This window comes from Notolabrus celidotus, chromosome 6, assembly GCF_009762535.1.
Source record: "Notolabrus celidotus isolate fNotCel1 chromosome 6, fNotCel1.pri, whole genome shotgun sequence".
Lineage (NCBI taxonomy): Eukaryota > Metazoa > Chordata > Actinopteri > Labriformes > Labridae > Notolabrus > Notolabrus celidotus.
Window position 1 is genome coordinate 35,876,201 of NC_048277.1, and position 237,950 is coordinate 36,114,150.

At 41.3% G+C, this 237,950-nt stretch overlaps 12 protein-coding genes and 1 long non-coding RNA gene across 23 annotated transcripts in view; 9 read left to right on the plus strand and 4 right to left on the minus strand.

Moving 5' to 3' along the window:
- The window catches only part of LOC117814065 (2-oxoglutarate-dependent dioxygenase htyE-like), a 6,106-nt gene extending 646 nt beyond the window's left edge, over positions 1 to 5,460 (minus strand). Inside the window, exons 1-7 of the mRNA XM_034685175.1 lie at positions 5,189 to 5,460; positions 4,491 to 4,760; positions 4,265 to 4,389; positions 1,126 to 1,189; positions 563 to 728; positions 334 to 476; positions 113 to 223 (exon numbers count right to left, since the gene is read on the minus strand). Of these exons, the coding sequence (XP_034541066.1) occupies positions 113 to 223; positions 334 to 476; positions 563 to 728; positions 1,126 to 1,189; positions 4,265 to 4,389; positions 4,491 to 4,667 (786 nt within the window). The 5' untranslated portion in view covers positions 4,668 to 4,760; positions 5,189 to 5,460. The remainder of the gene's footprint in view (positions 1 to 112; positions 224 to 333; positions 477 to 562; positions 729 to 1,125; positions 1,190 to 4,264; positions 4,390 to 4,490; positions 4,761 to 5,188) is intronic.
- Positions 5,461 to 6,329: 869 nt separating this feature from the next.
- LOC117814808 (2-oxoglutarate-dependent dioxygenase htyE-like) lies at positions 6,330 to 15,843 on the minus strand. The gene is made up of 7 exons (XM_034686326.1): positions 15,580 to 15,843; positions 15,377 to 15,501; positions 15,002 to 15,068; positions 10,707 to 10,869; positions 8,835 to 8,977; positions 8,579 to 8,689; positions 6,330 to 7,693 (listed from the first exon to the last, which is right to left on the minus strand). Exons 1-7 carry the CDS (start codon positions 15,817 to 15,819, stop codon positions 7,517 to 7,519), a joined length of 1,026 nt encoding a protein of 341 aa, XP_034542217.1. The 5' UTR covers positions 15,820 to 15,843; the 3' UTR covers positions 6,330 to 7,516.
- A 1,556-nt stretch (positions 15,844 to 17,399) lies between these two features.
- Positions 17,400 to 31,124, plus strand: LOC117814807 (patatin-like phospholipase domain-containing protein 2). Of its 2 annotated transcripts, XM_034686324.1 has the most exons (9): positions 17,401 to 17,753; positions 19,352 to 19,584; positions 22,968 to 23,033; positions 24,955 to 25,164; positions 25,753 to 25,813; positions 25,929 to 26,117; positions 26,199 to 26,319; positions 27,380 to 27,487; positions 30,718 to 31,124. In XM_034686324.1, the coding sequence occupies exons 1-9, from the start codon at positions 17,567 to 17,569 to the stop codon at positions 31,061 to 31,063; spliced, it is 1,521 nt and encodes a 506-aa protein (XP_034542215.1). In that variant the 5' UTR covers positions 17,401 to 17,566; the 3' UTR covers positions 31,064 to 31,124. The 2 variants fall into 2 exon arrangements, with proteins under 2 accessions (XP_034542216.1, XP_034542215.1); XM_034686325.1 differs by lacking the exon at positions 22,968 to 23,033 and having other exon boundaries at positions 17,400 to 17,753.
- A 2,723-nt stretch (positions 31,125 to 33,847) lies between these two features.
- LOC117814655 (patatin-like phospholipase domain-containing protein 2) lies at positions 33,848 to 46,774 on the plus strand. 2 transcript variants are annotated; one of them, XM_034686117.1, is made up of 10 exons: positions 33,902 to 33,932; positions 34,111 to 34,318; positions 40,133 to 40,365; positions 40,445 to 40,510; positions 40,724 to 40,948; positions 45,432 to 45,492; positions 45,570 to 45,731; positions 45,823 to 45,964; positions 46,056 to 46,154; positions 46,270 to 46,774. In XM_034686117.1, the coding sequence occupies exons 2-10, from the start codon at positions 34,114 to 34,116 to the stop codon at positions 46,433 to 46,435; spliced, it is 1,359 nt and encodes a 452-aa protein (XP_034542008.1). In that variant the 5' UTR covers positions 33,902 to 33,932; positions 34,111 to 34,113; the 3' UTR covers positions 46,436 to 46,774. The 2 variants fall into 2 exon arrangements, with proteins under 2 accessions (XP_034542009.1, XP_034542008.1); XM_034686118.1 differs by having other exon boundaries at positions 33,848 to 34,318; positions 40,724 to 40,933.
- Positions 46,775 to 49,488: 2,714 nt separating this feature from the next.
- tdg.1 (thymine DNA glycosylase, tandem duplicate 1) lies at positions 49,489 to 60,126 on the minus strand. Of its 2 annotated transcripts, XM_034686733.1 has the most exons (11): positions 59,968 to 60,126; positions 57,508 to 57,582; positions 55,311 to 55,477; positions 54,835 to 55,136; positions 54,683 to 54,752; positions 53,230 to 53,365; positions 53,040 to 53,122; positions 52,853 to 52,947; positions 52,437 to 52,608; positions 52,139 to 52,285; positions 49,489 to 50,342 (listed from the first exon to the last, which is right to left on the minus strand). In XM_034686733.1, exons 2-11 carry the CDS (start codon positions 57,564 to 57,566, stop codon positions 50,212 to 50,214), a joined length of 1,362 nt encoding a protein of 453 aa, XP_034542624.1. In that variant the 5' UTR covers positions 57,567 to 57,582; positions 59,968 to 60,126; the 3' UTR covers positions 49,489 to 50,211. The 2 variants fall into 2 exon arrangements, with proteins under 2 accessions (XP_034542624.1, XP_034542626.1); XM_034686735.1 differs by lacking the exon at positions 57,508 to 57,582 and having other exon boundaries at positions 59,968 to 60,125.
- Positions 60,127 to 63,542: 3,416 nt separating this feature from the next.
- On the minus strand, positions 63,543 to 75,394 carry tdg.2 (thymine DNA glycosylase, tandem duplicate 2). 5 transcript variants are annotated; one of them, XR_004631571.1, is made up of 10 exons: positions 75,268 to 75,394; positions 71,504 to 71,844; positions 70,746 to 70,945; positions 70,505 to 70,574; positions 68,557 to 68,692; positions 68,284 to 68,366; positions 68,090 to 68,184; positions 67,834 to 68,005; positions 65,291 to 65,447; positions 63,543 to 63,975 (listed from the first exon to the last, which is right to left on the minus strand). XR_004631571.1 is itself a non-coding variant. In XM_034685689.1 (10 exons), the coding sequence occupies exons 1-9, from the start codon at positions 75,276 to 75,278 to the stop codon at positions 65,341 to 65,343; spliced, it is 1,215 nt and encodes a 404-aa protein (XP_034541580.1). In that variant the 5' UTR covers positions 75,279 to 75,394; the 3' UTR covers positions 63,543 to 63,975; positions 65,325 to 65,340. The 5 variants fall into 5 exon arrangements, 2 of the variants coding, with proteins under 2 accessions (XP_034541580.1, XP_034541579.1); XR_004631570.1 differs by having other exon boundaries at positions 74,960 to 75,385; XR_004631572.1 differs by having other exon boundaries at positions 75,277 to 75,362.
- Positions 75,289 to 78,500, plus strand: c6h12orf73 (chromosome 6 C12orf73 homolog). 2 transcript variants are annotated; one of them, XM_034685691.1, is made up of 3 exons: positions 75,289 to 75,419; positions 77,165 to 77,285; positions 78,198 to 78,500. In XM_034685691.1, exons 2-3 carry the CDS (start codon positions 77,178 to 77,180, stop codon positions 78,315 to 78,317), a joined length of 228 nt encoding a protein of 75 aa, XP_034541582.1. In that variant the 5' UTR covers positions 75,289 to 75,419; positions 77,165 to 77,177; the 3' UTR covers positions 78,318 to 78,500. The 2 variants fall into 2 exon arrangements, with proteins under 2 accessions (XP_034541582.1, XP_034541581.1); XM_034685690.1 differs by lacking the exon at positions 75,289 to 75,419 and adding an exon at positions 76,627 to 76,769.
- Positions 78,501 to 79,291: 791 nt separating this feature from the next.
- On the plus strand, positions 79,292 to 81,658 carry si:dkey-42p14.3 (EF-hand calcium-binding domain-containing protein 10). The gene is made up of 4 exons (XM_034686072.1): positions 79,292 to 79,435; positions 80,958 to 81,122; positions 81,281 to 81,371; positions 81,476 to 81,658. The coding sequence occupies exons 1-4, from the start codon at positions 79,333 to 79,335 to the stop codon at positions 81,513 to 81,515; spliced, it is 399 nt and encodes a 132-aa protein (XP_034541963.1). The 5' UTR covers positions 79,292 to 79,332; the 3' UTR covers positions 81,516 to 81,658.
- Positions 81,659 to 82,980: 1,322 nt separating this feature from the next.
- samm50 (SAMM50 sorting and assembly machinery component) lies at positions 82,981 to 91,029 on the plus strand. Of its 2 annotated transcripts, none has more exons than XM_034685566.1 (15): positions 82,981 to 83,137; positions 85,303 to 85,413; positions 85,504 to 85,605; positions 85,693 to 85,780; positions 85,903 to 86,009; positions 87,610 to 87,740; positions 87,972 to 88,059; positions 88,587 to 88,715; positions 88,880 to 88,951; positions 89,038 to 89,124; positions 89,331 to 89,401; positions 90,094 to 90,161; positions 90,246 to 90,401; positions 90,538 to 90,679; positions 90,853 to 91,029. In XM_034685566.1, exons 1-15 carry the CDS (start codon positions 83,117 to 83,119, stop codon positions 90,896 to 90,898), a joined length of 1,419 nt encoding a protein of 472 aa, XP_034541457.1. In that variant the 5' UTR covers positions 82,981 to 83,116; the 3' UTR covers positions 90,899 to 91,029. The 2 variants fall into 2 exon arrangements, with proteins under 2 accessions (XP_034541457.1, XP_034541458.1); XM_034685567.1 differs by having other exon boundaries at positions 90,255 to 90,401.
- A 1,357-nt stretch (positions 91,030 to 92,386) lies between these two features.
- On the plus strand, positions 92,387 to 104,158 carry api5 (apoptosis inhibitor 5). 2 transcript variants are annotated; one of them, XM_034685692.1, is made up of 14 exons: positions 92,387 to 92,688; positions 94,196 to 94,357; positions 94,485 to 94,578; positions 94,700 to 94,765; positions 95,037 to 95,188; positions 95,435 to 95,641; positions 95,820 to 95,924; positions 97,901 to 97,990; positions 101,361 to 101,542; positions 101,627 to 101,720; positions 101,841 to 101,897; positions 102,176 to 102,255; positions 102,345 to 102,487; positions 102,745 to 104,158. In XM_034685692.1, the coding sequence occupies exons 1-14, from the start codon at positions 92,617 to 92,619 to the stop codon at positions 102,822 to 102,824; spliced, it is 1,584 nt and encodes a 527-aa protein (XP_034541583.1). In that variant the 5' UTR covers positions 92,387 to 92,616; the 3' UTR covers positions 102,825 to 104,158. The 2 variants fall into 2 exon arrangements, with proteins under 2 accessions (XP_034541583.1, XP_034541585.1); XM_034685694.1 differs by having other exon boundaries at positions 102,345 to 102,451.
- A 1,611-nt stretch (positions 104,159 to 105,769) lies between these two features.
- LOC117814670 lies at positions 105,770 to 176,700 on the plus strand. Its single transcript, XR_004631609.1, has 9 exons — positions 105,770 to 105,880; positions 111,749 to 111,854; positions 122,360 to 122,387; positions 128,807 to 129,042; positions 147,222 to 147,301; positions 168,206 to 168,432; positions 174,176 to 174,247; positions 174,748 to 174,796; positions 176,227 to 176,700. It is a non-coding gene; the product is annotated as an uncharacterized LOC117814670 (long non-coding RNA).
- Positions 176,701 to 177,867: 1,167 nt separating this feature from the next.
- Positions 177,868 to 206,506, plus strand: hsd17b12a (hydroxysteroid (17-beta) dehydrogenase 12a). The gene is made up of 11 exons (XM_034685683.1): positions 177,868 to 178,204; positions 193,624 to 193,670; positions 196,263 to 196,338; positions 198,203 to 198,310; positions 199,723 to 199,787; positions 199,909 to 199,953; positions 200,362 to 200,396; positions 202,256 to 202,337; positions 202,452 to 202,517; positions 204,468 to 204,617; positions 205,167 to 206,506. Exons 1-11 carry the CDS (start codon positions 178,027 to 178,029, stop codon positions 205,305 to 205,307), a joined length of 993 nt encoding a protein of 330 aa, XP_034541574.1. The 5' UTR covers positions 177,868 to 178,026; the 3' UTR covers positions 205,308 to 206,506.
- Positions 206,507 to 208,206: 1,700 nt separating this feature from the next.
- alkbh3 (alkB homolog 3, alpha-ketoglutarate dependent dioxygenase) lies at positions 208,207 to 229,016 on the plus strand. The gene is made up of 10 exons (XM_034686574.1): positions 208,207 to 208,323; positions 209,503 to 209,583; positions 209,730 to 209,839; positions 209,931 to 209,965; positions 210,051 to 210,098; positions 212,276 to 212,379; positions 214,853 to 214,941; positions 215,882 to 216,091; positions 217,854 to 217,952; positions 228,153 to 229,016. Exons 2-10 carry the CDS (start codon positions 209,508 to 209,510, stop codon positions 228,276 to 228,278), a joined length of 897 nt encoding a protein of 298 aa, XP_034542465.1. The 5' UTR covers positions 208,207 to 208,323; positions 209,503 to 209,507; the 3' UTR covers positions 228,279 to 229,016.
- The last annotated feature ends 8,934 nt before the right edge of the window (positions 229,017 to 237,950 follow it).

The following is a 237,950-nucleotide window of genomic DNA, read 5'->3' on the forward strand; positions in this document are numbered from 1 at the left end:
CTGTGTTTTCCTAGATCAAGGTCTGCACTCCTTTTTAAAAACTAATAAGTAATTTTCATCCGTATAATCAAACAGGTGTGAAAGAATCTTTAAAAGCATCCCCTGAACTCACCACGGATACGAACTTATCTCCCGTCCAGCGCTGCATCAGGTCAGCGATGTTGACGAGGACTCCTCCAGGGATGCAGGGAGCAGCCATGTATTCACCTGTACGACTAAGCACCTGGAAGATAAAACATGACACATGTTTAACAATCAAGAACTGTGACTAATGCACACATTGGACTGTAGTCCCATGGGAGATGTAGTTTGTACAGGTTTCATTTGAAGTACCTCCAGTCCTTCAGAGCTCTGGAACAGCAGGGTGATGCTGCCGTAGTCTGAGTGCTCTCCACACCGAAGCTGACCCTCCTTGGCCTCCTCACTCTTCACTGGCGGGTAGTACAGAGAGCGCAGTGTGGTGGCGTTTGTGTCCGCTGGAGGAGAAAACAACATCACTGTTAATGCCCGTCTGTTTTCAACACGACCTGTTTGTGAATGGTTTCTTTACGTGGACTCTTACCTTCCCCCATGTTCCGGTGTGGGGCGAGGAACACCTCTGGGTCCAGGTTCAGACAGTAGGCCATCACCCTGAGCACCCGTAGACTCAGCTCTTTACAGCGCCGGAAGAAAGACGTGTGGATCTCCTCGAACGACTCTTCTTGGTCCGACTCCACCGACGGCCATCTCTACAACACGAGAGAACAGATATAGTAAGAGCCCGAAATAAGATCACTCAAACTTTGTTAGAGCAGAAAATGATAGATGTTGATTAGATATAAAAGTATAAACCAGGCTTAGTTCTCCTTAGGATTCAGGTAGGTTAAAGATATGACTAAAAGGGGAAAAATCACACAGATGCAAGTTTAGCATAATCAAATGTGTGTCTTATCCAAATGGTCTCTGAGGAGTCGAGAGACATGTAAACAGTGACACAACCATCCCCGGTCCCCCCTAATCATACATTGACCACAGCACTGATAAAAACAGGACAGAGCTGGATCGGTCTGAAAACCTCCAGACTGTTTTGTGACTATAGAGGGAACGGAAGTCAGACTCGGACAGGGAGCACTCCACATCTCTTACTATGTCTGGGTGAAGTAAAACGTTGAAAGCCTCCTTTAGATCTCCAGGCCGACGTGGATTCAACCTAGAATGTAAAAAAAAAAAAAAAAGTGAAGAATGAGAACACCACCAGATATAAACCAATGTGACCAGAAGTTATCATTCAATCATTACGCTGCAGCCAAGGTAGCAAATAATACATAATTAAGAAATTTAACACTGGCCGACATTCAGTATTTTTACAGATTTTTCATTTTTGCTGCCGGTGTGTCATTCCCAGTCTTAAAGGTGACATATTACGCTCTTTTTCATCAAAATATTTTGGTCTAAGAGGTCCCCAAAACATGTCTTTAAAGTTTATGCTCAAAAAAACACTTTGAAATCAGATTTTGGTCTGCCTGTAAACCCCTCTTTTTCAGCCCTCCTCAGAACAGGCTGTTTTCTGTGTCTGTGCCTTTAAATGAGAATGAGCTCTCTGACCACGCCCCCTCAGGAAGTGGATGTGGCCTCGGCTCTCCAGCACGTTGATCTAATGTTTACATGTTGGCTGAATATACACGGCTGCTCAGAGATCACGTTACTTCAACCCTCTGAATCTGATCCAGAATCTGATCCTGACGGAGAGGCGCCTGCAGCGGGACCTTTCTGAACCATTGGTCACAGATTTAGTGTTTCTTGTTGTTTTATTTGTCAGTATGTCGACGTGTGTCTTGGTACACAGCTACGACGAACATGTAGCTATGTGGCTATGCTAACTAGCGCTAGCACTTCTCCATGAAAACTAAAAATCATCCACTAGATCTTCAAATCTGCAGACGTGGGGAGTAAAACCGAACTTTGTGTTTATTAAGACAGCCTACAACTAGCATGCCTCCCTCCTAAGCTCCTTGTTAGCACACATTTGTGCAGGGAATGAAAAATGGAGGAGGGGTTGAGTTGTATTTTATACAGTCTATGGGCTGAACAAGCTCCGAGCTCTGACTTCCTGTTACAGACCGGATGGCGTTGTGACGTATGAAAAACACTGAAAACTGAAACGGCTGGTTTCACACACATTTACAGAAAGGTGTAGAAATCAGAACAGGGGCAGAATGGATTCTTTTCATTTTCAGGGGGTTTGTAGACAGGGACACAGATTTCAGGTAGAGAACCATTAAAAAGTCCATTTTGGATGATATGTCACCTTTAATGTTCCGACCACAACCTGATCTGATTGGCTAGCGGAACACGACTGTATCAAGGCATTCAAACAAAGTCTTTTGTTGAAGTTTGTCGTATTTTAGGACTAGGGCTGAACGATTTTGGAAAATAATCTAATTGCGATTATTTTCCTTAATATTGCGATGGCGATTTAGTATACGATTATTTTTTCAAGGTCCTCTTCATGTATTTTACAACAAACACAAGTAATAAATCAATCTGTATTATAATAAACAATATCAGATTTATTCTACACAAACTGTTCTTTCTCATAGGGTAGACTTCTGTTAATATAAAGGCAAATGAAGCATGAATTAATATGAAAGACGGTTTATTTATCTACTTCAATTACAGTTGTAAACTTACTGAATCCTTTGACTTGCAGTCTTGTAAGCGTTCACCACAACTAATTAACAAAATTCTGCCAAACAAGTGTTTTCAGTTTAAAGCATGTTTGGATGTGAACCAGCCGAATGAAGGTGTTGCTCACAGCGGAGACGCTCAGCTGGGAGCTGCGGCTTTTTTCTCCGCTGCCGGACTGATTCTGACCCGGTTGCGCTCCTGACTGACACCTGACCACGTAAACATGCTTATTTTTCTCAATAAGAACCAGTAGACAGAAAACTGGACACTGTGAGTCTGAAATATGATTCTGTTCAGTTGTCCTGTTGCAGTAAATCCACATGTTGTCTGGGTCTTCACTGATTCTGCGTCTGCGGAGATTATTTTTAAGCCTGCTCCACATGTTGATATTCAGCGTGTTGATTACTTTGTACGTCCCAATATGATCGGTTCTTCTGCTGAGGCCATTTTTAACAAAACAACAAATCAAAACTTAGCGTGGCTTAAGTTGTTTTCTTCATCCCCCGCTCACACGTGTCTCGTTCTTCTGAGTTTTTTTGCCGTCGGCAAATCAGCTGAAAGGCGCATTACGGCCACCTACTGCATGCATGTCACCTAAGGCTGTGTTTGTGAACATGAAACTTTTTTTTTTTTTTTTTTTAATCGCAGCCTTTGCGATTTGATAATTGCACTCTATTACATTGCGATGTCGGTTTGAATTCGATTAATCGTTCAGCCCTACTCAGGACTCCGTCTAACCCCTCCCCTCCTCCCTCGGAGCTCCTCCAAAACGACCCCCCCCCCCCCCCCCCCCCCCCCCCCCCATTGATTGTTGCTTAGTTGGTTGGCGTGATCACGGCAGACAGTGACCGGTTATTAAAACTCAACGTGTTCACCAATCGGCTCGTCATCCCTACAGCGTCCGGACGGATGCTACAGTACATATACATTTCTGTAGGACTAACTAAATGTCATTTATTCTTCTGCTTGTCAGAGCCCCCGTGGTGAGAGCTTTTAGACTCTGATCCGGACTACAGTCCTGAGCAAAGCCCCTCATCGGGCCCGAGGTCGAGCGAGAGGGGCAGTAAGTAGAGTCAGGGGAAGCAGAGGCAGGAGACGGGGACTTGGAGGAGTGCACGCTGGGGAAATGTACACGCAGGAGGCGGGCAGAACGGCAGGACAGGATTTGATTTGTTTAAAATTTTGGCACCCAAAAAAGGCTGATTGGTTGGTGTTTTCCCAGGTTTACTCTGGCTGTTGATAGCAGCTTTTCTTCACTCTTTTTTAAAGAACACATTATGTATTGATTACCATCAGGACATAAAGATCATTTTAACCAGTATGACAAAAAGTGGATCTAAATCTGATTACCAACCCCAGCTTTAAGGCAGACACGGCGGAGCTTCGTACGCGCACGCGCAGTTAAATGTCTTGGACATTCTGTCATCGGTGATCTCACCGGTGACAGGTGTTCTCTCCCTCGTGAGTTGAAATTATGCGTTCAAGCAAACGGAGGTCTACTTTAATAAGGTAACTAAACACTGTGGTGTGTTGATGTATTAAAAACACTCTTTATAGAACTCTTCTATTGAAGCTGTAGTAGTTGTGAAGTACCCACCTCTCAGTTTCCAGAGAAACCCAGCCGTGGTTTGGGTTGTGTGAAAAGTTCCCCCTCTTGAACGCGACTTTCTCTTTTTCTGGCTGCAGGAAGAATATCCTGGAGATCTCCATAACACGACATATCTATGAGCCAAAGCAGAAAACACACATGTCTCCTTAAATACCATGTCTGTGTTAAACTCTGCCAGCTCAGGATGCAGTACATGTCGGTTCATGGCTCTCACCTCTTCCTGCGTGATCCCAGTATTAGTCAGAAGAACGAATCCAACTTTAGTAAAAGCTTTTTTTATCGCCCAACTCAAGAGTTTCAGTTTTTTCTTAGAAACATCTTTCTCTTTTAGGCCGTACGCGCTAAAGTCCACCTCAGGAATACTCATGTTTATCCACCGAAACCAAAACATGGAGAGCAGCACTTCCGGGTCCGGGTCCCGCCAGGATGGGAACGACCAATCACCGCTGACGCCCCCGAGCGTCCTGGAGGATAGCGCCACCTGCTGTACCGGAGTAACTTCTACTTAATGAAAACAAATGACTAAATAAAACAAGAAATGTAGGCAATTAATATATATATATAATAGGAACAAATAAATACCCAATAATAATAATGATAATGAGAATAATAATACAATTTTAAAAAGTAAATAAATTAAAACCAAAAATAAATCAACAACTAATGAAAATAATTAATTAATTAAGTAAATAAATTGTTCATATCTTCACTGGAGGATTTACAGTATATTCATAAAAAAAACAGAAATCATTTCAATCAATTCTCCCTTTTTTACTATTTTTAATAGTATTTTATCCGATTTATTTTGAGCCTTAACAACACTAAACACCCACAAACCAACATAAGCAAATCATTCATGTGCAATAACTTTCTATCACGTGCCAAGTCTGATCAAATACCTCTCATCCATACCTGGGTTTGATTTGTGGTGCAGTTCAGGGAAAGTGATAAAACCACTGTGTAGCCTGTTACAACCTATGGTTACAACCTGCACCTTCCACTTACAACACACGTTCAGCCGACCTGATCCTGCTGAAAATCCCCAAAACACATTCAGTCATCGGTCAGTCATCATTTCAGTCTGCTGTGCCCACAGACTGGAACAATTTACAGAAAACTTTAAAACTGGTCCACTACATCTCAAAATCAGCCTTCAGGAACTCTCTCATGGACACTCTTAAACACACCTGCTTTTAATCCTTTTAATCCTGGACTCCTGCTGTCGCTGTTCGTTGTTTGCTCTGCTCTGTCCTGTTATGTTTAACTTGTCTTTATGTTTTTTACCCTTGTGTTTGTTTCATTACTGTTATCCCTGACTCTTTACCCCTCAAAAGGCTGTGCCTTTTTCCAGGTTGTCACTGTAAATAAGAATTTGTTCTTAATGACCTCCCTGGTTAAATAAAGGTTAAATAAAAAAAACAGTCCATATATCATAATTCCCTCAACATGAGTTTGTATAGTTGTTGTAAATCCCTGCCGGGACTTGACTTACCTGTAGATGGACTTTTTGGGGGGTTTAGTTTAAACATTTAGAGCACTGGAAACCGTCCGTTTGTGTCTTTTTTGATAGTCTCAATCATATCCAAGATTTTGATGTGCAGCGTTTGTTTAGTGGGGAATCCGTTGTAATCGCAGCTTACGCTCTTTAAAAATGAACACAATCAAGTCTGTGGGTTTTGGGTGGGATGGCGGGTGGGTCTCCTTTCTTTTCTCTCAGTTAATGTACATTTTAAAGAGATTTGTTGCCACAGCTGATTGATTTGTGACTGTATTGAAAAGATGAAAAGAAAACATTTATGTTTTTTGCGTTACCCTTTTTCCTTGAGCCCCTTTTTTGCAATGTAACCACTTTTAGTGACACGAGGTCATGATGGAGTGGCGCAGATTTCACTGCATGCAGTCTCCTGTAGTCCCTCCAACAAGAGGAGGAAGGAGCTGAGTGAGTCAGATCGTTACAATATGAAGAAAAGCAACAAACCTTCTCAAAAATCAACTTCATTTGTGTACCAACCATTGGAAATGCTGCACATGGTTTTAATAAAGGATAATAAAGTGAATGAGCAGGTTTGTCTCTTTATTAAACACACAATTAGTTACAAAAAATACATTCTGTGATTTTTGAAATTCACATTCAGATTCAGGGATTGTTTTAAAAGTACAATCTTATGAAAATCAGATAAAAACAGTGCAAACATACTGATTTAAAGTTCATATTCATACGTTTGATTAGCTACCTTAGCATAACTGAAGTGGTTTTTCTGGCATCTTTGCCTTGATTGTTCTGAACACCTGAAGAGAGAGTGGAAATGTGTGGAGAGAGTACTGACTATGAGCTTTATCAAAGAATAGAGAGGGTGTCTGCTTCTCATTCCAAAGGAGAGGGGCCTGATACTGAAGACGCCACCTCCCAAACTACTTTTAAAAACTTGAGTTATGCTTCAAGTGGACCTGAGTATTGGGAGCGTAATGTTCCTGAGTGGTTATAGGGGACTATGAGCTCTTTAAGATAGGAAGGTGTCTGACCATTAAGAGCTTAGCAGGTCAGAAGGATTTTAAATTCTAGTTTAGATTCTATGAGGAGCCAGTGTAGAGAGACTAACACATGAGAGATGTGCTCACTCTTCCTAGTGGTAGTAAGAGCTGGCTCAGGCTTGGACCAGCTCTTAGTTATGCTGCTTTAGGCTTAGACTGACACACAGGGATCCAGTCTTTCCCTCTCTCTGCCTATCACTTACTTTAACTCTTCCTGTCCCTTTAAAGTTACTAACCATAGACCTTTCTGGAGTCCCTGAGCTCCCTTGTCTCGTGGGTTTGCTCTGGATCTCTGCCGTAGACGACCTGCTGCTGTGGATGTGCCAGACTCCAGCTGCTACAACTATTAATGTCAGTCTCACCATTAATTTTACTGTTGTTGTTTTTATTTAGTGGTAATTTTTCTCCTTTACTGAATAAGAGACACGTCTGGTCCTGCTGGAGGTTTCTGCCTGTTAAAGGAAGTTTGTCCTTGCCACTGTAACTTGCTAAAAGCATGGCGGAGAGTCGAACCAGCGACCACTGCGATGAAAGCTTCGGACTCAGTATGAGGCAAGTGTTTAAACCGCGAGGCCAACCGGCGCCCCAGCACATAAAAAAGCTTTTAAGGCACTTCTTTAAAAGTCAGCAGGGTGATCAGTCCTTCACTCAAAGTCTGACGACACAATCCACAGTTTGTTTAAAAAATCAAATGATGTGCAGACTTCATTATTGTCCGTAGGAGTTTTTGAAGCGCTCAATAAGGTAGTCGCCTGCCGTCACAGGAGGGTATTTGTCGGAGCCGTCGCAGCAGGTGATCAGAGACTCGTCATCTGGATGGACGAAGAAAGCCATGGACTGACGAGTTCGGGAGTCTCCAGAAGAAGGCAGCAGGACCCGGTGCCGCTGAGGGACAGAAACACAGCAGTGATGAGCTTTAATGTTTCATTCATCCTGTTTCTACTCTAACTTAATTTCCTTATTTTCATATCTTAGGAGGAATTACTTTTATGCATCTACCAGTCAAGGACCAGGAGGCAGACAGCAGACAACCTCTCTACTTTTAAGAGTAGGCTTCAAACTTTCCTTTTTGGTAAAGCTTATAGTTAGAGCTGGATCAGGCTTGGACCAGCTCTTAGTTATGCTGCTATAGGCTTAGACTGACACACTGGGATCCTGTCTTTCCCTCTCTCCTCTCTCTCTCTGCCTGTCCCATTCAAGTTACTAACCATAGTCCTTTCTGGAGTCCCTGAGCTCCCTTGTCCCGTAGGTTCCTCTGAGCCGCCACAGACGTCCTCCTGCTATCGACGTGCTGGACTCCAGCCGCAACAGCTTCCACTACTGGTCTCATCACTATCATCGCTCCCTCTCTCTCTTCATCTCCCTCTATCCCTCTCTCCAACACGGTCTCAGCAGATGTGTGTCTAACATGAGTCTGGTCCTGCTGGAGGTTTCTGCCTGTTAAAGGAAGTTTGTCCTCGCCACTGTAACTTGCTAAATACTGCAAAGTGCTCTGCTCATGGTGGATTAAGGTGGGGTCAGACTGAGTCTTACCCTGTCTTGGTGTTGGGTCTCTGTTCATAATTTGACAGAGTCGTCTAGACCTCCTATGTTTGTAAAAGCGTCTTGAGATAACGTTTGTTGTAATTTGGTGCTTTATAAATAAAGATTGATTGATTGAGCTGACCAAGATCCCCAATGAACATACCTGTCCTTTGACGACAGTGATTCTTATATGTTTCTTTTATTAATTAAGTAAGTCAAATCTATAAAAACATCCTTTAAACTCACCACAGATACGAACTCATCGCTAGTCCAGCGCTGCATCAGATCAGCGATGTTGACAAGGACTCCTCCTGGGATGCAGGGAGCAGCCATGTATTCACCTGAGCGACTAAGCACCTGGAAGATAAAACATGACACGTTTTTTACTCTTTGAGCATTCAGCTGTCTCTGTGAAAGCCTCACCAGATGACATTAAGAACTGCAATTCTCTCAGCAGCTTTAAAGTCCAACTTAAAAAAAATGGAGGTGTCGGTGAGGTTACCTCCAGTCCTTCAGAGCTCTGGAATAGCAGGGTGATGCTGCCGTAGTCTGAATGCTCTCCACACCGCAGCTGACCCTCCTTGGCCTCCTCACTATTCACGGGTGGGTAGTAGAGAGAGCGCAGGGCGGTGCTGTTTTTATCCGCTGGAGGAGAAACAACATCACTGTTAACACCTGTTTGTATCGCTGCCAACATGCAGGCCTGCTCACCGTACCTAAAGTCTCTAAAAGTAGTATGGGAGGTAGAACCTTCAGTTATCAGGCACCTCTCCTTTGGAATCATCCACCAGTCAGGGTCCAGGAGGCAGACACCCTCTTTACTTTTAAGAGTAGGCTTCAAACTTTCCTTTTTGATAAAGCTTATAGTTAGAGCTGGATCAGGCTTGGACCAGGTCTTAGTTATGCTGCTATAAGCTTAGACTGACACACTGGGATCCTGTCTTTCCCGCTCTCTCCTCTCTCTGACTGTCACTTACTTTAACTCTTCCTGTCCCATTAAAGTTACTAACCATAGACCTTTCTGGAGTCCCTGAACTCCCTTGTCTCGTAGGACGTGTCGCTGTGGACGTGCCAGACTCCAGCTGCTACAACTACTACTATCCGTCTCCCCACTATCCTCTCTCTCTCTCTCTTCATCTCCCTCTATCCCTCTCTCCAACACGGTCTCAGCAGATGTGTGTCTAACATGAGTCTGGTCCTGCTGGAGGTTTCTGCCTGTTAAAGGAAGTTTGTCCTTGCCACTGTAACTTGCTAAATGCTGCAAAGTGCTCTGCTCATGGTGGATTAAGATGAGATCAGACTGAGTCCTGTCTGTAAGATGGGACTGGATCTGATCCTGTCTTGATGTTGGGTCTTTGTTAATAATAGAACACAGAGTATGGTCTAGACCTGCTCTGTTTGGACAGACACTTCAGATAAAATATGTTGTGCTATATAAATAATCACCGTCTCATGCAACATCTACGCAGACTGAACCCCTGGAACCAACCAAACTCGCTCTTCTAACTTTCTTGTGCTGCAAGTCTAACAGGTTCACTTTAAGTGGTAAGTCAGTAAAGAAGTGCAAGAAACTGCAGTTCCTTGAGTGTCCACTTGAGGCAGAGAAAGCCAAGGAAATCCAGCATGCCCGTTTTTACAGCAGAATCCTGGTTTCAGTATCAGTATGATCCTCTTACTTTAAAAGACCTGCAGCTTATCAGAGTTTATTCTGAATTAATTAAAGAAAAATATTAGATTTAGAGACGTTTTCAGTCGAGAGGAATCATTGTAAAAAAATCTAGAGTAGAAAAATAAACTTTCTTCCTCTGATGAATAAGAACCTCAAATTGTACTTGAGTAACTGTGACAATATGAGACAGAGAGCCTGAAATCTTCCACACACACACACACACACACACACACAGAGAGAGACTTAACTCAGATAAACGAAGGGTGGAGTCAGTGTTGCCTCATGTCAGCTGATTTTGATTTACTAACATGGCCTGGAGCTTAAACCGAAGAAACACACCCGAAGTCCTCAGTGTGAGAACATTGTTTTTACATTAGTGTTATCCTGAGTGGATTTTTGACATTTTTTTGTTCCTGTGTGTTTGTATTAAAGCAGCTGTGTACATAAATGAGACCTCAGTATTTTTTTTTTGCCAGAGCTGCAAGGATTGAGAGACTTGACATTTAGTAACCTTTTGATCTCATTTTTTAAGAAATAGAAAGTTTCTCTGACTCCATGAGATTACATGTGAATATTTCCTGGTTTCTCTCCTCCTCTGAATATTTCTCAACATCCACCAAGGGCGACACTCACCATTTCTTTGTATTCTCTGACAAAAATCAACAGATCAACTGATCTTTAACTGCTGCTCTAGTTTTCACTTACTTCCTATGTTCCGGTGTGGGCCGACGAACACCTCTGGGTCCAGGTTCAGACCGTGGGCCATCACCCTGAGCACCCGTAGACTCAGCTCTTTACAGCGCAGGAAGAAAGACGAGTGGATGTCCTGGAACGACTCTTTCTGCTTCGACTCCACCGACGGCCATCTCTACAACACGAGAGACAGTTATAGTAACAGTATATTATTATTTTAATCATTGCTTTAAGATTTATTTATCTTATTTATTTCTTAGATTCATCTGATCTTGTCAACACTATCTTATTTTGAACTTTTCTTTCCACTCCTACCTATTTTGTAAATTTTACTGTGTTGATTTTATTTTATTAAAGGTGACATATCATGCAAAATGGACTTTTTAATGGTTCTCTACCTGAAATATGTGTCCCTGTCTACAAACCCCCCGAGAATGAAAAGAATCCATTCTGCCCCTGTTCTGATTTCTCCACCTTTCTGTAAATGTGTGTGAAACGAGCCGTTTCAGACTTCAGTGTTTTTGTTACGTAACAACAATATCCGGTCTGTCACGGAGTCAGAGCTCAGAGCTTGTTCAGCCCATAGACTGTATAAAATACAACTCAACCCCTCCTCTGTTTTTCATTCCCTGCACAAATGTGTGCTAACAAGGAGCTTAGGAGGGAGGCATGCTAGTTGTAGGCTGTCTTAATAAACACAAAGGTCGGTTTTACTCCCCACGTCTGCAGATTTGAAGATCTAGTGGATGATTTTTATTTATCATGGATAAGTGCTAGCGCTCGTTAGCATAGCCACATAGCTACATGTCGTAGCTGTAGCTGTGTACCAAGACACACGTCGACATACTGACAAATAAAACAACAAGAAACACAGAATCTGTGATCAATCCTTCAGAAAGGTCCCGCTGCCTTTCTGGCAAAGGTCGTTTTTACTCCCCACGTCTGCAGATTTGAAGATCTAGTGGATGATTTTTATTTATCATGGATAAGTGCTAGCTCTAATTAGCATAGCCACATAGCTACATGTTCTTAGCTGTAGCTGTAGCTGTGTACCAAGCATAGACTGTAAAAAATATGGACGTAGTATCCGTGACGTCACCCATCTGTTCCTGAGAGCTGTTTTGAAGCAAATCGACGGCGGCAGCCATATTGGTAATGCGGAACTCAACTAGGCAGAGTGTGACGTAGTGTGAGTCTCTAAGCCAATGGCTGTGTGTTCCCGACCGGGATTCACGTCAGTCATGTCCTTATTTGGGCAAAACTCATAATCTTAATATCTTCTTAACCGTCACGTTAGAAAAAAATTCACCCCCCGTACAGTGTATGCCATTAGAGAGATTAGCGTTGTAGGGCCAAGCCGTTTTTTGAACCAGGCTGTAAACATGTTTATTAATGCTGCAAAGATCGTCTTTTTCCCATTCATATCTATGTGGTTTCCGGTGTTTCTGCAGCCAGCCTCAAGCGGATTTTCGATGTATTGCAGTTTATATCACTTCCGCATTGGCTTCATCGTTTGAGACCGGAGTTTGCCGCTTGGTACCAAGACACACGTCGACATACTGACGAATAAAACAACAAGAAACACTAAATCTGTGACCAATGGTTCGGAAAGGTCCTGCTGTAATGGTCGGTTTTACTCCCCACGTCTGCAGATTTGAAGATCTAGTGGATGATTTTTATTTATCATAGATAAGTGCTAGCGCTAGTTAGCATAGCCACATAGCTACATGTTCGTAGCTGTGTACCAAGACACACGTCGACATACTGATAAATAAAACAACAAGAAACACTAAATCTGTGACCAATCCTTCAGAAAGGTCCTGCTACAGGCGCCTCTCCGTCAGGATCAGATTCAGGATCAGATTCAGAGGGTTGAAGTAACGTGATCTCTGAGCAGCCGTGTATATTCAGCCAACATGTAAACATTAGATCAACGTGCTGGACAGCCGAGGCACATCCACTTCCTGAGGGGGCGTGGTCAGAGAGAAAACAGACTGTTCTGATGAGGACTGAAGAAGAGGGTTTTTCAGGCAGACCAAAATCTGATTTCAAAGTGTTTTTTTAGCATAAACTTTAAAGACATGTTTTGGGGACCTCTTAGACCAATATATATTGATGAAAAAAGTGTGATATGTCACCTTTAAGTATTCTATTTATAATCATGCCTTTTTTAACTTGTTTTCTGTCTCTGTGTTATTCTGTGAAGCACTTTGGGCATCATGTTTATATGTACGAAAGGTGCTTTATAAATAAAGTTGAGTTGATTGAGTTGAGTAAGAAATACAAACATGATTTATCTTCTTTATACAAACATTATTTTTTTGTGCTATGAGGTTCTAAAAGTAAGTGTATCACCCACAGAAGATTGCGGTCAGCTCGGCCTCTTTGTTGAGAAAGCAGCCTGAGAGCTGGTCTTGCAGACGGGGGTCAACTCTACCATGTAACCTTTCTGAGTCAGAGGATCCCAGAGGCTCATGTACGGCTGCAGTCTGCATCACTCACCTCACTGAACTCTGCTGTTTTACTCACTTTCTTCACTTTTTTTAGAAGTGAAACTAGAAAAGCTGAATGGAAGTGAATCTTCAAAGTAAGTTTTCAGTTTAGTTTTTACTGCATAATAAAACAACCCAGAGTCCACATGATGAGCTTCTCTTATCACAACACACTGTGCTATCTGCTGAAGGGAGAGACTGAGCTGACATGACAAACTCTAAACACATTCTTCACGTCTTCCTCCTAATATAAGACATGCTCAGACCACTGAGAATTTTAAATCTTTGCATTGGCTTTTAATACCTGTTGAGTGAGACATCCCAACATTTTATTTTGCTTTATTTATTGTGGCTTTTTCTTGTATTGTGTTTTTATTATCTATTCCTTTTTAATTAGTAGTTGTTTTTATTGATTGTGTTTTCAAGCTTGTACAGCACTTTGACCAACTGTGGTTGTTTTACAATGTGCTATATAAATAAAGTTTGACTTGATAAATGTGTCTGCTGGATAAATTGGCTTCATATTTTCTCAAACTGAGATACAAAAATATCCAAATTCACCACATATCAGTGACTCGTGCATCATAGACCTGATGAGATGATGATTTCCCTCCCAAAGAGAACATACTTTAGGTTGGAGTTTGTTAAAATGAGCTAAATTAAAAAAGTAAATTTGACCCTGTCTGCAGGGAGTGATAGTCTAGTTTCTGTTCCTGATCTCTGGACGCTTTCTCAACTAAGAGGTAGAGTTGACCGGGATCCCCTTTGGGTAACACACTCACTATTGACAAGTACCTCATACAGACCTACTTAAAGAAAAACCCTTTAAAGAATTACTCCTTTATGTATTTAGACAATACAGTCCTAGTCAAAAGTTTGAATACACATTCTCATTCTCATTCAATGTTTTTTATTTATTTTTGAATTATTCCCAACATTGTAGATTAATACTGAAGACACCAACACTATGAAATAACACATGTAGAATTATTTAATTAACAGAAAGGTGTTAACAAAGTGGTTAGTACACAATGGATAGCCCTATTTGACTACTGTTGTAATCCATATTATGGCAAAACCAGATTATTTCACAGTTTTGATGCCTTCAGTGTTAATTTAAAATGTTGAAAATAATTAAAATAAATAAAAAACATTGAATGAGAAGGTGTGTGCAAACTTTTGACTGACATTGTGTAGATTTTCATACTGTCCTAAACCTTTGTATTAATAAATCAGAACTTTCTTAGATTGCATCCTTGTTCTAATGAACATGTTGGTTAGTGTTTAGTCAATGTGTTGAAAAATAAATGTTGAATAAGATTGCATCCATGGGGACAGGATTGTCTGCTTCAGGTGAAATAAAAATATACAAACTTAATCAACTGGAGTAAAATAATCATAATAATAATCATAATTGAAAAATAAAAAATACATACAAAAAAATTATATAATAATATACTAATAATTCTAAATAAATAAATAATAAAAGGTCAAATTAAAATAAACAATTATAAATTAATTCCTTCCACTGAAAGGGATTTAACTGCATTTGTATATGTGAATTAACTTAAAGTAGGATTTTATGCAAACTTAAAATGATATGGGATTTTATACATGTCACTTTATCTCAATCTACCAATAAAAAGCTAATTTTTTTTTTTACAAGTTTAGAAGTTATATAAGAGTCTCTTCTAGTTGTACTTTGACCAAAAGGCGGATAAACCAGGGCAAAGCTGGACCAGCCTTGTGATCTGTTACATAAAACAACAATAAACTAAAGTTAGACTTTAACACAGAGTCATATAAACATCTTACTATGTCTGACTGAAGTAAAGCCACGTTGAATGCCTCCTTTAGGTCTCCGGGTCGACGTGGATTCAACCTAAGAAGAGGGAGAGCACAATTCAGATTGTAAACAAAGCAGTCGGTGTGCCGGTGAAAAGTGTTACCCTGAATGAGTCACAAGTTGCAGCATTCACAGCCTGAAAGTCCCTCTTTTAATATGTTGTATGATATCATCATTATCATGTAGGAATGTAATCATCAGACATGTCTTCAGTGGGAACCAAAGGGTTAGGATCAAGAATGTCAACAACAGCAACCTCACACGCGCTCGGTTAAAACTCGCCAGTAAACACGGTAACATTTTAAACCGTAACACATTTGTTCTGATACAGTCTATGTACTTACCTCTCAGTTTCCAGAGATACCCAGCCGTGGTTGGAGCTTTGTGAGAAGTTCCCTCTGCTGAAAGGTAGTTTAAGTTTCTCTGACTGCTTGAAGAACTTCCTGGATATGTCCATAACACAGTCTACCTACACAAACCAGAAGAACACACATCTTTAAACACTGCCTGATCAAAAATATAAGTACAAGTCGCTTTAATTCTTTACCTCTTCATGTGTGATGCCAGTATTGGTTAATACAACGAAGCCAACTTCTGTAAAAGCTCTTTTTAAATCCTTAGTTAAGTTTTTCAGCTGGCTGTTAGAAACCTTCTTCTGATCCAGCCTGTAGGGGCTGAAGTCCACCACAGGGATCCCCATCACAGACGGGTACACACTCAGAGTTCTATGAAAGAACCTGTGTGTAGAGCCTAAGGAGAACACTGAATCAGAAAAGGACCTGATCATTACTGTTATTGTCGTTGTTACAGCGCCAAGCTTCTTCTTCTTCTTCTACTACTATTACTTCATCTCAAAGGCGCAGTACCGCCACCTACTGGAGAGGAGGGGGAGACAGGAGATATGGCAGGGAAAAGATTAAAATAAATGAATAGATAAATACAAATAAATGAATAAATAAATAATACAAATACATAAATATTGCTAATTAAAACTAGAATAAACAATTATAGATTAATTCCTTCACAAAGAGCTTTCGTTTTCAGTGTTTTGTTCACTATGACAGTGTTTCCAGATATGACCTAACATGATGTAATGCATGGGTAACATTTGTGTTCATTACACTGTGTACCTAACCAATCAATCAATCAAGCTTTATTTATATAGCACCTTTCATACAAATAAAATGCAACCCAAAGTGCTTTACAGCGATTGAAAACAAGAAAGAAGCAGAAATGAAACAATGCTAAGACATTTTAGTGGAAGATAATAATAATGATAATAATAAAACTAATAAAAATACAAATTAAAAATAAGAACAACATAAAAATAAAATAAAATAGAGACCAATGCACACCAAAATAAAATATGTGTAATTAAAATAAGTTAAAGCATCAAAATTAAGAAATAAAAATAGTTAAAATAAATAGATTTAAAAGGTAAGGATAAGAGTTGAAAAATAAAACTAAGGCTGAAAAATATCAATAAAACTGAGTAGATAAATAAAATTAAATAAATGAATGAATAAATACATAAAATGCCCCCAATAACCTCAAAATTCACCTTTAATAAAGCTAACAGTACCCTTACAGTGACATTACATCCATAGGAGCAGGGTTTTCTGCTCGAGGTGCAATAAAATTAAAATTTAACCAAAGTAAAACAAATAAAGAAAATAATACTAAAAAATAAAATATAATAATACAAAAATAAAAATAAATACAAATAATAATAATATAAGTAATACGTAAAATTAGAATAAACAATTATGAATTTATTCCTTCAAAAACAGCTCTGGTTTTCAGTGCTTTGTGAACTATGATAGTGTTTCCAGATATGATGTAATGCATGGGTAACATTTGTGTTCATTACACTGTTTACTTAATCCCCACAATAACCTCAAAATTCACCTTTAAGAAAGCTAACAGTACCCTTACCGTGACCTTACATCCATGGGGACAGGGTTTACTGCTCGAGGTGCAATACAAATATACAAATAAATTAGAAATTCAACTGAAGTAAAAATATAAATAAATAAATAAATAAATAATAATAATAATAATAATAATTAGAATAAACAATTATAAATTAATTAATTCTTAAAAACTTTGGTTTTCAGTGCTTTGTGCACTATGACAGTGTTTCCAGATAGGACTTAAAATATGATGTAATGCATGGGTAACATTTGTGTTTATTTTTAAAGACAGTCTGTGTAAATTATTTGTTTCAAAGTATTTCCTGGTCATTAACTGAATATCTTTCCTGTCAGTATCTCAGTGTACAAGTCAGTCCCATGCAAAATTAGAGACAGGTTAACTACAGGTGCACGTGACCTGTCCCACCAATAGGAAACAAGCTACGAATGACGCAAGTTTTAAAGTTAACCTGTCACCTTTGGGGAAGTGTTTACAGGTGATGTGCAGGTAGCAGTTTGCCAAAGCAGTGTACCCCCACACTTTTAATCTTTCACTCCAACAGTTCACTGGTTTGTTTCTGTGGAGGATTTGCACAGCCTCTGTCCTCTTTGAGAGATAAGATGTTGGATTTGAGCAAAGAGTGGAGCATCTCGTTTGCAGGATGCGGTTTTATGGGGATTTATTATGTCGGGGCCTGCAGCTGCATCCTCGAGAGATCCCCTCGATTCATACGAGACGCCTCTCAGATCTGCGGGGCGTCTGCAGGAGCTCTCATGGCTGCTGTCCTCAGTTTGGAGATCCCCCTGGGTGAGTTGTGGTTCCTTCTCGAAGGACCAACCTCTTACTAAAGTGTGTCAAATCAATGCAATCTTAAAAATAAGCAAATAGACGACGGTTGAAGGAATACTATTTTAATTAATGTATATTAATTGACGATTCAAGGCAGATCTAATGCATAAAGCAGCGCTAGCCTTACTTACTAAAAAAATGAATTTAAAATATAAAAAATGAAGAAAATAAAATGAAAGGATTCAACTTTTGTTGCACTTTTCAAACTGAATCCTTTCAGAAATAAAATTAAGTTTACCTCACTCAAATTAAAAAGTAATTATTTCAAGGCTCTATAGGTTGTGCAATGATGTCATGATGTTCTTGTCTTTTCACATCTCTATGTTGTCTTTTATTTGGAACATGTGCAATATGGCTGTGTGCATGTTTGTTGTGGTTTTCTTCTGCATTTAGCTTCTCTGTTTTATTGTTGTTTGTTGGATTTATAACTCTACTGTGAAGGATGCTAGATGTCTGCAGCACTTTAGTCCAAGACTTTTTCTAGGGGCAGCCAAGTGGCGGAGGGTTTCCAGTTCGGTGGCCTTGGGATTCCATCTCTGCTCTTTGCAGATGATGTCGTCCTATTGGCTTCATTGAACGGTGACCTCCAGCTCGCACTGGGACGGTTTGCAGCTGAGTGTGAAGCAGCGGGGATGAGGATCAGCACCTCCAAGTCTGAGGCCACGGTGCTCAGTCGGAAAAGGGTGGCTTGCCCTCTCTGGGTCGGAGGAGAGTCTTTGCCCCAGGCGGAGGTTTTTAAGTATCTCGGGGTCTTGTTCACGAGTGAGGGGAAGAGGGAGCGCGAGATTGACAGACGGATCGGGGCGGCGTCTGCAGCGATGCGGGCGCTGTACCGGTCTGTTGTGGTGAAGAGGGAGCTGAGCCAGAAGGCAAAGCTCTCAATATACAAGTCAATCTACGTCCCAACCCTCACCTGTGGTCACGAGCTGTGGGTTGTGACCGAAAGAACGAGATCGCGAATACAAGCGGCCGAAATGAGCTTTCTCTGCAGGGTGTCTGCGCTCAGCCTTAGAGAGAGGGTCAGGAGCTCAGACTCAAAGTAGAGCCGCTGCTCCTCCGGATCGAGAGGAGCCAGATGAGGTGGTTCGGGCATCTGGTCAGGATGCCTCCCCGGACGTCTCCCTGGGGAGGTGTTTCGGGCATGTCCGACTGGGAGGAAGCCACGGGGAAGGCCCAGGACACGCTGGCAAGACTATATCTCTCAGCTGGCCTGGGAACGCCTCTGTATCCTCCCAGAAGAGCTGGTGGAAGTGGCCGGGGAGAGGAGTGTCTGGGCTTCCCTGCTGAGGCTGCTGCCCCCACGACCCGGACCCGGATAAGCGGAAGAAGATGGATAGATGGATGGATGGATGGACTTTAGTCAAAGACAGGTTTTCCAGTAGAGACTATCAGGTGTGAGATATTGTGTCATAGGTCATCGTATCATATGGTATGGTATGGTATGGTATGGTATGGTATGGTATTGTATCATATCAGATCGTATGGTATCGTATGGTATCGTGTCCTATTGTTCACTTCACACACACTAATCAGCTGTCATGTTTTTCTCTGTGCAGAGAAATGCTGCGCCGATCTGATGTTCATGGCCAAAGAGGCGAGGAAGCGCAAACTGGGTCCCTTTCACCCGGCGTACGACCTGCTGCAGATCGTCAGGGACTCTATGATGAGGTGTCTCCCTGAAGACGCTCACGTCCTCGCCTCCGGGAAGCTCTGCGTGTCGCTGACCCGAGTGTCTGATAGGAAGAATGTGCTGGTGTCAGAGTTCGACAGCAGAGAGGAAGTCATTCAGGTATGAAGGTGCATTACTTGGAAGTTCAGAGGACCCTTTTTATCTGTTATGGTAACGCTAATTTGACAGCTCAAGTTAAATCACGTTAAAGGCACTATGAGGAGTTTTTAACTGATACTGAAACTGATACTGATGCCTCTTTATGACCCGCTAAAGCAAATAAGACCATCCACAACAACACCGACACCTTCTCTGTTGTCATTTTGAATGCCTGAAACTGCTCTGAGGGGGTAGGTGTCAAAACAGATGATTGACATCTCGCTCTAGAAACAACCTTTTTGGGCTGTTTTCATGGCAAATAATCACATTGTGTGATAAATCTAAATGTTAAAAGACAACAGGATGAGGTTATTGTCTGAAGACACTCATTTTGCATTTACAGGACAAGAGATAAGAGGTATCACTTTGTCCACAAGGGGGCGCCAGAATCGATACAAACCAGAAGTTCCTCACAGCAGCTTTAAATAAAAAACTAATTACAAAAATGTAAGGTATTAGCTTGAAGACTTCTGTTTATTCTTATTGTGTATATTATTTTCTCAAGATATGTCATGTTGTTCTTAAAGCACTATAAATTAATTAATTAAAGTAAAATACGTCACCCATCTGTTCCTGAAGCGCTGTTTCGTAGCCGATCGTCGGCGGGTGCCATATTGGAAATGTTGAACTCAACCTAACTGCTGTCGAGCACATGTGATGTAAAGAGGCGGGCTTTGAGCCTCCTCGCCAACAGCTACAGTGTTCCCGCCTGCCAGTCAAGTCAGCTGAGCCTCTCTAAATGGAAAACTCGTAATCTTAATATCTTTGAAATTGCTGTGTTATGAAAAAATTCACCCCCTCACAGTGTGTGCCGATAGAGAAATGAGCTATCTAGACTACACTCGTCTTTTGTACCAGGCTGGAAACATGTTTATTTCTGCTGTTAGGATCAGCTTTTTTTAATTGGTGTGTATGTGATTTCTGGTACTTCCGGAGCCAGCCTCAAGTGGACACTCGAGGAACTGCACTTTTTAACACTTACTCATTGGCTTCAATTCTCGCGGCAGGAGGTTACCACTTACCTGACACCTCCCCCCTGGCTTTGAACACAGGCATTAATTAGGGGTGAGTATTGCCAAGAACCTCACGATACGATATGCATCACGATATCACAATATTGTGATATATTGCGATATTCTACACAGTAAACTAAGAAAAAATAGGGATGGTGTTTATGTAAATCACACAATATTACTCAAAATTGAAAAGGACAAATTAAAGGTGACATATCATGCAAAATGGACTTTTTAATGGTTCTCTACCTGAAATATGTGTCCCTGTCTACAAACCCCCCGAGAATGAAAAAAATCCATTCTGCCCCTGTTCTGATTTCTTCACCTTTCTGTAAATGTGTGTGAAACGAGCCGTTTCAGACTTCCGTGATTTTGTTACGTAACAACAATATCCGGTCTGTCACGGAGTCAGAGCTCGGAGCTTGTTCAGCCCATAGACTGTATAAAATAATACTGAATCCCTCCTCCGTTTTTCATTACCTGCACACATGTGTGCTAACAAGGAGCTTAGGAGGGAGGCATGCTAGTTGTAGGCTGTCTTAATAAACACAAAGGTCGGTTTTACTCCCCACGTCTGCAGATTTGAAGATCTAGTGGATGATTTTTATTTATCATGGATAAGTGCTAGCGCTAGTTAGCATAGCTACATAGCTACATGTTCGTAGCTGTAGCTGTGTACCAAGACACACGTCTACATACTGACAAATACAACAACAAGGAACACTAAATCTGTGACCAATCCTTCATAAAAGGTCCTGCTGCCTCTCTGGCAAAGGTCAGTTTTACTCCCCACGTCTGCAGATTTGAAGATCTAGTGGATGATTTTTATTTATCATGGATAAGTGCTAGCGCTAGTTAGCCACATAGCTACATGTTCGTAGCTGTGTACCAAGACACACGTCAACATACTGATAAATAAAACAACAAGAAACACTAAATCTGTGACCAATGGTTCAGAAAGGTCCTGCTGCAGGCGCCTCTCCGTCAGGATCAGATTCTGGATCAGATTCAGAGGGTTGAAGTAACGTGATCTCTGAGCAGCCGTGTATATTCAGCCAACATGTAAACATTAGATCAACGTGCTGGACAGCCGAGACCACATCCACATCCTGAGGGGGCGTGGTCAGAGAGAAAACAGAGTGTTCTGATGAGGACTGAAGAAGAGGATTTTTCAGGCAGACCAAAAAATCTGATTTCAAAGTGTTTTTTTGAGCATAAACTTTAAAGAAATGTTTTGGGGACCTCTTAGACCAATATATATTGATGAAAAAAGTGTGATATGTCACCTTTAACTTATTTAACACATCATCGTTATATGTTATATTTTAAGCCCTCGTGTTTATACCTGACATCTTTATGCCTTAATGCATCAGAGAAACTCTTAACATATTTTTTCACAGAAACAGAGTGAGAAAGAAAATCTTTGTTTGATCATAATTCAATAGAAGGAGTATTTCTTCTGAGTAGTATTTACTGCACGTACAGATACTTCTCCAAGAGAACAAGAGGAGACTAATAAGAGTCACAAGGTCAGACACAGCCCCCTCATTTCAGACTCACATGATGGGAAGTCAAAAGAAGAGAGTGGATTGTGTCTGATTCTGCAGAAGTCCTGTTGTGTGGGTTGGAAAGCTGACTCGATGGATAAATCCTGTAATTTGAGGAAATGAAGGAGAAGAATGTGGAAATAAGTGAGCGACTCAACTCTGACCAGCTGTTGAGGAATAATTCAGCTGAGTCCTGATTTCACTGAAGTGAAGAGCTTCACTGAATGCCGCAACTTTTCTTCTTCCTCTTCTTCAGACTGACCACGATGTGCAGTGATACTGAAACAATCTGACTGCAAGATTCAGAAATATAAAGGTTTCTCATAAAACCATTTGTGTCTGCTGTGGTATGAATTTAAGGAAGTCACTGTCTGAGTCAGGTGGGAGATCCTGGAAGGGATCGCCGTGTTGAACGTTATCGCAACTTTGGAGTTCTTCAGTTGCAGTCTGCTCCGGATGTAAAACTGCTGTTACAGTAAAAGATGATCATATGATGTGGTTCTTGTGCTGACTCGTACTTTGCACTCAGTAAATATCCAAGTAAGTTTCCTCCCATTGTGGCCTTTTGTGGTTTTGATAGTTTTATCTGCAAACAGCTGCAAGAGGAACGAGGGAGTGAAGAGGGAATGTGCAAGAATAAGCTCAACTATCTAGCTTCAAGGACACAGTCAATGTTTAATCTTCCTCCACATGATAACAACTTGAACACAGCATCTTTTAACCACTTAACCAAGCTGCTCTCCTTCCACATTAACAATCACTCCATCCTCTGTCCGTTTCCCAGGCTCTCCTATGCAGCTGCTTTGTCCCTCTCTACTGTGGGGTTATTCCACCGACTTACCGTGGAGTGGTGAGTGAAACCTGCAACACTCTTTAAAACCCCAACACGTGTGTCTAACATGAGTCTGGTCCTGCTGGAGGTTTCTGCCTATTAAAGGAAGTTTGTCCTTGCCACTGTAACTTGTTAAAGATGGGATTGGATCAAACTACCACTCAATATTAGTCTTAAAATAAGGGCCAGGATTATATCGACAAGCTAAATGAAATAATGAAGCCAGATTGATGTGAAATATTTGAAACAAAGTCTTTCTGGAGTCCCTGAGCTCCCTTGTCCCGTAGATTCCTCTGGGATCTCTGCTGTTGTGGATGTGCCAGACTCCAGCTGCTACAACTACTACCATCCATCTCTCCACTATCATCTCTCTCTCTCTTCATCTCCCTCTATCCCTCTCTCCAACACGGTCTCAGCAGATGTGTGTCTAACATGAGTCTGGTCCAGCTGGAGGTTTCTGCCTGTTAAAGGAAGTTTGTCCTTGCCACTGTAACTTGCTAAATGCTGCAAAGTGCTCTGCTCATGGTGGATTAAGATGAGATCAGACTGAGTCCTGTCTGTAAGATGGGACTGGATCTTATCCGGTCTTGATGTTGGGTCTTTGTTGATAATAGAACATAGAGTATGGTCTAGACCTGCTCTGTTTGGAAAGAGTCTGAGGAGAACACTTGGTGTGATTTGGTGCTTTATAAATAAAGATTGATTGATATGTTAAAACATGCAAAGACAGAGGGCACTGGTTGGGCCTAGTGGTTAAGTTGTGCGCCCCATGTACAGAGACTGTAGTCCTGAAACGGGGCCACTCAGGTTGGATTTCAACCTGCATGTCACTCCCCACTTCTCTCCCTGTTTCCTGCTCTATCCACGGTCCTGTCCTCCCTGAATATAGGCCTAAAAACCCCCAAGAACATGCAAAGACAGGACCTTCATGTTGATCTTCACTCAGTCGGTTACTTTAAGGCTCAACAGTTGCAGCGGACACTTAACCTTGAAGGCTAATGCTGCATTCAGGTGCTCCATGCATGATCCAGTTGCCAGAGCTGAGAAGTCATTGCTGTCCTCTGGGGTCAAGTAATAAAGCGAGATCAGAGGTTCCTTGAACTGCAGTTCAGTGAGTGTCCACTTGAGGCTTCCTTCAAATATTGACTCTCAAAGACCCAGACAGCTGCAGGCGGCTACTTGTTCTTAAATGTTTGATAACTTTTGAACCTCAAATCTTATCAACAAGCTTTAAAATCTCAGTTATAGCGACCATTCTCAGCTTTCCAGTGATACCAGTTTTGTCTCCTTCAACATATTCAGAATAAGTTCAGGAGAGTCTGGCACCCCCAAAGATGGTCTAGGTCTTTAAGGGTTAACATGTTTACAGTCTGGTACAAAAAGACAGTATTTCTGTTTTTTTTTTCTCTCCTAACATTGTGAAAATAATTTGGCTTTCTGTGTGATTTTTAGAAGTTTGTGCACAACATTGTCCAGTGAATGAAGTTCTGGTGTCATTGTTGTGATGTTTTTGCTCTAAGCAGGCTCATCAATCAATCAATTTTGATTTAAATAGTCCCAAAAAGTCACAACAAAAGTTACCTCAGAGGGGCAGCGTTGGCCTAGCGGTCTTAGTGCAAGCCCATATAGAGGCTTTAGTCCTAGGTTCGACTCCCGGCCTCTACCATTTGCTGCATGTCATCCCCCTCTTTCTACTCCCCACATTTCCTGTCTCTCTCCAGCTGTCCTTTCAAATTAAAGCAAGAATGCCCAAAAACATAACTTTAAAACATTAAAGAAGTTATCTCAGGACACTATGCACAAAGCATCCACCTCAGAGCGAGTGCATGATCCCTCAATCATGTCAAAAATAATCATCACTCTTAATATTTTTGGGGCACACACACATTTCTGTTTCTCCTCACTTCATCATCACTCTTCTTCTTCTCTTCCCTCTCAGCATTACGTGGACGGCGCCGCCAGTGACAACCAGCCTCGGTGTCACGTGAAGAACACCATCACGTTCTCTGCGTACGCGGGCGAGAGCGATCTCTGTCCTCGGGCGAGCACGCTCAACTTCCACGAGGTGCGCTTCAAGAACATGAGCATCCAGGTGAACTCGGAGAACGTGTACAGAGTGACGAGCACCTTCTTCCCCCCGCAGGCCGAGGTGAGACTCATGGGGGGGCATGTTTCTGCAGATACAGGAACCTTCTTACTTGGATGATATAAGTGTGTTCAGGATGACTGATGGTTTTTTGTTGTGCACGAAATCTTAAGATGTTGGCCTATAATAAGTGATATTAAAAGAGGCGTCTGTGCATGTTGGAGTGTCCTTGGATGAGATTGCAGAAGCGTAGTGATTGTCAGAGAGCTTGAAATCCTTTCCCTTCATTTTAGTTCAGCATGTACATCAACTTGCAGACACTTCAAAACACGGATGGTTGTTGAAATGAGGTTCTTAGTCACTCCAGAGTTGATCCTGATAAAGAAAGTGTCTCAGCATGAAGTATGTGTGCAGCTGTTTTGATTGTGAGCACAGAAATGCCTCTGCAGCAGTTTCTCAGGAAAGTCAGGAAGGTGTCAAAAAGGACAAGGAGAGTAAACAGGATGGGGCGCCCTCTGCTGGTCAGATGTTTTGTTGTTATACCCTTTTAGATACAGGACATAAAACCTCAGAGGCAAGTCTCCAGTTTCCTTTTGATGTCATGTGAGTGAAAAGTGTAAAAGATGACTGGTTGTCTTTTGCATTTTACAGGAAATGGCTGAAATCTGTCAGAACGGCTACATGGATGCTCTCCGCTTCCTGCAGGAACACAGTAAGAACATCTCATCTTTAAGTTTCTCATTATTACTCTTCAAACTCAAGTTTGTCAAGTACATAATGAAGAGCTTCTTCTTGCATGATTCATGTAAATTCAAACCCCGTCACAGATCTGATCAGCAGCGAGTCTCCAATGAGAAGCCTGGAAACAGACGCACCTGCAGCAGCCTGCTGTGAGCTGAGAGAGGAGTCGGCTGAAGATGAACACACACAACAGAGCAGACTGAAGCCGGCGCAGGAGGTGCACTGGTGGCTGGATCGACAGCTCATAGATAAACTCCCCCTCAACATTAAGAAGGGTAAGAGAGGAACTCTGCAGTACAGATTTCGAAGCAGAAGAAGAATCGTTAATGTGTGTGTGATTGTCGTCTTTGTGTCAGCGCTGTGTGAGGCCTGCAGAGAGACACACACTCCTGGTGGGCTTTTGTCCCACGTGTCCGAGTACCTGCCAAAGATCCCGAGTATTCTGCCTGTGGTTACAGCCTGCTCCATCGCACAGAGGTACAGTGAGTTCACATCTTACTGTGAAATCATGTCTCATATGCCGTATTCACTTTAGCATCACTCCCCTGATCAGTAGAGAGATTAAGAGTCGCTCTGTGATGAAGTTTCCTTCAACAAACAAAATGAAACAAACAAAGGTCACTTAATATTTAAAGATGTGACTGAGGGAGACGTCTTTTGGCTATTTTGTTCTCAAAATGTGTTTTAGCATTAGATATTCTGATCCATATTTAGCAAGTTACAGTGACAAGGACAAACTTCCTTTAACAGGCAGAAACCTCCAGCAGGACCAGACTCATGTTAGACACACATCTGCTGAGACCGTGTTGGAGAGAGGGATAGAGGAGATTCTTTGCCCAAAATGAAACATCAAAAGTGGTTATATCTGTCTTCAGGCTCACTCGCTAGAGACAAGGATTATGAAACACTCCTTTTAATCTGGTCATATCGGTCTCAGCAGATGTGAGTCTGGTTCTGCTCGAGAGTTCTGCCTGTTAAAGGAAGTTTGTCCTTGCCAGGTGAACTCACACACTGGGATCCTGTCTTTCCCTCTCTCTCCTCTCTCTGCCTGTTTCTTACTTTAACTCTTCCTGTCCCATTAAAGTTACTAACCATAGACCTTTCTGGAGTCCCTGAGCTCCCTTGTCTCGTAGCTTTGCTGTGGACGTGCCAGACTCCAGCTGCTACAACTACTACTATCCGTCTCTCCACTATCATCTCTCTCTCTCTCTTCATCTCCCTCTATCCCTCTCTCCAACACGGTCTCAGCAGATGTGTGTCTAACATGAGTCTGGTCCTGCTGGAGGTTTCTGCCTGTTAAAGGAAGTTTGTCCTTGCCACTGTAACTTGCTAAATGCTGCAAAGTGCTCTGCTCATGGTGGATTAAGATGAGATCAGACTGAGTCCTGTCTGTAAGATGGGACTGGATCTGATCCGGTCTTGATGTTGGGTCTTTTTCTGTTTTCAGCTTCTGTAAAACAATTAAACCCTCAAAAGTACACACACCTTATCTAAATATGTTTGACACCATGTGAGCTCGTCACTTTGTTTCCCTCAGACTTGTGAACTGGATCCCTGATGTACCAAAGGACGTGGGCTGGCTCTACGGTGTGGCCGGTAACATTTACAATCAAGCCTGGAAAGGAAAGGAGGAGGACTTCGACAGGTATGCAGAGATGGTAGTTCTTCTTGTAAGATCTTCTTTAAAGCATCAACAGCTTTCAATGCCACTAAAAACTGGACAAAATCAGATTTTGCTGCTCCTAAAAAAGGTTTCCTTATCAGCTAAAAGAGTAGCTAAATTTGAGAGTTTTTTAAATGGAAATTGTCACTTTAGATCAAATATAAAAAGTCATGAAATGCCTCTCTGGAGCAAAGCGGTGGCTGACAAACTAAAGCACCATTTCCACCCAAAGTATGTGGAACCTTTTAGTCTAACACATTCTATATCAAGGGACTAAAAGGTTTCCTCAAGACCCCTTTGAACTAGGTAGAGAAGTCAGGACCGCCCGCACCTGGCTGCACAAATCAGAATTTTTAAATGCTGCAAGGCTCACCCTAAAGTTTGTGCACTTTTGGAAAGTTCCACCCAGAGTCCAGGAACCCCCTTTGGTAAAGTTCCTGCAGTGAAAACACAGCCGCTCCAGAGCAATGATGTTAGCATAGGTTGAGTTGAACACAGACATCATGTTGCATCACAACTAACACTCCCTGTCCACTCTGCGTCCATCACACACACACTCCTCTGACATCATGTTGACAAACCACACTGCTATCAGCACATAGTGTTTTTGACCTGACCGTGTTTGCACTTTACAAATAGAAACACAGGACGTCCGCCAAAGTTACAAGTCAAGGCGAAACGTTTCAGTCACAGACGTGTGTGTTATTGATTCATCACTATCTACATTTTTTATCTACATCCTCCTGGCAAATGACTCTGGTGACCATGTCATCCTTGTCCTTTTGGACCTAACTGCGGCTTTTGACACGGTGGACCACAGTATCCTAGTGGCTCGGCTAAGCCAACTAGTGGGCATCTGTGGTACCGCACTTGAATGGTTCAAATCATATTTGTCCAACAGGTCTATGAGTGTACGCATTGGAAACTCTGTTTCTGACTCAGCTCCGCTTCTGTATGGGGTTCCACAGGGGTCCATTTTAGGTCCACTGCTGTTCTCACTGTATCTACTGCCTCTGGGCTCCATCCTGAGAAAGCATGGCATCTCCTTCCACTGCTACGCTGATGACAGTCAAATACACATGCCGCTGAAAAAGAAAAATGCCTTTTCCCTCTCACCACTTCTTGCGTGCCTTGAAGACATCAAAGCATGGATGGCTTTGAACTTTCTAAACTTCAATGAAAAAAAGACAGAAGTAATGGTGTTTGGTCCCAGTGGCCCTTGTGAACTCCCTCCGGTTGATCTGGGCCCTTTGGCCGTCTATTTTAAGTCGAAAGTCTCAAACTTGGGTTTCAAGCTTGACAGTGATTTTAAGATGGATCAGCAGATCAGCTCTAAAGTAAAGTCCAGTTTTTTCACATTAGGCAGCTGGCAAAGGTGAAGCCTTTCCTTGCACGACAGCACTTTGAAACAGTAATCCATGCCTTTGTCACATCCCGGCTGGATTACTGCAATGCACTTTATTTAGGAATCAGTCAGTCCTCCCTCGCACGTCTCCAGTTGGTCCAGAATGCAGCCGCTCGCCTTTTAATTGGAGCACGTAAAAGGGAGCACATAACGCCCATTTTAGCCTCCCTCCACTGGTTGCCTGTGCATTTTAGAGTCCATTTTAAGATTATTTTATTTGTTTTTAAATCTTTAAATGGTCTCGCCCCGCCCTACCTCTCTGAGCTGATCCATCTCTATGCCCCTGCTCGGTGCCTCAGGTCAGCTGATCAGCTGCTCCTGGAGGTACCGAGGTCCAAGCGGAAGCTCAGGGGGGATAGGGCTTTTTCTGTCGCTGCTCCCAAACTGTGGAACGATCTTCCTTTAGCCGTCAGACAAGCCCCCTCACTGTCCACTTTTAAAAGTCGTCTTAAAACCCATTTTTATACCCTGGCTTTCGACTCAGCATGAGACCCTGCTCTTGTTTCAGTGCCTTTTTATTTTTATTTTTATTTTTATTTTTTAACTTTATTTTATCTTATTGTTCTTATTGATTTTATGATTTTATTGTTTGTTTTTATCCATTATGTTTCTGTACAGCACTTTGTGTCCGACTGCTGTTGTTCTTAAAGTGCTTTATAAATAAAGTTGAGTTGAGTTGAGTTGAGTACATTTTGGAAAACAAGCAAACAAGATCTGATGAGTGAGAAAATAAACAATCATATTCTTACACTGGAGTCTTTCAGCACCTTAGAGTCTCCCTCCTGCCAGTGGTCACTCTCTTTACTGTAAAACTTGTTGTATAAGATGCACTTTTAGTATCTTTCTTTCTTTTTGAACTTTTTATTTATTATTTTTTCAATTGACACACAACAAGCACACATACAGGAGATGTATTCCCTTTACACTTAATCTTTATATCATTAATGAGACAATTTCCTATATCTAAAATCTTTGTCACTACATTCCTATCATCTTATTTCACAATATACATTCTTCTCTCTTTTTAAAAGCTAGCTTTTTCCCTCTTAGTGCCCCTGGAAAGCAGGCTGTGTCTGATATACTAGTGTGACTTATATTACAGGTTTTACAGTAAGGTTTTGAAGTGAAATAAGGAGGTGTCAGACAGGCAACCCTTCATCTTAACTTGAAAAATACCCACTCTTTGTCCATGTCTAGTCGAGCTCAAGCTGCAACCTCTGGTCTTAAAATATGAAGCCTGTGCAGGAAGTGTTATAAACTGCAGTTCCTTGAGTGTCCACTAGAGGCTGGCTGCAGAAACACAGGAAACCACATACACACCCATTCAAAGAAGACAATCTTTACAGCAGAAATAAACATGTTTACAGCCTGGTACAAAAAACCATTTAGGTCTGAGTAGCTCATTTCTTGATCGGCACACACTGGACGGGGGTGAATTTATTAATAACTCATTATTTTTGAAGATATTGAACTGATTAGTTTTGCCCAAATAAGGGCATGACTTCATTGACAGGCGGGCACCCTGTAGCTGTTAGCGAAAAGGCTAAAGCCCCGCCTCTTAACCTCACACTAGCTCAGACGAAGTTAGCTTGACTTAAGCATTTCCAATATGGCACCCGCCAACGATCGGCTTCATATTAGCGCTTCAGAAACAGATAAGTGACGTCATGGATACAACATGTGGCCAGTGAAGACACTTCAATAGGAATCAGGGGTCAAGCTGCTGCTTACTTGCACCCTATGCTGCTAGAACACAGTGTAAGATTAACTCTTGTATCTCCTTGTATCCATGTTCTGCCTTTTCCAGTGAGACCCCACTACGCCGATGTAAAAGCCTGCCGTCAGGTCTGAACCTGCCACACCTGACACAAGAAGACATGAACGCTCTCCCCATGACTCCAGAAGCCTCTCCCACCTCGGTGTTCACCTTCACCTGGAACAAACAGAACGAGCTGGACCTCATGTCCCTGACTCCGCCCCCGACACCCACCTGCAGCCTCACCTCCAGGTTTGATGAAGTCGTCTCAGAGTCGCCAAACAGTTCAGGTGGAGGCTGGGGTCTGGGCAGAGCGGTGGGGTGGATCCGAAATATAGCATCTGAGCAAACGGCCAAGAAAAAAGACGATTCAGCTTCATACCCTAAGCTCAAGTAGGTTTATTTAAAGGCACTGAAAGATGTGAAAACAAGTGATGAATAAAGTGATGCAAAATGTGCTTTTTTTCGTTTTAATGTCACTTTAAAAAAATTAATTCAGCTACTGTAGAGTTGTAACTGTATCACTATACAACAATATGTCTGAAAGTTAGCTTACATACTTCCTTCCTCTTAAATAGAGCTCTCTCATCACATGTTTTTAGCCCAGTGTCACGCTAAAAAGTGTTTGGGGTTCTATATCTATGCATAAGCCTCATTTATAAACAGCTTATTTGTATATATTTAGAATGAGCCATAAGACAATGTTTAATTGTTACCCCACTGCAGCTCCCTCAATGGAGCTTTAAGTATCCTTACTGTGTTTTTAAAGATAACACAAACCTCTCCAACCTGGCAATAGTACAACCCCAATTCATACGCAGTGTAAATGTGGATGGCCATGATCTTCAGGCCCTTACTGCATCAAAGACAGACATGACTCTGTAGTGGAATTCACTGCATTGGGCTGAACAAATGCAGGTTAAAACTGAACCATGCAAAGAGGAAACCATATATAAACCTGATCCAGAAACACTGGAGACTTCTCTGGACCTGAGCCCGTAATAATACTAATACTCTATCACAGAAAAGTCATGAATGTGGAAATTAAGTTCATAAATGAAGATAATACTTACATGTGTGTTGCTTTGTAATACATTACAGTGCTAAAATTACTTTGTAGTAAGCTAACTTTGTAGTTGGTAGTAAGCTAACTAGCTAACAACAAAGCAGGATAATGTAATGAAAATAATACTAATACTCCATCACAGAAAAGTCATAAATGTGGAAATTGAGTCCATAAATGAAGATAATACTTACATGTTGCTGTGTAAAAATGACCTCCTGGGTGGTAAGACTGCAGCATCAGATGTGTAAGTGCAACAGTAAATGTATACTGACAATCACAGTTGATAAGTATCAAAGGTTCCTAGAGTTAAGCCCTGAGATTCCATAGGAAATGTTTGGGGTCATTTTTGACCCCGCTCATGGAAAAGTGGGGTAGTGATACAAAAGCTGCAATTTCTTAAAATGTATGAAATTTTTTTTTAAAAATGCAATGGCCTCATGTCACAAACATGTTTTATGAGGAATACCTGGAATATGAAAATATAAACACTTTTAATTTCAAAGATATTGAAGAATAACAACCCTTGGGGTCATTTTTGACCCCACTTATGCATCTAAGGGTTAAGATGGACTGAGGGGAAGTGGGAAACTGTCCTGTGGTCTGATGAATTAAAAGCTGACACTCTTTTTGGAAATCATGGACGCTGTGTCCTCGTCTCTAAAGAGGAGAGGGACCACCCGGCTTGTTATCAGCTCACAGTTCAAAGCCAGCGTCCCTGGTGGTATGGGGATCATAAGAGTCCACGGCATGGGTAGCTTCCACATCTGTGAAGGCTCCATTAATGCTGAACAATATCTACAGGTTTAGGAGCAACATACAGTTGTGCTCATAAGTTTACATACCCTGGCAGAATTTGTGTTTTTTTGGCCATTTTTCAAATAATATGAATGATAAGAGAAAAAGTTTTTTTTCACTCATTGTTAGTGGTTGGGGAAAGCAAAATTTTTATCAAACAACTGTGTTTACTCTTTTTATATCATAATGACAACAGAAACTAGCCAAGAAACCATAAATTCTGCCAGGGTATGTAAACTTATGAGCACCACTGTATGCTGCCATCCAGACAAGACCTTACATATTTCAGCAAGACAACACCAAACCACATTCTGCACATATTACAACAGCATGGCTCAGTAGTAGAAGAGTCCAGGTGCTTAACTGACCTGCCTGCAACAACAAAGGAGACCCTGAACTGTTGAGCAGCTGAAATCATAAAACAGGCAGGAATGAAACAACATTTCCCCTGGGTTCACGTTTACAGAGTGTTGTTTAAAAAAAAAAGGCTGATGCTACACATGTTTCCCAGCTGTTTTGAAATGAGTAGCTGGTATCAAATTTAAAATAAGCCTTCTATAAAACAATATATTTGTTTTGTTTCAGTGTTAAATATGTTGTCTTTGAATTTTTTTTTCCGATTAGATATAGACTTTAAATGATTTGCAAACTATTAAATCAGATAAGATAATGTATTTTTTTACTTTCATTAATATTATGAGTTATAATGAAGCATATTAGGACCCCTGGAAAAAAAGAAGGTTTGATATATTTTTTCATTCTGAGATTAAAGTCAGAACTTCAATACAAGAGTCACAATTATGACTTGTTTCTCAGAATCAAAAAAATATATATAATAAATACAAATTGAAATATATATATTTCCCAGTGGCCCTAATCTGAGTGTTTATTTTTTCCCCATAATTTTTCAATAATTTTTTAACATAAAACATTTAATATTCTGCAGAAAAATTCCCCCTAAAAGAAAAACTAAATTAATTTTAATAATGCAGACTCAGTCAGAGGAAATAAAAGTAGAAGTATATATATGTTGTATATAAAATACAAAATGAATAATAATAATCATGACAGCCAAAATAATTTATTCTTAATTATCTTTTTTAGATGTTCTGTCCTTCCCAATCGTCCTTCAAAAATTCTAAATGCATCCAAATCTACAAAAATGTGATAAACTCTTAAAATAAAGAGTTAATTAAAGAGGCTGATCTAAATAATAAGTGTGTCACATTTAAATCTGTCTAACCTGCAACAACCAGTCAGTCTCTGTTATTCACCTTTCCCCCCTTTTGCCCCCTTTTCCTCCCCAGTTATGAAAACCTGATCACATGTCCCACAGCTGCCCTAATTACCCCTGTAAGAGACCCCAGAGTGTTTTCTGTTTTGAAGCAAGTGACGTCAGAGCTCAGTGAGTTACGCAATACCACCCCACACCAGATCATAACACAGCCAGCTGAAGCACTTCTCATATAACTGTGCGTGGGGTTAGTTTACACGGCGGGGAGATTACTGGAAGGGATTCAAATGCATCAGCTGATGGGTGTTAAAAGGACTACAGTTACAGTTACAGATATGTGCTTTTAAAGTTGATGGGAGCCTCAGAGAAGATGTTTGACTGGGACGAGGAGTGGAACATCTCTTTCGCAGGGTGTGGATTCAGGAGTGTTTACTACCTGGGAGCTCTGAGCTGCATCCTGGAGCGGGCCCCACAGCTGGTTCATGGAGCCTCAAAGATTGGAGGAGCCTCCTCTGGTTGTCTCGTGGCTGCAGCTCTGGTTGTTGGGATTCCCATTGGTGAGTTTTTATGAAGATGATGATACTGGGGATGTTTTTTTTTTTTAAATTATAGTCTTAAAATAATGAAACAAATGATAAAATATATCACCTCTAGCATTGAATGTCAGCTGAAGTGTCTGATTGAACTTGAAGCAGTTCCTCCAGTCTAGATCCTTTCTTTTGTTGTACTTTCACTTTGGACAAAAGTGTGAAAGATGAAAATGCAATACAGTAGAAATATAGTTTTTGCAGCTCTTCAGACTCAGATCTTTATTTTGTTTTATATTTATATTGTGTATTTATATGAGCATTAACATGGGACTAAAAATGACATAGTTTACACCTCTTTATTGTCTCACTCTGATCACTTCTTGTTGCACGGTGGTTCATAAATCCAGTTAAACCAACATGTGGAAAAGAGAAACATGACCTTGACTCTGCAAGTAACTGAATTTATTTGTGAAGCTGACTGAATAACAAAAAGAAAGATGTTGTTTGTTAAGAGTGTTTATCGATACATACTGCTCTTTGAACTGTTGTATAAAATCATATCTCTCTGAAGTCGTGCTGTCGTTTCATGTTAGATAATGCTTAAAGCTCCTTCGAGGAGATATTAGCTGGTTATAAAACAGGTTGGAATTAATAGTGATGCCTCTTTAGGACCTTTATAAGCACATGAGACCATCAGCACAAAGATCAATAATTTATATACCCTCATTTTGAAGGTCTGAAGCTAAAAATGAGGGGTAGGTGCAAGTAATAGAGATTAGCTATACACTGCTGAGGCTGCTTTTTGGACATTTTCAATGACATAGATATCAAACATCTGGCTGTTGAAATGAAGCAGAGTGAAGTTTATTATATATATATTTATTTATTTATGTTTTCATTATTTATCTTTAATTTATTTAACTAATTAATTGTTTTTAATTGCATTTAATTATTTATTGTTTTATTATTTATTGTTTTGATGTTCTTAATCAATCTTTTTTTATTTTCTCTGATGTGATTTTATCCACTTCTTAAAACCTTTTAATTGCCTTTAACGCTTGTATTTATTTATTTATTTTTATTTATTTATTTATTTTGTAAAACCTCTTTAATAATCATTTATTGGTCTACTGAAATATCCTTTTGAAGGTGCTTTATAAAGAAAGTAATTATTATTATTAGTATTATTTAGAATTAAAAAACCCAGGACAAAATCAGCAAAGATTGTCCACAGGGGGCGCCAAAATCAACCCAAACCAAAAGGCCCCCACAGGAGCTTTAAAGTTCATGTTAAGAGGTTTTAACTGGTTATGAAACAGGCAGAAATTGATGTTGATTTCAAAATCAAATCCATAAAGCAAAAAAAGAACATAAGGAAGACAACAGATTATTTATTAAGTTAGTTTTAAGGCCTGTTTCCACTGCCGTCCGGTCTGCGTCACACATTGCAATTCAGTGTGCATTGCTAGAACAGACTTTGTTTACATTTTTCCTTGGACAGTGATAAGTTTGCCCGTAGAAGTACAGCAAGATTAGATTATTGTACAGACAGGACTATACTCACATGTAGAGAAAAGAGTCAGCACAGGGATCACCGGGATGAACACAATCTTAAAATTGCTTACTGTAGCTTTAAATATGTCAGAAAAACAACGTACTGTTTTGATGTTGTTTGTTGTTTATTTCATACTGATCACTTCCTGAAGTACAGAGGAAACAGTTTACATATTCAAATAAATATTCAGAGGTAAACCTGCATCTTAAAGTAAAATTCAGAGGTAGTTCATGTTGGTTTTACTGTAGCTTTACACCTGACACGTTTAATACATGTTATCTTGTTGTCAGTGAACTCATTTGTTTTTTCCAGAGAGGTCAGAGATACGTTATCTTAGAACAACCACTGTCAATGACACTTTCAGTAATCTTTGCACTTGAAAGGTTCACTGACACACAAACAGTGTTTGTAACTCTGAGAGCAAATTCCAGAGGTCACATGGAGTCAAAGGCAGAGTGGGGCCAAACGAGGGGAAACGCCTCTCACCCAGTCTCTCTCTGTTTTCCTCTTTAATCCCTCACTACCAGAGGAGTGTTAGAAAACCAGGCTAAAGGGAATGTGTTGCATTTTAGGGAATAAAGCTTAAGGTACCAGAATTACATAGAAGTTAGTGAGTTAGTGTCTTCCAGCTCTCCTCTGCCCTCCCTCTCCTGCTCTTTTAGCTGCAGGTCTCATCAGCAGGTAGCTTCAGGTGTTATCAATTTAAGAGGCGGGACTTGTTTGCATCATACAAAGTTTTACTTCTTATCTCATAATAATAATACTTTACAAATCATAAAAGCACATTAAAAGGAACAACTTGGTAAAATAATGACTGGAGCATCATCCACAGTTGAAAGCAGTTTTGAATAGTCAGGTTTTGAGCTGGGATCTGAATGAGGGGAGGTCATTGCGGTCACAGGCGTGTGGTAGGGAGAGGAAGTTGGCATCAGAGCGGGGTGAAGCAGGTTGTGTGATAGTGAGCAGCCGGGTTATTGAGGGCATTCTACGTCAGGAGGACTTTTGAACTGGATGTGTCGGGGAACGGGGAGCCAGTGGAGGTTATGGAGGACAGAGGCGATGTGATAGAAAGCTGTTAGAGTCGACGATTCTGGACGTAAAAGATGAATGAATCAGAGTTTCACAGGAGAGTAGTGGGAAGAGACGTGAACACTGATTTTGTCCTGTTTATTCATAATCTACTCGACTCATTTTTATTAATATAGTACCTTTAATACATTCAAACATGCATGCCAAAGTGATTCACAAAAAAATAGAGCAGTGGGACAGAAAACAACAGCTTTAGGTAAAATGATACAAGGCTAAACCAAGATAGAGGAAAGTGATGTGAAATATTTAGAAACAAAAATAAAAACAATAAAATAAAATCAGATAAATACTAGAAAATAAAATAGAATCATTTCAATAAAATGTATAAAAAAAAGTTCAGATAAATATAAAAAATTCATTAAAATCAGGTGAATATCCGAAAACAAAATACAATCATTATGATAAATAAATAAAATAAAATCAGATAAATATCAGAAAATAAAATAGTCATTACAATAAAATCACTAAAATAAAATGAGATAAATACCAGAAAATAAAATAAAATAATTACAATAAATACATTAAATAAAATCAGATAAATATCAAAAATGAACTAGAATCATTACAATAAAATTAAATCAGATAAATACCTAGCGGTCTAAGCGCCCTACACACAGAGGCTATAGTCCTCGTTGCAGGGGTCGCCGGTTCAATTCCCGGCCGGTCGACCTTTTCCTGCATGTCTTCCCCCACTCTCTACTCCCTACATTTCCTGTCTCTCTTCAGCTGTCCTACAAAATAAAGGCAAAAAGGCCAAAAATATAACTTTAAAAAAATAAAAAAATACCAGAAACTAAATAAACTACTAAATAAGATATCATAATAATAAAAAACAAAAATCTAATTATGTTTAAACAATGGCCATAATGGTAACAATGCAGTCAATCAATCAATCAATCAACCTTTATTTGTATAGCGCCAAATCACAACAAACGTTATCTCAAGACGCTTTTACAAACATAGGAGGTCTAGACCACTCTATGTCAAATTATGAACAGAGACCCAACACCAAGACAGGGTAAGACTCAGTCTGACCCCACCTTAATCCATCATGAGCATTGCACATTGCAGTATTTAGCTAGTTACAGTGGTGAGGAAAAACTTCCTTTTAACAGGCAGAAACCTCCAGCAGGACCAGACTCATGTTAGACAGCCATCATGCCTCGACCGAGTTGGGTCTGGAAAGACAGATAGAGGGGAGTAAGAGAGAGAGGTGATAGTGATGAGACGAGTCGTAGAAGCTGTTGCCGCTGGAGTCCAGCATGTCCGTATCAGTCCAGGACTTAAAGGAACTTACTCCAAGTTAAAAGCCAGATTAAAAAGGTAAGTCTTTAGTTTACTTTTAAAAACACCCAGAGAGCTCGCCTTTTTAATGTCCAGAGGCAGAGAGTTCAGAGATTGGGGGCATGAAAACCAAGCGGCAGCCTCCGGTCTCAAACGATGAAGCCCATGTGGAAGTGTTATAAACTGCAATACATCGAGAATCCGCTTGAGGCTGGCTGCAGAAACACAGGAAACCACATAGACATGAATGGGAAAAAGACGATCTTTGCAGCATTAATAAACATGTTTACAGCCTGGTTCAAAAAACGGCATGGCCCTACAGAGCTAATCTCTCTATCAGCACACACTGTATGGGGGGTGAATTTTTTACTAACGTGACGGTTCAGAAGATATTAAGATTCTGAGTTTTTGCCCAAATAAGGACATGACTGACGTGACTCCCGGTCAGGAACACATACATCAAACTCTGCCTGGTTGAGTTCCGCATTTCCAATATGGCTGCCGCCGTCGATTGGCTTCAAAACAGCTCTCAGGAACAGATGGGTGACGTCACGGATATTACGTCCATATTTTATACAGTCTATGATAAAAACAGAAAGCGCGCTGCCTGGCACTTCTGAGAGACACACGAGGAATATTTAAAAGGGAAGCATTCCACAAAACATCTCCCAGTTCCTCCTGATACCTGGCCCTACCTTCCATTAAATTAAAGGGACAGTCTGTTGTTGTAGGTGGGGTTGTATGAGGTACTTTTAGTAGTTAGCGTATTATCGCTCCTAATCAGCTCGACGCCTCTGTGAGAGAAAGCGACCGGAGAAGAAGAACAGAAGCTAGACTGCAGACAGCGTCAAATTTACAAAGTAATTTATAAAGATTACTGACATTATCAAAACATAACTTCAGTTTTTTTTAATACATGGTGTCCCATTGGACTCTATACTGGGTCTTATTTTATTCCTAAATTGCATCAAGATTTATGAAGCAGTATTACATCACACATTATCTTTTTATGCAGATGACACCATTACATATACGTCTGCCTCTTTCTTAGCAGGAGTGATAAGCAGCTTTAAATGTAGTTGATAATCTGTGTATCTGATAAAATAAGGATTAAATTATAAAGTAAATTAAAGCCGCAAGCGGCGATGAACGGGCCCTCGCACACCCGCAGCCGCCGCCTACGCGAGCCACCGCCGCCTACGCGAGCCACCGCCGCCTACGTGAGCCACCGCGGCCTACGCGAGCCGCCTGATATTAGTTCCCACGTGATGCGAAAGCACGATCTGAGAGTATATGCTGGCTTAGGTGGTGCAAATGTTCCAAGTTTCTGGCAGAGTGACAAGAAAACCTCCAAACTTGACAGTGTCCCACGCCCACAATTTCAGTCTGAACAGAATTCTTTTAACAGTAATCTATTCCTCAATATGTCTGCTATAGAATGTGCTTTGTTTGGACAGAATCGGATAAAAACTCTAGGAGGAGCTCTCAAAAGTATGCACCCTTATTTTGGCATTTTTGCTGCTGGATCTCCTTCCTTGCTGTTTAAATGAGTTCTGCAGGGCTTGTTTCTCACTTGCATTTTGATGCCCCGCCTCAACACATGCCACGCCCACAATTTTAATCGGAACAGAATTCTGTTAACACTAATTTAATCCTCAATATGTCTGCTATTGAATGTGCTTTGTTTGGACTGAATTGAATAAAAACTCTAGGAGAAATTAGCAAAAGTATGCACCCTTATTTTGGCTGCGTTTTTTATGTTCAAAGCTATGTGGCGCTCTTCCTGTTGAGTTTGGGATATGGGTGCAAGAGGCTTTTTTGTGCGGCATGATGTCCTGTATATGCATAAAATTTATATATAATAAATACTGTTGTACCATAGAGACTGATTTGATAACATTTGTCCTCCTCAGAAGAGTTCTGTGTTGACGTGTTGAACACAGCCAAAGAGGCCAGAGATCACACTCTGGGTGTTTTCCACCCGACCTTCAGTCTGCTGCGGACGGCGAAGGAGTTCCTGCAGCAGAAGCTTCCAGAAGATGCTCACATCAAGGCTTCTGGAAAGCTCTGCGTGTCCCTCACCAGGATGTCCGACTGCACGAACGTTTTGGTGTCAGAGTTTGAGAGCAGAGAGGAGCTCATTCAGGTAGATTGAAGCTGTGCTGACACTGAATCATCAAAGTGTTGACGGAGCCTGATATCTGAGTTTCATCTATCCTTTGCAGGTCCTCGTGTGCAGCTGCTTCTTCCCTTTTTACAGCGGTTTCATCCCACCTTCATACCGTGGAGTGGTGAGTAGTCCTCCTCTTTATTTTATGAGTAACTTTCATGCAAAACTGTTTTACTGGGTTCTTGTCAAAACCTTTAAAGCTTATAAATGAGGGGCTATAAGAAAAACAAAGTCTGAGTATGGATGTCTGGGAAAACCTCCTAAGCTTCATGGTGCACAGAGAATGAAACTTCAGAACAGGGCATAATAAAGACTGATCTTTGGATCTTCTCAGCGCTACATGGATGGAGCCCTGAGCAACAACATGCCTCTGTTCGAGCAGAGAAACACCATCACCATGGCTCCGTTCTCGGGCGAGAGCGACATCTGTCCCAAAGAGGGGACGTTCAACTTCTTCGAGGCGACCTTTGGCAACGTCAGCATCCAGGTCAACACCGGCAACGTGCACCGGGTCTGCACGTCCTTCCTGCCTCCCAAACCTGAGGTGAGTGTCACCCAGGTATGAAGCAATATTTGAAGTTTTCTGCTTCTTTATTCTCATAAGTGACTACGACTCAGAGTGAAACGTACTCTGTCCTCCACCTCATTAGTCTGAAAACTTAAGCTAACCCCAGTAAGTCTAGTTTCACTTTAAGATTCAGATTAATCATAAAAAAAATACAATGAAATACAGATATAATCAACAGGAAAGGTAAGAAGACATCATGTCCTCATGTAGGTAGTGTGGTAGACTGTGACACGTCTTTTATGCCCTGGTTGATATATATATATATATATATAATAGTGATGGGAAGTCCGGCTCTTTTCAGAGAGCTGGCTCTTTTGACACGGCTCCCAAAGAAGAGCCGGCTCTTTCGACTCCCGAACAGCTCTTAATTTAGGATCTTTTGTAGCCGTATGTTTTACCTTAACTTTGCAAAAAAACTTATGGTTTGTGTTAAAAACATTTAACGTACAGTGTTTTTATGAGAAGCCTTATAATTTCCCAATTTTGTGCATTATTCTGTTACAAAACCATTCTTACTTTTGTTTAGTATTTAGTATTTAGTATGTAAACTCAAGCAAACAGAACCATAACCAAACTCAGGCAAACAGAACTGATTAGGGTTAGGGTTAGGGTTAGGATTAGGATTAGGGTTAGGGTTATGATTAGGGTTAGGGTTAGGATTAGGGTTAGGGTTAGGATTAGGGTTAGGATTAGGGTTAGGATTAGGGTTAGGATTGGGGTTAGGGTTAGGGTTAGGGTTAGGATTAGGGTTAGGGTTAGGGTTCTGATTAGGGTTAGGGTTAGGGTTCTGATTAGGGTTAGGATTGGGGTTAGGGTTAGGGTTAGGGTTAGGATTAGGGTTAGGGTTAGGGTTAGGGTTAGGATTAGGGTTAGGGTTAGGGTTAGGGTTAGGATTAGGGTTAGGGTTAAGATTAGGGTTAGGGTTAGGGTTAGGATTAGGGTTAGGATTAGGGTTAGGAGTTGGGGTTAGGGACCGGGTTAGGGTTAGGGTTAGGGGTTAGGGGTTAGGGTTAGGGTTAGGGTAAGGGTTAGGGTTAGGGTTAGGAAAGGTTAGGGTTAGGGTTAGGGTTAGGAAAGGTTAGGGTTAGGGTTAGGGGTGGGGTTAAGGTTAGGGTTAGGGGTTAGGGTTAGGGTTAGGGGTGGGGTTAAGGTTAGGGTTAGGGGTTAGGGTTAGGGTTAGGGTTAGGATTAGGATTAGGGTTAGGGTTAGGGTTAGGGTTGGGATTAGGGTTAGGGTTAGGGTTAGGGTTAGGATTAGGGTTAGGGTTAGGGTTAGGGTTAGGATTAGGGTTAGAGTAAGCAAACAGAACCAGAACCAACTGAAGCAAACAGAACCAGAACCAAAGTCAAGCCAACAGAACCAGAAACAAACTCAAGCAAACCGAACCTGAACCAAACTCAAGCAAATAGAACCAGAACCAGAACCAGAACAATAATCAGGCAAACCGAACCAGAAACAGAACCAGAACCGAACTTAAGGAAACAGAACCAGAACCAGAACCAGAACCAAACTCAAGCAAACAGAACCAGAACCAACTCAAGCGACCAGAACCAGAACCAAACTCGAGCAAACAGAACCAGAACCAGAACCAGAACTCAGGCAAACAGAACCGGAACCAAACTCAAGCAAACAGAACCAGAACCAGAACAAGAACCAGAACCAAACTCAAGCAACCAGAACCAGAACCAGAACCAAACTCATGCAAACAGAACCAGAACCAGAACCAGAATTAGAACCAAACTCAAGCGACCAGAACCAGAACCAGAACCAAACTGGAGCAAACTGGAGCAAACAGAACCAGAACCAGAACCAGAACTCAAGCAAACAGAACTGGAACCAAACTCAAGCGAACAGAACCAGAACCAGAACCAGAACAAGAACCAGAACCAAACTCAAGCAACCAGAACCAGAACCTGAACCAAACTCATGCAAACAGAACCAGAACCAGAACCAGAACAAGAACCAGAACCAAACTCAAGCAACCAGAACCAGAACCAGAACCAAACTCATGCAAACAGAACCAGAACCAGGACCAGAACTAGAACCAAACTCAAGCAAACAGAACCAGAACCAGAACCAAATTCAAGCAAACAGAACCAGAACCAACTTAAGCAAACAAAAGTTATCCTCAGACTCTTTCCAAACAGAGCAGGTCTAGACCGTACTCTATGTTCCATTATTAACAAAGTCACCTGTGATTTTTCATTTTGGGTAAAGATGAGATTTTTTTGGACATTTGGGAAATTAAAAAGTTACCTGGATGTTTGCAGACGAGTCACATGGTGTAGATGTGACGTGTCTGTCAGCTGATTGAAAGAGGCCTGGTTGTCCTACCTGACAACGCAGTACGACCACGCCCCCTGCTGTCCAACAGACTTAGGACAGCATCCCAGGTGTGACCGCATAAAGGCCCCCTCATCCCGGCTTACTAGGCCTGCTTCCTGATCTCTACGGCCTCCCTTATCTGGTATCCAAACCTCTATAAATCAGCTGGGAGAAAAGTCACATCAACACCACTTAACTCAGTGAGGGGTGTGTTAATGTGAAAATGAAACTGATACCAAACTATTAATACACACAGTCCCTTTAAATACTCTGACCTCCAAGAGTGGCAATATGTGAATTACATCCAATATCTCAGTCTCTAGCTGAGAACGCAAGACTGTGTTTGGTCTTGTTTGCATTCAAAGAAGTGTAATCTTGTAGTTTTTAAACAAGGAGACTTTCATTGATTTACCTTGGAGTACAGGTGAAGCAATTCTTCTTATTCTTATTCTTTCTTCAGATCCCCATTAGCTGCCACTAACACAGCAGCTACTCTTCCATATAAAACAAACATAACATACAAAATATACATAAAATACAAAACTAAACATTCTACAAACATTACAAAGAAAAACTGTGAATGCTTTATAGAAATAAAATACAAAAAACAGAAACATGCTACAGACATGAAATACAACAACTGAATATACTACAAATGTAAGATACAACAATTTAAATCAGAATCAGAATCAGAATCAGAATCAGCTTTATTCGCCAAGTATGCTTGAACACACAAGGAATTTGACTTTAGTAAACTGTGCTCTCTTTGTACAAGGCATAAGAATAAGAATAAGACCTACAGTAAAAAATAAAATAAAAATATAATAACAACATTAGCTATAAATACAAAGAAACAACAAATAGGCTTGACTAATATGTACAGGCTAAAATAATATGATAAAGTGCAGTGGTGAGTAGCAGAGGTAGTTTTTACATTATAAAATAGAAGTTAAATAGTACAAAAAATAGAAATATGGAATTCTGCTTGGAGAATTGTTGCATTGTATATTTACAGAGAGTATTTATCTGACAGGTATGACACTGTTATGGTTTAGTGTTCATCAGAGTGACAGCCTGGGGGAAGAAGCTGTTCTTATGGCGGGTTGTTTTGGCGCACAGTGATCTGTAGCGCCTGCCGGAGGGGAGGAGTTTGAAGAATTTGTGTCCAGGGTGTGAGGGGTCAGCGGTGATGCTACCTGCCCGTTTCCTGGCGCGGGACCGGTACAAGTCCTGGATGGGGGGCAGGTCGACACCGATGATTTTTTCTGCAGTCCTTATAGTCCGCTGCAGTCTGTGTTTGTCTAGTTTGGTTGCAGAGCCAAACCAGACAGTGATGGAGGTGCACAGAACAGACTGGATGATGGAGGTGTAGAACATGATCAGCAGCTCCTGGGGCAGGTTGAACTTCCTGAGCTGACGCAGGAAGTACATCCTCTGCTGGGCCTTTTTTCTGATTGTGTCTATGTGGGAGGTCCACCTAAGGTCCTGGGAAATAGTGGATCCCAGGAAACTGAAAGAGTCCACAGTAGACACAGTGCTGTTCAGGATGGTGGGGGGGGGGGGCTTCTCCTGAAGTCCACTGTCATCTCTACCGTCTTGAGCGGGTTCAGCTCCAGATGGTTCTGACTACACCAGAGTGCCAGCTGTTCCACCTCCTGTCTGTAAGCAGACTCGTCTCCGTCCTGGATGAGACCGATGACGGTGGTGTCGTCTGCAAGCTTCAGGAGTTTCACCGAGGGGTCCCCTGAGGTGCAGTCATTGGTGTAGAGGGAGAAGAGCAGTGGGGAGAGAACACATCCCTGTGGGGCACCAGTGCTGATGGTCCGGGTGCTGGATTTAAAATGCTACAAACAGAAAATACAGCAGCTAGAAATGCTACAAATAACCAATAAAATAACTGTTCCACATAAAGAGGGGCATTTTAGTTTTATTATAATGAAAGTAAAACGTGAACCAGGCAGGACCCAAAACTGGACCTTGTGGAACTCAATCGTAGAGCACTGACATAGAAATCCCTCTGCAGACTGTGACACAGGAAGTCCTGAAACTCTGGACTCTGCAGGAGTAAAGCATGCTTGATTTTCTTCTCTTTAATACATCAGAGTGAATGTCTTCAACTTTCATGACCTCCACTTCTCGTCTCTGCAGAAGTTGGCAGAGATCTGTCACAACGGTTACATGGACGCTCTCCGTTTCCTGACAGAAAGAGGTGAGCTCCTTCACCTTCATCCTCCTCTCCACTCTTTCATTTTTCCAAACCTGCTTTTTGTCAACCACCTGTGACAGATCTGCTTGGATCACAGAATCCTCAGCCCGGTTTAGAGGCAGAGACAGAAGGACTCAGACCTGCTTGTTGTGAGCTGATGGAGACGAAGAAGACGCTGATGGAAGGTCACGGAGGGCTGGATCTTAAAGTCATACAGAATCTCCCGCTTGGTTTCAAGAAAGGTGAGGAGGACACCAGGGACTGACTTTGAAACAGACTCAAACAAAGCTGCTGTTTCATGCTTTGTGTGTGTTTGTGTATCTGTGTCCTCAGTGCTGTGTGAGGCGTGCAGGAACAGTCGTGTCGGTGACTCCCGGTGGTCTCAGCTCTCTGACTTCCCTCCAGTGAGGCTGTTCCTGTATCTGATCATGCTGCTGGTGCTTCCCTTGGAGCTGCTCCTCTCACTCATGAAACGGTAACGACGAAGCCAGAGAGGAAGTCAGGATCAGTCAATTCAAATCTGCACTTTATGTATTTTTATTCCTTCATGGTTTGTATCCTGACAGGTTGATGATCTCAGGATGCACGGTGGTCTGCAGACTGCTGAAGCTGAATGAAGATATGTGCAGGAGAGAATGCAGCAATAGAGGTGAAGCCTCCAACAGGTGTGTGTGCCTAAAACTCATTATTTGATGTTCTTCACTTTAATATGTTGAGCATATCTGCAGCTTTTCAACCCTTCAAGAGTCTTCATGTCTTCATCCTTGTTTCCTCCTGCAGCTTCTCCAACTCAAACCTCAAAACTGAGACAAGAGGAGACAAAAGCATTGAGTATTTGACTTCAACAGTCCCCACAAAGTCCAACAAAACCCCTCTTATGGGTAACAACGGTCACCTGGAGCAGTTCTCCTTCACTTCTACCTCTGCAGGTCCTTCAACCTCCTGATGCCAAATACAGCGGCACACGATGAGCTGACTTTAAAGCACAGAAGTTAAGACCCGTACGCCGGGAGAGAAAGATATAGTATTTGTATACCATCCATACCATACCATCTTCTTTTGCTTGTCCGGGTCCGGGTCGCAGGGGCAGCAGTCCAGACACTCCTGTCCCCGACCACTTCTACCAGCTCTTCTGGGAGGATACCGAGGCGTCCCCAGGCCAGCTGAGAGATAGAATCTCTCCAGCGTGTCCTGGGTCTTCCCTGTGGCCTCCTCCCTGACGGACACGCCCGAAACACCTCCCCAGCAGGGAGACGTCTGGGAGGCATCCTGACCAGATGCCTGAACCACCTCATCTGGCTCCTCTCGATGTGGAAGGAGCAGCGGCTCTACTTTGAGTCTGAGCTCCTGACCCTCTCTCTGAAACTGAGCCCAGACACCCTGCAGAGAAAGCTCATTTCGGCCGCTTGTATTCACGATCTTGTTCTTTCGTTCACAACCCACAGCTCGTGATCATAGGTGAGGGTTGGGACGTGGATTGACCTGTAAATTGAGAGCTTTGCCTTCTGGCTCAGCTCTCTCTTCACCACAACAGACTGGTTATTATTTGTTTATGTGTATATATGTTTGCAAATGTTAAGCTTTTATGACATTAATATGTAGAACTTTTATATTTATCTTCATCTGCAACAGAGCAGCTACTTTTATTTTAGTCATCATTTCTGAGCACTTTTTACTTTAAGCTTGTTTGGCTTTATTTTACAGAGTGCTGAAGAAAGGTTCACGTTTTGTAAATGATCTTAATTTTAGAACTAGATCCCCTGACCTGATTCAAAGTCGATCACAGTGCATGAAATCATTCCAGAGACTTCCTTTAAAGAGTTTACAGACAACACAGTGATGATTTCTGTGCAGTGTCCAGGAGTTATGGATCAATGTAACCGTGAACTTAAATTCAATATTTTATGTTTTGCATACAAACCCCTGAATGTAGTTTATTTATTTTAACATTTTCCTGGTGTGACGACCCTGCAACCAGGCCACTGTGTCTGTGTCTGTGTTGCAGGGACTCTCGCTCCTCCATATCTCCCTGAACTTCTGCTCATCAACACAGAGAGAGAGAGATGATAGTGATGAGAAGAATACTATTCTTCTCATCACTATCATCTCTCTCTCTCTCTCTCTTCCTCTCCCTCTATCCCTCTCTCCAACACGGTCTCAGCAGATGTGTGTCTAACATGAGTCTGGTCCTGCTGGAGGTTTCTGCCTGTTAAAGGAAGTTTGTCCTTGCCACTGTAACTTGCTAAATGCTGCAAAGTGCTCTGCTCATGGTGGATTAAGTTGAGATCAGACTGAGTCCTGTCTGTAAGATGGGACTGGATCTGATCCTGTCTTGATGTTGGGTCTTTGTTAATAATAGAACATAGAGTACGGTCTAGACCTGCTCTGTTTGGAAAGAGTCTGAGGAGAACATTTGTTGTGATTTGGCGCTTTATAAATAAAGATTGATTGATTGATTGATTGATTGATTGATTGATTGATTGATTGATTGATTGATTGATTGAACACGCCCAGCCTCACTCTCAGGTCTTCTTCTTCTATTCACCTCATTATACAACCCGCCCGCTTGACCTTCAGCCGCTCTGACCCCACCTCTGGAACTCCCTCCCACTAGAAATCCGTAACATGGACTCTCTTTCCATTTTCAAATCTCGTCTCAAAACACATCTTTTTAATCTCTGATCACACCTCTTCACTGCACTGTACCTCATCCTGCTCATTGTATTTATTATTCACACTGTATCATGTCTTGTTGATTTTATCAGACTAACTTTATACTGTTCTTTTTTTTTTAAAACTCTACCCTGTACGGTGACCTTGAGTGCTCTGAGAGGCTCCTTTAAATAAAATCTATTATTATCATTATCATTATTAAAAGATCTCCTTACTCCTTCATTCTCTCTGTGACTCAGGTCCTGGTCCTGGCTCTCTCCCTAACATCTGACATGATTCTTCTGCACATATATTCTGACATACAATACTCCTGACAACATCTTCAGCTACATTTACATCTCTATTTGTAAATAAATTATAACTTTTTGGTCTTGTTTCTTCTTGTTTGCCACAACCTATGACCAGGGATGTGACACTGGGGTGGTCAGAGCAGTGAGTTAAAGGCACTGATTTTGATACATGGAAAAGGTCCCTTATACTGATGCCTCTTCATGACCTACATATTAAAATGAGATTATCAGTGATGCATTGGTTCTTCCTTTATACTGAATTTTAGTGCCTGAGCTCAGGTCGGATTTTCCAGCAGATACACAATCATCCCTCACCTTGAAGTGTCTGTTTAGAGCTCTGCTGCTAAAGTTCGTCAATGAGAAGTAACTTATCAAGCAGGAGGAGTTTTTTTCATGAGATAATTCCCTTAAAAATAACATTTTGTCCTTAATACTGGAGCAGGATTATCAAACAGACGCATGTTTTCTGTTGACATATTGTTTCAGATGGAGGAACTACAACCAGGGCTTTCCTAGCTTAATGAGCTAAACCTCTATGGACATGATTTAATGTTTATTCTTCACTGCTCTTTGAGGACTACAGAGTTAACCTGTGTTCATATTTACGTTATTCAGACATTTATTGGGACGCTGGAGCTCACATCATGACACAAGTTACAAAGTTTAGCCGATGAAAAACTCCAGTTCATAATTTGACTCCGCTACAAACCATCACATTTGGACACTTCATCACTCTGCATCCTGATAAAAGTTGTCTTAAACAACTTAAAGTAATGTTAAAAAAAGATTTGTCTTCATTCATCTGCTTTGGAAAGAGACATCCTTATGACAGTAGGTGATGGTGCTCATGGGAAATGTAGTCTTCATCCTGGGAATACACAGCATCCTAAGGAGGGGGTCCTTCATGTGGCTTGATCTTTCCTCCACGTTCTTCTAAAACCAGTCATAGATTGTTTTTAACCACTGAAACCCTGATTCATGTTGGGCTCCATGTTTTTTTAATATTCTCTTCAAAATTAAAACACAGCAGTCATCCTCAGTGTATGCTTCAGTTTGTATGAAAATGTCCCTCAGCATGTCAGACTTAAAAAGACTAAATCCAATAATATAGGAAAAGCATCATCAGGATATTTTAATTGACATTGTGTTTCATAAAATTCCTCAAGAATTACATTTTCATTAACATACAAAACATAATGCTAAACATCCTAAAAGTGATAAAAACATTTCAAAATAAAACCAGTTTGAAGTTTTTGTAACATTATTGTGAAAAGGCTTGTCAGAAATGTCCTTCTGACGTCCAGGATGAGTCTGCTTCACCGTGAGATCACTTGGTCAGTTCATAGCACCAGAAAAAGAAACCATACATGTGTTAATGCTAAATCCTCAAGACTGTCTTCAGAGGGTCAAAGAGGCTCACGTGGATCTGTGAAGCTTTAAAAGAACCAGTGGATCTACTGTGAAAGCAGTAGATGAATGTTTACACTTACTGCAGCTCGGTGCAGTATGTTACAGTACAAACGTTAAATACATGATCTTCTCTGAGAGCAGTCCAGCGTCGTCATTGTCAAGTCCCTGATTTCACATTTTTAAAAAGGACCGCTGTGAAGGTGATCAAACATGTACACGAGACCATCAAACAAATAAAAAGTGCAGAAAGAATATCTGCAGAATCTCTAATAAGTCCATCTACACTAATAGAAAGGTTAAAAACCTAAAACCTGACAGGTCTCCGCTTTTCAGCGCAGTCCTCTCTCTCTCATACAGCGGCCTCCTTCGCTCCGCCGCCGCTGATGTCTGGGATCTGGTCTGCGAAGGACTGGGTCATCCACTGTCCGTCGGGGAGCTGACCCTCTGGTATTTGTGACGTGCTCGCCTCCTGCGCTCCTTCTGAAGACAGACAACACACAGACTGAAGGACTAGGTTTGGGATGATATGACACAACTGAGAGTTCCTTATGTTAACGGCTTGTTTGTGGGATTGAAAAGAAGGGAGATGATGGAGGGATTGATTGATTCATGCAAGACTTTTTAAACCTGGTTACTGCAACGTGAAAGAACTCATGCAGCAGCTAAGTACTCTGACTCCTCCTCTGCTATATTATGAAGCACTAGAACTCATGTGAGACTCACACTGTTCCTCTACCTGCTGCATTGCTGAGATGCTGCTGCTTTCAGTTCTGTGGTTTCTGCTGCAGAGCTGCCACACTTAGCCTTATCACTCTGCATTGATTTAGCCTTTAATTAAATCTTTTAATCACAAAATTTGTGATTTGATTTCCTTTTGAACTTCTTTTTCATAGAGTAGAAACACAAATCTGTACAAAACAGGATGTGTGGAGTCAAAAATATGTTTTTTTTTGTATGCATTTCACAATTTCTGCAGATGTATATCTTCAGATCGCGATGAAAGCTGTAAGATTGTACGTAATGTGACAATATGATCATGCACAACCCTTTTCTTTGTCTTGGCTCTGCCTCCCCTGTCCTCTAACATCTAGCTGCAGACTCTTCTTGTTGTGTGTTGGGTGGTGGGGCTGTGATCCAGGTGCTAGAGTAGGTAGTCTGGGTGTTGTCACCACCTGGAGCTTGCATGTACGGAGCCTGGGTCCGTTGAACGTGGCAGTACTGTATGTGTTGGGTTATTAAATCGGGGTGTTCTGCTGGTGGAGATGATGGACGGTGGGAGCTGGCATGGAGGGGGGTTACTCTGGGACCCCAGAGTTAACTCTCTGAGGTGTCGTGGGCTGGACTAAAGGAAACATCAGTGAAGGGAGGAGCCCACTTGATAACCCCAGAGATGTGCTGGCTCTCGCTCCCCATCTGTCCTTTCTATCTCAGGCTTTGGGGGACATGAGGAGCCATGGGGTCGGGTACTAAATGTATCAGTAAAGGGTGTAGTGGGGCGGGCTTCTTCACTCAGCGCTCTTCCTTTCTTTCAGCAGCAGTACCTTGTGTTTATCTCAAGTTCTGTCTATTTTTGCAAGAACGGGAAAACCAAACTGCAAGTATGTTGAAAAACTGCTCACATGCCTCCTCTCTCTGGACTCTCTGGAGGATGCATCTCTGCTCTGCATGTGAGCTGATGATTCAAAACAAGCTACGTTATAGAACCATAGACTCTATAAAAAATGGACGTAGTATCCATGACGTCACCTATCTGTTTCTGAAGCGCTGTTTTGAAGCCAATCGTCGGCGGCAGCCATATTGGAAATCCTGAACTCAACCAAACTTCGTCTGAGCTAGTGTGAGGTAAAGAGGCGGACTTTGAGCCTTTTCGCTAACAGCTACAGGGTGACCGCCTGTCAATCAAGTCAGACATGTCCTTATTTGGGCAAAACGTGTACGTTTAATATCTTCAAAAATACAGAGTTCTAAAAAAAATCCACCCCCTGTACAGAAATTAGTTACTCAGATCTAAACTGTTTTTTGTACCAGGCTGTAAACATGTTTATTTCTGCTGTAAAGATCAGCTTCTTTGAATGGGTGTGTATGTGGTTTCCTGTGTTTCTGCAGCCAGCCTTAAGTGGACGCTCTAAGAACTGCAGTTTTTAACACTTCCTGCATGGGCTTCATATTTTAATATTGGAGGTTGCTGCTTAGTTAGAGCTAAGAAACCTATCAGCAGTTTTAAAGATAACTTATACTGACATAAAGATTAGAGTTTTGAACTGTTAGTGTGTTACCTCTGTTTTCCCCCGATGAGAACGTACAGTGACCGTTCGTCTGGGCCGGAGCCCCTTCAGCTCCTCTCTCTGCGTACGCTCCCCCATATGCATCTTCATAACCAGGATCGTAGTTCTCCTCCTTTATCGCCATCCTCTTGGCGTCCTCTGTTGGTGTTAAAAAAAATGGCTGTGAGTTAAGTCTCACGAGGAATGAAGCAGCTCTAAAGCATCAAACAGAAGTCTACCACACCAGAAGTCGATTTGACGGGTGAAGGGTTCAAATATAAGTTCTGATTCAAACAAATCCTGTACTCACCCTTAGCCAGCTTCAGGTCGAACGAATACTCCACCTCCTCGATCTCTGTGCTTTTCTGGACGCCCTTCAGCTGATCTCTGAGCTCCCTCAGTTTGATGTAGAAGTGGACTTTGTCCTGAGCACGAGGGAACTGAGCACAGCGGGCGCTGGACGAAGGCATCAGGTAGAGAGCCTGTGGACGAGAGAAGTTCATGAGATTCACTTCCTGTGGCCTTGAGGGATGGAGTCAGACGTGAGGCCTGTGAGGTGAGGGCTCTGTCACTTTATCTAAGACTCTTGAACTACATCCACACCTGAGTCAGCAACGTTACCTCTTATACTGTTAGTCAGACAAACATTTAAATGAGACGCCAAGCTAAAAAAGGAAGCTAACGTTCATCAGTATTAAAGGAATCCATAAAGATGATGATCCTCACCACATCACAGTCGGGGATCTTGTGCGGCTGTAAACCAAAATCAAGCTTTTTGGGTTTCTTTCCAAACATCTCTCTGCAGAACATTTCATAGATGCCTTCAAGGAGAGAGAGAAAACAGAAACGTTTACTTAGTTTCACTCTTAGTTATCGTTTCAAATGTGACGTGAAAGAGAGGAAGAGTTCTCACATTTTCCATTGAACACAGCTATCAGAGGCTTGAACTTCTTCAGCTTCTCTACGAGGATTTTGCCTCCTTCTCGTAGCTCTTTACTGTCGGGACAGAATCAAAATGAAGAGTGTTAGAACATCATTTCCCAGGAGTCTCTGCTCCAAAATCAAAATGACAGCGATGCACATGTAGTGTTGTTTCCTCTTACGTTGAGAGGTCTTTGCTCCCCGGCGTCGCCCTCTCCACCATGTTGGTGAAGCCCATTTTGTACTTGACAGGCAGGACGGTGTCGCTCATGTGGTTCAGCTGCTCATCAGTGAATCCAGACAGGAACAGGCACTTCCCTGGGATTCAAACGTTTACCATACATTAGCTACTTTTACAAACAAGACAACAAGTTTTTCCTTCAGTTAATGGTGTCTCAGCGCTCATCTCAACCTTTATTTACAACAAGAGGGGTTCAAAATCCTTCAAATGACTCTGAAGTTAAAGCTGGGGTTGGTGTTCAGATTTAGATCCACTTTTTGTTATACTGGTTAAAATGATCTTTATGTCCCGATGGTAATCAATACATAATGTGTTCTTAAAAAAAGCTGCTATCTACAGCCGGCGTAAACCTGGGAAAACACCAACCAATCAACGATTTTGGGGTCCAAAATTTCAAACCAATCAAATCCTGTCCTGCCGTTCTGCCCGTCTCCTACGCGTACATTTCCCCAGCGTTCACTCCCCGTCTCCTGCCTCTGCTTCCCCTGACTCTATTCACTGCCCCTCTCGCTCCACCTCAGACCTGCCCCCTCTGACCCGATGAGGTGCTTTGCTCAGGACTGTAGTCCGGATCAGAGTCTAAAAAGCTCTCACCACGGGGGCTCTGACAAGCAGAAGAATGAATGACATTCAGTAAGTCCTACAGAAATGTAGATGTTGTAGCATCCGTCCGGACGCTGTAGTGATGATGAGCCGATTCGTGAACACGTTGATCTTTAATAACCGGTCACTGTCGGCCGTGATCACGCCAACCAACAAAACAACAATCAATGTTTGAATGAATGAAGAACTTCTCCTCTTGTCTCTCCTCTCTCCTACTCACACACTCTACACCTCTCCTGATGCCTTCACTGACTGTCAACACTGTAGGAATTAAGAACATCTACACTGAACAGGTTTAACAAACAGTAGAGCTGTTACAGTATTATATATGTGTGTTAGAACTTTTCTCCTGATATCGTGTCACCATGACAACTGGATAATGCTAGCATGACAGTTGTGAGTGCTAACAGCAGCCATGTTTGTTTGTGTTTTTAACTTTCATTATAATAATGTTTTGGTGAGGACCGGTTTTGAATAAGTCACCATCATATGGTCGTGGGGGGCGTCGTTTTGGAGGAGCTCCGAGGGGAGGGGGGGAGGAGTTAGACGGAGTCCTGAGGAAATGCTACATCCAAATTCATGCTAGTTTTCCGAGACTACTAACACTAGCTTTAATAGATTTCTCTCTCGACAGTTCTTAAAATGTGTCTAACAAAGATACAAAGACCACCAAGTTCTAGAAATGTTTTCAAATTCAAACATTTGTCATCCTCTGATCATTTTTTGCAAACAAGCACAGGACTTCTTTTGACATTTATCATCTTCAGATCATCCTCGTCTCATTGACTCACAGAAATGATTTCCTGGACCTGGAAACCACCGTCCGATGAAAGCTGCCATCAGTCCTGGATTGATTCCAATCTGTAAAGAAAGCGGTGCATGTTTTAGAAGCGTGGAAAGTAAAGTGTAGACCTCTTAGCAAAGAGTTTAACAGGACTCTTACAATGACGTAGTCCAGGTTGTAGTCCAGCAGGTCAGGCAGAGTTTTCTTCATGACCTCCTCCTCGGACATTCCCTTGAAGCGGTCGATTTTCCTCTTCACCTTCTTGAAGCTCTCGTCGATCTTCTCCTGCTTCCCGTCCGCCTGACCCTCGGCCGCCTTCTTGGGCTTTGGGCCGGGTTTCGCTTTGGGTGCGTTTGGGTCTTTGGGTGGCTTTGGTGGCTTTGGTGCCTTGGGGACTTTGGGTGGTTTGGGTGCCTTAGGCTCCTTGGGTTGTGCTTGTCTGCCTCTTTTTTTGGGAGGGGCTAAAAGAGAAGTTTAGAGAGGTGAGGAGCTGCATGAGCCGTAACTGTACAGGAACCATCTTCAGGAAAGCTCATCAAACTGACTCAAATCACAAAACTATTCCAGACCACGTTAAAAATCAACAAGCAGATCTACAGTAACTGAAATACTTTATTTCATATGGATTATCGTACGTTTAGCGAGGTCGGCAGGCTCCTGCTGATCCATCATGGGGTCTGGATTAGCCATATGTGCCCAGGCTGCCTCCTCCGCCTTCTCCTCCGGGTAGGGAAACTGTTGATTGGGGTTGAATCCTGAATATTGAGTCTGGAGAGCCTGAAACTGCTGTGCAGACTGAACCCTGTGGTGGACGAATAACATACAAAGAAGAGGAGGAGTGATAATAAAGACAACGAGGAAGAAGGGAGGCGGTGTGCAGGGTTTCAAGAGTAAGTGTTCAGTTAGGCCTTAGATAGGATAGTCCTCTTCATAACGACTTTATCGGCCTGGTTTATGAGATGAGCATCACTTTGGGTCGATTTAATAAACTTGTCAATCTGTACTAATCCAGCTGAGTACGTTAAAAGCATTTTTTTTAAAGGTTTCTGAGAGTGACCTTAATACTAAAGACACGTTGTGGTACAGTGCCATAAAATCATCTGCTTTTACCATCAACGGGCACTCATGCATTCTTATGTTTCTGGAGTATTATCATGTTTTTATCAAAGTTTGTTCTTATCTAATGGAGGAAACAGCTTTTCTGATGCCTTATAATCACTGTGAGGAAAGAAGAAAGATATTCTAAAGATGAAAAAAATAGTTGCAAGAATCCTGCACACTGTCCCACTTTCATATAAAAGAGATTAAGTGCAACGTTTCGGTGTTAGACCTTCATCAGGCAAGTTGGACACTGTGCAGGATTCTTGCAACTTGAATTTTGTGAGCTTCTCCTGTCCTTTAAGTTGATGCACGATTATTCGAATACTCCAAAAGCACGACTCATACCTGCAGTACGAAGACACTATATGGACAAAAGTATTCTGCCACACCTGTTCATTATTCAAATCAGGTGTTTCAATCAGGCTCCCTTATCTGCAGTGATAAGCGATCTGCAGCATGCACATTTTGAACGATGCTCTGCTTCGAACTTTGTGGCATCAGTTTGTGGAAAGACCTTTTCTATTCCAGCCCTAGTGTACAAAGCAAGGATGATAAAGACTCAGTTCGATGAATTGGGTGTGGAAGAACTTTGGTGAAGTGACCTGAACTCCATCGAGAGCCTTTGGGATGAACTGGAACGGAGATTGCGAGCTGGGTCAGACCTCATGAGCGCCCTGCAGAAACACTTCCAGGAAGAGTGGAAGCTGTTAGAGCTGCATAAGGGGGACTGATCGTAGACTGTATAAATAATGGAGGTAGTATCCGTGACGTCAACCATCTGCTCCTGAGAGCTGTTTTGAAGCCAATCAGCGGCGGCAGCCATATTGGAAATGCTGAACTCAACCAGTAAAAGTGTGACATAAAGAGGCGGAGTTTGAGCCTCTTAGCCAACAGCTATGTGTTCCCGCCTGTCAATAAAGTCAGTCATGTTCTTATTTGGGCAAAAACTTATAATCTTAATATCTTCTAAACCGTCGCGTTAGAAAAAAATTCACCCCCCGTACAGTGTGTGCCGATAGAGAGATTAACTACGTAGAGCCAATCCGTTTTTTGAACCAGGCTGTAAACATGTTTATTTCTGCTGCAAAGATCGTCTTTTTTTGAATGGGTGTGTATGTGGTTTCCGGTGTTTCTGCAGCCAGCCTCTAGTGGACACTCGATGAATTGCAGTTTATAGAACTTTCACATGGGCTTCATATTTTGAGACTGGAGGCTGCCGCCTGGGACCAACGTGTAATGGTCAGGCGTCCGAATACTTTTGTCCATATAGTTTCCAGTTTTCCTACTATTTTCTAGCCTCTCTTTTAGCTTGTGTAGTCCCCTTGAAAACCTCTGGACGGAGGGATTTCATCATCAACACTTCTTTCCGTGTGTTGTTAAAGTTGTGCACGCGACAGTTAGTCAAATCTAGCTTTAAATGCATCCAATACGCATGTGATTGGAGGCATATAAATCACTGTGTTAGTTCTCAATCAACAACAGTTAGTAATTCCAACAGACTGTAGTAATTACACAACATTATTACACATCAGTAAACACACAGCACTCTAAATCATCATGTATGTTGTAAAAAACAAATGGCATGTTTTATACAGAATGGTAAAGAAAAGTAAAAAGATGAAACTGGGCGCACATGCTTTCATTTCATTTTCATCACACTCTGCCATTCAGAGGTCTGCTGCTATGATCTGACTCCTCTGAGGCCACACTGTGGTGAGGATGAAGACTCACCACTGATGAAGATACTCCGGGGAGACAACAGGGAATGCTCCATTCAGCTTTTCCTCCATCTTTTGGGTGGTTTAACTTTATAGATAAATTAATATGCAAGGATGAGGAAACATAGCTGGGTCATGTACACGTTATATTTTAGCATTCAAAGGAGTCTGGGTAGTGTGTGAAACTGAACGCATGTGCCAGGGCATTGTTACGGTGGCCCTGAAGGACAAAACTAATCTACAGAAGATGAAACACTTTTACAAAGTTGGAGATAAATTTACATTTTGGGAAACATTTACATTTTATAAAACAAAATGATATCAGCAAAACACTTTTACTAAGGCCAAAACTAATTTACAAAAGATTAAACACTTTTACTGTTTCTGAAACAAATTAACATTTCATTTTTACGCAAAGGGAATGTACCAAATACCAGAAGTGATCTGGAAGTGATCGAGAGAGGGGTCATTTAGTTTGTTTGGATGGAGAGAAACCAAATGAAGATGGACATGGTTTACATATTAGGACCAAAGACTGTATAAAATATGGACGTAGAGCTGTCTGAGGCCAATCGTCGGCGGCAGCCATATTGCTTCTGTCGAGCCAGTGCGACGTAAAGAGGCGGAGTTTGAGCCTCCTAGCCAACAGCTACAGTTTTCCCACAGGCAGCTGAGCCTCTCATTGGAAGACTAGTAATCTCAATATCTTCGAAATTGCTGCGTTAGAAAAAAATTCACCCCCCTCACAGTGTGAGCCGATGTGAGAGACTACGCTTGTTTTTTGTACCAGGCTGTAAACATGTTTATTTCTGCTGTAAAGATCGGCTTTCTCCCATTCATGTGTATGTGACTTCCGGTACTTCCGGAGCCAGCCTCAAGTGGACACTCAATGAACTGCAGCTTTTAACACTTCAGCATTGGACTCATATTTTTAGACCGGAGGTTGCCGCTTGGTTAGGACATCCTCAGGTCTCAGAGTGAGGTGTCAGACCTCAGATGAACAAGCATCATGTCTCAGCAAAACCTTCATCGTGTGTCAGAATTCAGATGAAGCGGCCTCAGACTTAACGGTAAAAGTGTTCCGACCATAGACTGTATAAAATATGGACGTAGTATCCGTGACGTCACCCATCTGTTCCTGAGAGCTGTTTTGAAGCCAATCGACGGCGGCAGCCATATTGGAAATGCGGAACTCAACCAGGCAGAGTGTGACGTAAAGGGGCGGAGTTTGAGCCTCCTAGCCAACAGCTATGTGTTCCCGACCGGGAGTCCAGTCAGTCATGTCCTTATTTGGGCAAAAACTCATAATCTTAATATCTTCTGAACCGTCACGTTAGAAAAAAAATCACCCCCTGTACAGTGTGTGCCGATAGAGAGATTAACTATGTAGACTGAAGCCGTTTTTTTTTAACCAGGCTACAATTAATGCTATTAATGCTGTAAAGATCGTCTTCTTTGAATGGGTGTGTATGTGGTTTCCGGTGTTTCTGCAGCCAGCCTCTAGTGGATTCTCGATGAATTGCAGTTTATAACACTTCCGCATTTGCTTCATATATATATTTATTTTTAAGTTATCTTTTTTGGTCTTTTTGTCTTTATTTGATAGGACAGCTGAAGAGAGACAGGAAATGTAGGGAGTAGAGAGCGGGGGAAGACATGCAGGTAATGGTCGACCAGCCTGGAAGCAAACCAGCGACCCCTGCGATGAGAACTGTAGCCTCTGTATGTGGGGTGCTTAGACCGCTAGGCCACCAGCGCCCTATGGGCTTCTTATTTTGAGACTGGAGGTTGCTGCTTGGGCTAAACGGAGTCAGGCTAAATGGAGTCAGACTTAACGGTAAAAGTGTTTCATCGTTTGTAAATTTGTTTTCTTAAATGTTAATTTGTTTTGGCCATGGTTTAAAGTGTTTGGCTGACATAATTCTGTTTTATAAAATGTAAAAATATTTTCCAAAATGTTAATTTGTCTCCAACTTTGTAAAAGTGTTTCATCTTTTGTAGATTAGTTTTGTCCTTCAGGGCCACCGTACATTGTTGACAAACTGAGGAGTTGGCAACAAAAGATAAACAATAACACAAAGAATATCAACAAAGGTAAATCATAGGGAGAACAAACATCACAAAGCAGTATTATAAACACAGTAATATATAAATAAACACAGAATTATCCCACTATTACACATCTGTTATAGTTAATCTGCGGTATGCTAACTAGCTAACAGCAGATAACCCAGCTGTTAACTAAATTAATAAAGATTTTAACACATGTCTGTGAAGTAAAGGTAGGAGATGATTTTAAATGTTTTATAATAAAGTAATAACACGATGCTAAGCTACTCTGTGTTAGTGCCACAAGTGCAGCTAATGCTAGCTGCTAAGCTAACCTAGCATGGATGAATGGTTTCGCTCCCCCTGAGACTCCTGGCTGATTAAACCTCACAGAGTTAATATTGTTTTATGAATGTAAACGAACCTGTTGTTGGTCCGGGTTGTTTTTGTATCTTCAGTAAAGAGAAGTGTTATTTTCCCATCTATTGAGCTCTTCTATTCACAACATAGCAGCCGCTACCGAGGTAACAAAGACATGACAGCACTGCCAGTCAACTCTGACACCGGAAGAGCTTAACGTGGAAGCGTGGATGTGTGAAAAGTGCATTTAACAGATCCGAAAATATAAATATGAATACTTTAAGGTTCACTTTTTAAAATATTTAGCACTACAACATTAACTTGAACGTTGGTCTGATAGATTTGATGTTTAAAAGACAAACTAACTCATTCAATCAAAAACAAAAAAAAACGTGCACCCCTATTTTGTCATTGGTTTGATCCAGTCGCCTTTTAAACTCCATAATGCTGCCTTCCTATTGGCTCATGCTTCGTCACGTTTAAAGGGCTGTTTGTAACTTGGTGCAGTTTTTATAGATATTTAATTAGTTTTTCCCCAACTGTGCATCCAAAATGGAGTAAAACTACTTTTAATATTATATAAGAAATAATGGAAAATATAATTAACTGTAAAGAAATGAAAAAATGAAAACATGAGCTCAATAGGAGGCTTTAATTTCATACATTCAGCACTCATGTGACATTTAATACAGATTTAAAGTTCCACTGGGGCAGTTTTGTTGACCATGGTTTATTTATTTATTTAAAATATATTTATTGCTTTTATAAATATAGAAAATACAGACTTGACAACACACAATAAAAAAACTAAAAATAAAAGCTAAGGAGAAATAAAAAAAACAACAACAAAAAAGAGCACGTCTGTTGCAATAGCAGCCTTGATCACATTAAAACCTTATCTTAAGCAGTTCTTATTAGGAAAAAAAAAAAGAAAAACTTGAAAAAACAAAGACACATTTGCAGCAGGATGGTGTAGTTATGACACAGAATATTAATCTTTGCCACGAAGAAAGTTTAGCAAAGGTTCCCAAATCTTATTAAACACACTTCCTCTGTCTTCTTTGTGGAATCTCAGTCTCTCAAGATTCATGGTTTATTTTTTTTAAATAAACTATTGCCTCTGCAGAAACGTCACTGGAGGCATAAATGTAGGACCACCAGGCTGCAAAACAGCTTCCTACCTCAGGCAATCAGACTGTTGAATTCTTAATTGACCATTAATGCACTGCTGTATACTTATTTAGAATACTAATTACTGCAGTTCAAGTTTTTGATGAATGAGTGTGTATGAATGCTGTATTTTCTTTTTTTGTTTTAAGTTATATTTTTGGCCGTTTTGCCTTTATTTGATAGGACAGCTGAAGAGAGATAGGAAATGTGGGGAGTGGAGAGCTGGGGAAGACATGCAGGAAATGGGACTGTAGCCTCTGTATGTGGGGCGCTTAGACCGCTAGGCCACCAGCACCCCATGAATGCTGTATTTTTTTAACATATATTTTAATATATATTTTTACACTGTATTTTTCTTGCCATATTATTGTTTTTTTACTATATTTTACAAACTGATCTCCTAGAAACGCTCTGTGGTTTTGTTTTTACAGTGGTATGAACAAAATGACAATAAAGCTTGATTTGATTGATTTGATTTGAAATTGTCCTGCTACTTCAATATGTCTCCCTTTCATGATTTGTTTATTGTTGTTGTTTTTTTATGATGTAAAGCACTTTGTAACGTCTGTTTTGATAAGTGCTGCATGAATAAACTTTATTTGTATTACTATCATTAGGGTGGCGCAAAACCCTTAAACACAGCTTGAAAAATGTCTCTAGTTTTCTAAATTAAGAATATAAGGGGTTGTCTCACTGTGGTTTATGAAATTTAGATTGATAATAGATTATTATTTCACAAGAGCAAACATAATATTTATTCAGTGCTTTGTTTGATCTTCCCTTGAGTTCAAAATGAGAGAATTCTCCCCTATAAGTTGTATTTGACAGAGCTGTTTTCCTGCACATACTGCAGCTATCAGTGAAAGAAAATGATGCATCTATAATAAATAATTCACGTATGTTTCCGTGTCTTGAATACACTGCTGCACGAAGGGAAAAACAAGTCACCCAGAGAGAGAATCATCTAATGATCAGTTCTCTTTTGACTCTTTTTTGGATGTTTGTTTCACTGAAGAAATATAACTTTATTCTTATTTAGGATCCCCTAATAAAGGGGTCCACACAACAGAACATAGAACAGAACAGAACATAATGAGAAAACCAGTTATTTAAAATCACAGTATCCATACAACAAAAATGCAAAAGCAGCCCAGATTGCACCGACTCACAGTGAGTGATATGTTTCCCTGCAGGATGGTTTCTTGTCTCTGACACTAACAACACATGGAGAGATTTGGTGTATGATTTGTCCACAGGAGGGTACCAAACTCAATAAAAACTGAGAGGTCCTCACAGGAGCTTTCAGGTGCCATGAAATCGTTGGCACCATCAGGTGAGATGGACTTCTGCAAACTATGAAGACTGTAGTGGTATTTGACTTTGTCAACTTTACAAAACTCAAATCAAAACCGCCCACAGGGTACAGGGAGAGTGGATCGTGCAGTGTCCAAAGATTGCCAATGTCCAGCCAAGTATGCAGTTTCTTTGGTGGTGGATTGAATAACAAAAAAGTGCTTCTCTCAAACAATATGTAGCATCTTTGTGCTTTCAAATCTCCCAGTAAAAAAGCTTTTACCTTCCCCGGTGTCTGCCCCTCCTGTCTTACCTGCCCATCTACAGTATATACACATCACCCGGTGCAAAACTACCAACCTATAAAAGTGAGTAACGAAATATATCAATACACCTAAGGTATAAAAGTTAATCCTAGAGTTACCTTAAATTAAATGACAATAAATTCACTAATTAAAGTAAAAACAAATATATGAAACAATGTATGAAACAATGTAAATAGCTCCAACAGGGACACATATTTAACAGTGTCTTGGAGCCCCTAACTTTTTTAATTTTTAATTTTATTAGACCTTTATTTTACCAGGTAAAAATGTTTGAGAACCAGTTCTCATTTACAAACATGACCTGACCAAGAGGCACCAAGAGGCACCAACAGGAACACACACACACACACACACACACACACACACACACACACACACACACACACACACACACACACACACACACACACACACACACACACACACACACACACACACACACACACACACACACACACACACACACACACACACACACACACACACACACACACACACACACACACATAAATAGAACAAAGGTGGACAAGTAACAAGCTATGTGTGCAAGGTGTAAAAAGTATGTATGTATAAAAGTATGCATGCAAGTAAAGTAAAGTCTGAAGTGATCAGCAGGGGCAACAGTCAATTAATTCCCTGTGTTGTGATTATTTTTATGCACCAATTATTGTTTTTTCTGCATGAATATGATCCAGTCTTCATCGGGAGGGACAGTCTTTTGATAGACACCACTCTCCCTGCTCTTGTTGCAGAGCTTTGGAAACCTGACACCCCGGGATGGATCCAACTTCTGATGGTGTGTGTTTCCTAACATTAAGCTTCACATGAAGAACTCACAGCAAAGACAACATGCCAGTTTAAGAAGAGATTTAATAACTCTGTAATTACAAATTAGAAATTCCAGAGTACAATTACTTTTTTTTGTTTAACTGATAAATCATAAAATCATTCTTTAAAAAATACAAAAATAACTCACTGGACACACATGCCATACAAAATGCAATAAATAATCATAGAAAATAACACCAAAACACAAGCACAGTCTGTTTGAGAGTTAGAAAATGGAACTGATGTGGGGACGATCTCGCTTGTGCGTCACATCGCGGTGCTTCAGGAAACTGTGACCCCTCTTCTTCTTCTTCTTCTTCTTCTTCTGTGGTGTCATCAGAGGATTTGTTACCCTCACTGATGCGTTTTTATTGTTGCAGGTGATTTCTGATATCTCTGGAGCAAAGACATCCAGCTGCCAGGGTTCCATGTCACGGTGTGTGCTACGTCCATTTCTGCATGATACCAACATGAGATGGATTCAGAGGCTACTTTATGATACAACCATAAACGTTTTTTTTGTTTAAATTATCGTATATATCTAGAAACAACCAAGAAGATGTTTCAAAGGAATGCTGTAAATGTTTCATGTAATCTGCAATTTCTGTAAAGGTAGGCACCCTGGTGAATTTATGAGTAATTCTCCATAACACACGAGCAGAGCTGATTTGATCTGAGGTTTGAGACCTGCGTTACAAACGTTGATGCTCACTGACGAGCAGTTTCCTACATTCTGACTTCTCTCAATGCATTGCAGCATATCCTGCTCTTTTAGTGTGTTTATATTTGGATCCTTGTGTGTGTGTGTGAAACAAAATTGTGATGCACTCAAAGGAAACGCTCTATAGCTTTAAGAAAGATCAAAAACTGCACTCCTGAAAATGTCCTGATATTGTTTTGGTCGGCTGCATGTCTGAACTTAAATTACAAAGTTGTTGACCTCAACTGAATCCAGATTTTTGCTGCCAGCCTTCTTGTAAATTGTACCCAAGAAGTCAGGCCAGATCAGATGTGTGTATTCCTGCAGAACTCTGGAGATTCAGGACGCATAGAGCTGCGAGGGAGGAGAGCTGGTATAAGGAGACGGAGGTTTCTGGAGAGGAGATAGAAGCCGTGTCTCTCCTCTCTCATCGTGGGCAACGTGAGATCTCTCGATAATAAGATGGACGAGCTAACAGGACTAGCCAGGAGTCAGACGGAGTTTCAGGAATGTAGCATGGTGTGCTTCACGGAAACGTGTCTGCATCAGGATATTCCCGACCACAACGTCTCCATTGACGGCTTCCAGACTGTCCGGGCAGACCGGGAGAGCACCGAGAGTGCTGTGTGCCTCCGACCATGTTATCTGCACAGGGAGATCTCACATGTCATACTGGTAGCTGTTTACACCCCCCCCTCTGCCAACCCGACTACGGCGTCCACTGTCTCAACGCTGCCATAGCCAGACTCCAGACAGACCACCAGAGTGCCCTCTTCCTGATCTCCAGGGACTTCAACCATGTATTAATTTTGTGTATTGTGTATAGAGCAACTGTAATGACTGAATTCCCCTCCCTGGGATAAATAGAGTATTTCTGATTCTGATTCTGAGTGCAGCAGGAAATACCGTGAGAGCGTTCCTTGAGAGCAAGTGGGCGGAGTGATGACGTTCATGTCGAGCAGAGCTTCTCTGCGTTTATTCTACCGAGTGTTTGTTGACCAAAAAAAAAAGTGTTCCAATTCTATCTAGATCCAGCTTATTAAAACAAATCTACATTATAGTTCGACTACCTGTGTGTTTCAGTGGACAGGCTTCTTTTTTCACCTCCTCTGCTTCTCTTTTAGTCGAAGGAGTTGCTGCTTTGACTTGCATCATTGTGCAGCTGACCACAGCTCTCATACTCTGGATCCACCTGTTCTTCTTTGATTGCCATCCTCTTTGCATCCTCTGCGGAAAGAAGCACAACACAGACAAGTTTGATCAATTCAAACCATAGACCAGTGGTGGCCAAACTTTTTTCAAAGAGGGCCACATTTGATGTTGTCAGGATACCTCAGGGCCAGTGGCTCCTACTGAGACTTAGGAATCATGAAATGTATATATGAAATCTCAATTTAACAGTTATTTTAAATGTTTTCTCAATTAAACAGTAACTAGGAAGTCCTAAGTTCTCCACAAGCCACATAAATATTAGCAAACTGGGGCAATGTGGGAAAAATATTGTATCATTATTTTCCTATGGCAGGATCACGATCATCTAACTTCTTTTTCATGTTGTTTTTAAGACTTTTCTGACCAGCAGACAACATTTTAAGAACAAAATAATTATTTTCCCGAGTTCTGAACTATTTCTATGTATCAAATTTTGCCTTTTCTGTACAATTTCCTAATTTTGATCTTGTCTTGTGTCCTCTTTTGTGGCTTCTGAACTTTTAGTGTTCATCAAGAACATTTTCACATCATGATAAAAACATAAATTTGAAAACCTGTCAGCTTTAAGAGTTCTTGTGTTTCTTCTTTATTGCCGTCTTGCAGGATTCCCAGAGCTTTGCCTTTATAAAAGTAGTCCATATGAAGCTTTTTGAGACGTTTCTGGATTGACTTTAGTTTTGTTTGTGCGCATGAAAGAAACTGCAAATGTACAGATGATTCAGAAGGTGATTAATTTCTTTGCTATGAATAACACAATTTAAGATGGAAGCTTGGGGCCATAAATAAATGGACCTTGGGCCACAATTGGCCCCCGGGCCGTACTTTGGACACGCCTGTCATAGACTGTATAAATAATGGACGTAGTATCCGTGACATCATCCATTTGTTCCTGAAGAGCTGTTTTGAAGCCAATTGTGGGTGGGAGCCATATTGGAAATGCTGAACTCAACCAGGCTTTGGCTGTTTTTGAAACCGCCTACTATACTAGCAGTACGTACTGATTTGGCAAGAATTCAGTATGTAGTAAGTAGTAAGTGAAAAAGAGCAAAATCTGCAGTATGCCAAAACTCCCCAGATGTCGTACTGATTTGGGAAAATTTCACAGTATGCATCGGACCAGTCTGCCTCGCGTCCTGTTTCCCACAATGCACAGCGCTTTTTCTTTTTTCTTCTTTTGTTGACGGGGGGACCTCAGTTTTTAGGTGATGTGAAAATTATTAAATTCCATATAAACCACTTCTTAACTTTTTAAATCATTAGTGATGCTAAAGAAGCAGTTTCTTTCAGCTTCGCCGTTGTTTACTTCCGCTTTCCGAAACCGGAAATCCAGTGACGTCTGGCCCAGCGTACTGCAGACCAGATCCAACAGAAGTCAGACTACAGACTAAATTCAAACCCAGTAAGTAGTACTACATTCGTAGGTAGTATGTAGCAGGCCGTTTCGAAACCAGCCTTAAAGGCTGATTTATACTTCTGCGTTGAATCAACGGCGTACCCTACGCCGGGGATCCGCGTAGCTCCCGTACCTACGCCGAGGCCTACGCACGTAGCTGACGTGCACCTCCTCCAAAATGTAACTCCCCGTAGAGCCGACGCGGACCGCAAGCTCTGTGATTGGTCCGCTCGGCGGCTTTGTCTTTCCTGCATTTACAGCACTTCCGGGATCCCGCACATCGGCCGTGTATTTCATCTCCTCCTCTCTATTCTTCATGTAATCATGTCTGTATGATAAACAGCAACATGTATCAGCTGTAGATTAACATAACACGCTCTGTATCGATGTGGAAAAGTAAACAGAGATCGTAGCGGGACCGGAAGCAGGCGGCCGGCTATCAGAGAGACCACACTGCCCTCAGGCGTTTCGGCGGAGAATTGCTGCGCGACACGGACACACCGACGCACAAGTATGTGGGGCTCATGTCCGCGTCAGCCCCTGCTGCGTAGGGGAGACGCAGAAGTATAAATCAGCCTTTAGTGTGACGTAAAGAGGCGGGCTTTGAGCCTCCTAGCCAACAGCTATGTGTTCCCACCTGTCAGTCAAGTCAGTCATGTCCTTATTTGGGCAAAAACTTGTAATCTTAATATCTTCTGAACCGCCACCTTAGAAAGAAATTCACCCCCCGTATAATGTGTGCCGATATAGAAATGAGCTGTAAACATGTTAATTTCTGCTGTAAAGATCGTCTTCTTTGAATGGGTGTGTATGTGGTTTCCTGTGTTTCTGCAGCCAGCCTCGAGCGGACGCTTCATGAACTGCAGTTTATAACACTTCCATATGGGCTTCATATTTAGAGACCGGAGGTTGCCGCTTGTTTCAAACTGAGAATACTGACCACCATGTTTCCTGTGACTGTTTCAGGAAAGCAATGCATTGATATTCCAGGGATGTCGAAGTGTTTACCTTTGGCTAGCAGTAGATCGAACGAGTACTTTGTCTCCTCCACATCATGGCCGGGAGCGAGGCCTTTCATTTCGTCTCTCAGCTCCTTCAGCTTGATGTAGAAATGGACTTTATCTTGTGCACGAGGAAACTGGGCACAGCGCGGGCTTGATGATGGCATCAAGTAGCACACCTGGATGATGGGAAACATGCAGTGAGGATTCTGGTTTGTGTGGTTAAGTGGATTTTAAGTGAAGTTCTGGTAGTTTGAACGTACTGTTTCAGTCTCAGGGATTCTGTAGGGCTGCAGACCAAACTCCAGATTCTTCGCCTTCACGCCGAACGTTTCCTTACAGAAGATTTCATAAATACCTGCAGAGACAGAACATATCAGTACACTGTTAAACTCATTCAGAGTCTAAAAGAAGGCGTCGAAACACTTAAAGGAAAGGTCGTTTTGAAATGTTTTACCTTTTCCATTAAACGCTGCTATTAATGGCTTGTATTTCTGCAGTTTTTCCAGTAACTGTTTCCCTCCTTCACGAATCTCCTTACTGGAACAAAAACAAGAACAACAGGTTAAAATAATCTGTGTGTGTTCATCAGATTACACAGGGTGAATGTTTATCAGACGTTTGTCATTGTTGGATCATTCTACATAGAGGCATCAACTTTAAAGACTCCATGTTACGTTTAAACTCAAACTGCACGTGAATAAATTCAGTGCAGGGTCGTGTTTTTCACCTGGAGAGGTCCTTGCTGCCAGGCGTGGTCCTCTCCACCATGTTGGTGAAGCCGATGCTGTAGTTCTCCGGCAGACTCTGGTCATGCATGTAGTTCAGCTGCTCGTCAGTGAACCCGGACAGGAACAGACATTTCCCTGGAGAAAGAGGAAGAGATGGAATTGAAATGTGCCAGAAGGTACTGATGCTGCAAAAAAACTTTCAAACTGGATTTATGTAGTAACAATAAAATGTTAAATTAAAGATCCTGGATCTTCTGAAGGTAAAGTAAAATGTTTTACAGCACTGGGAAATAAGACATATGGAAGAAGCTTGGCTGCTGTTCTACAGGGTTGCCAACTTTGGGGAGATTTTTATGACATGGACCTCATCACATGTACCTGCACTTAACCACGTGCACTTATTTGGATCACATTTAATGGATTTAACATAAGAATGGAGAATGGTGTGCTCCGGCTGCTTGAGGGGCAGGGGCAAAGAAAACAAAGAGCAAACCTGGTACTCAAAGTTTAAGCTTAATCTACTCATATTGATGCAGAGGTTACATGAGGGGGATCTGGGGTCCTCCCCCCAGGATATTTTGAGCAACCAACACTTAACTCCTGCATTCTGGTGAATACTAATGCGACCGTTTGTGCTGGAAATTAAATTATGTAAAAGGAAAAAACAAATTATTGATACATAAATAAAAAGAATGAATTAAAATCCCTGAAAGGAGCTCACATTCTACTTCTTACATCAGCTCAGGGTGTTTGGTGTGAATCAGCAGGCTGTGTTTTTGTTTCATCAGGCTGTACTGGAGAGTATCATTAGGTACGGGATGACAGCATGGTATGGTAGCCTCTCAGCTCAAAACCAAACTCTCTCGCCTGGTGCAGACCGCCATGAAGGTCATAGGAAAGACTGGCAACCCTTCCCTACAAGCCATTTCTGAGCAGTGTGTTCTTGGGCAGGCTCAGAGAATACTTGTAGACCTGTTGCACATCCTTTACTCTGAGTATGAACTTTTACTGTCTAGAAGAAGGTACAGAGTCCAAGCGTGTGAACTGAATTGTTTTAAAAACTCCTTTGTGCCGATCTTTATTAGAATTTTAAATATTAAATAGCCTGTTAGGGTTGGGACAAAGTTATGGTGCTCTCTCTTTAAGGCTATGCTGTGTGTTGTATGAATGTGTATTATTTATTGTATTTATTTATGTGTTCTTGTGTCATTGTGGTGATTTTTGAAGGAGCAGGTAAGATGTGCAGCACTGATGTTGAAGACAAATTTCCCTACAGGGACAATAAAATACATTGCATCGTAAAATGTGATTATTTGTCATGATGTCTTTTTAAAACTGAAGAGTTTAATATAAATCAGAGGTAAAGAATTAGTGATTTAACACTGAAATCATCAAACACTTTCTGAGGTGTTAATCTGAACTCCAAAACCTGTGTCAGTCAGGGGTCCCAATAAGTCAGGTAGAGATAACAAGGATAGCTTAGCTTAAATAAGGGATGCTTTGAAGCCTTAAATTTTTACTACAGTAGTTAGACTAACACAACTTAATTGTGACGCTATCATACGGCCTGAGGTCACTGTTTGGCTTCCAGAAATTTTAAGGTGGAGTATTTTCTGTCTCTCTCGTTCGTTGTCTCTGACAGAAGTTAATCAGAATCAAAGGAGGACAGATCAGAATCCTATGTTTGAGCAGTTGACAGAGCACCACAGAGTTTTTATGGTGTAGTTTCCTGGCGTGAGATTTGTCTTGGCAGAGTGAGAGCGTGAGACTGACGGTGAAAGCGTGTGTGACACACAGGGGGGGGTAGTATGTACGATTTGAAGAACTCTGCATGGTTTAATAATAAGAGTTTGTAACGATGAACTCAAACAGGGTCAAAGAAGTGAGAAGTGAAAGCTGGTGTTTGTTTCCCTCTCTTGTCAGAAATGAGATTGAATTTCAACATACAGAAGTGGTTTCCTGGGTTTGGGTAATGGTGTCCTTTGTAGGCTGACAATAGTCCTGGGTTGATTCCAATCTGAGGAGAGACATGAAGGTGTTACCATGGCAACAGACATTGTTGTATGTGTGTGTGTGTGTGTGTGTCTGAAACTGTGAACACAAAGACTGTCTGAGTATTTTTCCTTTTTTTATTGCCCATAAAGAATCATAAATCTGTCTCTGACTGAAACCACGTGGAGTGACTCACGATGAGGATGTCCAGGTTGTAGGTGATGACGTCCGGCAGGGTTTTCGCCATGACCTCCGCCACTGACATGCCGTTGAAGCGGTTGAGCACCCTCTTGGCTTTCTTTGCCGCTTCCACCTCGTCTTCCTCCTCCTGAGTCTTTCCTTCCTCCGACTGCTGCTTCGGAGGCCGGCCTCTCTTCTTCTTCACGGGCGTGACAGCTGGAAATGTGGAGGACAGGGACCATGAGAACAGCAATAAGGCTGGAAGCGTTGTTCAAGATTGCATTGGAGATGCGACATGGGATATAATAGTGTAACAACTATATCAGCGATCATCTTTCTCTCTGCTGTTCTGCATGTTTTACACAACTCTTACTTTAATGATGAACCGTGTCTACAGGGTTCAAACTACGTCCAAATCAAAGAAGTATTCTTTTTCCTGCAGAAGGTGTTTCTCTATCACTCTGTCCTCACTCTTCTCTCCTCCCTCAGTCATCTGAGCTCACTTTGCAAAAGTCACCAAAGTTGCATCAACTATCTGAAGGTAGCTGAAGGCCAGCTGATGCTACAATAACGTGCGTGCACTCCCATTGAGCCAATCTGATTGGTCAAATGTTCACATGTAGATATAGTTTGTCTTGTTTATTGCAGGAAAGGAAGTCCTTATCCTTGTGTTCATTGCTTCTGACAATCAACTTTGAGGTGCAAAATGTAGCACAGCCTCACACATGTCATCAAAATCCATCAGACTGGACTAAAACCTGGTCTCTCCCGTACCTTGAGGTGTAGCAGCAGACTGAGGTTGGTGCTGATTATTTGGCTCGCGCTGCTGTGTTATATACTGTTGCTGAGGATGGTGCAGCTGTGCAGGATGCTGCTGCTGCTGCTGCTGCTGCTGTTGCTGCTCCCTGACATTCTGCTGGTAGGCCTGCTCCTGGTAGTGATTCTGAACCGGGGGGTAGAAGTTGTGATACACAGGTTCCTGGTAATGAGGCTGCTCGCGGTGCACAGACAGCTCGGCCATGACGGGCTCATCTCTGGGGCCTTCTGTGTAGTAGCCCATGGTGTGATAGGGCAGCCCATGCTGCGCCTCAGGGTGCTGCTGGCTGGACTGGTACCTGGAAAAGACACGGGTGTGAGGGAGGGAGGAAGAAGAAGGTTAGAGGGGGAGAGGGAGGGAGAGGTGCAGAAAAACATAAGAAGACCTGGAGACAGCAAGTAAAGGCGGATCATGCTGGTGTTGAATTGGGTGCATGGAGACGTGGGTGAGGCAAACTTAACGAGACACGATGCTGACAAACACTGATGCACTGACAGACACCTCTTTGGATTCTTTGAGTTTCATCCAGTGCATGATGAGTTCTTTAAAACAAGCTTAAAGCTGCTGTTGGTAGGAGTGGTGTAAACAACGTTACTTTTTTTCTGCTGGGTTTAGAGAAAAGGTCATGATACCCATCGGTACTCATTGGTAAGTGGGGTAATATAAGACTATTGCGAAATCTCTGTGTTTTCCAATGCCTTCGTATCAAGCAACGTTATTATTTCCCTTGTACCCGTTATGACGAACCAATCACAGCTAAACTCCAATCCTCTGTCCTGATTGGTTAAGGGGCGGCCCCTACTACGTCCTCCGATTGGTTATGAGTCCGGCACTATCATGACTGCACACGCCGATCTGTGTTGGGGGGGCTAAGAGGAAATCTGGTAGGGAAGGATAGTGTTGACATTGGAAGTCCCTCTCTCTGAACAGATGTTTACTCTGTGACTACCAACAGCAGCTTTAATATCTCTGAGAACAAAACTAGGACCGCTCACTCTGTACCAACAGATACTGAACCTTCTAGCATCAGATGTGTCATGCTCTTATTCTGAAGGAGAGATAATATAGGTAAAGACTTTTAGGGCTTGCAAAAATAAAGGGATTATGCACAGTGAATTTTCATTCTATAGATGCAAATGTTAGGTTGTTTTTTCCCTGCATTCTTTTTATTGTTTTCACAGTTTAACAAGGAAATAAGGAAATAGAACTGCATGTATTACACACACATAAACATATCAAATCAAACACCCCCCTGATGTATTACACTTCTTGGTTGGGGGTCAATATATTATCTATAATTTACACTTTTTCAGTTCATAATCTTTTTTGATTTGATTACTGTCGATGTCACTATTTATACATCCGAGGGCATTTCCATTATATGAGTCGAGTCTGTTCCCACTGTAATTAATAAAAGGGTCCAGAATCTGGTGGAAATGATGTTGTTTTTTTTTATTGCATACATTATTTTCTCTAGAGGGATCGTTCAGACAACCATGTCTTCTGGTGTTTTTCCATGAGAGAGCTTTTACTCTTTTTGCCACTACTATGCTTAAATCTACAAATATTGATTCTTTTTTATGTGCAAATGATCTGGGTACAAACCAAGTATAAACAGCTGTGGGATTAAAGGTATTTGAATCTGTAAAATGTTTTGGATGCATTGATTCACTTCTTGCGAAATGCAATGAAAAAGTGTAAACCCTTTCCCCTCTGACATTTGATACAGCTATCAGGTATGGCTCTATTGTATCTATTAAGTTTTTCTGGAGTTAGATATGTACGCATCAACCAGTTATATTGCAGTAATCTCAAATGTAAGGTTTTTGCACCATGTAATGTTACTGTAACTCATCCAGTCTTTCAAACTTGTAAACACAATGCATCTTAATTAAAGGCACTATGAGGAGTTTTTAAGTGGCTGAGAAACAGACTGAAACTGATACTGATGCCTCTTTATGACCCTCAAAAGCAAACAAGACCATCCACAACAACACCGACACCTTCTCTGTTGTTATTTTTAATGCCTGAAACTGTTCTGAGGGGGGAGGTGTCAGAACAGATGATTGACATCTCGCTCTAGAAACACCCTACAACCCTTTTTGGGCTGTTTTCATGGCAAATAATCACATTGTGTGATAAATCTAAATGTTAAAAGACAACAGGATGAGGTTATTGTCTGAAGACACTCATTTTGCTTTTAAAGGTGACATATTACGCTTTTTTTCATCAATATATATTGGTCTAAGAGGTCCCCAAAACATGTCTTTAAAGTTTATGCTCATGAAAACACTTTGAAATCAGATTTTGGTCTGCCTGAAAAACCCTCTTCTTCAGCCCTGCTCAGAACACTCTGTTTTCTCTCTGACCACGCCCCCTCAGGAAGTGGATATCTCCTCGGCTCTCCAGCACGTTGATCTAATGTTTACATGTTGGCTGAATATACACGGCTGCTCACAGACCCGCGTTACTTCAACCCTCTGAATCTGATCCAGAATCTGATCCTGATGGAGAGGCGCCTGCAGCAGGACCTTTCGGAACCATTGGTCACAGATTTAGTGTTTCTTGTTGTTTTATTTATCAGTATGTCGACATGTGTCTTTGTACACAGCTACGAACATGTAGCTATGTGGCTATGCTAACTAGCGCTAGCACTTATCCATGAAAAATAAAAATCCTCCACTAGATCTTCAAATCTGCAGACGTGGGGAGTAAAACCGACCTTTGTGTTTATTAAGACAGCCTACAACTAGCATGCCTCCCTCCTAAGCTCCTTGTTAGCACACGTGTGTGCAGAGAATGAAAAATGGAGGAGGGGTTGAGTTGTATTTTATACAGTCTATGGGCTGAACAAGCTCCGAGCTCGGACTTCCTGTTACAGACCGGATGTCGCTGTGACGCAACAAAAAACACGGAAGTCTGAAACGGCTGGTTTCAGCACACATTTACAGAAAGGTGGAGAAATCAGAACAGGGGCAGAATGGAATATTTTCATTCTCGGGGGGTTTGTAGACAGGGACACATATTTCAGGTAGAGAACCATTAAAAAGTCCATTTTGCATGATATGTCACCTTTAAAAGACAACAGGATGAGGTTATAGTCTGAAGACACTCATTTTGCATCTAAAGGACAAGAGATAAGAGGTATCACTTTGTCCACAAGGGGGCGCCAGAATCGATACAAACCAGAAGTTCCTCACAGCAGCTTTAATTAATCAATTATTTAAAGGTATACTGTCTTAATTAACATTACCCTGTCACCTGCTTTAATACTAGACATCTCAATAAATAAATAAACATGAGTGATGTGTCAAATGCTGATTTTTTTTTTCCATCTCATGCATGAAAATGTGAAGCCGAGGAGGTAGAATGGGAAGTTTTCTCGGGACCTGCCTCCTCCAGCACCAACTCACCATTGCTGAAAATAATCCGAGGGAACCGTCAATGAAGTAAACTGGTTTTCTTCCATCTCAACTGTTGACTTATTTACATAAATGATCAATCATCGTACTGACAAATGCATCCATGCACATTAAAGACACAAGCCGTGTGTTGGTTTCTGCACACTGGGTGCATCGCTGGCACAAAGAGGACGGACTGCTGCTTCGAGGAGGGGGACGGTGAGACAGTCAGCTAACAACATGGAACACAGCCTCTGTCTCTGAACCACAAGCGACGCTACAGGGATGGAATATAGACTTAGACGAGGAAACTAACGTACCTGTCATACATTTTGTTCTTTAGTTTTCAAACAAGAGGACGGGGAGCCTGGAATCCTCCCATAACAAAGACCATTTAAACGCTAAACGGAAGTTTGACACGGTTGAGTGGACACACCCACTGCCCCCTGCTGGCTGGGAGGAGTATTACAAGGTGAATACAATACAAATGGTTGACTCTTGATATTATTATTATAATCGATAACTAATAAATGAAAATGTAATAATTTGATTAAATACTGAAAACATATTGAATCTTTATTTTGACAGCTTATAAAACGCACTGTATGTGTTCGTAGAGGTTACCGCTAGGGGGCGATAGCGTACAACACAACACGAATTTATGCAACAGAAGAACGGAGCAGACAAAGATCGGGTATTTAAGCAAGCGCATCACTCCGTAGTAGAAATGTACGGAAGAGGATTAGGACCACTGAAAATATATCAATCAAGGTCCAAGAAAAAAGTCAGAATTCTGACTTTTTCTTAGACTAATAATAAAATATATTGGACCTTAATTTTTTTAATATTATTTTTTTTTTCCCCCACTAGATTAAAGTCAGAATTCTGAGATTACAGTCAGAATTCTGACTTTTTTCTAAGACTAATAATAAAATATATTGGACCTTAATTCTTTTTTCAGTGGATTAAAGTCAGAATTCTGAGATTAAAGATTTTAGACTAATAATAAAATATATTGGAACTTAATTTTTTCCCCAGTGGATTAAAGTCAGAATTCTGAGATTGAAGTCAGAATTCAGAGAAAAAGTCAGAATTCTGAGATTAAAGATTTTAGACTAATAATAAAATATATTGGAACTTAATTTTTTCCCCAGTGGATTAAAGTCAGAATTCTGAGATGAAGTCAGAATTCAGAGATAAAAGTCAGAATTCAGAGATAAAAGTCAGAATTCTGAGATTAAAGTCAGTACAAAAACATTAGAAAAATATATTGGACCTTAATTAATTTTTTTTTCAGTGGCCCTAATCGTCTTCCATAAAAACGTAGGCTCTTTAGATTAAACAAATAGGATGAAAATGACATAATCTTAGAGATGCGATTCATTGTCCCTAACTCTTCCTGTGTACCACACTGAAACGGTACAACATTGCAATTGTCTTTATAACATCTATCAAATGCAATTTTGCAGGCGAGCGAGACAAAAAATCGTTAAGTTATGAACACTCATCCTAAATCACTCAGAAAACAACACCAGATCTTGTTTTAATTTAACCCTATAATGAATAAAAAGCCAGCTGAATATTGTACGGTTCCAATTCCCAAACTCAAAGTTCATGAATGCGACAAATGCTTTAGGATGTAACCAGGAACATGATCCTGTAAATGCTGTCAGAGTGAGTGCTCTGTATTCACTAAACGATCTTTGTGTTAGCAAACAGCATGACCTGCCTGTGTGTCCTAATGACAGACAGTGAGCTGTAAAATGCTGAAAATAAGATTATTTATAAGATCATTTTTTAAACTAACGATACATTGAACAAGGTAAGGTCTTACTTTAGTCAGTTCATGTTAGTTTATGTTAGAAACTCTTGATATTACAACTTTAAGACCTTGCAAGCTGTCATATCAGGGCTAACATATAGTCACAACTACTGTGCAGGTGGTAAACAGCATGATCTGCATCAAAACAGTGAATTTTACCTAGCTAGGAAGTATAATCTAATGAAAATGCATACTTGTACTAGTAACAGGATGCCAATTATCAGTGTTATTAATCATACTGTCTCATTACATCATACATAATCCTGATTATGTGGCTCTTTGTGCAACAAATGAGCCAAATTCAGCCATCCTATGACTTACAATTGCTATTTGTGGACATGTATTGCTTCATGTATAATAAAAACAGTAAATCTGACATGTTTTTTTCTATATAGGACTTCATTGAAGATGCCAGCTGGTGTGTCTTGGCCTCGATACCTGAGGATGGTTGGTGCCAGTATGCTGGCCATGTTTGCAGGAGCACAAGTGGTCCACCAGTACTACCTGCCTGATCTGGTGAGGGACACTTTTTAACCTGTATTTGAAAAAAATACACAAGATACTTGTTAATCAATCACAACAAACGTTCTCCTCAGACTCTTTCCAAACAGAGCAGGTCTAGACCGTACTCTATGTTCTATCATTAACAAAGACCCAACATCAAGACAGGATAAGATCCAGTCCCATCTCACAGACAGGACTCAGTCTGATCTCACCTTAATCCATCCTTTGCAGCATTTAGCAAGTTACAGTGGCAAGGACAAACTTCCTTTAACAGGCAGAAACCTCCAGCAGGACCAGACTCATGTTAGACACACATCTGCTGAGACCGTGTTGGAGAGAGGGATAGAGGGAGATGAAGAGAGAGAGAGATGATAGTGGTGAGTGGAGCAGCTGGAGTCTAGCACATCTACGGCAGAGATCCAGAGGAAGAAGAAACCCATCCCATCACAGCCTCGGACCTATACCTCCCTTCACTGGTGTTTCGTTATGTTTGGTCCAGAAACACCTTGATGAGGTCTAACAGTTAGCTCCTGCGTCCTGGAACCACCAATATGCTAGCTCTCACCACCCACAAAACACACACTAAAAGGGGATGATAAGAGAAATAAATTAGACTATCTGCACTACCTTGCCTTACTCACCCACTCTAATGAGGGATGAGAGGAGTGTGAACTATGTGTGTTTATGTGGATGAAATAATCACATAGGCCTACAATGTGTCGGGCTGCATTAAAGGAATATTGACAATCGTTTTTTAGGTTTTTGGAAAGTATGGAAAGTCTTTAAATTTGCAGAAATCATGGACATACTCTGACATGCGGTGCTGTGATAATGTCAATGGAGGTTTAGATACACAAAGAACAATAAACTAAACAGATTCAATGTGGAAGTTTTTGTAAAAGTGCTTTTTGTTGTATTTTTCAGACGATACCAGAAGTTCCACCAAAACCAGGAGAGCTTCAAACAGAACTGCTGGGCTACAAAGCCAGAGAGGAAGCTGCTGCCATGTATGAACAAGTGAAAGCAGAACAAAAAGTGGACTAATGGAGGATTATTTATCCTCACAGTGACAGACACAACCAATGAGACTATGTCTTTGTTTGTGAAGAACAACTATCATCCACGTTCCTGGGAGTTCAGTCGAATGTGGGACATCCGATAGATGTTTTCTGTTTGGTGTTTTCTTCTCATCCAGCGAAGTGAAGTGGAATAAAATCCTACACTGTTGGCGTCTGGCTGCCTTTGGTCTACAGTTCCTATTTGGAACGAAATCACTTCTATCTGTCTGTGTCTGTTGATTCACCTCATGGGTTTAAAAGAGAGTGATATGATACTGTTCAAGCCAACAGTGTTGATTTGTAGTTATTTTCATTCAACAGTTGATCTGTACTTTATTTCCTCGGCTTAAGTGATAAAGTTTGAAATAAAATGCAAAACTAAACCTTTGTCTGGACTTTGGGTAAAAGTTTTAATAACTTTTAGGTCTTTAAAGGACCAGTGTGTAGAGAGGGGAATACAGGACTTCCACTAGATCCGTGTCTGGTCCATCTCCGTGCTCTCTCGTCTGTCAACACACCATAATCTCAAACTACTTCACTTACTAAAGAGTACTGATTGGTATTATGACCTTTTCTCCAAACCTACCAGAAAAAAAGTAACGCTTTTTACACCATTCCTACCAACAGCAGCTTTAACAAATACAAAATCATTTTTAAATAAGGTGATTATACACTCATTGAGCATATTGATATTATATTCCATTTCTGTCTGTTTTATTTCTATTTCAATTCTACACTGTACCTTTAAATGGTCAGTCTGTGGTAAGTAGTGTAGTAAAAATAAAACTATTAATGAAACGAATTTTTATGAAAGATTGAATCATTATTTTTCACTAAGATCTGTTTTTAAATGCTTTTTATTGTATTTATATATTTTAATAATGTTAATTCATCGAGTTAGCATGTTTGTCTCCTCATTAGCATAAACAAATAGCCTCAGTAAGCAGCTCGCGCCTCAACCGTTGGCTGATGGCGTATCATAGCAACAAGTGTAAACAAAGATGGCTGCCCAGAGAGAAAAGGATGCAGCTGATTATCTCGAGAAACACAAAATCCTGGAGCTCTTTGACAACCTGACCAGCATGCTCTTCTTTTACAGACCGGGTTTGAACTTTTTTAATATAAATTATAAACATGAATCATGAATAAAGGGGATTAATGCTACAATTGGCAAGCTAGCCTAACTGTAGTGCATCTGTCAAAGTTAGCTTCTCAATAACAGTGACTGAGATGTTGCACTTTTGACTCTATTAATGCAATATGGAGAAACATGCAACGGGTAAATAGATAGTATTAAAAAGGACACTTTAACTACTGTGAAGATACGTTCCTCATAGCTGTAGTGTTGTATATTATTGTAATATTAATTTGTCACATATACACATTAAGCTATGTAAACTAGCTTACATCCTTTAATATTAAGCTTTCTATGAATCTCATAATCCATGCAGCGATGTCTTACACTATGCCAAAAGCTACTCACCATGTGTGAGCATTTCAATAGCAGTGCAATTACCCAACCAGAAGTCATGTTAATCAGTAAAAGGCCAATTTATATTAATATTATTCTATATTTATACTACTACTACTACTACTACTACTACTGCTACTACTACTAATACTACTAATACTACTAATAATAATAATAATAATAAATGTTATTTAAAATCGCCCTTCTCAACACTCAAGGTCACTTTAAAGAGAGATTAAAACACAATAAATAAAACAACAAGCAAAAGTTGTTGGCATTGTCATAATGATTATTATTGTTGTTTAATTTTATTTGGGTTGTTTGTATTTTTATCCGGCACTTGTCTGTCCCATCGCACAGTATATATTTATATCATTTTAGTTTCTGCAAGTTATTGTCAGGATTGATTTGTTTGGTTTAATCTTAAAAGTCAGAATATTGCATGCCTTCTCTTAAGCTAAGAATGTCCTCATACAACTTTCTGACCATAAACATGTTTTAAATCTTAATAATAATAATGATAATGATAATGATAATAACTTTATTTATATAGCACCTTTAAGAACAAATGTTTACAGAGTGTTTTGACAAGCAAAGCATGGTTCGAATAACAAAGTAAACCTTTTGACAGACAGAGAGGAGGAACTTTAACAATGCAAAACAGAATACAACGTGAGGTTAAGAAGAATAAGCGTAAATTAAACAGAATAAAGTGGTGTGACAATAGACCAATAAATCATTGTTTAAGAGGTTTTTCAAAAATAAATAGATACAAATAAATAAACAAAAATGGATAAGTAAATAAAGGCATTAAAAAGGACAATACAAAGGTTCTAAGAAGAAGGCAACATCACATCGGAGACAAACAGAAAGAGTGAAAAGGATAAATTAGGAATATTATAATAATAAATGAAAAAAGGAATTATTAAACAACATATTATCAAATAAAATTAAAAACAATTAATTAGTTGGATAAAAACTAATAATAATAATAATAATAATAATAATAAAATAGAAGTAAAGGCAGTTAAAAGAATGAAGTCACATATAAGCAAGTCTGTAAAAATGTTGTTAAAGAAGAGATTTAAAACATGTCCCTGACTCTGCTTGCCTTATTAAGAGCAGTAATTCATTATAATTGATTATGTCTTTCAGATAATCCCAGGGACTTTCTGGTGGAGCAGCTGAAGCAGTTGAAACTCTCCCAGCAGACAGGCGTGAAGGGGCCAAATCTATTCAACAACACCAACCTGGATGCAGTCTTCGGGATCCTGGATCCAGCGAACCAGAAGTACATCACTTACGCTCAATACAAGCAGGGTGAGCACACAACATTACAACATACAGCTCTCAAGGACAGTGAGACTTTATATGATTGATACAAAATAGATACAATTCATGTAGTAAAATAATCCACAGTATTATTATGTCATTATTTGCCAGGTGATTCATACTCACTGAGTGTTTCTTTCTCACAGCTCTGACCACCCTGGGCATAAAGGACATCAATGAATGTCCTGAAGGTGTAAACGAAGACAAAATATCACGGGACACCTTCAAATCAGAAGCGTAAGAGCAGCTCATAGTGATAAAAATACATGATTAAAAAATAGTTCATTTACAAGCATTTTAAAATATTGCGTAACTTTTGTTCCTCTTTGTTTTTGTCACAGGATACAAGGCCTGCAGAAATGCTCAGCAGCTTACATATGAAGTGATGTCTGATGTTTTATCCCACTCAGCTGGAACTGTATTTATTGTGTTGTTAACAGAATGCTGATATTAATATTTTGCTATAAAGAAATTGTTTTTATTGAGAGTTTAAAATAAAACAGCTATGTCTTTTTAATCTAAAAGTCTGCGTCCAGCTTTTCATTCATGTTCTGAAGGAAGATCTTTCCTTACTATTCTTAGAATGAAATAAATCATGCGTTTTAGTCCAATCTTGTTTCTTTAACACACTGATCTAACAAGTAGAAACCTGATTTACTCCTCCCTTTGACCACAAGGATTTTTTCAGAGGCTCAAAAGCTCAAACAAATTAAGTTTTATACCCTGTAAGCAAATCTGTGAAGGGTCTCAGTCATCCAGGTCATCGTGATTCAAAGCTTGATCCGAAAAGGCAACTGGACTTGGTAAAAATTCTTGAAGACGCTTCACCTCTCATCCGAAAGGCTTCTTCAGTTCTGACAAGACCGAGAACAGAGCTGGGAAATACAAACCTCTAACAGTAGTGTGTTCAGGTGGTCACAAAGAGTTCTAAGTAGGCTCGTTATCCTAGTCCAGTTGCTTTTTCAGATCAAACTTTGAAGTATCCTGAAAAGCTTGACAGTGATCTTTTTGTAACTATAATTTTATTGTGTAAAATGTTTGTCAAACAATGTTCCCAGGGTTCAAGTCAGAAATGTGCATCAAATAAAAGTCCAACAAAAATTAAAATAAAAAATTATTCTGTTTCTAAAATACTACTACTACTACTACTTTTACAACTAATAATGACATATAAATAAATATATAAATAAATAAGTAATAATAATAATAAAAATAACAATAAAAATAAATAATAAACAAGAATTCTTATTGTATTATTATATTATTATTATTAGTAGTAGTATAGTATAATAATAATTAAAAAATGATATAATAATAATAATACTAATACTACTACTACTACTACTACTACTACTACTACTAACAATAATAATAATAATAACAATAATAATAATTAAAAAAAACATTATCATTATTATTATAGTTTATCGTGATCATAATCATCATTGTTATTATTTATCCATTTATTTACTTTAAATTATTAAGATTTAACAGCATGGCAAAATATCTTTAGCTGGATTTAAAATGAAGATTATATTTGTAATGGTTTTTTTTTGCTGCTGTTTTCAATAATTTTCTTGAAAATACTTCTTAATCATTATTATTATATGTGCTAGAGTAAAATGTAGGATACATAATTAATTCATTGAGTAATTTCACAATTATATGAAATTGTTCTTCGTCTGAGAGCAGGATTATAATTTGAAAGGAAAGCATAAATATCTGCAGGACACTTTTATTTGGACATAATTCCTGTATTAACCATAGACTGTTCATAAAAACGTATTAACTGTATTAAACATTCCCCAGCGTTGATGTCTTGAATGCGCAGCAGCAGTGGGCGTGGCCCGGAAGTGACATGGCCGCCTCCTTATTGGGACCCCGTCGCCTTTCTCCGGTTACTTGTAGGTTAAATTAGTTTGTCTTTTTCCACTCAGAAGTTTGGTCCATATTCCCCGGGACAGCGCCCTGCGGAGCTCAGCATGGGCACCGTCCATGCCAGGGTAAGAGACGGTCCTGGGACCGGTTCAGGAGGACTTTGACCTCTCTGTGTGTTCAGAGATCTGACAGAGCAGGGAGGAAGAAAAGGCCCACAGTGTGTTCAACAAGGTGTAGATAGAGAGGCTCAGGGAGATAGAGCTGTCATAAAACTGAATCACTTTACTGCAGAGATAATTAAAGCTCACTTTATGAAGGAGGAACTCTTCCTTATGTGTTTAAGACTCATGTTGTGCATCCTTTGACTTTAATATTCCTGCATGCAGCAGACTCTGACAACAGCTTATTGCTTACGTATTGCAGCCTTAGCCATGGCTCTATATTGATAATTGCATTTTAGGCATAAAGGATTAATTTCCTCATCTAAGATAAAACTGAGTCCTGAAACAGACTGAGTACAGTCACAGATTATCATACAGAGAAGTCAATAATATGGAAAGCTGTGCTGCAGTCTAGGACACTGTGGTGCTGTAGCAGGAGCTGCATGGAAAATAAGACTCAGTCAAGAGAGAGAGGGAACAAAGGCATTATAAACTCAGCAATAGAAGGATTGATGGAAACATAAATACAAAAATAAGAATATGAATACCCAGAATTTATAGAGAATACATAACATTACATACTAGGAACATATGAAGCGCTACTTGAATAATTAATATGGAGTTTTTAATGGATTTACCAAATCAAATCAAGCTTTATTGACATTTTGTTCATACCAGTGTGAACACAAAACAAAAGAGCGTTTCCAAGAGATCTAAAAGCTGCAGTTGGTAGGATTGGGGTAAAAAAAAGGAACTTATTTTGTGCTGTGTTTGGCAAAGAAGTCACAACACTCATCAACAGCCATTAATGAATGAGGTATTTTGAGATCTGGCGAGATCTGGCGAGTTTTCCTACGCCTCTTTATGCGGGTATCTATAAATTCCAACCGCTCCCGTCAGCTCTGACCAATCAGAACCACTCTCCTGATTGGTCCTCCTACATCGTCCTGATTGAGCGTGCGCTACGATCTGTTTGTGGGCGGGGCTTACAGGAGCAGAGAGGGGTGTAGTGAGAGGGAAATCTGGTGTAGAGGGGTAGTGATGACATTCGAAATCCCTCCCTGAACTGATGTTTATTCCAGGACTACCAACAGCAGCAAAGAAAAATATATTACATTTTTTGTTAAAACACTCATCCATCAAAAAGTTAAAGTGCAGTAGGCAGGTAAATAAATATGCAGCATGTTCATTTAACAGATCAACAGTCTGGTAGTCTGAGGTAGGAAGCGGTTTTCGCAGCATCTGTGAGAAAGCAACTGGAAGAATCCGTGGAGAGGGTGAGAGGTGTCCTTTGAGATGTTCAAAGCGGCTCTGTAATACGTCCTGGACGGAGAGAAGTGACAGTCCAGGACCTCCTGTCTGCCTCCCTGCAGCTGGAGAGCCATGTTGAGATCCCGTAGGTCAACACACTCTCCACTGTCCCCCCTGTAGAAGGTGGTGAGGATGCTGGTGGGGAGTGAAGCCTCTGTACAGACTCTGTTGGGCCAGTGGTGTCAAACTCTGCACTCGTCCTAAAGCTGCAATCACTTAGTCTAGAATCTGTTAATAATTACAAAATGATCTGCATTCTCGTCCATGGTCACTCATATTTTATGCAGTTTTAAGTTTTGAAAAAAGGAACGTTCAATCAAAATGTCTTCTTCCAAAGAAACACCAACAAACCACTTCTATCTTCTCCCTGGTGTGATCGTTCGGTTGTCTTTATACCTTTGTAATGAGAATATTCAGGAAGTGGGAAAGATGTTTGGGACCATGGAAAACTGAACAGCATCTTGTATGGGTTAATGAGGTTTTTGAAATTAAGGATTAACTGAGAATCTATTCAGGCCTGCAGCTCGGCTTTAATCGCCTCAGAGAATAGTCAAACAATCAGATGAGACTGAGCATGAGAACTCTGAATATGTATGAAAAGGGGGTGAAGTGATGGTAGGAAATCTATTCTCTGTCCCCGCTGATATCCAGTGCCTTCATCGTGCATCAAATCAAACACTGGAAACACCCAGAATCGATCCTACAGCCAATGCAATGAGGACTATAGCCTCTCTTACCAGCTGTGTCTCAGTCTTGTAACCCCTTTTTAACTTGTGATGACATGAATATGATGTTTTGTTTTCTCATGTGTGCTGCAGAGTCTGGACCCTCTGCCCATGCGGGGGCCAGAGCTGGGAGTTCAAGCCGACGACATCGATGTCCCAGAGATTGAGCAGGATCCAAAGCAGGAGGTTCTTGAGAACAAGGATGTAAGACTTGAATGAAACCTAAAAGGCCAGATACATGAAGCTTTACTTGTCTTTGAGTGCTCTCTTTTCTAAAATCCGTCTGTATTTCAGGTTGTAGTTCAGCGGGTACACATAGACGGGCTCGGTCGAACCAAAGAGGATGTGCTGTCTTATGAAATCGCAGAAGTTTTCCGGGCAAAGAATCTGATTGAAGTAGGTTCACGTTGATGCAGCTGCTCTGATTAATGCTTGTTGAGTGTCTGTCACTTGCATTCACACGGGCTTTGATTTGTTCTGCAGGTGATGCGAAGCTCACACGAAGCCCGACAGAAGCTTCTGCGTCTTGGCATCTTCAGGAAAGTTGAAGTTGTTATCGACACGTCAAGAGGTACTGTCAGTCACTGCATGGTTTTTAAAAAATATACATCAATGCATACACCTTTAAATGTATACATACATTGTTTGAATCTTTACTTAGATGAACGTAGATGTTCTGTGTTCTCTCTGCAGGTGAGGATGCTCTTCCTAACGGCCTCGACGTGACGTTTGAAGTCACCGAGCTCAGGCGGCTGACGGGCAGCTACAACACCATGGTTGGAAACAATGAAGGAAGCATGGTGAGCGTCATCTACTTGACTTAGATCTAATAATAGAGTTAGAACCAAGCAGCAGCCTCTGGTCATAAAATATGAAGCCCATGCAGAAGTGCTAAAAAGCTGCAGTTCATCGAGCGTCCACTAGAGGCTGGCTGCAGAGACACAGGAAACCACATACACACCCATTCAAAGAAGAAGATCTTTACAGCAGAAAGAAACATGTTTAAAGCCTGATTCAAAAAACAGTTCAGGACTTAAGAGCTCATTTCTGTATGGGCGTGAATTTCTTTCATAACTCTGTATTTTTGAAGATATTAAACTTATGAGTTTGCCCAAATAAGGGCATGGCTGACTTGATTGACAGGCGGGCACCCTGTAGCTGTTAGTGAAAAGGCTGAAGGCCCGCCTCTTTACCTCACACTAGCTCAGAAGAAGTTAGGTTGACTTCAGCATTTCCAATATGGCTCCCACTGATGAACCAATGCTTCAGAAACAGATGGGTGATGTCACGGATACTACGTCCATTTTTTATACAGTCTATAGTTAGAACAATCTGGTTTTAAAGGTGACATATCACGCTTTTTTCATCAATATATATTGGTCTAAGAGGTCCCCAAAACATGTCTTTAAAGTTTATGCTTAAAAAAACACTTTGAAATCAGATTTTGGTCTGCCTGAAAAGCCCTCTTCTTCAGTCCTCCTCAGAACACTCTGTTTTCCCTCTGACCACGCCCCCTCAGGAAGTTGATGTGCCCTCGGCTCTCCGGCATGTTGATCTAATGTTTACATGTTGGCTGAATATACACGGCTGCTCAGAGATCACGTTACTTCAACCCTCTGAATCTGATCCAGAATCTGATCCTGACGGAGAGGCGCCTGTAGCAGGACCTTTCTGAACCATTGGTCACAGATTTAGTGTTTCTTGTTGTTTTATTTATCAGTATGTCGACGTGTGTCTTGGTACACAGCTACGAACATGTAGCTATGTGGCTATGCTAATTAGCGCTAGCACTTATCCATGATAAATAAAAATCATCCACTAGATCTTCAAATCTGCAGACGTGGGGAGTAAAAGCGACCTTTGTGTTTATTAAGACAGCCTACAACTAGCATGCCTCCCTCCTAAGCTCCTTGTTAGCACACATGTGTGCAGGTAATGAAAAACAGAGGAGGGATTCAGTATTATTTTATACAGTCTATGGGCTGAACAAGATCCGAGCTCTGACTCCGTGACAGACCGGATATTGTTGTTACGTAACGAAAACACTGAAGTCTGAAACGGCTCGTTTCACACACATTTACAGAAAGGTGGAGAAATCAGAACAGGGGCAGAATGGATTCTTTTCATTCTCGGGGGGGTTTGTAGACATGCCAGGGACACATATTTCAGGTAGAGAACCATTAAAAAGTCAATTTTGCATGATATGTCACCTTTAAAGTCCCTGTGAAGATCATCTTTAAAATCCAGTGTACAGCTCTGGTCTTACACCTTCCCACAAATCTGTTTGCTTTTCTTGAAGCCTTCTTTAAAAGCATTAGTTGGTTGTTTGTTTTTATCCATCGCTTTTCTTCTAATGACAGGATGAACACTCATATGTCTCCCTTTTCATCTGAACTCCAGGTGCTGGGCCTGAAGTTACCAAATGTACTCGGTCGGGCAGAGAAAATGACCTTCCAGTTCTCATACGGCACCAAAGAGACCTCCTACGGCCTGTCCTTCTTCAAACCTCAACCAGGATTCTTTGAACGCAAGTAAGATACACACAACTTTATAAATTCAATTTGTTACGTGTGTGTCTGAAAGAAGGATGTTTTCTGTCCATGTAAATGACCTCACTGTCATGATGTTAGAGGTTAGACATTAGTCAGATAAGGTGGCTCTCCTGATGCTTCATTTGTTTGATATTTTAATGTTACAACAAATACAGCTTAGATAGAATAAATCCTTGCAGTGTGTTGATATTTCTTCTCTCATTTCAATAGCATGTCCTTCAACTTGTACAAAGTCACCGGTCAGTTTCCTTGGAGCTCACTGAGGGAGACGGATCGGGGCGTCTCTGCAGAGATCAGCGTAAATACTTCTTTCTTTATTCGTGCATTTGTTGTCACATTTCATGCAGTTTAAAATGTTGTTTGTAAAAGATGTGGATCTGATTCTGATGACTGAGTTTGCACCATCCATCCTGGATGAAGGACACCTAGAAGTTTAGATTATATATTTTAACATGATTGACATTTCTGTGCTGGAGTTCAGTTCCTTAGAAACAAAGAGTTTGGGCTGAGCATGTCTTATTAACATTAACTCATGAGTCTGGTCCTGCTGGAGGTTTCTACCTGTTAAAGGAAGTTTGTCCTTGCCACTGTAACTTGCTAAATGCTGCAAAGTGCTCTGCTCATGGTGGATTAAGATGAGATCAGACTGAGTCCTGTCTGTAAGATGGGACTGGATCTGATCCTGTCTTGATGTTGGGTCTTTGTTAATAATAGAACATAGAGTACGGTCTAGACCTGCTCTGTTTGGAAAGAGTCTTCAGAGGACATTTGTTGTGATTTGACGCTATATACATAAAGATTGATTGATTGATGTATCACCCACAGTTCCCAGTGTGGAAGACCAGCCAGACCTTAAAATGGGAGGGAGTGTGGAGGGAACTGGGCTGTCTGGCTCGCACCGCCTCGTTCGCCGTCCGGGAGGAGAGCGGCCACTCCCTCAAGTCCTCACTCTCGGTATCTGTCTCACACTGATCTCATGTGCTCTGACATTGTCTGTTGTCTCCTTGTGTATCAATATCATTTTCAGGGATTGGGTTTTGATTCTGCTTTACAGCGTTAAAGTCTGCAACTGTGGGAATAAACCAGTACTGAGCTCTGGTTTTGTTGTGTGTTTTCAGCATGCGATGGTCATCGACACCAGAAACTCCTCCATCCTCCCCAGGAGAGGCGGCCTCTTAAAGATCCATCAGGTTTGTCCTCAACTCTAAGCCTACTCATTTTTTCCTGATGTGTAAAAACAATAAGACATAAAACGTTACATCCTGTGGTTGGGCAGGAACTCGCTGGTTACACTGGCGGGGATGCCAGTTTCCTGAAAGAGGACTTTGAGATGCAGCTCAACAAAACACTCTTCTGGGACTCGGTCAGTTTCAACTCTTTGTATCTCAGACATGTAGCAAATGATCTCATACAAACACAAGGCAGATCCAATTTAAACTGTTTTACTTTTCCCAATTAAAAATATACAGAAACATTTGAGTATTTATGCATATTATAGACGCAGACTTTCCAATGAAATAAACACATTTATCTCCAAAATGTTAATGTTTCTCTCGTTCACTCCCTCAGGTGCTCTCTGCCTCCATGTGGGGCGGTCTACTCCTCCCTATAGGTGACAAGCCAACAAGCATAGCAGACAGGTACAGTAAGACAACACATCATCCCACTTCTACTATCCACTAGTCCTGGTCCAGATGTTCCAAAGGTTTAATCTAGATTAGAGTGATCCAGATTAAGAAATCCCATCTTTTACAATCAAGGATCAGCTAATCTATCCTATTTCCATGATGTTTTTCAAAGAAACTTTGAATTGGATCACCATGATCCAGATACAGCCTTTACAAGATTACCTAATCCAGATTACCAGCAATTAATGGGACTACATATCAGGATGTTTGCTTCTAGGTTTTCAACGAGGTGGAGGTACAAGAGCCAGCGTGGGGACACTGGAGTGTTTTTTATTAGGAGGGATGAAAAATTACATTTTCTGATCATAAATCTTCTCCTTTTTTTTTAACTGTAGTTTGCAATTAAAAAATTCAAGTACCAAATATAATTTTGCATTTATAGTATAACAGCACTGTGTCTGAAAATTGTTGTACTGTTGACTAATTTAGAAGTGATTTTTGTTTCTGAATCCACCTGTCTGCTAAAATCAGACCAATCCTGGTATTATGGATCGAAGATATCTCATATCTCTGTGATGGGAGGCTACTATAAACCAACAATGAGCATAAAACTCAGATTTCAGGAGGATATTTCCTGTATTCATAGAAATAAGAAGCATGTTTTCTCATCCTCTTGTTCTGTCTGTCTTTGTTTGAACCTCCAGGTTCTATCTGGGCGGCCCCACCAGTATCAGGGGATTCAGCATGTACAGCATGGGCCCACAGAGTGAAGGTGAGACAGTCACTTGGCTGAGCTGCTCTGTGATCAGACTGGAGTTTTGATGGTTAATTGAAAGGTTGTGTGCTGGTATTACTGGTATGGCAGGTGACTACTTGGGAGGGGAGGCCTACTGGGCGGGAGGCCTCCACCTCTACACTCCTCTACCCTTCAGACCGGGCAGGGGGGGCTTTGGCGACCTCTTCAGGACACACTTCTTCCTCAACGCAGGAAACCTTTGTAACCTCAACTATGGTGAGTAGTTGGCAACAGAAATATGGCGAAGATGACCTCTGCTGCTTAACTTCGAGAAGAGGAGCTCACACTGTTGAGATAATTCTTTACAGAGTGGTTCTCTGTGTGGCTGACATCTCTGTGTGTTCTTACTCAGGTGAGGGGCCACAAGCACATCTAAAGAAGCTGGCAGAATGCATCCGCTGGTCGTACGGCCTGGGCATTGTGCTGCGTTTGGGAAACATTGCCAGGCTTGAGCTGAATTACTGCATTCCCATGGGAGTCCAGAGTGGAGACAGGTAGGGCTGCTTGGAAAAGATAACGTCAGGGGATGGTGTCATGCAAATTGTGTTACAAAGCTCTAGATGTGATCTTCATCCTGAGTGAATTTTGAGGACACTCTTTAAGGGCTCCAGAAATAATCTGCCTTGCATTGGTTCTAACATCAGCTGATTCTCTCTTGTGCTTTCAGGATATGTGACGGGGTCCAGTTTGGAGCAGGAATCAGATTTCTGTGAGGCAGCCTGTCCTGTTTTTTTGAGCTTCCTTGTCTTTAAACATTCATTTTATGCCAGATTCATTTTATTGGGATGTACAGATTTGTTGTTACAACTAATTAGTTCAATAAAAGTGTTTGCACTGATGCTGATCACTGATGTATCATTTCTCATTTTCAGTCCAGGAGATCAAACACAGTCATATGACACTGAGTCACATTACTGAAAGAAGTAAAATGAAAGAAGTGATTATTGTATTAATCTGAACAGAGCTCTTAATTTATGATTTCTCTTACTGATGTTTGTGGAGGTTGAGGAAAGCTGTTTCAGTTCTTCACAGCCAAATTCAAACAACCTTTTTAATCTATACATTTTGAATAAATAAAAGACACATTCACCCAACACGTCCAGAAAATGTCTTATTTTAAGATATATGCCAAAAATAAGGTCTGAATTGCTTGTAGAAAGTAAAACAAGTCTGCCAATAGAAGAAGGGAAACCCCAGTCTCATTTCTTGAAGTAAGGATATCAAAAATCCTAAGTTTTTCTTATTCTATTGGCAGATTTTTTTACTCATTACAAGCACACCAACTCTCATTTTTGGCCAGTAATATCTTGAAATAAAAACTTTTTTTTATGGACTTATCAGGTGATTGTGGCTTACATAAAATCTCATTGAAATGCCACAAAAACACTTGCTTAGTTTTGAGTTTTTTCTAGTGTACCTAGAAAGCAGTTTATCCAAGAAGGATTAGGAGCCACTCCAACACTGAACGTGTTCACAGTTGTACCATATTAAAGATAAACTTTGAAAAATTAGAAACATTTTTTATTTCTTAATATCAAAATAATAAAATGAGGGAGCTATGGGAGCAGCCTAAAATAAAATAACCTTTTAATTGCACAAAAAAAAAAGTTATTATTTACTGAGTTAAGTTTGATAGGTTTGGTGTGCTAATGTCAAACAAAAATGTTGATTTTTTTTGGAAATAATATTTTTATTATTGGAAAAATCTTTATTCACAAATGTAGAATATCTGAATTATCTTTTCTCAGATTTAAAAAACAATATTTACACATTAAAAACATTTTTTTTCTCGTCCACTCTTAAAAGAGTTATTTTTTAGTGGCCCTACTCTTCTGCTGTATGTTTGTTTACTGAAAATGATGAATATAACAAAAGTAAAAGAAACATTGAAGGAAAATTCTTTATCCACAAGTGTGGAAAAACAGAAATAAATACAAAAATAATAATTCAACCTTAAAAAAATGTTTTGCAAACATAATTTTCAGTGGCCCTTACCCTCTTCCTTATGTTTTTTAATTGAAAATGATGAATATATTAAAAATATAAATAAATAAACTGATTTGTTCTTGAATAAACTGAATATTTAATCTGCTTTCTTGAACACACCAGCAACACTGTTGTATTACTGCGCACCACTTTCGCGCACGCCACTGGTCACATGGGTTGTGTCTCTCCACCTGATTGGCCGGACAGGCGCATGCGACGTACTCATTGTTCCGTAGCATTTTAGCTAACACGCCATTGAACAGTGCGGGAAGACAGAGGGGGAGATCATTCTCGAACATTCACCTCTCCACAGCAGTCCCGGAGAGCTCATACCCCGAACACACGGCGTCGTTTGAGCAGTAGACCCCTGAACCGGAGGAAAGAGACCCGACAGACCCGTTTCTGAGGTTTTATCTGCTCTGATCTGGGAGCGACAGGCGCGCTGATGGCGGTCACTATCGAGGATCTCTACCGGAGCTACGGGACGCTCGCTGATGCGAAGGACAACCTCAGTCAGGTGAATACCAGCAGAATTATCCTTCAACTAAAACTCTGTTTCCCTTTAGAAGTTAACCTCTTTGTTGAAGCAGCTTATTTCACTTCCACTCCTGCTAACGTGAAAGCTACAAAACACTGTTGTGATTGTGCTAAGCTAACTGTAGCTAGTGACCGGCCTCACCATGGAGACCCTTATACCAAACTACACACACTCCACATTAACTACAATTAAATCAGCCTTTAAGACACAAAATAACACTTCATTACTCAAACTAAATTCAATAAAAAAAAAATTGTCTTTAATAAAAATTAGCTGCAATATTTTCCCTCATGTTACCATTAATTTGAAAGTAGTGAGACTTTGTGATAATACCTCTAAACACAAGAAGGAAAATTAACTGTTCCTCCACTGTAGTTTTATTGGATGCATTAAACACCTTATTAACATTAACATGATAGTGGACTGACAGGATTTGCCAGTTCTGCAGGTTTTCCCTATATTACAAAAAACCCCAGTGTTCCTGGCATTGCACTTGAAATAATGTCACCATGAATCTGGTTAAGCCCTTTATTTCTGAGTGATTGTCATTAATAACTATAATTATTTATACAGTGCTTTGACTAACCACACAAAGCAGGAACTCAGGAGGATAATAGAATAAACATTTCTAATTCAAGCCTGAGAGAAAGAAGACTAGAATCTTTAAATAATTCAAGGACAAAATGCAATGTAAAGGGTCAACATGATTAAATGCAAATAAAAAGGGCAAGTGGGAGAAATAATTAAAGACATAATCATGAAAATTACTTAAAAATAAATATAATTTAAAAATAAGGGTAGAAATAAAAATAAATACAAATCTAGTCAAGTTAAAAGGATCAGATAAATACAATAAATAAATAAATTATGTTATTTAAATAACTATATAATAGTATAAATATAAGAAGAATAGGTTAATAAATAAAAATAGATGAAAAGATGTGGAGAAGTGAAATAAATAAGTACAATAAAACCTCTAAATGACAATAAATTAGGACATCAGAAGAGGACTTGGAACCATGTCTTTGGCTCATGGTGGATTCATTTCTGGTGTCTTTAAATAATAAATCAGAGTACAGTTTGGACTTTCTCTTTTGGTGAAGACTCTTTGTTTTGAATTGGCAATATCCTAAAAAATGATGCTTGATTGATAAATGGAATGATATTTTTCTCCTACTTATTAGTAACTTAAAGGCACTCTTTGAGATATCCTGTAATGAACAATGAAAGCACATCTACCAGCTCTTTGTATGCATATCTCCGTCAAGTAGGGGTGATCAACCACAAAAGCAACCAGTCACTGACTATCAAAGCACTGGATTAAATCTAATCAGAACCACAAGCTGCAGAGCTTTAGACCCAAATCAATCTTTCAGTCTTGACCATCATAATGTTCGGTGCAGCATGAATCACAATAGGATGCTGCTGTTGTATATCCTGCCGATTTTTATTGATTAACACTATTTTTTGTCCTTTTTTTCTGCAGCACAAAGATGCGTACCAAGTTATCTTGGACGGCGTGAAGGGAGGAGCAAAGGAGAAGCGCCTGGCTGCTCAGTTTATCCCCAAGTTCTTCAGCAACTTCCCCGAACTGGCCGACGCTGCCATTAATGCTCAGCTTGATCTGTGTGAAGACGAGGATGTGTCGGTGAGTACTGAACAGCATGTGTGTGCAGGGGCTTTGTTTAGACCCGGTACAGAGTGCAGTGTCTGTCTTGCTCTTTCAGATTATTGTCATACTTCTCTAAATGACTGCAAACTTATTCTCTCTCCAGATTCGACGACAGGCGATCAAGGAGCTGCCTCGGTTTGCAACTGGAGAGAACATCCTCAGAGTGGCCGATATTCTCACCCAGCTCCTGCAGACAGGTACAACATCCCTCAAGCTGGACTTTCATTGATTTAAATATCATCTCTGGGATGTTTCTTTCTTCATATTTCCTCTTTTGTGTGGATGTTTGATGACCTGTCAAACTGTTCTTGCTTTCAGATGATACAGCAGAATTCAACCAAGTGAACGCAGCACTTATTTCTATCTTCAAGATAGATGCAAAGGGTAAGAGTGTGTTTGTTCTATAATTAGCCTTGTTTAGAGCCGTGCTGTTAAAGAAACCTGCGACAAATGTCTCCTCCTCCACTTTGGAATACACAGAAAGACTCGTGGATTAAATGTGCTCTAACCTTTGTTAATAAAGTTCCTTTCTTTGGCCATATTAAAAAATAAAGGCTGTTGTTTTGCTGTTTTTAAGTCACTGTTCATCTTCATATTCAGATACCAGTAAATTGCATTGACCTAATCCTTTACTCTGCTCTGTTTCCTCATTCAGGAACTCTGGGAGGCCTCTTCTCTCAGATCCTGCAGGGCGAGGACATCGTGAGGGAACGGGCCATCAAGTTTCTGTCAGGCAAACTGAAGACGCTGTCAGAGGAGGTCATGACGAAGGAGGTGGAAGACTACGTGTTCGCAGAGACAAAGAAGGTGAGCAAACAGTGGAGAGGTCATTATTAACTTTGATCACGGATGAATGTGACAGAGGTAATTTATGACATTCTGCGGTGTCAGATCTGATGGGCTGGGACTGTAATATTTAAAGACTGCTGCTCGCCAAACCTGATTGTTTTGATAGTTGAGTTCAGTTCCCTCGTGTCCCTGCTTCATGTATTGTATTACTTGTCACCGTGTCTTGTGTTGCTGCAACGTCTGAACTTGCTGCTTCCTCCTCAGGTGCTGGAGGATGTGACGGGGGAGGAGTTTGTGCTGCTGATGCGCGTGGTGTCGGGCCTGCGGGTGCTGCAGACGGTGAACGGGCGGCAGCAGCTGGTGGAGCTGGTGGTGGAGCAAGCTTTCCTTGAGCAGGCTCTCAACCCAGCCGACCCCGACACTGTAGACCGCCTGCTGCAGTGCACACGTCAGGCTCTGCCCCTGTTCTCAGTGAGTACACGCATTAACCTTTAGATCAAGAGTTCACTCATTAGGGTCTGTCCTGACCTTTCAATGAGGTGATTGTCGCGTATCCATTAATCACTGTATCACATTTATGACACTTAATAATTGTTATCTATGATTTCAGTGTGAATCAATCAATCATATTCTCCTTCCTGTCTTGTAGAAAAATGTCCATTCCACACGTTTTGTCACATACTTCTGCGAACACGTTCTGCCCAACCTCAGCGCCCTGACGAGTCCTGTGGCTGAGCTCGACATCCAGCTGGAGGTGAGTGTTCTTTTAATGTTGTTTTGTTGTGTGTGTCGATGTCACGCTACCCAAAACACTTCAGATCAAACTTATATCACCTGTAAGGAGGCGTGAGACACTTTGGGCACGAGAGGACAATCAAGTTTCCCCATAAACGATGTAAAAGTGACATTTAGTGCGTTGATTTGAGTTAAACAACACAGGTTACAGATACATATCTGCTTCTTTTAGACAAGAGGACGAGCTAGTTTAGACAAAAACAGTAAAGCAGACATGAACTACATTTCCCAGGGTGCCTTTCAGCCTAAAACAGTCCAGTCAGACAGCTGTGATTCTGTGAAATGCACCTCTGATGAAACCATGAACAAAACATTTTGCTTCAGTCACTTGTCCTTTTGAAAATCAGAGTCAGTGGTACATAATTTTAGGGTTTATGTCGCCATTATGAAAGGTAGAGATTAGTTTAACGAGGGAGCAACACCACCAGCCTACTAGGGCTGTCAGAATTGCTCCAAAATGACGTTCGAATATTTGCTCTAAAAAAAAAACCGTAGGTTTGAACCATTCGAATATCTATGTTTGTGCATTATGTCAATAACAGGTGGACAAACTAATACAAGGAGACATAACTACTTGTATATGTATTTTTATTTAAGATATGACATGCCTAAAACATACCTACACATTACAAAACAAGTAAATGACCTAATGGTCTATACCGTAACACTTTTAAGACCATAGACCTCTCGCTCACTCGCCCCCCCTCTCTCTGTGCACAATGCACTGAGTGAGTGCTGAACAAGACTTGTGAGAGCAATTAAAGGTCCCCACTCTTGTCCCTAATATAGACAGGCTTCATTCAGTGATTCAAGCAAATATTATTAACATTAATTGAAGTTAAAAAGTAGTCCACTTCCATTCTTGGCGCTTGTATAAAAAAAGAGGAAAAACTGCATTTTATCCCAGTGTCACTGATGGTCGGGCTCTTTTAGTCCACTGTCAATGTAGGGTCTTAGGCCGGACAGGTTATTTGCCAAAAACACAAGACAGTCCACATGTGAAGAGGCCAGAGCCAATCAGACAGTCCACATGTGAAGAGGCCAGTGCCAATCAGACAGTCCACATGTGAAGAGGCCAGAGCCAATCAGACAGTCCACATGTGAAGAGGCCGGTGCCGATCAGACAGTCCACATGTGAAGAGGCCAGTGCCGATCAGACAGTCCACATGTGAAGAGGCCAGTGCCGATCAGACAGTCCACATGTGAAGAGGCCCGATCTCTTTTTATTCACTATGTTCCAAACGGAGAAAAAGACGCGTTCAGAGCACACTGAGGATCCGGGGACGGAAGGATTTCTCTCTGCCGTCTGCTTCACTCTGTGCATGTGTGACTCCTGTGACCTGTCCCTGACCCGTCATGCAGTGCGCCCACTCGCAAAGCAGCCGCTGATGTGTTTTTTTCCACAATCGAATATTAATTTTCACAATCGAATCTCCGTTTTTTTATATATTCGAATATATATTATAATTTAGAATATTTGTTGACAGCCCTACAGCCTACAAGGTGACATTGTTTGATATTCCTGTCATACTTTTTTCCATGTGACCTCCAAACGTAACGCCCAAAAACATTTGAATTTGTAGGACAGGAATACTTATAGTCCCTACTTGGTTCCTGAAACTACAGTCCAGTTTTAAAAAGACTAGTTTGGACTCTCAAAAGACTTCCATTCCTGAGCGCTCTGACCAATATGGCGGGCGGCGTGAGGTCGATGCTCCTAATGTCTGACATTTGGTGAGCGGCTGTAGTAGTAAACAAAGTCAGCGTGGCAGCCACCTGTCAGAGGTGTCAGCCAACTGCACGTTGTTAATGGGTCATTAGTCTGCACCACGCAACACTGTTTCTCATTAGCAATACACATTACACTGTGTGAGGGGATCTGCTACGCTTTGTGTGAGTGTGTGTGTTAATGTGTGTGTGTTAATGTGTGTGTAGGTGCTGAAGCTGTTGGCTGAGATGAGTCCGTTCTGTGGAGACATGGATAAGCTGGAGGCCAATCTCAACATGCTGTTCACCAAGCTGCTGGTAAGAGAACCCGTTGTCTTGTTGGACGGAGAGAGATACGAGAGGAAGCTCGAAAGAATCAGCATTTCATCTGAGAGTTTATTGATTTATATTTATTTTGTTTCTGCTTTGAGCTCCGGGCAAACACGAGGGATTTACTCGGGAAAGGCGCTTCAATAACAGCTCTTTGCACGTTTAAGAGAGTAACTTATTCACTCTGTTTGGTCAGATTGTTCCATATTGTCTGATATTTATTCATTTCAAAGATTACATTTTTATTTTGACTTAAAATAGGAAAAAAAATATTGAAACATGTCCTTTTATATTTAAAAATAATAAACTAATCTCTGGGAACTTGGAAAAATTCTCCACAATCATAACGATTCAGACTTTTATTCATTTATTGTTGAAGTAGTCACCTTCGTCAGAGCGTCAGTGACAAGGGCTTCAAGCCAAAACACATGAGAATTTATTCACATGGTCTAAATCAGGGTTCCCACAGTGTGGGGTCCCGATACACTAAAACAAATGTCTAAAAAGTAGGGATGGGTACCTTTCACATTTGAACCGATACGGTACCGATACCTGGTACCTGGGAATCGGTACCGGTACTCAACGGTACCAATTTTCTGTACTTTTGTGTGTTTATGTGGTAATACATTTTTATAAAAAAAAAAAAAAAACTCAAATTTGTTTAATTGAACATATTTGTTTAATTTAACATGAAATGAACAGAAACAGGATTATATAGATGATTAGATATATTAGCTGACACGTGCTCGTGGCGTCTAATTGCTCTTTCGGGAGTTTATCAATGAACACACGTGAATGTCTGCGGACGGGAAAAAGTCAGTTCTCTGTCTCTTTATGATAACAGGACACACAACTTGTGCTTGTTGGGCATTCACGCACACAGGAACAGGGCAGGTAGTCGGAGCGAGAGGGTCGAGGCTGATTTATACTTCTACGTCTCCCCTACGCAGCAGGGGCTGACGCGGACAGAGCCCCACATACTTGTGCGTCGATGTGTCCGTGTCGCGCAGCAATTCTCTGCCGAAACGCCGGAGGGCAGTGCGGTCTCTCTGATAGCCGGCCGCCTGCTTCCGGTCCCGCTACGATCTCTGTTTACTTTTCCACAGAGATTCAGAGCGTGTTATGTTAATCTACAGCTGATACATGTTGCTGTTTATCATACAGACATGATTACATGAAGAATAGAGAGGAGGAGATGAAATACACGGCCGATGTGCGGCCGATGTCCGGGATCCCGGAAGTGTTGTAAATGCGGGAAAGACAAAGCCGCCGAGCGGACCAATCACAGGGCTTGAGGTCCGCGTCGGCTCTACGGGGAGTTACATCTTGGAGGAGGTGCACGTCAGCTATGTGCGTAGGCCTCGGCGTAGGTACGGGAGCTACGCGGACCCCCGGCGTAGGGTACGCCGTTGATTCAACGCAGAAGTATAAATCAGCCTTCAGTCTCAACCATAGACTGTGGCTGTTTCCGAAATCGCCTACTATACTAGCAGTACGTACTGATATGTCCAAAATTCAGTATGTAGTAAGTAGTATGTGAACAAGAGCAAAATCTGCAGTAAGCCAAAACTCCCCGGATGTCTACTGATTCGGGAAAATATCTCAGTGTGCATCGGACCAGTCTGCCTCGCGTACTGTTTCCCATAAAGCACAGCGCTCGTTCTGCTTTTTCTTTTTCCTCATTTTTTGACGGGAGGAAATCTGTTTTTGGGTGCTGTGAAAGTTATCAAATTACATATAAACCACTTCCTAACTTTTTAAATCATAAATGGATGCTAAATAAGCATTTTATTTATCGGCTTCGCCGTTGTTTACTTCCGCTTACCGAAACCGGAAATCCAGCGAAGTCTGGCTCAGCATGCTGCATGACAGATCGGACAGAACAGTCATACTACATACTAAATTCAATAACAGTATGTAGTAGGCAATACCTACTGCCTACTACATTAGTAAGTAGTATGTAGCAGGCCGTTTCGGAAACAGCCAGAATAAAACGAATAAACGTAATCCTCCTGCTCTGCCTCGCAGTGAGTGCGCGCACCCGTCAGCTGCAGGCTCCGTTTGGCGCGCTCTCTCGCAGATGCAGAGAGCAGAGACGTCCACCCGATCAGTCTCTGACTTTATTACAGGGCGAAAGTATGGAAACTCTCCTCCTCTTCCACTCCCTCACAGTCACAGGGATGCGTTCAGGTACCGAAACATGGTACCGTTTGGTTCTACGTGAGTAGGTACTCGGTAGTACCGACGGAATTCGGTCGGTACCTATAAAAGTACCGAATTCGGTACCCATCCCTACTAAAAAGTGCTTTGACAAACACAGCATGGTGGGATTAAGATGACAAAATAAACCTTTAACAGATAGAGGAGTGTCATAGTTTGAACAATTCAAAAACAAAATACAGCGCAAAGATTAAAAAGAATAAGCGGTGAGACAGTAGAGCAACACATCTTTGTTAAAGAGGGTTTTCAAAAATACTTAAATACAAAAATAAATAGAAAATAATGAGTAAATAAAAACATTAAAAGACAATAAAAAGGTTTCAAGAAGAAGGCAATATGCCTATTGGAGAAAATAGAAAATGAAAAATAAATTGAGAACATTAAAATGATAAATGAAAGAATTAATAATCAAATAAAACGAGCAAGTAAAATTAAAAACACTTAATTTTGTTGGATAAAACTAAAAATAGTAATAAATAAAAATAAAAAGCGGTTAAAGGGATGAAGTAACACAAAAACGAGTCTGTAAAAATGGGTCTCAAAAAAGATTTCAAAGCTGTCACTGAATGTTTTTTTGTGTAAGTATTTTAAAATTGCAAAGTGTACCTATTATTGTTATTATTATTATTATTGTTCAAATATCGACAAAGATAGAAGTTACATTAGAAATAAGCCTTGCAAATAAAAATGTTGAGTTAGTTTTCTGCCTTATTTGTTGCAAGATAACCTCTGAGGTTAGATTTGATTGACAGTTCATTAAGTAGGTTAATTCATAACAGCACAGGAAAAACAGCCACGTATGTGTACATGCAGGTAGGCTCATTTTATGCACACCAGCTATGAAGCTAAATTCAATCAGTTTGAGAGACAGTGGGGGTGGCAAGTCTGGATTTTGACGTCACTGAATTCGTCAGATGGGCTGCTCTCATCACTTGAGAAATGTTTCATGGATCGTAAACAGTATTGAACTTATGATGGCTTCAGTAAGGCGTCAGTGTGTAGCTCGTGTCACTTAGGAAAGAGCTTTTAGTCAAAATATTAGTTTCCCCAAACCCAGTCATCCTTTAGTTCCTGAACCGTCTGAAGCAACAGAAACAAAAATCCGGTTCTAACTCAGTTTTTGTATCCCCATGTGTAGGAGTACATGCCTCTGCCACCAGAGGAGGTAGAGAACGGAGAGAACCCAGCAAACGAGGAGCCCAAACTGCAGTTCAGCTACGTGGAGTGTCTCCTCTTCGGCTTCCACCAGCTGGGCAAGAAGCTGCCGGACTTCCTCATCGACAAAGTGGACGCAGAACGTCTCAAAGACTTCAAGATCAGGTGAGGGAGCAGAAGAGTGTCCTAGATCTCCACTAGTTATATCTTGGAGAAGCTCCAGACTGATGTTTTTTTGTGTTTCAACAGGTTACAGTACTTTGCCAGAGGCCTCCAGGTTTACATCAGACAGCTGCGAGTAGCACTGCAAGGCAAGACGGGAGACGCTCTGAAGACAGACGAGGTAATGTTGACGGAAGATTAATCAAATGTCTGCACAGAATTAATGAAAATGCAAAAGGACCCGTCTGAGTTTTTGATCTGTTTGTTTTAAAAGACTAACTTTTCTTTTGTGTGCAATCAGAACAAGATCAAAGTGGTGGCCCTCAAGATCACAAACAACATCAACGTCCTCATCAAGGTAAACAATGGTTACTGAATAGTACTTTAGCTTGAGATGTCCATCCTTAGTATCTGGAGAACTTGTAGAAAAAACCTCAAAGTAATACAGCAACCCTCAGCAGTAACACAAAACAAACCTGGCAGACTTACAACAAGAAAAGAAAATTCTACAGTTTTCTCAACTTTTGCGACCTTTAGTTGTTTTTCTACTGAATCATCAGAATAAAGTATAAGTCTATTTGCAGCAGATATTTCTCTCTGTTAACTTTGTCTTCCATGTTTTTCTATTTGTTCCAGGATCTCTTCCACAACCCTCCATCCTTCAAAAGCACAGTCACTCTGTCCTGGAAACCGGTCCAGAAGGCAGAGGCAGTAGCGTAAGTCTAGTTTGAAAGAAGCTTCACATCCTGCAGCTTCTGTGGCCCCCCCCTTTAGATTCTCATCCTCCTGTCTCTCATGTTCACAGACCCAAGCGTCCGTCAGGCGAGGAGATGGGATCCGGTGGAAGCACAAAAAAACAGATCTCTCCTCAGCACCGGAGGGACGCACGGCAAATCTACAACCCCCCAAGTGGCAAGTACAGCGCCACCATTGGCAATTTTAATTATGGTGAGGAACACTCGGTGACACCTTCTTGAACTCATGCACGCTCACCTTTTTATTTACATCACACTCTGTTCTTATTGTACTGATCTCTGTGAACAGTTGAAGCTTATGCATGAAGGAGAGTGACAGTACTTAAAATGAATCTGTCTTTTAATGTCAGTTTAAACGACAGACTGGTTTGAAATAATCCCGTGATGGTGTTTGCTTCAAAACAAAACTAAAACACGCCTAACCAAATCATTTTGTTTTGCCGACTGCAGAGCAGCGTGGTGGGTTCAGGGGCGGCCGAGGACGAGGCTTCGGAGCCAGAGGCAACAGGAGCCGAGGCCGGATCTACTAAGACAGAACACCCATACACACACACACACATGCATACACACACACATACAGTGCATATTGCTCATTGAACTGCATCACATCGAGATCTTTTCCTCACTAAGATGGACTATTTGTCACCTCCTCTTCGTTGTTTCTTATTTTTTAAACTGGTCTCCACATCTTTCCACTCCTCTCCCGCCCACACATCATGGTTTTTCTTTATTACCGTTTTTTCGGGAGGGCGCTGTGGGGGTTTCCTTTCCCGTCTTCAGACACCAGGCTCAGACTTTTTTAAACAATCATTCCCTCTGTGATCCCTTCTCGACCCAGACGAAAAAATCATGTAGATCTAAATGTTTTTGTTCCCCTCCCGCTTCATTTTTAAATATTATCGTGTATTTTTGTGGAACAAAAGACTGCCAAGTTGTAACTGATGAATATTTTTGTCAGATTATTGTAGGAAAAGATAAAGATCCTCTTGTTTTGCAACATGTTGATGAATGCATTTCTTTCTACCTTTTTATTTAATCTTGTTTTCTTTTTTATTAGAGCTTAAGTTGAATTGGATGACTATGCTACTTTGTATGAATCAATGATGTTGTTTCATTGGATTTTTATCATAAACTTGTATGGAAGTATGAACTTTTGTCTTTAACTTTTTTAGCAGTGACTCCCTCCCTCCCTCCCTCTCTCTCTTCACTTTCTACACCTTGAAATCCCCTCTTTTCTCTCTCTGGATGTTCCCATACTTCCCTCTCCTTTCATTCACTCGCCCACCCATTCATCCCATTTATCCTCTCCTCTCTCTCGTCATACCTCTCCCCCTCTACGTCTATATCTGCACCAAAGCAGCATGAATAGACGTTAAATTTAGCTCAGGATCTGGCATCTACATTTAGAATATACACACATACACAAACATGAATTCTCCACTGTCTGCATGCATGCACCCTCCCCTTCCCTCTCTCCTCTCCTCCCTCCCCTCCTCTCTCCTGTTTATGTTTGTGTTGAGGTGCAGGGAGTGGGTGTGCAAGCTTTGAAGTAAAAAGGGAGATTCTGGCTCTCAATAATTGACGCAGCCATAAATAGTTCACATTTTATTTACACTCTCTGGAGGTGGGGGCTCTCTGGTTTTCTTTGTGCATGTTCAGTCATGCACATTGTGTTTGATACTTGTGATAAACTTTGCATGACTACATATATTTGACTTTAACTTGGACCTGCAGCTTGAAATGTGCACCTGCAACAGATCCCAAGCAATTAACTTAACTACAGAAGGGTTGATATTTATTAAACTTCACAAAAACATAATTTAAGACAAGACTTTTAGATATAAAGATGTATTGTTTGAATTCAGTTGAGTGTTTTCTTCTCCCAAACGTTGAGTGTTCCTTATTTAAAACCCTAAATGTAAATGTTGCTCATAATACTTTGATTTTTGTCTTTCGGCATAGGTCAGTGGGTGTAAATGTCTTGAAAATAAATAGAAAATAAATGTAAAACTTCAAAGTGCATTTAAGGTAAATTGAACTAAACCTCTACCAACCAAATCCATGTTTTTATTAGGTTGTAATCCTTCAGTAACTTCCTTCTGCTCACCTAAACCAATCAAACTCCAGAGCCAAATCTTCTTCATACACTGCATCCAAAAAAAACAAGCCATAAAGGTTTAAATCCGGCTATCATAAAGATATAAGACACTCACACACACTTGCACACACACAGAGGGAAAGGGCGCTCTCAGTGGGTGTTTCAGATCTGCATGTGGAGACACGTGTGCGCTGGTGTGTGTAGGTGGATGCTCTGGAGGAGGAGGGGCGCTCAGGCTCAATTTTTCTGAATCGACTGTGGCAGCAAGGTACAGAGAGACAACTCTGCAAAACAAACCCTGCTTTATTCACCATCAATGTAAAAGTATGATATCTGAATGCAGCTCCATCATTAAAGAATGTGGTGCTTTTATTTTGAAAAGCCAACCTCAGAATGACAATGCTGCTGTTTACTCAGAGACAGGTTAACTGGTAGCTTATTTGTTATTAAGGCATGCACATTTAAATATGAGAAGTGTGTCTCATTGTACAAAATAGCAACACTTCCTTGAAGTAGAGGTAAATACTTCAAAGATGTGTTAGGAATAAGGAGTTTTGAGCACACTGTTGGATATTTCTGCACCTTTTATTGCAGAAAACAGCAGATAAAGGATTTCCATCCCTGTTCTGACAGTGTCTCCCCTCTAGAGGGCGATGGAGACCAGGGTTTTCCTCGCAAAGCAACCAGATCTATTTTTATCCCAAGCGAAAGAGTCACTTAAAGCTTTCATGATGTCTTTTTGTCTCTCTTTGTTTTCCTGCTCGGGTTCAGAGGAGTGGAGGGATGCAGTGATCCAGCCTAACAGGAAAAAAGGAGGAGAAATCCACCTTTTATTATGAATCAGAATGAAAATATTTGGAGATTAAGAGCCTGTTGTTTCAGATTGTATTTATATACTGCTCTGAAATTGTTTGTGGCTGAAGCAGGGCTAACTTTGCATGAGTTGGATGCAATATTTGTGTGTAATTGCATGAAAAAAATGTTGCAGAAACATCTTTATCTGCATCACCCTCTGTTTATATTTCTATTTAGTTCATTTCTTGCATTTCTGCAGAGGTACTGTACAGATTTTTTTGGCACAGGCACCATGATGCGTTTAAGGTCTGATGTGCAGTTCTCGCTTCAGGACACTAGGTGGCGCTATGCACCCGAGATAAACCCTCTCGTCATTGATCGTGACCAGGTATTTCCCAAACCAGCCTGCCAGCCAGCCAGCCAACCAACAAGCCAGTCAGCCAATGCCTGGCACATGCGTTTACACACACACACACACGCGCGCGCACAGTCACACGCGCATGCACGCGCGCACACACACACACACACACACACAAGGCAGAGCTGAAAATAATCAAGTGGTGGAGGAGGAGTGGGCGGCAGCAGCAGCAGCAGCAGCGGGAGAGAAAGCGAAGACGACCCTTAGTGAGAGAAAGAGAGGAGGAAGGAGCGACTGTACGAGTCCATGTGAGAGCAGAAGTGAAGGTAAAGAAGGTAAATCAATAGTCCTGAAGCACTTGGTGGAAGTCAATGGGTTTTCCTCACTTTATTATCAACATTTGAGAGAGGAGGGGGGCTGAGTTTCATACTGAACCCAAACAGGCCTGAAGCTGAATCCACACCTGCATGAATGAATGTCTTTATCCTGCAAACTAACTTCATTTAAAGAAAATAACTTCAGATGTTTTTATGTTGATTTTTGGCAACATTGAGTGAAGTTAGTCTCAAAAAAGTAGGTGTTGAGTGTTGCGTTCAATGCTCCTATTTTGTTTGGGAATAATCAGCACCAACATCTAAACTCCAATACAGATATCCTTGAAATGATGCTGCATGTTTTAGATAACATGCACATAACAGCTACACTCAACTCTCTCTTTCCAACCACAACATGGTCTCAGCAGATGTGTGTCTAACATGAGTCTGGTCCTGCTGGAGGTTTCTGCCTGTTAAAGGAAGTTTGTCCTTGCCACTGTAACTTGCTAAATGCTGCAAAGTGCTCTGCTCATGGTGGATTAAGATGAGATCAGACTGAGTCCTGTCTGTAAGATGGGACTGGATCTGATCCGGTCTTGATGTTGGGTCTTTGCTAATAATAGAACATAGAGTACGGTCTGGACCTTCTCTGTTTGGAAAGAGTCTGAGGAGAACATTTGTTGTGATTTGGTGCTATGTAGATGAATTGACTCAAAACACATGTAGAGTGGTTTAATGCCAAACTACTTCCTTCTTGCTTCTTAATGCTCAATGTTTAAACTGCAGCAACATGTTCGCCTTCTACACACCTAACTTTTATGCCGTGTACAAGATATTCAGGCAACATCTGATTAGGATATTTGACTGCAAACCGTCGAAAGCTTCAGATTTGCAATTTAATTGGTTAACAATGCAGACATCTTCATCTTATGAAACTCCCAGTTCTCCCAGTAGTGAGAGTTGATGGTGCTACAAACCCTCTACATCCTACTTCTACTGAACAAACCCTAGCCTTTCTGCTGCCAACTCTTTGTACCTCAGCTTCTTCCTTTCATACATTTTTGTCTTGATTAAACATCTCAGGAGGCCTCTTGAGCTGAGCTATCTTCACCGATGTCTACATAGCTTCCTTAATACTTGAGTAGGATTCAGAGGAACTTCAGAATGAGACATAATATGTGTTCACGCAGCTGAGATTAGAAAAAGTGATGCTTTTAAGCAGTATTTAAAAAAAACAGCAGGCCTTTTAACTTACAGACGACCAAGAGGTGTCCATGTTGCAAAAATCAACCTCTGCGCTTAGTATAAATCCAGTCTTCAGGAGTCTAGGGCAAGTATCACATAGAGCAGGGGTTTCCAAAGTGTGGTTGCAAGACACAAATGGGGGGTTGTGAGATGTCTCCTAGAATATATACTATTATATATAGATTTTTTTTTAATGTGTCTAAAAAATAGTACATTTTACCCTTTATAGTAAAAAATATCAACAATAATAGTAGCTAAACTTGAAATAAAACCTTGAAAATAGTAAATGTAATGAGTTTTCTCTCTTTCTTGTTGCCTGATGACTCTTAAGTTTAGGGTTAGTGAACAGTGAATTATCAAAAGCATCAGTAGCAGCAGGTTCATTTATAAAGGCACAGGAAACACAGACACATGCTCATATAGGTAGGCTGATTTTCTGCAGACCAGCTAAATGAAGCCACATTAAGTCACTTTGAGGGACAGTGGGGGTCTAGCAAGTCTTGGGCAAATATATTTTGGGGGTCGTGGGCTGGGAACCCCTGACATAGAGGAAGGAGATGCTTTTGTCGGTTCATGGTTCAGAAGTGTTTTCTTACATGGTGCAGATGTAGTTTCCTCCACACCACCATATTGTAATGTTTTCTAACAGTTCACAAATCCTGCTCTGCATCTCTCCATGATCATTTATTCTTAAAATCCCAAATAAGTTGTACAGAAAGTGAACCATTTAACAGTTTCTGGGGGGATAAAATGTAGGTAAATGGAGCTCTGAGTTCTTGTAGGAGCTGTCCGTGGTGCTGAAACCTCCAGGACTCACACAGGCATCTTAACCCGTGCAACATTTATGTACAAAAAGGATCTAAGGAGAGCTTTGCATGACAAAAACCTATACATGAATACATTTTATCTGCATGCAGCATTTGTTCAAAGCTAAGGGAAAAAATGTTAAAGGGCAGCAGTACAGCTATTGTGAAACTCTGGTGCAAACAGTGTGAGTGTAAGAGTAGCATTGTATCAGTATCTCCAGATTTATGTTGATATAAGATGTTTATAAGATTTTTAATAAGGTTTTTTTCGACACTCAGAGGTCAAAGGTCAGGGTCAGCTTCACTCAAGGACAGATGCATGCAGCGTTACCAGCTCATCCAAAATCCAAACCCTCTCTGTATGTTACACTGAAGCATCCCGAGCTGCTGAAGCATCAGCATCATATCAAATAAATGAAATAACATCAGTCCAGTCGTGATAAGAGCACTTTTACATACCATTTATTATAATAATAAAAAAACCCTGCACCGTCCGCCCCCTCATGTACAATGCTGGGAATAGTAACAGCACTGTGAGGCTGGGCTAAATATAGCAGCCAGTGAGTGTTAACATGTCAACTTCAGCAGGAGAGCAGAGAAGCGGCTGCTGCACGTGTGACCGCCGTGGATGTACACAGTATCGCTATAAATACCAAACAGCATCTCTGTCTCTGTCTCTGTGTCTGCAGGATGTTGGATGTATTAATGTGGCACAACTTAAAGATAAGATGCGCGAAAACATGTGCGCAATGGCGCTTTAATCACCAAATATGTAGAATTTGTGAGAAGAAGCGCGGATGAATGCTCCCCTATCTGTCTTATGATAGAACTGTAGCTGTGTTGCTTTAAAAGGAGCAGGTCTAGGATTCAGAATCAGGTTTAAAGACGGGTTTCTGTGCCCCCCCTAAAACAGTCTGAAACCAGGGCGACTAAAGGTAACACGATTCACGATGATCAGCCGCATCATCTGCAGGTCTCCTGTTGGATATTTACACCATTCCGTTCAGCTTTTCTGAATCTAAGAGTGGAGGGGTTGGGAGGGGGGGTGGATGTTAAATTTGAGAAGAGGGAGGGTGGGGTTATTTATAACACGGCCGCCTTTCAGAAATAGAAGACAGTCTAAAAAACAGACCTCATGAGTTTTTTCTCAAAGACGCCTGTGTGTGCAGCAAAGCGTGCATTTATTTGTAACAGAAGAAGACTTAAAACACCCCCCCACCCCCCCCCTCTTTCCTCAACCACTCCTCCAGCTTTCAACTCTTACCCCCCCCCCCTCTCCCCTTCTCTCCATCTCCATCTCCATCCACAACTGTGTTACGTAATATAGCATGTGAATGTCAAGAGACAGAACGAGTCGTGGAGAGAGAGAGAGAGAGAGAGAGAGAGAGAGAGAGAGAGAGAGAGAGAGAGAGAGGCAGAGTGCGGGAGAGACAGAAAGAAGGAGGGGGGGTGAGGGGGGGTTATTTGGTCTATAGAGCTCCCAAAACTCATACCCAGGGAACACTGTGTACACTACTGTCCCCTTAGACTTATTTCATACACCCACCATTACGCGCGCCACACACACACGCGCACTCAAGTTGGTGATTCCATGTATGCAGAAAAAAAGAACACAACACATCTATAAACAGAACAGGTGGCTCCACACATTCATCCCATTTGTCTTCCATTCACAAACTCTGTAGGAGGAATTGTGTGAATGAGTGAGAGGGAGAGTGATGAATGAATGAATGACTGCACTGAGTGAGTGAATGAAGAAGCGCGTGTCCCTCTCAATGGGGGTCTCTATCTCTGGAGTTTTTTTTTCCTCCTCCTCCTCCTCCTCCTCTTGCAAAGGGAAGTACGACTCCACGAGCAATTACCAGGCGTGGAGAGCAAACACATACAGTACACACACACGCGCACATATTAAAGAGGAGGGAGGGGGGGGGCAAGGGGTGCGTGTGCGCATGCGTGTGCTCGCATGGGGCACATGTGACGAAGCCGTTCATAAATATTCAGGCCCGATTCATGCGGATTCTTCTCTTGAGGTGGTTTATTGTGTGCAGCAGAGCTCCCAGCCGAGCATGTGATGCTAAGGATGGTTGGTGATGTGTGTAGTGTGTGTAGTGGTGTGTGTGTGTGTGTGGAGGGGGGTGTTCTATAAATAGCACAATAGCTCTGCTTCCATTGACATCATTTAGGCAGGAGAGATGGAAAAATAAATAGGGGGAGGGGAGGGAGGAGTGCGCAGGGTTCCTTAATCTGGACCTGAAATTCAAACAAAACCTGTCCAGCCTCCATACACTGAACAAAAACAGCTCCATCCACAACCTGAGGGCTCCTCTACATTTGGAATCAGACTTCTCTTTCTTTTATCCTTTTCTTATTCAATTAATTATTACATTCAGTGAGACAAACTGGGCAAATGATCCCACATAGATCCTTAAATCAAGCTTCTTTTCTGCTCTGAGTTCACATGATCAAATAGATCTTTAGATATCAAAGACAGAATGTGATTTATTATAAACATAGAGGATATCTGACTTTCTTCTCTGCTCTTAATGTTGGCTACAGTCACAAAAATTGACCAAGCAGACAGCCAGACACGATAATCCAAACTAGGAGCTCAACAAAAGTAATGTTAACACTTACAGATAGACTCAGTGTGTATGGAAATGAAACAATGCAATGATAGGGTCTGCACAGGCTGCAATACATCTGATAAAACAGATTATGATGAGGGATGTCTGAGTCAATTTGCTTGGATTGCTACCTCCGCGACCCCACCCTGGATAAGCAGAAGAAAATGGATGGATTGATTATGATGAAGCAGTTTGATTTTAAAAGATTTAAAAGTACGTATAATTTTCTCTATAGTTTGCAGGAGTCATATTCATGCACGCTGTTAAATAATGTGTGAAATTTTACTCTTATAAGACGATATAACACAAGGAGACCTGTTGCTAATCCCTGCAGGACTCCTTTGTTCTTATATTCATTGTGCCAGGATCAGTGTATGAAAAATGTAGACACATTTGGGTTTGTGTCATACCCTGACCTTCTTGCTTCTGGTCTAGCTCACTCTCCAAGGTCAGAGTCACGTCATCGCAGCGGCTCCATATGTACAGAAACACTCTGGAAAAAGTGAGTGTAATCCCTCTGTTTCAGTGTGCACGCTCTGCTGGGGCCCGATGGTAAACATCAGACCAAAACACCCACTGTTTCCTAGAAAGAAGCAGCCTGTGAGTCGGAATGGAAACCCACGAGGCAGATGGGAGGGGACATCAAACAAATTAAAAGGACCTGTGTGTATACAATCCACACACACACACACATGAGCAGAGATCCAAGTGGAAAAGACGGGGGCCATCATACAGCAAATGTTTAAGAGGGTGTGTTATGGTATTGACAGGCTTTAAAAATAAAAAAAGGTGGAGGGTTAAAGCTCAGCTGGCAGAGGGAAACGGGTTCATATCGTTATCAAGGCGAGCATTTCCGCTCAAACAGGCCGCCTGACTCGCGTGTTTGTGTTATTATGGAGGAGGGAAGGAGGACACACACTGTTTTTCCATGGTCAGAGTGTCTTAGTCACACCCAGGATCTCTCTCTGTCGCTCGTACTCTGTCGTCAGCTTTGGCACTGACCCCTGAATGCTGCGTGACTTCCATTGATGACGTCCTCTATGATACATTTCTCCCCATGTGGGTCCCCCCACCTTTTTTCCTGCTATCACACGTCTCCGAGTCCTACAGCTTGTACCTTGAAACAACACTTGTACACTTGTTATTAAGCCTCTTTTTCCCTCTGTGTGTGTGCTGTTATTCCCAGGTGACTCTTCTTTTACCTTCATTCACAGAGGTCAGCAGGCCACTTGAAGTTCCAGGACTTGTCAAGGGTGCTTCAAGGTCTGCTCAAACCCAGGAATTGAACCTGCCATCTTTAAATCTCCCAAATCAGAACAGGTTAGTGGTACATTCATGCATTTGGAGCATCTTTACGCTCTGTTGTTGATCACACGCTCCACCTTCTCCTCCCAAACAGCACTCACACCCTTTTTTGTGTCTCTTTGGCGCGCAATTCTCACAGCTAAAAAACCTGAAAGGTGTAGTGCTAAATTGCTACCAGGCGTGAGATAGAACATCCTACGACATTTGAAATGTGTTTCTCAATTCAAGAGGATGAATCATGAGGTCTAATTCAGTCCTAATGGTGAAGTATTTTTGCCACAGTCTCTCAGCTTGCCGCTCCCCCTCCCTCTTTGTATTTATCTTCTTCTTCTTCACTATTTTTTTTTTCTTTGCTCTTCTTGGATTTCACACAAAGAAACACAATCTTACTTCTCTTTGCAAGCCCTAAAAATAATCAACCCGGTGACTGAAGTAGGTTGGTCAAGGTTTTAAAGCAGCCAGTTTGAAATTACACAAACAGGCGGGCAGGTTACAAACATCGTCGGTGTGTGTGGGCTTCGTATCCGTGCACTCATACACGACAAAACATGCCTTTGAGAACACTTAGTCAAAACAACATATCTTCTGATGCACAAACACAGAGGATAGAAGAATAAAAGCTCATAAATCAGAAACATGTTGGGATGTTTATTGTCATTTCTTCAAGCGATGCTCTATTTTTGCCTCCTCCTCTCTCTCTCTCCTGTTTATCTACAACTACTCATAGTTAACTACTGCAACATTTAATCATCTATTTTAGCTCTAACTTAAAAAAATATTCACCTCATAATTTAATAATCACTGCAATATGTTTCTCAGCTCTCTGTTGGATCACATATCCTTACTTTTACGACTGTTTTACACAACAAATGTTCTCCTCAGACTCTTTCCAAACAGAGCAGGTCTAGACCGTACTCTATGTTCTATTATTAACAAAGACCCAACATCAAGACAGGATCAGATCCAGTCCCATCTTACAGACAGGACTCCATGAGCAGAGCACTTTGCAGCATTTAGCAAGTTACAGTGGCAAGGACAAACTTCCTTTAACAGGCAGAAACCTCCAGCAGGACCAGACTCATGTTAGACACACATCTGCTGAGACCGTGTTGGAGAGAGGGATAGAGGGAGATGAAGAGAGAGAGAGAGATGATAGTGGGGAGACGGATAGTAATAGTTGTAGCAGCTGGAGTCTGGCACGTCCACAGCAGCAGAGATCCAGAGGAACCTACGGGACAAGGGAGCCCAGGGACTCCAGAAAGGACTAAGAAAAGAGAAAAGAGAGGGAGACCAGAAGAAAGAAAAAGAGGAGAATAAATGGTGAAGGAATGACAGAAGGAAAGGACGGGATAAGAAAAGGAGACATAAAGGATGAAGAAACATGGAAAGAACAAAGAAAGAAAGAAAGAAAGAAAGGAGAGGGAGATGAAGAGAGAGAGAGAGAGAGAGAGAGAGAGAGAGAGAGAGAGAGGATAGTGATGAGTAGTAGTCTGGATTGGCCGTATCAGTAGGAGGACGTCTACGGCAGCTCAGAAGAACCTACGGGACAAGGGAGCTCAGGGACTCCAGAAAGGTCTATGGTTAGTAACTTTAATGAGACAGGGAGACTTTAAGTAGGTGATATGGGGGTTTGGGCGAGGGGGCTGAGATAGGATCCCAGTGTTTCAGGTTGCCAGTTCCCACGGCGCACCAAGGCTATGAGTTTTTCATACACCTGTTACAGCTAAGATGGGGTGCTAGCTTACTGACTTGATCTTGCAGAGTTTTAGTCACAACCAGAGGTGTCCCGAACTGCAGATTTTCAAATTAAAAGCTTTTTACCAAGAGTCTGGTAATGCACAATCCCTCTGCTAACTGTAGACGTGCACCTTCACTGGGAATCCCTGTCCTGTAGCTCCAGATTCATAGCTTTAAACACAGAGACAATAGGGATGACTTCTGCATGATCAAACCTCTGACTCGTGGTTTGATCGTTTCCTTAATCATAGAACTGTATCTTACCACTTGATAATTTCCTATCCTCTTAATTCTTACTCCTTTTTTTCCTAATAGTCATGTATGTGTTCCTCAAGCAGTTTACTATAGTTCAAGGGTTTGAAATTAACATTTGTGATAATGTATTTTTAATCAAATCAGTTTAAGATCTGTTTGTTCAGCTGAAGATGATTCATTTATCTTTCTCCTTTTCAAATCTTCAACATGACTTCATTTAGAGATGCATGATTTCTTTAAACCATGCTCATAGTCCTCATGATCCCCTTTGGTTTGTGGAAAAGAAGCACAAATTGCAGTTTTGTAGTGTTTCTGGTGAATGTATTGCCACTTTTGCTCTGTCATGCACATTATCAATTAGCAGTCACGATATTTTCCTGTGCTGCAAATGAGTCAGAGGCCTGTCAAAATAATAGCGGTAACAGAGCTTTACAGAGGCCACTCCTCAGAACATTTTTTCAAATAATTGCTTTAACAACACAGTGTAATGGCTCTGCAGAGACACAGGCTTGAACCCAGACGCACGACTCAGAGACAGGCAGGTAGTTCAAACGTTCACATTTACTCGTAGTCAACGCCGAGGCAAAAGTTCAAAAACTGGTTAAGCTGATGAACAAGCCAGCTTTTCCAAACGGGGAAGACGAAGAGGGAACACAGAAGACTGGAAAGCATATATTTTATAACCTGTTAACTTCAGTCAGACAAAAGCCAATTAAACATTCATACGATCACTATCGGTCCAGATAATATACTGACAGCAAGGAGGTGGCTGAAAGATTAAATTAGTGTATGGCAGAGTTACATGACACAACAACAAAGAGGAGAGATAGGAATTTGCTTTTTTATTGTCTCTCCACCTGATAGACTTATCGTATCATATCGTGTATTATATCTTGTATCTTATCATTTATTGTTTTTAGTACTAATGTGTGAGCTGCTAATGTATGTAGCTCACAAGGACAAGGAAAATTTCCCTAAGGGGCTATTAAGTCATCGAGTATCATCTTACCGTCTTGTATATTATTGTGTCATATCGAATCCTATTGTAATGTATCGTATAACTTCATATCTTATCGTATCAAATCGTATTGTGTCGAATCGTATCGTATCATATAGGTCCTATTGTATTGTATCATATCATGTCATATCGTATCGCGTCGATTCGTATCGTATAGATCATACTGTATCGTATCGAATAGTACAGTTTCGTTTCTTATCGTATAGTATTGTATCGAATCTTATCGTAAAGTATCATATCATATCAAATCCTTTCGTAACATATCATGACGTGTCGTAACGTATCGTAACATATCGTAACGTATCATGACGCGTCGTAACGTATCGTAACGTATCATGACGTATCGTAACGTATTGTAATGTGTCGTAACGTGTCGCAATGTATCGTAACATATCGTAACGTGTCGCAATGTATCGTAACATATCGTAACGTATCATGACGCGTCGTGACGTATCGTAACGTATCATGACGTGTCGTAACGTATCGTATCGTAACGTATCGTAACGTATCGTAACTTATCATGACGTATCGTAACGTATCGTAATGTGTTGTAACGTGTCGTAATGTGTTGTAACGTGTCTTAACATGTTGTAACGTGCCTTCACGTATAGTAACGTGCGGTAACGTGACGCAACGTCTCATGACGTGTCGTAACGTATCATGACGTGTCGTAATGAATCATGACGTGTCGTAACGTATCATGACGTGTCGTAACGTATCATGACGTGTCGTAACGTATCATGACGTGTCGTAACGTATCATGACGTGTCGTAACCTATCATGACGTGTCGTAACCTATCATGACGTGTCGTAACGTATCATGACGTGTCGTAACGTATCATGACGTGTCGTAACGTATCATGACGTGTCGTAACCTATCATGACGTGTCGTAACGAATCATGACGTGTCGTAACGTATCATGACGTGTCGTAACGTATCATGACGTGTCGTAACGTATCATGACGTGTCGTAACGTATCATGACGTGTCGTAACCTATCATGACGTGTCGTAACGAATCATGACGTGTCGTAACGTATCATGACGTGTCGTAACGTATCATGACGTGTCGTAACGTATCATGACGTGTCGTAACCTATCATGACGTGTCGTAACCTATCATGATGTGTCGTAACGTATCATAACGTATCATGACGTGTTGTAACGTATCGTGATGTGTCGTAACGTATCGTAACGTATCATGACGTGTCGTAACGTATCGTAACATGTTGTAACATATCGTAACGTATCATGATGTGTCGTAACGTGTCTTAACATGTTGTAACGTGTCGTAACGTATCGTATTGTGTCGGAACGTATCGTAACATATCGGAACATATCGTAACGTATCATGATGTGTCGTAACGTGTCTTAACATGTTGTAACGTGTCGTAACGTATCGTAACGTATCGTGTCGTAACATGTCGTAACGTGTCGTAACGTGTCTTTACATGTTGTAACGTATCGGAACATAACAGAACATATACTAACGCATCGTATTCTAATGTATTGTATCGTATCTTAGAGATCTTATTGTATTCTATCAAATGTTATTTTATCGTATCATATTGTATAAAATCCTATTGTTACGTATTGTAAAACAAAGTCTTGTTCTATATTATATTGTGTTGTATCGTATCGTGTGTATAGTGTGTATCTACCGCATCATCTCGTATAGTATAGTATCGTATCGCATCGCATCGTATAGTATCGTATAGTATCATGAAGTATGGTATTGCATCGTATTGTATAGTTTCGTATCGTATCCTATCATTTCGTATTGTTTCCTATGGTTTCGTATCGTATCATGTTGAATGTTTTGTATCGTTTTGTGTATTGTGTTTTAATAGTACTGTGCAGGCCGCTAAGCCAACATAGTTGTCTGATAATTTGTAGTGCATCATGTTGTGATTTGTTGTCTTCTATCATACCCTGTGTATCATATAGTAACCTGTTGCATCGTGTCGGACTGTATCATATAGTGTCATGTATCATCTTTAATTCTAATATGTAGTTAGCTAATTGAATTTAGCTCAGAAGGCAAAGACGACTTTCCAACAGGGGTCACTCCAGATAAAATGTCTCCACAGTAGCTTCACTTTTAATCCTAAGAAAAGAGAAATACAATTAAATATCAAATACATGTTCAAGATCAGTTCAGATTTACACATAATGCATCCCTGAGAATAAATGAGGAGCAGTCTCTGAGCCAGTTTACAACGTTACAGCAGAGTCTGAGCGTCCTACCCTGAGCATGACGTCAGAGAAACATGGCCACTGAGTGTAGAGGGGCCAGTGTGTGAGCCTAAAGCAGGACTGATAGGAGGAGTGGGGGAAGCTTAGCAGGAGTGGTTAGTTAATGGAGGGAAACTGAACAAGAGGATGTGGAAGTAAGTGTTTGAGACTGTGACATTTCAGCACCATGGACAGCTCCTCGACAAACTTCCCACCTCTCTGTTATTTTACACTAAAATCACTTCTGTTCAACATCAACAGAATCCTACTGAAGGTTATTTTTAGACTGGAAGAGGCAGTAACAAAAAGACCTGATTACTTTTTATGTTCAGATGATTTGAACCATATTTAGATCATGTTGGCTATTTCACTACCTCTGTGTTTCACACCACCTCGGGAGCAATAACTTCTATAAATGTGAGAATTAAAATACAATTCCGAGATATTTTTGGCTCCACACTGAGCATGGGGTGTCAAGGCTTCAGATATCGACGTGTCTGGTCCAGCTCTCCACCCCTGTCGGTTCAGAGATGGTAGTCGTGCAGCGAGATTTGGAGGATGGTTGAGGATGGGGAGGGGAGGAGGGGAGGGGGGTAAGAATCTCAAAATAAAACATGCTATCTTCCCACTCCTCACCCAAACCTACCAACGCACCCCCTTCACCCCAAACGCCCCAACCCCAAACGCTCATAAGCCCCACCCCTCTCTCCTTGCCAGCTGAATTAATTTGATACTATTTTTGAAAGTCAGTGTTTCTAAGGGAAACCTAATGACGCAATGACGTCAATGCAGGTCAATAGCACACTGCTGGAGAAGAGGATCGGGGAGAGAGGGAGAGATGGGTAGAGAAAGGAACACAGAGACGAAGAGAGAGAGAGGAGAGAGAGAGAGAGGAGAGAAAAGAGGTGGCTGCAGGTCTCGTCGTCGAGACATTGTTCCAGAGTCTTCCCTGTGTTGTGACATGAATAGTTCTTTACTTCTGCTTATTCCTTTAATCATGAATTCCCAGCTCGAGCTCCTTTTTTTAGCTTGGCCTTAGTTTTCGTGTCTTTATTAATTGCACCTGATTTATTCGCTTCCCAGTCGTGCTTCTCCTGTCCCATTCATGCTTTTCGTCTCTGTCTGGTAGTCATTCACACACACATGAGCGCGCACACACACACACACACATACACACACACACACACACACACACAGTAAGAGAGATGAGGAGAGAGAGTGTATGCGGTGAAGTGAATCGTGTGGCGCGCCTCCCCAATTGCGTAAAGTCCCCCTGATTTGGCGGGCTCTTTCTATCAGCTGGCTCGCATTTGTAACTCAGTGTGCCCCCTCCCTCCTCTCCAACCACCGCCACCTTTCCACTCCCAACCCCCGTCACCCCTCCCAACACCACCACCACCACCACAACCACCCAAACCAACCCACCTCTCATTTGGAGCTGGCTCCCTGAGTCCTGAATGGCTACAACACCAAATATCTGAGTCTCCTGGAGAGACAGAGACGACGCACGCCGGACTGACCTGCTTCCTCCATCCTGACGCAGGAGCGCAGACTGTGTTCTGCCCTGCTTTCACTCTCTGTCTCTGTCTCCTCTCTGTCTCAGGCTGCACAAAGCCCTTCTTACAAAAAGAGTTTCAAAAGAGAGAGAAAACCTAACTCCAAAAGGTAAGTGATTTCTTTTGTGGACTGCGTGAATCCTGACCTAGAATGTGGTGTTGTCGTGAGTGAAGTTTGCAGTTAGACCATGCTGAGATATTTTGGGACTTGTAGTCTCTGGGATTACCGGTTGATGTGAAGACTAGGGCAGTAGCACGCGCAGGAGCAGGGATGTAGTGACTGGGAGTGAGGTTGCCCACCGTTTCTATCTGGATGCATCATTTTGACACAATAATCCAGATTATGTGAGGGTCTTTGGAGCAAACATCTCATGATAACATATCTAATAACAGCTATAGACTTCAGCATGTTTCCTAACCTGCTTCACGAGGAGACTTTTGTGATGCTCACTGCGGGGCATGCTGTTGTTGCACGCGTTGCTATGTCCGATCAGAGCAGGCTTCCTGCACAGCTCCGGAGCTGATTTTTAGGATTCTTGTTTTTGTGTTTGTGTGTAACTATTGACATTGGAGGGGATTTTTGCAGACACTCAAAGAGAGCGGGCTGCAGTAATGCGTGGGAGGATTCACGTGTTGGGGATCCTCTGCTTCAGGCTGCCTGCTCTGCTCAGATGCCTGGTAACAAGTCAGAAAGAGAGAGACACGAAGAAGGGGAAACTTTGGGGTATCATGGTTTTCTCACCCTGCTGTTCGCCTCCCTGTGATGTTGAAATACATGCATGTGGTGTTATCTGCTTCTTTGGCCACACTGGTTTATTCCCTGTCGTGCCAGTGAGGCAAATTGTGAGAAAGAGAGAGAGAGAGGGAGAGAGAGAGGGGGAGAGAGAGAGCACCTCTCTCATGTATATGTGTTGTAGACAAAGCTCAGAGTTAAGGCGTCTTTAGTTGTCCACTTGTCAACAACTTTCCGCAGCGGACTTGCGTCAATCCACACGTGTGGCTACCTCAGACCTACATGTAACAGCTTTCTTTTTTTTCTTCTTTCTGGAGCTTCATAATCTCATTTCCAAAAAAACAGCAAGTAATCTTACTTTGCACTTGATGTACCATCACCTATGATTTGTGTTGCGCCAAAGGCAGCTGCTAATTGTTACCAGCAGGGAGGAGGATGGAGAGACTCAGCTTGTTCAGCACCTTGGACAGCACCGAGCCTTTATTTTACACAAGTTCAGCACAGATTTCAGCTGCCTGTGTGTGTCACAACCAGAGATAAAGTTAATGTATGTTTTAGAATGAAGCTTTTATGGTGTTAAAGGTTTACAAAGTGATATTTTGAAAAGTGGAACAACAGGTGTTTTCATCCAGAGCCACTGGCTTCTTCTGGAACAATAGTTATTCTGAAAAATAGAGTCCTCAAGCTGAATACTAGTCTGAAAGAGTATTCCAATGTGAAGTGTTGGTGTTTATATCTCTTACTTGTTGCTCTTGTAAGTGTGGGTGCTTTAAAATAAGGCAAGCACATGTGTCATAACTGATTTAAGGCGATGACAGCTGCATCCTCCTCTGTCTCTGGTCATAGTGACATGGAGTCAGACAAAGAAGAAGTCTGCTGCGGTTTGCAACTTGCAGGACTCAGGAGTGCATACTTTTTTTTAAAGGGGGGGGGGGGGGGGGGGGGGATGAGAATGGGAGGTTGCTAAACGCATAAGAAGCACCGCTGGATGAGTTTGTCGGCACCACGCGGTGATCTTTGCGCACTGCACTGAGAAACCTCGTTTGCGTCTCCCATTGATAGTGGCTGCTCTTTGATTGAGTGACTGTTAAATACAGAGACTTATATGTGTGGATACATGTGTGTGCCTGTGCATGTTTGCTCGTGCTTGTGCTCTCTGTGTGAAGTAGATGTGGAACTCTGCTGTGGTTCCAAATGGTGCCAAAAAGACATCCAGTGTTTAATAGATCACCAGATATTTACAGCCTTAAGATGGCCTTGATCTTTTTGTGCCACTCTGTGATTCCATATGCTTGTTTCCAGTGCAGGGGACATGCTAATTCCACTGTGTGTCTGTTCCCATACATGCTCTCGCCAGCAGTCACGGACATACAGTTGGCCTACAGGCAGGGATAAAAATAGCACACACCGATGCGACGGGCGCAGCCCTTCTCTCTTCTCAGAGCCGACTTTTCTAGGTAGCTGCCACTCAGTGAACACTCACCACCTCCATCTCTAAATCCCCCCCCCCTAGCCCACCCCATCCAATGTCGTAAGTCTCGTGAATCTCCACGCGGCATGAGTGCAGATGGACGGCGTGGGGTGTGTGGAGCGGGTCTCACCATGAAGGTGTTAGCAGATATTGGAGGGGAGGTGGGGTGAGAGACATGAGCATACTGTGGAGCGAGATTTTGTTTGTGCTCCTTTGCACGGACAAGTGTGCGTTCCCCCATGGGTCTATTCCGTGGGTGAGCAGGGGTCTGGTGCGTGGGCACGGACTGTGAACACAGGAGAAGGTGGAGAAAGAGGTTCAGCTCGCTGTGTCTGTCCAGATTTAGCGTTTTGCCCGCCAAATGCACTGGATGCTGGGATAAAAATTCTCCAAGACCAAAACAGCACCAACGCTCGGTGGGGGGAGATAGAGAGACAGAGAGAGGAGGGAGGGAGGGAGAGAGAGAGAGAGAGAGGGAGGGGGAGGCTGGATGGAAACCCAGATGCTCCAGCATTAGAGGAGGCTGTTTTTTTTTTTTTTTTTACCATGGAGATAACCTTCTCCAAAGCTGCACTTTCCACGAGTCCACATCACATTACCCACCTGTAATATTTTCCTATTTTGTCACTCATTTTTTTTCCACGGCACATGTGTGTGGAGCTGATCACAGAGCGGCTCTGTCTTTGGCTCCACGGGCTGTAAAGTGAGAGAATCTGAACGTGACGTCAATGCCTAGTAACTGACGCAGCCCTTCAACAAAAAAAAAAAGAAGAAGCATTTTATTTATTATTTCTCTTCTTCTTCTTCTCGTCAGCAAAGCTTTATTACTAAATTCCACAGAGCTCGGTGGACTCAAAGAAAACACAAAGTCTCGCGTGGAGCGTGCGTTAATCCGCGTTTATCACAATTTGGACCTATTTCTGCGTTCATGAGTTTTTGCCTGCTGAAGTGACTCTGGGACGACAAGCTTTCTGAAGAGGGCGACAAGACATCAGATACTGTCGATGATATTGGCAGCGACGCGCAGCTCCAGATTTGAGTTGCTGAGGGTGAAAGAAATGTGTTTTTTAGGAGGAGAGGAAGAGGAGGAGGAGGTGGTGGTGCTGCTGTTGGAGGCACATAGGGCTCCAAAAAAAAAAAAAAAATCACTGCAATGATGCAACGGAGGGGAATCGTGGCTCTTGTGCAGAGTTGGAGAGGCAACATTAATTTATATTACATGCACTTCACGTAACGTTCCTAAGCGGTGCCTTTTGTGAGTGTTTTTCCCCCCGTCCACGTACTGTGACCTAAAAATAGCATCATAGTTTTGATCGCGCGCCAGAAATAGACAGACGGGTATCACTTGTATAAAAAGGGAGGCGATCCTGAGCAAACTTGGACGTGCCACTGTAAGCCTACATAATAACAAATGGTGGACTTAATCTGTTGCATTTCTTCCACTCTCTTGTTGCAGCTTTTTCACTAAACTCTCAACCCTTCTCTCTCTTTCCCCCCCCCCCCCCCCTCCCCTCAGTTCAGATCCGGGACGAGCCTGCACCATGGTGAGTTCGACATTCATACATGTGATATTTAACTCTGTGTACTTTTTGCGTATTTGGTAATGCATGCTCTCCAGTGTGTGTGCTGTTGCTCTTCTAATTCTGCTTCCTCTTCTGTCTCTTGCACGCACAAACACAAGGCTCCCCGTCGTAGGCATGGATATTATTGGCATGCTGTAAAAACCGAAGCATAGAACAACCCTTCCTGCAGAGTAGGAATACCCCTTTTGGTAAATAAGCAAGTGCAAAAACTCCCTTTGTCTGTTGGCGCTGTTGAGTCTCTATCACTTATTTATTTCTTTCCCTCCCCTCTTGCTGCTTAACCGCGAAAGCGAGGGGAACCCTTCTCTGTTGAGCGCTTTAGGACGCCTTCCCCTCCGTTTGTCTCGTTTTTAAGAGAAGTCAGGCTGACGGTGGAGGAGGAGGAAGAGGAGGAAGGAGGAGGAGGAGGAGAGGAGGGAGTGAAGGAGCTGTTGCTGCAGCAGAGACCAGGCGCACCGCATGGGGAAACCCGGGAGCTGTCCAGCAGCAATGGTGCTGAAACCACACCAAGTGGCGGTAGTGGGCTGTTGCTGGTTGCTGGTGTGTGTGTGTGCCTGTGTGTGTGTGTTTTTTTGTGCATGTGTGTGCGTGCTTGGGTGGCTGGTGTTGTTCTTGGCAGCCAAAAGCTTTATTTACTCCTGTTTGGACATCAGCAGCTTCTATTCTGAGTGAATCCTCCTTCCTGAAGCGACGTTGGAGGAGAAGTGAAGCACCCCCCCCTGCGCTCACTGAGGGGACACATTTGGCTCGAAAAGATGTTCTAATCGAGTCTCTTCCCGCCTGTGTGGTTTGAATGGCCTCACAGGATACTATAGGCAGAGAGAGGAAAGGAGGCAGCAGCCGGCCTGACTGGGATCAGCTGTTTTAGTTCACGTCCTGTCCTGTCCTGTCTCTTTTAGACTTTTTTGATTTTTGCGTAAAAACGAGCAGAAAATGTGCAACCAGAGTCAAGTTTGTAGTTCACCTGGGATGTGTTTGTGGAAGTAACAAAAGTATTTGAGATAATAAGTGTCAGAGTTCATTGAGACGCGCCTAACTTCAATGGAGAGATTTAACTTTGCGTCCTGTAGAGACAAGGAGGGCGCGCGAGAGGCGAAAGAAGCCATCGCTATTATTAGCTTCTTATTCCAAGAAAGACTTTGAAGGAGTCGCTCCTGTTTAGTGCAGGATTCAGTGTTGATTAGCGACCCGGATCGGAGAGACGATGAACAGGCGTCTGCACAGAGCTGCAGACCGACAGGGGCACGAGAGATCCGGCTCTCAATCTCAATCCCAGTCTGTGCGTGAAATCGGTGAAATGTCTCCCCAGAATTTTTGCCTGCAGGCTATACGAGGATGAAAAATACACACATCGACCACTTGTCTTTGTCATGCAAATCCCGATTGTATCTCACCTGCGATGCATTCCTCCATCTCCCCCTCTCCCCCCCCTCCCCTCCCCAAACCCCCAAAACAACACATCTGTAGGCCTTCGTCGGTCAAAACGCGCAGATATCGACTCAAGAGCCCAGATGTTGCTCAATTATTCAAAACCGAGCGAGTAATTTCGGTGGAAACAACACGGATTCCCGAGTCGTGACTGCCAAAGTGAGTAATGTGCGCGTTGGCTGCGTCAGGAGAGGCAGTCACTGTGCAGTGCAGACGGTGGGGGAGAATCGTGACTGACTGGGTTGCATATGAAAAGACCACCCAATAAAAATACCCTCAGCAGGAGGGGGGGACGGGTAGAGGGGATGAAAAAAGGGTTGAGGGGGGGGGGGGTCCGTGGTCTAAAGTGGGCTTCAGACTCCGGGTATGCACAAATCATTACCCCTTAAACCCCCCCCCCCCCCCCCTCCACCTCCAAACCCAAACATCTCCTTCCTCCACCAAAGCCTTGTTGTCAGAGTGAGCCCCGCTGCTTGCGCGCATGCTGGCAGCCAGCTTGAATGCAGACGAGTTTCATCAGTGATAGTGGAGAGAGAGGAGGGTGGAAGGAGGAGGGAGGAGGGTGGATGGAGGAGGGTGGAGGGTGGGGGGGCATATGTTGGTTAGGGATCAAACCTGATACAAACAAGGGGGGAGCAGAGAGAGAGAGAGAGAGAGAGAGGGGTCCAGATCCAGATCGTGACCCGGCCTACGGCTCGGTACAATAACTTGCAGCTCCATGAGGGGAACGTTAGGAGGATGTTAGGAGAGGTTGTGTTTAAAAGATGGCTTCTGAGAAAGTAATGGAACTAATGCAGGAAAACAAACAAACAGGTAAGTTTATTTATTTGATTATAAGTTTGCAAAATAACCCATTAAAGATTGTTTGAACTCCGAGTGTGTGAGGATGAGTGGTTTACAGTCGTGATTAACTCTTTAACTCTTCATGTGACTCTCCGCACTGTGTTGTGTTGTCAAGTGTCCATAATTCCCCTACCAGCTGTGAATGGTTGCAGGAGTATCTCACTCTGGATGTTCTGTCTTGTGCCATGTACCTTATCTTTAAAAACCCGACTGGAGCAGCGCGGCTCCGGGCTGACTGTGCAGTCCGGAGACCCCCGCGCTCTCCTCGCAGTGGTTCCCTCCAGTGAACTCTATAGGTGATCATGAGTCGCCTCAGATGCTTCTTGCTTATGTTGTGATGCGATGTGGAGGGCTGAGCGACGCGTTCCCACACTCTGTCGAAATGCAAATGTCATTTCATTCTTATAATTTCGCTCCAAACGTTTTTTACATCCCAGCATTTTGATGTGGCTCTGCTGTTGTCGCGCGAGGAAAAAAGAAAAGGGGGCGTTACTCGTGATCATGTGAAAATGTTTCATATGCTTTATTCTTCTTCTTCTTCTTCTTCTTCTTGTCATTCTAATGGAACACCATGAAGCCTCTTTTGGAGCCACGCTCAGCTGCAGACGTCCTTCCAAAAATAGACGAAAGAGGAGAAAATGCAAATGCACAAAAACAAATAGCCGCATTAGATGCTCATATCCCAACATCAATGCATATAAGTATACACTTTCTCTTGTATAGATCACAATTTGGTTAGTCCTGTCTATTTTTTTCAAAAAGGGGGGTCCCTATATGAGCGAGACGCCGATTGGTTGATGACGAGGTTCGCCTTCTCCAATAAGATCCCTCCCTGCTCTCTATTTATTGCCAGCAGTTTACAGCCTTGCTCTCTCCTCACCCAGAGCTCTGGAGCGGCTGCAGAGAGGCAGAGCTTCACTATACACGGAGACACAGCACGGACCAGGGGATATAATACAGAGAGAGAGAGGGAGAGGAGAGAGAGAGAGGGAGGGAGAGAGAGAGTGCACTGACAACAAAACGCATCGATGCACAGCTCCCAGTGATCACACGGGCTCTGCACATCCGAGTGTTTGGATAAAAAAAAAGAAAAGGAGAGGAGATATAAGAGAGAGACAGAAAGAGAGAGGAGAAGGGGAGAGGAGAAAGGAATGGATGAGGGAGGAGATAGAGGAAAATTCAAACTGGAGAAGGAGTGGGGAATCAAAGCGAAAGGACCTTGGACAGCTCTCAGTTGCAGCAGCAGCCTTGGCATCCGGAGACCCCCCCTTTTTTCTCTCTTTCTCTCTTTCTCTTCTTCTTCCTCCATCCATCCTTTTCCTCTCCTACTAGTGAATGCGTGTGTGTGTGCGTGTGTGTGTGTGTATGTTTGAGGGAAACACACAAGCCTCGGGTTACCGATGGCTGGAGATACAATCAAGCGAGCTGGGATGGGAGATAAATCCACGGGAGCGCGAGGAGAGCAGACTCCCCGGGTGTCACGGAGTCTCCGCTGGACGGCAGCAGCAGCAGCAGCAGCAGCAGAAGATAATGTCCTTCACGAATCTTTTTGCGGTCTGGGCTTGCTGTTCATAAGTATTAATCTGGGAAGCCCTTACCCCAAAAAGCATTTGCGGAGGGCGCAATCGCCGCGCCGAGACATCGACATCTGAAGACGGCTCCACTCGTGGAATTTTACAACCTTTCATTTCTAAAAAGAGGCTTTCTTCCTTTTTCTGCTCCATTTTTCTTTTTGCATTATTCCTGTCATCATTTACTCTTCTTATTTCCATGGCTGCAACAGCTGTGGCGTTTTTGTCTCGGTTGCTTCTCAGCCCCCTTTTCCGTGTCTCATTCTTAGTCAACAGTTTTCTTCTTTGTCAGATTTTGTGGTGAAGCTTTTGCAGCCCACGTCGCACCCAAGTTTTGCTCCAACTCTTGCGTGCCTTTTAATTCCAGTGGGGGGAGGAAAAAAAAAAAAGGAAAGATATTTTTTTTTTGGTATTTTTGTCAACAAACATGTTGTCGGACTCAAAACTTTGAGCCATGCAACATTAAGTCATTATTTCAACCAAACACACCCCTAAAACACCCCCCTCCTCCCCCCCCCCCCCCCCCCCCCCCCCCAGTTCCACACTGAACAAGTGACAGAGCCCAGCAGCAGAGCACAGAGTAAACACGGGGAGACCCTTGCAATGCACAAGTTGCACGTGGGCCAAACAGTGGAGGGAGGTGTGTGTACGTGTGCGTGTGTGTGCGTCTTTTTTGAGGGTGCGGTGCCACTTTTTCTCGGGCGTCACTGAGCCCCTAATCCCCATTAAAAAATAAAAACAAGTCACACACACACACACACACACACACACACACACACACACACACACACACACACACACACCACTGTACGCAAAGTGCATATGCAAGGGATTCCCCAACAAGGCCATGTAAAAGCCCAGATTAGCAGATGGAGAGGAATAAGCAACATCTGCAATAGCTGCTTCATACACTGACCGTGAAGTGCTGCGTGTGTGTGTGTGTGTGTGTGTGTGTGTGTGTGTGTGTGTGTGTGTGTGAGAGAGAGAGAGAGAGAGAGTGTGTGTGTGTGTGTGTGTGTGTCCTCCGTGAGAACATCCACGCAGCCTCCCCTTTCACACACATACTTTGGAAACGAACACGTGTCTCCCTCCCCGTTTTGTGAATAGAAGTTAATCCACCTCAAGCATCAGCCCACCACTGCTCCTTGTTCCCCACAAATAGCAGACAGAGACTCGGACACGACCACGTCCTTTCAGCCTGACCTACCAAAGTCAAAAACAAAAACAAAAACAGAGAAAGGAAAAAAAACAACAAAAACATCAATGTTATATTTCTGCAGCTTCCCGAGTCGGTCGATAAACTTAGAAGTTCTGCAACACAGCAAAACTCTGCCCTCCTTAGCTGTATGTGAGTCATTATGAGTGATGTGTGCACGCACAGTGATCACAGGGATGAAAATAAAAGTCAGAGATGAGCATTTCCTTTCTTAAAAGACAGAGTAAAAGGAGGAGAAGAAGATGCAGCTCAGTTTAGCCTCGAGGTAAAAAAGCACATGCAACTTTACGCACAGTTTCTCCTCTGTTGCCCTGCCACACTTTAAGGTAGAATCAGTGATATAAATCATAATTAATGCTTAGATATATTTGTTACAAGGGTCCAAACACTAGCCAAGAATAGTCCTGCTCATTAATGACTAGTAAAATAAAATATAAGGCCCTTTTGTGAGGCTGAACCTGGAAGTTACGCGCCGTATACTTGTCAGGAAAATATATTGTCAGGATGCAAAAGGTGCACGTCAGAGCGCAGAAAGTGACGTAATTGAGTCTAAATTAAACCTTTCAGGAGGTCTCTGAGCAGTGACGTAGATATCCAGAGAGGGAAACGTAAAGAGAAGTCAGGAAAAGTTCAGGACGTGGATACAAAAAAAAAAATCCCATTAGGCCTCTTTTTGTAATTTGACGCAACCCTTGAGCAAAGCAGTGACACACACACACACACACACACACACATACACACACACACACACACACACACACAATGAGGCTCGTGCAGAAGGTGAAATGACGCGCAGTTCCTCTCTGGTCAAACCGGGAAACGCCCTTTATGAAGCATGTCTGCAGAACCCGGGACGTTAGTTAGAGCGAGGAACAAGTGCTATAAATAAACTTTGTCGACAAAGTAGTAAAAAAATGTAATTACCTCAATAGGACATACTTAACAGAAGTGACGTCACTTTCTTTAAATAGAAACACAGTGACCTCTGACCTGTGGAGAGGCCTCGCGGATTCTGTAATCCAATGACAAAGGGGGACAGTTTTACGCAAAATGCATACATCAGGTTTCAGCAGGGAGGCTGCAGAATCTGAACTTGCACCTTCATCTCTTAATTCCTCGTTATGAGCTCTAACCATCTATTGCGTTATAACTGGGAGGTTTCTGCGGTTGTGACTGCGTGGAGCCGCGTGACATCCCTCTGCTCTAGTCACAGAGGTCCCCAGCTTCCCCTCCTAATCCACATTTACATCATGCTCGTGTTTGTCTGCCACTTTACAAACCTTTAAGTCTCACAGTGTGTGTCTCCTCTGTCTGTCTTACAGGAGAAACAACATCAGCAAAGGTGAGCATGCTGGGGACTCGTGCAGGGACCTGGATGGACCCCGCTGCCTCTGCTGTGGGAGCCTCCAGATGTGTGCCACCCGAGATGACAATAAGAGGGGACCCTGCACGGTTTGGATGTTTTCACCGAGGAGCGCAGTGAGCCAGACGCAGACACCGACAGACCGACCTTCCTCCTCCCGTGTCCTCCCTCTCTGCCTCATCCGGAAGAAGACAGGTAATTGCACGGCCTGAGATGTGTTAGACGATGAGGATGACGTCAAACCCAAATCACATTTTAAATTGTATTTTGCGCGTGGCTCGTTAGGACTGCTTTGTGCTTGGTGGGGCTGGTAGTGCTGGATTTTCCTCTCTGCATTTTCCCCCTCTTATTTCAAATTACAAACACATTTTGAAATGATGCGTAAAAGTAGCAGCAGTACATCTTTTTTTATCTTCACAACTGAAGCCTTGGTATAAGTCTGGTATGCATCTATAAGGTGGTTTGAGGTGGGCTGATAGTTGATAGTTTGCCTAATCTTGCATGCCCTGTCGTGTGATACCATTTATCTTGAATGTAGTTTTCTTGTGAGCTGGGGTCAATTTGCGTGGTTCTGAATCGTGCGTCCTTTGTCTTCTAACTTCCACAGACACATTTCCACACCTTGATTACACAGTTTGTCCACGTTAAGAAACTCCTTCCTAAGAGGCCTCAAGTTTGCATTTGAGATATCAAAGTGATACACACAACTGTCAAGTTGCAGCTTAACTTTGGGAGAGAGAAGCTCCTTTTTTCTCCTGTGCACCGTCCACAGCAGTCTTTCTGCACAGGCTGTCAGTGTGGACACAACTTTAGGAAAGGATGATGAAGTAGTCAAGTCTTACAGATGTTTAATGGTGATGATGTGAAAGCAGGTGCACGCAGGTCACATCTGTCTGTAACCTCCACTGTATCTTCTCCTCACTCTTTGTTTTTTTTTGGCACCATGCACGAGCTGTGACGTCCCCTCCCAAATACCTGCTTTGTCACCCCTCTGTGTGAGTCATCATATCATAGGCAGTTCAGGCAACACCCCGCCGTCACGTTACATTTGCTTGCCCTTGTAATAACGTTGTAGTTACGGGTACAAGCAGAGGAGCAAGGCGTATATATGTGGAGCAGAAAAACATGCAAAAAGTATCTGTATTCAATTAAAACAGCTCCCATATGTTTCTATATGAGACGTTTAAGTGCTGCAGTAATGATCAAACTCACCTGTAAATCATAGAGTGATGTAAAGTATGAATCTGAAGCACGTTGATGTAAGTTATGTTGTCTGAAGAGGGTTAATAGTCTCTCTGACTAACCTGACTGTTTGAGACATTTGAACACAACTTTTTTCATCCCTGCTGCAAAATATTTGATGGTGCATTCAGGGTCTCCTCCTGCTCCTCATATAATAATTGGTAATCACAGCAGCTTTGACAGTGCAAATCTTTTGGCTGGGAAAAGCAACAAAATGGATGCTATAGATGTTAAGCAGTGTGTGTGTTTGAGTGTGTGCAGTGTGATTGAAATCACCTGTTGATATCCGTCCAAAATATATATTTTTTTCTTAAATTATCATCATAAAAATGTGGATTTCCTTCATATTTGTTACATGCAACATGTGAGCTTTTTGTTGCATTTTCCCTGTAAATTTAGAAATTGCACGATAACAAGAGGGGGCAGTTTCTCTGTGCTCTGCAGGTGACCATGGCTAACATTAGGGTCAATTATCTCAGGGAGGGTTTGGCAGACCTACGTTTAAATAAAGGGTCACTTCACCATAATCACCAAAACACATTTCCTCACACCTCTTGTGTAGTTTGTTCTGTATCCATCCAGACATCTGGGTTTCATCTATGATCCTCCTCCCTCCACACCAATGCACTGGAGCTACATGAATGTTGCTTGTGGTGCCCGCAGTATTAAAAATAGTCATATTTAAGCGTCCTTGTTTATCTGACTAATACACCAAACAGGCTTTCAACAGTTGTCCCCCTTCAGTAGTGAGTGTTTCCAATGGAAGCTGTTTACAGGGAGGTCTGTTTGTTATCCTGAGTGACACAGAATCCAGAAGAACACGCCACTTTTTTAAACTTCTCCAAATGTAATAACTGAACGCTGCGAGCAGAAATCTTCAAGATGGAGCACAAAACCTTTACAAACTAAAGCAGAATGTTGACAGACTCAACAAGAGGCATGGGAGGAGATTTGTTTGTGCAGGATCTTTAACTCTACGTCTAAAAAGTTGCTTTTACAGTTCCTGTTCTCTTTTAAGCAATCAGCTTGTATTTTTAAAATGATTTAAAACCACAACACCAAATTATTCCTCCTCTGTAGGATATTCATTATATATTTTCGGTGTGTTTTTAACTCCTCCTTTGAGCTCAGCATGAAAACGCCTCTTACACCAAAGTACGTTGCTTCAATTAGGGATGCAAAATGGTCAATGCAATTCTTTGGTGTGTGTTTGTAATCCCACGTTTAAAGCTAGTCGTATCACAGTGGCATCATTGCGTCATCACAGTGCTCATTGTAAGAAAATATGAAGTTGTGTGTTTAATTTTTCTGCACGTCACACACCTCTATCAGACAGACTCCATGTGAGCGTGCAGAAACACTGCGCCTACTTTAACTTTCTGCTGCTCTGAATATACTACAGCTCAGTGGGACTTTCTAACAGCTGACGCACCATCATGAGTGTCATGCAGTGTGTTTTATCTCACAGCTCATCACCTGTGTGTGTATGATACATGAACATGTGTTCTTGAATATCCTACGCTGCAAAAAAAATCACATTTTACTGAGTGTGTTTGTCACATTATGAGTCAAAATGTCTCATTACACTTAATATCAGCCAAACTGACCCAACAAGTTCTGATACCAATGTTTTTTCAAGATATAAAAAAACAAACGTGACATTATTATTTATACATTTTTTAAAATCTTGAAATAAAAAGCTAGCAAGAAAATTCTTCTTCCCTCTTCAGCAGCCATTTTTATTCACTAGAAATCAATCAGTCTCATTTTAGGTTTGTGATATCTTAAGAAAGATTCACATCAGGTCAGTGTGGCTTGTATTCTGAGATATGTTGATGTGTAAAGAGACAAACACACTCTGTACGATGTGAGTTGTTTTAGTGTGACTATGTTTTTCTTCTTGTGTGGTACGAGCTGCTTCATGTGGTACAATACGATATTTTAGGAGATGACATCATCTCAGAGCAGAGAGCAGGAGCTTTGAGGACGTAGGCTGGGTTTGTAACATGTTATGAAAATCAATTTATTAATTAATTAACACACATATACAAGTGTGAGGACGAGCTCACAGAGTAGCATCAATTTATGATAACTGAGACACATCACAGTACGACTTCACGGTGATGTTTACACCTCCAGTCTCTTAAAAAAGGAAAAGATGCAGCCAGATTCATGAGATCAGCTTTTCCTAATGTGGATTATTATTTTAAAACTTCTGATACAATTATCATTGGTAGGAAATTGTTCTATGACACAAAAAATACTCCTGAACATTTTTTATTTTCACCTATTTGCTCGTTATTGAGTGCAGTTTTTCTTTCCATGTTGAATTAATTCTTAATTTAAAAGAAAAAGAAATGTCCACACATTTAGTAAGTCCACCTCAAACCTCCATGCTGGATTGAAGCTGTGTTGATGTAACCTGATAGTATTTGTAGTTTGAGTGACTTTTGGTGGATTTGTTTGTTTGCATTGTGTTTTTGTGCTGCAGGAGGAGACATGTGAATTTGTTGTGACATAATGATTCCCTTCATAAACCTTTAACCAGTTGTCATATGGTGTGTTAGATCAGGGGTTCCCAAAGTGTGGGTCGGGACCCCTGGGGGGTCGTGAGACACAGATAAGGGGTTGTGAGATGTCTTCCAGAATGTTTTTTTAAGTGATATAAAAATAGTACATTTTACCCATTACAGTAACTTGAAATAAAACCTTGAAAATAGAAAATGTAATGAGTTTTCTGCCTTTCTTTGTTGCCAGATGACTCCTAAGTTTAGGGTTAGTGAACAGTTAATTATCTAAAGCATCAGAAGCAGCAGGTTAATTCATAACGGCACATGAAACACAGACACATGCTCATATAGGTCGGCTGATTTTCTGCAGACCAGCTAAATGAAGCCACATTAAACCACTTTGAGGGACAGTGGGGGTCAGGAGTCTCTGGCACCTTTATTTTGGGGGTCGTGGGCTTAGAAGTTTGGGAACCCCTGTGTTGGATACTAGTCACCAATGAGGCCAGCTTAACATGGATTTTTCACTTTTTATGGCACTTCTGTGTTCTGATTTTTTTGTAACTGTTGACGTGTAAAAGTAAAAAGAGTGACACAATGACTGATCCTGAGTAACCAAAGTCTGATTGATGTTCTTCCTCTGAGACAGTGAGCTCTAACAATCAGTTGTCTCTACTCCAAACACTGGAAATAAAATATGTATGAGGCAGAGTTGTGTTACTGATTATTAATGCCTGCTTATTGGTTTATTTAACGTTAGTGTAAATTGAGAAATAATAATTGTAAAGCAAATTATTGGATTTGGTTGTTTTTTACAGTTTATTTTAGTTCCTTTTTGACGAGGAGTCAGACTAGATTTGTTCTTTTTACAGAGTCTGTCTTGTATTGCTTTTAAGTTTGGAATCCAACATCTTCTACAAATATTTGGTTTTGTGGCACTTTTAGAATAAAGTTGTGTTTGTACACTCAACAACGGCTTTTGAGTGGATGATTGTACAGGATACACCAGGGAGACACGTGTAAGCTAGGACTACCAGCTAGCTTGCAGTTTTGTCAGCTTTAAAATATGCATCAATATTAGCAATGGAAAATAGTCCCCTCACTTTTCCCCCTAATTTAGTAACTCAAGATAAAGAGTTCAGTCTTTATTTGTAAGAAGTGCTTGATGCTAAAGGTCCCTGGTCCCACTGCAGCTTAAAGCTCCTGTGAGGAGTTTGAAATTGATACAGATACCTCTTTGTGACCTACAAAAGCAAACAAGACCATTAGCATTAAAATTGAATATTTCTATATAGTGATTTTTAATTCCTTTAACTGCTGCAAGGGGGTAGGTGTAAGACTAGATGATTGATAGAATGCTGAATAAAATGCATTTTATTTTCCTTTTGACACAGCAAATACTCAAATTGATGCATTTGATTGTAAAAGACAGCAGGATGAGATTTTTTTTTCTGTCAGAAAACGCAACTTACACATCCACGGGACAAAATCAGAGGTATCACTTTGTCCACAGGGGGGCGTCAAAATCAACACAAACAGAAAGTTCCTCACAGGAGCTTTAAAGGGACTTTTAGTTCCAGGAACTTCTCTTCAAGGAGCTCAATGGTTCTTGTGGCACTTTGTTGTCCGTGTTGCCACTGTGGCCTGTACTCCTGTTAAGATGATGCAAATCAGACCAATGATTGGATTCGAACATCTTTATTGCCAACAAGGGGCGAGGTGAAGTCCCCACAAGCATTATATCACAACACATAATGAACAAACATCATTTCATACAAATACTTTAAATACATAACTCCCATGGATGTCATCAGGATTTTTATGCAGTGAGAAATTAGACAAGAGGTCCCAAAGTCCTTAGTGGGACATTTATTTGGTAACTGAAGTCTTATTCATGTTGTTGGCAGTATTAATTATTAAATAACATCAGGTTACAGGAAATATTTACTCTTGTGCGATCTCCCTTTTGTGCCTCTATCGATCTGCTCTGCTCTCTGCTCAGCTGGTGTCTGTGTGTGTGTGTGTGTGTGTGTGTGTGTGTGTGTGTGTGTGTAAGCTAACATCTTTTTTTTTTAAATGTAAACAAGATAATTTCCAGGAAAGACCAACCTAGAAACTTTTACATAAAAAGGGTCATGATTCATGTAGGTACATAGTTTTACTGATTAAATAACATCCGTTCATGCAGGTATATTACAGTACGACGTCTCCTCCTCCCTCCTTTGTGTGTGGGTGTGTGTGTGTGTGTGTGTGTGTGTGTGTGTGTGTGTGTGTGTGTGTGTGTGTGCACAGCCACTGTTACTTTATACGTAAATTAAGGAGCCATGTTTAAATGTAACTATGATCGTCTTCAGGCCCTGCCCCCCAAAATTCCTGCATCTTTGGAAAGTACTGTCCCCTGAACGGTAAATTAATTACTCTGGAACTAAATCAAGATCCTGGTTCCTGCTATCCAAACTCAGAGGTCCTCTAAAGGTTCTGAGTTCCTGGGGAAAGTTCCTGCTGTTGCAAAGCAGCCTTAGACAGGCTTTAGACGTCTCTTACATGTACCCTGAGAGTTTCTGCAAGTCTCTTCAAGTAGCTGATGTGACGTATCTACCTTAATTACAGTTTTCTGGAAGGACAATTTTTTTACTCCACCACAATATTTATTTTTCTCACCAAGTATTTTTGTACCTGGAGATAACCAACAAAATGGCTCCAGAGGTTGGCACCAAAATGTCTTGGTTCAGTCAGGGCAGTGCTTCCCAAACTCTTTTCTGCAGGGCCCATCTTTGATATCACCTCACCTCACACATTACCACACATAAACATATACGTCCAACACTCTGACACACATCCTTTGTCAACACATCGATGTATCTGTAGAGTTATTTGGAAGTCTGTCGGCAAAACTCACAATTGTAGCTTCAGAGTGTGACCAAAAATTGAAAAACCAACGATTCAGGTAAAACTGCAACATGCAAACTCCAAATGTTTAATATGTAGGCGGCTCAATTCGAGGGCGAGGTATGACTTGTTCTTGTCTTTTTGTGTAGATTCATCATCAGCCTTACTGGCAGTCCTTTTACAGTACTGTCCGTGCTTTGCTAGCAGTGCAGGAGCATGCATATTGTTTTTATAAAGCCTTGCGGTCGAGGATTTAGCCTGATGGTTAAATTGTGTGCACATATAGCAGACGGCCTGGGTTCAATTCCCATCTCCTGCATGTCATTCCCCCACTCTCTCTGGTTTCCAGCTCTATCCCCTCTCCTCTCCTCTCCTCTCCTCTCTAATTAAGGTGTAAAAGCCACAAAATATACTTTTATAAAGGCTTGCCGCCCAGTTTGGGAATCTCAGAGTTAAGAAAGGGATCATGGTTTGGGTTAAAAAAGAACATCAATGGTGTCTTTTGGTGACAAACAGGACATGAGCAGCAGTCTCCTGGGTGACAAACAGCTTCCCTGCAGGAAGCTCTTTAAACTGCAGACATGAAGCTGAAACTCAAAGACTTTTACACACATCACACATCATACTTCAGATTCCAGTAAGCTCCACAGACGTCCACAGATCAGGTTAAAAAAATCACCCAGCAATTACTCCGAACTTCCTGATGTGGCCCCTGTAGATGTCTCACTTTTTCACAAGTGTAAACTCAACTTCCTGTCTTGATCTTTAAAGATACAGGAGCACAATCTCTCCCAAGCTCTTTGAGGCTGCAGACAGAAATACGTCCTCTGAGAGTCGACCGAGTCTGACCCCCGAGGTGAGGAGTGTTTTTGATGATCATGCGACTCGTTACACTCCTTTATTAACCTGTAAATTTAAATGTAACCATAAAAGAACTGTTCCAACTAGATATGAATGAATCATCAATCAGGAACTCATTTTGAAAAAGAAAAGGGAATCAATTATTTCAGCTTGGAGAAGCTTTTAAGAAGCAAGACTTCCTCCAGGTAAATATGAAGTAGGTAAGAATTTGATGAAACCTAATTTTACTATATTTCAGCCGACTTGATTGGCCACCTCCGCACATCCTGCCATCCCGGATGTTCCTCTAACATCTGCCTGACATGTTACCAGCAGAGTGCAGCTTAAGCTGAGGTTTATGTTGTTAGAAAGGACCGACCTCCCATGAAGAACGACAGAATCAGTGATGGCAAGTGTCCCAATAGAGTCTCCAAGAGTCGTAGGAATCAAAAGCTCCTTCGACCCATAAAAACTTAGACATTGAACAGACATTTCATGACACTCCTTGTCCAGACTTTCCTTTCATGCATCTCCACAGCTGGAGATTGTGCATGTTGTGCTCTCATTACTCAAAATACTCGGTGGAGTTTAGGTAAAGAGGGGACGCTTGGGTACAGCATGCAGGACGAGGAGGAGTTGTCTGTAATGGTGACTGTTTCTGTGTCAGCATCTCTACAAGTAAAGCAGAGGACTTAATATTGGCAGGTGTTGAAACCAGTTATGAGTATTGGACTTCCACCAGATCCATGTCCGGTTCGTCTCCCATCCGCTGCGGTCTCGTCCTTCAACACCCACCGGCTGCATTTTCATGTGACAGAGATTTTCCCCATGGTAATCACTGAATCAAGGATTCTCCTCCTCCTCCTCTCCTCATCCATGTTGTCTTTCTGGTCCTCTGAAAACCTCTGACCTGTTGACTCCAGGCCTGGCTCCGCTCATCATGACTTTGGTTTGTTGTTGTAGTTAAGTGAAATACGATCTGGTGATAACACAGAGTGTTTTATTATGAAACTTAACCGGATGTTTTCATTTTGTTTTGGTGAAACCTGACTTCCTGTCCCGCTCCATCTGCTCTGTTGAGATTGATGCGTCGTGCTCCGGCATGTGGCCAAAAATAGAAGTCTTGTGTATCTGATCCGGAGGGCTCCGACCTGCCGGATCAGATACACAGACGGAATGCAACGGAGCGGATCCAGTGGAAGTTAACACATTGACTAGAATAGAAACCTGTCAGATTCGGTGTTGTGAGGAATCGGAGACGGACTGGACATGGATCTGGTGGAATTTGGCTATCAAGCAGAGAACCACATCCACACATCAGCTCATGCAGACTTCTTACTCGAGAGCTGGCAGGAAAAATTGCTGTCAAAGGGTTCAGGCATTTGCGTTCACACATACACCCTCCTGGGTAATCTCTGGAAATTTTCATGAGTGTGGAGCATGTGTGAAAGGGGTTAAAGCAAGTTAGATAACTCTCTAGAACCTCTTTCGTGGTGATTATATTTCTGAACACAACACAAAGGAATTCAAGTTTTCGTTTTTGGGTCATTTTGTGACTTTATTTGACAGGAAAGTTGGAGAGAGACAGGGAATGTAGAGTTAGGGTTAGAGGAGAGCAGGAGATGACCTGCAGCAAAGAGTTGAGGCTGGACTCAAACCACAGCTGCTGTGTTGAGGGTTGTAACCAGTGAGCACTAACTGGGATTTCAACGTCTAAATTTGGTTGAAAGTCAGGTCTGAACATCCAAAACTTAATGTCAACCAGCTCCAACATGTCAGAAAACACAGCTTTGCTTCATCATTTTTAAAGTTTATTTGGCCTTTAATAAGCCTTGATTTCAGAGACAGGACAGTGGATAGAGAAGAGTGAGGAACAAAATGTGGTTGATACATTTGTTCTGATAAATTGTTAATTTTAAGGGTAAAAGGAGGACAGGAATAAGTATTGTGGAGTGTTGGTTTGGTCTAGCAGTCTAGGCATGTGCACCATGTACAGGGGCTTTAGTCCTAGCTGCAGCAGGTACTGGTTTTGAAACCTACCACGACCATTGGCTGCATGTCTTCCCCCATTCTCTACTCCCCACAATTCCTGTCCTTCTCTTCAGCTTCCTGGTCAGAGAAAGACTGGATCAATCAGGGTCATCTTAGGAGGCAGAGGCGGTGGCTACAGGCACGGTGTAGTTGTGGTGTAAGCACGAATCCTGTGAAGAGATTAGCGTGGATGCAGTTACAGCGGCAGTTTTATCAGAATGGGACATTTCTTTATTAAAAGAAGAGCAAAGACCGTTAATGTGCAAATCTGTCTTTACAAGAACAGTAAGAATCATGTGATGACATCATGATATCAGCTGCCTGTTGAGCTTGCATACTTGTTTCAATCCCTTTTACGTCAAATGTTCTGTTGATTGACAGAATTTTCCTCCAATCACCCTCCAAGTGATTCTTAAGGTCCTGCCCTTAATTCACAAACATCGTCTATGTGGTGCTGCCAAGATGAATGTGAAGTATATCTCGTGCCATGGAGCCCAAACTGCTCCTGGTGAATGTGTATGAATGGGATCAGCTAACACTGATGGTCTCATACTATAGCAGCCTCTGCCATCAGTGTGTGAATGTGATGTGGATGTGCTTTGAATGGTCGGTACCATTCTTTGATACAGCCAGTACCTGCTGAAATGTTAGCAGACCACAGGGCTCAGACTTAAAACAGAACCTTGTACACTCACATGCAAAATTAGTTTATCAAGTTTAAAACCTCTCAAACACTCGTTTGGACTCTAGCTTTGGCTTTCTACTAAGCTCAGAGCCACATGAGGTGACTTCTTTGAAAGAGATTTGCAGTATATTTGGAGGTTGTCTTCGTGTGTTTGGGCTGTAAGAGTTGTGAACGTCTTCCTGCTTTTCTTCCTGTTGGCTGCTGGACTGAAAAACCACTCAGCAGATTTCAGTTGTCTGGATTCGATGAGATGCTGATGTTGGACGCTCAGCACTTAGTCTGAAATTGACCAAGTTTAACCAGTAAAATAAGTTTGTATTTATGTCCAGATGAAAGGCATTATTTGTTTGTCTTTACCTTTTAGTTCTGAGCACTATTGTCATATATTGCCTTGTGTGGTTGATTGTGTGTAAAAGCAAGCCACCTTATTTATAACCCTTAATGTCTGTGTCATCAAAATCAGACTAAACTGAATTAAAGTCGTCTTTAAGAAGAGAAAAACAGCTTCTAAAAGAGTTAAAAATCCCCTCTTCACCCTATTGGCAGGTTTTGTTTAATAACATCGAAAGCATTACTCTGTATTTAACTCTTCAGACAGAAGTAAGAGAGACATCTTTCTAAAGTTGTACAAATCCAAGGTCCCCCTAAAACTTGAGACTCTGCTTAAAATGTTGATGAAAACAGATTTTGAAGGTTTGAAAATAATTTAATGTCTATATTTGATTGAAAATAGTGCAAAGACAGACAAGAGTTCTCAAAGTGAAATGTTGTCCTGTTCTGGCCTGATCTTAAACGGGCTCAGGTCCAGAGAAGTCTCCAGTGTTTCTGGATCATGTTTATATATGGTTCCCTCTTTGCATTGTTCAGTTTTAACCTGCATTTGTTGATGCTGTGACAAATTGTGTTCAAGCCCATGTCTGTTTTTAATGCAGTGACTTCCACTACAGAGTCATGTCTGTTTTTAATGCAGTGACTTCCACTACAGTCATGTCTGTTTGTAATGCAGTGACTTCCACTACAGAGTCATGTCTGTTTTTAATGCAGTGACTTCCACTACAGAGTCATGTCTGTTTTTAATGCAGTGACTTCCACTACAGAGTCATGTCTGTTTTTAATGCAGTGACTTCCACTACAGTGTCTTTTTTAATGCAGTGACTTCCACTTCAGTGTCATTTCTGTTTTTAATGCAGTGACTTCCACTACAGTGTCTTTTTTAATGCAGTGACTTCCACTACAGAGTCATGTCTGTTTTTAATGCAGTGATTTCCACTACAGAGTCATGTCTGTTTTTAATGCAGTGACTTCCACTACAGTGTCTTTTTTAATGCAGTGACTTCCACTTCAGAGTCATGTCTGTTTTTAATGCAGTGACTTCCACTACAGAGTCATGTCTGTTTTTAATACAGTGACTTCCACTACAGAGTCATGTCTGTTTTTAATGCAGTGACTTCCACTACAGAGTCATGTCTGTTTTTAATACAGTGACTTCCACTTCAGAGTCATGTCTGTTTTTAATGCAGTGACTTCCACTACAGAGTCATGTCTGTTTTTAATACAGTGACTTCCACTTCAGAGTCATGTCTGTTTTTAATGCAGTGACTTCCACTACAGAGTCATGTCTGTTTTTAATACAGTGACTTCCACTACAGAGTCATGTCTGTTTTTAATGCAGTGACTTCCACTACAGAGTCATGTCTGTTTTTAATGCAGTGACTTCCACTACAGAGTCATGTCTGTGTTTAATGCAGTGACTTCCACTACAGAGTCTTGTCTGTGTTTAATGCAGTGACTTCCACTACAGAGTCATGTCTGTTTTTAATGCAGTGACTTCCACTACAGAGTCATGTCTGTTTTTAATGCAGTGACTTCCACTACAGAGTCATGTCTGTTTTTAATGCAGTGACTTCAACTACAAAGTCATGTCTGTTTTTAATGCAGTGACTTCCACTACAGAGTCATGTCTGTTTTTAATGCAGTGACTTCCACTACAGAGTCATGTCTGTTTTTAATGCAGTGACTTTCACTACAGAGTCATGTTTGTTTGAATGCAGTGCTGCCTGATTGCTTGAAGATCAGGTCCATCCAGTCTTGGTTTTGGTCCCTTTTGTACAGAGGTGTCTCCAGACTCTGACTCTTTAGTGATATGATGTTCTGTAGATGATGAAAACTTTGTATTCTTTGCTCTCTGAGGAACATTATTCTGAATCTGTTGAACTATTTGCTCACGCAGTCTCTCACAGATTGTTGAACCTCTTCCCATCTTTCCCTCTGAGAGACTCAGCCTCTCTGGAGTTTCTTTTTAATACCCGGTCATGTGACTAACCTGTTGATCAGTAACCTCATTAGTTGGGAGATGTTCCTCTAGGTGTTTTTTTAAAAAAACTTTTTCAGTGTTTTGTCGTCCCTGTTCCAACTTTTCTGAAAAAGTCGGGTGGGAATTCAATTTAAAAGCAGCATATGATTTTTTATAAAACTGTTTCAACTTTTATAAATTGTCTTTGCTCTATCTTGTACTAAATATATTAAAATAAAACCATTTGCATCCCATGAAAACAGTTTTTTTTAACATTTCATAGAGCTTCCCAACTTTTTCTTGGAATTTGGGTTTTAGTATGTTTCATGGGAAACAAAAATGGAGGACTAGATTTTCAAACTTACAAAAAAGGAGCAAAAAATGGCAACATTTACATTTAAAGTCAGGGTAAAACAAGGTTATTTTTCTTTCCAAGCAAGGGTACATTCACAACCTCATCACACTGCTGTTTTTACTCTAGTTTGCTGGTTTGATGCTGTCTTCAAGATCGATCGGGAATAACAGGATTTAATAAGTACTTCATGCATGAAGTAAATATGTATAAAAACACAGAAGAGGGACTTTGAAAACTAGAGGAAGATACATTCTGGAGTGGATGCTTCAAGAAATGAGTCAATCGAAGCACAAATCACATGAGGGAACTGGCAGAATCACCGTCTTGTTGTGTCTGAAATGTTTAAAATGTGCACAGTGTCATCACTTTTTGAGGTACAAGCAAAGCTGACACATTACATCAACATTTCAGTGACTTTTACACTACTCTTGATCTTGTTTGGGGACGAACGAGCAGTTAAAGTTGAATTTTGATTCAGATATCTCTGATGAACTAAAGACGAGGCCGGCGTTCAGACTCTGAGACTCTGAGACTCTGAGACTCTGTGACTCTGAGACTCTGAGACTCTGTGACTCTGAGACTCTGAGACTCTGAGACTCTGAGACTCTGTGACTCTGAGACTCTGAGACTCTGTGACTCTGAGACTCTGAGACTCTGAGACTCTGTGACTCTGTGACTCTGAGACTCTGAGACTCTGAGACTCTGAGACACTGTGACTCTGAGACTCTGAGACTCTGAGACTCTGCGACTCTGAGGCTCTGAGACTCTGAGACTCTGAGATTGAGGATTGTGTGTGGGCTGCAGAAAGTCTTGTGGAGTTACTGGAGGTCTTGGTCGCTTGGTGTTGAGAAGCGGTACCCTCCCTGTCAGCATTTGAATGGGGAGGAGAAGGTGTGATTGTGTGTGTGACTGTGTGTGTATGAGTGTGTGTGTGTGTGTGTGTGTGTGTGTGTGTGTGTGTGTGTGTGTGTGTGTGTGTGTGTGTGTGTGTGTGTGTGTGTGTGTGTGTGTGTGATGGGGGGAGTGTATCGTCACCAGCACTCCTGGTCGTGACTCACGGCGCACAATGCTTTTTGCTCCTCTCCAGAGCCCTTTATTTATTTTTAGCTGAGCAACGTTTTGTACGCCCGAACTGTAGTCCTGCACACACACACACACACACACACACACACACACACACACACACGCACACACACACTCGTTTAGGCACAGACATGATGAAGAACATACCACCACTCATCCACATTGTCTGAATTCTTTGAGGCCGTTTTTCTGTCAGTCATGAAGGTTAATCGGACCTTTTCTGTCACACACTCAAGTTCACATTTCCAAGATGTTACAGTGTGTGTGTGTGTGTGTGTGTGATACAGTAGACTTTTAACTTTGCTCTGTTGTTCCATCATTTATCCGTTGACTCTTATTTTAAAGCTCCTGTGAGGAACTTTTGTTTTGTTTTGATTTTGGCGCCCCCTGTGGCCAAAGCAGAACATCATGTAAATTCCGTTTTCTCACACACATCTCATCCTGCTGTCCTTTAACAGCCAATTTCATCACTGAAGTTACACTTTAGCTGTTCAGGAAATTATAAAAAAGTAATAAAATATCTTAAATATCAGTAATAACTTAAAGTGTGCTGTCAATGATCTGGGATGCCACCGACCCCCTCACTGTGGATTCAGGCTTTAAAAATCACACTGAGGAAGCTGTCAGTCTTGTTGCTGATGGTCTTGTTTGCTTTTGTAACTCATTAAAAGGCATCACTGTTAATTTCAGTCATTTCAAACTGGGTTTTAATTCCTCAAACAATGGAGGAAGGAGCGCTTCCTGGATTCATAAAGGTTTGAGTTTGAGATGCTCTTTGTGTAGGGATGCATGCAGTTATAGAAAAGCAAGGAAAACATCCAAGGTTCTCTCTTGAACAGTTCATATGACTTTATTTTAATCTTAAAAACAAACGTGGACGTGTTTCTGCATCAAGTCTTCTTTAGGAGGTCAAAAACAAAGACATGTCAGCCGCTCAGAAGGATTTATTCTTGTTTTTCCAGAGTTGGAGCAACTTTGCTTAACCCTCCTGTTATGTTCCTTTCTCAGGAACAGCAATAATGTTCCTGGGTCGACTTGACCCGGGGCATATTCAATTATCCAAAAGTGTCAGAACCCCAAAAAATCCCAATGCACTTTTTTTTTGTATCTCATCATTAACTCCATTACTAACCATTTAAATCAAGATCAGGTCCATTGGTGTTCTTTAATCCTCACAGATCATGGTTCAATGAGGATAACTCACTAATTTTTCATTAAAATTTATGTTAAAACTTATTTTAATGTACATTGGAAAGCCCTAAATATACGTACAATACTTTCACACGATTACTTTACATATTTAATTTTTTTTTTTAATGAAGTGATTTTGATAAATTAACACAACACCTCTTCTGTCACATGCTGCACAGATTTTTATGCTGCATTTAGCCGGTTTGGAAGGCATATATTGCCTAAAATAGACTTTAACAGGGGTCAATTTGACCCGCAACATGACAGGAGGGTTAAAAACTGTCCCACTACGAAAGGATCCCCATTACTAGAAGAGGACTGCAAAGTCAAAAACACGTGCTAAAGCTGCAGCTAACAGTTGTTTTTATAGTGGATGCCTCATCGATGACTGACGTGATTGATTGACTAATAAGGAGGATGAATTCAGCGCTCACTTTTTAAATGTAACACCTCTCGTTTAAACTCAGACATGCCTTTTAAAAAAAAAGTCATGACTCAAACCGTATTTTTGTCTGGGCTCCAAACTCGACTCGTGTTAATGGAGGACAGGTGATTTAGTTTTAGTGTGTAGTGTGGTTACCACAGTAACGTGGTAAGAGTTTGCTTCTGTGTTTGGAGGAGGGAGAGGAGGAAGAAGAAGAAGATGAAGTGTTTTAGGGGTTTTAGGGTACAGATTTTAAGATGAGGGGCTGAACATGTGAATGAGAGAGACTCACTCTGACTTTGGTCTCCTGCATGTCAGAGAGAGACGTCCACAATGTGCCTTCTCTTCAAGCGCTCGTTCAATACTGACAGGCTGGGTCTGTTTTACAAAGTCTGCAGGAAGCACCTGGACTTTAAATCTCTTATGTTGTGTTCACACCAGACGCAAGTAATGTTATTTGCTCACTTTGTTTCTGCGCATTTGAACACCAGAATGTTTTGTGTTTACTTGCTTAATTTTGCATGGATAGCTTGCTCCTTTTACGTGTACGCAAGCACCCAAAGATGAGAGGTTCGTGATGCTAACTGGTGCAGCGCTTACATGCTAGCACAACTGATAGCTGGAATCAAGTGACAGACGAAGGTTTGCACAACTTTGATAGCAGAAGATAATCTGACCTCCTCTCTCACTTTCCTCAAAGTGAGCTCCTTTTTATTCCTGTTAACGTTTAAAACAACATCAGGTGGTGTCGCACAGTTTGGGGTTGCCACACTGGAGGACCTCCGTGTTGATGGCTGTCGTAGTGTGAATTAATCACTGAAGATCAGATATTTTATCCCTCCTAAATAAGGGAAAACAGCGAGTAGCTTGTCCAATGCTTTGCGAATTTATATCATTTACACTCTTACAATGTTACAATGTTACAATGTCATTTAGCAGACGCTTTTATCCAAAGCGACGTACATACGAGAACAAGAACAACACAAGCAAAGATCTAGACAAGAGGAAACAAGATCAGTAAGAGTAACAAAGTGCTTCAAGTCCATTTGGGTGCAGGTACTGCCAAGCAGTGTGAAGGCAATGCACAAAAGTAAATAAGGAACATCTACAATGAAGCAACCAAACCATTTAAGACCTTCCATTCTCATCATCAACAATTAACATCACCACAATAATGACCAAAGTACCAAGTGCTGGGTCACTCCAGATCTGAACACAGAGTCCCAGAGTAGAGCAGGACAGTGTGAGTCAACTGTAGCTGGAAGACATGATCTGCCACTGGGGACAACAGTGGAGAACAGTCTAGCTAAGTGCATAGTGCTTCCTAAAGAGCTGGGTCTTTAGCTGTCTTTTGAAAGTAGAGAGGGACTCTGCAGATCGAATGGAGTGGCCACTAAAGGAACTGCACTTCTTCTTGACTAGACAAGAACTTGCGTGTATTCCACAGACTGTGTAAATAATGGACGTAGTATCCGTGACGTCACCCATCTGTTTCTGAAGCTCTGTTTTGAGGCCAATGGCTGGCGGCAGCCATATTGGAAATGTTGAACTCAATATAACTGCTGTCGAGCTAGTGTGAGGTAAAGAGGCGGGCTTTGAGCCTCCTAGCCAACAGCTACAGTGTTCCCGCCTGACAATCAAGTCAGCTGTGCCTCTCATTGGAAGGCTAGTAATCTTAATATCTTTGAAATTGCAGTGTTATGAAAAAATTCACCCCCCATACAGTGTGTGCCGATCAAGAAATGTTTAACATGTTTATTTCTTCTGTAAAGATCGGCTTCTTTGAATTGGTGTGTATGTGGTTTCCAGTACTTCCGGGGCCAGCCTCTAGTGGACACTTGATGAACTGCAGTTTTTAACACTTCCGCATTGGCCTTATGTTTTTAGACCGGAGGTTGCCGCTTGGTGTATTTGTGTCTTTACATTGACTTTACATATAATTCACTCTTGTTTCAGATTCAGATTCAGAGAACTTTATTAATCCCAGAGGGCAATTAGGTTTGCAGTGTACCAGCTTGTGGATAAACAACACAAACACTAACAAACAGACAAACAACACTCTACAGTCAACATGTCAGTGACAACATCAGTGCAAGATGGGGCTTGTCATAAAGAGTAAGAGAATCCCAATACACAATATTTTTTTATTACTGTTTGCCAGTAAGCAGCAAACTGTTGCAAAAGCTGAACACTGCAAATCCAGTCATCACATCAGTAGGGCTTCAGGCGTGTGAAGTTGTGTTGAGTTTTCTTCTAAATCCCGGCAGAACTTATGGAATGCACTTAAAAAGCACTTTTCTCGTCTTCGCAGCACCAAACATGATTTTCACGTTCAGTTAACAAAAGGAAAAACATAATCCATAACCTGTTTAGAGCTGTAATCCAAAGGATTTAAGTTCAGGTTAAGTGGCAGCCTGAGGGCCAGGGTTATCATGGTAGCATGGAGAGTCAAAGAAGTGCAGTTCCTTCAGTGGCCACTCGAGACCGGCTCCAAAAGTGAGCCACTCCCCACTAGAGCCGACTTTAGAAATGTTCTGTCTTTACACAAACAGCAGCTCTAAGAAGGAGTCTCAAAATGTAACCTCAGAGTTTTAATGGTGCATCAGGTCTAAACAATTCTAATCTTCTACTACGACGACTTTATTTTCTCATCACTCTTTTCTCAAACCCTTCCTTTTTTTCATCCCTAATCTTCCGTCATACTCTTACACACAAACTTTAATCAACATTGTTTTTTTTTAAATCTGCTTTATAAATAAAGTTGAAATATTTTCCTCTAACAAAATAAAAAACACTCAGCTTGTGTTTGTATTTCTTGTGTTTTTTTTATACAGGACTCTGAGAATATAATCCAGCAGCACTGAAGCGACAGCAGCTCCTGGACCTGAGTGTGTTTTAACACTGATGACTGCAGGTATGATATTAAACCAGATGACTTATGATATCCATCTTTCAAAGAAGCACAGTGGAGACAGCTGTGGGAAACTGTAGACTTTTAAGAATACTCACCCACTGTTACCCATTACATGAGCATGTGAGTCTCTCACAGATGATCATTAGATTATAAATTAGAACAGTTTCATTCAGATTAAGCCGACTAATGTCTCTCAAAGTTCACAAATTTAACACTACAGCACCCACGAGCTGTGTTAGTTTTTGGCTGTTGAGACAAAGAATCAATAAAATAAAATGTTATCTTTAAAATGTTTTTTTTTTAGTTTCAGAATAAGTCAAAAAATTCTGGAGCATTAAAAATAGCATAGATTCAGACATCTGAACGTACAGCACCCAGTGATTTCTACAAACAAGTGTCTTAGATTTTGAAATTAAAGCTTGTTATTTTATCCTGAAACCGCAGCACTTCACAGGAAATCATGTCACTGTTTTGTCTTCTATCACAGAGTTTTTATAGGATGTATTTCTATGTAGTTGCTTATTCTCTATACTGTTCAAAGGCCAGGAGAATGAGCAGAAACAACCAGGATGAAAATACACACAGATTTTATTTATTTAATTTTCATTTAAAATACCATGCAATGACACACATGAAGAAGAAACTTACATGTCATCTTCATTTTAAAGAAGTTTCAAAATGAACTTCAATAAAGGCTGCATGCACCCGTTTACAGACCTGATTGTAATTTGATGAATTAACTCTCAGTTTTCTTTTTGATCCTTTTTGAAAATAACAACTTAAAACTACAAAATGCAACTTTAAAAACATGCCTAAGTTATTGTTTTATTTACCTTTTACTGACATACTATGGAAAGAGAATTAAAAACAAGCACACAAACGTCAACACTTCAGGTCTCAGAGAACACACTGAATGAACTCTCCTCGGTTTCCTTAGAGGGGTTTGTCTCTCAGGTGACATTAACCTTTTTCACCAAGCTACCTACTTCTTCTTCTTCTTAGATAAATAAAATGAAAGCTTGTTATTTTATCCTGAAACCACAGCACTCGACAGGAAATCACACGTCACTGTTTTGGCTTGTATCACATGATTAACAGAAGATGTATTTTTATGATGATGCTTATTCTTTCTATACGAGCTGTTCAGGAGCCAGGAGAAAAAAGGAGAAACAACCAGGATGAAAATACACACATATTTTATTTATTTAATTTTCATTTAAAATACCATGCAATGACACACATGAAGAAGAAACTTACATGACATCTTCATTTTAAAGAAGTTTCAAAATGAACTTCAATAAAGGCTTCATGCACCCGTTTGCAGACCTGATTGTAATTTGATGAATTAACTCTCAGTTTTCTTTTTGATCCTTTTTGAAAATAACAACTTAAAACTACAAAATGCAACTTTAAAAACATGCCAAAGTTATTGTTTATTTACCTTTTACTGACATACGATGGAAAGAGAAATAAAACCATGCACACAAACATCAACACTTCAGGTCTCAGAGAACACACTGAATGAACTCTCCTCGGTTTCCTCAGAGGGTTTTGTCTCTCAGGTGACATTAACCTTTTTCACCAAGCTACCTACTTCTTCTTCTTCTTAGATAAATAAAATGAAAGCTTGTTATTTTATCCTGAAACCACAGCACTCGACAGGAAATCACACGTCACTGTTTTGTCTTGTATCACAGAGTTTTTATAGGATGTATTTTTATGATGATGCTTATTCTTTCTATACGAGCTGTTCAGGAGCCAGGAGAAAAAAGGAGAAACAACCAGGATGAAAATAAACACAGATTGTATTTATTTATTGTTCATTTAAAAGACCATGCATGTTGATTAACATTTTTACATCAGTAGTGGCTCCCTAAAAAGATCAAGATTAAACAAAAAAATAAAATAAAGTAAAATAAAAAACTTTAAAAAAGAAAGGAAAAGAAAAGACATTAGAGTACAAATAGCACCATATGATTAAAAATGACTTACAGCTACATTTGGAGATGACATGACAGTTTTTCAGAAAGTGTCCATGGACATAAAATACATGGAGCAAGATGAAGCTGTTCTTTCTTTTAATCAAACAGAAGAAGACGGACAAACTAAGATAACAGAGAAAGTTCTGACAGCTTTTCTTTTTCTTTACAACTCCTAACAAACATGAAAATATTTAATCAAGATGCTCTTCTTTAACTCTGAGCACAAAAACAGATCCTTTTACATTTTAGGATTAACACAGGACGAGAAATATGACAACAAATATGGCAAAGAAAGAAAACCGAAGCATTTAGGAGCATGTTTGGATTTATATTGGATATATATATTTAGTTAATAAAAGATTAAAATGGGATCAATTGGGGTTAAATCTTGGAATTCTTAAGAGAGTGTCATCCTCCAAATACAACAAAAACAAAGATGGAGTTTTTTGGCTTGAATGTCTACATGAATCTGTTTGAATGTTTATCAGAAGAGTGACTTTAGTTGGGAGGTTTTATAAAAATCCTTCAGGAGGAGGAGTTTTATTGTTTCAGTGCAGAATCTCAGAGAATGGAGTTAAAGAAGTTATCTGTGCTCTCCCTCCTCTTCAGAAGTGTTCTTAGTCACAAAGTGTAAATGAACAAACATGTAAAGTAATTAATTATTCCTCCTGTTATTTGTCTGACATCGTGGTCACAACATAAACAGATAAACACACACACACACACACACACACACACACATGCAGGTAAACACACTCAAGTGCGTCGTAGGTCTAATAATAGGTTCTTCCGTTTGCGTGTGTTACTTCAAGTTCAATGATTTCTGAACTGTTGACGGGACGAAACAACTTTTAATGAAGGACTTTCAGCTGACTTTCACTTTCTTACAAAGTTACACTAAAACTGTTTTTATTTTTACACCTGAAATTAAAAATCTGAGCAGCGTGAGAATCCATGAACAGAATCCATGAACCTCGTTTAGGCAAGGCAAGGCAAGGCAGCTTTATTTGTACAGCGCATTTCAAACATGAGGGCAACTCAGTGTGCGTTACATTAAAACATTAAAAGCATTGGAGACATTCAGACAGGCATAAAAGAACACAATTAAAATGACAAATATGATAAAACTGAAAAGAAAAGGAAAATTAGAAATATATTAAAAATTACATTAAAATTTTAATTCAAAGTGAGTTAAAATGAGCTAAGATAGGAAGGCAGAGGTAAATAAGAAAGTCTTAGTCTTTGATTTAAAAGAGGTGAGAGTTGGAGCAGACCTGCAGCTTTCAGGGAGTGTGTTCCAGATATGTGGAGCATAATGACTAAACGCTGCTTCACCATGTTTCCTTCTGACTCTAGGGACTGAAAGCAGACCAGTACCTGAAGACCTCAGAGGTCGAGGTGGTTCATAAAGCAGCAGCAGATCAGCCTAAAACCATTCAGTGCTTTATAAACCATCAGCAGGATTTTAAAGTCTATTCTCTGACAGACAGGAAGCCAGTGTAGGGATCTAAGAACTGGAGTGATGTTTAGATCCTCTTTACATTTTTTCAGAGAGCGTAGGAAATGTTTCTCACCCTGTTTGTGGAGCTGATGGCAAAATGACACACAAACACTGTATGTCGTACATTAACACAAATACTGTATATATAGAAACATGCACGCACACACACACACACACACACATACTCACACACATAGGCACACACTAAAGTGGGGAATACACAATTTCGCGACTGAACTCTCACTCGTATGCTGACGCACTCGTCCTGACACCGACACTGACTCACTCTCACACTTTTCTCTTTTCCTTGATCTCTTTTTACTGTCACACACACACACACACACACACACACACACACACACACACACGTTCTCAATTAACCGCCCTAATTAATAACTTGTTCAAACCTTAACAAATATGGTGTCATCACTGATCCACTTTCCTCCGCTTACATTTCACATCCATCCTTTCTGCATTAACACACACACACACACACACACACACACTAATAAGCATTAAAATATCTCATATTTACACTAACGCAGGATATAATAATTTATCTTTTATCATAACTCTCACTTTGAGTTATAAACTTCAGTATTTTGTGAATCACTGACTTCAAAAAATATTTCTTTGCATCTTTTTCAGCTTCTTCCTTTTCTTATTTCTATAAAATCTTCAGTTTCTGACAGAACTTGATTTAAAGGATATAATAAGACACATTTTATCATGATGACACACATGAAGAAGAAACTTAGATTGCAAGTTCATTTTAAAGGAGTTTTAAAATGAACTTTAATAAAGGCTTCATTTACCTGTTTGCAGACCTGATTGTAATTTGATGAATAAACTCTCAGTTTTCTTTTTGATCCTTTTTGAAAATAACAACTTAAAACTACAAAATAAACCTTTAAAAACAAACATAAGTTATTGTTTTATTTACCTTTTACTTACAGACCATTTAAAGTAAATAAAAAAGCACTCAAACATCAACACTTCAGGTCTCAGAGAACATTCTGAATGAACCCTCCTCTGTCTCCTTAGAGGGTTTTGTCTCTCTGGTGACATTAACCTTTTTCACCAAGCTACCTTCTTCTTCTTTGTGGGTCAGTATTTTCAAACATCCTCCTGAAATGATGCTGAAACTAAACACAGGTTTAAGATGTTAGATACAGCGGTGGAATAATACAAATACAACAAAACAAGGAGGCGACAGCAGGACGGGAACGTGTGATGTGTTACAGCTCAGAGTTCAATAATCAGCTTTTTTCTTTTAGCATCATCTCTCAATGAAAATTTGTGAAAGAAGAAAAGAGGGGAATTTTTTAAATAGAGGAAATTAAAAATAACACACACACACACACACACACACACACACACACGTCAAATCTGCTCCTGTTTTCTCTTCTTCACCTTTTTTGTCTTTGCACCTTTTGCACATCTACAGAAAACTTCAGAGACAGAGTGAGAGAGGAAAACAGACACATGTGACTTTCAGGTATCTGACTGTAAGAGCAGAATTATCCTGTGTGTGTGTGTGTGTGTGTGTGTGTGTGTGTGTGTGTGTGTGTGTGTGTGTGTGTGTGTGTGTGTGTGTGTCAGGCAGTCTGGTATATTATAAAGATATTGAGTTCTTTCAGGAGGAAACTCTTGCAGTATTTGGAGTTTAATTTAGAGTGTGTTAAACAGCAGCTACAGTTTGAGTTCTTGGAGGAGTCACATGATGTTGATTTTAAAACTGACACACAAACAGGACACGTTTCAGAGTATCATAATACTAAATTAGGAAAAAAATCTGCCCAGATTGCATGGATTAAATTAAAATCAAACAAGCAGTGCAACACTGAAGCTGCAAAGATAAAATCACCTGCAGAGTTTCTTCATTTTAAACACATTAAAAAAACTTTTTTACTTCTTAAAAATCAGAGCTGCAGAAAGTGTGATTTTAAAATCTGCAAACCAGACAAAAGCTGGACAATTTTTGTACTTACAAAAACACTCAGAAAATGTGTGTGAGTGTGTGTGTGAGAGAGAGAGAGTGAGTGTGTGAGTGTGTGATTCTCCAGGTTTAAATCAAACAAACTGTGTGTTAATAATCAGGGGGAAAAAGAAAGGCAGCATAATTCATCAGATTTAAAGTCTCATTTTATTGTTCAGTAAGTGAGATTAAGACTCTTTGTGTGTTTACTTTCTTTTTCTCTTTCTTTCTTTTTTTTGTTAGATCTCCACAATAACTTGATCAGGAGTCAGCTGTAATCTGAGACATATTCATGATGCACAGCAGGAGTTTATTCAAGATTCAAAGGTTTTTATTAACTTTATTCACTGTATATACGAGACATACAGGAAAAACCAGATGCCGTTTCTCTCTTCCAGCTTTTAAATAGCAAAAAATTAAATATAAATATAAAATATGATAAAATACAGTTAAAAAAACAGCCTATGCACACAGTGCAGGTAGTGCAGTGACAGTTTAAATGGACAGTGTATATAGATGATAGTGCAAATGATATTATTAAGGTGCAGACAGTATTTGAGATAAGTAAATGATTAAGTATTAAGTTTATTTTACAGTTTGGATTTGTGTCGTTGAAACAAAAGAAAAGTGTGTCGACTTTTCACCTTGTTGTCAGACATCTTTTACATCCTTCGTTCTTTTTTACTCTAGAAGTTTTGGGATTTCTAAAATACACATTCCCTTAAATGTTTTGTACAAGACTTTTCTAGCTTTAGCTCCTTGAAGCCACTCGTCAGGGAGTCATCAAAGAAAAGAGTGACATTTCAACTGTTAAATATTATAAAAATTAAAAAATACAACAGATCTTTGACTCATTAGATCACTGGTTGAGATGAGAACAAAACAGCAACATAAACACGACTCAGTGTCTCGTTAGTGATCCGATCAACTACTTCCCCTTTGCACATCAGAATCAGAAATCAAGGTTTACTGCCGAGGACAAACAAAACTTTAGTTCCTCTTTAGAATTTAAGATTTTAAGAAACCATGAAGCAAAGTGTAACAGCTCTCCCTCTAACAAACACAGAGTAAGATAATAAAAGAGTATAAATAAAGACTGTGGTATGAAGTAAAGGTGTGTTCTTGTGCAGACAGGTTTCCTCCTTTGTGATGCTCTCATTCTCAAACAGAGATCAGAGCAGTTACAGCTCCAACAGCTCAAACTTACAGCTTCATGTCGTGATGCAAAGCAGCAGCAGAACATTCAAAATGAACTTGATCTTATTCACAGCAAATAAAATCAATCGGTCAAAATAAAGACAAAAGAAGAGTGCATTTGCAAAAACAGAAACATTATACATTTTCAAAAAACATATTTCTTTTTTATATAGATTCCTAATAAAGTTACATTTTCAAGATACCTCTGATTAGTAAAGTCATTTTGACTTAGTCAAAGCCACCCAACCTCAGTTAATTGATAATACATAAAGCTAGGAAGAGAAAAAATTTGTTTTTTTGAAACATCTTTTTAGTTTTTCAAAAGTGAGTGAACTGTTTTTGCAAATTAACTCTTCAAAAGTGTCACCAAACACGGAGGGCAAATCTATGTTTTATGTTGTCATGCCTTTTCTTTTTTCAGTCCTCTTGTTAAAGTTGTTATTGTGTGTGTGTGTGTATGTGTGTGTGTGTGTGTGTGTGTGTGTGTGTGTGTATCACATCTCTTCCATGTAGGTATATTTTGCAGCTCGCTAATTCTGGTCCAACCTTCTTTTCATTTTTCTTTTTCTCTGTCATTGCACGTAAATCAAATAAATATATAATAAATAAATCATATTAGAATAAATCAAATGAATCTCAATGAAATCTCTTTCAGGTGTTAGAAGTGATCGTCAGCAGCTGAAACTGAGACAAGAAGAAAAGTCAAAATGTGCAGATTTGTAAGCTGTGAATCAAATTGAGTTTTTTGATATATATATTATATATATATAAATATATTCTTAAATGCTTTAAAATTAAGAGAAAATATTTAAATCTCTGTGCATTAAATAAAACCTTAAATGACGTTTAGTTCTGAGATTGAAGAAGCACACACTCTGTCTCACACTCCGTCTCTCATGATGAAGTAACTCCTCCACCTTCAGCTCTCTGCGTCTTCACTCTCTCTGGCGTCACTTTTTAGTGGCCACAGAAAAATAAAGATACAATAAGGAATTTTGATGGACGAGTGTGTGAGTGTGTGTGAGTGTGTGTGAGAGAGTGGATACTGGTGTGTGTGTGTGTGTGTGTGTGTGTGTGTGTGTGTGTGTTTATTCCCTGGAAAATGTGTCCAGATGTTTTTCTTGTGTATTCAGAGAAGAGGTGCAACACTCTCATTATCTCCCACACACCTTACGTCTTTGTGACACCTTAAAATTGAGGAAAGTCAAAAATACTTCAACATGACTCCTAAATCTATCAGACACTTAACATTTCTGTGACTTCAAATCATCACAAATCCTCCTTTCTTCTTCTCTCAGCTCTTCTGTTTCTCTTCGTATTTGACGCTCAAATGTTCCTCCTGTTAGTTTTGTTGATTTAACTCTTATTCTTAATTTCTTTCAGCTTTAATTTACATTTTACAAGTTGAATTTAAATAACAAGACTCTTAAACTTGGAACATTTTCAGAGTGAGTCTTCTGCTGCAAATGTTCCTGATTGTGTGAATTCAGCGAACGTTCAGAGCACAAAACAGGACAGATTTCCAGATGTGTTCGGATGAACTTTACAGCCATGACACATGTTGGAGCACAGATGAGAATAACAGAGATAGAGGTTTAACTTCCCAAGTGTAGTCTCATGTTTTAAAACATCTCCTGATGTGAGTATTTGTGGATTGAAGCTGCTGATCGCTTCGTTTCAGAACCTTTAAATGAGATTTCTTCAGTCACTCAACAGCAGCAGCTTCACCAGGAGACTCCTTCTTTTGAAACATACAGAGGTTACATTTTCAGATGAATCTGAATAATTGTGTGAGTAAAATGATTTCTAAACCTTTATCATATCAAACAGATGAGGATTCAACAGGTTGAGACTTAACCTTCTTGGACAAAGCATCCCACATACGATGCTACAAACAGGCCAGGTTACAGGACTCTTTAAAAAGAGTGTGTAAAAGGATAGATCATCTCAAATGTAACATCAAGTTTTCATGACGACATAGATATCAACTTTAGTTCAAAACTTATTTCAAAGCTGAGGTGAGAAAGAGACTCTTTAAAAGTTTGTCTGACAAATTTTGTGATTCACAATCTTAAAGTTAGATTTTTTTGGCATTTTCGCCTTTAATGGACAGGACAGTTGAAGAGAGACAGGAAATGTTGGGAGTAGAGAGCGGGGGAAGACATGCAGCAAATGATCGAGGCTGGAATCGAGCCAGCCTCTGTATATGGGGCGCGCTTAGACCACTAGGCCAACGGCGACCTGTGATTCACAATCTTATTTATTTATATCATTTGTAAAGGGACACACAATATCAAACATAACTGTAACTGTTTGATGCATCATGATTGAAGCATCCACACAGTAACAAAACAACACGTAGAAAACTTAAACAGGAAGTGCTGCACAGTAAATCAGCTGCATCCTCAAACGAACCTCTCCTAATCTGTTCAGATTTTTGAAGTTGTATTGAAAGAGGTTTTATCATTTCTGACATTTTTCTGAGGTTTTAATTCAAATCTATACTTGTAGAAAGAAACTCAAACTCATCAACAGTCTTTATTTTTACCTTAAAGCTCCTGTATGGGACTCTCAGACTGGCGCTGCCTCTAATCTATCGTCTTATTTCGTCCTGCTTGTGTCAGCAGGGGCGTGTCCAGAGTTTTTTTGACTGGGGTGGCACAGCTTAACTCATGCAAATTTAATTCACCTCTTCTAGATCCACCAATCAGATCTACTAGTATCATAGTAGACACAGAAATCTAATCAGCTTCATTCGTTAAAGACTCAGAAAGAAGGAGTTTGTCAAAGTCCAAATTTAAAGTAGTGAAAACAATTGTAAGCAAACTTCTGAACAGTAAGTATCAAAAATATGTTAATGAGCAACACTTCAGAAACCAAACTGTGGATGGACTGATCCCTCCTCTACACTGTAGGGTTGGGTACTGTTTCAGTTTTGTCCACTCCAATTCTGATTCCATTCCATCATTCCATTCTATTCACTTCCATTCTATTCTTTTGGAATAGTGAAAACAAATAAAACAACATTACAATAACCAAAGTTAGCCTGCCTTCATCGTTCAGATATTTAAGCTCTTAAAAGTGAACTTTTAACTGTGGCAAGTATTTTTCTTTCTTTCTTTCATTGAGCGTTTCTCTTTCCTATCAGGAAAGATCAACAAGGAAAACTACAAAACAAATTTATTTAAGTACATGAAAGAAAAATGTAACAACAACACATCAGATCTTTAAAACACCAGTGCATTCTGCAAACCTTAACGCTGGTGACTAAACAGCAACAAAGAGGAGTAACCCCCTTCACCTCCTTCATCTCGCCCTTCATCTCTAAAGTGAACTCAGTTTCTGCACCACAGAGACTCTTTGTAGGTAAAACACATTTAAAATATTTGTGGACATTATTAATTTACCTCTGTATGAATGCAAACACGAGCTCAGCTTTGGTCTGTATCCGAGTGTAATGAGACGTTACTACTGACGAGAGCAGCCCTTGAAAAGTCCCACCATAGCGAACGTGCTTCCTCCCTCATACCCATAGGAAAATAAATGTAGAGAGGAGATCTCAAAAGTGTTTCATTTATGTCTCCTAGACAACAATGAGATCTGTTTGAAAGCAGAATGAGACTATAGCTTATGTCTCCTGTTTCTCATTCTTGCCTCCAGAAAAAAAGTTTCAAAAAGTCTCAGCTTAGTCTCCCTTTCAGTTCAAAAGAAGATCTGGTCAGAATCTGAAATGATTCTCAGGTATTTCTCAGGTGTTGTGACTCCTTTTGAGCTCAGCTGGAGAAATCAGGGAGCTCTCTCAATCTAACCTCATCCATTTGTTTTTGTCAGACTCAGTTTTTGTGTCTCAAGTTGAGCAAAGAAAGAGCCTGAGCTCATCTTTTCATGAACATTTATAGTGCCCTGCAAAATTAACATTTCAATGTAATTGTCCGCAAACTTACAATTCTCATTAAAACATTTGAACCACTTCAAGATCAGATATTTATGATCTCTTCTTTGACTTCACAGTCTGGTCCTTCCTTTACAAGTCTGTTTGGAACAAAACAACTTCACAAAGATTTAGTGGATTTGAGAGAAACTGCAAAAGATAGAGATTTCATCCCAGGTATGACAGACCATTTATTTAAAATATGGGCCTCTAAAGGGCCGACCAGATTTAACCAGATTATTACAATTAAAGGGGAGGATTCTTTTGGGCACTGGTGGCCTAGTGGTCTAAGCGGCCCACATACAAAGGCTACAGCCCAGAGGAAAACTGTACTGCTCAAGGCTTTTTCTTCTAAGTCTCCGGAGACTAAATTGAGATTCTCACTTCAGCCTCATTCAAGTTTCAAATTGTTCTCATTCGTTTCTCCTAAAATTCACAAGGAGAAATAGTTGAGACCTTGACATGAGTCTTTTTTGAGACTTGAATGAGAGATCTCATTAATGGCTAATTTTCTTCTCTTTTTTATATATATATTTTTAGCCTTTTTGCCTTTATTTGACAGGACAGCTGAAGAGAGACAGGAAATGTGGGGAGTAGTGAGCGGGGGAAGACATGCAGGAGATGGTCGACCAACCGGGAATTGAACCGCCGACCCCTGCAACGAGGACTGTAGCCTCTGTATTTTGGGCGCATAGACCGCTAGGCCACCAGTGCCCAAAAGAATCCACTACTTTAATTATAATAATTAAAATGTTCTGTCATACCTGGGATGAAATCTCTATCTTTTGCAATTTCTCTCAAATCCACTAAATCTTTGTGAAGTGGTTTTGTTCCAAACAGACTTGTAAAGGAAGGACCAGACTGTGAAGTCAAAGAAGAGATCATTTGACTCTAAATATCTGATCTTTCAAGTGGTTCAAATGTTTTAATGAGAATTGTAAGTTTGTGGACAATTACATTGAAATCTTAATTTTGCAGGGCACTATAAATGTTGATGAAAAGATGAGCTCAGGCTCTTTCTTTGCTCAACTTGAGACACAAAAACTGAGTCTGACAAAAACAAATGGATGAGGTTAGATTGAGACAATTGAGAGAGCTCCCTGATTTCACCACCTGAGCTCAAAAGGAGTCACAACACTTGAGAAATACCTGAGAATCATTTCAGATTTTGACCAGATCTCCTTTTGAACTGAAAGGGAGACTAAGCTGAGACTTTTTGCAACTTTTTTTCTGGAGGCAAGAATGAGAAACAGGAGACATAAGCTATACTCTCATTTTGCTTTCAAACAGATATCATTGTTGTCTAGGAGACAGAAATTAAACACTTTTGAGATCTCCTCTTTGAATTTATTTTCCTATGAGAGTCCTCGTCGCAGGGGTCGCTGGTTCGATTCCCAGCCGGTCAACCATCTCCTGCATGTCTTCCCCCGCTCACTACTCCCCACATTTCCTGTCTCTCTTCAGCTGTCCTGTCAAATAAAGGTAAAAAGACCAAAAATATATTTAAAAAAAAGAGAAGAAAATGAGCCATTAATGAGATCTCTCATTTAAGTCTCAAATAAGACTCATGTCAAGGTCTCAACTATTTCTCCTAGTGAATTTTAGGAGAAACCAATGAGAACAATTTGAAACTTGAATGAGGCTGAAGTGAGAATCTCAATTTTGTCTCCAGAGACTTAGAAGAGAAAGCCTTGAGCAGTGAAATGTTCCTCTGGGTAGTGTCATTATCAGTTTTAGTGAAGCTTAGCCAAACTTCAGATCATTTCATGATCAAGATCCTCCTCTCGTGACTTTGGGGACATGCTGCGTCATACGTGACTTTATGCTAACACAGCAGGTCCTCCTAGAAAAGTAAAACTTTCTGTGACGGCAAAATCCTACCTGGTCACAGGTAAAGAAGTACAGCGCTGGTCTCAAAATGACAGAGCTCCTGCAGGAAATCAGCAAAATGAGCCCCGAGTCCTGGATATGATAATCTTTTATAGAGATACATCTTGAAAGGCGTACAGGAAGTACGCAGCCAACTCCTATTGGCCTGGAAGTTGGGTGTCGTACGCAGCCGTCTCCGTATTGGCTCTAGTCTCCAACACGCGCACCTCAATCGACACACGTGTCTTCAGACAGTCTTACTATTGTGCATTGTAACCAAGAAATGTGTGTGCATGTTGCTTCTCGGCCTGCAGCTGTCCTTGAAGCAGAGCTGATGACCACAAGTTTGTTCCTGCGTTATCAGCTGACGGTAACACAGCCTCCTCAGTTGACCGGTTTCCAGTACTCCTTTAGGTAACACAATATAATGAGGCCTTTACTGGTCATCTCTATAAAGTATATAACTGTTTCTATAGGCTCTGTGATGTTAACATATGAGTCAAATTAAGTCAAATCATCACAAGTCCATGAATTTCAGAACTCTGGAACACAAGTCTTCTACACAGCTTATTAGATAAATGTGTTACGTCTGATTCTGCAATTTAAAGTTGACATATCATGCAAAATGGACTTTTTAATGGTTCTTTACCTGAAATATGTGTCCCTGGCTACAAACCCCCCGAGAATGAAAAAAAATCCATTCTGCCCCTGTTCTGATTTCTCCACCTTTCTGTAAATGTGTGTGAAACGAGCCGTTTCAGACTTCAGTGTTTTTGTTACGTAACAACAATATCCAGTCTGTCACGGAGTCAGAGCTCGGAGCTTGTTCAGCCCATAGACTGTATAAAATACAACTCAACCCCTCCTCCGTTTTTCATTCCCTGCACACATGTGTGCTAACAAGGAGCTTAGGAGGGAGGCATGCTAGTTGTAGGCTGTCTTAATAAACACAAAGGTCGGTTTTACTCCCCACGTCTGCAGATTTGAAGATCTAGTGGATGATTTTTATTTATCATGGATAAGTGCTAGCGCTAGTTAGCATAGCTACATAGCTACATGTCGTAGCTGTAGCTGTGTACCAAGACACACGTCGACATACTGACAAATAAAACAACAAGAAACACAAAATCTGTGACCAATCCTTCAGAAAGGTCCTGCTGCCTTTCTGGTAGAGGTCGGTTTGACTCCCCACGTCTGCAGATTTGAAGATCTAGTGGATGATTTTTATTTGTCATGGATAAGTGCTAGCGCTAGTTAGCATAGCCACATAGCTACATGTTCATAGCTGTAGCTGTAGCTGTAGCTGTGTACCAAGACACACGTCTACATACTGATAAATAAAACAACAAGAAACACAAAATCTGTGACCAATCCTTCAGAAAGGTCCTGCTGCAGGCGCCTCTCCGTCAGGTTCAGATTCTGGATCAGATTCAGAGGGTTGAAGTAACGTGATCTGTGAGCAGCCGTGTATATTCAGCCAACATGTAAACATTAGATCAACGTGCTGGACAGCCGAGGGCACATCCACTTCCTGAGGGGGCGTGGTCAGAGAGAAAACAGAGTGTTCTGAGGAGGACTGAAGAAGAGGGCTTTTCAGGCAGACCAAAATCTGATTTCAAAGTGTTTTTTTGAGCATAAACTTTAAAGACATGTTTTGGGGACCTCTTAGACCAATATATGTTGATGAAAAAAGCGTGATATGTCACCTTTAAAGTACCAACATCGGAAATGTGCAAAAAAGCTATTTACAGCCTGGTGCAGCACGTCCCGTAAGTCCCGCCTCTGACCGGTCGCACAACCAGTCATAGCTTAGGATTTTGGGGCGGCACCAGGGAAGGCCAATCAGATTATACGTGTGGTCCGTACCACCTTTGGCCCCCCCTTCGGACACACACCTGCGTGAAAGTGAAAGATGAAAGTGCTGCTGTCTCATGTAGATCATTCATAACCATCAGTATCTTTTGTCTGTTTCATAACCAGATAAAAAAACTCCTCACTGAAGCTTTAATGTGTTCATGTGATCAGCTGTGTGAAGACATGATCCACTCTGTGATCTTACAGCAGCAGCTCCTGTAACAAACGTACAAACTGCATGTTGGCAGTCTTGAACTCAGATTAAAGATAGATCCTGTGTGTTTGGACCTCTCCTCTCACTCATGTCTGATTGTCCTTGTAGATGCATGTCAGCCATTTTGTTGAGCCCTCAGTGGGTCTGCATGTGAGAGCTTCTCCTGAGAAGTAACCAGGATGATAAAGAAACCCTCATGTAGTAGCATCGTATGTGGTGTTGTTTACCTCGTCCACACGTGTTTACCTCCAGAGTAAAAAAAAGCCTCCATTCATCCACAGAGCATCCTCAGTGAAGCCTCCTGTCTGACAGAAAATGGCTGACTGGCAGAGCTCCACTTCCTGCTTCTCACCAAAGACTGTGAGAGAGGGCTTTAAGACATTCACAGATTAAGACTGATGATACTTTAGATCTCTCAGCTTGTAGAAGATGATTTAAAACGGAGGAGAAACATCCGAAGCAAAGATTAAAGGACTTCATTTTTAACATTTTCTCTCAGTTGTAGTTTTTTTTGCACAAATATGAAGATATCACTTTAAAATCAGCACCAAACTTCAACATATGTACCAAAAAGTGCAGATTTTTAACCAAAAAATGAAAGAAAATGAAGGTAAATGCAGCTTCTGATAATTTAAAGGTGACATATCATGCAAAATGGACTTTTTAATGGTTCTCTACCTGAAATATGTGTCCCTGTCTACAAACCCCCGAGAATGAAAAGAATCCATTCTGCCCCTGTTCTGATTTCTCCACCTTTCTGTAAATGTGTGTGAAACCAGCCGTTTCAGACTTCAGTGTTTTTGTTGCGTAACAACAATATCCGGTCTGTAACAGGAAGTCAGAGCTCGGAGCTTGTTCAGCCCATAGACTGTATAAAATACAACTCAACCCCTCCTCCGTTTTTCATTCCCTGCACACATGTGTGCTAACAAGGAGCTTAGGAGGGAGGCATGCTAGTTGTAGGCTGTCTTAATAAACACAAAGGTCGGTTTTACTCCCCACGTCTGCAGATTTGAAGATCTAGTGGATGATTTTTATTTATCATGGAGAAGTGCTAGCGCTAGTTAACATAGCCACATAGCTACATGTTCGTAGCTGTGTATCAAGACACACGTCGACATACATACAAATAAAACAACAAGAAACACTAAATCTGTGACCAATCCTCCAGAAAAGGTCCTGCTGCCTTTCTGGCAGAGGTCGGTTTTACTCCCCACGTCTGCAGATTTGAAGATCTAGTGGATGATTTTTATTTATCATGGATAAGTGCTAGCGCTAGTTAGCATAGCCACATAGCTACATGTTCGTAGCTGTGTACCAAGACACACGTCGACATACTGATAAATAAAACAACAAGAAACACTAAATCTGTGACCAATGGTTCAGAAAGGTCCTGCTGCAGGCGCCTCTCCGTCAGGATCAGATTCTGGATCAGATTCAGAGGGTTGATCTCTGAGCAGCCGTGTATATTCAGCCAACATGTAAACATTAGATCAACGTGCTGGACAGCTGAGGCCACACCCACTTCCTGAGGGGGCGTGGTCAGAGAGAAAACAGAGTGTTCTGAGGAGGACTGAAGAAGAGGGCTTTTCAGGCAGACCAAAATCTGATTTCAAAGTGTTTTTTTGAGCATAAACTTTAAAGACATGTTTTGGGGACCTCTTAGACCAATATATGTTGATGAAAAAAGCGTGATATGTCACCTTTAATGATTATATAAAGAGGTGGAAATTGTTCCAACTTAATGTTTTTATGATTCTAAGATCCTTCTTCATACTCAGATAATGACGTAGAGGTAGGAGCTCCTTTTGATGAATCAAATCTCTGCAGTCGGTGTTACATCACGGTCATGCATCGTGCAGACTTTATGTCACCTTACACTCCATGCAGGGGCGTCAGACTGGGTTTGAAAAGGGGTACGGGGGCCGTCACGTGAGAGTGTAAATTTGTGCCACACTCCCTGACTCCATGTGTGTGAAAGCACAGACGAGACATCACAGAAAAAACATCACACATGATCTAAAAATGTCATTTACATGACGAGAGAGAGTCTGTGCAGAGACGGGGAAAACCCCTGCAGAGACATAACTGCATGCATGACGTTATAATCTGCTGCAAGGATGTATTCAGGAATGTTAAATCTAAAGACTTGTAGTGTTCAAACAGTGATGGAAAGTTTTTGAATTTCAGTCCGGTTTAAAAAGAGGGATAAGGATTCATTTTCATAAAGGGAGGAGGAAGAGGTGGAGGAGGGTTTAAACTCGTGTGTGAATGTGTGGATGTGTTTGTATGAAGATACTTGAGCGTGTGAGCATGTTTAACCCTCCTGTTATGTCCCGGGTCAGATTGACCCATTTCAAAGTTCCAAAATAAAAAATAAAATGTTAAAAGTATTTTTTGTTATAAACTTCTTCTGCTTGGATTGATAAGCGTAATCAACATAAATAAATATAGTTCATTTAACATATTTGCCCCCCCTCCCCCTCCCTGCATGTTTATATGACATAGAACAGGCATGTCCAAATACGGCCCAATTGCTTCCATCTTAAAAAGTGTTATTTATAGCAAAGAAATGAATCACCTTCTGAATCATATGTACATTTTCAGTTTCTTTCAAGGGCACAAACAAAACTAAAGTCAATCCTGAAACGTCTCACAAAGCTTTCATATGGACTACCTGTCTAAAGCCAAAGCTCTGGGAAATCTGCAAGACAGCAATAAAGAAGAAACACAAGAACTCTTAAAGCTGACAGGTTTTCAAATGAATGTTTTTATCATGATGAGAAAATGTTCTTCATGAACACTAAAAGTTCAGAAGACACAAAAGAGGACACAAGACAAGATCAGAATTATGAAATCAGAACTCAGGAAAGTAATTACTTTGTTCAAAAAATGTTGTCTGCTGGTCAGAAAAGTCTTTAAAATAACATGAAAAAGAAGTGTGATGAAATCCACATCGTGATCCTGCCATAGGAAAATAATGATACAATGTTTTTTCCCACATTGCCCGACCCGAATGAAAAACATTTTCCTCCAGAAGAAGATAAGGTTTGCTAATGTTTACATGGCTTGTGGAGAACTGAAGACTACCTAGTTACTGATTTATTGAGAAAATTAAAAGATTTCATATATAACTTTTATGATTCCAAAGTCTCAGTAGGAGCCACTGGCCCTGAGGTATTCTGACAACATCATGTGGCCCTCTTCGAAAAAAGTTTGGACACCCCTGACATAGAAGATACTGCTCGTGGGTCAACTTGACCCGGCAGTCAAAGTGGAGGCTAAAAGGAGTCAGAAGTGTCAAATACTAATTGTTTTTTTGCAGCTGTGTGGCATATTTCACCCCAACCACACACACACACATGAAAAACGAGTGAGTTCTCCTCATTGAACCATGATGTGTGAGAGTTAAAGAACACCAGTGCACTAAATATTGATTTAAATGGTTAGTAATGGAGTTAATGATGAGATTTAAAAAAAATGTGTATTGGGATTTTTTGGGTTCTGACACTTTTGGATAATTGAGTATCCCCCGGGTCAAGTTGACCCAGGAACATTATTGCTGTTCCAGAGAAACGAACATAACAGGAGGGTTAAGATAAGATATTGTTTTATTCAGTGTAACAGCAGCAAAGTAGACAGTGCAACGGAGAGTAAACAAGAGTAGATAAAATAGTAATAGTTAAAAAAATAATAGCAATTTAAAGTGAAGTAAATTATCATATCTTAAGAAAAGTATGTACTGAACTAAATCAGTAAATTTACAATATATTTACAAAACTAGAGATACATTAAGAAATGTGCACAGGTGAATAAAAAACAACGTATATCTTTTAAAAGATAGTTTAATGTGTGTTTATATTATTTGTATTTTAAATGAATCACAGAGATTTGCAGTGTGTGTGTGTGTGTGTGTGTGTGTGTGTGTGTGTGTGTGTGTGTGTGTGTGTGTGTGTGTGTGTGACTGATGTCTTTATTCAAGCATGTGAACTAACAACAAAGTCTAAACACCTGAATGTCTCTGAATCGTCTTTGTGCAGAAAAAAAGAGGAAGGAACTTGTTTTTGATAATTCTCTGCATTGAGACCCTGAGACTGTCTTATATATTAACCATTTCTTTAACCCTTTACTGCCTGACTTTTTTTTTTTACAATTAAATTAAAATGCATCATTTGTGTTTTTGCATTCAAGCAGATGCTAAATTAAGTGGAGGTTGTTCATTTCAATATAGCACATACAGCAGATATTGATTTAGGTATGATGCAAATTAGCGACATTCAGCATAATTGGGCGTGATAGCAATCAGGGGCGATTCTAGGATCGGGTGTTTAGGGGTGCTGAGCCGGGTGAGATACATTTCACTGTTTTGTACATTTTAATGCAATTTAATTCCCACATTTGGGAAAGAAAAGTATCACACTTTTTGGGAAAGTCTGTGACTAAACCATCACATCTGATGAAGGTTATTTAAATGCTGATCCACAGCAAAAGAGAAATGGATTGGAATCATAAAAGAAAGATATGGTAACCCTAATTTCTGGGGAGAGACAACTCATGTTGATACAGCAGCTCCTCAACATATACATAAACAGTCTGTATGTTTCTGGAGTAAACCAGCCCCTTATAGTGAGTACCAAAAATACCAAAAAATGACCTTGGAGTTATTTTTTGGACTTTCATTTGAATTGCAATGCACAACATGTAAAACACAGTGGAGCTGCTGTATTTCTGTTGTTAAAATATTATGTTTAAACCAATCACTGTATGGTTTTGAAACTTTTCTAGCTTGTTAAAAAGGACATACAGTAAAACATTTTTTTTAAATCTCTCAAATTATAGATTAAATTTAGAGGTGCTTCAGCACTCCAAAAAATTGGGCTAGAAACGCCTATGATAGTAATTACACAAATTCCTAATTCCTCACACACACACACACACACACACACACACACACACACACACTGGAGTATAGTTTGAGATACATTAGAAAAAAATAAAATACAAATTTGGTAGGACATTTCTTCCACATTTGAGATCTGAAAACATCAGAATCAGATTTTGATCTCTGAAAAAAAAAATGTTTGTAAAATAATTTTTGATGTCAAGAGAGCAGAGGAAGGAAAAAAGGAGCATTCAATAGAAACATGAGACTGGATGTTTGAAGGAGATGCTTAACACAAGTGTAGGAAAACAGAGTTAGAATATTAGCAACACATAATTACAAAAACATAAACACAGAAATATAAATACGTGTGTGAGAGTGTGTGTAGGTGTGTGTGTGTGTGTGATGGGAAATACAGTTATATCACTGACTGTTGGTGAATTAGACACCATTTAATTCAGCACACCATGGCTGTGATTCTTTATGTTTTAAGTGAACAGAGGTTACAGAAAATAAGAAGACAGTTCAACATCTGAAGTGTTTTTTGGCATTTTTGTCACATTACCTCTCTTCTTTTTTATGTTTGTCTGCACTTTGAGCAGTGTGTGTTTGACGTAGAGTCCTCTTGTGATATATTCCTATATATTAAACGTGTGTGTGAGTGTTTGTAAGTGTGTGTGTGTCTCTATAAGTTCACCACAGAAGCAGGATCAGTCTCTCTTAGAAAGTGGAGCTGTTAGCGGTCTGTCCTTTACCTTCCTCTTATGTTGCAGGTCAAATTGACCCTTTTTAAAGTCTATTTTAGGCAATATCTGCCTTCCAAACCAGCTAAATGCAACATAAAAACCTGGGCAGCATGTGACAGAAGAGGAGTCATGTTAATTTATCAACATCACTTCATAAGAATAAAAAAATTCAAAATTTAAAATAAGATAAACAAAAATCTATGTCATGTAAAACTTTTGTATTTATATTTAGGGCTTTCCAATGTGCATTAAAAAAAGTTGTAACATGAATTTTAATGTAAATCTACTGAGTCATCCTCATTGAACCATGATCTGTGAGAATTAAAGAACACCATTGGACTAAATCTTGATTTAAATGGTTAGTAATGGAGTTAAAAAATTTGATTTAAAAAGAATGTTTATTGGGATTTTTGGGGTTCTGACACTTTTGGATAATTGAATATACCCCGGGTCAAGTTGACCCAGGAACATTATTGCTGTTCCAGAGAAACGAACACAACAGGAGGGTTAAGGCCGGAGGGGTTCAACAAAGTGAGTCCCACCCTGAGCAGACGTCCTGCTTCCTGATACCTGCACACGCTCCGGCTGTGTCTGCTTCATCACACTCCCACCTGTGTGCATGTGTTAAATACTTTCACTTTGTACAGTCTGTGCATGTTTCTTAGAGGTTTTGGTTGTTAGTGGATCCACTCCTGTGTGTGTGTGTGTAAGTGTTTTTAAAGAATCTGTCCTTTTCTGTTTCTCTTAAAGGACCAGAAATGAGAGGAAAGAGAAAGGAGAGTGAAGCAGCCGATGGAGCAGAGAGGGACAATAAAGGCTGGGCGGGATGAGGAGCGGAGAGGCTCGGGATTAACCGACACCTTTTTTCCAGCAGCAACACCCGAAACTCCTGAAAGTCAGGCCCGTCGGAGTGGGACACACCCGCCCTCTCCCTGTCCTCTGAGCCAGAAAGAGACGTCTAATCCCAAACGGAGAAGGTAGAAGGGTGTGACTCGTGACTGCCTGAGTGTGAATGGGATCTTTTCCACGTCCAAACAAAGACAAATACTTTACAGAGGACTTAATGGAAAACAGTCCAGATTTAAAAAAAACATGACTGTGTGTGAGATACAGAAGCTCCTTCAGGGAAAAAGAAGAGCAGGTTTGATGATTTAACATCTTATAATCTGACTACAAATCTGTGGGAGATTAATCCTTAGGTTGTGTAGCAGGTGGAGAGAATAAAAGGCAAGCAGAAAGGTGGGGCAAAGAAAAGAGGGAGGCCGGTCAAGTTTCAACAAGCCGCAAATGAATAATGAAGTCGTAAAAAAAAACCCAACTGCAACGATCATCCAACGAAATCAGGACGTGAAGCTTTGTCTCCTCACAGAGCTCAAAGAACGCCTTCCTCTCTCACTTCATGTCACTTTTCAGACTCTGTCAGGGTGTTTGAAGATTGTTTTTAACATTTAACTTCACTTTAGGAGCAAAAAACAACAAGTTTATCAGTCAGAAGTCATTCAGGTGTCTTTTCATTAACTCCTATATCTGCTGAGGAGTGTTTTGTGACCTTATGTTACACTCTGTGACATTTCTTGCAGCAGGATTTGATCATTTTAAACTTTCTGCAGCACGAAAAACAAAACTTTACACAACATCCCTGTAACTGGAAGATATTAAACGGTGCAGGAAATGAGAGAATTTTCAACCAGCTGTTTAGAAGATGAGTGTTGTGTTTTTGTTTAGATGCAAAAATTAAATAGTCCTGTTTGTACTTAAACAGGAAAGCCCTTCAGATTGAAATCTTCTATTTTCATTTATTTATTTAGTTTTAGCAGAGAGGACCCACTGACACAGAGATCCTGTCAGGGTGTTTGAAGCTTGTTTTAACATTAAATTCACCTGAGGAGCAAAGAAACGACAAGTTTTATGAATCACAAGTCTTTTCATTAACTCCTCTATCAGTTAAGAAGTATTTTGTGACCTTATGTTACACTTAGTGACATTTCTTGTAGCAGTGTGTGAACATTTTAAACTAAAGTTGCGCTCATAAGTTTACAGACCCTGACAGAATTTGTGATTTTTTGGGCGATTTTTCAGAGAATATGAACAATAAGAGAAAAAGGTTTTTCTCACTCATGGTTAGTGGTTGGGTGAAGCAAAATTTTTATCAAACAACTGTGTTTACTATTTTTATATCACAAAGACAACAGAAACTACCCAAGAAACCATAAATTCTGCCAGGGTATGTAAACTTATGAGCACAACTGTATCTGCAGCACCAAAAACAAAACTTTACTCTGTCTTATTTTCATTTGAGATTGAACCACAACACTCTGTCACTGAAAGATATTAAACGTTGCAGGGAAATGAGAGGATTTTCAACCTTTGTAATGACAACTGTTTAGAAAATGAGTGTTATATCTTTGGTTACATGCAAAAAATTTAAATTTTCCTGTGTTTGATTAAACAGAAAAGCCCTTCAGATTGAAATATTCTATTTTTTTATTTTTAAAGTTATATCTTTTTGGCCTTTTTGCCTTTATTGTATAGGACAGCTGAAGAGAGACAGGAAATGTGGGAAGTAGAGAGCAGGGGGAAGACATGCAGGAGATGGTTGACCGGCTGGGAATCCAACAGGCCACCCCTGCGACGAGGACTGTAGCCTCTGTATGTGGGGCGCTTAGACTGCTAGACCACCAGCGCCCCGAAATCTTCTATTTTTTATATATTTCTTTATTTTATTTATTCTTTATTCCAGCAGGGAGGACCCTCTGACACAGAGGCCTCTTTTCCAGAGGTGCCCTGCAGCAACACAATTAAAACAACAAAATAAACACAAATAAAGAGAGTTAAAAAAAAGATGTTTGCACATTTCAAAACAGCTGCCATGACTTTCTTTAAATCTCTCAGGTCAGCTGTCGTTTGAGAATGATCCCTCAGTGTTTTTAAGATGAGCCAGCTTTGGGATCTGGTTGCACGGCTTTAAACATTTGGAGACAAGAGCAGTCGAGTAAGGAGGGAGTTTACCAACAAGTAACTGCAGAGCGGTTTGAGTCACAATGGTGAGGTTGAAATCTGTGATAAAGAGAAGGGCGCTGGGATGTACGGCGTCCAGTGGTTTCAGGACAGAGGCAGCTGCGTGTGTGTGGCAGTAACGTAGCGTGCACGGTCATTGATCTGTCTCTCTGCTACGAGGAAGCGCAGCAGATACAGTTACAAATACAGTAAATGAATAAATGCAGAAGTACACAAGACAAAGATGACATCCAGCTCTAGAGAGGCAGCTGCATTGATCAGAGAGGAAGTATTTAATCTGGTGCCTGTCTGAAGGCTGCCCTTCTTAGGTCTAATCCTAATCTCACCATGCTGTGTTCTATTATAAAGCAGCTAATATATGTGTCATGTTTTCTGCTCTGTACCAAACAGTCACCGCCTGAGAAAGGTTCATATCATGTAAAAAACATATATATAATAAGAGGAACATGGGGCACCGGTTTGAGCTTGTAGTTGGGTGCAGAGGCTGTGGTTCTCCTGGGTTTGGTTGCAACCCGCAGCCCCCTTTCTCCAGCATGTTGCTCCCCACTCTCTCTCCTGGTTTCCTGCTCAGGTCACGGTCCTATCCTCTCTCATAAAGGCCTGAAAATATAACATTAGAATAAATTAGCATGCAGTCATCAAATTATTGCTTAATCTAGAGATTTTGTGAGCTATAATGACGATGCTCACTCTTTAAATATCTTGATATCTCTCAATGAGGGGAGGAGGAGACTACCAGAGGAGTCTGAGGAGCCTCTGAGTGCATCCCTTAAGAGGGGTCCTAACATCTCTGTAAAGGGAGGGAGACACAAAACAACAACAGGGCAGTGTTCTTTTTATATATATATATATATAAAAAAAAAATGTAATTCGAATTTTCAGACAATAATAGACAGTGCCAATCAGTTAAAGGGACAAAAATCAAATATTACAATACTACAAGGAGATCCAGGAGGCATCCAGACAGTAAGACAATGGCAAAAACACACAACAGTAAAAAAATGAAAGAAATTAAAATTAAATTAAATTACAACACCCCGAGGTTAAATCATATAAACTGCATAATTCATCAATCTGCCACTACACAGGCCCTGGTTTAGCCTTATTGGAAATGAGAGTGTCCATTGTTAGGGTTAGGACCAGAAGATTTCCAAGTCAAGTAAGAAAATCCTTTCTCCAACAAATTAAAAGTCTCAACAGGAACATAGTCCTTGAGTGGTTTCCAGACTTTCAGAAATGACTGCTCATCACCTTTTAGAACAGCGCTGATCCTCTCATAAGGAAGTACATTAAATGTCTCCATGTACCACAGAGTAACAGTGGGAGGTGTATTATCCTGGATCCATTTTAACCAAACACAGGACGGTGTTCTTAAAGACGAGACAAACAAAGAGCACCACAGCCCCTCTTACTGACGTAGAAGGTGTGAATATCTGGAGTAGAGTCTCTCTGATTTGGGGTTTGTGACGCTCAAATCTAATGTGAGCATTTCTAGATTTGATATGTGGATTGTTTAAACTCAGATGTCAGATTATCACCTTAACCCTACATGAATCAAACTGGGTGGTGAATCCTGCAGTCATGTAAAGGTTTGAATGTCCAGTTTTGTAGAGACGGCTTCTTTTAAGTTTCTTTACATGATTGTGATTCTGACTGAGCTTCTGTAAGAGGTGTTACTGGTATTTAACTTAACTTCAGTGATAGAAACATGCTGGACAAAGTAAAAGAAACACCTGAGCTGCACTAAAACTACACCTACAACTCCAAAATGATCAACAAGTCAAATCAAACCTCTCTGAAACATGAAAATCAGACATTTAAGCCTTAAAAAAGTAGAAATGATCGCAGGTTTTTATTCTAAGATTGAATCTCTTTCAGCCTAAAAAATGCAATTAATCTCCTTTAAATGTAAATGTATTTTTGTTAAAGACACACACATATTCAGTCTACAGTGATCAGTGTTTGTTGAGTTGTGCACAGCAGTAAATCCGTCACAAATCACAAAAAATGTTCTGTTAAAATCTACACAGATTGACTTCATTTACAGACTTTGATGCAGGAATTGAGGAGTGTTACATCCATCAGCAGTCATCATTTCAAGACACTCAAATTCAGCCGTCCTGCAGCCTGTGTGTGTGTGTGTGTTAGAAGCGTGTGTGTGTGTGTGTGTGTGCGTTTTCAACCACAGCAGGCGTCATTTAAAAAAAATCTCCACAGTGAAATCAGTGACGCAGCGAAAAGACGACACACACTTCTGAGGCTGTAAAGGCTCCGACACATGAAATAACACGCCGCAGATCAAATATAGAAAATTACATCAAGTTTAAATTTGATGCAGAATTGGACACAAATTTCAAACTTCATTAAATAAAAGTTTGAGCACATTATTTTAGCTTCATTATATTCATGTGTCTTAAATTTGTGAAGCTTTTACCTTATAATTTGCAAGCTTTATAATCAGAGGAGTGTGAGAGACGTCAGAGTGTGTGTGAGTCTCTAAACTAATAAGTTCAAATATGAAAAATGAGGCACAGAGTGTGTGTGGCTGATTTAATGTGTGTGTTTATGTTATGTTAGTGCTGCAATCAGAATATTTAGATTAATTGTTGTAAAATGTAAAAATGTAAGTCAGGCAGGAGTCACACACACACCTTAACGTCTGGAGGTGTGTGTTCACGTCATCCCACTCAGACTATTTGTTGAAAAACATAAAATAGAACATGCATAAAGGTGTGTTTAGATTTAAATACTTCCTATGTTGGAATTCAAGATGTGTGTGAATGAGTGACTGTGTTTCGTGTTACTTCTGACATCTAAGACAAACCTCAACCTCGCCAGATCTTGCTTCTTGTTTCTCGTCCTCCAAGAGAGAATTAATGAATGATGGGAACAGTTCCCCGACGCCTCTTAACCTCAAATTAAAGCAGAATGACCCTGAAATTAAACTTGAGGATGTGTTTGAGATTATTTTAATGCAGATTTTAAAATCAGATGTTTCATTCTTTTTGTTTGAGATTATATTTCATGATTTAACACGTCATGTGTCATTGATTACTTCACTTTGACTCTGTTTATATGAGAGAGCTCTGCAGAGATCAAGGACGGGAGCTGGAGTGTGACATGTTGCGGAGTGTGTGTGTGTGTGTGTGTGTGTGTGTAAGAGAGAGAGAGTGTGTGTGTGTGTGAGTAGATGTCCATGCACATCTGTATGTCTCCTTTTTCCTCCTTCCTTAGTTTAAAGTGTGTGCCATGTTTAAGTGATACAAGAGAGCATATGCACAGTAGAGAGGTGTGTGTGTCTATCAGTGTGTGTGTGTGTGTGTGTGTGTGTGTGTGTGTGTGTGTGTGTGTGTGTGTGTGTGTGTGTGTGTGTGTGTGTGTGTGTTGTCTTAAACATGCATGATAATTCATTTTAACATTTTGAACATGAAGGTGAGACTTTGATCAAACTGTCGACACATAAAGAATTGTAAATGTGAGTGTTTGGATTTCTTGTGTCCCCTTTTTCTGCGTGCCTGCTCATGTGTGTGTGTGTGTGTGTGTGTCCATCTGTGTGTGTGAATGTGTGTGTGTGTGCTGGCCTTTCTGTTTCCAAATCACGTAGCAGAGTGTGTGTTTCTCTTTCTGTGTGTGTGAGTAATAAAAACTCTCCCGTATGGTGACACTACTTCTTAAAGCTCTCTCTCTTTTTTGTCGTTGCAGGATGAAAAAAGGGACGATGTGACAGCAGCTACCATGGACAGCAACAACACACACACCAACATACACACACAGGTAAGTTATATGATATATATTATGTATTCTACTTAAACCAATCCAGATAAGAAACGTATATAATGTACATTTTGCAAAATGCATGAAAATACATATTTGTATGCAGCTGTTTGATTCCAGGTGATATAAAAATATGAAATGTAATTTAAGAGGAAGAAACAGCTGATGTGAAAATATATAAATTAGCTCCTCTGTGCAAAGTCTGATATATTTAAATCCAACACACAGTATGAATGTTTTTTTGCAGCTTTGGAATTTATTAAGATGCTTTTAAGTGAAATATTTAACTCCTGTATTGTAGATATGAATTTAAAGGCTTAAATGTTTTCAAATAAAAGCCTTTATATTCTGCAGGAATTAGACCTCTATTTGTTTCAGTTTCTCACTCATCTTTAAAAAGTTACAGACATGATTTTGAAGATTAAAGCATCAAATATTTTTTACCTCCAAGTGTTTCATTCTAATATTAATCTAGAGCTGATTTCGTCCTCTGTCCTCAGACGCAGCTGCCATGACGTCGTGGACGTCGTGGGATAAACAGAGCTGAAGGTGTGTGTGAAAATGTAATGACATTATCAGGCATGTTGTAAAGTGTTGGTGGGGGGTTTTGTTTAGTGGATGCACTGACGTTTAAACCTGTATCTCAGTGGGTAGAAAGTTAAAGTGGAGGTCCAGTGTGTTTCATGTGAGGAGGTTTATTCCTCTTAATGTTGCGGGTGTCAGAGCTTTGGCGTGCGTAAAAGCAGCGCGTACTCGTCCCAGATCTTCAAATACTGAAGTTTGTGCAGATGTTAAAATAAATAGTGGTGTGTGTGTTATAGTGTGGATGAAATTATAATGTTTGGGGTGTGTTAAAGTCGTAGAGGTGGATGTTAGCAGCTGAAGAGAGTAAAAACAGGACCCTAAGTTTCCACTGTAGGGTGTAGAGTTGTGTGTGAGGCAGGAGGTAGGAGGTGTGTCTGTCGTGTGTGTGTGTGTGTAGCTCGTACAGAAAAAACACAGTGCAGGTCAGAAGTCCATCATTAACATCTGAGAAGCTTTATAGAAATGTTAAAGGGTGTTTTCTGTGTGTCGCTGTCCACTGCTGCAGTGCTGAAATGCGTGTTTCAGCATCACGGAGGCGGACAGCGACGCGCAGAAGAAACCCTCTGACAGAGTGAGTGTGAACCCCAAAATTTGAGTATGCTTTTAAAGGAATTTCAAGGATAAAAAGTCAGGATGTGTTTGTGGGGTTTTTCAGTTGGAGGGAGTCTCAGCTCACAGGGGAAAAGAGTGCCAGACGCTTCCTGGATGTGACTCATTTTATCCTTTAAAGTCACATTTTCTCCACTTAAAAAAATACTCATTTTGTGATTAGTTCATTTAAAAAGTAACAATATATAATTTGATCTACTGATGTTAAAATGATACCAATCACAGAGTGGTTGGAGCAGTTTACGATCGTTTCAGTGTGTGTTTGTGTGTGTGTGTGTGTCAGGACAAAATAAGGCTAGTGTTGACTCTGATAAGGTCGGACAAAGAGTGTGTGTTTGTGCGTGTGTGTGTGCTGAGAGGAGGGGGCAGAAACTTAAATGTGAGAGCTACTTTGTGTTGCAGTGTTTTGGGGAGGTGGTGTGTGTGTGTGTGTGTTTGAGAGGGAGTGTGTGCTCAGGGATATCGATACTGGGAGGTGTAAACAAACTTCTCGTCCAAATAAAACACACCAAAAATAAAAATAGAAAACAGCAGAGGGCTGTGGTTTTTAAGTTAAGTTGTTGCACGAGCTGCAAAGTGAAGACAGAAATTTGCTTTTCATTTTTCTACTTCGTGTGTGTTTGTGGTGAAAATATTCGTGTTAGGAGGAGGCGGGCAAACTGGAATAGTTTTATATTTGTGCACTTTCTCTGAATGTTTGAAATCATAAAAAAAAGAAACACACCTAGAGATGTTCACAGGGAGTTGTGCACGACTAAATCCACACTTTGCTTTTTTGTTTTCAGCTGTTTGGGCTGCGAGGACACGACCGAGGCGTGACCGTGGATTCTCAAAATGTCCGAAATGAGTGTGTGCATTTAATGTTGAAGTTTTTCACACACTGTGAGACCCATAAAAAATACTATCAATTAAACTGCTTTGTAGCATAACACTTAAATGCTGTGAGAGTGTGTGTGAGTGTGTGTGTGCTGGTTTTAGTGTGAAAGTCTTTGCAAATGTTTGTGCGTAAAAATGAGCTCCAAATCTGAAGTTGCACATTTTTAAATGTGTAATTTTATGTGCAATGATGCCAGAATGTGGAACAAACATTTTATGGTATGTGTGTGAAGATTATTTTGACATTGTGTGATATATTTATTTCTGCATATTTTAACTATAACTGTAAACATCTGCTTGGATGTTCAGTAAATTTCCCCTTCTTTGAATTTGTTACACAACTTGCTGCTCCTTGCTCCCTCTCGGTGTCACGTTGGCTTCGATCCCTCCACTTGTGTCAAAGAATTCGAGCAGCTGCATGATGACTGTCAGTGTTTGGACACATTTTTATACTCCTCTCCCTCTTCTGAGTACATGACAGTCTTTGCTTTCTGCAGGAGACTCTCGGTTTGTCAGTATTTCATGTTTAGTTTGAGTGTGTGTGAGAGAGGGAGAGGGAGAGAGAGGGAGCATGGCGGCAGGAGGGGGGGATGTAGGGCGATGGAGACTCAAAAAATGCTGCTGCTAAAACCCTCACTGGGTCGGAGACTGCACACGCACACACAGCTGAGGAGGAAATCGTGACAGCTGTTTGTGCAGAAGCATCCAGAGTGTGTCAACATCACTGTGTCAATCATGTGCGTGGAAATGTTCTCAAAGCTCGTAAATAAATGTTAAAACACATGCCTGTCTCTGTGTTTATGTAACGCACGCATCACATCACATCTCTCCCCTCCTCAATGTTAGGGATGAGGAACTTACTACGATGGGGGGAAATCTCGCGAGAGTTTGCAGAGCAAAACTGGGGGTTGTAGTTTTTCCTGCAGAGAAGCGCATGCTGCAGCTGACACCAGTATGAGAGAGTTTAGTGGCGCATCATGGGGAGATGTAACCACTGATATGTCTCTCTGCACCTGTTTCCACCTCTCTTTATTAGCTATCAGCAGTATGATGCGGACAGAATACCTAAAATAGAAGAGTGACTCATGTTTAGGTGGGAGCAGGCTGACCTCACAGACTGACATCACTTGAGCCAATGAGAGGCCTCCAATCTTTCTCCAGAGGGCGGGAAGACGCACGCATCTCTCACCAATGAGAGCATCCTTTCATTCATAAAGTGGTGTGGGCAGTTTTTTTCCGAAAGCGTGGGTTTGGAGGGTTTCATAATCCTGACTGAAACCGACAAACCTGCTCCTGTGAGAGCCAATCACGGCCTCCGGATGGAAGCTGCCGTAATGCTCATCCAATCCCTCCTCATCCCGGTCTCCCTTTGACCCTCCCTGCTTCATACAGAAAATCGAATGAATGGGGAAAGCCGTGAGGGAGATTGACATGCAAATGCACCAACAGGAGAGGTGGATCCGCAGAGAGACAGCTGCAGCAGCCAGTGCGCCGCAGAGAGGGGCGGGGTGGAGTAGGAGGTGGGCGGTGCACTTTGAATCAGGCTAGACAAGTGTTGGGGGAGTTGGGGGAGTGTGTGTGATGCTACAACCTCCTTATAAAGGGACTCTCTCTCACGTTGTGGCTTGGAAATTAGAGCACATTGCCTAAAATTGAGGTCTCCTCACACACACTCTCACACACACGCCGAGTCACCGAGAACTGCTGCCATGAGCTGGATGAACGTTGAGGAGACGCTCCGCAGGGCCGAGACGCCTCTCTTCTGGGTCGGTGCGTTCACTGTGGCCTCCCTGACGCTGTGGCTGCTCTACAGGCTGCTCTCTGGCTTCAGGATCTGGGTCTTGGGGAACGGACAGCTGCTGACTCCGAAGCTGGGCAAATGGGCAGGTGAGTTGGGTCACATCAAATTTCACGCCACCTACATCACGGTCACGAAGAGGGCAGCTCAAGAGTTGGCAGGTGGACTCGACGAGCAAACACCAGAATGAGGTTATTGGGCTGAAACTTGACTTTGGCACATGGAGGAGCTGCGTTCTTGTGCGTTTTTTTTTTTTTTTGGTGGCTTAATTCAAAAGGGGAGTTTGGTGTTGCGTAACAAGCGCAGGTAAGCAGCTGATTGACTGGCAGGAGAATTCTCCTTATTAGCTCAATTGGAGCTCCTTTTCTCAAACACAGCAGCCTCTCTTCCTCTTCCTGCTCCTCCTGCTGCTGCTGCTGCTGCTGCGTTCAGGGGCTTCAGTCAGCGGTTTCACCCACATTTGGGGCGACAGGGGGATGCCCCACATTGGTGAGCCAGGAGCCAAATTGCGCAGGCTATGCGCACTTTTCAGAGAGCTGTTGTATGTGGGTGAGCTCTCAGGCAGCGCACTACTGAACCACATTAGCCCATCCGCATGATGTAGGACAAACCCGTATGCCCAATTAAAAACGTGACCTACATCTTGATCATTTTGGAGCTCCTGATTTTTAAATCTGTGTCAGCATGTGGTGATTTATCTCTCCTTTGACCTCTTTGTTGGAGATCTGTAGCCTCACTTTGTGTCTGATTAGAGCTCAGCTGGTGTTTTGTCATGCTTTGCCTTGTGTCGTCGCTTTTTTTCTCCTCTCACCATTGCTTGTCACATCCCCTTGTCTCATCCGTTTGCCCTACATTTTGTTAGATAACATTTTCCTGTATGGATTGGCTCTTTAGTGTACTTTCCCATCGTGCTTGTGCAGACGGAAGTAAGTTTCCTGTGAAATCTGTGCGTATTTTGATTCAGTAGAGCCTAGTCTCTCAGGAATCGCCCTGCCATGGCTTGACCCAGTTCTCTAGTCTCCTATTTTTGAGGAGACTGCTGCGTCTGGAGCCTCTCGCTGCGCAATTTTTACCGAGCGCTCCAATTCTCATCGGGGTATGTTGATAATCTTTAGTTTTAAGCCCCCCAAAAAACCTGACAGGAAGCAGGATTTCAATGTTTGTTGTGATCCATTATCAGACCTAACCTGTGTGTTTCTCTGCACCGTGACGCACTTAGCCTCCAAATGGTGTATTTTATGAATGGGGTGTTTAATTGATGCCCTTTGCGCCATAAGAGAGGCTTTAAAACCTATGACGCAAGGGCAGTGAGCCTTCAGGAATTACTAATGTACATTTCTTTTTTGTGTGATCTGCTGAAATATGCGGAGGAATACCGGTGCACACCGATGAGTCATGCGCTTGTTCATCGCTTCGTCATCCATTGGTCATATAGAAAGTGTGGTACCCCCACCCCCCCTCTGTCCCCTCCACCTGCAGAACCCCTTAATCCTTGTTTGTGCTTCCCTTCCTGCATTTTAAGGAGCCTGGATTATGATCACACTCATTGTAGTGCAGTAAAGACAGCTTTAAGAGGTTTTCTGTGGAATCATGTGACATAGTTCTCCCATTTGTTTTAAGTTGTATTGATTCAGGAGAGTTTAACATTCTAAAATCAGTTAGATGAAGTCCTCTATTCTTTCCTTGCGGTCACATTATTCTTACATTCTCTGGTCTTGGGAACATGCATGCCACTCCCTGAAACCAGTTGCTGCCACCAGTCTGACAAGTCTGACGTTAATTTTCAATCACAACGGTTGCAGCCATGGCATGTAGTGAACCGGTGAAGAGAGGAGGAGGAGGAGGAGGAGAGGGGGTGAGGGGGTGTAGCTGTGTGCTTAGGATGAGGTGTCCTCCTCAGCTGGTTGTACCAGATGTGCAGGTCTGACCAGGTTTGTGTGGTGGTGTGATTTCTTTTTTTCAAGTGCGTAAATGCATGTCTCCACCTTTCACTCAGAGACACACGTACCTGTTGCAACACGTTACACCTCCTCCTGTTTGCTGTTGTTCTTGTATTTTATTGTTCAGTATAAAGTCAACAGAGTGTCACATGAGGTCAGGCTGCAGTTTCACAGTTAAGAACAAACTCTTTGCAGTAAATATTCACTCTCCTGACTTTTTGTAGCTTTGGAAACACACATTTGACTGAATGCTGCTTTTATAATCTGATTTTTGATGTGATTTTTCTCAGCATGTGAGGGATATTCAGCTGTACATCAACATTGTGACATGTTAAACACATTCTGTAGATTTGGGACTTTGTGATTTAGCTTCTGAGTTTGTTTTAAGACCTTAAACTATCACCAATAATTCACTTTGATGCTACAGTTTAAGACAGTTGTGTCATCTAGTCAAACAGCCAGCACATGAGCAGTCAGACGTCTCATTAATGATCCCTGGTAGTTTTTAAGTGTCTTGCTTTCTAGAAAAGCATGCCATCCTTCTGACATGTGCGTTTTGCAATCCACAAGTCTGCTGTTGCAACACAACCATCATTTCCTGGTCAGACAGGTTTGAAAGTCTGCCTGGTAACAGCTTAAAGGATCAGATCAGACTTAACCCCTTCCTCTCCTTTAAGGTCACATGAACAATGTCATTCTTTAAAGCCATGGTTGGGAGTTTTTAATGTTTCCATTACTGCTCCTCACACTGTGCAGCTCTCACAGGGAGAGAGGACAGAGCAGGGATTTCACTGGAGTTCCTCTGCTGGTCTTCCCCTTAGTGCATGAGACCCCTAGTGGCAGAATGGAAGAACTGCAGCCTGAGCTACAGCGGCTTCCCCAGCCTCTCCACTGCACTGAGCATCCACACACTCACCCTCCATCCCTCCCTCCCACCCTCCTGCCAGCCATATCCATGTCTGCAGCTCCGTTTCTTTCAAAGATTGAGCTCAGGGATGGCACTTCTCTGGAGCATGACACATTTATGGTTTTTAGTCCTTAGTTTAAACAACTCCCTTCACAAATAGGTGCATGCAAAGAGGGAGATTATTGCAGTTTTTGCAACAACAAGGCTTTCAGATCACATATTTAATAACATCTTTTAGTATAATGTTGCATTTGTGCATCATTTTGTTGCATTTTTGCACCTTTTCATGTGTATAAAGCTGAATTTATGTGTTTTTTAACTCCGTTGGAGCAACAGTTCAGTCTTAACGTGCATCCAAGCTCAGTTTCTCCTCTTTGCTCACTCCGCTCTTAGCCCCCAGCATCCTGTATTATATAAGGGAGACAGTGTCTGCTCTGCTGCGTGTGTGTAAAACTCCATTACAGGGAAGTAAATTAGACCAAAGGGAGCTTTTTTTCAAGCGAGGGTGGGGGCTGCTGCTGCTGTTGTTGCTGGTGGTGGGGATGTGACATGCGCCTTGGAAGTGCCCCCCTCCTTCCTTTGACATCAGAGTTTATTGAGAAAATGGTGCTATTATATAAGAGGGATGCAGCCATTCATCAGCAGCCGCACAGGAGTGACAAAGACTCGGGTCAGCACTTACGCAAGAATTTGGTTGAGTTTGATTTGACTCCCAAAATAAACATGAGAGGCGTGTGAGACTGTCAACACAAGCTGTGGGCCAATCAGAGCAGCAGAGACGCTTTAGTTCTCATTATAAGAGGATGATTTGGTGTTTTTTTATTTTTTATGAATAGGAATGAGCTTCATTCACGGTGAGGAACATGCACACATGTGAATGAAATGTATCTGTGTGTGCGTGTTTCTACTGAGGCAGGGTCTCCTCTTCTTCTTCATCCTTGTGAATGTGCTTCCCCCTAGTGATTTGTATGAGCGAGAGAATGTGTGTGTGAATGTGTGTGTGTGTGGGCGGAGAGAGAGAGAGAACACTGCTGTTCATGTGATGAACACGCTCTGTGACACGTGCCCGAGCCAGGGATGCTGGGTTTAAAAAAAAAAAAGAGAGAGGGAGAGGGAGAGAGGAGAAAAATCCTCTGCATCTCTCTCATTTCAGGCTCCTCTCATTCCTCCCCTCCCTTCCTCCTCCTCCTCACCACCCATCTCTCCATCCAGCTGGTGTGTGTGTGTATCTGTTTCTCTCTTTGAGTCTACAGTCTCATCATCTTCCTCTGAGCCTGTTGAGCTCTTTTTTTAGGTATCCATTTTTCTCACTTTATCCATCTTTCATCTCCTCCTCATTTTGCCTCACGATGAACCCCGATTATAATTTGTGCATGCACAAGAAAAAAGTCCATTTGCTCTTTTAACATTCATCCGAAGGGCACTGAACATTACCTGGGTATGCTGCAGCTTCTCTTAGGCTTAAACGTAGATTGTTTTGGGGGCATATTTTGACATGGTTATCACACTGACCCTGAGTAGTTTGTGTAAAAACTCCTGGATGTCTCAGATTCAGCCTCAGTTTATCTTTGTTGTTGCACAAGGGGAATTGGTTTTGCTGCAGGAGCACACAGACACGTAAAATCACACCTAAGACTTAAAATCTGTGCACATGACCCGGCCACTGACTGTCATTCCTTTGACCTTTTGTTAAAACAGATTGAAAGTGATGAGCTCTCATGCTGCTGCCTAGAATAGTTATCTTTTGATAGTTATCTGCTGATTTGTGCCTTGGTTAAAAGTTTGGTTTACAAAAAAAATGCACCACCTTTTCTGACTTTTTATAAAGCTGCATTCTTCCACAGAGAGAGAAAGGAATGAAGTAATGTTCAGTATTTCTGTAAATGCTTTAAAGCTCCTGTGAGAACTTTCAGGTTGTGCAGGATTTGGCGCCCCCTCTGTACATGTTTGATTTAGTGTTTCTCATCCTCCTCTATTCACAGTCAAATGCGTCACCACTTTGGGAGTCTTTGCTGTGGATAATCTAAAAAACAAAGGCTTGTTCTGCAGCGTGCAACCACTTGATGCGACACCTACCCTCCACCGGTGGCTTCAGACTTTAAAAATAACTGAACAGAAGAAGTCTCTCTTCTCGGTTATGGTCGTGTTTGTGTTTTTAGATCATTTAGAGGCAACTTCAGTCTGTTTCATGACGATCTAAAAAGTCCTCAGAGGAGCTTTAATTGAACATCTTCAAACTGAGTCTGTTCCTTTTTAATAATCTGAAACCTCCCTTTAATTATTCAGCACAAAAATACTTGGTTGACCTTTTACAGAGTGTTAACTGAGGTCAAACGGCAACATTTTGAAAGTTTAGACTGTTTGTTTTCAGAGGTGTGAAAAAATATTGATACAGCAATATATCGTGATACTTTGACCTCCGATATAATATCTATTTTCAACTCTTAATATTGATTTTTTTTGTCAAATAAAAATTCATATTTTAGCCGATTTGGAACTAAAATACGACTTAAGTATTTCCAAAACATAAAGTGGAAAGGTTATTTTCAATCAAATAGTTTTGACTTAATTTGTCCTTTCAATTTTGAGTAATATTGTGTGATTTACATAAACACCATCTCTATTTTGTTCTTAGTTAACTGTGTAGAATATCACAATATATCACAATATATCACAATATTGTGATACTATCATCAGTATCATGATGCATATCGTATCGTGAGGTAATTGCCAATACTCACCCCTATTTGTTTTAAGAAGATAGTCATTTTATTGGTGCGTTATTTATCCCATTATTTAAAAGGTCTGTTTTTTAAGAGAGAAGGACTGAAAAAGAAGAATTAAATGCTTATTATTCTTAATCAAACTTACTCTATCTACTTCTTTCAGGATCATAAAGGTGCATCATTTTTTAAAGTATATTTTCCAGGCCTTCATTAGATGGGATGAAGCTGGAAGTCGAGCCAGCGTCCACAGTGGGCACATACTTAAACCACTTGGCCAGCTAGTACCAAATAAGCTGAATCATTACTCATAGAAATGTAAACGTGCAACTCTTTGTCCCTCCTCTTTTTTCATATTTGATCCCTCTGAAGAAGAAGAACACAAATGAGCCTGTCTTAGATGATTGATGTGTACTAAAATACTTCCAGATGAACCTGTTACACATCCAGTTAAACATCTACTACTATAGTATTCTTATTTCATGTTCTTGCACCTCGTGAACTTGAAGCAAACGCTTGTCTTAGAGGAGCAAAGCATGACTTTAACAACCTAGAACTTCTCCTTTTTAACACCAAACCCTCCACACATGCACATCTATGTTCTACAGGATAAAGGGGTCATTGAGTTCTGTAATTCAGTATCTGCTCTACCGTGTGATCTAAAGACACAACTGACAGCTTGTTTATTGCTCTCTGCACGGTGACACCTTCCTTCCTTCCTGTGTGGTTGGTTGGTTGGTTGCAGTTTCACATGCCAGAGATGCAGTTTGCTCACTTGTGAGTATCAGTTGAAACCTTCCTTCAAAGAGTTTGGCGTCAATGAATCTGGGCTTAACATGAGGAGGAGGAGAAGAAGAAGAAGAATGTATGATGAAGTCACGTTTGGATCAGAGACAAAAGCTGAGGTTGTTGTACAAACATGCAGAACGTGTGAGAGGTTGGAGGACTTGATAAGAGGTTAGGTTTTATTGTCGGTATGTGTGGTTGTTTTCATAAGCAAGCTGCCAGTCATGCAGAATTTATCTGTTGATGGTAGGAATCAGCTGCAAGACAGTTACCATGATGCATGCTTTAAACTTGTGGCTACTACATGTAACTTTGAATGCATGACATCTTTAGATTAACTCCAAGAGTGAGGGTAGTTAATAGTTTGAGCTTCTTCTGGCTGCAGAGAAATTGGTGTGAAGGCATGATTATGAGGCCTCAAAATCAAAAGTATTATCAAAACCTTACACTCAAGGAGGAAAACATCGGCCCAGATGTTGCACCACTATATGCACACTTTCAGCCTCACACTTTTTTGCAAAACACTAAACACGCTTGTATACATCAAGCTTTGACAAAATGGGCCCTGTTTTCAAAATCGTGTTTAAGCAATCGAAAAAACTGTAAATGCATACATGCATAGTGCAGAAGCATTGCTTGTTTATCTAAAATATTATTCTTATTCACTGCAGTAAATTCAGACTTTGGCAACATGTGTGCTGCAGACGCTCATATTGCAATGATGGTATTGTGCAGGATTCATTTGAATGAACTAACTCGACTCTAGTCAATTCCTTGAACTCAAAAACATCCAGTGATGGGGTTAAAAAGCCTCCTGAAAACACCAACCTTCAAAAACCAGCTGTTTAATACACACATTGCTGCATTTAGGAGACTTTTTATGCAGTTGGACTCGTACATTTCTTCTGCACCACCCACCAAATATCTAGTTTTGTGCAAACTTTCTGTTAAAATAAGTTTGTGTTTTTATTTTTAAGGTGGGTTCACTAACAACCTCCTGGTTCAGTAGGTCTGATGTAAGAGATAAAAACAGCCTCACATATGCAGGTGCTTTCACCCCAAAGAAGGATACCACTGATTTTACTGATGAACTTTCCTTCCTGGATAGAAACTCAAACCTCCACGTGGCACATCCTGTCCTTAAACGCCACAAAGTCAAATATGGAAAGTTTGTTTCCTGCTCAGAAATCACCTTGTCTCGATGCAAGTCCTGAAAGAAACTATTGATTTTTAAACAAAGCATGTGACTGCAGGAGGGAGGGAGGGAGGAAAGAAAGAAAGGAAGGAGGGAGGGGGGGGGGGGACTATTTTTTGCTCCGTACCCAAATATAGATGCTGCTACTATCTTGGGCGACTCTGAAGTACATGTTCTCTTTTTCTCTGTCTCTTTGTCTCACTCTCTCCCTCCCCTCGTTTCTCCCCTTCTCTCTCTCCTTCTCTCTCTGTGTCCTGATCAAGCTTTATTTTTGTCGACTTTTATATCACCCATGTGACTTTCTTCCCCTGCTATTTAAAGCAGCATGTGTGTGTGTTTGAATGTGGAAGGTGGGTGGATGGAGAATGGGATGTGTGTGTTTGGTCTAGAAGAGGAAAGGATGGTGGCGGTGGTGGTGGTGGTGGGGGGGAGAGAGAGGTAGCTGTCTTTGGATCTTGTGCTGCATCCCTCCCTCCCTCGCTACGAGGTGGGAGGGGCTGCTCGTTGATAGGCGAGTTTGGGGTGCGACAGATTACATAACAGTACGTAACGAGAGCGGGGCATACAAGGACCGCAGTCTCTCCTCACTGAGAATCTTAATTGGGGATTTGGAGGAGGTGGGGTGTAGGGGGGGTTTGAGGGGATGGGGGGTGAGCTCATTTTAGATGTGTCTCGCTCTCTTTGTGAATAAGGAGTTGAATCTTCCAAAAAAAAATCCCCCTGTAGGTAAGTGATAGTCAGGACTGTGCCATCTTTCTCTGCAGCTATGAAAGCACACCTTCCTCTTCCTCCTTTTAAATATTAAACTCTACTCTTCTTTTAGTGCTTTTATTTTGAAGCATCCTGGAATTACAGTCCTTTTAAAAGTGTCTTATCCTAAGAGTGAATCATAAACTCTTCATTCCAACAAATGTGTCTGCTCATCCTCACACCTTCTCCTGCGGTTAATCTAAATATAAAGATATTTTTCAAGCCAAGCCAGCATCAGATGGTTTTTTTTTCCCAGCGTTATAGGTGGAGGGCTGAGGATGCAGCAGCAGTAGCAGCAGCTTGGTCGCCGTGGTGATGGCGATGGGAGATCTTGTTGGTATTCAGGTGCTGCGGCAGGCAGGCAGGCAGGCAGGCAGGCAGCTCCCAGACGAGGCAGTGCAGGCGCGCTGCTATTTTTACTCCTCCTGCTGCTTTTTTTAGACCCTCAGAATAGTGAGCAGGCAGCAGCAGCAGCAGCAGAAGCAGCAGCAGCAGAAACAGCAGCAGGGGCTGCTCCACTGCTGAGGAGGGAGGGAGGGAGACAGAAAAGGCTGGGGGATGTCAATACCTCTGGACGTGATGTGCAGCGTTAAGCACAGCAGAGATGTAGGGCTAGTGCGCCCCCGTCAGGCCGGCACAGTGGACCAGTTTCCTCCGAGGCGGTGTAATGGGAAAGGGTCGAGGAGGAGGAGGAGGAGGAGGGGGGGGGTTTACTGGGGAATGAATGAGAGGAAGCCGTGCACACGTCCTCTCTGCCAACACACACATGCATACATTCATGAATTCACACACTCGTCTTCCCACAGCCGCTCCCAAACCTCCATTTTTTTTCTCCTCTATTCTTGACATCACTCAATACGTGGTTGCCCCATCAACACACATTCACCCTTTGTTGTCAGTGTGTGTGTGTGCGTCTTTGAGCGTCAGTAGTGCTGCTGTCAGTCACGTGCATGCTTGCGTAGACCCTTTTTTTTTTTTTGTTGCATTACATCTGTGTGTGTGTGTCACAGATGTAATGCAATGCTCACGTGAGGGGAATTAAGTCCTGCTGGGAGCACTGGGACGTGTGTGTGTGACTGAACTGAACAATAGTATTTTTGGACATTGTGTTCTCCTTGCACATCATTTGAATATTTGGATTATATTTGATGATATTCCTGCAGAATCCTTCAGACCTGACTCCTCCTGCTCCATGTTTGTCGCCTCATATTCATATTTATCTTGTTGTTGCACTAAAGACTCCTGATAGCCACTCAAAAGCAAAAAGGAAATGTTTTAAGACTCAGGAGGAACTCTGTGTCCTAATCCCACTGTACTACCCCCCCCACCACCCTCTCCTGTTACACACACACACACACACAAACACACACACTTCACTCTCACTCACTCCCAAGACAACGTTTATTCAGAAAACGGTACTATTATATAATGAGTGGGAGGAGTGCAGTCATTCATAAGTACAGCACGAGGATTTTGGTGGTGAGTTTGGGAGGGAGGGGGGGTATCAGGCTCGGGGAAGGGAGGGGGCGTTGGTAGAGTTATACTGAGTGGAAAATCACAAAGTTCTGATGTTTTCTGTGTTTATTTCCGTCTTTGTCTTTATATAGCTGTTTCTAAAGTCGATGGAGGGATGTTTTTCAAAATGTCTCCTCCGGTTCTTGCACTTTAAGATGGCAGAACTGGAAATATGCATTAAAAATAAGCACATCCTCTCTCTGGATGTTCAATCATTTGGATATTTATGACTGAAACGTTAAATGTAAACAAGCTGTGACAGTATTAGACTGTTTAATATGATATCCTGATTAAAGGCACAGTAGGGAGTTTTTCACTCATTTTAAAATAGTCTCAACCTTATACCGATGCCTCCTCATGACCTTCAGGATAAAATAAGATTAGTGCCTGTGTTCAGGTTGGATGTTGCAGTCGTTACTCGTCCCTCACCCTGAAGTGTCTCTGTTTGGAGTTCTGCTGGCACAACAAATGCATGCTTTTGTAAGAGTGACATCTGTACCACAGAGGGTGATGGTGCTCATGGGAAATGCAGTCTTCATCCTGGAAAAGCACAACTGATTTCATCCAAATCAACACATTAACTTAATGATCTTTAAAGGCACTATAAGGAGTTTTACAGAGCTACTCACTCATAGTCCCTGACCAGCTGACAGCAGCGTCTAAACCGAGCGCAAAACTCATGGCTAAAAATATGAGGCCAATGCTGAAGTGCTAAAAACTGCAGTTCATCAAGGATCCGCTTGAGGCTGGCTCCGGAAGTACCGGAAACCACATACACACCAATTCCAAAAAGCCGAACTTTGCAGCAGAAATAAACATGTTTCCAGCCTGGTTCAAAACTCGCACTGAATTTTTTTTGGAGCATGGCAATTTCGAAGATATTAAGATTACGAGTTTTCCATTATGAGAGGCACAGCTGACTTGATTGACAGGCGGGAACACTGTAGCTGTTGGCGATGAGGCTCAAAGCCCGCCTCTTTACCTCACACTCGCTCAACAGCAGTTATTGTATGTCGAGTTCAACATTTCCAATATGGCTGCAGCCGACAATTGGCCTCAAAACAGCTCTTCAGAAACAGATGGGTGACGTCACGGATACTACGTCCATTATTTCTACAGTCTATGGTCTAAACTTATAAAAACAACAACCATTTAACCCTTTAAGCTCTATTTCCTTGATGGGTAATTTGGCCTTTGTGCAATTACTCAAACATGCAATCATCATAAATGCAACTGCAGACTATCCCACAGCTGCTTTGATGACATAATTGTTGTTGTTTAGTTTCAGTTTTGCATAGTTGGAGTGTTGCACAAATCACTGAAGATGATTTACTTTAGTGTTTTAAAGTTATGATCTATTCTCACAATCTTCACCTGATATTCTGGGAAAATGACAAAAGACTCCATAACGGCCCAAAGTCGTCACTTCTGCTGCTATTTGCAAAATGCACGGCATGCACGGCATGCACGGCCTGCGCACATGTTCAATCTGGCATGTAACACTTTGTTCCCTGTCAGGTTCAGGTTCAGAGGGTGACTCTGTTCCTGCGTTTTAAACACACAGTACATTCTTGCACGCTCTCCTCTGTGGGGTCAGAGTTGAAACAGTGATGCTCTGCGTGCATTCTCAAACACAGGTGTTACTTTTTGCACCTGTAACTCAGTCATGCAGGTAAGCAGCATCGGAGCTGCCTCTCTGAGAGCTTTATTAGCAATCCTAAGTGACAGGAATGCAGTCGGAGCACTGAGGACCCTCCGGGTGTCATTTTTGTTGGTTTTATCCTTCCAAGTTTTCAGGTTCAGCTGATTGGAGCTGTCGTTTCTTAGAAAGTGTTGTTGGGAATGTTTCCCTCATCACTCGGGCCTTCTCTCTGCTTGTTGGAGCGAGGCGTGTCAGGTGATTAATGGCTTTTTTACTGCTCTTCTTGGGCAACCAGCAACTTCAGTCACGTTGTGTTTTCATGATCTGAACACACACTCACTCAGTGACACGAGAAGTTTATTAAATCACAACAGTTTGACCTGCTGGTCTTCGTCAGGTGATAGCTTTCAATCAAGGCTGATGCCAGTCTCACATGAGTCTGGTCCTGCTGGAGGTTTCTGCCTGTTAAAGGAAGTTTAAAGAAGGACTCCAGCTCCTAGAACTACTACTATACATCTCACCACAATCGTCTGTCACTCTTATTCTCCTCTATTCCTCTCTCCAACACGGTCTCAGCAGATGTGTGTCTAACATGAGTCTGGTCCTGCTGGAGGTTTCTGCCTGTTAAAGGAAGTTTGTCTTTGCCACTGTAACTTGCTAAATGCTGCAAAGTGCTCTGCTCATGGTGGATTAAAATGAGATCAGACTGAGTCCTGTCTGTAAGATGGGACTGGATCTGATCCTGTCTTGATGTTGGGTCTTTGTGTATAATAGAACATAGAATACGGTCTAGACCTGCTCTGTTTGGAAAGAGTCTTCAGATCACATTTGTTGTGATTTGGTGCTTTATAAATAAAGATTGACTGAGTGATTCCATCGTTACGGGTGGTAGACGTCAGCCAATCAGCTGGCAGTATCACAGCTGATAAAGAGCTTGTTTCCTTTTTGAAATCTACTCAAAGTACAAGTGCACAAAGAAGCTACTTAGTTCCTATAACTTGAATGCAGTTAGTCTCTTCCCCTCCTGATAGTAAGTCATGTAAAATCTCAGAATGAAATCTGTAGAGGTGGAACAGGAAATCCAACAACCATCATTCTTTCTTGAATCTAAAGACAACTTTATGAAGCATGATAGAAATGTGTGCAGAGAGTTAATAAAAGGCATTCACCCCAAACTATCAATCTGACCGTTTGCTATGAGAGAATTATTTGCTATAGAAACAATAATCCACAACATTTGGATAACTTTCATAGAAGCACTGAGCTAAACTTCAAAACAGAATGAAACCACTGCTTTGTTTTAGCTTTGCAGTAGCTTGAAACAATGAGGGATATTTGCAGCCAGATCACTCTGATGCTAAACTGATGTACGGTCTTTAATGCATGCTGTACATGAGACTTAAATAAAGATTGAAATACTGCTTGTTATTTTAGGGATGAAGAGTCAGGGTCCTGATGTTACATTTCAACAATATTTCAACCAGCTAGTTTCCTCTCCTCCTTCATGTTTGTTGCTCTCTTTAAATGTCATTAAGAAACTCAGATTTTGCAGGATTTCCACCAAAAGCACAAAATATTTCCAGTGATCATCTCTGTAACATGATTCCAGTGTTATGAGTGAAATCTGAACCCTGTCGCTGATTTACTTCAGAGGGAGAAGCTGATGCTTGTTGTCTCTTCAGCCATTTTACTCTGCAGCTTCATGTCTCCTCTCCCCAACCCCGTCTGCCTCCACCTGCATCTGCAGCCGGCGCTGGATTTGGTACGACCCGCGCCCATTGAGGCTTTTCTGCCACGGAGCGTTTCATTCTTAACACGGGGGGAGGTTTAAAAATAACCAGGGATTCTGCTCTCTTTTTCACTTTTGACTTTGTGCTACTCTCTCACTCCTCTCCTCTCATTCACTCCCTTCTTCACCCCCCCTTCCCCATCCCTCCTCCTCCTCTTCCTCCACAACCGCCATCTCTATTCTGTCTCTTTCTCCTTCACTCATTCGCTCTCTTGCTTCGCTCCAGTTCTATTTTTAGCCGCCCCTAGGATCCCTCCTCATCCCTCCCCTCCGTCTCCCTACCCCACTTCACCCTCCTCCTTTCTCCGGCTCCATGTTCGTCATCACTCCCTCCTCCCTGCATCCCCCCTTCTCTCTCTCTCTCATCTTGTCTCTTTTTTCCCTCCTGCTCTCTCTCCAGCTCTTTGCCGGAGAATGTCCTCTACCTCTATTAATCTTTCATCAAGCCTCGCTAATAATATATTCATGTGTGTGTGTTTGAGTACCCCCCCAATCCATCCTCCACACCAGCACCACCCGTTTTTGTCTTGTTCTCCCCCCTCTTTTCTTCCATCCATCCCTCTTTCCCCCCGTCCTCTGTCAGTCAGAGAGGAGCTGGGGTTGATGGGCAGTGAAGGTTTAAAAATAGCCCCGCTTGCTTGACAAGGTGAGGAGAACTGTGAACACATGAAGAACATCAGCTCCTCTCTGTCTTTGCTTCTCCATCTTTTGTTGTGCTTCAACCAAATTTATCCTCCACCTTTGCACTGCAGATACATTTGATTTACTCTTGACAGAATGCTAATTTAATAATCTATTCGAGGGCTGTGCTCGTATGCAAGACCCTACATGATCTTGAAAATGTCCCTGTGCATCACAGGAGCTGCTCTCAGAGAGGTATCAGTGGGTGTAGAGGGCTTTGTGAGTCTTATACTGTCTTGTATCTTTGCTCTGCTGCAATGTATGCCATCTTATCTCCGTCGTTGTACAATCTCCGCCCCGTCTTTTGTCTTTGTAGCTTCTTCTTTTTGTGATCCAGCTCCTATCTGTATCATCTTTGGCGTCTTAATTCACTCTGCATGCTCGCCTTTTTTGTGCAAGACCAAGAGTGAATGCCTCGTAAGCATTTCCAACAGCGGATACGATACCCGAGTGTAAGCTCTGCAATGACAACTTCTTTCATCAGAGAGGCTTTCCTAAATAGTATCACAGGGTGTGCAGGCCGATGGGTTTTGCTCTGGTGAAAGCCTTCAAATAACTGCCCCATCTGTCACCTGCGAAGGGCTCGGGGCTCTTGGCAGCTCTGTTGACAGCTGGAAGCAGACAAACCGGATGTGAAGGTGCGTTGTGGAACTCTGTACAAAGAGGGACATATATCGATGTGAGCCTTTTTTGTATTGTGTGTCACAATATGCAACAATATTCAAAACAGTGAAGGCAGCAAGACATGCCAAATAATGAGTCAGGGTGGCATGAGCTCTCTTCTCTGTGAGGTGCTGATATCATGGGACTTTGGAGGAAGTGTGCACGGGTTCAAATTACAAACTACAACTGTAGTTGTGATCACGTTTATTCACACATGAACCATTTGTAGTTTCACACATTTGAGATGTTCTGTCTCCTCAGGGTTGAAAAAAAAATCCCCAATCTCCACCCTTTATCCTGAGCACTGAACCCTGCAGACTTGACTGACATAAGGTGTGCAGTATGCATGTCCATAAGAGCTCTGAATGGTATGCAAAGGAGGAATTTGGTGTTGCTGTTAAGACATCACGCGTTGCATTGAGGATGTACAGCTCCATTAAAGCCATGCCTCAAATCAACAAGAAACAAGTCAGGGAAGCAGTGACTGTAAATATTTCTATGAAAAACTTTCACATTATTTAAGACGAGGGGTTGCAGGTGTACTTCTCAAACTTATGTGCCCTGCAAACTGGCCTTCTTTGCAGGGGATAAACTCCTCAAATAACCAGTTGCAAGATATTTTAAACCTGCAGGTAAACTTTATCTGTGCATGCTTTGTCTGCTTGAATTTTGGGGCTGAACGAGCATGAATTATTCAAACGTTTCACCTAAACTCGAAGCAAGACTTAAAGGAAGGTCTGCTGGAACTTGGGCTCAAAGAAAGGCCACATCAGAGTCCATTTGCACGTATGCTTTCACAATGGGACGAACGGAAGCACCGACTCCATGCACAGACTTGGCCTCTGCTCCTCTACCTCGTGTCAGAGTTGTGAAAAACTTTGTGCTCACCTCTTTCTCTTCTTTCTGTCTCCTTACAGTTGTGACTGGAGCCACTGATGGAATCGGGAAATCCTATGCGGAGGAGGTGAGGCTCCTGGACCCTTATTTATTTCATTTCTTTCATGGAAAAAAAAAAAAGAAGCTATGACTCATGCATACACACACACACACATCACGCACACACGCACACAGTGTGTTAACTCAGAGACCTCGGTAGGGGAGAGCTCTTACAGGCCTATTAACGTTGAGGAGAGTCCTCACACACACATGCACACACACTTGAATCCAGGTTTGTCGTCAGCTGGTTCCGGGGTAACAGACACACGTTGAATGGGGGCTACCCTGCCACGTGTTTTTTGGCTCTTCTTGTGTGGGTGTGCGGCTGTATAATGTAGTCATGTAGGGCCTTTGACTCATGCATTCGGTGCTACAGTGGGGCTAGCTGCTTGTCACGCAACAGTAGACCAACGTTTTACAGTGTTTATGCCATGCAGGGTTTTTAGACGTGTTAATATTTATGCAGAAACGTGTTACTCAAATGATGCTTTCAAGTGCAATATGAGGAGTCCAACCTCCTGCCTCAAGACTTGAAAGTACCGGGACTCTGGAGCTGTTATAATCTCCATGACAGCTCTTACATTTTTAACATGTTACCTCGACGATAAATTTAAACCTTGAGGAGGTTTTTAGTTTCAGCATGGATCATGGACCTTAAGATACAAGATCAAATTACAGCATTGCTTTCTTTTTCTTGGTAAATACAAATGTATTCATTCTTCCTTGAATCTTAGGATGCCATAACTTATTAAACATCACCAGTATGCATTTCAGTTCATGGTTAGAACTTGCATGGACATGTTTGAAATGCATTTACTCCAAAATATCTAAAGCAGACAGTCTGATCGTCACAGGACGAGACGATGAAAACACTGCAGGAAAACAAACAGATTTAGGGAGCGATATTTGCAAAGACATGCTGGGAACCTTAAGAAAGCATCTTCCAAAGTCGGGCTCACGTGAGCAAGGCATGGATAGAAGAACCTTTTACTTTAGTAGTCTCAAATGTGGCTTTACATTTCTTTAAAAAACAACTACAGAAGTTGTTGCTGCACATGATGACGCAGATCTTCAAGAGCAGGACAAAAATGGCAAACATCAAACACATTGCAGTATAAGATGATCAGTCAAACAGACTTTTACGGCCTTTCTAGGTTTAAATACTCAGAACTAGGGATGCACAGAAGTGACTTATTTAGATTCCAGATGACTGACTCGTCCAAAGGTAAGAAGATACTCAGAAAGCACAATTTCTGTAACATAGATTAACACAGGATCGCGGAGTCTGTGGGTTTTCTGAGTGTGGCTAAGGTTAGCAGAGCTAGCACCACCAGCCTTTAGAGCCCCTTGCAGGTTAACGTCCACCTGTGCTGGTTACTCATTGCTCCAGTCGATTTAGTTATGTCTGTTATTTCCAAACCATGCCATCTCTCATCTGTGCTTGTTTACATCGGGGTAGAAGTTGCATCCGAGCTACAGCGGGAGACAACAACTTAACATGCACATTCCTACTCTGAATTAATTTGAGCTTTATAACCTTAAAAGAAGGAACACTGTGCAGGCTCGTAGTGGAAAAGTAGGGCTTATATAGTGAGGCTGGTTTAATTTCAACAAGTTGCACATCTGGAAAATGTTAAAATGTTCAAATGTACTGGTTTGTCGACGTGTTGCTTCCAAAATGATCTGGACTGAAAACCTGCAAGGACAAACATCAACCTGGCATGATGAATATGAGTCCTGCAGAAATAATAAAGACAATTTTAAAGGGATAGTTCAGGTTTTTTTAAGTGTGGTTGTATGAGATACTTGTCAATAGTTTGTGTGTGTCTGGCCGGAGAACTGGAATGGTCGGCTCTATCTCGTAATTTAGCTATTCTAAATAAGTCCAACCCATCAGGAATGTTTCTATAAGTGTACGCTATATTTAGAGCATTCTTAGAGCTTTACTAAGGTGTCAGAGAACCACTTTGGTTTGGCACTGATGGTTCACAAACAAGTTCTACCTCCTGCAGCATTCTAATCCACTGTAACCCTAACCCTGTGCACAGGTACAGTGTGAATTTTGATGTTTGATGCACCTCACCTTGTGATCATTTGGCCTGTAAAGTGTTGAAACAGAGCGTACACTTACACCAACATCAGTGTTTAGGTTGTAGTGTCTTATAAATTACAGGGCACAGCGGTTGTTGAGCTTCTGTTCTTCAGCCGGTTTCTCAGTAAAGGGGCCGAGCTGACCGGTGATAAACTTAACGAGCACCTCAAACAGACCCCACTTAAAAAGGAACAGAGCAACCCCTTTAAGAAAAACAAATCCCCCCCTGGAAGTCTGTCTGCATACTTCTAACGAAGCGAAGACGACAATCACGACAACTGATGCTTTTAGTTACATTTTCTAATCCCTCCTCTTCACGTCATGTGTTCAAAGTTGAGGTAAACTTCTCCAAAGTTAAACAAACTCCCACTTCACCTCCAGTTTTGTGTAAAAAACAGTACATTATGTTTGTTTTTCTCCATCATTTCCTTCCCCCCCCCCCTCCATGTGTACCTGCAGACACTTTGTGATGTTTCAGCATGATGGTACATTTTTGGCATCCATTACTAACCGTCATTTCCTCTCCAGCTGGCTCGTCGAGGCTTCGCCATGATGCTGATCAGTCGCTCTCAGGACAAGCTGGATGACGTGGCCAGGTCGCTTGGTAAGTGTGTTTTAAAAGAAGAGTGTGTGTGTGTGTACCACATCATGGAAACCTGTTCTGGGTTGAGAGCACAGCGAGTGGGCTGATGAGGATGTGTGTATGGGCAGGCGCTGACGTGCAACCTCCCACCTGGTCAGCTACAGGGTTTCCCGGGCCTAGCAGCAGGGAGTGTCCTGGACGTTAGGATTCAGGATTTACTTAAAGGAGCAGACGAGGAGAAATAAATAGTTCATGGCCTTATTTAACCTTTAAAATCATATTTTGTTTGGTGTCTTTGGAAGCTGATGAAGTCCTGCTTCCCTTGTTTTGGTGTCTTGGAACAACAAAGCAGAGTGTCCTCAACATCAGCATGAGAGAAGACGGATTAAATATCTGCTTTAATTTAAAGAAACTCTTGGCCCAAACAGATCACACTTCCTTCATTCGCACAGACGGAAAACAAGCATCCATATCAAAGGGAAGACTTGGCCTGTCTCCAGATTCAACAGAAACTGAATGGCGTTTGCTCCCCCCCTCGTTCAGATAGTGCCCTCTTCCTGACTCGCTCTCTTTCCGTCTGTCTCTGACGTCTCCCACAGCGCAATTTCCCCTGTCGTGATTTGAGTCCGCACAGAGGGGGCTGATGGGTAGTCACGAGCGGGGTGCGGCGTGCCAAACTCTGGCACTCCTCCCTCACGATTAGTTTAACCGAAGCCGCCCTCCTCGGAGTGAAGCAGGGCGACCCACCCTGTCCCACCCATGATTCGGTTATCTAACATGTTTCCATTTTCTCTCATTTGACCTTTAATGGCACCAACCTGGCAACCCCCGAAATGAATCCCACAATCAGGCAACTTCAGCAACCTCTTAACCGCCCTCCTCTCCTGCTTTTATCATTCAATTTCACTCAGAGGTGCTGGTGGCTAAAAATAACCTGATGGTTGTAGTTTTCAGGCCCACTCCTCCCATTCCTCCCCTCTTTCCCTTTTTTTCTTTTTGGATCTTGTCTCAACTCTAATATTCGCCGACACACTGGCCTTCATTGAGGCACATCCCAGGAATTTTCCTCTTCTTACTCCCTCCACCACCTAACAGCTAGACGAGTCTTTGGACAATAAATTCTAATTGCAGCAGGCGCGTCAAACATGACGAGGGAGTGGAGGGAGGGCAGAAGGAGCAGGGAGGAGAGAGGAAGAAGGAGGGAGGGAGGGAGGAGGGGGGAGGAGGTGGTTTGTCTGGTTTGTTGGTACGCAGTGCCCTCCTCAGTTCAAGTCTGACACTGACTGTTTTCATGCTCTGTTCATTTGAGTGGAGTCAGGCCTTTCAAACCGGGGATCTCTCTGCTGTTTGGGGTCTGGATGCTGACTGACTTCTGACTCTTGAAATCATCCTAATGCTGCATTCATGTCCCCTGGGATACTCGGGTTTCCCCTGTTTGGAAGTTGTTCTTCAAACTATGCATGTTTTTCTAAATGATGTCCTATAAGCTCATCAACACATTAAAGATAATCTTTGACTTTACTCTCTAACATGTGAGCAGAGTTTATGTGCAGCACATGCATGCACTAACAGTCCCCTGACATGAAACACAGAGAGAGTTTCGGTCCACATGTTTTCAGTTTTACGACTTCTGGCTCCTCAACTCGGATTTCATCTCTGAGTCTGTCACCTGAATATTTTCCCAACTGTGCACTGTTGTTGATTTGACTTCTCTCTCAGTCTTATACTTACTTTTCTGCACCCTGAGACTGTTTTATCAAGGATGCATGATCTATCCATGCGTCCTTCTCATCTTCCATCTTATCACCACATTAAAGTCTCCATGTCGAACCTTCTTTGTGCAACCTTTTCTCTAACCAGATGATGTTTGTGTCTTTACTCACAGCGAAGGAGTACGGCGTGGAGACCAAAACCATCGCAGTCGACTTTGGCAGCGCAGACATCTACCCTAAGATCGAGGCGGGCCTCACTGGTCTGGAGGTCGGTGTTCTCGGTAAGAGCTCTGCAGCCGTCCTGTTGTAAGAACTTGTTGAGGCGGCTAAACGACACACGTTAGGAGGAAATACTACTCGTATTTAAAGGCTCTGACAAAGTAGAAGTGGAGATTTCTCCTTGTAATTAAGTGAAAGTGACAAAGTGCGCTCCAAAATAGAAAGTAGACCTCAGGAGGTTCAGTTAGCTTTGCACAGAAGCAGCAAGAAGAAGAGTCTGTCATATTTAGGACACTACTAAACTTAGTCTAAATCAAAGTATCTGCAAATATCGATTAATAACCTGATCCTTAACATCTCTTCTCTAAGTTTGAGTCTCCCTCATGTTGCATCTTAAGTGCACAGAGGGATGTGCAGAGACATCCTATTTTGCATGTGTTATTGTGCCATCTATTAGGCTTGAATCTGTCTGGAGGTTCAGGAGGCTTCATGCATTAATGCTGAATAAAAATGATCAACTGTTCCCCTCAAATGCATTGAATCCAGTCCAGACTCAAAGACTTGCGGGTCACAGGCTCAAGTCCTGGTATGGAGCAAAGTGTTGGAATTAGGGTGGTAGCTGAAGAAGAGCCAGTTTACTTCCTGCTTCAGCAAGACACCTGACCTCTAACAGCTGTGTGCAGCCCTCTCACTCTGCATGTCCTAAATTATCTGTTATTGCACATGCACCACACACACATGGGCTGGAAAGTGCAGACATTTGTGCAACAATGAAGAGTTATAAGTGGAAACTATGCAATCTTTGTGCTGGGTTCTTCCGCCTCTCATTGTTCTGCTGAGATTAGATCTGAAAAGGGTGGGCACTAAAACAAAGCACGAGGTAACAATCATGTGTCATGTGTCTTGTTTGCAGGAGGTGAGCTGCTTATGTACTGAGTCATTAAAGCTCATAGTAGTTTAGCAGAAGTTGGATGTGTGTAGAGAGCCATGCACAGTCAAAGTGTCGTCATGCTTTGTAGAAACTTGTATCATGTTCGTAACGTCACCAACAGGAAAAGCTGGCTTCGTTGCTTTTGTGCGGCAAAGACACATTTGTTTTATCTTCCACTTTTTGGTTTCACGCATTTGTTTTAAAAGTCCGACACTCTTCTTCTCTCCGTGAAGACGTCATGACTCGTGCTTCGTGTCTAAAGCTGCTCTGAAGTTTCCGTTATTGGGCGCTTCCACTCAAGAGTTCACGTTGTACTTTTTAGCCGAACATTTTAGGAACTCTGTGTCCTTTTTTTTATGATACCAATTGTACTCTGGTTGTAAGGTGTGGCTGAGTCGACTGTGGAGTGAAGGCCTGTTTTACTTGTTTGCTTTTGCTGCCGCCTTGTGGTTAGAAACTGGAGCTGGTGTTGATCCCTCCAGGATCAGGGGTTTTCTATTAAAACAGTGAAGTGATTGTTTTTTCTCTTTTTGTCTCCAACAGTCAACAACGTGGGCGTCTCCTACTCTTACCCCGAGTACTTCCTTAACATCCCCGACCTGGACAACGTGAGTGTTTTATCTTGACTTTCCTCTGATGCTCCTGCAGACTTCTTTTCTCTACATGATGCTCCACAGTTTCTACATTTGCTTCCTTTGCTCTCTAACTTGTGATCTCCTGTGTTTTCAGTTCATCACAAACATGGTCAACGTGAACATCACCTCCGTGTGCCAGGTGAGTTTGTCTCCCAGTCTTCATCATCTTCAACAACCTTCATTCATGCAACCCTGAAACTTTTACTTTATCTTCATCCTTGGGTTTCACTTTCCTCCTCACTTTCCCCCTCTTTTGTCCTCCTCGTCCTCCTCCTCCTCTTCTTCTTTCTCTTTCTGCTGTTTCTACCACGGTACCTGCAGTGTCTCAGTTGTTCCCAAAGCAACGGTGGACTACACCAACGCTGTCTGTACTCGCCACCCACGCAACTCTCTCTCTCTCTCTCTGTCGCTTCCTGCATGTCTCTCTCTCTCTTTACTTTTAGACTTATTTCTTAAACTCTTCCCCGTCAGTATGCGTCCCCCTGATGAGTTCTTGTTGTTGTTTTTATCATATTGATGATAACGGAGTGTGTGTTGCTCTCTTTAGATGACCCGTCTGGTTCTCCCCAGGATGGCTGAGAGGTGAGTTGAATGATTGGCTTCCATGTTTTGCGACATGACTGCAGTGTTGTTATGAATGAGGGACGGTGGCACTGATCTGGAGACCCCTGAAAGAAAACCAAAGCCTCGTAGTTTCAGTGCAGCGTTTGGGAGAATTCACTTCATAAAGGGGGACAAGAAGAAATCCTCTCCGAGCACCCTCTCCATCACTGCATCTCTTTTCCTCTCCTCCTTTGTTCGCAATGCTGACAAGCTTTCAATTCACACAAAGTGCTCTTCCCACCTCATTGGCTGCTCTGTTCCCATGTGATTCCAGACGGCCAATAGCAGCGCAGGCACATTTGATGCCGTGTGAGGCTGGAGCGTCGCTCCACTACATCACTGCAGCAACAGGCTGCCATGGCAACACACACGGCCACTACCACACTGTTTTAGTGTGTGTGTGTGTGTGTGATTGTGTGTGTGTGTGTATTTGCCTGTGTGCTGACTGTGTATAGACACAGGGTTCCCACTGGTCTGGAAAATCATTGAAAGTTTGAGGATTTGCAGTGAGAAAATACCTGTTAGAAGCATTTGTTGCTCTGTGAGTGGATCACAGTCTGGAGGAAAGCCCTGCGACGTAAGAAGTTTTACAGCAGCAGCATTAAATCTGAGGATGTCTGCAGGGTCTCAGAAACGCCAAATGAGCAATGTGTGGCAAGCTGTAATGTCGCCAAATCAACAGAACAGGATTTAGATTCTGATGTTTCATAAAGACAAGAGACGGCTTTATTTGTATAGCAGGTTTCACACATGAGGGCAACTCCCCATGCTTTACATTAGAACATTAAACGTGGGGAGCTGGTGGCCTAGCGGTCCAAGCAACCCACATACAGAGGCTTTAGTCCTCGTAGCAGAGGTCACCGGTTCGACTCCCGGCCGGTTCACCATTTCCTGCATGTCTTCCCCCGCTGTCTACTCCCCACATTTCCTTTCTCTCTTCAGCTGTCCCATCTCATAAAGGCAAAAAAGCCCAAAATGACAAATATTATACAACATAGTAAAGAAAAGGAAATTATGAATACATTTTAAAAAATGAAATTGGGGAGCTGGTGGCCTAGCGGTCTAAGCACCCCACATACAGAGGCTATAGTCCTCGTAGCAGAGGTCACCGGTTCGACTCCCGGCCTGTCCACCATTCACTGCATGTCTTCCCCCGCTCTCTACTCCCCACATTTCCTGTCTCTCTTCAGCTGTCCCATCTAATAAAGGCAAAAAAACCCAAATATAAATAAAATTAAATAAATAGGAAGGCAGTGTCAAATAAAAAAGTCTCAATCTTTGATTTAAAAGAGGTGAGAGTTGGAGCAGACCTGCAGCTTTCAGGGAGTGTGTTCCAGATATGTGGTTCATAATGACTAAACACTGCTTCACCATGTTTCATTCTGACTCTAGGGACTGAAAGCAGACCAGTACCTGATGACCTCAGAGGTCCAGATGGTTCATACAGTAGCAGCAGATCTGTGCTTTATAAACCATCAGCAGGATTATAAAGTCTATTCTCTGACAGACAGGAAGCCAGTGTAGAGACCTAAGAACTGGTCTACTTTCTTGGTCCTTGTTAGGACTCGAGCAGCAGCATTCTGTATGAGCTGCAGTCATCTGATGGACTTTTTTAGGGAGTCCTGTAAAGACCCCGTTACAGTAGTCTAGTCTGCTAAAGATAAATGCATGGAGGAGTTTTTCTGCATCCTGCTGAGACATAAGTCCTTTAACCCTTGATATATTCTTAAGGTGATAGTAGGCTGACTTTGCAATTGTCTGAATGTGGCTGCTGAAATGAAGGTGTCCTTAAAGACCCTGTGTGCTCTCGTTTTAAATCCTCTTTGTGTGTCTCTCAGGTCTAAAGGAATCGTCCTCAACATCTCCTCTGCCAGCGGCATGTACCCCGTCCCTCTGCTTACAGTCTACTCCTCCACAAAGGTATGTGCATCACATGTGTGTGTGTGTCCCTGTTTCATGAAGCTAAACCGACCTCACTTCTCCTGAGTTCAAACTGACCCTCTTTCCTCTTCCTCTGTCTTTGTGTGTGTGCAGGCCTTTGTGGATTTCTTCTCTCGTGGCCTTCAGGAGGAGTACAGGCGTCAGGGCATCATTGTTCAGGTGAGTTTGGGGTCTGAGTTGCTGGCTGTGAGGATGCTTCAGGTTTTGATGCAGACAGAATGAAGGAACTGTGCAACACCAGCGTTTTAAGAGAGAGGCTCAAAATCTGAATCAGTGTTACCCCCTCCTCTTGGATTTGGTGCCGTTGATCTTATTATAACTCTGTCAGGTTATCCCGACTCAAATGACTAATATACGACGCATCATTTAGAGTCTGTTAAAGCTGAATGATCCACAGAATAACTGATCTGAGACTGTGGCTTTAATGGGAGGGAATGATGAGCTTAATTGTTGTTATTGCAACCTTTGCTTTAGACTCTTAAATCTGGATTTGACTCAGAATCAGTTCTTGGATCCAGCTTGGTTCTAAAGTAAATCCTTCCTTTCGCCTCTTTTAATGTAAACATCTTTTTTTCTTTGTTTTTGCAGCAGAGGTAATTTAAACTGTTGCTCCAAACAAAGCTCACTTGTTCTGTTTTTAGCATCCATGTAAAAGTCACTCATGCGCCACCTTGTGGTTGCAGTGAGAACAGCAGGTTCACCTCAGCAAACCTGGAGTGTGATTTTCACCTGAAATCAGGAGTCATGAGATCCGTTCAGATTTTTTTTATGCTCATCCAACGCTCAGCTCAAGATGGGATGATAATGTTACAATAAGAGGGGATTGAAACTAATATTCTCACCATGTTGGGTCTTAAATAATCTAAAGAGAGAGTACGGTCTTTTCCTGCTCTTTTTGTAAAGCATCTTGAGATAACTCATACAGTCGTGTTTTTACAACCTCAGAAATATTTTTTAAATTCGGTCCATTTTAACTTTTAAAGACACAGAGACAATTTTGCATGCTGGACTACTGTAACGGTCTTTTTAGCAGCCTGCACAACAAATCCCTCGATCGTCTCCAAACTGTGCAGAACTCAGATGCCAGGGTTTTAACCAGAACCAGAAAACATGACCCTATCTCTCTGGTTTTAGCTTCCTTACACCGGCTCCCTGTATGTTTTAGAATGGATTTTAAGATTTTACTGATTACTTTAAAAGCTGCCGTTGGTAGTCCTGGAATAAACATAAGTTCAGGGAGGGTTTTCGAATGTCAACACTACCCCTCCACACCAGATTTCCCTCTCACTACACCCCTCTCCCTACTCTCTGCTCCTGTAAGCCCCGCCCACAAACAGATCATAGTGCACGCTCAATCAGGACGATGTAGAAGCTCTGATTGGTCCGAGCTGACGGGAGCAACTGGAATTTGTAGATTGCAGGATACAGAGGTAGAGGAAAACACAGAGATCTCACCATAATCTCAAAATACCTCATTCATTGATGGCTGTTGATGAGTGTTATGACTTTTTTGCCAAACACAGCACAAAATAAGTTCAGTTTTTTTTTACCCCAGTCCTACAAACTGCAGCTTTAAAGCTCTTCATGGACTTACTCCGAGCTATATAGCAGACCTTTTAGTTCCTTACGAGCCGACGCGTGCATTGAGATCCTCGGGCAGAGGTTTATTGTGCTTTCCAAATACAAAACTCAAAACTAAAGGGGACAAGGTGTTGGCAGTGAGGGGTACAACAATCTGCCTGAGGAGATCAGGTCTGCTGAGTCAGTGAGCTCTTTTAAATCCCTTCTTAAGACATACTTTTATCACAGAGCCTTTCCTGATTTTATCTGAATTTAATTTAATTTTAACTGTCTTAAGAAATATATTTTAAAAGGATTGTATTCCTTTTAGAGTTCTTTTAGGGGAATTTTCTGTCTTTTAAAATATGTTTTATTTCTTTATCCTGACTTGTGTGATTTTATGAACTGCCTGATTTTTATGCTGCTTGTTACTTTGTTTTTGAAAAGTGCTCTACAAATAAAATTATTATTATAACATTAGTTGTGAATTGGTGCTTTTATAAATAAAGATGTAATGATTGAATTTGTTCTCCTCGTGTCTCCCTGCAGAGCGTGCTGCCCTTCTTCGTGGCCACTAAGATGACCCGCATCAGGAAGCCCACCCTGGACAAACCCACCCCAGAGCGCTACGTTGCAGCTGAGCTCAGCACTGTGGGTCTGCAGACTCAGACCAACGGCTACTTCCCCCACGCTGTCATGGTAAGAAGAAGGAACCTCAAACTACTGAATGCATAGAGTAAACGTTGATGTTGCTCTTTTTTTAAAGGAGAGCGTAGCGATGAAGACAAAACTATCACAATCTGTGGTTGATTTTAGGCCTTTAGTTTTTGAAAAGAGGCTGTTTATCCAGGATTGAAGTCTTTATTTTGCCTTTTCTTTCAAACAGTTTGAACTGCTTTGGAGTCATGAAATTTAAAGCAATGCACGTATTTGACTGTCCTTTAGGTGTTGCAAAATGATGGCTAACCTATTCAATAAAACACTTTAATCTTCCTTTTTTATCCTTTTGTTTTTATTGCACCTCTAAAAACCAACTACTGCTCAGTCAGTGTGGAAAGAATAAGAGGAACAATGTAAACAATGACTTACTTGAAACAAAATGTTCAACACTTTGGATAAAATGTAAAAAAATATAAATTCTTAAAAAGGGATTTTAAAAAAAGACTTAAGGATTTTTTAAAGATTAAAGCCTGAAGCCTCTAATTTAAATAAACTTTAAGCACCTCTTTCTTTGCTTCTTCCTTGCAGGGTTGGTTGACCACCAAACTCGTGCCAGACAACCTCGTCATCTTCTTCGGAGCCAGAATGAACCGCCTGCAGCGCACCGGGTACCTGCAGCGGAGGAAGCTGCGCGAGCAGAGGAACGGCACCAGTTTGAAAAGTGATTAAGAAGACGGCTGATGAACCTGCAGGCAGCGGCTCTGCTCTCACCTGCTGCCTTCGTGACATACAAAGAGAGAGTGCGTGTGTGTGTTTGTATCTGTGCGATTGATCCTCCAGGGTTTGCGTGAGATTTCACCTTTTTGCCTTTGGTAAATGTGCACACCGATGTTTGTGCACGACCTTGTGTTTAGAAGTTCATCTTCTGCCCTGATGTGATTTGTCTGGACAGATTGCCAAAGAAGGCAGGAGCTGAAATGATAATAAAATGCTGCTCTTAGCAAAGGACATAATATTTTTTTGTCACTGACACTGTTGGTGGAAACAATAAAGCCATAAAATAAGTGATTTGTTAACCCTGCTGTTGTAAGCAGTGGAACATGGTGAAGGGTATCTTTTTTATATGTATGTATTATTTATTTTAGAACATATGAGCCAAAGACAGACCTTTAGAATAGGTTCAACCTGTTTACAAATCAATAAGCCATTCAAAGATGGTGATTCCTATTCCTGTCATCTCAGTTCAATACTATATCTGATCTGCTCTCATCAGCTATTGGCTCTTTCTACCTTTTTTCTATAACATTGTGTGTTTGCATTATATTTAAGATGATACTCTGTGGTGGGTTGTTGTTGCACCAACGTATAACTTATTCTAAGCCAAAGACCTTCATTTATTCTCCACTTAAGTGCCTTTCTACTGACATAAATGCCGGGTGTGGTCAGATTCAATGAGCGGGTATTGCTGGTTGAAAACGTACTGAGGATGTAATTCAGCTGGTGCTATGTCACTCTACACAGCTGCTCCATTTTCTGCCTTTTTAATATAAAATGGACTTCTGAACCTCTGCATGTTAAGTTCCCCAGGTGTCTTCTCAGAGGATTTCTCTGGGGTGAAGAAGAGTTTAAATTATATGCTGTGGTTCAACGTTTTCTTGTAGATTTTGTCACTTTGTAAACTAACAAACATCTGCTCTAAAGTACAGAACTTTGTCCTCATTACACAGTTGGTGCACAGCTTGAAAACTCCATATGACTTGGTCTGACCTGTGCCTAAACTAAGATGCCTTGTGAATCATTATCTTCTGTAAAGAGTCTTTTAATATGCTTAGAAATCGGATTTTCTTCATGTAAAATGTGCTGTTTACGTTTATACTGCTGGCAACTTTTGTTTTATACGGTTTGTTAATAAAAGCTCTGGTATACAGCATGATAGTGTGTTCCCTTTGTTCTAATAAAAACAGCTTCAAGAAGATTCAGATCATACCAGAAAAGGAAGAAAACTTCAGATCATTGCTTGATCGAAACCACTTATTACTCACCTCTACGTCTGTGAAGATTCTCTGTCAGTCAGGTCATGATACTCCTAAATTTAACCCAAGTCAAGCTGACTTTCAGATTATATTTTGGGCCCTATAAAAAGTAAATACATTGCGTAAATGACAGGAATTATTGAAAACCACCTCAAGACCTCCCTGTTTATAAAAGCATACAACACATAACATATACTCCCTGCTCATCCCTGTCTTTGTTTTGTCCTATTTATTTCACTTTTTATTTTTTTACACTTTGTGTAAAGCATCTTTGAGTACTCAGAGAAGTGCTATATCAGTCCTATCAATAATTATTATTATTATTAAAACAAAGTGTACTTAACTGAGACAATGCATAGAAATACTCTGTAACAAGGTGTAATCTACGTTTTTCCCTTTGTATGTAATAGAGCTTATAATTGTCAAGTGGCAAAATAGACCCTCCAAGGATATGGATATGGGTGCTAGAAGAACTCGCTTATGTCAAGTTACAAGGAAAAAATGTGCTTTAAGGAAAAAAAGTCGAAGTATTAATTAGGCACAAAGTCATTTTTTAAAGGTGTAGTTATAATTTCACTACATAATGTTGTTTTAGAGTATTTTCTGTGCTCATCAATCTAGAACACATTAAAATAAATGTAAATATTCAATTTTATAATTAAGTCTGTCATAGGTTTTGATATTAAAACACTCACAGTCTTTACAAAAACATGTAATACCTGATAAATAAATGTGGTGGAGTTCCAACCTCCCAGAGGAGATCAGATTGGCCACCTCTTCATCCTCATCATCATCGATGTGCTTTTACAGGAGATGTCACCTGAGCGTGTTTTATTTCAGATGTTTTTTTAATTTATCAGGCAGTATTTATTCTTTTTGTTTTTTTAATATCTTAAAATTTTATATTTCTGATCTTTAATTGTTTTCATCTTTAATAATTTGTTGTTTTTAGTATTCCAACATTGTTTTATCTTAACTTCTTCTTGCTCTCACCTCCCTGAAGGTTATTGGTTTTTTTTATATTTGCATTTTTTTCATTGTCTTCCTCACATTTCTCTTTTAGTTTCTTTCCTATTTGTAAAGCACTTTGTAACCCAGTTTTGAAAAGTGCAACATAAATAAATATAATCTATCACCAAATTCAAATCCGGACTCAAAACACACCTATTTACAAAGGCTTTTAAACTATAATTGATTGATTATTTTTTTGTTTGTTTTGTTTTATTGTTTCTTGTTTTGTTTTATTTTGCTGCCTTGATTTTCTTTGCTTTTTTTTTTTGCACTGTTTTCCTTTGCTTTTCTATTGTATAACTTTATTTTCCTGTAAAGCGCTTGGAGAATCTTTTAAAGCGCTTTTATAAATATAATGTATTATTATTAGTATTATTATCATTATTATTAATATATAAAATGTATAATTCCTTCTGAAATACAATATATAAGAACAATGAAACACCCATAATAACAATAATTCTAAGTTCCTCGATAATATATCAAGGTAAGTGATTTATTTATTTCTTACAAACACTATGATTTAGATCTGATTAACTCCTGTCTTTTAGGCGGAGAGGAACGAGTTACGACTCGGAACGTATGTCCGAATCTCAGTTCCGGGTCGGATTTGTTTTTGTGTGACACATTGTACATGGCTGTCACATTACATGTTTCTAGCTTGTGTAACTTTCAGTAATTTCTGCTCGCTGTACAGTTTGGTAAGTCGTGGATATACTTTATTCATCTTTTGTCACAGAGTTTATTAATTTAAGTTTTATTTTAATAAGGTTTATTAAAGTGAATGAATGCAGGCTAAGCTTATTTAACATAGATGCTAACTCGTTAGCATTACACCAGTTTGTTTTAATAAGACTAACGTTAGCTAACCAGCTAAAATAAAACATTCAACACATTTATATCTGTTACTAATTTTCTTTAAAGGTTATTAATATGGCTTTAAATTCACATTGTGCTTTAACCATGGACTGTATTTCTTTAATTTCGTATTTTAATAGAATAAAATATTTATTTATGTAGTCATTTTAATTTTTTGGGATGATTACTAGTTTTTTTCTTCTGGTATTTGAGTGATATTAATATATATAATATAGAAAATACATTCCTTTATATAGCACCTTTCAGATTGCTTTATAAAGGAGAAAAATAATACAATAAAATAAAATAAATGTGAAATGTGAGAAATAAAACAAGATATAAAAGTTAAGACACCAAAGATTAAAGAAATGAAACAATATAAATTATACAAAAAGGCTTAAACAATCAAAAGATCAAAGAGATAAAATCCTGCATATGATACTACCTGAGAAAATCAATCAATCTTTATTTATATTGCGCCAAATCAAAACAAACTTTATCTGAAGACTCCGTCCAAAAAGAGCAGGTCTAGATCCAAAGACTCAACATCAAGACCGGATCAGATCCAGTCCCATCTTACAGACAGGACTCAGTCTGATCTCATCTTAATCCACCATGAGCAGAGCACTTTGCAGCATTTAGCAAGTTACAGTGGCAAGGACAAACTTCCTTTAACAGGCAGAAACCTCCAGCAGGACCAGACTCATGTTAGACACACATCTGCTGAGACCGTGTTTGAGAGAGGGATAGAGGGAGATGAAGAGAGAGAGAGAGAGAAATGAAACAGATGCTCATGAGTCTTGTGTAGGCGCCTTCATCCACCCCTTTTATTGCCATAGTGGCCTATGCATGCATATAATGGTATGTGTACATTGGATATAGATGAAAGAGTTAAAGGTGGTTGTCCTTTATTGTCCGTGGAATTGGTTTGCCTTAAAAATATGAAGTGTCTGCTCTGAGGTGCTGTTTGTAGTTTGTTTGTGTTGTGATAAAAGCTTCTGTCTTCCTTCTTCACCCCACAGATGTGATGTCAGACAAGCGTCAGCGCGCCAGAGTCCAGGGCTCCTGGGCCAAACCACTACCCAAACACTCAGGACCAGCAGGTGATTCAAAGGCCATTACATACCTTTATATTAGACTCTATTAGACTCTATAGCCATGAATACTTAAGTCTGGTACATTACTGCACATGTCTTGTACTACAAAAATCAACCATTCTTCTTTTGTTTTGTTCGTTTGTTTTTTACAGCTGCTGTCCCAAAGAACCAGCAGCCTAGAAATGCCCAAACAGCTCCTGCTTCTTGGGGATGTGGGCCACCGAAAACCCAGAATACTTTTGAGTTTCACCAGCCTTCAAAGGTAGACGGTTCACCTCGACTACAATGAACTTTTTTTATAAATAAGAAATATGCTCACTTTCTCTTTCTCTCACTCTTTTGTTTCATTACAGTCAGTCAGAGAAGTTCCTCCAGAGAAGGTGATAGAGTAAGTTAAACTTCCTCTTCGTCAGACTTTTGTTTTGGTTTCCGTTGCTCAGGTTGGCTCACAAACATTGCTTTGCTCCCAACAGGAAGGCAGGGGATCATGAGATCAGCTACGGACCTTCAGGAGTGTCCAGGTGAGTCGAGTCTGAATGCTCATTCATATGGAAGCAACATGTATCTCAACTCAACTTGGTTTATAGCACAGGGTTCCCACGCGTCCTGGAAAACCTTGAAAACCTGGAAAACAGTTGACCAGTTTTCCAGTACAGGAAAACACCTGGAAAATGGGAGAAAAAGTAAAATGTCCTGGAAAATCACAGATTGTCCTGGAAAATTGACATGGACCTGACAAGGATAAAAAAACAAAACACATCCCCATTCAACATTTGTGGCCATTTTTGTCATTCAGTTCTATTTAGGTCAATTTATGCACTGATCCTCTGATTATTATTATTGTTTATTTATTTCAGTAAGGCAGCTTCCAGATTCCTTTGCTGGCTCTTTTGTTTTTTACTTAGCTCATTTTATATTTTTTGAGAAAAGAGAAAGCTGAGCTGAGAGTTGGCCATCATTGTTGCTTGGTTGCACTAATAAAGTGAAGTGCTTTACATCTGTGGTTGCATTGTTCTATGATTAATTTGCCATCATTTTTAAGCATGTAAGCGATGATTTCATGGATAGCCATAGACTGCACGTCTTTCAATGTAGACTTCCACTGAGAGGAACATATTAGACTATTTAGGAACTAAATAAGGAACTACATTTAGACTGTCATACCAGCTTGATCATCACTGGAAATGTCCTGGAAATGTCCTGAAAATGATCTCTGGAAAAGAGTGGGAACCCTGATAGCAGCTTTCATACGAACAAGCCTGCAGCAAGAAGTGCTTCACATGGATTAAATGTGCTGACACTTAATTGCACCTGCCAAACAGATTACACTGAGTGGAGCGGGTGACTGGACCAAGATGGCGGCCCCACGGCTCGTCAGTGCCAATAGGGAGTAGCAGTCGATGCGGCGTCTACTCTTTATATGTCTGTGTCTGAAAGTACCAAAGCAGTTCCTTGTGAGGGTTACACATCTGTGATTGAGTTTGAAGTCCACTAGGTGGCAGTCATCACATCCACAATCGTGTTTGTTGCTCTTTCTAAATGTAATACCTCTTGACTGTATTCAAAGGACACTCAGAAGTGAGACAGAATAAATCCCAACACGTGTTGCACACATGGCAAGATATATATGACATGTGTTCTGGTTGAATGATGCTGCATTCATCTAATTTACTTCTTCAGTGTCTACTCTTGTGCTAAAGGGTCCCTTTGCAAAGAACAACATCATTTCTGGAGAGCAGGAAAATTATCTACAAGTTTTAAGATGAAAGGAAGGAAGAACTCTGCGAGTCTTAGCCGGATAACATCTTAAGATTCCTCCCACTCTCTAGCTGAGATGTTCTGTTATCGTTAGGTGACACTACAGAGGTCAGTTTACTTCGTCAGAAACGGCTTGTTTGACGGTCGAGTCGCTTTGTGGCCATATTTGATCATTTCTGCAAACCATCATATCATAACTCACTTCAGGCTGTGATGATGAGCTGCGTGAAGGTTACAGAAGAGCAGCAGAGTGAAGTACTCTCTCAAGTCTGTTTGTAACTTTATACACAAGTGTTCCTGAAAGTGTTAGCAACTGAGCGCAACATCACTGACGCTTCCAGGAGAGACTCACACTGTGAGTGAAATATGCAGCTTTAGTTATCAACACAGTTAACAAAAGCAAGCAGCGCTCCTCACTACGATGGCCGACTCTTCACCCTGTTTTCAGGTTAACCTGTCTCACAGAGTCGCTCTAAAGGAGTCAGATCTGATCAGAACTCCAACTACAGATGGTTTTAGTTGGTGCTGGTTGAGTTTAATCAATCACTGCTGTGACACTGAAAGAGGATGCTGCACCGTCTGCACGTTTAACTCACTCTTCTCACATTGACACATTCCTTTCTAAGTTTTAATCCTGAGTACCTGCATCTTTCTTTGTATTATTTTGGGGGGGATTTAATGTGTTATCTAAAGAGTAGATGGTGCATCATTTTCTGTACTATTTTAGGAATGTATTGTGTTAATTAAAGAGTCAGTGGTGTCCAGATCACAGGAAGAGGAATTCAATTGAGGCTTTAGACTCATGGACCTTTAGGCTACCTCACCTCAGACCTCATCTCAGACAAAAAAAGTACAAAAACTACAAACATAAGCTACAAGCTGCCCTTGACTTAGTGTGTATGTGTAAAGGTGTGTGTGTTCTGTCTTTGTATCTGTGCAGCCTGCAGCTGCTGCCTGGGTTTCTCCCCCCTGAAGAGGCTGACTGGATGTTCAGTAAGCTGCTCGCAGAACTTCCCTGGTCCCAGAAGACAAACTTCAGACAGGGTGGGTACCAAGGGCAGACAAACAGCAGACAGAAACGTGATCTTGTGATGCATCCTGCAGGATGAGCAGGGTTTCCTCACGCAGCTGCTTTTCTGATGGGTGAAGAGGTCACAGAGGAGTGTGTCATTCTTATGTTTGATGCCTTTCAATGATGCTGACAAAGACTGTGTGCTTGTATGTTGTAACCTATTTTGTGCTGCCGTCTTGGCCAGGTCACTCTTGAAAAAGAGGTTTTAAATCTCAATGAGTCTCTTACCTGGTTAAATAAAGAAAGAAAGACTAGAAAGTCATTGGAGAGTGTGATCGTCTGCACCAGCTGCAAACAAGAATGTGTTGTAGCAACACTTTTAACAGTGTTTCTCCTCGACTTCAGCACAACACTTGTCAACAGCAGCCCTTCCAGCCACTCTCTTCTCGCACAAGTCTCTCAAAGGCCAAGAGTGTCCCAGTGAAAGGAAAGAATAACTCACATTGTGCGCAGACAGACTATATACAGTGAGCTCGTTGAACCCCGGCCAGCCTCTCTCCGTCAGCTGGCTCTCGTCCGTCTCGTGTGTTACTCTGCGACAGCTCCGCGGCAGAGGAGCAGCACGATGAAGACAAGCGACCAAGATGATTTCCACCCACACTTCACAGCTGCAGGTTGTGTAATCTCAACCCATCACTCCTCAGACTGTCAACACAGTCACTGAGATGTTTGTGTTAAAGAGGAAGTAGTGGAAAAAAAGGAGCCTTGAGCCGTCACCTCTCCTACATCCTTGGTCATTTGTTTCCTCGCGTTTTAAATCCCCTTCTGACTCGGTTTTTCCGAGCATTGCTCAGGCCTCTAAACGACATCAAGTGGTTAAGAGTTTGTTCATATTTTCCTCTGATAGCATATCTGTACTGAAATAGAAAGGCTTCTGAGACTTGATAAATGGCCACACATGTTTTAAACGATTACTCCCAGAGTCCCTGAATAATTTAGAGCCATAAAAAGCGAAAGGCTGCCGGAGCGGTTTGTTTTGGTTTCAGCTTGTTTTGGCCAAACGACAGAAATCTAGTTCTTGGAAGAGAGCTGGTTGTTCCCAGAGAAGCACAAAGACCACAACAGATAACAGAGAGAGAGTATGAATAAAGATGTTTACCTTCTTTTACCTGCTGCTCGAGCAGACTCTAATGATGGATCAGGTAATCACTGTATATGTGTGGAGATGAATACATTCAGGTCAGACCTGCGTCAGCGCTCTGCGTTCTCGCGTGTCTGTCATTCAGAGAAAGAAAAGCAAACTCCATCCATCCTCTCTGTTTTGAAAATTGCCTTGACCCAATTACTGGAGCAAAACAGAGACGAGTACGAGAGCCTTTCTTTTATCTGTAGTGAATAATGTTAATGGATTCAACACGCAGAAACAAGGACAAAGCAATTTGTATTCATGTGAGTGTAAATTACTACCTGACTCATTCCCTGGAGACCAAACACACGTAACTTCTCAGGACACTTTGAATCCAATGTTTCTTATGAAAACTCTTTGTGAGTAAATATAAGATATATGGTTTGCATTTTTTAATTTCTATAAGCATTTTAAACGGTGTCGTTTCCAGATGAAGGCTGCAATATACCCTGATGTTGGTCTAAATTGGTGCTCTTGAGGTTAAGATTAGGGATGCATCGATTTGTGAAAACCTGCACCGATGCTTAAAACAACACTTGAGGTGCATTTCGACCAAGAGTTCCGGGGTCTTTTAGCCCCCAGAACTACTTTACCCTGAACTAAAAGGTTCCTGTGCCCCTATTGTTGTCTGCTTTTCGACGGCGGGCTGAAGTCCCGGGTAGATTGTGCAAATCAGGCCAGTGACGTATGGAGGAAAAAAATTATAATGAATAGTATTATGAAATCTTAATAAAAACTAAACTAGTTTGCATTCCCAGGAACTCCCTCTGTGTTTCAACAACTGTGTAAACTCCACAAACACTGACACGTTCAACCGAAAGTCCCAGGACCTTTGAAAAGTACTACCCCTCAAGCGGGGGCTTTTCAGGGGGGAGATTATCTACACTTGAACTAGATTTAGACCCTAGTTCCTCTGGTTGAACGCACGTATTTCAGGGGTAAAGTCCCTAGTTCAGGGGTAAAGTTCCTGCAGTTGAAAAACGCCTTAGGTAATCTTTGTCTGTTTTTCTAGTGAGCGAAGAGATTTGATGTATAGACTGCATGTCACTGATCTTTCTCAGAGACCTTGTATTATCCCTCACTTCTGACATTATCATCAAGTCTGACCATGAAAGCAAATCAGAGTTTGTCCAGCAGCTGACTTCTTCTGCCCGATAATGAAACCTCTCTGAATCAGCAGTTAGGTAAACCAGCCTCAGATTAAAGTCGGTTACTCACATAGGTGCACAGTTCATTCTTTAGCAGTAGCCGAGCTGATATCTACCTATACATCAGTGCATGCCTAATAAAGGTGTGTTTGTTTGTGTGTGTTGGTTCAGGTGAGGCGTACGATGAGCCCAGGCTGACCTGCTGGTACGGAGAGCTGCCTTATACGTACGCTCGCTCCACCATGGCTCCAAACACACAGGTGAGATCATCCTGTTACAACCTTCGACTCTTAGGATCTTTGTTTCAGAATATTTAGTTATTCTTTGCTTGATGTATTACTACAATATTGTCTTTCCTTTTGTTGTGTATTTTCAATCTTTTTTAAGATTGACACTTTAATTGAAAACTAAAGGCGACGGGGCCTTTGCTGTCAGAGCCTCCTGACTGTGGGACAGCCAGACTCACAGAATCAGTCCCTAATTTTATTTCACTACTCAAGACTCACCTTTATGATAAAGCTTTTATTTAGTAAACTTATTCAAATTTTCAACATTTTACCTCTCTGCTTTTAGTGTCTTTTTTTTTTTTTTTACTGTTTTTGGGAAGCATTTTGTTACTTGTATTGATAGCGCAATTATTATTAGTAGTAGTAGTAATAGTATTATTGGTCTTTTTATTGTTTTTTTTATAAAAATTTTACTTTTTGGTATTTTTTGTATTTATATTATTATTGTTGACTTTTAATTTTTTGTATTAAAACATAAAGAAATCTTATAACAATGTATGGTTGTGGAACTGAACATATTGAGTAGGAAAAAAAGAAAGAAATAACAAAAAAAATGATGAAAAAGTTAAATAAGAACACATCACAGTCGTTCAGTTTTATCGTAAAAGCAACATTTTATAAAGTACAATACAAGTATTTTGGCACATAGGTTGTTTTGGTTGAGAAAAAGTGCAGCCTATTGCTGTTCCACTTTCCGCCCCTGTCATATCTGCAGTTATTTGCAATGAAAACATTCCCAGTCATATCCTTAAAATAAAAAAAACAGGAATATTTTAATGGAAAATCTAGAAAACGCAAAATACCTCTAGGATATCAGAAAATATACATTGACTAACCCTGGATGCGTATGTATTTCTGTTGTTTCTTCTTTATCCATCTACTGATCTCTCTCTCTCCTTGTTTCCTCTCATAGTGGCATCCATTACTCTTAACCCTTCGTGAGGCCATTGAGCAGGCGACAGGATGCAACTTCAACTCCCTGCTGTGTAACCTTTACCGGGACGGTCATGACAGCATCGGCTGGCACAGTGATGACGAGGCGTCCTTAGGTGACAAGCCCAACATCGCCTCCCTCAGTCTGGGGGACACCCGAGTGTTCAGCCTCCGCAAGCAGCCTGCACCGGTGAGACTATGGCTGAGGGAAGATTAGGGAACTCGCTCCTGTCATGGGCGGAGTTTACAGATTCACTTTCATCCGAGCAGCAAGAACTTTAGTCTTAAAGCTCCACGCATCTTTACTGCTTTTGTTCTAGAACGCTGGGTTCTGGAATGCTGGGTTCTGGAATGCTGGGTTCTGGAATTCTGGGTTCTGGAATTCTGGGTTCGGGAATGCTGCGTTCTGGAATGCTGGGTTCCGGAATGCTGGGTTCTGGAATGCTGGGTTCTGGAATTCTGGGTTCGGGAATGCTGCATTCTAGAACGCTGGGTTCTGGAATGCTGGGTTCTGGAATGCTGGGTTCTGGAATTCTGGGTTCGGGAATGCTGCGTTCTGGAATGCTGGGTTCCGGAATGCTGGGTTCTAGAGTTCTGGGTTCTGGAATGCAGGTTCTGGAATGCTGAGTTCTGTAATTCTGAGTTCTGGAATGCTTGGTTCTTGAATGCTGGGTTCTGGAATTCTGGGTTCTGGAATTCTGGGTTCTGGAACGATGGGTTCTGGAATGCTGGGTTGCGGAATGCTGGGTTGCGGAATTCTGTGTTCCGGAATGCTGGGTTCTTGAATGCTGGGTTCTTGAATGCTGGGTCCTGGAATTCTTGGTTCCGGAAGGCTGGGTTCTTGAATGCTGGGTCCTGGAATGCTTGGTTCCGGAATGCTGGGTTCTTGAATGCTGGGTTCTGGAATGCTTGGTTCTGGAATGCTGAGTTCCGGAATGCTTGGTTCTTGAATGCTGGGTTCTTGAATGCTGGGTTATGGAATGCTGAGTTCCGGAATGCTTGGTTCTGGAATGCTGGGTTTCACAATGCAGGGTTCTGGAATGCCTGGTTCTGGAATGTTGGGTTCTGGAATGCTTGGTTCTGGAATGCTGGGTTGTTCAATGCTGGGTTCCAGAATGAAGGGTTCTGGAATGCTGGGGCGTTCTTAAAGAGACAGTAGCTCAAATGAAGCGCTTCAGACAGAGGCTGAAATGAGTATCTTTAAAGACACCTGCCTGAGATAAGTAATAAAAATGTTGAGCTGTGATTATGTAGAGCTTTTACAGAGCTATCAGAAAGGCGATACAAAGCCTAAGAAAATAGATTAAAACTTTCTCTTTAGGCCAAGATACCTGAAGTGTCTTACTTCCTGATCCTAATACATTAATAAAGTTGTACTCAGAGCAGAACTAATATAGAAGCTGAGAACTTAGAAAGTACATCCTGCCTCGACTGCTACATATCTTGGCATCACCTTCTTATTTTACTAACACACTGCGTCAGGACTGAACCACGTTAGTTCAGGAAAAAAAAGCCTCCTAGTATTTTTCCACAACACTGACCACAAATCCAGCTCCTGGTGTTCATTAAAGAGGTCTCACAAGAGTTAGATTTTTAGCCGTCTTAAAAAGTGTTGTTGTGGTGTTTAAATGAGGCTGTCTCCTCCTTCCAACAGATGCTGAACAAAGCAGAACACCTCTGAAAGTCTTTATAAAAAATGGCAGATCAGTTCAGATTACTGACAGGTGGCAGGGAGAACAACTGGAGCCAGAGTGGAGGCTGAAGTCAGGTCTCAGGTTTAGAGTCAGCAGAGTATTCAGACCCCTGTGTTTAACAGTTGTCGGTCTTTTCAAGTGTTATAGTACACATTTCTTAAGAGGTAGGAGACATGATACATTATATTATATATACATTGTACCAAGTGTGTCTGAGAGTGTTTGTGTTAATGGAGAGTTTATTTGATTTTGTGTTAGGAGGAAAATGGAGACTTCACTTACGTGGAGCGGATCCGGGTTCCTTTGGGTCACGGGACGCTTCTGCTGATGTCAGGAGCCACACAAGACGACTGGCAGGTAAGCACCTCGACTAACACCTCATGACCTGAAGGTAGGACTTCTGACTGAGAGAGGTTTTCTGAGTGCTCTACGTCTCCATCCTTGTGTTTTATGACTTTTACTGACTGAATTTTCCTCTGTTGATGCCCAACAGTCTTCAGTATTTATCACAGGAAACTTCACCTCACACCTTATAAACCCGACTCTACACGAAGAGAATGAAAAGAAATCACAACACAATCATTTGGATAGATTTTATGATTGGAGCATGGTTTCCTGACGAGTGGGAAAGATGATCTCTGTTTCACATTCCTTCCCAAATGTTTCAAAACCCCAAACAAATGAAACTGTGTTGATATGGCACTTGTTGAGGTTTGTACCAAACTAATCTCTGTTTACAGATTCAACATCAACAAGTGTACTTGAGGGCCTGGAATTTAAGATTAGACAAGTTCTGGTTTCCATTTGTTGTATCTTTGTAGTCTGGGTAACACTGATGAATCAACCAGCTTTGGAAAAACAGTCTGTAAGGAGAGCAAAAGCAGGAGGAGACACTGTGATAAAATCCAACTGCAGCTAATAAACCATTATAGATCAAAAACTTGAGTGACAGATCCGTGTTGTAAAACAGTAAAAATCAGCTTACAGGTTACATTTCCTGACTCCCTTGAACGCATCACAAACAACCCAACTTTTTAAAAGTTGTTTTCTTCTCCTCTTGAGGTCAGACCTGACAAAGTTTGCACTTTTACTTGTTGGTTTCTCTCAGTCTGCTTCATGAAGTGGTCTCCTGGAATGGTTTCTAATGAACATGAGCCTTGTCAAGAGTTCATTAGTAGAATGACTTGCCTTCTTAATGTGTTTGAGACCATCAGTTGTGTTGTTCAGAGGTAGGGTTAGCACACGATGGATAGCCCTATTTGACTACTGTTGTAATCCAGATTATGGCAAAACCAGATTATTTCATAGTTTTGATGTCTTCAGTATTAATCTACAATGTTGAAAAAAAATTAAAATAAATAAAAACCATTGAATGAGAAGGTGTGTACAAACTTTTGACTGGTAGTTTATATATTTAAAAATGGATGCTTTAATATTAATATTATTTATCTATTTATTTTTATTTTTATTATTATTAGTATTGTTTTGTTATTATAATAATAATTATTATTATTATTTTATTTGTTTTGTTATTATTAGTAATAATAGCAGTAGTAGTCTATAAACTACATTTCTTCAATTTAACGCTGCTCTTTGAAAACATTTAACTTCATCCAGAAAGTCGATCTTACTGTTCAAAAATGTTAAAAAACCATTTTTAAGAAACTTAAAGAGAGTCCTACTTTCTCTTAGTGTTAAAGGTGACATATCACGCTTTTTTCATCAACATATATTGGTCTAAGAGGTCCCCAAAACATGTCTTTAAAGTTTATGCTCAAAAAAACACTTTGAAATCAGATTTTGGTCTGCCTGAAAAACCCTCTTCTTCAGTCCTCCTCAGAACGGTCTGTTTTCCCTCTGACCACGCCCCCTCAGGAAGTGGATGTGCCTCGGCTCTCCAGCACGTTGATCTAATGTTTACATGTTGGCTGAATATACAAGGCTGCTCACAGATCCTGTTACTTCAACCCTCTGAATCTGATCCAGAATCTGATCCTGATGGAGAGGCGCCTGCAGCAGGACCTTTCTGAACCATTGGTCACAGATTTAGTGTTTCTTGTTGTTTTATTTGTCAGTATGTCGACGTGTGTCTTGGTACACAGCTACGAACATGTAGCTATGTGGGTATGCTAACTAGCGCTAGCACGTATCCATGAAAACTAAAAATCATCCACTAGATCTTCAAATCTGCAGACGTGGGGAGTAAAACCGACCTTTGTGTTTATTAAGACAGCCTACAACTAGCATGCCTCCCTCCTAAGCTCCTTGTTAGCACACATGTGTGCAGGTAATGAAAAACGGAGGAGGGGTTGAGTTGTATTTTATACAGTCTATGGGCTGAACAAGCTCCGAGCTCTGACTCCGTGACAGACCGGATATTATTGTTACGTAACAAAAACACTGAAGTCTGAAACGGCTGGTTTCACACACATTTATAGAAAGGTGGAAAATCAGAACAGGGGCAGAATGGATTCTTTTCATTCTCTGGGGGTCTGTAGACAGGGACACATATTTCAGGTAGAGAACCATTAAAAAGTCGATTTTGGATGATATGTCACCTTTAAAGTTATAATCACATCTGTACTTTGTCTCTGAAAACTGCAGTGATGTGTGTGTTACGACCTTAAAGCTCCCCTCTCATGCACTGTATCAGTTATTGTCATGTTTACATCCAAAGAAAAGAAAACATTTCTTTAAATAGTAAAAAAACACAGAAGTTATTTGTTCAGTTATAGAAACAGACTTTCTTCGAAGCTCTCCTGAACTATCATCAAAACAAAAACACACAAACTGTTTCCTTAATTAACCTTCAGAGTTTAGAGTAAACACTGAAGAGTAAATAGACAAGCTGGGTAAGGTCAGGTAGAGACCTAACTCACCTGCCCGGCTCCTGCGTGCCTGTGTATGTGTTCATGTGTTCATGTGTGTGTCTGTGTACTGTAAGTGCTTTCGACACACGTGAGAGGACCGACCTGCATTCAAGCCCTCAGGTTCCTCCTCGCCGCGTCGACAGGTGGCGAGAATGGATGGAGTGGGCTGGAGAGAACTGCAGAGCGTCAACATAATGAGAGTCATTTGTTTCACAATGGAGGCAGCGGACAGGTTTATATGAGCGCATGAAGGAGGATGAAAGAGGGAGTGAGTGTGCAGCTGGTTTCTGATGGAAGCAATTAGGTCAAACTCAACATTCAGAGTTCACGTACAATAGTTTGAATCTCTTTAGCCTTTAGAGGACTTCACGTTTAGAGATGTGAGAAAACAGAGTGCCTGAAACTGCAGTTCCTCGAGCGTCCACTTGAGGCTGGCTGCAGAAACACTGGAAACCACATACACACCCATTCAAAGAAGATGATCTCTACAGCAGAAATAAACATGTTTACAGCCTGGTTCAAAAAACACTTTAGCTCGGAGTAGCTCATTTCTCTATCTATAGGTGAATTTTTTTTATAACTCGTTTTTTTTTGAAGATATTAAACTTATGAGTTTTGCCCAAATAAGGGCATGCCTGGCTTGATTGACAGGCGGGCACCCTGTAGCTGTTAGCGTAAAGGCTAAAGGCCCGCCTCTTTACCTCACACTAGCTCAGACAAAGTTAGGTTGAGTTCAGCATTTCCAATATGGCACCCACCGACAATAGGCTTCAAAACTCTACTTCCATTTATCATACAGTCTATGGTTGGTCCCCATTAGGGCTGTCAAAATTGCTCCAAAATGACAATTGAATATTCGCTCTAAAAAATACCCATAGGTTCGAACCATTCCAATATCTATATTTGAGCATTATGTCAATAATAAGGAGATTTCAGATTTAACATGGCTAAAACATACCTACACATTACAAAACAAGTAAATGACCTAATGGTCTATACCGTAACACTTTTAAGACTGTAGACATCTCGCTCGCTCACTAGCCCCCCTCTCTCTGTGCACAATGCACTGAGTGAGTGCTGAACAAGACTTGTGAGAGCAATTAAAGGTCCCCACTCTTGTCCCTAATATAGGCAGGCTTCATTCAGTGATTCAAGCAAATGTTAACATTAACTGAAGTTAAAGTTAAAAACGAAAAAGTAGTCCACTTACATTCTTGGCCCTTGTATAAAAAAAGAGGAAAGACTGCATTTTATCCCAGTGTCACTGATTGTCTGGCTCTTTTAGTCCACTGTCAATGTAGGGTCTTAGGCCTGACAGGTTATTTGCCAAAAACACAAGACAGTCCACATGTGAAGAGGCCAGTGCCGATCAGACAGTCCACATGTGAAGAGGCCAGTGCCGATCAGACAGTCCACATGTGAAGAGGCCAGTGCCGATCAGACAGTCCACATGTGAAGAAGACAGTGCCGATCAGACAGTCCACATGTGAAGAGGCCAGAGCCAATCAGACAGTCCACATGTGAAGAGGCCAGTGCCGATCAGACAGTCCACATGTGAAGAAGACAGTCCACATGTGAAGAGGCCAGTGCCGATCAGACAGTCCACATGTGAAGAGGCCAGTGCCGATCAGACAGTCCACATGTGAAGAGGTTAGTGCCGATCAGACAGTCCACATGTGAAGAGGCCAGTGCCGATCAGACAGTCCACATGTGAAGAGGTTAGTGCCGATCAGACAGTCCACATGTGAAGAGGCCAGTGCCGATCAGACAGTCCACATGTGAAGAGGCCAGAGCCGATCAGACAGTCCACATGTGAAGAGGCCAGTGCCGATCAGACAGTCAACATGTGAAGAGGCCAGAGCAGATCAGACAGTCCACATGTGAAGAGGTTAGTGCCGATCAGACAGTCCACATGTGAAGAGGTTAGTGCCGATCAGACAGTCCACATGTGAAGAGGCCCAATCTCTTTTTATTCACTATACTCCCAGCGGAGAAAAAGACGCGTTCAGAGCTCACTGAGGATCCGGGGATGGAAAGATTTCTCTCTGCCGTCTGCTTTACTCTGTGCATGTGTGACTCCTGTGACCTGTCCCTGACCCGTCATGCAGTGCGCCCACTCGCAAAGCAGCCGCCGATGTGTTTTTTTTCCACAATCGAATATTAATTTTCACAATCGAATCTACGTTTTTTTTTAAATATTCGAATATATATTCAAATTTAGAATATTCGTTGACAGCCCTAATCCCCATCAGGGCTGGTTGGTGCATCTAATAGCTTTGGTCTCGATTGCTCAATTCTGCGTTTATGATGACTTTCTGGCATGTAGATTAAACTTATATAAAAATATAAATACATTGAACATTATTTCTTAAATGACTTTAAGCACTTGATTCTGATTGGTGGATTCATGGCAATGGTCTGTTATTTCTCAACAGCAGCCTGCTGCTATGAAGAACAGACTCCTACCAGGGATGCAGCTCTAGTCATAGACTCTGGAGGACTAACTGTAATCATGTTGTAGAGGCCAAGCCAAAGCTTTAAGCCACTGAGGCGCTGCACCTGGAATACCTAATTGAGGCGCTGTGAATTACCGTGCTTCATGAATGAAAGTCTGAGTCATATTTGCATGTTGAACTCTTGGTCCGTTTATTTCTGTGATCTGTGCTCCAATAGTGTCCAATACATGATACTTCACAAACGAACATCCAGACATAACTCCCGCAGCACCATGCTGCTTCAGCGGTCAAAAACTGTTTCACCTTTCTGGGCGGAACACCTGACCACACAACAAAGGTTCCTACCTTAAATAGAAAAAGAACGCCAATAACCCCGTAGGACCTTCAATACGGACACAGGTCACACACACATATTCATTCATAATCTGCCTTTACACATATCAATGCTCAGAAATCCAGATATATTTTGTTTGTTATGGTTTTTTTAAATGTCAATCAATCAATCAATCTTTATTTAAATAGCACCAAATCCCAACAAATGTGATCTGAAGACTCTTTTCAAACAGAGCAGGTCTAGACCGTACTCTATGTTCTATTATTAACAAAGACCCAACATCAAGACAGGATCAGATCCAGTCCCATCTTACAGACAGGACTCAGTCTGATCTCATCTTAATCCACCATGAGCAGAGCACTTTGCAGCATTTAGCAAGTTACAGTTGCAAGGACAAACTTCCTTTAACAGGCAGAAACCTCCAGCAGGACCAGACTCATGTTAGACACACATCTGCTGAGACCGTGTTGGAGAGAGGGATAGAGGGAGATGAAGAGAGAGAGAGATGATAGTGGGGAGATGGATAGTAGTAGTTGTAGCAGCTGGAGTATGGAACGTCCACAGCAGCAGAGATCCAGAGGAACCTACGAGACAAGGGAGCTCAGGGACTCCAGAAAGACTTTGTTTGTTCAACCTGGCTTCATTATTTCATTTAGCTAGTCGATATAATCCTGGCCATTATTCTAAAACTAATATTGAGTGGACCTTTTTAGCTTGATCCAGTCCCATCTCACAGACAGGACTCAGTCTGATCTCATCTTAATCCATTTAGCAAGTTACAGTAGCAAGGACAAACTTCCTTTAACAGGCAGAAACCTCCAGCAGGACCAGACTCATGTTAGACACACATCTGCTGAGACCGTGTTGGAGAGATGGATAGAGGGAGATGAAGAGAGAGAGAGAGAGATGATAGTGGTGAGACGGATAGTAGTAGTTGTAGCAGCTGGAGTCTGGAACGTCCACAGCAGCAGAGATCCAGAGGAACCTACGAGACAAGGGAGCTCAGGGACTCCAGAAAGGTCTATGGTTAGTAACTTTAATGGGACAGGAAGAGTTAAAGTAAGAGACAGGCAGAGAGAGGAGAGAGAGGGAAAGACAGGATCCCAGTGTGTCAGTCTAAGCCTATAGCAGCATAACTAAGACCTGGTCCAAGCCTGATCCAGCTCTAACTATAAGCTTTACCAAAAAGGAAAGTTTGAAGCCTACTCTTAAAAGTAGAGAGGGTGTCTGCCTCCCGGACCCTGACTGGTAGATGATTTCAAAGGAGAGGGGCCTGATAACTGAAGGCTCGACCTCCCATACTACTTTTAGAGACTTTAGGTATGACGAGCAGGCCTGCATGCTGGGAATGTAGTGTTCTAGAGGGGTTATAGAGCACTATGAGCTCTTAAAGTGTCCAGCTTTACACTTGTAAAGGTTAACTACACATCGCATGTTTAATTTGTAGTTAATTAGAGGGAATTTTCATTAACGTGTTATTAGCGTGTTAACTTTGACAGCCCTCGAATTTAACATTTTTGTCCAAAAATGATTAATATCTAAGTTACTTTGAGCTTCATCAGACACTCTAGATTACTCTGTTTCAAGTGTTGAGAGGTTAAAGTGAAAGTTGCATCAGGCCCGTCGTGTATTAAACTTATAGGTTAAATGAAGAAGAGTGAGGAGCAAAGAAAACAGCTGCTGGATTATGATTCTAATCTTTATGCAGGTGCCAAAAGAGAAGATTATTATGGCTGGCATGTGAGGCAGGGGTCAGATCAGGCAGCTAGAAGAAGCTGTAATGATTACAGGGACTGCTGTTCTGATAGAAGAGAAAAGCAAAGGCTGTAAAGTAGGATCAGTGGCGTTAACGCAGCAAAACACCAAATATATGTCACTGAGTTTAGTCTGATCTCATCTTAATCCACCATGAGCAGAGCACTTTGCAGCATTTAGCAAGTTACAGTGGCAAGGACAAACTTCCTTTAACAGGCAGAAACCTCCAGCAGGACCAGACTCATGTTAGACACACATCTGCTGAGACCGTGTTGGAGAGAGGGATAGAGGGAGATGATTTCTAAACATCTGACTTGATTTTGTTTCCCCTTTTTTTGAAATGATCTAACAGAAGTTATTCAAGAAAACATCAAATATGAAGCATGTTACATCAGAACTCACTAAAACGAAGGTGGAAATGTAAAGGAGAGAGTAAAAGAAGTGGAGCAGAGGAAGAAGTGAAAAAAGGTCACATGTGTTTTATGGTGTTGCCTCTCTGAGTATCCCAGCAAAGGTTTCATCTCCGCTTTAAAGATCCACCCTGAGAAAGATCACACCATCCATTAATTCTCCGCCTCAGTGACTGCAGTCCCGGCCCGCCTAATGAAACCTCCGGGCTCTGTTAGAAAGCTTTGGAAACAAGTGCTAAATATTTAACTAAGCCTGTCAATCCTGGGCTTTGTTTTGAAAAGGGATGCGGGTTATTGCTGCCTGTTCCAGACTCTTTCTTTTGGCACTGATGTGGAGAAGCCAACCCTTGACCTCCTTTTCAGATGTAGGTGAGGGAGGAGTGTGTGTTTGTGTGTTTGTGTGTTTAAAGTGGAAAACTAGGCGATCCTGGGCAGCATGCAGAATGTGCAGGGGAGCATGAAAGAGAGGAAACCTTCCAGCATTTCTTATTTTATATTAGACACTAAGAGAAAGAGTGTTTGTTTAATGTTGACGTGTTGTTGGTTAACCTTTGTGCAGAAGTCAGAGGTCAGCGGTGAAGCAAACTCCTCTCACTGTTTGGCCCTTTCTTGTGTCGTCATGCTTGTTTGTTTTCTTGTATCTCTTTAAGTTGGCAGAAAATGTTGTTTTTCTGTTTCCATAATTCGTAGAACTTGATCTATACGAGACCCAAGAGAGAATTTATCAGGATCTTTACACAACCCACATTGCAAAAGTAGAAAACATGAAATGTTAGTGGCACAAATGTCCCTGCTGCTGCTCTGAAGTAAACACAGAGGCTGTTTAAGTCAGAGTTCACAGTTTAATGTCTAATTTTTGTTTCCTGCAGTACTTCTATCATTGTTCCCTTCCACCTTTGTACAAATCAGTAACTCCTCATTATTTATATTCTTTAACTGCTCAAAATATGTTTATATTTCTCCTCTTTGTTTACATGTCTGTACTGTGTTTACATGGATGTGCATGCAGCATCTTATACACCACAGTCCTAAACAGCACTTCATCTCATGCATGTTCTCCGTTATTGTTTATGTACAGTCATGGACAAAAGTTTTGAGAATGACACAACTATTAATTTTCACAAAGTCTGCTGTTTCAGTTTTTATAATGGCAATTTGCATATACTCCAGAATGTTATGAGGAGTGATCAGGTCAACTGCAATTAATTGCAAAGTCCCTCTTTGCCTTGAAAATGAACTTTATCACCAAAAACACATTTCCACTGCATTTCAGCCCTGCCACAAAAGGACCAGCTAACATCATTTCAATGACACACAGGTGTCACACACATTAACACAGGTGTGGGTGTTGATGAGGACAAGGCTGGCGATCAATCTGTCATGATTGAGTGACTGGACACTTTAAAAGGAAGATGGTGCATGACACCATTGTTCCTCATCTGTTAGCCATGGTTACCTGCAAGGAAACACTTGCAGCCATCATTGCATTGCACAAAAAGGGCCTAACAGGGAAGTTTATAGCAGCGAGTAAGATTGCACCTCGACCGTCTATCGAATTATCAAGAACTTCAAGGAGAGAGGTTCAATTGTTGCCAAACAGGCTCCAGGGCGCCCAAGAAAGTCCAGCAAGCGCCAGGACCGTCTCCTGAAGGTGTTACAGCTGCGGGATCGGGCCACCACCAGTGCAGAGCTTGCTCAGGAATGGCAGCAGGCAGGTGTGAGTGCATCTGCACGCACAGTGAGGCGAAGACTTTTGGAGGAGGGCCTGGTGTCAAGGAGGGCAGCAAAGAAGCCACTTCTCTCCAGTAAAAACATCAGGGGCAGACTGATATTCTGCAGAAGGTACAGGGACTGGACTGCTGAGGACTGGGGTAAAGTCATTTTCTCTGATGAATCCCCTTTCCGATTGTTTGGGGCATCTGGAGGAAGGCTTGTTCGGAGAAGACGAGGTGAGCGCTACCATCAGTCCTGTCTCTTGCCAACAGTGAAGCATCCTGAGACCATTCATGTGTGGGGTTGCTTTTCGGTCAAGGGAGTGGGCTCTCTCACAATCTTGCCTAAAAACACAGCCATGAATAAAGAATGGTACCAGAACGTCCTCCGAGAGCAACTTCTCCCAACCATCCAAGGGCAGTTTGGTGATGAAGAATGCCTTTTCCAGCATGATGGAGCACCTTGCCATAAAGCAAAAGTTATAACAAAATGGCTCGGGGAACAAAACATTAAGATTTTGGGCCCTTGGCCAGGAAACTCCCCAGATCTTAATCCCATTGAGAACATGTGGTCAATCCTCAAGAGGCGGGTGGACAATCAAAAACCCACAAATTCTGACAAACTCCAAGCATTGATTATGCAGGAATGGACTGCCATCAGTCAGGATTTGGTCCAGAAGTTGATTGACAGCATGCCAGGGAGAATTGCAGAGGTCTTGAAAAAGAAGGGTCAACACTGCAAATATTGACTTATTGCATGAATTCTGTGTAATTCTCAATAAAAGCTTTTGATACTTATGAAATGCTTCTAATTGTATTTCATTATACCATAGAAACATCTGACAAAAACACCTAAAAACCCTGAAGCAGCAGACTTTGTGAAAATGTAATATTTGTGTCATTCTCAAAACTTTTGGCCATGACTGTACACTATTTTTAGCACTTTGCCACTGAGGAAGGATGTTTCATTGAGCTGCGGTTCAGTGACAATAAAGTTGCCTGTGTCTCTGTCTCCGGCAGCATCAAGTGGCCAAAGAGTACCACGACCGAGGCCCGCGAATAAACCTGACCTTCAGGACTATTCACCCGGAGCCAGAGGGCCACAGAGCGGGGACCAAGCTGAGATTCACAGCCGAGCAACCGTAAAGAAAATCCAGAGAGTCAGGCACTTAGGACTGAGGAAGCGTGTGCTGCTGTTCAGATACAGTGTCAGAGAAGCTCACGAGTAGAATGACAGCTGCTCTATCCTCTGACTTTATTTGTTATTTATGAAAGTTCTTTACGTTCATGACGGATTCTAAGTGAATAAAACTGTTGTTAGAGTGCCAAACTTTCATCTGACTTCATGAAAAGTGTTATCGTTAAGTGTGTCACTGTACAGAGGGGGACTGTTGGCAGTTAAATGCTGTAAAGTTGGAATGAATCCCCGCCTTGTTGACTTTAGGGAGCTCTTTAAAGAAAGCATGGTTTCTGTTAAAAGGTAAGATTCAGGTAAAACGGACACTTAAGACGATTACAGCTCCGTCAGACTGGAGTCAGTTAATGCTCCTGTTGAGTACGAGGTGGTCTGACCGGTCCTTAAAGGAGTCATTCAGTTTCAGAGCCTCTGAGTCCTCAGGACGTCCAGAGTGCATGGTTCAGGGTCTGTTTGTTTGTTTGTTTGTTTGTTTGTTTGTTAAAGAAGTAAAAAAAAGTTGCAATTTCAACTAATCAATGAAAAATCCTGTTTAAGAAAATGATTATTGGAGAAAGACAGGATGTATGATGAAGGTCTAAAGGGATAAACACTACCTCACAGTCCCACATGTGCTGTTTGTTACACAGTAAAGATGAAGTAGTGTTTTGGATTAATGTGGAGTTTAAATAAACTGTTACTTCTTTTAATTCTCATCTGATGTGTCCTTTCTTTCAACAACTGTCAACTCTGCAAGATGGATGGATGAATGTATAGATTGATAGATATATGGATAGATGGACAGATGGATAGATGGAAGGATGGATGATTAGATAGATTGATCAATAGATAGATGGATAGATGGAAGGATGGATAGATGGATAGATGGAAGGATGGATGGATAGAAGAATGGACGGATAGATGGACGGATGGATTGATGGATGGGTGGACCGATGATTAAATGAAGGGATAGATGGATTGATAAATGCATGGAGTGATGGATAGATTGATGGACGGATGGATAGAAGAATGGACAGATAGATGGACGGATGGATGGACCGATGGATAGACGGATGGATAAACGGATGGATGGAGGGATAGATAGATGGATGGACGGGACGATGGATGGATGGATGGATAGACGGATGGATAGAAGGATGGATGGATGGATAGATAGATAGATAGATAGATAGATAGATAGATAGATAGATAGATAGATAGATAGATAGATAGATAGATAGATAGATAGATGGACGGATGGATGATCGGATTGATAGACGGATGGATGGACGGATGGATAGACGGCTGGACGAATGGACGAATGGATGGATGGATGGATGAATAGGTAGATAGACAAATGGACGGACGGATAGGTGGATAAATAGATAGATAGATAGATAGATAGATAGATAGATAGATAGACAGACAGACAGACAGACAGACAGACAGACAGACAGACAGACAGACAGACAGATAGTAACAATCTTAAATTTATATGACATGTGAACTAAAGGGTGCACAGGTTTTAAAAAGTCTTAAATGTAACATTTGACACTGAAATAAAATGTAAATGTGAATTAAATAATCAAAAGTATCAAACTAAAATATTTCTAAAATGTAAACATACCTCACAGAGAGGTAGAGGTGTGATTATCCAATACAGTTTGTATATAAATATTCATGATTTGAAGGTTAAATGGAATTTTAAGCATCACCTTTGAGCTCTGCTTTACTTAGGATGAAGAAGCTTAGCATCTTCTATCCACAGACACTTTTAACAGTTTGGTTTTAGGACGCCTCTCAAGGAGCCAGAACCACATCGAAGCGTTGTGTTTACCAAACACAGGGAGCAAAGGAAGATTCCCTCAGGATCTCTGAGACTGGACACATTATGCAACCTTGTGTTGTGTTTATACCCAGAGGAGGTGATAGGGATGTTTAAAGGAAAACAATTCCCATCTGCATTCCAGTTCATGTTTTTATGTGGAAGTGAGGACTCTGGTGCAATCATGGCTTCTTTGGAAAAACACGTCATGAAGTGAGGAAAAGTTCAACAGCAAGTGAAACTGGTGTCCTAGCTTCTTTTTAGATTTCATCCAGGTTTGAAAATCCAGGTTTACATGCTCCTCTTATCAGGATACTTCAGACGTTTAGTGGTTTTAATCGAGGACCAAACATTTGTTAAAGTGCAGAGACACTGAGCCCGCTCTGCTTGGTGATACCTGCTGATATTTTATATGTGGTTATATTTAGACATAAGGTCACTCACCATGTAACATCAACTCACTAATGCATGTCCAAGCCATACCTGCCCCGCTCAGTGTAGTGTATTAATAGTTGTTTGTGTGGTATGGATTACTCCATGATGAAGTATCCTATAAGTTAAATACACGACGGGCCTGATGCAACTTTCACTTTAACCTCTCAACACTTGAAACAGAGTAATCTAGAGTGTCTGATGAAGCTCAAAGTAACTTTTTGGACAAAAAATGTTAATTTCGAGGGCTGTCAAAGTTAACACGCTAATAACACGTTAATGAAAATTCCCTCTAACGCCACAAATCAAACATGCCATGTGTAGTTAACCTTTACAAGTGTAAAGCTGGACACTTAAAGAGCTCATAGTGCTCTATAACCCCTCTAGAACACTACATTCCCAGCATGCAGGCCTGCTCCTCCTACCTAAAGTCTCTAAAAGTAGTATGGGAGGTAGAGCCTTCAGTTATCAGGCCCCTCTCCTTTGGAATCATCTACCAGTCAGGGTCCGGGAGGCAGACACCCTCTCTACTATTAAGAGTAGGCTTCAAACTTTCCTTTTTGGTAAAGCTTATAGTTAGAGCTGGATCAGGCTTGGACCAGGTCTTAGTTATGCTGCTATAGGCTTAGACTGACACACTGGGATCCTGTCTTACTTGAACTCTCTCTGTCCCATTAAAGTTACTAACCATAGACCTTTCTGGAGTCCCTGAGCTCCCTTGTCTCTGCTGCTGTGGACGTTCCAGACTCCAGCTGCTACAACTACTACTATCCGTCTCCCCACTATCATCTCTCTCTCTCTTCATCTCCCTCTATCCCTCTCTCCAACACGGTCTCAGCAGATGTGTGTCTAACATGAGTCTGGTCCTGCTGGAGGTTTCTGCCTGTTAAAGGAAGTTTGTCCTTGCCACTGTAACTTGCTAAATGCTGCAAAGTGCTCTGCTCATGGTGGATTAAGATGAGATCAGACTGAACTCAGTGACATATATTTGGTGTTTTGCTGCGTTAACGCCACTGATCCTACTTTACAGCCTTTGCTTTTCTCTTCTATCTGAACAGCAGTCCCTGTAATCATTACAGCTTCTTCTAGCTGCCTGATCTGACCCCTGCCTCAAATGCCAGCCATAATAATCTTCCCTTTTGGCACCTGCATAAAGATTAGAATCATAATCCAGCAGCTGTTTTCTTTGCTCCTCACTCTTCTTCATTATTACCAGTAAAAAAAACAGCTTTGGAAACACATAATAGACCTGCAGAGTGCACGCTGGATTCTCTCAGGTACAGGATTTAAGGACATGCACTGTAATAGGATCAGCAGACGGTCCTGCTCCTTGCAAGACCCTCCATGTGAGTAGTGTGTGTGTGTGTGAGTTAATAAGGAAGACCCACAGTGAGTGGGCAGGTTGTGTAACAGGTCCTCGGCCTTTTGTTGGAGCGGTGCAGGTGAGAAACGCTCTGCATGCTGTGCCTGCTTATTACGGGCTCCTGGATGTGGGGCCTCCAGAGGGGCATTCTGTTCCAGAGAAGAACATCACAGGACTGGACCGAACATTAGGTTTAGTTCTGGGACAGTGTCTCGTGCTGGAAACATCGGGGGGACTGTGTTTATGTGTCAGTGATGCCTGTAGCAAGTCTGCATCTGTTCATTTATAACAGGATGTACAGCTGAGCCACATTCTGCTGGAGGTCTGTTTACACAGGCTTACTTCTTAAATCAGATTCTCCTGTTTTTTCCTCCTTTTTTAAAATTTAGTTTTCTTACATTCAATCAATCAGACTTTATTTATAAAGCTCTTTTCATACAATGACATGTAACACAAAGTGCTGTACATAAAAACAACTTAGAATAGAATAAATTAAGAAAAAGATCCCACCCCCAGACCTGACCCCAAACCCACCCCACAATCCTAAGGTTAAGAACACAATATGCAACAACTGTAATAAAAACAATAAAAATTAAATTAAAAAAAAATAAAATAAAAAGATGTTGCTGAACGAAACTGAGGAAACGCTCTTATGATATCTTAATGAGGAAACACTGGAGGTAAAATGAGATGTTAAAACTCAACACAGGAAACTAAACTCACCAAAATAAAATAAATTTCTAAGATACTAAAACACTCAAATATTAAACCATTAAAAGAACATAAGATGCTTTATTTAAAATGAATAAATAAATAAGTACATAAATAAATAAAGTAGAATAAAAGTGACTAAAATAATTTGAACTAGATAATAAATAAATAAATAAATAAATAAACAAATAAGTAAATATATAAATAAGTAAATTAATAAGTAAATTAATTAATAAATAAGTAAATAAATAAATAAGTCAATAAATAAATAAATAAATAAGTAAATAAATACATACATACATACATAAATAAATAAATAAGTAAATAAGTAAATATATAAATAAGTAAATAAATAAGTAAATTAATAAGTAAATTAATTAATAAATAAGTAAATAAATAAATAAGTCAATAAATAAATAAATAAATAAATAAGTAAGTAAATAAATAAGTAAATAAATAAATAAATAAATAAATAAATAAATAAAATAAAAAGTGACTTAAATGTATACTAGATAATAAATACATAAATAAAGTAAGGTGAAATAAAACTGTTATTAGAATAAAACTCAGTTAAAAGCGAGACTAAAAAGGTCGGTCTTGAGTTTGCTTTTAAAAATGTTGATGCTCTGTGCAGCCCTCAGATCTTCAGGTAGGGTGTTCCACAGGCGTTGGCCGTGATAATAAAAAGCTGCCTCACTGTGAGTCTTTGTTCTTACTTTTGGTACAATTAAAAATCCACTACCTGAAGACCTGAGGGCTCTCACTGGCTCATATGATAAAATGAAATCTGATACTTAAGAAGGGCCAAGACCATTAAGAGATTTAAAAAACAATAAAATAATCTTAAAATCTAAAAGATGCTGGAAGCCAAAGCAGAGACTTTAAAACTGGTGTAATGTGGGCTCTCTTTCTAGTCTTTGTCAGCATTCCAGCAGCTGAAGCTGAGACATGTTCTTTTTGGGAAGACCAGAAAGAAGAGCGTTACAATACTCAATTCTATATTGAGGTTGATCAGTGAACTGCATCTTATCTAAACTGAAAAACACTAAAGTTATAAACACACCAGGCCTCATGCAGGGGCCTATATGAGCAGCAGTGAAGGATTTCAGACACAAACATAGTCTTCCTGTATCTGCAGCTCTTTCCTACCTCTGTCTTATTATTGTTGACGTTTTCCGCTCTGCCTGGAAGGATGGAAAGGAACCTCGGCCTGTGACCTGATAGCTAACTAACGAGCTGCCCGTCATTCCTGGGTTATCCTCTGTTTACTTGTTCCTAATCCCCTCCACCTGCTGCTCAGAGCTGGAAACGTTCAGGTTTACGGGACAGCACCAGAGCTGCGGTTTCTGCTGCTGCTGGCTGAGCCCTCATTGTTTGGATCCCGACCAATCAGGCCATCAACGTTCCCGAGCAGGCCCCCTTACCGAACACCGGACTTCCAGGCACAAGTCTGTGAATTTTCAACAGGCAACGAGCTGTAAACCACTGAAGCCTGTTTGATTACAGAGCTTTAAATAGGCTGTGTTGTTATGAAGTGCTGATCCTCGAGGATGCAGGAATCACCCTGTGGGGAATATTAAACCGTGTATGCAACAGCGTTACATCATGGTATCATTAGGTATCAAACCCGCTTACATATAAATCTGGATTTGTCATCTTTATGAGCATGTGAGGCAGATTTCTTATTGATTATATCAAAGTATGTGAAGTATTTATCAATCTATGAACTGCTGAGTCAGTTAAATATCACGCTCATGATGAATTATCTTGAATACTTCCTGCTGTGTTCTCACAAAGGCTCAAAGTTTCAGGAATATTTTAGGAATTTTGTGCATGTACTACTTAAGCAACACATTTCTTAGCTGCTAGTACAATGTTACAATGTTACAATGTCATTTAGCAGACGCTTTTATCCAAAGCGACGTGCATACGAGAACAAGAACAACACAAGCAAAGATCTAGACAAGAGGAAACAAGATCAGTAAGAGGAACAAAGAGCTTCAAGTCCATTTGGGTGCAGGTACTGCCAAGCAGTGTAAAGGCAATGCACAAAAGTAAATAAAGAACATCTACAATGAGGCAACCAAACCATTTAAGACCTTCCATTATCATCATCAACAATTAACATCACCACAATAATGACCAAAGTACCAAGTGCTGGGTCACTCCAGACCTGAACACAGAGTCCCAGAGTAGAGCAGGACAGTGTGAGTCAACTGTAGCTGGAAGACATGATCTGCTACTGGGGACAACAGTGGAGAACAGTCTAGTTAAGTGCATAGTGCTTCCTAAAGAGCTGGGTCTTTAGCTGTCTTTGGAAAGTAGAGAGGGACTCTGCAGATCGAATGGAGTTAGACAATTCATTCCACCATTTAGGGACAACAGAAGAGAAGAGTCCAGCTGGTGATTTTGAGGCCTTGTGTGCTGGAAGCACTAGGCGCTTTTCAGAGGCTGAGCGTAGCGGGCGAGAAGGGCAGTAGACCTGGATGAGGGGTTCCAGGTAAACTGGAGCGGTTTTGGTTCCTGCTTTGTAAGTAGAGGAAGAATCTATAATAGGAATGGTTAAAAATCTGTTCTCGCTGCATGATGAAAAGATTTACATACGTAACTTAGGGCTGGGCGAAAAATCAATAAAATCGATGAATTGAATTTCTGCATGATGATGATTTTTAAAAAATGAGGATCTAGTTTATCTCTTGAACTTTGTCCACCACTCCTCTCGGGCTTCAGAAGTGCACACCCTCCCCCCTACAACATGGCTGCCAGCGCTACTGCCTGGTTTATGCTTCTGTCTCAAATCTTCACCGTAGGTCATGTAGCCCTCCTTCAACACAGAAGCTTATGAATGTAGTACTTTCCATCTCCTCCTCTAGTCCTCTTTGTAAAACTACCCTATGATCTACAGCAACATTTATCAGCTTCAATTTAACACAATGCACTCAGAGTTTCCATAGTTCACTGTTAAAGCAAGCATTAAAGGTGACATATCATGCTTTTTTCATCAACATATATTGGTCTAAGAGGTCCCCAAAACATGTCTTTAAAGTTTATGCTCAAAAAAACACTTTGAAATCAGATTTTGGTCTGCCTGAAAAACCCTCATCTTCAGTCCTCCTCAGAACAGTCTGTTTTCTCTCTGACCACGCCCCCTCAGGAAGTGGATGTGCTTCGGCTCTCCGGCACGTTGATCTAATGTTTACATGTTGGCTGAATATACACGGCTGCTCACAGACCCGCGTTACTTCAACCCTCTGAATCTGATCCAGAATCTGATCCTGACGGAGAGGCGCCTGTAGCAGGACCTTTCTGAAGGATTGGTCACAGATTTAGTGTTTCTTGTTGTTTTATTTATCAGTATGTCGACGTGTGTCTTGGTTCACAGCTACGAACATGTAGCTATGTGGCTATGCTAACTAGCGCTAGATCCACTTTTTGTTATACTGGTTAAAAGGATCTTTATGTCTCGATGGTAATCAATACATACTGTGTTCTTAAAACAGAGATGATATCTACAGCTGGAGTAAACCTGGGAAAACACCAACCAATCCCTGCCATCAGGAGCCAAATGATGAAACCAATCAGATCCTGTCCTGCCGTTCTGCCCGCCTCCTGCAGAGCGTACATTTCATGTTTGTTTGTGTTTTTAACTTTCCCTATGAGAATGTTTCTGTGTTTTATTACCCCTGAGTGAGACATGAGTTGACGTAGTGCAAAACACAAATGATGTGCTGAGGACTGGTTTTGGCGCTCGTGCATGTGAGTGGGGGCGTCGTTTTGGAGGAGCTCCGACGGGAGAGGGGGAGGGGTTAGACGGAGACCTGAGGAAATGCTAGATTCAAATTCATGCTAGTTTTCAGTGACCCTAGCTTTAAGAAGAAAAAGAAAAATGGATACAAATTTTAAATCTAGTTTGGTGTGAATTTTATTTTAGGCCGTATCGCCTGACCCTATTTTTACCGACTGCAAGTACTATGGAAAGAGAGGAACAGGAAAATACAGCGGACAAGAGCAGGAATTTGATCCCTTCAGAGTCAGATTTCTGGATTGTTCCCATTTTTATAGATTATTAGGAGAGAGAGCTTAAAGTGACAGGAGAGTGTGTGACCCTGAGGTCCGTACCTGTCCTGTTATGTCAAAGCTTTATGGTCGTTTGAACAGCCATAAATTCCCCTCTTCCTCTGTATCCGTAAACCTTTGAGTGAAGCCCTCCGTAAAGACGTTCAGTAACATGGCGTCTCATTAGAGGAGAACAGATCATGAGCTCCTGTGTGCAGACAGGATGTTTGCAGGTCAGTAACATCTCCACGCTGCAGACGGTCACTGTCACTGCTCTGTGGATAATCACCTCAGAGTGAGTGTTCTGTGTGTAAACTGTATCCTGTATGCTTTCTGTAAAGGTTGCTGTAAATCCGTGTGTGTGTGAGATTTAATTTGGTGTAAGTGCAGCCTGGAGTCACGCTGAGATTTTCTGGGAAACTGCTCTGGGAACGAGCTGACCGATTCACTTCACCCTCCTCCTCCTCCTCCTCCTCCTCCTCCTCCTCCTCCTCCTCCTCCTCCTCCTCCTCCTCCTCCTCCTCCTCCTCTCCCCCGGGCTTCATGACTTCAGTTCACTCTCCTCCGCCTCCTCCTTCTTCTTCTTCTTCCTCTCTTTCCCCCTCTTGCACCTCTAAGCCTCTTCATCCTCACTTTTCCATGCCTGTCATGTATCAGCACTTCTTCTCTCTTTCATCCTGCTTGCTCAGGTTGTGTTGTTGTTCGGCTGCAGCGGTCTCTCTCTCTCTGGTCGACCTGGAAGAGGGATATTTGTTTATAAATGTTCTTACTTCAGATCTGCTGCTGGACTTCAGAAACTCATGACACTAGAACTTTCAACAATGTTAAAGTGTGCATGTTTTAACGGAGGATTTGCATACTTAACACCTCAGTTTTTACATAAAGTGTTCCTTTTATGAGACACTTTGTGTGCTGTGCAATCTTTTTAAACTCATAGTTAACACCTGATATTGCAGCACATGGTCCAATGCACAATGCACAATGTATATATAGATAACAAAGCAGGTGAGAGGTGTATTGTTTCATGTGAGTAGTCTGCCAACATTAGAATGGGAAGTTGGGCTGCATGGATGATACATGGATCATATGTATCTGAAGCTTTACAATCCTTTCAAAGTAAAAGCATCTTCCAAGCATTATCAGGACAGTGTCTTGTTCTAATTTTGGAAAAGTGTAACACATGACCTTCCAGCTTTTAATGCATCTTCCCACTGTTTTTATAAACCACATCCGCTCCCTGCCCTGAAAAGTCACATC

What these genes read in the sequence shown, in the direction of transcription:
- LOC117814808 (XM_034686326.1), bottom strand. Translation starts at nt 15,819, where the DNA reads ATGATCAGGTCCTTTTCTGATTCAGTGTTCTCCTTAGGCTCTACACAC. An exon ending in CCCACACCGGAACATAGGAA is followed by an intron (nt 8,978 to 10,706) that starts GTAAGTGAAAAC and finishes TTTCTCCTCCAG; the next exon opens with CGGATAAAAACAGCACCGCC. An exon ending in GCGATGAGTTCGTATCTGTG is followed by an intron (nt 7,694 to 8,578) that starts GTGAGTTTAAAG and finishes TCTGTCCCTCAG; the next exon opens with CGGCACCGGGTCCTGCTGCC.
- LOC117814807 (XM_034686324.1), top strand. Translation starts at nt 17,567, where the DNA reads ATGTTGGATTTGAGCAAAGAGTGGAGCATCTCGTTTGCAGGATGCGGT. An exon ending in CAGTTTGGAGATCCCCCTGG is followed by an intron (nt 17,754 to 19,351) that starts GTGAGTTGTGGT and finishes TTCTCTGTGCAG; the next exon opens with AGAAATGCTGCGCCGATCTG. An exon ending in AAGGAGGAGGACTTCGACAG is followed by an intron (nt 27,488 to 30,717) that starts GTATGCAGAGAT and finishes TGCCTTTTCCAG; the next exon opens with TGAGACCCCACTACGCCGAT.
- LOC117814655 (XM_034686117.1), top strand. Translation starts at nt 34,114, where the DNA reads ATGGGAGCCTCAGAGAAGATGTTTGACTGGGACGAGGAGTGGAACATC. An exon ending in CTCCTCTCACTCATGAAACG is followed by an intron (nt 45,965 to 46,055) that starts GTAACGACGAAG and finishes GTATCCTGACAG; the next exon opens with GTTGATGATCTCAGGATGCA. An exon ending in AGAGGTGAAGCCTCCAACAG is followed by an intron (nt 46,155 to 46,269) that starts GTGTGTGTGCCT and finishes TTCCTCCTGCAG; the next exon opens with CTTCTCCAACTCAAACCTCA.
- tdg.1 (XM_034686733.1), bottom strand. Translation starts at nt 57,566, where the DNA reads ATGGAGGAAAAGCTGAATGGAGCATTCCCTGTTGTCTCCCCGGAGTAT. An exon ending in AGATCCCCGACTGTGATGTG is followed by an intron (nt 52,609 to 52,852) that starts GTGAGGATCATC and finishes TCTCGTCCACAG; the next exon opens with GCTCTCTACCTGATGCCTTC. An exon ending in CGACCTGAAGCTGGCTAAGG is followed by an intron (nt 52,286 to 52,436) that starts GTGAGTACAGGA and finishes TAACACCAACAG; the next exon opens with AGGACGCCAAGAGGATGGCG.
- tdg.2 (XM_034685688.1), bottom strand. Translation starts at nt 75,015, where the DNA reads ATGGAAGAAAACCAGTTTACTTCATTGACGGTTCCCTCGGATTATTTT. An exon ending in GGCAGCAAGGACCTCTCCAG is followed by an intron (nt 68,367 to 68,556) that starts GTGAAAAACACG and finishes TTTTTGTTCCAG; the next exon opens with TAAGGAGATTCGTGAAGGAG. An exon ending in GAATCCCTGAGACTGAAACA is followed by an intron (nt 68,006 to 68,089) that starts GTACGTTCAAAC and finishes CCCATCATCCAG; the next exon opens with GTGTGCTACTTGATGCCATC.
- c6h12orf73 (XM_034685691.1), top strand. Translation starts at nt 77,178, where the DNA reads ATGCCAGCTGGTGTGTCTTGGCCTCGATACCTGAGGATGGTTGGTGCC. An exon ending in AGTACTACCTGCCTGATCTG is followed by an intron (nt 77,286 to 78,197) that starts GTGAGGGACACT and finishes TGTATTTTTCAG; the next exon opens with ACGATACCAGAAGTTCCACC.
- si:dkey-42p14.3 (XM_034686072.1), top strand. Translation starts at nt 79,333, where the DNA reads ATGGCTGCCCAGAGAGAAAAGGATGCAGCTGATTATCTCGAGAAACAC. An exon ending in GCTCTTCTTTTACAGACCGG is followed by an intron (nt 79,436 to 80,957) that starts GTTTGAACTTTT and finishes TATGTCTTTCAG; the next exon opens with ATAATCCCAGGGACTTTCTG. An exon ending in TTACGCTCAATACAAGCAGG is followed by an intron (nt 81,123 to 81,280) that starts GTGAGCACACAA and finishes TCTTTCTCACAG; the next exon opens with CTCTGACCACCCTGGGCATA.
- samm50 (XM_034685566.1), top strand. Translation starts at nt 83,117, where the DNA reads ATGGGCACCGTCCATGCCAGG. An exon ending in TGTTATCGACACGTCAAGAG is followed by an intron (nt 85,781 to 85,902) that starts GTACTGTCAGTC and finishes TTCTCTCTGCAG; the next exon opens with GTGAGGATGCTCTTCCTAAC. An exon ending in GAAACAATGAAGGAAGCATG is followed by an intron (nt 86,010 to 87,609) that starts GTGAGCGTCATC and finishes TCTGAACTCCAG; the next exon opens with GTGCTGGGCCTGAAGTTACC.
- api5 (XM_034685692.1), top strand. Translation starts at nt 92,617, where the DNA reads ATGGCGGTCACTATCGAGGATCTCTACCGGAGCTACGGGACGCTCGCT. An exon ending in GTGAAGACGAGGATGTGTCG is followed by an intron (nt 94,358 to 94,484) that starts GTGAGTACTGAA and finishes TTCTCTCTCCAG; the next exon opens with ATTCGACGACAGGCGATCAA. An exon ending in CTTCAAGATAGATGCAAAGG is followed by an intron (nt 94,766 to 95,036) that starts GTAAGAGTGTGT and finishes TTCCTCATTCAG; the next exon opens with GAACTCTGGGAGGCCTCTTC.
- hsd17b12a (XM_034685683.1), top strand. Translation starts at nt 178,027, where the DNA reads ATGAGCTGGATGAACGTTGAGGAGACGCTCCGCAGGGCCGAGACGCCT. An exon ending in GAAGCTGGGCAAATGGGCAG is followed by an intron (nt 178,205 to 193,623) that starts GTGAGTTGGGTC and finishes GTCTCCTTACAG; the next exon opens with TTGTGACTGGAGCCACTGAT. An exon ending in TGACGTGGCCAGGTCGCTTG is followed by an intron (nt 196,339 to 198,202) that starts GTAAGTGTGTTT and finishes CTTTACTCACAG; the next exon opens with CGAAGGAGTACGGCGTGGAG.
- alkbh3 (XM_034686574.1), top strand. Translation starts at nt 209,508, where the DNA reads ATGTCAGACAAGCGTCAGCGCGCCAGAGTCCAGGGCTCCTGGGCCAAA. An exon ending in AGTTTCACCAGCCTTCAAAG is followed by an intron (nt 209,840 to 209,930) that starts GTAGACGGTTCA and finishes GTTTCATTACAG; the next exon opens with TCAGTCAGAGAAGTTCCTCC. An exon ending in CCATGGCTCCAAACACACAG is followed by an intron (nt 214,942 to 215,881) that starts GTGAGATCATCC and finishes TTCCTCTCATAG; the next exon opens with TGGCATCCATTACTCTTAAC.